At 53.9% G+C, this 273,856-nt stretch overlaps 16 protein-coding genes across 42 annotated transcripts; 10 read left to right on the top strand and 6 right to left on the bottom strand.

Annotated features, from left to right (window-relative positions):
- The first annotated feature begins 7,345 nt into the window (after positions 1-7,345).
- Positions 7,346-9,278, top strand: LOC115602475 (acidic mammalian chitinase-like). The gene is made up of 7 exons (XM_030473648.1): positions 7,346-7,418; positions 7,524-7,648; positions 7,792-7,900; positions 7,992-8,177; positions 8,315-8,434; positions 8,527-8,668; positions 8,990-9,278. The coding sequence occupies exons 2-7, from the start codon at positions 7,527-7,529 to the stop codon at positions 9,226-9,228; spliced, it is 918 nt and encodes a 305-aa protein (XP_030329508.1). The 5' UTR covers positions 7,346-7,418; positions 7,524-7,526; the 3' UTR covers positions 9,229-9,278.
- A 485-nt stretch (positions 9,279-9,763) lies between these two features.
- Positions 9,764-12,172, top strand: PIFO (primary cilia formation). 5 transcript variants are annotated; one of them, XM_030473652.1, is made up of 6 exons: positions 9,764-9,979; positions 10,093-10,235; positions 10,413-10,511; positions 11,041-11,174; positions 11,429-11,555; positions 11,975-12,172. In XM_030473652.1, the coding sequence occupies exons 1-6, from the start codon at positions 9,952-9,954 to the stop codon at positions 12,041-12,043; spliced, it is 600 nt and encodes a 199-aa protein (XP_030329512.1). In that variant the 5' UTR covers positions 9,764-9,951; the 3' UTR covers positions 12,044-12,172. The 5 variants fall into 5 exon arrangements, with proteins under 5 accessions (XP_030329512.1, XP_030329509.1, XP_030329511.1 ...); XM_030473653.1 differs by having other exon boundaries at positions 9,783-9,831; XM_030473649.1 differs by having other exon boundaries at positions 11,429-12,146.
- Positions 12,173-12,900: 728 nt separating this feature from the next.
- Positions 12,901-21,647, bottom strand: TAF8 (TATA-box binding protein associated factor 8). 3 transcript variants are annotated; one of them, XM_030473656.1, is made up of 8 exons: positions 21,539-21,647; positions 18,092-18,268; positions 17,209-17,307; positions 16,882-16,944; positions 16,317-16,441; positions 15,911-16,058; positions 15,070-15,212; positions 12,901-14,643 (listed from the first exon to the last, which is right to left on the bottom strand). In XM_030473656.1, exons 1-8 carry the CDS (start codon positions 21,630-21,632, stop codon positions 14,500-14,502), a joined length of 993 nt encoding a protein of 330 aa, XP_030329516.1. In that variant the 5' UTR covers positions 21,633-21,647; the 3' UTR covers positions 12,901-14,499. The 3 variants fall into 3 exon arrangements, with proteins under 3 accessions (XP_030329516.1, XP_030329517.1, XP_030329515.1); XM_030473657.1 differs by having other exon boundaries at positions 18,092-18,248; positions 21,539-21,632; XM_030473655.1 differs by lacking the exon at positions 21,539-21,647 and having other exon boundaries at positions 12,901-14,214; positions 14,499-14,643; positions 18,092-18,549.
- Positions 21,648-21,656: 9 nt separating this feature from the next.
- CCND3 (cyclin D3) lies at positions 21,657-57,294 on the top strand. 4 transcript variants are annotated; one of them, XM_030473658.1, is made up of 5 exons: positions 21,657-22,254; positions 47,943-48,158; positions 52,963-53,122; positions 53,338-53,480; positions 55,614-57,294. In XM_030473658.1, the coding sequence occupies exons 1-5, from the start codon at positions 21,832-21,834 to the stop codon at positions 55,773-55,775; spliced, it is 1,104 nt and encodes a 367-aa protein (XP_030329518.1). In that variant the 5' UTR covers positions 21,657-21,831; the 3' UTR covers positions 55,776-57,294. The 4 variants fall into 4 exon arrangements, with proteins under 4 accessions (XP_030329518.1, XP_030329522.1, XP_030329520.1 ...); XM_030473662.1 differs by lacking the exon at positions 21,657-22,254 and adding an exon at positions 34,877-35,637; XM_030473660.1 differs by lacking the exon at positions 21,657-22,254 and adding an exon at positions 38,225-38,956.
- Positions 57,295-58,279: 985 nt separating this feature from the next.
- BYSL (bystin like) lies at positions 58,280-60,682 on the bottom strand. The gene is made up of 7 exons (XM_030473654.1): positions 60,384-60,682; positions 60,177-60,312; positions 59,953-60,091; positions 59,628-59,761; positions 59,350-59,510; positions 59,030-59,132; positions 58,280-58,888 (listed from the first exon to the last, which is right to left on the bottom strand). Exons 1-7 carry the CDS (start codon positions 60,625-60,627, stop codon positions 58,540-58,542), a joined length of 1,266 nt encoding a protein of 421 aa, XP_030329514.1. The 5' UTR covers positions 60,628-60,682; the 3' UTR covers positions 58,280-58,539.
- Positions 60,683-60,684: 2 nt separating this feature from the next.
- Positions 60,685-64,440, top strand: MED20 (mediator complex subunit 20). 2 transcript variants are annotated; one of them, XM_030473663.1, is made up of 4 exons: positions 60,685-60,751; positions 60,837-60,991; positions 61,327-61,580; positions 62,722-64,440. In XM_030473663.1, the coding sequence occupies exons 1-4, from the start codon at positions 60,738-60,740 to the stop codon at positions 62,935-62,937; spliced, it is 639 nt and encodes a 212-aa protein (XP_030329523.1). In that variant the 5' UTR covers positions 60,685-60,737; the 3' UTR covers positions 62,938-64,440. The 2 variants fall into 2 exon arrangements, with proteins under 2 accessions (XP_030329523.1, XP_030329524.1); XM_030473664.1 differs by lacking the exon at positions 60,685-60,751 and having other exon boundaries at positions 60,836-60,991; positions 61,332-61,580.
- Positions 64,441-66,440: 2,000 nt separating this feature from the next.
- On the top strand, positions 66,441-91,407 carry USP49 (ubiquitin specific peptidase 49). 5 transcript variants are annotated; one of them, XM_030473380.1, is made up of 7 exons: positions 66,441-66,507; positions 82,663-82,807; positions 83,694-85,104; positions 86,844-87,048; positions 88,577-88,685; positions 89,456-89,661; positions 90,423-91,407. In XM_030473380.1, exons 3-7 carry the CDS (start codon positions 83,722-83,724, stop codon positions 90,611-90,613), a joined length of 2,094 nt encoding a protein of 697 aa, XP_030329240.1. In that variant the 5' UTR covers positions 66,441-66,507; positions 82,663-82,807; positions 83,694-83,721; the 3' UTR covers positions 90,614-91,407. The 5 variants fall into 5 exon arrangements, with proteins under 5 accessions (XP_030329240.1, XP_030329243.1, XP_030329245.1 ...); XM_030473383.1 differs by having other exon boundaries at positions 89,456-89,510; positions 90,423-90,543; XM_030473381.1 differs by lacking the exon at positions 66,441-66,507 and adding an exon at positions 79,312-79,735.
- A 5,775-nt stretch (positions 91,408-97,182) lies between these two features.
- Positions 97,183-98,025, bottom strand: TOMM6 (translocase of outer mitochondrial membrane 6). The gene is made up of 3 exons (XM_030473386.1): positions 97,833-98,025; positions 97,663-97,761; positions 97,183-97,505 (listed from the first exon to the last, which is right to left on the bottom strand). Exons 1-2 carry the CDS (start codon positions 97,946-97,948, stop codon positions 97,665-97,667), a joined length of 213 nt encoding a protein of 70 aa, XP_030329246.1. The 5' UTR covers positions 97,949-98,025; the 3' UTR covers positions 97,183-97,505; positions 97,663-97,664.
- A 1,215-nt stretch (positions 98,026-99,240) lies between these two features.
- LOC115602338 (basic proline-rich protein-like) lies at positions 99,241-115,669 on the top strand. Of its 5 annotated transcripts, none has more exons than XM_030473372.1 (14): positions 99,241-101,008; positions 111,066-111,174; positions 111,458-111,562; positions 111,735-111,896; positions 111,983-112,144; positions 112,236-112,394; positions 112,556-112,647; positions 112,811-112,944; positions 113,067-113,206; positions 113,308-113,439; positions 113,935-114,063; positions 114,211-114,333; positions 114,880-114,990; positions 115,248-115,669. In XM_030473372.1, exons 2-14 carry the CDS (start codon positions 111,133-111,135, stop codon positions 115,428-115,430), a joined length of 1,674 nt encoding a protein of 557 aa, XP_030329232.1. In that variant the 5' UTR covers positions 99,241-101,008; positions 111,066-111,132; the 3' UTR covers positions 115,431-115,669. The 5 variants fall into 5 exon arrangements, with proteins under 5 accessions (XP_030329232.1, XP_030329230.1, XP_030329233.1 ...); XM_030473370.1 differs by having other exon boundaries at positions 100,739-100,967; XM_030473373.2 differs by lacking the exon at positions 99,241-101,008 and having other exon boundaries at positions 110,823-111,178.
- Positions 115,670-115,818: 149 nt separating this feature from the next.
- On the bottom strand, positions 115,819-123,644 carry PRICKLE4 (prickle planar cell polarity protein 4). 3 transcript variants are annotated; one of them, XM_030473367.1, is made up of 9 exons: positions 123,563-123,644; positions 123,083-123,156; positions 119,216-119,371; positions 118,755-118,862; positions 118,537-118,674; positions 118,245-118,445; positions 117,830-118,016; positions 117,072-117,368; positions 115,819-116,794 (listed from the first exon to the last, which is right to left on the bottom strand). In XM_030473367.1, exons 1-9 carry the CDS (start codon positions 123,588-123,590, stop codon positions 116,301-116,303), a joined length of 1,683 nt encoding a protein of 560 aa, XP_030329227.1. In that variant the 5' UTR covers positions 123,591-123,644; the 3' UTR covers positions 115,819-116,300. The 3 variants fall into 3 exon arrangements, with proteins under 3 accessions (XP_030329227.1, XP_030329228.1, XP_030329229.1); XM_030473368.1 differs by lacking the exon at positions 123,563-123,644 and adding an exon at positions 123,478-123,512; XM_030473369.1 differs by lacking the exons at positions 123,083-123,156; positions 123,563-123,644 and adding an exon at positions 119,454-120,099.
- A 1,766-nt stretch (positions 123,645-125,410) lies between these two features.
- On the top strand, positions 125,411-136,951 carry FRS3 (fibroblast growth factor receptor substrate 3). Of its 4 annotated transcripts, none has more exons than XR_003989646.1 (8): positions 125,423-125,615; positions 127,793-127,927; positions 128,125-128,213; positions 128,741-128,927; positions 130,866-131,027; positions 131,381-131,538; positions 132,039-134,705; positions 136,031-136,951. XR_003989646.1 is itself a non-coding variant. In XM_030473376.2 (7 exons), exons 3-7 carry the CDS (start codon positions 128,148-128,150, stop codon positions 132,951-132,953), a joined length of 1,488 nt encoding a protein of 495 aa, XP_030329236.1. In that variant the 5' UTR covers positions 125,411-125,615; positions 127,793-127,927; positions 128,125-128,147; the 3' UTR covers positions 132,954-136,951. The 4 variants fall into 4 exon arrangements, 2 of the variants coding, with proteins under 2 accessions (XP_030329236.1, XP_030329237.1); XR_003989647.1 differs by having other exon boundaries at positions 132,039-133,348; XM_030473376.2 differs by having other exon boundaries at positions 125,411-125,615; positions 132,039-136,951.
- A 3,906-nt stretch (positions 136,952-140,857) lies between these two features.
- On the top strand, positions 140,858-144,648 carry LOC115602335 (gastricsin-like). The gene is made up of 9 exons (XM_030473350.1): positions 140,858-140,931; positions 141,224-141,377; positions 141,774-141,891; positions 142,747-142,865; positions 143,117-143,316; positions 143,457-143,579; positions 143,809-143,953; positions 144,156-144,254; positions 144,390-144,648. Exons 1-9 carry the CDS (start codon positions 140,876-140,878, stop codon positions 144,540-144,542), a joined length of 1,167 nt encoding a protein of 388 aa, XP_030329210.1. The 5' UTR covers positions 140,858-140,875; the 3' UTR covers positions 144,543-144,648.
- A 1,654-nt stretch (positions 144,649-146,302) lies between these two features.
- On the top strand, positions 146,303-149,852 carry LOC115602323 (gastricsin-like). The gene is made up of 9 exons (XM_030473329.1): positions 146,303-146,358; positions 146,453-146,603; positions 147,089-147,206; positions 147,438-147,556; positions 147,986-148,185; positions 148,340-148,462; positions 148,543-148,687; positions 148,813-148,911; positions 149,179-149,852. The coding sequence occupies exons 1-9, from the start codon at positions 146,303-146,305 to the stop codon at positions 149,329-149,331; spliced, it is 1,164 nt and encodes a 387-aa protein (XP_030329189.1). The 3' UTR covers positions 149,332-149,852.
- Positions 149,853-150,698: 846 nt separating this feature from the next.
- TFEB (transcription factor EB) lies at positions 150,699-166,876 on the top strand. Its single transcript, XM_030473596.1, has 9 exons — positions 150,699-150,910; positions 161,794-162,038; positions 162,129-162,383; positions 162,476-162,556; positions 163,028-163,148; positions 163,325-163,381; positions 163,826-163,901; positions 164,050-164,197; positions 164,467-166,876. Exons 2-9 carry the CDS (start codon positions 161,844-161,846, stop codon positions 164,905-164,907), a joined length of 1,374 nt encoding a protein of 457 aa, XP_030329456.1. The 5' UTR covers positions 150,699-150,910; positions 161,794-161,843; the 3' UTR covers positions 164,908-166,876.
- A 21,172-nt stretch (positions 166,877-188,048) lies between these two features.
- MDFI (MyoD family inhibitor) lies at positions 188,049-203,579 on the bottom strand. Its single transcript, XM_030473334.1, has 4 exons — positions 203,463-203,579; positions 193,298-193,480; positions 189,590-189,838; positions 188,049-189,218 (listed from the first exon to the last, which is right to left on the bottom strand). Exons 1-4 carry the CDS (start codon positions 203,530-203,532, stop codon positions 188,962-188,964), a joined length of 759 nt encoding a protein of 252 aa, XP_030329194.1. The 5' UTR covers positions 203,533-203,579; the 3' UTR covers positions 188,049-188,961.
- Positions 203,580-208,928: 5,349 nt separating this feature from the next.
- FOXP4 (forkhead box P4) lies at positions 208,929-264,197 on the bottom strand. 4 transcript variants are annotated; one of them, XM_030473409.1, is made up of 17 exons: positions 264,157-264,197; positions 244,960-245,170; positions 237,497-237,586; positions 229,988-230,110; positions 228,040-228,126; positions 224,326-224,473; positions 223,665-223,869; positions 223,313-223,417; positions 220,846-220,933; positions 218,948-219,031; positions 218,306-218,507; positions 218,127-218,203; positions 217,824-217,925; positions 213,996-214,117; positions 213,816-213,882; positions 213,536-213,702; positions 208,929-213,325 (listed from the first exon to the last, which is right to left on the bottom strand). In XM_030473409.1, the coding sequence occupies exons 2-17, from the start codon at positions 245,152-245,154 to the stop codon at positions 213,181-213,183; spliced, it is 2,007 nt and encodes a 668-aa protein (XP_030329269.1). In that variant the 5' UTR covers positions 245,155-245,170; positions 264,157-264,197; the 3' UTR covers positions 208,929-213,180. The 4 variants fall into 4 exon arrangements, with proteins under 4 accessions (XP_030329269.1, XP_030329268.1, XP_030329270.1 ...); XM_030473408.1 differs by having other exon boundaries at positions 264,087-264,173; XM_030473410.1 differs by lacking the exon at positions 264,157-264,197 and adding an exon at positions 258,370-258,387.
- Between the last annotated feature and the right edge of the window lie 9,659 nt (positions 264,198-273,856).

A 273,856-nucleotide genomic window follows, 5' to 3' on the forward strand; every position in this document is an offset into this window, starting at 1 on the left:
ATATAAAAACCACTCTGAACTTCAAGTGTGCTCTGATCCAGGGCTGGTTTGTCCCTTTTCCAGGCACTTGAAAGCTCCCACACTGAGCTGGAGCTATGGAGTGGTTCTGCTTTGCCACTCCAGTTCTCTTGCTCAGCAAACACAGCCTTTTTGAGCCCCCAAAAGTGCCCCCAGTTCAGGTGCTGCCTCGGGACATGAAACTGAGTTTTGTGGGCACCAAAAGCCTGTTTCCCTTTCTAAAAACACAGCGATGCAGCTGCGTGAGAGCAGCTGGAATGGGGGAGTGCTGTCAGAGGAGGAAATCGAGCTCTCAACGGCGTTATCAACACTGAAATGATGTTTTTAAAAGAGAAAGGAAGATCTTGGGCTGAGCTGAGAAAAAGAGGGAGCTCTGCCAGGCCTGAGCGTTCATCCTGGGTATTGTTTCAGCTCTCGGAGCTGAATTAGTGCCAGAGCCCAGCTCTGCTCATGCTGAGCCCTCCTCTCTGCTCGGGCCAATAGACTTTGCTGTAGTCTGCACCCAAAAAAGGTCTGTGTTTCCCTTCCCGGCCGTGCCTGACGTGGTGTGTTCTGTGCGCGTCAGCAGGATCAGCTCCGCAGCAGGATGCTGGCCAGAGCTGCTTACAAACATGTGACGTAGGTGACGGGCACACGGCACGGGGGGCACGGAGCCACGCTGCCAAAGAAGGCAAGCACACATGCTGCTTCCCTGGGGAGCAAGAGCAGGGACACAGCATCCCCATCCCCTTCAAAAACCAACGGGTTTTGAAGTCTTTATAGAGGTTGGGGTGACAATAAAGGGCTCCCAGAGAGAAGCACATTCAGGGGGGCTGGATGCTTGGAAGAGTGGCCCCATCCAGGCTGTAAGGAAGAGAGGCACAGAGAGCACCTCAGCACAGAGAGGGTGGGACAAGGGTCTGTTTGTCTCCCTGTGGGTGAAATAAAGGCTCAGCAAACCGAAGGGAAGCCCCTTCACCCCCCCTCACCGTGCCTGATCAACAAGGAGCAACCATTGCTGCTTTAAGAGACTATTATACAGGCGCTTCCACTTCCTCCTCTACCCCCAAACCACCCTGGCGGCGTTTCAAGGTTCTCTCTGCCCTAGATCAGCCCCAGGAAAGTCCCTATGGTGAAAGATATGAACACAAGACACTGCCCTTCCTCCAAGTTCCCCATCCCACGCCCCAGTGTTCCTCCCCTGCAGCATTGCCCTGGGCAAGCCGAGTGCTAGTTTGTTTGATGAATTTCACTTTTACCTCTTCCAAGTTCGCCACAGTCCTCAGCCTACCTGGGCTTCCTCTCCTGGCTGCAACATGCAGAGGTATGTGCTGAATGTGCTCGGAGGGCCACCATCCAGCACAGAATGGGGCTTGTGAAACCCAAGCTGGCTTCAAATAGGACAGGGCAGGCGGCAGCTGCTCCAGGGCTCTCAGTTCCTGCCCTGAAGTACGGCTCCTACCTTGTAAGCACAAGTTGAGAGCACACCAAGCAACATAACCCTGGTGAGACACCGGCTTTCCCATCCCCAGCACACACGGCTTCTCCCATAGCCTGCTGACAGCAGCACTCCAAACCTTGCAGCAACCTGCTCTAGTGGAAGGTGTCCCTGCCCGTGGCGGGGGGGTGGAACTGGATGAGCTTTGAGGTCCTTTCCAACCCAAACCAGGCTGGAATTGTGTGCACCAAGGGCACAGCCACTGTGTGCATGTCCTCCGCGTGTGCACCCTCTGTGTTTGTACACCCTCCATGTGTCCGCCCTCCATGTGTCCACCCTCGCTGTTCGTGCCCTAGATGTGCACCACGCCAGCTGGCAGCAAGGCTCCAACGCTGATCCCATTGCAAACCCCATCCCTGTCCCTGCCATGGGGGGGATCAAGGGGGGGAGATCCAGAGGGAGATCCGGGGGGGTTGTGGCTCCTCCTTGTGGCTCCAGGAGGGAATTACCGGGAAGGGGCCAGCACTGGGCTTGTGCCACCGACCCCCCCTGAGCCACAGCTCAGCCTGTGCCCTGGCTGCTGAGGGAGCAGGGGGGTCACCCCTTCCCTCCCTCGCTCCCTAAAATCCCTTAAAGGGATTTTAGGCACGACTCGACCCCTCCGTTGGCACTAATGGGGCTGTATTGGTGAAGGCTCTTGCTCTCTGTGCTGCCCCAGGGATGGAAACCTTGGATGGGGAAAGGACAGAAGCACTTGAGATAAACCCCGTCCTGGTGAGAGTTTGGAACAAAACTGTCCTTTCAAAGCAAGGGCAGTACCTGCTGAAGCGTGGGGACAAAGACAATGTCTGTGCCTTGAATTAAGGCCACGTCTTACCCCGTGGAGGAAAGCTGAGCGGGGGCCAGGCTGACCTCTGGGCTATTTTAAGCTGTTGAGGTCAAAGGGGATCTAGAGCCGCTGCTCCAGCACCGAATGTTTTATTTAAAGGCTATTTGGTTGCTAGAACTTGCAGGGCCCAACGTGCTATTGAATTCTTTTAACAGCCTTTATCATGCTAATGTAGCAAGAGCAGTCGCGGACGTCAGCGAGAGGAGCACGTCCCCTTTGGGACGCGTTTAGAGCCGTCTATTCTTCCCATTGGATTACAGCGTGGATTACAGCAAGGGCAGCTCCTCCCCGCCTGCGCTGGCCCAGCAACAGTTGCTTCAACACCCTCCTTGTCAATGTTTCATGGGAGCTTATCTCCTCCCTCCACAGATGGCTCAGGTTAGAGAGCTTGGGAACGGGGCTGAGTTGGAAACAGGCAGATGTCGACTCAGCAGAAGAGCTTAGGAAGGGATTAGATGAGCTGAGGTGCTGGGCTGGGGGCAGAGCCTCCTCTGGAGAGCTCAGAGAAACAAGGAGAAGCTGGAAAGGAAGGTCCTGTGGCCCTGCTTGAGGTTACTGGTGATGACCAGACCTGTGGGCACCGGCGAGACGATGGCCCTGTGTTAGCACCCAATGCTCTCAGTTAGGCTCGGCTCCCAGTCCGAGGCATCTGGGGCCTTCCTCGTGGATAATGGGGATTGTTGGGATGAGATAGATGAGGAAAACAGGTCATGTTGCACGGAGCAGCCCGATTAACCCCACCACTGGGAATCCTGAATCTAGTGCTTGGTGCTGATGTTTTTCTAAAGAATAGGTTACAACAGTTTAGGCGTTATCAACGTGAAGTGGGGTTTTGAAGATTATATCCTTTAATAAATCCATTTTCTAAAAGATCAGACTATAAAAAATGTCATGTAACATAAAAATCAAGACAGAAAACCCCAGAGCAGCTCCAACAAAGGGTTCTTCATGTGGTATTTCCTCAGCTAAAGGCACACCTCTGTGTGTGTGCTCATTCATCTAATCTGTTTGCAGCATGTTTTGCCCACCTGCACACACCTGCATTAGGGCAAGCAGGCTGTGAACCTGCCCCACATGCAGAGATGTCCCTTCCGAGGGCCTGTTCTCACTTGCGGACAGACCAGGAAAGAATTCTTGGGACTAACACCTGGATCCAAGTAGGTGGAAGGAGCTGCAGCCCGCTCCTGGGCACAGGGAGCACTCCCCGCCACCAAGGGTGAGCGCACTGCCTCCATCCTGAGCACCAGGGAACGTCAGTAAGATGCCTGCAGTGCACAGTCAAGGGTTATTTGAGGAACTGGATGGTCAGAAATCAAGTTTGAGCGTTTCACAACATCAGAGAAGCTTGAGATTTGTTTACAGAGCCTAATTATAGCAGTTTGGTGCCAACAGAATAAGGAAGATGAAAGATGTGCTCAGAGGAAAGAATATGCAATGGGCGCTTGCAGTGCTGCATCAAATCCCTCATAAAAGAGCTCTGGGAGTCCTCGTAAAACATACCTGGGACAAGAGGTGAACAGATGATGAGGCTCAGGAGAAGTAGCGGGGGAAATGGCTGCGGCATTTCGTAACCAGGGTGAGTCAGAGATGATATTTCTGGGAATGTACACACAGAAGGCAAGAATTTCCCTGGGGAGGCAGGGAATGGCTGGGATCTGAGCATCAGCGCTTCTTCGGTTCCACTCTCTGAGAGAAGGGAGATCAAATGCCGGAGGAGGATGGGGTGAAGCAGAACAGATCCAGCCTTTGTACCAAGGAGTTAATGGTTAATACTGGGGAAAGCAGGCTTCAAAACTAGAGACGTTTAAACAAATGAAGCAGTGGCATAGGAATCCAAGAGATCCAAGTCTCTCCTGGCTGACCTGTATGGGCAGAGTGCCTGCCCGAGGCCTGCATGCTGGAGGAGAGAACCTAAGGAGCTCTGAAGCTCCTTATTTCTTGCCATAAATCTGAGCAAGAACAAACACCAGCTATTTCCTGCAGAGCCTGTGCTCCTGGATAGACCATGTTAGGCTGCAAGTAGCAGTGCTGGCTCTCCAGCTGGGCTCCCACAGGCTGCTTCTTCTGGCAGCAGCAACATGACCAAGGGATGTGTTCAGAAGAAAAGAAAGGGACTGGTGTCCAGGTACCTCCTCATTCACAGGTCCTGTCGCCCCAGCCACCACCAGCTCTGAGTGCTGCGCAGGGTTACGTGACTTGGAGGCAGGAGAGACCCGTTTTCATTACTCCATTTACAGGCATCAGAGTATAGTGGCAGTAACTTCAAGTGTACACAGACCAAACTGGAAGTGGAGCCCGATTTGTCACACCTTTGGTCCCTGCCACTGTGGGCATCATTTCTTCATGCTCTGTCAGACTCCCAAACAGAGGGGAGCAGTGTTTCCAAGGCTGGCAGCCCCCGAGTCCAGCTCAGCTATTAGGTCTGTTAAGCCATTGGGAAACCAGCAATCTCACCACAGCTCTTGGCAGGAGACCCAGACAGGTCCCTTTAAACATGTGTCTCTAAGCGACTCTGTTCCTTCCCCTGCATCCAGCTCAACTCCAGCCTCAGGATGTGCAGAACAATAAAGCTGAGGGAAAGATGGTCCCAGTTATTCTTTTAGGTCCAAGATGACCAGACTCCTGATACCTTTCACCCCACTTTTGAAAGGAAGAAACTCCACCATCCCTCTGCCTAAAACAGGAACCAGAGGAAGAATAGGTTCCTGTCACCTCCCAGACTGGGCATTGGAAGCAGCACAACTCCAAGTAGCATCAGTGATTCCTTGATATTCCTCCCTTAGATTTTAAGCCAAGTCAAGCAGGGAACCCTTTGACACCATGGCAAGGTAAAAGCTAAGACCTTGTAAGAAATAAACCCGCCACTGAGAGCAGCTTTCCTGATCAGGGCACAACAGCTCTTCCACTTCTAGCAAAGTGAAGATAAAGGATTACTGCTTTGCTGCAGGCATTTATGCACAAGAGAGTTGTTGATTTTGTTCTGCCTGCTTTTGGATGGTCTCAAAGGTTCAGTATTTGACACAGCACAGTTTGGGCAGGGCCATGGTATAGGCCACTGACATGTGCTGGCATCACATTCTCTTTTCCAGGCCTTGGAGCAGGAGCTGAACCCCAGAAGGATCAAGCATTGGGTAGGAGTTTGAAGCTGCTTACTATGGCCAGGAAGGAGATGGCTGGATTTAGATGTAGTTTGCCGGGAAGGACGAGAGAACATTGCTCTGATCTTCGTGATAAAATGCTTATCAAGTACATTGAGCTTTGAGGCAAACCAGGCGGTGGTTAGGAGAACCTGCTGAGCTGCAGTCAGGATGTGACATTTACCACTGCAGTGACTCATCTGCTGTGGCTGCTTTGTCTCATGTTCTGCCAGTGTGAAACCCAGGGCTTGCACCACAGTGCCCAATAGAGAGGGAAGGTTTGGGAACCATACACACAACAGAGGTGGTTCCAAATCCCCTCTTCCCAGCAGATGAATAAGGGGTTTATGCCAAGGCCACGCCGAATTTAGGCGTGCTTCACCCAAAGCCACTTGAATAGGCACATTACAAAGACTGCACACACATAAAATGGAGCCAGGGAAATGAATGTTTCTAGCTATAAACTGACTGCTCGAGCCCATTTTCCCCTGCAGTAAATACTCGCTGTGCTGGTAAGGAAAGGTGAAGGAGAGAGAAAGTAGCCTAAATTCTTTGTTAGAGATATAAGGAGGTGTGTTAAACATCTGAAATAGCCCAAAAGCATAGATTTAGCAGCACTCTGCCAAGGCACTGGGATGCTCTTTTATAGGAGATGTGATTCCTGAGCTTATCAGCAAAATGACTGTTCAATAGCTCCTCTTTCACTCTAAACCACTCATGTCCTATGGGGGTTACACAGCTCTGGGGCAATGAACTGAACAAAGATTAGCCTTTATCCTGGTTGTTTCTCTGCAGCCAGAATGAAGCACTCCATTTGTAATGGAAGGTGCCAAAAATGTCCTGTTAACCTCCGCTCTGTATTTGTGATGAAACAGAGAGGAGCAGCAGCGAAGCTTTCTGGCCTGCAAGCCCACTGCTTCTTGAAATGCCATCCGAAAGCTGCTAGGAAAGAATTCCAGCTACAGGGAAGAGCGAGCAACATTGACACCTACCGTTGAGTGTTTTAATTGCTGGTAGTACCCAGCCACTGAGTCTTGTAAAGCCGGAGGAAGACGCTCTCCTTAGTTAAAACGACATGCTAATACTTGAATTTTGCTCCTGCAGTGCTTTCAGGGTGAATTTAACTGCAAACAGAGAAGCTGCATGTGCAGGGAAACCTCTTCCTTTAACTCAATTTCTTCATTGAATTCATGGAATGACTTTCCCAAGAGGCAAAGGAAAAGAGTAGCGAGCTGGCAGAAGGAGCTTACCTCTGTTTTCCCTTCAAACATTACACATTTCCTCCACAAAAGCTTTCAGCAAACAAGCTTCAGGCTTTCCACAATCCTGAATAGCTTCATGTGAACAATTTGGGACAGAAATGAGAGAAAAAGGCTCCAGAGCTGGAAACGTGTCCACCATTAAAGGGAAAAACGTCTATTGTTGGAGATAGCAATGCCCATACTTGATCCTATGGTAATCTAGATTACTCCAAGAAATATGGCTTCTCCCCGCTGCTCCCAACACAGGCTATATATATATAGGTATATGCAGACGTATCTGGAGTATAATCCCATAGGAAATTCCCAAGGGGTTTCCAGGAACACCACTCCACACTAAGGAGGACCATTCTGGCAGCAGAATGCCTCCATGGTGGTAGCAAAGTGCCCGCCTGCAATGAGGAACATCAGACCCAAACCAGGCGCAGCTCTCCCCAGGTTTCCATTGGCAACATCCCTGAGCTTCCCACATCCAAAACCTAAACCTGGAATGCGTTTGTGATTGATAGCTCACTGACCTGCGCGTCTGTCCCCAGATTAGGCTTCCCCAGTGACCTGCCTGACCTCCACAGCAAGGGCAGGGAGAACAAAACCACTTCTCTAAAGCAATGCTGGACATTGATTGGGAATACTCTGGCTCCAGAGGTTCCAGAGGCAGCCCAGCCCAGGACAAGACTCTCTTTACTGTCCTGGTTAAGGTGGGTTTTGGCCAAGCTCTCTGCTCTACACAGCTCTGGCCAGAGCCAGAGGCAAAGCCTCAGCCAAGGGAGTCCATGTGGGTCCTGTTTCTTGGCATCCCACAGGAAATGGTGGCAGCCTTTGAGCAGGAAGCCCAACAGATCAACCAGCCCTGTCTTATGGTCACCGCGGCCGTTGCCTCAGGACTTTCCAACATCCAGGCTGGCTACCAGATTCCTGAGCTTGGGAAGTGAGTAGCAAACCCTCAGGTATCGTTTCTGTGACACTTCCTTCAGGTGGTACCCAGCAAGTACCAGGGGTGGGTAAACAGGAACAAACAGGTCTGGGTGTCTGAGCAGGCCAGAAGATAGATGTGCACAATGTTCTCTGCAGGTACTTGGACTACATCCATGTGATGACTTATGATTTCTATACCTCTGGGGATGGACAAGCTGGGGAGAACAGCCCTCTCTACAGTAATGGTAACACCTACCTCAGTGTTGTAAGTGTATTTTGGGAGCCTCTGTGGCAGAAGGCATCTTCCTGCCTACAAATCTCAGCACAGACTTGAACCATGATGGCTTTTGTTATAGGAATATGTTATGAACTATTGGAAGAACAGTGGTGCTCCAGCTGAGAAGCTCCTTGTTGGATTCCCAACCTATGGACATACCTTTGACCTCCAAAGCCCATCTGATGCTGCTGTTGGGGCACCAACATCAGGCCCTGGGCCAGCTGGACCTTACACAAAGCAGGCTGGGTTTTTGGCTTACTATGAGGTATGTGTGTTCCCTCCCATCTTGGCCACCACCACCACAAACACTCCTCAAGCTTCACAGCAAGGAATTTATAGCCCATGTAATATCCCAACTATTTCTTTGCAGGACACTTGCTAACTTCTCCCTCTCTGCCCTAGATCTGCACATTCCTGAACTCTGGAGCCACCCAGGCTTGGGATGCCCCCCAGGACATGCCCTATGCCTACAAGAGCAATGAGTGGGTTGGCTACGACAACATCAAGAGCTTCAACATCAAGGTATGGTGCGATGTGTGCTGTAATAAGGCAAGAGGCCACCTGCAATAGCAGGTCCTGGGGCTCATTGGAGTTTCTCCGCTGGCACCGAACAGGTTGACTGGCTGAAGAAGAACAATTTTGGAGGTGCTATGGTTTGGACCCTTGATCTGGATGACTTCACTGGCTCTTTCTGCCAGCAGGGCAAATACCCCCTGATCACCACCTTGAAGAACAGTCTTGGTGTGCAGAACAGTAGTGAGTAGCTTGAGTAGTGTGTGCTTCTAGCTCACTGCTGATGCAGGGCTTCAGAGATCTGGGAACCTTCGTCTCTGGAGCGTTGGTGGATAAAGGCTTCCTTCGGAAGCCACAACTAGAGATGGCCCCAGAAAGGTTCCTTCACTCTGCATCTCCTGGCATAAAGGAGGGAGATTGTAACTTGGACCCGCTGTGAACCAGGCCAGGCTTTGGGGGAACACTCTTTAACAGCAGACCTCACCACTAAAGGGTCTTTGAAGGGAGGGGAGGGCTGAGAGTCTGTGAAGGCAAAAATAAGCCCTTTTCTTGCTTTCATTTCAGACTCGGTGACTGCAGCTCAGCCCAGCGCTCCTGTCACTGAGCCTCCCTCTAACACGGGTGGAAGTAAGAGCGGGGGCTCTAGTGTTAGTGACTTCTGTGCTGGCAGGGCCAATGGCCTCTATGCAGATCCAGCCAGCCAGAGAAGCTTCTACAACTGCGTGGATGGAGAAACCATTGTGCAGAGCTGTGAGAGCAATCTTGTCTTTGATACCAGCTGCTCCTGCTGCAACTGGCCGTGAAGATGCCAATCCTGTTACAGCAAACAGGCTCCTCTGAGCTAATGGAATAAGAATGGTGATAACAAGAACGATGATAATAAGAGGGATGATAATAAGAACGATGATAAATAAAGTGTTCTGCAAAAGCACCAATCCTCGCTGTTTCAACTCATCTTGCTGTTAGTATTTCGATGCTCCCTGATTCTCTCATGACATCCACACGTGTACTTGGGGAAGGGCCTGAATCCACAAGCTGCTCTTAATTCCAGGATGGTGTTTTCCAGGGGTTTCTTGCTGCCCCAGCATGGGAGCCAGGCAGAGGGAAAAAGAGAGCAGACAACGGGGCAGATGGGGTTGTGTCACAAAGGAGATCACAGAGAAGGGTCCTCGCTGCTTCCCCTGAGACCTCTCCCCTATGACTTTACAGTGTGAGAACAGCAGCTCCTCAGAGGAGTCATCACAGCACAATCCACAGGGACATTATTAATCCTCTTTTCCCTGCACCCTTCCGGCGCTGCCATCACCAGCATTCCCTCCAGCACTCCCTGCTCCGTGTCTATAGCAACTGGAGAGTACACACACATCCTGAGCCTGGCAGCATGGCAGCAGAGGGGGAACCAAGAGGTGAGCCCTGCAGGCACCAGGTTAGCTCCCTGGTGGCATTTGGGCTTTTCCAGAGGCTGCTAAGCTACTCTTTGCTCAGGCTGGGATAAAAAGAAGCCTTTGTGGAAGGAGGGAACAGGCATGCAAAGGGCAGACCCTGCACAAGCAGGTCAGGGGAAATTCCCATGTGGAAGACAAAGGGATGGTCAGCCTCAGGGACTTAAGAAGGGAAAAAAGCAGCAAGTGGTCACCTCCGCATGGGTTGATCTCCTGGTCTCACAGACGTGCAGAAGCAGATCTCATTTGGAACATGCCAAGAGCGGAAAATGCTCCCTCTGCACGATGCCCCAGACAGGCTGGGAATCCAGCTGAAGTCCATCAGGGGAGAGCCTTCGCTTGGGCCAGGCTGTTACCTCAGCCAAGAGGTAAGTTGTTCAGTTTTCATGCTCGGAGCTTTTCCTCCGCAGAAGACACACAGTACAGGAGCAATAAGACCATGGCAATGAGAGGAATTCATAGGAATAACGTCTGCTGCTCATGTCCTTCTGCCCTTCCCCTAATGCAAATGGTGTCCGCAAGACACTTCTGCTTTTGAATTGCAGAGAAGCAGCTTCAGGTACTCCTGGGAAAACAAACCACTGAGCATCAAAGGCTACGTGATAGGAGCGAGGACAGCCCAGCGTTCCCAAATACAGCCACAGGTAAGAGGCACATGTTGAAGTGGCAGAGCTGCAGCTTTGCAAGAGGCTGTTCCCAACATAGACTATCAGTTTTGATCACATTTGCTGGGACTGCCTCCAACTTAATATATACAGCAGCTACAGATCTCCTTACACATAGTCTAGTGGTAGGTGTTGAGCCTAGAGACTGATCACTGAACATATGAGCTCTGGCAACATCAACACAGGCATTTGTATGTCACACGTTCCTTTGTATCACATACACACACATGTAAGTGCACATATTGAGGCAAAATCAGCTATCCTGCCTGAACAAACACACTATGTCTTCTGGTTCAACTTCTCTAGATTAACCATTTATTAGGAGAGACATCATAGGACACACTGGGTAAGGGTAGGGAGTATAGAATTGATCTATTCTGGGGTTTTTATGCCATCGGAGCAGCCAAAGCATGCACTGAACAGCAGGTCTGTGATGCCCAGCTGGCTGCTCAGAGCAGGAATGGTTTGCAGAACAAAATCTTCCCTATAGAAATCTTCTCTCTTGCAGACTGTGACTCCCAGCCCAGCAAAGTACCAGCCATTCTGGAAGAAAGAGAGGAAATTCCAGCCTGCCTATGCTCCATTCTCCACTAAGGCACCAAGATTTCCACATAAGCCTTCAGATAGAGAACTCTTCCCTGGGTAAAGAAACTCATTTTCTTACATTTTTCACAATAAGCAGAGAGAAATACTAAGACCCAAATGGGAGATAGGTTCCTGAGGTCCCAGAAATGCTTTTTTATCTTCAAAAAGCTTCCCTGCTTTAGTCCTGCTTGATGACTAGAATACCACAACATGCGTTTCTCCCATGGATCAAGGTAGGGCAGGTAACTTCTGCTATTGCAAACATCACACACCAGTTCCAAAACAAGCTACTTTGTGCCTGTTCTCTTTAGACCTGGAACTTACGAAGCAGACAAGCAATTACACAAAAGAATCACTTGGCCGATGAAGTTTGGGTCTCCAGACTGGTCTTTAGTGCCAATGCCACCAAAGAGGATGCTAAAAATGGAGGTACAAAAGGTAAGGACATGGATAAGGGGATGTTATTCCTGGCTCAATGCTTCTGACAGAGAAAATTGTATGGCTACATCATGTTTGCACTGTGTTTTGTCGTCATTTCCTCACTGGGCTGCTGGGTACATGGCTCTATTAGCCTGGGGCACAAGATATAAAGTGATTTTCTATCAGAAAATGCTGGTTTGCAAAAACAATTACCATCCTTCAAAATCAACCCCTTCTGTTAATAAATTTGCTCTTAAAGTTTCCATCCACAAAGAGAGAAACCCAGGGCACCAGAGCACAGATTTCCCCACGTAACTCTGCTGAAAACAAAACCTTTGTGTTTTAAGACGTAGCTTAAGGTTCTGGACACCATCTCACACCTTCCTGTGCTGTTCAGAAGCACTTGTCATTGCCAATATCTAATAGTTGTCTTTTAGATAACCATAGACAGAGAATTCAGGAGACACCGGAACCGAGTGGCCTACCTGAGTTTATACTTCAGCTGAGGAGCCAGAGCTGCTGCCGTGTCCCCCTGCATCTAGAGGGGCACCTCAGGACTCACCTTTGCTTCCCATCCGCTCCTGAAGACACTCATCTGCACTACCCAGCCTCTCCAAATAAAAGCATTGCAAAAAGAGAGCTTTCTTGTCACTAGTTGTGCCTACCTCTAAGCAGCACACATCTGAGGGCAAGAGGATGGGATGGGTCAGACCCTGCAAGATGTACTTTTGCATTACTAGCTTTTTCCCTCCTGCCATGAAGAAGAGATTCTCAAGCAAAGAGCGAGCAACATGCTGCTAATTAAGATAAATGTAGTCTGAATCAGAAAGGCCCTGGAGTTCATCATCAGTTGTTTCTGTAATGTAGAACTGAGACCCTAGGGATTGCTATAAACATTTACAAACCTTCACACACAGACTCAATCTGTATGATCACAGGCTTGGTTCGACCTCAGGGGAAAGCTAAGAGCAGGCAACATTCATTCTCGTTATAACTACCAGTCACGACGCAGGCTTTGAGATATTTTGGGTCTATTTACATGTTTCTGTAGCAAAGTTTACCTGTAGCTCAGTTTCAGCTATAAAACCAAAGCATATTCTTCCAGTTGCCCACTTCTGGTCTTCAAGTGCTCTCACATCTGCACTGCAACAGCTGCCTGTCTCTCCTAGGCACGTTGGCCCCTTCACAACCACAAGAGATTGCTTTGTAGCAGCAGCTGTCACAAAGGGATTTACTTGCTGATTTGCAGTTGCCATCTCTTGAAGGAAGGGGTATGGTTCGCTGGAGACTGCACTGTCTCAAGACCTGGGTTTTAGGGCATTCAGATGCTTCTCCACTCCTAAAACTTCAAGGACTCAGCCAGTTTTGCTTGTAGGAGATAAACTTTCTTTTATTAGGAACATAAAAATCACTGGTTTCATTCTACACTTTTCCCCTCCCCAGCGAGGGGTTTTCTCCTTACGAAAAAATGCTTAATCCACGTAAAAAAAGATAAACATTTTTATATATACATACATACACACCATCTCTGTACATTTGTTATTCTGTACAACCAAGGCACCAGCAGAAGTGACAATGGCACACGCAGGGCTTCTTTTGCTAGAGATCTGAGCCCAGCATGTTTGGCAGGAACACCTCCATTCTCACTGAAACAATCACTCCTTTTCATCTCCCTTTTCCCTGGGTGATGGGGAAGAGGGAGGCCTGGGAGGATGCCTTAACTGCACACATGTACACATACAGAACCCTGATCTCCCTGGGGACTGCAACAGGCTTCTTGCACTCAGCTCCTGCTCTAGGAAACCACGAGCTGCCTGGCAAGTCTTTGCTGCCTCTCCCTGCACCACGTTTTCATCCAGAAGAGATGCTCTGGAGACTGGACCAAACTACAGAAGTCTTTTGTCAAAGAGATTTAACTTCTATTTTGCCTAAGAAAAGGTTGAGGAAAATTAAAGCAAAGCCCTCCAGAATGAGCTAACAATTACAATACTCCCATCACCAGTTATTTTCACTGCTGTAATAGTCTTCTGCTCCAGGGAAATAAAGCGGGGGAGAAAAAGAGCAACTTCTATTGATAAAAGCTCGTTTTGGACAAAATAAAGTGCAATTGATAGAATGGCCTTGGGGACTGCTTTATCAATACAGCTTTATTCCACATTCCAAGTTTTTTAGCACAGCATCTTTCAAACCAACTGGTGGAGGCATGAACTCTCAAAGGAGTTGTGCTGTGTTAAAACTAACAATAGAACTGAAAAATAGCCTGAAGCAGCTGTTGAATCCTGCCATTCACACTGCTGGAAAATAATCTCAAAGCAGAACAGGGTAAACACCACACTTAGCACTTTGAAGTGCAGCCGCAGACAGAAAAGTGGGAATAAAATGCCATCCTCACTCTGTACACTCTTACCAACACATCAGCCACCTTTAGTTTACAAAGGAAAGGTCTGTTTGCTTTTACCTGCCAAGAATCCAAAGAAAAAAACCTCTCTGAGATTTTTCTGTCTCTGTTAATACATGTTCCTTAGATTATAGGGCCAGGCAGGGTTGGTTGCAGAAGTTTCTTTTCTAGCCTGCCAGCCAGCCACAAATGAATTATGCCTTTGTATCCTGCAGAGCCCGCTGGGAAGCACTGAGTGGCAAGAACCTCCATGTCCCCCATCTCTTCAGAGGGTAAATCCTGCGACAGTAAGAACAAACCAAAGTAAGCCAGACAATTCCCATCTGGAACCCAGTAGCCTTCAATGCTTTTATGGCAATTGACCATTGACCATTCCAAGTCAGCAGGAGAGCAGAGGGAGAAGAGGGAGCATTGCAGACCAGGATGAGAGTGCAGTTCACCAGGCAGAGAGAGCTCATTCTGCTTCTGCCTCTCCTGTCTTGCTCCATGCCTCTCACCCACCACTGTGAAGGTGAAATCCCCTCCAGGTTTCTCTTCCTCTGAGCAGCCAACTGGCCACACACCTCACTTCTTTCTGCGGATCTTGGGCTTTTTCACTGGCCGGAGGTAGGGATTGTCTATCATGTTTTCCTCCCCGTTCCGACTGCCTGACAGGGAGGTGTTCTGCTGTAACACTGAAGCGTTCTCCTTCTCAGGTCCTGAATCATCCTGCCAACATATGTATAAACAACCAAAGTTAGGTTAAACAAGACTTAGAAGTTCAAACCACATAACCTATGGGCAAAACATCATCAACAGCAACAACCAAGACAAACAGCAGCACATGGAGCTGCATTAAAGGTGAGGACTCCAGATTTCTAACACAAGACCACCCTCTTTGGGAACAGTGTGGGACAATCACTCTGAAACAAAGGTTGGACCGAAAGGTCATGATCCAACCTCATTTTGCATTGCACCCTGCAGGAAGTTAAAGAACCATGACAGTGTTTAGCCATTTACACCTGGTAAAACACAACCCATGCTGCCTTTTTCCACCCACTCTGCCCAGCTGCAAGTAAGACAGGCAAAGAACCAGGTTTCATAAGTTGAAGAAAGTCAGGCCCAAGAGACCTCGACCTCTCCGGCTGAGCGTACCGTGCTCATGTGCAGGGGCAGGTTCTCGGTGTCTGTCTGGTCGTCTTGCTCAGATGAATCTGTTTCTTCCATTTGCTGCATCTCCAGCTCAGAGGGGAGAAGAGCTGTCAGGTAAGGGACGGTGAAAGGCCTGGCAGCAATCACTAGGGTTAGGGAAAAGGACACAGTCAGCAAGCTGGGAGAAGACTCCTCAACTCAGAGATCATGAAGCACAAAGCCAACCAGTTACTTAGATGAAGCACTTTCACTGGTTCTGGTTTTAAACACAGATGTTCTTTTCCTGTTCCTGTCAGGAATCAGGAATGAAATATCCTGTCCCTAAGAGATGGCAGTCTCTAATTTTCTATTTCCTGAGGCCCCTTTATGTTTCCAGCCAAGGACACAGCATTATAGCAACATAAAAAATCCTTCCTGACCTCCATATCATAAGCATTGCTTAGTTCCCCTTAAGATAACTTTTGCATCTGTGCCTTCAGTGAGCCTGGGAAAGTGGGAATTCTCATCACTGCTTTGTGGACGGAGAAACAGGAAAACCTCCGCTGCCTACCACAAAAATGAGAGAGAGAAGAAATCACTTGTTCAGAAGTTACAGAGGGACAGAGGTTACAGCGACAGGATTGGGATGAGCTTCGAAATTAACACCCATCAGCCACCAGCAGAAGAAAGCGAGCCTTTGGTGAGGGTGGAAGCCTTTGATTCTGGTTTTCATCCCCATTTTAAATAGAGAATTCCTCATTTCCCAGCCTTCCAGTGCCTTGGAAGGGCAAACACAACGTGAGCACTCGGCACTCACCTCCTGCAGCAGCAAGCCCTCGTAAGGGAGTCATTTACAGGTACTCACGGGGGAACGTGCTGACATCGTCTTTGAAGAGACTCTGTGTTTCTCCTGTCTTAGCCATGAAGCGGGTCAGAGCTCTCTCCACGTCGCGCCGCTGCGATGCTGCCTTCTCCCGCAGGACCTGATAATCAGATACAGGCTCCCGGTACGTCTGTGGAGAAGGGAGGGAAAGATAAAGAACACCATTAGACAGCTGAAGTTCACACCACCAACATGGATTTTCAGAGAGCTACAGATGTCGATGGGCCAGAAACCTACAGCAAGTGCAACCCACAAACAACAAGTGATATATTAAACCAGAAGCAATGCTTTAGATGACCAGTCCAAGTACTGCAGTAAAAATACACCAGTCCTGGTGTCACTGACTTCAAACAGGTCCCAAACGGCACCAAAACTTTTTTTCACTCACTGGTGTCTTGATGTAAGTGTGAGGATCTGGAAACTCCGGGAAATGGCTGGGAATGTGGGATGGATGAGGCTTGTTCTGCCCGGCTGTGAGGGCTTTGGGAGTCACGGGCTGGTTTGTCACAGGAGCTGCAGTAAAACACACACACACAGAGACCAGTGGCTTCATTCTGCCAAGAGTGAGGCATAAAGTGCCAGCCCATACTGAGCTGTGACCCCCGCCTATAGCAGGGACAGAGCACATCCCACAAGCAGTAATTTCCCATTGGGTTTCTCATTCCAAAAGGGAACATGAGTTACTTGACCCCTCTCTCCTACACAAGGAGAAGAAAACTGCATTGAGGATTCTCACGTGCACTGAGGATGCTGCAGCAAAGGCACTGACTCAGCAGAAGCAGCCTCCCTGCACCTAAGGGCTCACTACAGGAGCCCTTAAACCAACCAGCACTTCCAGGAGCACCGGCCTGCATCCTCCACCAGAAAACCTGGAGCTCTCTGGACACCAGCAGAGAGGAATGCCAAATTATTTCCAGTTTCCTGCACAAGAAGAGAAGGGATCTCCTACATACGGGCAGTGATGACCATCCTCTGGGAGCGCTTGGCATATGCGGGAAGCGTTTCAACATTGAACCCTGGAACACAAAAGAGGAAACAGAAATCACACCATTTATCCTGCCCCAAATCCCCCCTCTTAAGCTTTACCATGTTTTTCTACAAGGGCTCCAAATTACATGAGAAAGAAGATGATGCACTCTGTATATGTTCATACTGCATCCACAGCAGCGATATGGAGCCCACAAACACCAGAATGGGGGGGACAGAGCTTCCTAGCAACGCAGCACACCCAGCTCTGCAGTGCAGGCTGCTGGAATCAGGGGGTGCCATCAACCACTCACCCATTTCCACCAGAGTAACCACGATATCAGAGAGCGTGGGCTGTGTCCGGGCTGTGTGCTCACAGTAGGACTTGGCGCTCCTTCCCATTTCGGAGATATCTGGGGGGGAAAAAAAACCAACAAACCCCATCAGATCTTCGAGTCAGTCACTGAGCACATGCTCGTAGCTTCAGAGAAGTGAATCTTTAGCAAATTGATCAAGGAATGAAAAATAGATCCTAGAATCCAGTGTCTTACAGCTTGTGCATTTAAAATTAAAGCATGGACAAAATCAAAGCGTTGAACACTTCTGGGCACCCTGTGCCAGCGCCTCAGCACTCTCCCAGGGAAGAACTTCTGCCTAAGAGCTCATCTAAATCTCCCCTCTGGCAGGTTAAAGCCATTCCCCTTGTCCTGTCCCTACAGGCCCTTGTCCAAAGCCCCTCTCCAGGTTTCCTGGAGCCCCTTTAGGCACTGGAGCTGCTCTACGGTGTCCCCTTAAGGAGCCTTCTCCAGGCTGAACCTGCTGCTCACACTCTGAGGATGCAGCCCCGCACATGGGTGATTTCTGGGCTGTGAGCACACACGGCCAGGCCATGGGGAGCTTCTCATCAACCAACACCCCCAAGTCCTTCTCTTCAAGGCTACTCTCCATCCCTTCACCCCAGGAACTTGCAGATAAGATAAATCAGTGTTTCTGAGTGTGGAGAGACACCGTGTGCTCAAGGAACCCGTGACTCCAGGGCTGAGCTCTAGCCACCAGTCCAGCCTCCTGCTTTTGCTAACGCAATTAACACAAGGTAATAAAAACGGGGGGGGAAACGACCAAAACCACGGAAGTGTGAAGAGCCAGTGTGACAGCAGGGTAAGGGGAAGCCTCGGGGTGAGCTCCCCGGGCACTCACAGCTCTGCAGCATCTCCGTCAGCGTCTCCACCGCCGCCTTCTCGGCGCTCTCGAAGCCGGCCTCGGTGAGCAGGGAGCTCACCACCACCTGCAGCGTCCTCCTCCGAGCCAGGTAGTAGTTATCGGCCGGGGTGCTCGCCTGCTTCCCGCCCGGCCTCTGCGGCACCGAGAGCCCCGCTGGGACAGCGCGCAGCGAGCCGCCCCGCCGCGCGTGTGCGCGCACGTGGGCACGCATGTGGGTACACAAGTACATATGCACACACACGTATACATACACACATATACATACATAGACAGGTACATATACATATGTACATAAGTACATATATACACACATATATATACATATGTACATAAGTACATATATATACACACATATATACATACATATGTACATATACATACATATACACACATACTCATATATACATGTGTACATACATGTACATATAGACACATGCATACACATGCATACAATCATACGTATACATACATAAACACACATATACATACAGTCGTACATATACAAATACATTCATATGTACATATACATACACATGTACATATACATATGTACACAAGTACATATATACACATGTACATATACATACACGTGTACATATACATACATATATACATATACTCATATATAGAATCATAGAATCATAGAATTGTAAGGGTTGGAAAGGACCTTAAGATCATCTAGTTCCAACCCCCCTGCCATGGGCAGGGACACCTTGCCCTAAACCATGTGGCTCAAGGCTCTGTCCAGCCTGGCCTTGAACACCGCCAGGGATGGAGCATCCACAACCTCCCTGGGCAACCCATTCCAGTGCTTCACCACCCTCACCGTAAAGAACTTCTTCCTTATATCTAGTCTAAACTTCGCCTGTTGAAGTTTGAACCCATTACCCCTTGTCCTACCACTACAGTCCCTAAGGAAGAGTCCCTCCCCAGCATCCTTGTAGATCCCCTTCAGATACTGGAAGGCTGCTATGAGGTCACCACGCAGCCTTCTCTTCTCCAGGCTGAACAGCCCCAACTTTCTCAGCCTGTCTTCATATGGGAGGTGCTCCAGCCCTCTTATCATCTTCGTGGCCCTCCTCTGGACTCACTCCAACAGCTCCATGTCCTTTTTATGTTGAGGACACCAGAACTGTACGCAGTACTCCAAGTGAGGTCTCACAAGAGCAGAGTAGAGGGGCAGGATCACCTCCTTCAACCTGCTGGTCACGCTTCTTTTGATGCAGCCCAGGATACGGTTGGCTTTCTGGGCTGCAAGCGCACACTGCCGGCTCATGTTAAGCTTCTCGTCAACCAACACCCCCAAGTCCTTCTCTGCAGGGCTGCTCTGAATCTCTTCTCTGCCCAGCCTGTAGCAGTGCCTGGGGTTGCCCCGACCCAGGTGTAGGACCTTGCACTCGGCTTGGTTAAACTTCATAAGGTTGGCATCGGCCCACCTCACAAGCGTGTCAAGGTCCCTCTGGATGGCATCCCTTCCCTCCAGCGTATCAACCGAACCACACAGCTTGGTGTCGTCGGCAAACTTGCTGAGGGCGTACTCAATCCCACTGTCCATGTCACTGACAAAGATGTTGAACAGGACCGGTCCCAACACCGATCCCTGAGGGACACCACTCGTTACAGGTTTCCAACTGGACATCGAGCCATTTACCACAACTCTTTGCGTGCGGCCATCGAGCCAGTTTTTTATCCACCGAGTGGTCCATCTATCAAATTGATGTCTCTCCAATTTAGAGACAAGGATGTCATGTGGGACAGTGTCGAATGCTTTGCACAAGTCCAGGTAGATGACATCAACTGCTCTGCCCCTGTCCATCAGTTCCGTGGCTCCATCATAGAAGGCCACCAAATTGGTCAGGCAGGATTTCCCCTTAGTGAAGCCATGTTGGCTGTCACCAACCACCTCGTTGTTTTTCATGTGCCTTAGCATGTTTTCCAGGAGAAACTGTTCCAAGACTTTGCCAGGCACAGAGGTGAGACTGACTGGTCTGTAGTTCCCCGGGTCTTCCACCTTCCCCTTCTTGAAAATGGGGGTTATATTACCCTTCTTCCAGTCATCGGGAACTTCACCTGACTGCCAGGATTTTTCGAATATGATGGACAGTGGTTTAGCAACTTCATTCGCCAGCTCCTTCAGGACCCGTGGATGGATTTCATCAGGTCCCATGGACTTGTGCACATTCAGGTTCTTAAGATGGTCTCGAACCTGATCCTCTCCTACAGTGGGCCTTAGGTCTTCGTTCTCACAGTCCCTGCATTTGCTTTCCAAGACTTGGGTTGTGTGGTCAGAGCATTTGCTGGTGAAGACTGAGGCAAAGAAGTCATTAAGAACCTCAGCCTTCTCCAAATCCATGGTAGCCCGTTCTCCTGATAGCTTCTGGAGAGGGCCTACATTGTCCCTAGCCTGTCTTTTATTTGCTACGTATCTATAGAATCCTTTCCTGTTATCTTTTACATCCCTTGCCAAATACATGTGTACATACATGTACATGTAGATACATGCATACATATGCATACAATCATATGTATATATAAACACATGTATACATACACTCATACATACATATACACATTCATACGTACATATGCATACACGTGTACATATATATTTGTACACAAGTACATATACATGCACACATATACATACACACATACATACACATGTACATATACATACACACATATACACATGTACATACATGTACATATAGGTACAGTCATACATATGCATACTCTCAGACGTATACATACATACACACAGGTATACATACACTCATACATATACATACACATACAAATACATACAAACATACATCTGCATACACATGTACATATACGCATGTAAACAAGAACATATGCATACACACATATACATACATACACATCTACATATACATATATACATACATATACTCACATATACACGTGTACATACATGTACATACAGGTACACTCACACATATGCATACTCTCATACATATACATACATACACACACGTATACATACACTCATACATAAATATAGAAATACACACGTACATATGTATACACATGTACATATATAACTGCACATGCACACACACATATGCATACACACATACCTATCTATACCTATACACAGACACACACACTCTCACACACATCAGGATGCCGCTGGACGCGGCCCCTTTAAAACAGCCGCCCCGCGGCCCCCTCCCGGCCAATCAAACCCAGCTGCCGAGCCCCGCCTCCCTCGGGCCACTCAGCCAATCAGCGCGCCCCTCCCCTCAGCCCCCCCCCGCCCCAAAGCCCCGCGGGCAGGCCGCAGCCCCCTCAGCGCCGCGGAGGCCCCGTGCCGCCGCCGCCGCCACCGCCGCCGCGCCCGGTGCCGCGGGGTCCTCCCTCCGCTGCCTCCCCGCGTCCCGGTGAAGGAGCCGCCGTTACCGTGCCGGAGCCACCGGTCGCTGTGTCGGCCATCTTGGAGCCATACAGAGCGGTGCGCATGCGCGGAGCGCGCTGTGGCAGTCGCGCGGTGCATTGTGGGACTTGTAGTACGTGAGGGAGATGGCGGGGGGCTCGGCCCGTCCCTGTGGCCGGGACCCCCGGCAGCGCCCCCGGGGCTGTGCTGCCGCAGGGGCCCTCACACCCCGCGGGCACCCGGGAGGAGCGCCCCGGGTCGTGCCCCTGAGGAAAACATTCCCTATTAACGCTTCAGAAGTACCGGGGACCCCGTCCCCATGGGCTGTGTGGAGCCAGAGCTGCTCCAAGCCGCGCCTCAGCGTTCCCGCTCGTGTGGTGAGATCGCGCCGATACAAGCTGTGGTGCCCCGTTGTTTTCAGCAAGAGAGGGCAGGAAACCACCGCGCTCCAGCTGCCACCCCTCGCTTCCTGCTCGGGGCCGGGTGTGGGAGAGCAAGAACACGGTGTGAACCTGCGGCTGCGTGTGAGGGGGGCGGAAAAGAGCGATGTAAACAACGTGGGCCCTGCTGGGAATGGAAGGTGCTGCTCGCGTTTGGGGTCGGTGAGAAGGCGGCTTCCACTGGGGTTGCGGCAGCGGCAAAACCTGCTCACGGATGCGGGAAGAGAGGAGGCAGAGGAAGGGGGAGGCTGGATTCTTCAAAGCAGAGATGCCTGCAGAAGGACACTTCATCATCATCAAAGGTAGGAAACGTAGTTTTGGAGATTGAAAATGTGATGTAGAGGGGACTCTGATGTGCGCAGGGACAAGCAAAGCTGCTAGAGGAGGGCTGGTGGAGTGGACTGTGCTGAAGATCTTAATGTACCATGAGGGGGTCATGAAGGTTTGTCTGGGGGGGCTGTTTCTCGTTGCAGTGTCCCTATGTGAATTCCCAGGGCATCAGTGTTCTGCCAAACTGGGGGGCAGCCCCTTTGCTGTCACACAGCAGCGATGTGCATCCCTGCCAGGGCTTTGTGGTGGAGATGGGGGAGGATCTCAGCCCCTCGTGTGTTAAGAAGAGATGTAGAGCTGTGTTAAGAGGTGCTGAGCCCTGGGGGCATCCAGCTGAGGGGCTTCTGGAGGTCTGCCTGCTAGGGAGTAAGCTGCCATTGTAGATGAAGCTAAAAGAGGGGACATGCGATAGCTTAACTTTAGTAGGTTGTACTTTGCTGGGTAACTCTTGAGAATTGTCAGCCCCTGGTTGTTTGGATGGGAAAAAGTGAACTCTGGCAGATTTGGACCGAAAACATCCATGTGGTGCTGCTGCAGGCTTGGGCTGAGCCTGAAATGTCTGTAGGAGTTTCAGACTGGTACCAGGAGAAGCATCATGACCTTTAGTCTCAGCTTGCATCAAGTTAATTCAACCCATGGACGAATTGCTCTTGTAGGGGATGAGTTAAGTGAGGAAGAAAGTGTGGGCAGGTGCTTTGGTGATCAACGTTGTGTCCATCAGAGTGTTGAGTGAGGCAGTATCTCCTCGTAACATGCCAGCCCCACTCAGCAGGGGAATAAAGATCATCAGTGATTAGTGCTGTGGAGCAGATCCTGAATTGTTTGGGGCAGAAGATACCTGGAAGGGCCCAGTGCTGAGTTGGGGAGCACCATGCATGTGTTTGAGATGTGCAGATCAGGACTCCAGTCTGCTCTGGTCACTCAGTCTCTTCCCTCCCCATCTATGCACTAAGGAGGATGAAGATGTTATTTAGCTGAGTTACCTCGCAGATTTTGGGGGGTGCAGTATAAATACAGCACAAGATAACTGATCCGTGACTCCTGGTTGGTTTATTCCTTGTGGACAGGCTCTTCTTGCTCTCTTGTCTCCAGTACTTTGTAATGTCAGTCTGTTATTTACAGCCCTTGTGTAGAATGAAGCAAACCTGGATTCAGTCCTTGCCTTCAGGGGTGTTTATGCACTGATCTGCTTCGTGTAAAGCACAGACACAATCCTGAAGGACATGGACTGGGACCCAGCACCCTTCTGTGGAGCATTAACCCCTGATTTATAGAGCCCTTCACCTCCCTCTGTCTCACTTGCTGGTGCCTGCCCCTCTAACACCTTTTGCTTATTCTCTCCCTATGTCCTGCATTACCCCATCTCCCCATGTGTGGGAGCTATTGTGTAAATAACACTTCCCAGCCCTGTGCTTGTTCCCTGCTCTCTTGGGAATATTGTTTTGGAATTCCTTCCCCAAACTTCATAGGCAAAGTTCAGAAACCCAAACCGTTCAAGTCTGTAACTCTTTGTGCTCATGGGGCTTTGGTTTGGGAAGGGGATGGGATGCTCCTGGGGGGGGCTGTGGTTAGTGGGGTGATGTGTTGTATTATTCTGGGCTCTAGTCATTTCCCCATCTGTAAGCACTGGAATTCCTTGTGAGCTGTTTTCAGAGCTGATCAAAAGCAGCATCTGACATCCAAATATTCGTGGTGGTGGTGTGGGACCCTGGGGAAGCTCTTCCCACGCTCATCCCCATGTGCTTGTGTGTGCTGTGGTTGTCCCCACGTCCCTATACCTGTCCCTATGTCCTCGTGTCTTTCCAACACCAAAACCCACTTTCACATTGGTGTCAGACTGAGGAAGGAAAAAGCTCGTGTGTGTTTACTCGGATTCACATGCAGAGGTAGGAGGTGGGATTCCCGGGTGTGTGACACTGACAGAAGAACATCAGCACTGAGATCCAGCTGAGCTGTTGTTCTGGATGTCCACTCCCAGAGGGGAAGCTGTGAAGGTGCTGAAATCCATATTGGAAACTGGTGTGGAACCGGTGACTCGGGCCCCTTTGGGTAGGGGAGGCTCAAGGTTCTGAGGGGGTTTGATGCAGGGGTTGGATTCTGCAGCATGTGTTCAACAGCCCAAGTGATCCCCTGTTCTTTGTGCTCTTAAATGTCATGGTGCCAACGCTGACACACTCTGGATCTGCCCCATCGCCACCAGAGGGCACGTTGTGACCAGTCACAGACTGGTTTAGGTAGGAAGGGACCTTAAAGCTCCTCCAGACCCACCCCCTGCCACGGGCAGAGACACCTTCCACTAGAGCAGGTTGCTCCAAGCCCCTGTGTCCAACCCGGCCTTGAACACTGCCAGGGATGGGGCATTTACCACAATGGGCTTATTTCTGAGCAACTTAATTCAGAACCCAAACTCCCCAGCAGTGACTTTTGATTCTTGCACCCCTGAGCTGTGAGGATGCCACTAAAACCATCCCTGCACCCACTTGTTGCTGCAAAGCTCCTGTGAGCCCCTAAATTCCTTGAGGAACCAGCTTTGGGGGTTTAGTCCTGCAGTTTGACAGTGACACACACTTGAGATGTGCAGGAAGCTGCTGGGCAAGGAAGAAAGTGCCCAGCTGAGAGTGTTTGGGTGTTTTTCCCTGCAATGACATTGGTTTTATGCCTTGCAGGAATGAGAGATCTTACACCAACCTTCCTGCTATTGTTTTAGTGTTTTCTTCACTGTTTTGAGACACATTATTTCTTTGTTGTTCTCCTCATCTCTAAAGCAGCAGAATTGCTGACAACATACATGTGTGTTGATTAAAGCCTCTTCAAGTAAACCCCTGGCAGGTTTCTTGCTGGCTTTGTTGTTTGGTCTTGGGAGCTCTGAATAGTGCCCAGGGGTCCCATCTGGAATTTACATTCCCCTTCCAAACCCATGCACCGTGGGCAGGGGGTCAGGAGAGTTTCCAGGGTGCAGGATGCACCTCAGTGTGTGAGCAGGGGCTGCAGATGCACAGTTCGCACTTTCACATAGTAAAGCTTGAAGCTGTTTAGTCAGACCTATAAATAACCACGAGGGGAGAAGGTGGCTGGTGGGAGAGAGCTCTTTGATCTAACAGAGCAGGGTTGCAACAGGAGATAAGATGCAGCTCTTCAGAGGGGAGTGCGCTTCATAGGGCTCCTCAAGGGTGCAGCACGCTCCCAGGCATGGCAGGGCTGGCTCTGAGCAGGTAGTGCTGGGGTTCAGCTGCTGAGCTGCACCGATGTGGTGCTTACAGGCAGCTCTGAGCAGGCAGCAGAGCCAGCATCCTGCTGAGGTGATGCCATACAGCAGTGTCTGTGCTGGAAGAGGAGCCTGGAGAGTCCCTGCTGCTCCTGCCCTGCCACTCAGTGTCTCCTTTTGCTCCTTAGGGATGAGCCCTGTTTGGCCAAACCAGAGCGTCAGAGCATCTTCACTGCTTCAAGTGACTGCTACCTGCTGGGCCTTTAATTTCAACACTGATGCAGAAGCTGTCCCTTCCCATTCCCCCAGCTCCTGCTGTGCTCCTGAGTCAGTGCTGTGGCTCATCCCCCAAGCATGTAAACCCACACCTCCGGGCTGCCCAAGGCAGCGCTGCCAAGAGCTCCTGCAGATCTCTGGTCAGCTCATCCTGCCTCATCAGTGACTCAGGGGATGATGTTCTCCATTCTGTCCCTGTTTGCCTGAAGCTTTAGGGTCCAAAGGTGATGAGCTGCTTTTGTGCAACCCATTAGATGTGAACTTCACTTTCTGAGGAACAGCAGATGTTGGTTTGAGAGGACAGGCAGAGGAACACAGCCAGGTTCAGGGGATGTTCTCCAGCCCAGATTCTTATGGCAGTGCTGTACTGGAGAGGATGACAAGTTCTCTGCCCAGGCTTATCTGCAAGCTGTCATCCTGACTTCCCATCCTTGCTTTGGGGGCAGACTGTTTGCAGGTGCTTTGGACATGGCAGATGCTGGATGTGACTGACCCTGACAGTCCCTTGGTGTCAGTGGTGCTGGAAATCAATATCCCCAGTGGTGTGAGGGAGAGCCAGTGGCATGTTCAGCAGAGCTGGTACTTGTCCAGCCCAGCCCCTCTCCTGCCTTGGCAAGGGCTGATGATGATCTGGCTGGTGGGGATGTTAAAACCAGTTCAAGGGACTCTGGGAGAAGAGACACGTTGCCTCTCCCTTGTCCCTCACGTAGATGGAACAGTCATGGGTTGATATATCTGACCCTGAACTCCCTAAATCTTGAATCCCTCTCTTCTCATTCATCCTTGACCAAGAAGTGGCAAATGCAATGTGTCATTGCAGTAAATCCCCATTACATTAATTATCCCTGTATGCACATTTGGCATATTTTCCCTTGAGCCATCAGCCCATTCCCCATCTCAAGTATCTGCCTGACTTTTAAATGTCATCTTCAAGAGATTCAGACCTTCAGGCTGGGGGAGGAACAGCAAGGTGGGCACCGTGTCTCTTGTAAAGCAGTTGTCAGCATTAAAGCTGCGCCAGGATAATCTCTCCTGCGTGTTTTGTGCACCCTGTGGCTGACAGTTTGCCAGATGAAGCCACCTCAGCTCCGAGGCAGAGCTGCCTCACATGTGCCTTTGATGCTTTGCAGTGTGTGAGGTGTTGCTGCTGGCCCCACAGGGTGACAGCCTTACCCCGGAGCACCAGCACCGACAGAGCTCAGCTCGGAGGAGGCCACTTCCCACATCTGGGTTCTTGCTGCCTTGACAAGTATCTCTGGTGTGTCAGGAAACCACACGGTGGGTGTTGTCTTTGCAGGGTAGAAGTGGGGGAAGGAATCCTGCTCCTCCATGGCCAGGGATGGGTCCTGTGCTCCCCAGGATGGGCTCTGGTAGCTCCTCTATCAGAGCAGGGAGCAGTTGGGGCCAGCACGAGGGCCTCCTGCAGCAGCTCATGGGCCATGCTGTGAGCTGTGCTTCAGAGAACATGAAAGCTTGGAAAAGCCTTCTGAGAACACCTATCCCAGCTGAGCTTGGTGTCTTTCCATGAGTGCTTCCCTCTCCCAAAGGATGGGGAAGCTCTTTGGATGGGTTCTGAAGAGCCCACGTGCCTCAGCTGGGTCTCGTGCATGGACATGGCTAAACTAAGTAGGACTGAAGGGTTTTACCAGCTCTTGGAGGTGTTTCCCACAGTGCTGGGTGATGTGGTACAAACTGGGCTGCTGCTGGGATGCAAGGAGCAGGACACCAGCATCCAGGGCCTGGCTCTAGTCTTTGTGTGCAGCAATAAGCTTCCCTTTTGTACTTGTGGGTTTTCCTCATCTTTAAAATGGATCTGGGCAATATCTGGAGAACCAGCAGTGATTTGACTGGAAGATTTGGGAGCTGCCCACTCTTGCAAGAGGAGGTGACAGTATTGGGGTTGAGCGAGTCTGCTGTCACCTTCATTTGCCCATTAAATCTGTCATTTGAAGCATGAGTGCTTCTTAGCAAAGCACTTTGAGCAAGTGCCTGTAGCTGTAAATTTGAGCTCAGCCTGATGAAAGTCCCTTTTTTCTTCCCAGTGGGATGCTGCAAATACAGAAGCAGCAGCAATGGATGAAATGTAGGAACTTCTGTGAACTTATGGGACCTTCTCAACAGGTTCAGGCTGAGCTTAGAGCTTGGGTTTGGACTGATTCTTGTTTGATCAATTCCAGCTCCCCATTCCTATCTTCAGATGAAATGAAAACTGTCACTATCGGGGCAAGAAGCTGATAAAAGATTCTTCCTAAGAACAAAGTGTGAAGTTTATTCATCTGGGCTCAAAACAGGATCCTTGGGGGAAAAGGGAGGCTTCTGGGGAAGGAATCCTGAACTAGGCTGGTGGGAGAGGGAGGTTTGTTAAATCACTTTTCCTTCAAGGACTGCCACAAAGAACCTGCCTTTTTGAAGGCCTGCCTTGATTTCAGGAGCTGCATTGCTTAATGTCTTTATAATCATACACCCCCCAAAAAGAACTGCTTTTGCTGGATCGGAGACTTATTCCAACTGGAATTAGATGCTTAATTGTCTTTGTGCAGATGGGTGGAGAGACCTCGGTGTCCATGTCCATATGTACCTCCTTCTTCTACCCATGGCCATGGAAGAATCCCATTGCCCATGCTGGAGGTGCAGGCAATGCCATCTTCATGCCACTTGCTCCATGCCTTGGGTGTTGAAACAACTCTCTTTCCTCTCCTCTTTGAGAGTCAAAAGGGGCTCCAGGTCATGGCCTGGAGTAAGCCTGAGCTGGGAAAACTGCTTGTTTTCTCCACACAGCTCTTCCCACAGGAGCTCAGTCACTCTGTGGAAGCCTTGGATCAGCCACACATGATGGGAACCCCAAACTGAACCCCACCAGCCATCTGGACCGCTCTGGACTTGTGGTGTAAGGTCCCTCCTTGAGGTCTCTGTGTTAGCAGCTTGTTCTCTGGGGCTGCAGCAGCAGCACAAGGGGTGAGGCAGAGATAGGGGCTGGCAGCAGCTGTTCAGGATGTGCTGCTGATTCCAGGACATCTCCCACCCTTTTTGGAAATCGAGAGTTCGGAGCAAGACAGACCCAAAGCAGAAAGAGCAGCTGATAAAGGCTCACACAGATGACAGCCCTGTCCCCACTGGCTCCAGGGAGCTGCACCAGCTGGGGGGCAGCGATAGGCTGCTTGTGTCTGTTCCCCCCCCTGCTCTGGGCATGGGGATGGAGAGCATCTCCCTTCCTCCTCCCTCATGTCTCTTCCTCTCTAAGGCTGAAGCTTTCTCCATAACCACATTTCTGGCTTGGCTCTGCTGCTGCCCCTCTTGTGCAACTCCCTAAACACTTGTAGGCCTGGTGTTTTGAGGGTCCGACCGAGTGATGATGGGCTGGGAAATTCCAGAATATTCCTTGTCCTAGGAAATGGCAAAAAAAGGGAAGAAAATATTTGTGGGTAGAAACTGGTGACACTGGCTGATGCTCCCTGGACAATGCTCTCCTCAGAGCAGGGCTGTGTGTCACTTGGGTTTGTCTGTGAGGACCTCTAGCAAGCCAAAAGGATGCTGGTGTCACCCCAAGAACTGATGTTCCTGGGGCTGGTGGCAATAGGCGCCTACTGAAGTGTAATGGAGAGGGGGTTTGGTGGAACTCAGGGTGACACTTGGGCTGGGAGCAAGTGAGGCTGCCCTAAGGCAGATGTGGCACAAGCTTTCCATGGCTGTAGAACCATCTGGTTTGGCTGGAGGAAAGGGGATCTTTGAGGGCAGCAAGACCCGTGGAGATGGGGAAGAGCAGGTCTGTGCTCAAAAGGCTCCTTGGGCAAGAGGACTCTGATCTGCATTGACTTCCAAGGGAGGGGTGTACAGGAGGGCATGTGGGGTGAGGGTTCCTCACCCTCCCTGACAACAGGGTCTACTTGGGGGTCAGTCTCTAAGACTGGGTCTCTGAAGGGCTGATAACTCGAGTTCCCATGGCCCAAGCAAGGATCCTGTGGCTGGGGCATCCACAGAGGGCTCCGGGCCCTGTTTCACATGCAGACAACTGTCACCACATGTGATTCTGATTCTTTGCTTTCTTTTCTTTCTTCTAACAAACGAAGGGGGTCCCACATCTGGCTGCAGCGGTTGAACATGCTCCATTTCGTCACAGGCTGATAGAGAAGAGGCAGTAACAGAGGAGGGGAAAGGGGTGAGAATCACAGAGCTGCCAGATCCTGCCTGCTGCAAAGCCAGATGCTTGGGACCTTCTGCAAAGGTTTTCTGCAACCTACAGCATGACAAGGACATTGCAAAGGGGACAGGGCTGCTGGGCAGGGTTTGTGCTGCTCCATTGCGTGGCAGGAGGCTTCCAAAGAGGTGTTTGTGTGTGTTGAGAGGTGAGACAAATCTGCTGCCTCCCAGGAACTGGGGAATCTCTTCCCTTGGGAGCAGGCTGCTTCCTAACTCCATTAAATATATATGTGTGTGTGGAGAACTGCTTAGCTGATGGTCTTCATGTTCTGGCTGCTGTGGGCCTCTTTCTACACCTCTACCAGGCTCAGCACCATCTCTCTAGGCCAGGGCAGCAAAGGAAATGGGCAAAACCACCTGAAAACCAGCCTCTTCTAGTGGCACTTTCTGTACTTAGTTAGAAAGATGCTGAAATTGTGACTTCCCAAAGTGAAGCCCCCCTCCCCAGGCCTAATCTTTCTAATCCAAAGAGCCATGACAGTGTGGATCCCTGCAGTAACCATGAGGGCTCAGTCCTCTGGGGTGTTGTGTGTGCCAAGTGCTTTCTTGAGCATGGCTATGGGTGTTCTGAGGTGCTGAACGGCACCTCTGCAGCCCTGCAGATCTATAGGTCACTGCGTGTCTGTCCCTTGAGAGGGATTCTCAAGCACAAGAGTGGCAGCTGGGTGGAAAATCCACTTCCAAACAAGGGTGAAACTTGGCTCTTCTGTGAGTTGTCTTTTGGAATCAGGATGTTGGGGCTGGGAAAGGCCATGGTAGTCACTGAGGAGCTGGATCTTCCCCCAGGAGCCAAGGGTTTTGCTGAGAGGGTTTTGCCATCCAACCTGGCACTGGCTTTCTCTTTCCTCTCTGCTCATCCTTTGCAGTGGGTGCACATGAGCTGACACAGCAGTTTTTCCTTCCCTTTCTTTTCCTCCCTCCTCTCCACCCCCCATCCTGCTCATGGATGAAAGCAGCTTTGCCATCCGATAGGTCCCAAGGTAAAAGCAGTGTTACAAGAGAATGTAAACAGCAGCTTGGGGAGGGCGAAAAGCCCCCAAAGAGGTGAGCAAGGCAGGACCAAGGTATCTGGTGTCAGCCCCAGCTGCCTTCTGCAAAGGGTTAACGCCAGGCCCGCTGCAGAAGGGACTCTGGAGCCTTTCTGCCAGTGGTTTTGAAATCTGATTTTCTTTTTGCAACCAAAAAGCGAGGGTTTTATCAACTTCCTATTTGAGAGCAGAAGTCGGAGCTGGTGCAGGAGTGCTGCCTCGTGTCCTTCTGCCCTTGCGTGTAGTTGAGGTAAGCAACGTGCTGGCAGTGCAAGAACCACAGCTTGGGCGAGGGGGAGATGAAGGGAACAGCCCCAGAGCTCTGAGATGAAGGGTCCTGCCTTGATCCTTGCATCAACCCATGGGCTGTGTGTGCAAAGTGCCTGCAGTGCCCTGGTGAGACCTGCTCTGCTGCCTCAACACCAGCATCTGATGATGCCCAAAGCAACTCTGCTGCGGGGTTTAGCTGCCACCACCTCCTCACCCTTATCAGAGGTGAGGAGCAGCACATCCCTGTGCAGCCAGCTCCATCCTGCATCCCTGTTTGCAGCCAGCTCCATCCTGCATCCCTGTTTGCAGCCAGCTCCATCCTGCATCCCTGTTTGCAGCCAGCTCCATCCTGCATCCCTGTTTGCAGCCAGCTCCATCCTGCATCCCTGTTTGCAGCCAGCTCCATCCTGCATCCCTGTTTGCGGCCACCCCAGAGCTGCCTCTGGGAGGCATTTTGGAGGCCCAAAGCAGAGTGGGGCTGATCTCCTGCCCCACACAGATGGATGCAGATCAGCTTGATCCAGTCCTAATTGTTCTTTGCACAATTCACCTTATTCCTTCCCATATGTGGTTGGGCTGTCTCTTGCAAAGCTTTTCAGTTGAAAGCAGCTTGTCCTAAACTGGAGCATTCAGGTACTTCTGCTCTTCAGGACAGCTCAGGTTTCTATATGCACATGTTTTATGGGGGAGCTAAGTCCAGGCAAGCACAGATGGACTCCAGCCTTATGGAAAGCACCTTTCAAACCAGCTCTGTTTAGATTCCTGGCCCGAGCCAGGAAATCTATGACTAAATAAAGATGGGAGGTCTGCCTGGTCTATTTACTTGCATTGACAATCAGAGCCCAGCTCAGCCTCTCCATTGGAAATACCCCAGAGAGGCTCAGATTTTTGCAGAGATTCCCCCAAATCCTTCATGTGGGGAGATGACACTTCTCAGCTTTACCCAGAAGCTCTCTCAGCAGCTTTCTCTTGCCCAAGAGAGAGCCCTGCCTGGCCTGGGTGACATCTAGACCTGTGGCATGGCTTGGTCAGCGCAGGGAAGGATCCAACCCCAATATTGCTTGTGATGCAAGGGGAGGCTGAGCTCTGCTGGGTGTTTCATGACATGCAAACAGGGAATGGGGTGTGAGAGCAGCACTGACAGCACCAGAGCTGGGAAAACCAGAGCTGTGACAGTGTGTGCAGGGAAACTGCTGCTGAGATGTTGTGTAACGTCCCTGCTCCCATCTCTCCTCAAAGCTCTTGTGCCACATTCACCTCCTGCCTCTCTTGCAGTTGGTTTTCACTCTGATGCAACTGTTTAAGCTCTTGGAACCTGTCAGCTTGCAAAGCTGAAGGGTTAAATGTAGGAAACAGTGGGCCTAAGTACAGCAGACCTTTTGGGGGGCTGAGGACTGCCAGCATCACCTCTGCTCTCCAAACACCATCCCTGCTCTAAAGCAGGGGTTTGCAGGTCTAGCTCAAAGCATCATCCACATACTTTGTGATGTGGATGTGAGCAGACACAGCATCTTTGGGCACCTCACTGGGCCTGAGGGCTTGGAGGAGCCAGAGCTGCAGGTGCAAGAAGTGCCAAGAGCTGGGGAGTGGGAAGTGGTGTGTCTGTAGGGCAGCAGTGCAGGGCTCAGCTGTGCAGCCAACCATCAGCCTCTGCAGGTGAGCAGAGATCGTTGCTGAGCATCTATTTCCACCCCCCCCCCCCCCTTAACTTTCACTGCAGGAAGTAAATAAACACTTGTGCATACTTTAAACATCTCTGGCAGGTAAAAATAAGTTTGCATGTTGTGGGGCTGGAGGAGCTGCTTTGTGCTGCACGTGGGAGCCCGTTGAGGTCGAGGGGGTCTCAAGGGGATAACTGAGGGCAAACATCAAGCCCTGGCTTTAAACCTGTTGTATGTCACCATCTGAGCTGCTGGGCCATGGGATGGGACCCTGCAGCCATCACTGGGCACAGGCTGAGCTCCCTGCTCCTGGGTGTGCAGGGGCTGAGGACTTGTATTTGCATCAGGGAAGGAATCAGTTGGGATTTTGATGGCTATAACAGCACAAGACAGGAGTCTGGTCTTGGCCTTGCAGCAGCTCCTAACCCCATCTAGCAGGAAAACCCTGTCAGGTTCAGAAGGATGAATACCCAGTCCCTGCTTTAGTTTATTCCTAACTAGGATCAACTGTAATCTCCAGCAGTGTGGGCCTGAAAAAGAGAGATCTGCTGTTTCCATGGGCATCAAGCTGGTATTCAGAGCTGAGTCCATCCACTGACCCAAGCAGGAGTTTCCAGGGTACACTGTTAGCTTCTGGTGTCTCTGGTTGATGTGTTCCCAGGCATAGCTGACACTTAGATGAATGTGTCTCTCCTCTTTCAGAGGGATCACAAGCTCTGTCCTAAACCAAGTCATGCAGACACTTGGCATCACTTCATAACCAGGCAGTAGCAGGGGACAGTGATGGAGGAGAGTGGGGCTGGAGGAAGGAGCTGCCCTGGCAGGAGACTGACGAGGTGCAAATATTAATCCTGGAGGTTATTGCCAGTCAGTTATGTGCTGTAACAGCCCCAGGCCCAGCAGCGTGGCTCTCCCCAGCACTGCACATGCAGACAGAAAGGTAAAACGGATTTACTGGCGGGAATGTTGGGGGCTAAAGCCTTTGGCACCAGCCTTTCTGCTGGGAGCCAAAGGGTGTCCCAGTGTTCCTGTAGGCTGTGGTGCAGCAGTTGTACACAGTGGTGGGGTGCTGTGTGCAGGTAGGTTGTGTTCTGGCCATGCTTCCATGTGCTCATTTCCTCCTCACATTGTGCATGAGGTTGGATAACCAAGATTTTTAAACCCAGTACCTGTATCTCCCATTAACCTGGTGCCTTTTGTTCCTTCAACCCCTTCAGCACAGCGAGAGAGAAGCAGCACTTTGAGCAGACTGTAGCAAAGGCAGAAAGAGGTGGTTGTGCTTCAGCTCCCAGCCATACCATCCAAGAGATTTTGGATAGGAAGTGAAGAGCAGCTTTCCCATGGGAACTGCAGAGGGAGGCAACTGCACTGAATGGAGGCCTCGTAAATCAAAGCCACACGCTTTGACTCTGTGCTCTGTGGCCATGGGCAGATGGTATTTATATGCCCAGTCAAGAAGTTAAGGAGGACAGAAAAGCCACAAAATGCATGAATTATCAAACCCCTGAGTCCTGTGAATCAGCCTCAAAGTGTGACAGGAGGGGAAACTGAGGCACGGTGCATGGGCTGCACTTGCTGAGGGTCATGCAGAACCTCAGCCCTGCAGGGCTGAACACAGCCTGACGTGCTGTTCGTGGCCATCTGTGCTCCTCACCACCTCTCTTGGTGAGAGGGACGGGGTCAGGCAGTACAACAGGACATCTAATCTTATTCCAGTTATAAAATAAACAGGTATTCCATGAGCTTCCTTCATCCAGAAGCAGCAGCAGCAGCATTTGCATTGCCTGCTTGGGAAACGTGCAGCATCAAAGCACTTTGCTTTGATTCATCACTGCTCAGCTGCAGGGATGGATGTTCCCAAAGCTCTCACTGTTCACCTAAGCTGGGAGCAAAGCTCACAGCAGCTCTGATGGAAAGAGGCACACTTTAAAACGTGCAGGCCTAGAAAGGTGTGATTCAGTGTGTATGATCTTGCTGCTCCATCCACCTCATTTATCACTGATGAAAAGCGAGAGGTTATTTTCACTCAGCTCAGGAATTGGTTCCCAGACCCCTCCAGTGCTGCCTGCCCGGTAACCTGAGTGGGAATTCCCTGTGCCTCAGCCTCGACACCAGCTCTGTGCTCAGCATCCTGCCCCTGTGACCCATCGCCAGCCTCAGCCCGGGCTGTGGAGGGAAGTCTGAGGCTTTGTGCTGGCTCCCAGCTCTGGCATCGATCTCATCCTCTTTAAACACTCCCAGGCCTCCCTGCCAGGCTGCAGCAGCTGGAGGACACTGGTGCACCTCTGCCTCTTCCAGGCCATGAGTGTGTTCACTTGTGTCTGTACATCTCTCCTTGCTGGCCTTAGGCTTCTCTGTGCACAGGGATATGAGCCTGATGATACCATAGGGCTGCCTCTCTCTCCTGCCTGGGCATTAAAGGACAGTGCAGGGCACTTATGGAAGCACTATCAGTCTCTGTCCCCATGTAGTTCTTTGTCATCTGCCTCTTTTTGAGGGCAGCTCGATTCTAGGAAGCCCCGGCATGGAGACAGGAGCATAAAAGGCTCTTTTCCTTATCTCTGACCTTTGTGGCATGGCCATGCCTCCAGGGTGGCCTCGGGGCCCAGATAACACAGGAGCTGGGATGCACGATTAAGCATTGAGACACTGAAGAGCTCTGAGGTGGCAGCAAGGGGACAAAAACTGAAGGGAAGTGTCCTCTGCAGAGCCGGGGGGGTGGAGGGATGTGGGTGACGTGCTGGGTGCTTTGCTGAAGGGTCAAGGCAAAAGCTACTCCCAGTTTCTTGCTGATGAAGGGTGCAACAAGGTGGATGCTGGAGGCATCTGATGCCCTGCTCCGTGCAGAGCCCAGCCCTGCTCCTCTGCGTGCTGGGGCTGTGCCGGAGCTGACAGTCCCCAGGGCAAACACTGGCAGGAAAATGCTGCTTTTTCCTTTCTCTGCTTGGATGTCTCTTAGAACAGGGAAAACGTGTCCCTGCTGCACTGGCTGGAGCCAGCCTGGGCCCAGACTGAGAATCCTGGACAGGAGGAAGCAAGTCTTGGACTTGGGTTTAGCATCCCACATCCCAGGTCATGCCGTGGTGCAGCAGATCCTTCCAGACCCTTTCCATGGGCAGCGAGGTCAGAACTGAAGCTCCTGTGTGTGTTACCCAGTGTCTGTGAAGGACTGAGTCTGTTTCTCAGTGGAAGTGATTTGAGTCTCTCCTGCTTGTAGGAGACTCATGGGGATGTAACACCAGTGGTACCTTTACCTGCTCAAGTCAGTCCAGCTTGGTTGAAATCAGCTAAAGGACTAAGAATTGATGGGAAAGAGAACACAGGCACAGGCAGCAGGGTTACGTGGGGCTTGTTTCTTTAGCAAACAGGGTGGAAGCACTGCGAGGTCTTGGGTTCATCCTGCTGCAGACCAGGCAGATGTCTGTGGGATGGGAGGAATGTTTCCTGCCCAGCTCGGGCCGTGCTGCAGCGCAGGGGGACCCGCTGTGGTGAGGCCTGGGCTGCAGCGCTGGGGCTGGGGCAGACAGGGACCCACAGCCCGTGTCTGTGTCCTGCAGCCTCAGGAAAAATTCCCCTTTATGGTCTCACAGCCAAATCCTGCTGCTTCTACCCCACAACGAACCAGAGAATGGTTTGGGTTGGAAAGGACCTTAAGATCATCCAGTTCCAACCCCCTGCCATGGGCAGGGGCGCTTCACACTGGACCATGTCACCCAAGGCTCTGTCCAACCTGGCCTTGAACACTGCCAGGGATGGAGCATCCACTTCTTTGGGCACCCTGTTCCAGTGCCTCACCACCCTCACACGGAAGAACTTCCTTATGTCCAACCTGAACTTCCTCTTGCAGCATGCCAAGGACAGAGGCTGACCGGGCAGAATGGGACAATGGCTGGATTTGGTTTTCAGGTAGAAAACTCAAACACTTTCCCAGCCTTGTTGGAGAAAAACATCCTCTGAAGGCTCTTGTTTTGCTGAGTGAGGCTGCTCTTGCCCTGGGGCGGGCGGAGGGCCAGAGCTGGTGCAGATGCTGCCAACTCCACCCTGTCAGAGCTGAGTTTTGGGTACCCGAGTACCGGGGTGCCCTGGGGCCAGCCGGGGTGTAGCCTGTGATAGTGATCTCTGCAGGCCTTGAGAACATCAGCAGTAATAGTAGTATTTTCCCATATTTTGGTTTATCCCCCCCCATCTTTTGAGTCTCTACTGACCCAGCTCTGATTTCCTTCAGTAACTGCAGTAGTCTCAGTTTCTGTGTTTCACCCAGTAATGAGCATTTCCTTTAGCACAGCCATCACTCCTATACACCTCTGCCTGCCCCATGAACCACTTCTGGGCCTCAGAAGATGTAGCTCTGGTCCGTGCTTCACCACTGTCACTTGTTCTTGAGCTGTGGGAGGTTTATTTGCCAGCAGAGGTACAGCAGTAAATGCTCTTAGACAAATATAGTCACACTTTGCTTTGGCTGAGAATAATCCAGACCCTGCTTCTTCCACCACCTGGAGAACAAACATCTGCTGAGTGCCTTTGAGAATCCAGCCCTTCATCCCTGATTCAGCTTTTCTTCTTCTCTCCTTATCCTTCCTGGCTCTTTTAAGTGTGCATCTTCCCAGCTTCTGTCTCTGCCTGGGCTCACAAGTCAAAATCTGGTGCCAGTTTGACATTTGCCTTGTCTGAGTGCAAGAAGCCCTTCAGGTGGGAGGAGAAACAAGTCACTTTGCTCCCCATCATGTGTGCTGCTCGGAGCTGAGCCTGGGAAATGCAAGCTTCTTGGCTGTGTCAGAGCAGCATCTCCTGTCACCTTGCCAGCTGAGCCACACATTTGTCACAGATTGAGCAGAGCGATGCTCTGCATCTTCCTCCCTGTGCCCAGTTCTCTGCGTGCTTCATAGAATCATGGAATGGTTTGGGTTGAAGGGACCTTAAAGCTCATCCAGCTCCAACCCCCTGCCACGGGCAGGGACACGTTCCACTAGAGCAGGTTGCTCCAAGCCCCTGTGTCCAACCTGGCCTTGAACACTGCCAGGGATGGGGCAGCCACAGCTTCTCTGGGCACCCTGTGCCAGCGCCTCAGCACCCTCACTTCTGCCTAAGATCCAACCTGAGCTTCCCCTGTTTCAGTTTGAACCCATCACCCCTTGTCCTGTCACTCCAGTCCCTGTTGAAGAGTCCCTTTTATCCTCTTGCTGTTTGCAGCTCTCCACCCATTCGGTTCTCCCCTGCTTGCCCTGGTGTGCTGGGTGGGAGAGGTGTGTATCTCCTCTTCTTCTCCCTAGGGTCCCATGAAGAAGTTCAGCTTGGCCAGGGGACCAGGTTGGTCCAACGTGCAGAAGGAGAAGCCAAAGGAGAGACTCCAGCGATCTCAGTTCCAAGTCACACTTCCAGAGCAGAGGCAGGGGCATTCCAGGGCAAAGGGGCAGCAAAGCTGCACCCGCCAGGCCATGACAGCCCATGTGTCCTTATCCCTGTGTTCCTTGTGTGTTCATCTGTCACATGCTCCTGATTCCCTCATAGGCTTCCAGCAGGGATATGGCTTCCCAGAGAGGTCACATCCCCTGGCACAGCTCAGTAATCCCTGCAGTGCCCCAGTGACAGCCACTTACCTGGCAGTGTAACACCTTTATGGGTCCAAACCAGCATCTCGAGCTCCAGCATCTCCAGCTGCTTCTATAGCTGCTGGGCCAGCATCCTTCAGCTGCCTGCAATGGACTTTGGCTCAACTGTGTTAGGAAGGAGGAGATGTTGTTTTGGTGCTGACAGTGCCCAGTAGGGCTGACAAGCCCTGTGCTCCTGACTCGAGCTGTGCAGCTATCAGCAGCTCCGATGATGGGGCTGTGCAGCAGTTCTGCACTTATCATTGCACGGGGGACTGGCAGGGGGGCTGTGCAGCAGGGAGGCTCCCCCTCCACGGAGGTGAAGAAGAGCCAACAACAAGATCCCTTTTGTCTGCTCTGGAAGATCACCAGGGAGGTGATGGCTCCTTGTCAAGGCCTGGCCTTCATCTGCTGGGAGCGAGGAGCAAGTCATTCCAGTGCCCTCGCTGGGAAGCAGGGATGCTCCTGCATTCCTCTGCTGCCATCCCTCATCTTTTGCTTATGTTGTGCAGTTTCAAAGTACAGGTAGCACCAGAGTGTTCTTCAGTGTGGAGCAGATACCAGGGATGAGCCCTGTGGCAGCAGCCAGGGCAGAGCTTATCCAGCTGGATTTCACCCTGAAATCAGTCCGGCTCAGCCCCTGGCACAGGCTGTTCGCTGGCCAGATGTCAGCACTTGTTTTGGGGCCATGGTCTGCCAGCTCACCACCTAAATCATGCTCAAGAGGTGCAGAAACAAACTCAGAAGCACTCCTGCCTGATTGCAGGAACGCTTTTGTTTGTCAGCTCGCAGTGGGAAGGAAGTTCCTATTTGAATTGCTACAGAGAGTATCCTGGTGGGAGGCTGACTCTGCTAGTGCAGTGGATCTGATGCTCTTCTGCTCAGGCTCTGGTAGTGCAGTGAGGGTGGTGGTTCTGCTCACAGGTACAGGGCACGAGCACAAGCTGTGGACTTGCTTTTGGGGTGGCTGAAGCCTGGCTCTGGTAGCAATAGTTGAGTAAGACAAAATACCCCTTTTTCTAACTCAGCCAGCCATAGAAACCTCTAATTTCAGCTTAGGATATCTCAGGAGGCATCATCTTTGCCACTGTGATGCTTAAGAGAGGGCAGAGGGGGCAGGAGCAGCAACTCCTGGGCTCAGGGCAAACGTGAGTGTTGGAAGAAATGGTTCATGTATTGGGCAACCACTGGAATCACTCCAGCAAAGCTCAGTGCAGTGGGGATGCTCCTTGCCTGGTGCTGTGGATGTGTTCACAGGGTGTGTATCTCATGAGTGTGTTGTTAATGGCAGTAATTACTGATGACATGAATGCAGAAGCATCTGTAGATAATCCAGCCACCAGAACTGCTGGGAGAAATGCATCCAGATTTGATTACAGCATCTCAGGGAAGCTGATCTCTCTGCATCTGTTGGGGTATACACAGGTACCTGGCAGTGACAGTCACAAGAAATACATTTGTGCCTTCAGGAGAGGCTGTTCTGCGAGCACAGCGTAACACTTACAGCAGGAGACTTGTCCTCAAAGCTGCAGGTGATGCTGTGTGGGTTGTGCTTCCATTTATTAGCACAGGGCTGAGACATTCCTCTTCCCTTCTACTTGATCACTGGGGTTTGTAGGTCCTAAACATCTCCCCTTTTTGGCTTTGCAGTTTGAACCGGCGGGACGAGCATCCTTCCTCCCTGCCTGGGGGGGGACACGTGTGCCGTGCGTGCGTTGCCTGAGCGCGGTGAAGCCGGCTTGGCAGCAGGGGTGGTGGCTTTGGGATGGTCCCTGGGGTCTGCCACCACACACAGCTGTGGGGCTGGAGGTGAGAGCGGCTCAGCCTGCTGCACACGCACGTTCTGGCTGCTGTGGGCTTGGTACAAGCTGTTTCCTTTCAGTTATACCAGAGGCGAAGCGAGCGGCAGCAGCCAGCTCTTGGTAAAGGCTTCTCGCCTTCAAGCTCTGCCTCTAGTTCAAAGCCCCCCTCCAGCCTGTGCTGAAGCAGACACAACCAGGTGCACCCCAAGTCGTTTTCTTTCTACCCCCCAAAACACTCCCATGCACACAACGTGTCCTCCCTCTGGGGAACTGCATCCAGCACGGACTCACTTGAGATTTTACCTGCCCATTGCTGGCGCCCCTCTGAGCCCACCCTCTGCCCTGTCCTGATGCGCTCCCAGAAGTAAAGGATTTTCCTTTCTCCCTGCTTTTGTTCCAGCTGGGCCAGTCCCCCCTTCATAGAATCATGGAATCCCAGCCTGGTTTGGGTTGAAGGGACCTTAAAGCTCATCCAGTTCCAAGGGCAGGGACACCTTCCACCAGAGCAGGTTGCTCCAAGCCCCTGTGTCCAACCTGGCCTTGAACACTGCCAGGGATGGGGCAGCCACAGCTTCTCTGGGCACCCTGTGCCAGCGCCTCAGCACCCTCATAGGGAAGAGCTTCTGCCTCAGAGCTCATCTCAATCTCCCCTCTGGCAGGTTAAAGCCATTCCCCTTGGCCTGTCCCTACATCCCTTGTCCAAAGCCCCTCTCCAGGTTTCCTGTAGCCCCTTTAGGCACTGGAGCTGCTCTAAGGTCTCCCCTTCCTCCTCCTCACTTCTCCAGGCAGGACTGACCCTTTCTCCAGGACAGCCACAGCACGTTCCCTTTCTCCCTGCACCTTTGGGAAGCCTCGAGCTGGCCCAGCCCCATTGCCTGGCACTTTGTGCTCCTGCCCCATCAGCTGCACGGTGTCGTGCAAGCAAAAGCTCTTAGAGAAACCCAAACGCATCTGATCTGTGCAGGACGTGGGCAGCGAGATGAGTTCAGGACAGGGGAAGGCAGGAAGGCTGGACAAGGGCAGGGTGTTGTAACAGAGGCATGTTGGAGATGTAAAATTGCAGGGCAGTGTTTTATAACAATTTGCATATTTGGCAGCCACAGATAATCCCCTGAAATGAACTAAATATATCCCCCACACACCCCCGGGGGCTTTCCAGGCCCCATTTGCCTTCTGAAATTGATTGGTTTCAGCTTTGCATGTTTCTTCTCTGGTCTTTCTTTCAATCTCTACCAGCTCAATTTGGCTGGTGTCTGAAATGGGCCTTTGGGGAGCCAAAGTGAGCATTCACCTGGGGGTGGCTCACGCTGGTTTTGAGTTTGAGGCAATGAAAAGGTGACTCAGTTTAGATTTTGTTAGGAAAAGGAACTAAGGCAGAAACCAGCGGCTGAAATGACAGATGGAGGCAAAGCTGTTCCAATGCTTTACAGAAAACATCAGGTGAAACTCCACTGAAATCTCTGCTGGCCTCAGTGGTTCCCTGAGGGAAACTGGGCTGGCTCATCTGGAGCCAAATCTGAGCTTAAACTGAGCTATAGCCCAGGACCAGGCATGCTCAGGTGCAGGGATAGAGCAGAAACCCCAAGAGCATCAACAAGCCCCACTTCTGGTTCTGTTTAATGAGATAACTGCTCTAAGACGGGGCTTTCAGTCAATGGAAAAGCTGCACTTTGGCCTTCAAAGCAGCAAGTTTTAGCTTCTTCACAATCCTCATCATCACTGGATCTATCTAAGCATGGCTGAGACTCCGTGTTCAGATGATATCACCCCAAAGTGATTAGTTACACTCCACAGCCTGACCAAGTCAGAGGAAAGGGAATGCAGTGGTTGCCAGTAATGGGAAAGGTATTAGGAAACACATCCCCCGGGGTCAGATGTTAAACTTGTACTCAACCCAACTTCCCTTCAGCTCAGTGAAAGCATTTTTCCTATGTTAGGAATGAATAAGACGAGGAAAGCTCTGGGGGCAGAGAGGAGGCTTGTGTTTGAGCATGGAAACCCTCAGCTCCCCGTGCCCACACCACAGCAGCGTCTGCCCTGGGCTGATGGGCCCTGCAGTGACCTGCCCCACAGCCACCATCCCTGCGCCTGGGGATGTGCATCTCAGCCTGACCTGCTCCTCTGCTCTGTCCTCCCCAGCCCCTGTGTGCCACAGCCCTTGGTCCTGCTGGGAATAGTTGCAATATCTCTCCCCTTTGGGGAAAATTGGATGTAAAATATAATAAAACAGTTTTCTGATAGCTAAAGGGGGGCTACAAGGAATACAGAGAGGGGCTTTGGACAAGGGATGTGGGGACAGGCCAAGGGGAATGGCTTTAACCTGCCAGAGGGGAGATTGAGATGAGCTCTGAGGCAGAAGCTCTTCCCTGTGAGGGTGCTGAGGCGCTGGCACAGGGTGCCCAGAGAAGCTGTGGCTGCCCCATCCCTGGCGGTGTTCAAGGCCAGGCTGGACACAGGGGCTTGGAGCAACCTGCTCTAGTGGAAGGTGCCCCTGCCCTTGGAACTGGATGAGCTTTAAGGTCCCTTCAACCCAAACCAGGCTGGGATTCTATGTTTGAAGTGCCTTGAAATCATCAAACCATAAAGTGTGAAAGACCATCTTCACCCTTTCCCACACATGCACAAAATGGTACCTGGTTTTTATTCTTTTGAGGGGATTTCCTCTAGCAAATGATGTAGTTATTTGCTCATTGGATTTGGTTTTCAAGTCCTTGGTGTATGTTAAGCAGTTTCATTTCGCTGTCACTGATGACACCATAGTCACAATATGATTGAGGAGGAAGATCACTCAGCTCTTGGTAGATCAAAATTGGGCTGAAGGCAGATGTAAAAGACATGGAAACCAGTGCAGAAAAGGTGCTGATCGTGCTGCCTGACAGCCTGCAGGGCCAGTGCACAGTGACATGGATAAAAGCCTCCTGGAGCCAAGACCTTACTCATGTGTCCCTTTTGAATGGCCATCCCAACAACGGACACCAGCAGCCCCTCAGCATCAGCCCAGCATCCTCCCTACCCCTTTAAAAGCTCCAGTCACTGGTCCTCCTTTTAAATTCATCATTAACATACCCCAAAAATGCCCTCTCCCCTCATGACTCAGCAAAGAACAACACTGCTGGTTGGAGATCCTGGAAGTCTGGAGCCCATCAGGGGTTTTCAAGTTTCCTCTGCAGGAATTTCCTTTCCTGATGTCGCCAAAGCCAGGAAGCTGCCTATCTCCGCACAGCAGCGACCAAAATTGGGCTTTCCTGGAATTTTCTCTTTTCCCTCCGCACACGCCCACGAGAGGCTTTTTGGGACACCCACAGTCTGTAATTTGCCCCTTTCCAGCCTGATCCTGTGGCTTGCAGAGGCCTCGCTTTTGCCAAGTCATCATGTGGAGGGAACACTTCCTTGTGCAACCGGCCCTGATGTGCCGCTGGGTGCGCGGTGGCCACCGAGCCCACTGGTGTCCCGGGCACTGGGACAACCACCATCAAGTCTGGGAAAAGGTCTAAAACTTTCAATTTCAAGAGGCACAGCCCAAAAACCAGAAGGACCAAGAACCCAAGTGCTGTGGTTTCCCTTTGCCTGACTAAAGCAAATAGCTGCTGTCTATTTTTACTATAAATGTGGGCCGTGGGGCCCTTCTCTTCCCCTCACAAGTGGGGGATGCTGCTCACAATGAAAGAGCTGGGGGGGTCCTCCCGGATTAAAAGCAGCTGACTGGTCCACAGACATGTTTCCCATAGATTCTTCAGATGTTTCTTGCCCACACCACCGAAGATTTATTTGTAAGGTGAAAGAAAGTGGGGAAAGGGATTCGAGAACCTCATCTCAAATTCCTCTTCTTCGTTTTACAGCAGGGATGGGAGCAATCTAATTCTCACCCCTTCTCCTTCCTCCAGTTCCCATCTCCGTGCTGGATGTTCTCAGGCAGTGGCACATCCCTTGCAGAAAACCAAAGCCATGTGTAGAAAGGGGATCCCAGTGCATGAAGTGAGTGTTCCGTGTGTGACGTGTGTTCACTGTCACGAGTGGAACCTCTCAACCTCTCCTCAAAAAGACATTTTCCATTTGCAACAACAACAACAGAACTGCTGAGGAGGGAGAACAAAGGCTTCAGGCGTGTTTTGCTTGTGCTTATTAACTTGTTCTGCATTAAGAGACTCTTTTTAGAGGACTGAAAATACAAGGAAAGTCCTAAATGTGTCAGAATGACACCCGGAGAAGTGACTTGTGGGAGGAGGAATGGCTGTTGTGGCACATCACTTCTTTGGTGCTTTGGTCCTTGGCTTTAAACCACGTTACGTGTGTATATAGTGAGGGATACCCCAGCAGAACCGGTCGGGTGTTCCCCTTTGTGTGGTGCTGCATCCCAAAAGTCCTTCCTTGTTCCAAATCCCATTGCTCCATTCCCTTCTGAACAGGAGCAGCCTGTATCCATCCCATTCCCTGTGCCCAGGGATCCTGTGCTGGGAAGTAATGGACAGGGCCCTGCACAAAGGAAGGTGGCGGCAGCACCCACGGCTGGGCGCGCAGCCAGGAGTGGCTGTGGGAGCCCGGAGCAGGAGCTGTGAGAGGTCCCATCGCTCACATTTGTCATTAGAATCATTTGGTCCCAACTGCTGCTGCAAATGCCCCATTGCGGCACCATCCCAGTGCTGGGGAGGCTTAGCCAGGCTGGTCATTCCATCAGGCAGGTTGCTTTTGGAGCTGGGATTGGGAGCTCCCATTAAAAGCAGATCCCTGAGCTAATGTGAGGAGCTTTTCATTTGCAGGTTGGAAGGCAATCCTTCCCCCCTTCCAGTTAGGGAATTGTTGTATGGTATAAACCATATCAGAGCAATGTGTCCGGAGTGACAGCCTTCCCCTTCTGAGACTACAAAGCAATTAGTGCTGGGTCAAGCAGCACTAACCTCGGGTACCAGCACAGAGCAATTCCTGCCCTATGGAAGTCAGTGCAGACTGACCCCGAAGACTTTGAAATTCCCAGAGGAACGGGCTGCTCAGCGTACAGTTTGCAAAGGCATTTCCAAACAATTGTTACTTATTCAGAAAACCCAGCCAAGCCTGACAAAGCCTTATCTGGGCAGACACCGCAGTCGCTATCTCCTGGGGAGCTGCACCAGGAGTAACATGAGGGGAACTTGTAGAAGCCTTTGTAGGACCGGCTCCAAGTATGTACACAGCTGATTATTTTCATAGCCTTGAAGGACTTCGGGCAGACACACACGGAAAAGAAAAGATATAGGAGGAAATGCTGAATAAATTGGTCATAGAACTGTGGAGGTCGGGTTGACAGCAGCCTCGCTGCACCCCCGGGCTGCCCCTCCGCAGCCTGCCTGCGCTGCGGAGAGCGGGCAGCGGCCCCTGCAAGCACAGCGGGTGCCGGGGGGGACCCGGTGCCGCCGTGGAGGGGACGGGATGAGCCCGGGGGCGACCGATCCCGGTGTCCCCCCCTTCCATCAGCTCCAACATGGCAGCAGCGGCCCCGCGGCCGCCCCACGTGCTGTGAGCCCGCCGGCGCGCCTCTCGCCCCGCCCCCGGGGGCGTGGCCACCGCCCGCTTTCTGGTCGCGGATTGGCTGGAGGCGGCGGTGGCTCCGCCGCTCGGGTTGCGCGGGTCGGCGCGGGCTGGGCGCTGGCTCCGCCCCCTGCGAGCGCCGCCAGTTCCCGGCGTCCGCGGAGCCGGTGGGGTGGCTGCTCCTCCGTCCCTCCCGTCCCATCCTGCCTTCCCGTCCATTCCCTGCCCCTCCGTGCCCATGGAGCTGCTGTGCGTGGAAGCCGTCCCCCGCGTTCCCCGCGCCGAGCACGACCCGCAGCTCCTGGGGGACCGGCGGGTGCTGCAGAACCTGCTGAGCCTGGAGGAGCGGTACAGTCCCCGCGCCTCCTACTTCCACTGCGTGCAGCGGGAGATCAAGCCCTACATGCGGAAGATGCTGGCTTTCTGGATGCTGGAGGTACGGGCCCCCCCCTACACACTGCCCCACTCCCGCCGCAGGAGCATCCTCCCTTTTGCTGGGGACTCGGGGTGCGAGGGACAACCCAGGGGACAGGAAAGCCCCGAAGCCTCAGGGCTCGGGGTGCGCCGGAGGTCGGGTGTCCGGTATGGGGGGGGTTGCGGGGTGAGGAAGGAGCCTGCAGCAGGGCGGTATCTCTGTGCCGGCTGGAGTCACAGCACCAGCTCCGTTGGAAAAGACCTTTAGGGTCATCCAGTCCAACCTTTACCCCAGCGCTGCCAAGGCCGCCACTAACCCATGGCACTGAGGGCCTCGAACACACGGTGTGTGAGCACCCCCAGGGCCGGTGACTCCAGCCCTGCCCTGGGCAGCCTGTTCCAATGCCTGAGCACCCTTTGGAGAAGGAATTGTTCCTCATCTCCACCTAAACCTCTCCTGGTGCAGCTTGAGGCCATTTCCTCTTGTCCCATCCCTTGTTCCTTGGGAGCAGAGACCAGCCCCCTCCTGGCTCCATCCTCCTGTCAGGCAGTTGTAGAGAGCGATAAGGTCCCCCCTGAGCCTTCTCTTCTCCAGACTGAACCCCCCCATCAGCCATTCCTCATCCCACTTGTGCTCCAGGCCCTGCACCAGCCCCTTTCCCCACGCCTGGAGCATTGCACGGGGTTGTCGTGGCCCAAGTGCTATTGCTGCCGTGCTGCTGTCACCCCCGTTTGCTCCCCGCTCCCCGAGACTGGGCAGAGCTCAGCAGTGCCTGAGCAGGGCTGAAAGTGCCCGCTCAAAGGGGGAAAACACCACCACTACCATTTACTTCCCTAAACCCAAACTGAATGGGGCTGTGTGCGGGATGCAGTTTGGGGGTGGGTGAGTGGGAATCTCATGGGCCTCTTCATGAGGTGGCCAGAGCCTCGACAAAGAGAGAAAGAACAGATCTGCAAAGGACAAATGACACAGGATAGAGCCTGTCTGCTCCCACCCCGCTGCCGCTGCAAGAAGCTGCTCCTGTCAAAGGAAATAATGACCATCTTGCTTCTAAAGTTGGGGTTTTTTTCCTTTCCCTGCTGTTCTGTTTCTGCAATTCCCTTTCTGAGAAGGCTGGTTGAGGGAATGCTGCTTTGGAGCCTGTTCCTGGGAAGCCCTGTGGGCAGCCAAGAGGCAGATGACACTTGGCAGTGATGGTGACCGTGCATGTCAGTGTCCTCGGTGCTGCTGGCAGGAGAATGGTGGCATTGGCTGCTGTGTGAGGAGAAACCACAGTGTTTTTATGGTTATGTTGAAAGAAGGAAGTAAAATATGACAAGTGCTTTGATACTGGTTGAGAAATAAGAGCAGAGGATGAAATGCAGGGCTCCTGCATTCTGGACGTGGCTGTGGTACAAGTGTGGCTGAGGGAGGAGGACTTTTGGGCTCTGCCATTGATTCTTCTCGTGTCTCTGCACCACTTCAGGTGGAATTGCCACACTGGTGGCTGTGGGTCCTGCCCTGTTCCATCTCCAGCTGGGTGTAATCCCACCAAAATCACGGCCTTAATGCCTGCAGCTAATTTACTCCTTAGCTCTAAAGGTGCCTTCAAAGCCCTGCAGATCAAGTGTGAAACTCCACCACAACCAGAAGCGTTGAAGCTGTGGCCCAGGCAGGATCTGGGGAGTCCTGTGCTCATTAAAACCTCCTTTTCTTTCTGTCATTGGGTGTTGTCAGGTGTGTGAGGAGCAGAAGTGTGAAGAAGAGGTCTTCCCCTTGGCCATGAACTACGTGGATCGCTACCTGTCCTCAGTGCCCGTGCGGAAGAACCACTTGCAGCTCCTGGGAGCAGTCTGCATGCTCCTGGCCTCCAAGCTGCGAGAAACCATGCCCCTGACCGTGGAGAAGCTCTGCATCTACACAGACAACTCCATCACGCCTCAGCAGCTCGTGGTAACCACCCCTATCTCCAAGAGCCCTCTACCTCCTGCCAGCTCTCTTATCTCCTGCATCCTGCTGCTTGGCAGCATCCCTGCCTCCTCCTCTTCTCCTTCCCCCACTTCTTCACCTTCCTCTGCATTCCCCAACCAACCTTTACTCCTCCTTGCCCCGGTGGGGGTGTGATGTCTGTCGATGAAGACCTTTCCTCCTCTCTGCTGTGGGAAGCTGTGATGTGGGAGACTCATTTCCAAACACCAGGATGGAGAATGAAGCTTTCAGTGGAGAGTTGACCAGTAAAATCAGTCTCGAGACTGTTACAAGTGTAAAGCAAAGATCCAAAGCTCTTGAGTTCAGGAGGGGTGGAAGTTGCAGAACCCTTTTCCTGGGGGCCTTTTGTGCCGGTAGCTGAGGAGGAAGCGGCCGCCCCGCTCCGAGTGACAAACACCCTGGAGACCGTTTGCCTATGAGAGGTTCTCAGGGTTAGTCAGAGCCTGATAAAGCACCTCTTGGGGGGAGGTTTGGGGTGGGTGAGATGATCCCCAGGGTGGGAGGGAACCCACAACGCTTTCAGGTGTGACTCGGAAGCCAGTAACGGGGGAACTCTGCTGTGAACGTGGTTTTTCCAAGTGCCAGTGGAGGCTGGGGAGCCCCCCTCACCTCCACACCTCTCCCTGCGCTTCCTCCTCATTTCTTTGGTGCTTTATTCTGGGTGAGGATTTGCTGGTTGATTTTATTCAGTTGAATCTTGGGCTGTGTTTGTAGCTTCCAAAGGAGAGCGGTGAGGAGATGTGGGGCAGGCAGAGCCCGTGCAACATCTCTGGAGCCTTTGCTCTTGCCCCAGAATCAATATGCAGTGGAGATGGACAAGAGTGGCTTCATTTTGGGAGTCAAGAGTCCTTTACTTTGGGATGGCCAAAGAGAGCTTTTCCAGGCACATAGGATCCCTTTTCTCTTTCCCAAGGGGATGCTGTGAGCACCCATCAGCACAGGGATTTATTCCCAGTGTTTGGCAAAGGCACCACGAGCCAGCCACAGCCCTGAGGTGTTTGTGGATGTCTGGGCAGGAGATGCTGCATAGCCCAGGATCATCCTTCCCTGCCCACCACCAGGCTTGCCTTTGGTGGGTGTTTAACCCTGTTTGGAGCAGATCTTGCTCCACTTTTCCACTGGAGAGAGGGAGTGGAAGTAACATCTGAAGATCCACGAAGGATTTGTCTTTGCTTTGGGACCTGACAAGAGTTAACACCCCGATGACAAAACCCGGGTGAGCTGCTGTTTTCCTCCTCTGTGCTAATGTCACTTCTCTTTCACCGTCTTGTAGTGGAAGAGGGTGGGGAGGGGAAGGGGAGCTTCTTCATCAAGGTTTGGACAATGGAGCATCCTGGCTTCTTCTCATGGATCGCTGCCATTCCGGCTTCCAGCGCATCCTCCCGGCCTTGCAGAGGAAGCTGCCTCCCATTCCCAGTGGTTTGCTTCCTCCTCTTGCCGGGATGCTTGGCACCAGCTCAGCGCTTTAGAAGGGCCACGGCCGAAACAAAATCTTGATGAAGTTATTCTAGGGAGAAGGAAATGATGCAACGAGGGACTTGTCCATTTGGAGGAAGTTGGATTTCCGTCAAGGGCGTTATCTAACCCACCTCTCTCTTTGTATAAAGGCTTCTCTGGCCTCTGCAAGAGGCTGTCGAGCTGCTGAAAGGTTGGGAGAGCAGCTGTAGGTCACGTTTATCTGTCTGAGTTGCTCCTAGTGCATTGGCTTGCTGCTGAAATCCTAAGGTCAGGCTTGCAAAGTGCCAGGTATCACCTAGTAAAGACATCAGGATCCAGCCACTGGGTGGGTAATGAAGGGAGCAGCAGTGAAAGTAAGAGATGAGGACATTAGTTGTGATGGAGCACTGATGTTCCATCACGCTCCTGTTGTACTGCTTTACCTTCTGCTCGGATGGATGTGGCTGTTCCTGCACCCGATGTTGGCACCTTCTCTCTCAACATCCAGACTCGAACACTGGAAACACACGTTTTGCCCCCGGTTAAACACTTGCAAACGGACTTTCACGGCTGCTCATTTCTGTAGCTGTGTCTCAGCACTGGGGCGGCTGTGGGGCCAAGGAGCCCCAGCAGCATCTTCCACCCTCTTTGAGTCAGCTGGAGAGCGCATCAGCCGGTGTCTCATCGAGCCGGTGCTCATGTGAGGTGGCACCTTATCAACACGGGTGACAAACTCGAGCACAGCTTCCTTTTGTGCTGCAGGGGGGAGCTGGGCTTCACCGGCTGGGGTGTCACGGGCTCCCCGTAGGCACAGCGGGTGAGGGTCACACACAGTGACTGTCACTGCGTGAGGACACTGTCACAGCCCAGCCTGGGTTTGCAGAGCTCTAAATGGAGTAAAAGAGCCTCTGCTTGTGGCTTGAACCTGTCACTGAGGGCTGCTTTCCTCCTCTGGTTTTGTGTGTTTTGAGCCAGGAGACTCAGGGCAGCGAGCCTGCAAAGGGAAGCTTGGCTGCTGCACAATTCCAGCTTGGAGATGCTGGCCAGGCCTGAGGAGCTCTGCCCAGGGGACTGGTGCATTCCTAGTGCTGGGATGCTCAGTGGGCAGCCCACAGCCCTTCCATGAGGAGGGTGGGCTCTGCAGGCCACAGAAACAAAGGGATGTTTCCCACTTTCCCTCCTCTCTCCCATTAGCTGGCCAGAGACTGGTTCACTTAGTGCCAAACAGAATGCCAGGAAAAGGATGCTTGCAGGCACAGACCTGTCTCCTGCAGCTTTTGTTCTGCTTCTCCCACAGATGAAGGGATTCAGGGATTCGGACACGCTGCTGGGAGCGGGAAGTCCCGAGGGATAGCGGGAGAGGAGCAGGGTGGTTTGGCAGCAGAGAGGCTTCCCTGTGGGCTGGTGCCAGTCCTTGGTGCTGGGGTGCATTGCAGACAGGCTGTGGACCCTGTCCTGGTGCAGCAGGAGCCAGCGTGTCCCTCATGGCTGAGCTGCTCTGCACCCTGGATCTTCTCCTTGGCACAGAATGTGTCCCAGCAGGGCCAGGGGCTCTGCCCCACCAATATGGGCATTGCATGCTTTGGGAGGATAGGCCTAAGCAGCAAGAGCCCAGATGGTGCTGGGCGGGTGCTGCCTCTGCTCAGGAGCTCTCCTCTGGGCTGTGATGATCCCCTTTGGGTTTGCTTTGGGAGCAGCCACCTCCGCGTCCTCCTTTTGACGTTCTCCGTGGCGCTGCCATCGGGCCGTGCTCCCAGCTCACATGGGGAGCTCGGGCTGGAGCTGCCTCCACCTCTCCCGCTTGGGCAGTGATGCTGAAGGTGTCAGCAGGGTCCTGGGCCCCTTCCCAGGAAACTGGGCTGATGCAGGAGCGAGCAACCACCTTTCCCTGCCTTTGGTGGGATCCAGATGGGTGACAGGGACAACACATGGAACTCTCCATCTCCAGGGGCTCTGTCCTTGCTGTGTTGCTGCAGTTTAACCACTGGCCAGCACTACACGGTGTGTTCTTCCCAAGCCCTATCCCTGTTCCAACCCTTCTGTTCCCATCCCCAGGCACTCAGGGACCTGTGCTGCGATCCTCAGGCTCTGGAGCTCAGCACCAGGTTTCTTCTTGCTTTTATCCTGTGGATTTGGCCTGGCAGGTTGGCATCCGTGTGGGAGAGCAGCGTGTCCTGGTGGGAAAAGCGCAGGAAAGGGAAATAGCAACCGGCACGTTTGGCCTCGCAGGGGGTTGAGCAATGCTGCAGTTTGAGCAACTCCAAAGGACGCTGTTGTGTAAGGGGGGAAAAAGTGGGTTTAAGCAAAAGAAGAAGGAGAAAATGAAGCTCTGCCCTTACGACAACTCTCACTTCTTCAAACCCATCTGTTGGGCAGCCCCTTGTGAGCAGCACTGACCTTGTAATCCTAAATGGCTTGGAAAAGAATAGCTGCTCTGCTGGGGAGGACCAGGGCCTGAAACAGGGATACCTGATACAAATCCCAGTTCAGCTCTGCCCTCCCAGACCTGCAGCTTCAGCTCCTGCAGGGCCACTGTCCCTGCTGGCGGGGGGGCACATGGGGGTGTCTCCTTTCTGGCATCCCTGGACCCCGCTGCCTCTGAGCTGGATTCAGCTGCTGCTGGAGCTGAGGCACGTAGACCTTGACATTGGTGGCAGAGCAGGGAGCTGAATGCTGGGCACCCAAATCTGGTGCTAAGGCTTGAATCGTGGGGCTCCCCTTGCTGGATGGGTGCTTTGGTATCACCGTGGTACCACTGGGACTTGCTGGGTGATGCTGCTGCCAAGAGCTTGGTGTTGGGTCTAATGGCCAGGGCTGGAAGAGGTGAGAGGAGCAGCCCGGGCTCCAGCTGAAATCCATGGGGACACTCGGCATTCCCACCATCTCTTCCCAGCTTGCACATTGCTCAGGAAGGATACTGCAGAAATCTCTGCTCAGATGCTTAGAGAGAGCACCACAACACACATGGAGACACTGGCAGCACCCAGCACCTAGCTGGGAGTGAAGAAGGAATATGGGAATGGTGCCTACTGCTCCTTGCTCTGGTTTTTCCTCTGTGGGCAAAGCAGAGGAGTGTTAAAGACTAATCCCACTGCGCCTTGGGAAGCAGAAGCCTCTTCTTGATCTTTACTCCTGGCTTTGCAACAGCTCCAGGCTGGATTTGTGCCATAGCTGCAGAGCAGGGATATTCCCTCTTTTCTTCCCTGCTTCATGGCTTGCGCTGCTCTACTGTCCCTTCCCCAAGCCCTGGTCCTATCTGCCCTTGAAGCCACTGAGTGTTTCTGCCTGCCCCAGCCCCACTGTGTAACGTGCTGTCCATCTGATCCCGCAGGATTGGGAGATTCTGGTCCTGGAGAAGCTAAAGTGGGACCTGGTCTCGGTGATCGCCAATGATTTCCTGGCTCACATCCTCTATCGTCTCCCGCTGCCAAAGGACAAGATGGAGCTGGTGAAGAAACACGCACAGACCTTCATCGCCCTGTGTGCCACAGGTGGGTGCCTTCTCCCATTGGAGCCACCCTGGGGTGCTGCGTGCAGGGAGCTTGAATGTCCCTTCCCACCCAAACCATTCCGTGCTCCTGTGGTTTCTCTGCTAAGTGGGAGAGACACCTTGGTCTGGTCCCTCTAGTTTTCCAGGGAAATTGAAGGCCTGTGTTGCATCCTTACTAACTGCTGCTTCTTCCCACCCCTTGTGTCCTGGCTCTAGACTACACTTTTGCCATGTACCCCCCGTCCATGATCGCCACAGGCAGCATCGGAGCCGCTATCCACGGCCTCACGGTCTCTGTGAGCGGCTTCAGCGGCGAGGCCATGACCGAGCTCCTGGCCAGCATCACCGGCACCGAGGTGGTGAGTGCTCACGGGAGACCCTTCCTCCTGCTGCTGCCCGCTCCTCTTGGAGAGGGCAAGAGGGAACAGCCTCAAGCTGCACCAGGGCAGGTTTAGATGGAGATGAGGAACAATTCCTTCCCCAGAGGGTGCTCAGGCATTGGAACAGGCTGCCCAGGGCAGTGCTGGAGTCACCGGCCCTGCAAGTGTTCACACCCCGTGTAGCCGAGGCCCTCAGTGACATGGATTAGTGGTGGCCTTGGCAGTGCTGGGGAATGGTTGGACTTGATGAGCTTAAAGCTCTTTTCCAACCTGGTTGATTCTGTGATTCTATGAAGTCAGGCTCTTCCTCATGAAGCTGATCTTGGTTTGAGGAGTGCCTAGAGGTGAGTGAGCACCTCTGAACGCAGCCACCACCCTCAGCCCCGTGGCACGGGGCGAGCGCGGAGCCTTTGAAAAGCAGCACAAAGGGGAAGGTCTGTTCCCCGCACAGGCAGGTGTTGGTCGGATCAGGTTGACGAGGTGGGATGGGGCAGAGGGAGAAGCTGGGCTCAGCATCTGCTCCCCGCCACCGGTGTCTGGTTGCAGGTGCCCAGGCTCCCATGGGAAGGGGGTCCGGAGCACGGGGGGAGGGTTTGGGATGCTGGGGCTTTGCCGGGGACATCGGGGTGGTGGGAGCCAGCCCCTTCACTTCCCTTTGGATGGGGAGGGGGACCCCGCAGGCTCCCCTTTTCCAGCTCGCTCCCACCGAGGACGTAATCAGGAGCCTTTCTCCTGCCAGGGGCCCCTTTTGATCTCTCCTGCCCCAGCCCTAAGGCAGCAGCCGGGCACGGGGTCGGTTTCAGTCCCCTGACACCGGTGCCGGTGGCTGCGCTGAGGCTTTGTCCGTGCGGGGAGGGACGGGCAGGGGGGGTCCTGATCCCCGTGTGCAGCTTTAAGCTGTTTTGTTTGCCGGAGCCCTTCAAAGCGGGGAGCGGAGCCGCCGGCTGCTCCCAAGCTGCTGCTGTGGTGAATGGGGCTGGGGCTGGGGCAGGGGACAGGTGGGAAGCAGGGAAGGGACCGAGGTGGGAGCTGGACTGGAGCCCAGCAGCACCTCTGCTGCCCTCCCTGCTCACCACACAGGGCCCAGGCAGCTCCAGCCATGGGGAGCCCGGCTGTGTCCGGCCAAGTGGCTGCCCCATCCCTGGCAGTGTTCAAGGCCAGGTTGGACACAGGGGCTTGGAGCAACCTGCTCTAGTGGAAGGTGTCCCTGCCCGTGACAGGGGGTTGGAGCTGGAGGAGCTTTAAGGTCCCTTCCAACCCAAACCAGGCTGTGTTTGTGTGCTATTGCCCGGGGCCGGCGGTGCCGGGAAGCGGGGCAGGGAGGTGGCTGTTGCTATTTTCACTCACCACATCCTCTGTCAGTTTCTAAGAACCGCCGGTGATTCCTGGTAAGAGATTTCGGTGGGTGATGATCCCCAACGGGCGCCCGCGGCCAGCTCCAGCCCCGAGGTGTGAAACGTCACCTCGTGCCCCTTGGGTGGGTGCCGGAGCCGGGCTGCTGCGATGGCTCCCGTGGCTCCTGGTGTCCAAGAGGAGGAGTTTCCTCCTCTGATTGTAGCTTGTGTGGGGAGAAAACAGAGGGAGGGTGATTTTATTACAAGCGATGCCCCACTGCTCACAGCCCCCTGCACCTTCCTGTTTGGGGTCTGGGGGTGTCCCCAGTGCTGGGGGCCCTGTGGAGGTCACAGAGGGGCAGAGCAGGAGGGTGAAAACCTTGTGAGAAGCTCTGTGGCCACCGCTTTGCTGTATAAGCACCCAGGTGCGTGGTGCTGTTGGGCCCCTGTAAAGGCTGACACCAGCCTGCGCAGGGTTGTTCTGCTCCATCCTGTGTAAATCAGGGATGAGCACAGATCCTCTTGGAAGCTCTGATGGCCACAATGTCTGTTCCTCAAGGACGTGTTCAAGCAGGGAGGTGGGGAGAAGGCAACCAGAACATGAGGCTTGTCCTGGGTGCACAGATAAGCTGGAGATGCCCCTTGTTGGAGACAGGCTTCTTTGTTCGGAGTGTTTGGATGCTCCATGGGCCAGACGTGAAGCCCAGAGCTCCTTAGAAGGCTCCCACCTCCGAGCAGCAGAGAACTGAGGCCTCTTGTGTCGCTCCCTGTCCTGCAGGACTGCCTGAAGGCCTGTCAGGAGCAGATTGAGGCAGCCTTAGCCGAGAGCCTGAAGCAGGCATCCCAAACCCCGCAGGAGCTCCGGGCCACCAAGAGCGCCGCGTACCCGGGCAGCCAGCCCACCGGCACCCCCACAGACGTCACGGACGTCAACCTGTGACCACGTCCCCTTCCCCGGCGCCCAGCCCCGCTGCATCGGGCCCTGCCCGCCCAAGGGTCGCTGCATCCCCCCTGCGCACCCGGCTGCTGAGGACGTGCTCCGCTCGCTGGCAGCGTGGAGCAGGATCTGTCGGAGGTGGATGCTGCTCGTCGGTGCTGCAGGTAGCCGGGGTGAAGCGACCGTTGTTGCGTGGTGCCGGGGCACAGGAATTGTTGGCAAGGGGCAGCGGGACCCAAAAATGAAGTTGTAAAATGTTTCTCAGTTCACGTTCCTGTTCGCCACCTCCTCGAGGTGTTCACTGTGATGACTTCCAGCCCTGTGGGGGCCATCAATCATGGAGAGCCTCCTACCCTGGATTCCTAATTCCTTATATCCTTCAACTCCCTCCCCACGCTGGGGTGCTGCAGCCCCACATGGCTCAGGGGACAGAACTGAGGGACTAGAGGAGGGAGCAGGGGCTCAGTGGTCCCTGGGTCCCCATTGCTTCGTGCCAGAGGGCTCTGGCTCTGGGGGGGTGGCGTGGCTGCTTCTGCTTGGAGGGGAAAACATGGGGCTTGTTTCTTGTTGCCGTTAGATTTGGGGTTTGGGGGGGGGTTTGTCTTGCTTGGGGACAGCAGGAGCGAAGCCCTCGCCTTGGGCAGCAGCCTCAGGTGAGGTTTGGACCTGCTGAGGCTGCTTAATTTATTGGTAACTGCTGGGAATGGGGAGGGAAGAAGAGTTGGCAGTTCCCCATCGTGGGGCTTTGCTGCTCTCCTCTCCTTCCCCTTTGAGTGCCTTCACCCTTCGTCCCCTTCCCGAGCTCCCTGCGCAGTGGGAGCCTCACTCGGAGGCTGGTTGGTGGTTTGGGTAGCTTAGATCAGCCTAGGGTTGAAGAAATACATGTGCTGCTATAGTCTGAGCTGCATCTCCACGCCTCGGCGCCGGGGGCTGAGTAAACCCCACGTTGCTCCCCGTTGGAGGGTGGAGATTTCGCTGCGCACTTGAGTTGAGAAGCAATTCCTGCATTTTTTGTGTATTGTTGTTGATCCCGTCTTGTTAGTTTTTATAAGAAGTGTTTCTATAAAAGAAAAACCCGACAAAAACCAATGCTGCTTTTCTAAGAGAAAAACCCTTCAAGAGTAGAATTGTATTACACAGGAGAAGCCAGCGAGACCCTGCAGGGCTGAGGCCGGATGCTTGGTGCTGCTCCGTGGCCGTTGTCCTCCCTTGGAGGGATGTGGAAAAGGAGGTAGAAATCTTCCTTTTTGGATGCCACTAGAAACAAAGAGTCTTTCCAGGTGCGAAAAGATGGGGCTGCCATTCCTTGGGATGAGGAGAGCCAACTCCTGCGAGCGGGTGGCGCGGAGCCTGTCTGTCCACAAAGAAAACGTCCTTTTCTTTTTTATACATATATATATATATATATATAAAAATGAGTTTTAATTTAAGAGTAAAGTGGGTTTGGTGTTCACGGGCGCGATTCCTGCTGCTGGGAGCATCAGAGTGTCTGGGATTTGCAATAAAGGATTTTAAACAACTGTAGAGGCCTCAGGGCTTTCCCTTCGCGACCCGGGGCTGTGCTTGGCCTCCCCTTCCCTTATAGAGCCCCTGCCTCGAGTCACCCCATGGGGGGACCCCGGCCGTGGGGGGATCCCTGTGGGCTCCAGCCCCATGTTTCCTGGGGCCACAAGGGCAGGATGAAGCAGGGAGCAGGAGCCAGGACCCACCCCCCTGGGCAGCTCCAGCCCTGTTGGGGTGCAGGGGGGGACGCACTGTGCTCGATGAGGCCCTGGAGCAGCTCGGGGATGGTGGTGGGTGAATGTGGAACCAACGCTGGGCCCATGGAGCAGCACTGGAGAGGCAGCAGCTGCAGGATGGTGACAACTCGCTGGATGTGCAGCACGAGGCCGGGGCTATCACTCGTGCTCATCAGCTTGTGCCTGCTGCAAAGGAGATAAAGCTCAGGAAGCCGAGGAGCGGGAGCTCAGGGTGCAACCAGCCCCTGTCACATCCTGCACCACGCTGCAGTGACAAAGGCCGGTGCAGGTTGTGCCTGTGGGTCCCTGTGCTGGTTTTGGGGTACTTGCCATGCACAGACCCCGCAGTGTCACCTGTGGTGGTGCCCCAGGGTAAGCACAGCATGTGGGGACACTGGAGGAAAAGCTGGTGATGGAGCCAGCAGGAAGGAAGGTGCAGGCTGTGGAGGGGCGAGTCAAAGGCCAAGCCCTCAGGGAAGCCTCAGGCACTAACAGGAGGAGCTGGTTTTCCCCACTGTGAGTGGTTTTGGGCTCTGGGAACAGTCTGGGGGTCCCAGCCCTGTCCCCCCAACCACGCAGGGCAGTGCAGAGGGAGCAACCTGCAGCCAGGGCCTAGGGAGGAAAGAGGAGGGCACAGGAGTCCCTTCTCCCTCCTTGATGTGGGGACAGCACCAGCACTGGGACTGGAGCTGCAGCTCTGCAGAGCCCGGGGTTGGTGGCTTTGCTCTGCCACCTGCTGGGGACAGGATGCGGTAGGACCACGCAGGATGCAGCCGTGGGTCCGGAACCATGGACACTGCTCCGGGTTTTATTTTCCAACACAGGAACAAGCCAAACGCTCCCTGGTGCTGGTGGCACAAGGTTCTGCCCAGCGCAAGGAGCACGGTCCAGCTCTATGGGCACAGCGCTCGGGCAGCAGGATCCCGGCTGGATCCCCCTGGCTTCACTCCCACACCAAGCTCCCAACTGCATCCAGCAGCATCCCGGGAGCAACTCAGGCTGCAGCTTTTCCCCCTGCTTGTCCCTGCTCACTCCATGGCTGCGGGCTGCTGCTCCTCCACATCCCGAGTCTTGGAGTTCATCAGCTCCCTCCGGATCTCCGGTGAGATCTGCGGGTGGCTGTGGAACTTGAGCAGCTCAAGCAAAGCCTCTTTCTGCTCCGAGGACAGGTCCTCCTTGTAGCGCTGGGCCAAGGCCAGGAAGCTCTGGTGCCACAGCACGGGCAGGACGCGCTGATCCGTGCGGAAAGCCAGGAAGTGGAAGACGAGGGCATCCACCACGCGGAAGGGCAGCGCGTACTTCTTGTCGATGAGCAGGCGCAGGAAGATGCTGTTGGCGCCGTTGTACTGCATCTCGGCGAGCTTCAGCATGGCCGCGCTGCGGGGACACGGGGGCAGAGGTGGCAAATGGAATGTTGAGCCTTGAATCCCAACCCTGCAGGGAGCTCCCCCCAGCTCCGAGATGCCGAAGGGGAGACCGGAGGTGTCGCAGGAGCAGCTTTGCCACCCAGCGCCTTACCTGGAGTGGAGGACGGGGATGGAGCACTTGGTGAGGATGCTGCCGATGATGATGGCCTCCCGCAGCGTGCAGGTCCCCGACTCGCACAGCGGGATGAGGATCCCTGCAGAAGGGAAGGGTCAGGCAGCTCCTGTCCTTCACCATGACAGGCAGAACCCTGTGATAACGCCCCTTCTCCCACCCTGGGACACATCTGAGCCCAGGAAAGAACAGCTCCTCCAGCAGCTCCCACCAGCCCTGAACCTCAGGTTCAGACAAGACCCAGATCAGAGCCAAGACACTTCATAACCTGCCACCGACCTCCCAAAGAACCCAAGTACCTTTGAACCAGGCTGCTGGCTTGAACAGAGCCTTCTTCAGAGCCATGTAGAGGTGAAAATTGAGGCGCTTGTACTCTGCAATGTCATCCCTGACCCGCGGCAGCAGCACCAGGTTGTAGAAGCGCTGGGCCATCCTCTCCTTCAGGTTGGATGAGAATATCCTGGGAAAAGCAAAGCACAGAGTGAGGATGGAGCCAGGCAGGGGACGGGTTTGTGTTCTGCAAACCCGGTGCCAGCTATGGAAAGAAACAAGCAAAACACCCCAGAGACCATCTCACCTGGTGGCCTGGTACATGGCAGCCGCTGTCCATGCCTCCGGCTCCGTGATGTAGAGGATCTGCTCCCAGTTGGACAGGGCAGGAATGATTTTAAATGCCTTGGGGAGTTTCCCACTCCTGTATTTAGACAGCACCTTAAAAGACACAAACAAAGACTAAGCCTTGACATTCGGGTACCAAGAGCAGGACCTGTCTCATGACCATGCCAAAGCATCTCCAGTAAGGACAAGCCACCCCACGCCCGTATCATCACTCGGAAGCAGTCTGGGTGCTCAGCGACCAACACTATGTGATCCCGGATGGGGCAGTGCTGCTGCGGCCTCACCTCTCGCACCCCCCTGTAGACCTCCAGGACGCGGGGGTCGAGCTGGGGCATGGGGCAGCCGGACGCCTCCGACAGCGCCGTGTCCACCTCCGTCTGCTTCTCCGTGATCTTCTCCAGGATGATGTCCGCCAGCGTGCGCCTGCGGGAGGCCGCGGGTCGGGGCCGTGCTGGGCACCCACCGCCCGGCCCGGCCGGGTCCCTCCTGCGGCCGCGGCCGCACTCACCTCAACGGCGGGTTCTTGTTCATGAACCGCTCGATGGCCGCCTCGTCCTCGGGGTCCACCGCCACCTCCCCGCCGCGCCCCGCCGCCGCCTCCAGCGACGGCCACTCCTCATCGTCCTCCGAGTCGGAGCCGGCTCCTGCGGGGGAACGGCGCTGGCTGAGCCCGGGGCCTCGCACGTCGGGGCCGGGGCCGGGGCCGGGGGCTCACCCAGCGTCGCGCTGCGCTGCTGGGGCGCGCCGGGGCCGTGCTCGGCCTCCAGCTCCTCCTGCTGCCGCCGCGCCTGCTGCAGGATGCGCCGGGACAGCCGCGCGTCCACATAGCCCGGCTCCCGCTCCTCCTCGTCCTGCGCGCCCGCCCGCCGCGCCCGCGGCGCCGCCTCCTGCAGGATCTGCTCGGCCAGCGGCACGCCGGGACCGGGACCGGAGCCCCGCGCCCGCCGCGCCTTGGGCATGGCTCCGGGGACAGGGAACCGTGACACCGGCCACGCGTGTGCGCCCGGACCCGCCTCTTCCGGCGCCGCGGCGGTTCGGCCCCTTCCGGCGGCGGCTCCGTGCGGGCGGGATGGGGGTGACCTGGTACCGGGGATGGGAGCCGGTGGGGAATGGGGGGGGTCCGGGGGAGCCGCCGTCGGGTGTCTCATCCCTCGTTCCCCCGGTGCAGCGTGTCGCAGGTGCCGGTGGCGGAGGGGAAGAGCGTGCAGCAGACGGTGGAGCTCCTGACGCGGAAGCTGGAGGTGCTGGGCGCCGAGAAGCAGGGCACCTTCTGCGTGGACTGCGAGACCTACCACACGGCAGCGTCCACCATCGGCACCCAGGGTCAGTGAGGGGCTCCGGGGCTTCTCCTCTTCTCTTTGCTGAGCCGGGATCTCAGGTCCAGCTCATCCTCTGCTCTCCCAGGGGGGCTGCTGTGTCATCCTCGAGCTGCAGATTTGGTTTATGTCCCCCCCTTTAAATCCAGATTTGGTTTATTTCCCACCCCTTTAAATCTTAAGCCCAAAACACAGTCTGTTCACTGATAGCCCAGTGCATGTGAGCGGCACCCTGGGATTAAAGCGACACGGAGGACGAGGTTAAACCAGATGCTGCTTTAAAGCACCTCCAAGCACAGGACTGTTGGTTTCCCAGCCCATATCCCGCTGGTTTTCTTCCAGGGCAGACGGGGAAGCTGATGTACGTGATGCACAACTCCGAGTACCCGCTCAGCTGCTTCGCGCTCTTCGAGAGCGGCCCCTGCCTCATCGCGGACGCCAACTTCGACATCCTCATGGTGAAGCTCAAAGGTTTCTTCCAGAACGCCAAAGCCAACAAGATAGAGACCAGGGGCACCCGCTACCAGTACTGCGACTTCCTGGTGAAGGTGGGCACAGTCACCATGGGCCCCAGTGCCCGTGGGATATCCGTGGAGGTAAGAAGCTGAATGTGAAGGGCCTGAAATACAGCTACAGGCAGGGAAATGCCATGTTGGTGAGGTGAGAAATGCCCTGTGCCTTCTGCATCGTTGAGGTGTCAATAACCAAGCCCTGAGGGGATGCCATCAGGCTAAAAAGCTGCTTAAAGTTCTCCATGCACAGCACTTTAGGTTGATCAGCATAATGAGGGGATGAAACGACCTCTTCGGTTGCTGATGCGATGCTGGTTTGGGTTTTGCTGTCACAGCTCAGGCAGATGTAGCTCCAGGATCTGGGAAGGCATTTGGGGAGGTGGCTGCTGAGACCAAGGCTCACGAGCCACGGGTAAGCCTAAAAAGACAAGGAGCTGGGCTGTGCTAGCCTGGGGAGGGCAGGCTCCAGGCATCTCGCTGGGCTGGCGCCCAACAGTCCTTAAGATTGCTGGGAATTAGGTGCTGAAAAGTCCTTCAAAACCAGAGGTTATGATTTTCTAAACACACCAATCCCGTTACCTGATCCCCAGTTGATGATCCCACTGCTCCTGCACGTGTTCCTGGCCAGCAGGGAGGGCGCTGGGGAATGGCTCCTTCCTCTGCTGCACTGAACACACGTGTCGCAGCATTAGTGCTGCTGCTGAGCCGGGGTTAAACAGAACCTGGTTTACCCTAAACCCAAGTTCAGGGCGGGATGTGCAGGCAGTCTGGCTGCTTCTGTCTTAGGAGTTTTTCCAGGATTTGCATTAGCAGCTACTCCTGATTTGGGACCAGGCTCAGTAAACCACTTAAATCCTTAAATCCCAAGGCTGGGATTGCCTGCACTTGCTTCTTAGGGTGCCCAGAGAAGCTGTGGCTGCCCCATCCCTGGCAGTGTTCAAGGCCAGGTTGGACACAGGGGCTTGGAGCAACCTGCTCTAGTGGAAGGTGTCCCTGCCCGTGGCAGGGGGTTGGAACTGGAGGAGCTTTAAAGTCCCTCCGTCCCAAACCATTCCATGATTCTGTGCTCCCAGCATGTCCTGTTCATGTATATTTGTCCATCCTCGTTAAGTGCTAAATATTCTCAGGTGATTTTGTGGAAAGCCTTCTCTCTCTGCTGAGGTGGAGAGAGGAAAGCACGTTGTCAGCCCTGGATGAGGTTCAGGGCTGTGGTTTCCATTGCCAGGTGGAATACTGCCCTTGTGTGATAGCCAACGACTGCTGGAGCCTGCTCATGGAGTTCATGCAGAGCTTCATGGGGAGCCACGCTCCCAGCCTCCCCTCTGTGTTTGGCACCAAGCACGACAGCATCTACAGCCCGTCAGACACCATGGTGCAGTACATGGAGCTGTTCAACAAGATCCGCAAGCAGCAGCAAGTGCCCGTGGCCGGGATGAGGTGAAAGGACTCCCGGGAGCCCGGTTTGGAATGACTGCATCCTCTTTTCCACCTGCCCGTCGGGATCAGGACCCTCCAAAAGGCAGCACTGGAGGCAGCCCAAGGTGGTGTGTTTCTTCTCAGTCTCTTTCCCCCCGTTTCAGAGCAAAGGTCTTGAATTCTCTGCGTGTTTCTTGTCCTCCTTCGTGGTTTTGAGCGTGTCTGGGATCGGGCTTGTGGTTCTGATGCTTCTTTGTACAGTGCTTCATGTGGGGGATTAGTGCTCAGCAGGAAAAGGAGCAATTCCAGCCAGATCCGTGCCTGGATTGGCAGAGCTCCCTGCAGGCACCTAAGCAGAGATTTTCCTAAACTTTTTAAGATATCCACATGTCTTTATTTTTCATGGAAATAAAAAGCTGTGTTTTGTGAGGAGGTGGAAGTCTTTCCACACAGCAAGTGTGTGGGGCTGGGTTGGAGGGTTTCTTGTCAGCTTTTGCCATCTTCTGTTACATGGAGACAAATATTCAGCAGAGCTTTCCCTCTGATTTGGTTCAAGGAGTTTATACCCCTGAAGCAAACTCATTTCCTTGTGGCAAAGATGACGGGAATTCTTGCATTCCTGTTGCATCCTTAGCTTGCCTTCATCTTTTATATCTGATGGGAGCGTTAAAATGTTCTGCCTCTGAGATGGGATTGATGAAGCCTCATGATAAATAGATAGGTCAGCCTGGCAGTGGGTGATAAACATGCTGTCCCTGCACACCACTGCTCATCTGAGACATCCCAGTGACTTCGGCAGGTTTAATGGGGTAAGGAGGGATCTTGAGGAGCCTGAAGAGCAAGTAAAACAGAAAGAGATTTCTCCTAAAGAGACTTTTCCCTTCTGAAGCAGTGCAGGGGGGAAAGAAGCTGTTTTGTTGCTGACCGGTGGAGAACTAGTTATTTAGATAGGACTTTTCATGGTGATCATTCATACCTGTAAACCCAAATAACTGTTAAAGAGCCTCAAGCACTTAGCGTGGGCATTTAATAAACTGAATCAGCACTGGGTCCAGAAAGATCTGTGTAATGAGCCCCAGCACGATGTCCTGTGAGCGTGTCAGAGATTCCAACATGCTGAATACACTGAATTTTTGCAGCTCTTAGCTCAAGTTCATGCCATGTCTGCTGCCTTTAGTGGGGCTGTTCATTTGCAGGGATGGAAATGCAGTGAGAATCTGACCTGCTGTCGTTCCACATGGTGAAGTGTGGCTGGGAAAACAAACTGCAGTCTTTGTGGGGATAGCTATTTCTGTCCTGGTTTCCATTTTCAGTCTGAAGGTTAAGAAAAAAAGTGCCTTTAAATGATCAGATTGGTCATGCTGAGTCTTGCTGATGCTTCATGAATTCCTGAACGGTGCATTCTGTAACCAGAGATGTCAAAACTCTGGTCGCATGTTTTAAAAACATCCAATGTGTGGAGTCTCTGGGGACTTTGTGCTCTTACTAACGCATTGTACTGTTCCTAGAGTAATAAACCAGGCCCCCTTGAGCTACATTCTGCCTCCAATTACCCCCTCACAGCCATTGATGTCAGCATGCATGGAGGGGGGGCAGGACTGAGCCCTTTATGTCTTAGCAAAAGTGCCTGTTGCTGTGAGTGCAGTTGTGAGCGAGGGGATCAGCTGCCCCCCATGAGGGGCTGCTCTTACTCCAGGGCTTTTTGCTTTCTTGGTGGACAAAATGACTTGGTTTTTTCAATCTTCTTAGCTGCAGTAATCCTCCTCGTTCTGCCCCCCCCCCCCCCAGCATCACTACGGCAGGTTAATGTTGTTCCAACGCACTGGTCTGCATCTTAACAAGTCTTCAGGGGGTGTTACATTAATGGATTGAGCCTGTGTAACTGAAAACCACCCTAAATTTGCCTGTCAAGACACAGCCTGGAAGGTTGTTTTCCTGTTGCTCCCCAATGTTTCCTCAGAGGACACCAGATAGAGCGGCAGAGGTGGCCAAGCTGCAGTCCTGTACCATTGTGGATCCTTTGTTCTGGCTTCTGCCCCCCTCGCTGGCAGTGTTGTTGCTTCCCATGGAGCCTGACCTAGAGGGGACTGGTGATTGTGGGGTTGTGGGTCTCACCCTTGTGTTGTTACAGCTTTCCCCCTCCTAGCTGGAAGTCGAGGCTGGGTGAAGGCTCACTCTCGGTGGCAGAGGGATGCTCTGAGTCTCGCTGCCACCCTGGGGATACCGTGGGCTTTTGTTCTGTTTCGTGCTGTGACATTTTTGTATGAGGAGGTACTTCCATAGCAGCTGCACCCTGCTAAGCTTTACAGAGACGTAAGGGTCTCATTAATGTTCTAATTCTTAGCAGACGTTACAGGCTTGTTGCAATGGGGAGCTGTTCAGTTGAGAGGTGTGTGGCTGGATTTCTGTGCCCATGCGGGGTCAGGACAGACCAGGCGCTGCTCAGAAAGGGAAGGTGTAGAGAAAACACAACAAAGCTCCCCGGAAAGGGACTTTATGGGAAGGTTTGGCTGCTGTAGGAGCTCGCAAGGCTCTGGAGTGTCTTTGTGCCCTGGCAGAAGCAAGCAGGCTCCCACTTGTCGCAGTAGATTGCGGTGCTTTGGCTCAGAACTTATTTAGGATGAGATGGGGGGGACACTTTGTCCCTGTGCAAAGGAACGGTGTGTGTGACGCCACTGAGCATGGTCCATGACTGGGCACACAGTGCTGCCCAGAGAGCCGGTTCCTGCCTGGTCCCTGATGGTACTTGAAGGCTGCAGAAGTGAGTTGTCCCTATGGGCGCAGGTGACCCCGGAGTGTGGCTGTCCCTTGCTGGGGACAGGCTTTGCCCCAGCCTCCTTTGTCTCTGATACAACGCGTTTCCATCCCCTCATGGCTCCTGTGAGTGACCTGGGAGCCTTCCAGTGCCCTGTCACAGCCTATATGGCTCCATCTGTGTGCTCAGTGCTGTCTGTGGCCCTGCGGGGCACATACCCCCATCACCTCAGAACCCCCATCACCTCGGGGGCGCTGTGGGGTACCTCCCACCCCACAGAACCACCTCAGAGCCCCCTGGGGACCCCTCTCGGAGTCTCTTTGTCTCCCAAACACCCTCATTGACCCTCCAGCGCCTCAACCCAACTTCACCCTGCGATTCACAAAGCCCGCTACGTCACCGGCGGGGGCCGGGCTCTGGCCGTCACCGCCCCGCGGCGCTGCCCTCCCGTTGCGCCATTCAAGAGCCCACACTAGCGGCTACGCAGAGTGCGTAAAGCACCGAGCAGAAACTCTGCGGGTGCCGCAGACGTAGATTGCGCAAAGCGGCTCCCGCCGGCGCGCTGTGAGCGCGGGGGTCCGCTCTACGGAATTGGCGTAAAGCAGCGACGCTGAATGGGGAGGAGCGGAGGTGTAGTGGGGGGGGGGAGTGAGGGTGAGGGTGGGGAATGCGCGCGCGCGCGCTGTGTGGCGTGCGCTCCAGCCAACGGCGGGGCGGGGCGTGGCGCGGAGGGGCGGGGCGTGGCGCGGCGGGCGGCCAATGGGCGGGGAGGGGGGGCGTGGCCGGCGGCGGCCGGGGTGTCTCGCGCTGGGTGACAGCTCGCGCGTGCTGATGATGGCGGTAAATAAAGGGGCCGCTCGGGGGGGGGGGGGGGGGGGGGCGGGATGGAGGCTGAGACCCCCCCTTGAGAGCAGAGGAAAAGGAGGTGGGGGGGGAGGAGAGGGTGAAGCGGGGGGCACCCCACTGTGAGGAGGGTGCTGAAGGGTCCTCGGTGCACACACACACACACACATACCCCCAATTGGGGGGGGGGGGTGAGGCGGACCCTGACCCACACACACACCTCCCCCGGCGTCCGCCGCCTTTGTGTGCGGGCGGGAGCCCCGCGCCGGGCTCGGCGGAGCCGCAACTTTCCCTTTGTTGAGAAGCGGGAGTGCCGGGAGCCCCCCCCACCTCCATTCCTCGGACCCCCCCTCCCGGTACCGGCCCCTCACGGCGGCTCTACCGCCCCCTGGCGGCCGGGCCGGGCACAGCGCGGGGGGCGCATCCCGGTGGGTGCTGGGGGGGTGGTGGAAAAACTGCCTCGTAAAGCCCCGTGTGTGCTTGGGAAGGGCCAGAAAATAGGGAGAATCCGTTCCCTGAATAGGGAATGGGATGTTGGTTCCTGTTTATTTAAAACATAGTAGTAATAAGGTGGGGGGGTTGCGTGCGCCCCGTCCCCCGGCGCAGGGAGTAACAGCGGGGGTCGGGGGCACGATGGGTTCAGGTCTTCTGAGGGTCAGTGTCTGCCTCGGGGGACTCCGAACCCCCCTTTAAACACCTTTTGAAGCTGGGGGGTCGCAGCAGTTTGTGCCCCCTTCCGTGGATGCTCCGTTAAGCAGAGAGGATAACTGAGCCCCCCCCAGGCAGGAGCCGGGTTTGGGAAAGCTGCTCCTTCAGGGAAAGGCGCCTGCGGTTGTAAGTAGGAAAGCGGAGCACGATCCGTGTGTCAGATTCCAGGTACAGCCGGTGGGAGAGCAATGACAGGCGTTTACAGCACCCACTTGGTTTGGAATCTATACGGGAGGGGGGAAAAGCGTCTTTACTTACAGCTACACTTGTACTTCTGGCCAGGGAAAGATGCTGTGAGCTCTTGGAGTAACAGAGCTCTTGGAGTAACAGAGCTCTTGTTGTGTGAAATGTTCCAAAACTGGGTCCTTTTCTGTACCACTGCCTTGGAGGAGATGCTGCTGCAACCTGAGGAGCGAGTGGTGAAGGATGTGATGGGAGCTGCTGGTTCCTCACGACTCAGTGACTTTAGTTGGAGCTTCTGATGTAGTAGCAATGGCTCTCGTGCTGAAGGCAAGGTGAGAAATAGGGACTGGATTAAACAGGGTGATAAGGAGGTGGAACAGGAAGCAAAAATAGGGTGACAGGGAGGGGGCTGTTGGTGGAGGTGAGATGTGAGGTGCTGCTGGAGCAAAGGAAACGCATGGCTGGGATGTGAGGAGGACAGGAGGGAGAGCTGCGGAGTGGGAGGATGAGAGTGGGTAAATCAGTGGAATTGTGAAGATAAAAACTCCCTGTGGGTGTGAAATGTGGATTAAACTTGCCCTTGGATTAAAGGAGTGAAGTGTCTGGAGTTGTGCCCTGTCTGTGTGCAGCAGAGCTGGGGTTTGCGCTGAATTTCTATGGCTCTGCCTTCAGCAGCGGCGCTTAAACAACGCTCTGTTGTTGAACAATTGTCAGATACGTTGGTACGATGTTAAAAAAGAAAGGAGCGAGGGCACCAAAAGCGTTTGGTGTTGGTTTTAATTGCTTTGAAAAGAGGTTAGCTGCAAATATTTGAAAATGACTTCCCAAACGTGAGCAGCATTTGATGTCTCTGAGCAAGGCGAGCTTTCAAACACCAGGCTGCAAGCGGTAAACGCTTGTTTATTTCCCCCCTCATCCTTCTTCCTACTAATCTGAGCCAACTTCAAGTGAAAAGGGCATTTTGAAGTTGGCAGCTTTTCAGGTCTGGAGTAATTCTTGGTCTTGTGCAAGTTCTGTTTGTTACAAAGAATTTTGCTTGTTCAGGAGCGGGGTTTAACAATAGTCACATATGCAGCGGTTTATGGACTGCTGCAGCCAGTAAGTCCAAACCAGGGATTTATTTAGCTGTTCTGTGCCCAAACATCGTTAGGAAAGAATCTGCTGCTGCAGTTCCTGTGGAGAATGGGATTGTGAGGGATACAGAGCCCTGTGGTTGACAAGACACGCTGGAGCCCTGTAAGGATGGAGAAATGGGGAATGAGCCTTGTGTGCTGCAGCAAAATGAAACGGTGCTTGGTCTGATCAGTGCTTGGATTGGGAAACTCGAAGGGAACAGCAAAGGATTTCCTTTTGTGTGTTGTGCTGTTGATCACAGGGATTCTGCTGGCTGGGAAGTTTAGCTTGGTGGATCACCTCTGCTCCTGGGTGTGAAAGCCTCGAGTGTGGGTCCTCGCTGCAGCGGGTTTCTTGTGACTAATCATAATCCTTCGCTTGGTGCGTGTTTGTTTGCAGCTCTCTGTCCACACCGGGCGATGCAGGTTGTCTTCTTCAGTGCTAAACCACACTTGTTAACAGGGTTTTGTAAAAGCAGTTACTGTTTTGTCTCAGCACCTCAGAACGAGTGACAAGAAGCCCTTTCCCTAGTGGCAGAGTTGCTATGAATTACTGAATATGGCCTTTAAGATCCTATTTTTATTGGCCTTTTTTCCTTTTGTTAGCTATTTCCATAGTGAAATTTCTTAGGACTTCTGCTGGGACTCATACAGGGAAATCCAGTGTTTTCTCAGCCCTCAGAAGATAGATTTAGAATAGTTAACAAATGGAAATACCACGAAATTCAGATCCGCTCTTACAAGGTACATGTGAATCCTTTCACGTGCATGTTTTGCTCCAGGGTAGTGTGAAAGGGTTTCTGAAGTTGACCTCAGCTCTGAGCCAAAACAGAGCTCAGGCTTTTGTTTTAAAATGGTTTGTTAGAAACAAACAGAGAGATACCAAGATAAGTTGTTTGAAGACTTTGCCTGTAACTGGGTGCAGCAATGGGGAGAAGGAAGATGGGGCACCTCTAGCGACAACTCGCCTGGTGGGACATGCTCCAAAAGACCCTTTATTTCCCACAGGAATCCCTCCAGCGGGTGAGACACTGGAAGTTTCTCATTTTGTTTAACAACCTTTGTGGTTTTCATCTTGAATATTTCATCAAGGGTTGGTTTTGTTGTTGGTTGGGGGTTTTTTTTCTCCTTTGGGGAATGAAACCTTCGGAGATGTTCTTGTCTCGGCAGCCTATTGTTAATTGCTCGGTGTAGAAACACTTCACCTTTCCTCAACACTTAACCACAGTGAACAGGCTGTTGAGTTGATGCGGGTTGTATAGAAAAAAAGCCCCCCGTTTCAATGTCAGTGAATGGGAAACCAGCCTCGTTAGCACGAAACCCTTAACGAATCCTTGCTCTGGAGTGCACTGCGCAAATCCGACGAGTTCTTTAACCACTGCCATTTCAAAATGGAATTTCTAGCTCAGAATGCCCAAGTTGTTTGTTCAGATCGCCCCATATACCAGTGCTAATGCTCTTCACTTTGGTTTTTATGAGGCTTTAGATCAAAGATGGCTCGTGCGAGGCTGTTAAGTCGTATATGGCTCAAAAGCCATTGAATTACAGCCCCAGCACACAGGCGGCTATGGAGCAGCTCTGCCACTGAACAAAACAGGTTAAAGTGGGAGCGAGGGGAGAGAAGGTAAAAATGGAGGTGGGGATTCTCCCCTTTGCCAGTGTCGTAGGGAAGTGATTTCTAAGTGGTCTCAAGCTAATGATGTGTGTATTTGCAGTAATTCATAGCACAGCATACTGAGGGAAATGCAGATTAAAATGCACACTCTATGGGTTTGAAAGGAGAAAAATCCCTTCACTTTCTGCGGCGGTGTTAAGAGCTAGTTAGTGGCTTTAGGAGACATAAGATAGCTAGAAAACAAATCAAACTTGGCTGCTTTGTGCTGTGTTGTTAATTAGCTTTTTGCTTACACAATAGTGAGGAGTGCACGTTAACTATTGCACCACCAACATCCCACAGAGCAGCACGAAACCGCTCAGGAAATGGGAAACTTGTTGTTTTTAAAGAAGGCTCACTCAGTAAGTTACTTTAACCAGGGAATTATAATGTAATTCGCTGAAAAGTCTGGCCTTTGAGGAACTTTGCTGAGAAAACAGAAGGAAAATACAGCAGCTGTGTGAAAACCAGCTTCTTTCTGTGCTTCTCCTCATGGTGTGCACACTTGCTGTCTGGTCTCGCTGCCTCGGCTGCGTAATTCAGCCACGTTTTCAGGCAGAAAACTGGAATACAGGGATCTGACAGCTCACAGTTAGCATGAGTGTATTTGAAACGTATCTGGTGTAACATGTCAGTTGTGAACGTACTCTTAAAAAGAAAGGAAATCTGGTTAAAGAGGTGCTTTTTCAATGGTGGTGACTTTGTTAACTGAAATGCAAAAGGGTCCTTTAGGCAAAGCGAAACCCACATCCTCGAGCACACGAATCCCTCCAGAAGGTTGGAACTACTAAATAACATGCTCCATCGTGGTCTTTACAAGAAAATAAGAGCCTGGTCTATTGTAGTGTACTTCAGTGTGTGGCATATATCACCCAAACTTTTACACTCAACCTCTAGCCGAGTGCACTGAAAAAGAAACTTCCCCCCCTCCCCGGGCGAAGCCAGTGATGGTTTTGAAAGAACCAATATAATGGGGAAAAGCTTTAGTGCATTTATGTGCTTTTCAGGCTTTTCAGTCCAACCATGGAAGATCAAGTCAAGAGTTATGGGCCACAGCTGTGTTCCTCCATTGAGATCTTGTATAGGACATCAGCTGAGCCGATTAAGAAATGGTGACCACAGCTCCATTCCCTGATTCGCTCTGAAAGGCAAAGCCGTGCACTTGATGGAGAAGCATTGCCTTGCAACCATATTTTCCCATTCACTTGCAGTGGGCGGCTTAGATTTGATTAAGAAATAGTGTCCCACAATTACATTCTGCCCCTCTCTCTCATGCTGCTGAAAAGCCTCCGAAGACAATTCGAGGGCTTGAACTCTCAATGCAGTCGGTGCGAGGAGAGCCCTTGCAGCCTGGCGAGGTGGGTGTTGCAGATGAAGGGATAAGTAGCTTTTAGCTAGGAATCCTAAAATGAGTGTCCTGAGAAGGGCAGTCAGTGCTGGCTCGTGTTTCTGCACTGCTGCAGCTTTGTTCCCTGCTTTCCTGAAGGGATCCGTGTCTCTAAGCCTGTCTTCGTTCCAGTCAGTTTGTGATGAACGTGCTTTCCTTTCCTTCAAACAGCAAAACTGTGGTTTATATTAAATCCTTTCTTTTGGTGTGATGGGACCCGTTCAGCCTCTTGCCTGGTGCCGCAGTTAACTCTACCCACTAATTTTAGATAGTTTAGACTTTCACATTATGCTGTATATTAAATGTGTTCCAGCTGAATAACAAGTGCCTTGTGTATTAAGGAAATGATAGAGATTTGTGGCTGGCTTCTAGCTTGAACATTATCTGCATAAATCCAGCGCTGGAGTGCATCCGAAGAAATCATTTAGGCTGAACTTTAGCAAACAGTCGGGGTGAAGATTTCCCCCCCCCTGCAGGTTTGTGTAGCTCAGGGAAACGAGGTGCTAATGTCTCCTTTGACTAATTGGGCTTCACATTTATGTTCACTTGGGGGTTTTATACGTGCCTATAGTTGAGGGGTTTTCTGGGTGGAGGGAGAGATCTAAGGATTGATTTAAACAGACCCTATGTCTGTTTGTGTGTGTATCTATAGGTGTGTTGCTGGAATGGGACAACCCGATCTGCTTTTGGATGCTTAGGGGTTTTCCAGTCATTAACCAAGAGGGGAAAAGGCTGTGTTCTAATGCAGGGATTGCAGCTGGCTTAGGCTGATCCAGGGGGCTAAAGGTGAATTAACCACAAGTGGATTGTGTTACTGAAAAAACAAACCCCATCCTCTCATGGGGGGGTGTGGATCAGTGTTTGGGCTGGGAACCCAAGGAGATTGGCTGCCTGTAGCTGTCAGGGTCCAACTAAACCATCTCATTCCAGCCCCACGCTCATGGAGGAGCGATGCCTCCAGCTCTTCCATCCAAGGACCTCCATCAGTAGGGACAGGCTGGTTTTGTTTTAGGAGGACATCAGGAGGGTGACTCCTTACTTGCTTAGTGGCTGCTTCCACGTTACTTTGCTGGTGCGGAGGGAAACCATTTATTGATGGCATGGGAATTTTGGTGTCCTATTTGGGATACTTGATATTTAATGTAAAAACAAGCCATGCTTAAATGTATGTTGGTTGGTGTAACAGGAGGGCTATACTGCCCATCCCTGCAGAATTGGTTGTGTCTTCTGCAGCTGGAGAAACGTGATGGGAACAGAAGTGCCACGCTGGGTACAAAGGAGCAGGTTGATCTCAAGAGCTGTTTCTCTCTGAGGAGAACAAAGAGGGGTTTTATGTGCTTAAAAACCACACAAACATGAAAAACATGTTTAAATTTTAAGGACAAGTAGTCTAGACTTAGAGTAGTATTAATTATTCTCCAAAAAATCAATGTAAAACTCTGCTGTTCCTTTAGAAAACAAAAGTTAAATCAGCTAACTGTTTATTCACTGGAGTTGGGAGAAAGAGCCTTTAGCTTGGATTTAATGATGTTTAATCATTCTTTCAAAAATACAAAGGAGCTACTAAAAGCTGTTCAGCTAAGCTTTAAAGAACTAATAGCTATAACTCAGATTCAGAAGTGATTTCGTTCCAGAGGTAAGTCTATAATCCTACCAGTCATGAGTTAATCTGTCATCAGACTAAGACTAGAAGCAAATCTATTTAACTAAGAATAGTTAATTCACCTGAATGAGAGCAAGGATGAAGATCCTGCTCACGAGAGTTAGTTTATTTTGGGAAAATGGAATGTTTGTGGCACAGAATGGAAATAGTGAGTGTTTGTCAAAGGTGGACTGAAGAATCCTGCTTCTCAGGCTGGTTCTGCAGCGTGGCTGCTCGACCTGGGCTTTGGATGCTGTGGAAACGAGTGACTCAGGGAATAAGGAAGAAAACATCCTGTTTATTGTCAAACAGGAAGGTTTTAGGAACAGCTTGTTGAGGCAAGGATCGTGACATCAAAGCCAAACCCACCTCTCCCTCTTTCCTTTCCTCGTCTTCTTGTCGTTTCGTCTCAAGACAAATTGATGTGATGAACTCTAACCTCTCAGCATCTGTTATTTTAATAAATTATCCGAGTGTAGAATGGGGCCTGGGTTGATCTTCAGTTCCTAAAGAAGATTAACAGCCCGGTATGTTCCGTGTTCCCATTTCCTACCTCGTTCTGTTACGTTGGTGTGTTGTTGTGGTAAAGACAAAGGCACTGCTCAGATATCCCCTGTAATTTATAGAAGAGGATTTCAACCAGAACAGGATTCATAATATGCAAATAAGGAATAATTCCATTAGGAAGGGGGGGAAAAAAGGTGCATTTAAGCAAGTGAAATTGTTCCTTAGGTACCAGAGCAAACCCTTCGTGTTAGCTGGTGGGCTGGATGCAAGGAGGGCTGAGGTTGAATATACTCTTGTTATGTTTATTATTGCCACTTTAGGTCTCCTTTTGCACACCTGGGAAGAGGAGGGTTTGCTGTATAGATTTGTTTTCCAAGCACAGAACAGGCACATCAGCTGAGCAGAGAAGAGGACGTGTAAATCTCTGTCTGATTGTTTGTTGACAAGAAAACAGAGCAGACCTTGGTGGAGCGCCGTGGTCCAAGCAAAGGCTGGGTCAGGTCATTTGCTGCTTCTAGAGCCAAGGATGTGGCAGTGCTCATGGATGCTGCACAGATAAATACTGTTGAGCATCTTGGGCTGATGCCTGGGGTTTGTTGGTTAAAAAAAGCAGAAGTCCTTGCTGCATTTGGCTAAACTGATCACTGTGGATTACTCCATTTACCAGTTAACAGCATGTATTAAAACCCATAGAAAATTTTCTAGCTGCTGCTCTGTTTCACTCCTAAAAGACCTGATAGTAGTTGATTGGCAAGAGAAGGAAAAGAAAATGATGGAGAGCTGTGTCAAAACCCCTCGTTATTTTTGTCTTCTTGTAATCTCTGCTCCTCAAATGTATCGGAGGCACCTTTCCTGCTTAAAACATTGCAAAATGTGGCTGTGAATACTCTACTTATATTTAATACTATTTGCCTATTCATTATGGCTGTGAAGATAATAAGCCACAGCCTGCTGGGGTTGTCTCGTTCTTTATTGCCTCAGTAGATGGCACTGACATGTTCGTTTGACTGATTGCTTTATGTGTTGTATCAGCTGTGATGTTGTTTTAGATTAGTTAATAGTCTGTCTAAGATTTTGCCAAGATGAATATGAATTAAAATGGGGGAGGAAGAACAGCAGAGGACTACCCATAACTTACCAAGTATTCACTCTCTGGTGTGATCCGTCTTTGTGTCGATCACAAAGAGATCCTCGAGGAGGCTGTTAGTCTGCCGCTGAATGCTGGGGCTGTTAAACTGATCTGTGCTGCGGCCGCCCGTGGTGAGTGTGAGCAGCAGCGGGAGGGTTCTCTGACGTGTTGGAGCTCCAAAACTTCACCCCGTACCCCTGCAATGGGTTTGGTTTGTTTTATTATAACTGCATGTCTTTTGATACAGAAGTAATCGGGGTTTGTGAGCGATGGGGGGGACGGAGCAAGGGACCATAGGTCAAAACGCACCCGGTTTCTGACCGTGCTAATGAAGCTCTTTTGCCAGCAGTGGGAAGTTCTGTTTAATTTTGTTGATGTTATTGTGAAGGCAGGTGGAAAGGGAGCAGGATTTTCCCTATCAAAGGTTGAGTGTGTGGCTTTGAATGTTTTTAACATCTCTGAGCTGTTGCAGTGAACCTCAACTCTGAATGTCTTGGTTACAGGACAATTGGTGATAAATGTGATAGACACTGAATGTGAAAAATAGTGTTTGAAGGGCCTGGTTAAAAGAATAATGCTTTCTGCATCCCGAAAAAATGGAGCTTTTTGGCTGCATTGTAGTAGGCCATGATAATAATAAGGTAGGGAAAGTGGGGGCATCAGAGAATGCCTGTTTCTCTCCTCTATTCCTGCTTTGTTCGGCCACGCTGAAATAGAACATGGCTCGTTCTGTTTAATTGTACCCTGTTAATTATTCCTAAAGTGCCTTGTTCACTTGTGCCCAGGTCCTGACCCGCAAGTACGTGAGCGTGTCCTTGGCCATTTGAGCAGTGTCACTAAACCTGCATGCAAACCGAGCTGGGCAGTGAGAGAGGAAGCAAAAAGAGCTCAGTTTTGGTGCGAATCCCGACAGTCTGGGGGTGATGGGGCATAAAACCTGAATTTCCCAATGGTGAAAATTGATGTAGAGCTCTTGACTTGGAGTCAGTGCCACTGAGCTTGCATCCATGACAGCTCTGTCACTGCCTGCTCGAGCAGAGAGGTTCTTCAGGAGGAAACACACAGCAAACTTGAAAACACGCTGGTGTGTCCCTCTCTGCTGTTGTCATGAGTAAGGAAATAGTTCAGTGGGAATTCTTGGATTCTATGAAGCTTGTTGCTTGACTCATAAAATGAAATGATTACTTTATATTGGGCAGTTAGCATCTACTTTCAAACTGTCCTAATGCAAACCATTTTCTCCTGTTTGATAATTCAAATTGTCTGTATTTGCTATGATTGCTCCAGGCTTCTCCAGCTGTAAGTACCAGTGGAATTCCTGCACTGGCTCTATCCCTTTTGGACTGGTGCAGCAGAACTAGGCTATCCTGTGGATTGGTTTAATGTGCAGTGAGTGGCCCTTTTATATGGGGTATCCATTTTGTGTTTCCCAGCTTATTAACACTTCCAAAAGCCAAACCAAAAATAAAAGCTGGGAAGCCTAGGAAAAGAAAGGGGAGGGAGAATTTTATGTGTTGCCGTAAAAGAAGAAACATTAACTTCTAGAAAGCCATGAACTAAGAAGTATATAGCATTTTAATAATGCTTTTTAACATCCAGGGCTGTTATGTTGTAACTTCCCACATTTCCAGGGAATTGCAGGACATGCATCTCTTTCTTTGCTTGTTTTGTGGTGACCCAAAGGAATAAATAGGATTGGTTGTATTGCACATGGAAAAGCTGCTCTTGAAGCTGAAGTCAAAAGGTGAAAATTGAAAATGCAGATAGCTGGGGGCTCTACCTGAGGCTTCAGTTGCTTATTTTTATTCATCTCTTGCACTTAGGTGAGAAACAGTGAGTTTGGCTTCATAAGAATATTCATATTTCATCTTTAACATGCTTTTAAAACTTCCAAGTTTAAACTTGTACATCTGGAGAACGTGGATGGCAGCACAAATAACAGACTCACTGGTTCCTTAGGAGGGCTGTATTGAAATGCTTTGTGAGCTGACGGATTTCACCTTCTCTTTGCCTTTCCTTGATTATTTTCAAACCATAAACTGCCAGATCCATTCCTCATGACCGCTGAACTAGCTCTTGTTTTAAGAGGATCTTCATCAGGAAGGAATGTGGATAGAAGACAGATGCACATTTGCAACTATTTGTTGGCCTGTGTGAAGTATGAGTTACTGCTCTTGGAGGATGCCAAGTCTTTTGGTTTAGTCATAAATTTATTCTAGTCATAAATGTATTTGAACCAAATTAAAGGAGTTTGGTGGGGTTTTGTGACTTCTTGGAGTTTGCCAGCAAGTCTCTAGTAAAGAGAGTGTGTATCTGCAGAGAGGTTGCAGTGTAGCTAAGCCTTCCCTTCCTGGCGTGTTATAGTAGTGGGATGTTAGCATCTCTGTTTTGGTAGGTTTGGGACATTTACATCTCCCAGCTGATGCTAAACATGAGGCAAACGCTTGTCTTCTCTCAGCTATCCCCCTAAATCCATGAGAACAGAACGTCATAGCGAGGATGGTCAGTCCTCATGGTTGGTGTTAGGGACAAATTGGAGCCCCTTGAAGCCTTGTTCTTTCTGCTGTGGAGTGTGACATGTTGGGAGCTAATTGTACTCAGTACACCGCAGTGTCTGTGCTCTTCCCAGTGCTCTAAAATCAGATATGGGCCAGTATCCACCAACTTTAGCTTCCCAAGATGATTCCAAGAACAAAGTCCTGCAGAAGTCATGTTCATTCCCACCAAGGATGCCAGTGCAGGAAATAGGATTTTGTTAATCCTCATGCTTTGGGGTTTTGGAGGGGTTTGGGTTTGGTTGGTGAGGTTTTTTTGCAATGACTGAATATTTCTTTGAAAACTGATTCCTGAGATTCCAATTTTGAGCCTAGAGCACATTTTTACAGCACAGTGCGAGCTCCCAGAAACAGTTTAACGTTGACATAGTTATAATTAACTTAAAGGAGTTAATAAAACAGAACTCGCTGTGGAAGTTGGCAGGAAAGTCACATTTTCGTCAAGCTCCCTTGTGATTATAGCTTGGGAGTTGAACAGCATGAGGAGGTGGGGGGATGTCCTCCGGTGCCTGTATGGAATGGCTGGAACCAGTGGAAGTCCTCTGAGCTTGCCGTGGCTCCCGTAGGACACCAGCCAGCTTCCAGGGGAGATGCTGTGGAATTCAGGATGCTTTGGGTCGAGGTGGGAGATTTCTGTGTGGCCGGGTGAGGAGGTTGATGCTGGCCAGGAGGGAGGTGGGAGCAGCGACTGCTGCTGCTGTCACAGCTCGAGTCTCCTGTCTCATCGTCTGTCTTTTAAACTCCGGTTAATTCATGGATTCACAGGAGCTATTTAATTCATTGCTCTGCTGCCTCTTCAATGAAACGCCGAATCCTGAATCATCTCTAACTCTTCCTCATGTGTTTTCCTTCCCCCCCCCCCCCCACTTTTGTCAGCTGTGTTAATTTGCCTGTAACTAACTTGATGGTATGTCACCCTGGATAGGAGGAATCCAGCAACTGGAGGATAGAAAGCTGGCAATTTTCAAGGAAATATGCTTTCAGAATAATTGAAAAAGTCTTCAGGGCTATTGTTACCCTTTGGAGATGCAATTTGAAAGTCTAAAAGGGTTTGAACTAGAAGAGTGAAGGGAGAAACCCATTCCTGCCCAGGCAAGCTGATGGCTCTTTGGAGAAAGAGAAGCAGAAAGAGCTTCTTGCCTGTTTTCCTTGCTCTGGGTACTGAGTGAGTAGTTCTGGACCATGCAGTGGCTTTGTAAGGATACAGGATACCTGCTCAGGTGATGTGCTGGTGGAACTCCTTCATTCATGCAGCAATTCTTCTTCTCTAATGCAATTATCAGTGACAGGAGGGTTTGTGTTTGACAAAGTGCTGTTGCCAGTGGCTTTGAGAGGCAATTGCAGGTTTGCTGTATGGACACACAAGGCTCTTGCTGGTAGAGGAACACCAAGGTCTAGAGCGGGAGTTTTTTGTTCCCATCTTCCGCACAGCTCCGATTACATGTTTTCATTAGACATCTGGTTGAGGAATTGGTTCCTCACAAATGGGTAGGTTAAAATAATTGGAGGAATAAAGTTTTTGAGTAGTTATATGCGATTTTTAACTATAGAATCTCTCTGATATCTCTTTATTTGCATTTTTGAGTATTTGCAGTCGATAGAAATTCTCCAGAGCTGCTCCTAAAAACTGGGGGGAGAGTGGAAGGTGTTTGGCTTTTTGCATCCAGGATTTTTAAACCTATTTGCTCCAGTGCAGTAGATTTATGTAGGATATGTAGTTTTGATGCAAAGCAAGAATATCTAAGGGTATTTTTTCCTACAGTGTTTTAAACCAAAATGAGAAGGAAAATAAAAGGCAGCAGTGCTCTAAAGCGGTGCCGATTGCCGGTGGCCTGGTGAGGTGTTTCCCTTTTGCCACCCCCAGGAGAGGCCTGAATGTGTGCATGAAAGACCCATTCAGTCCGAGCCTCCCTCCCGTCCTTAGAGATGATTTCCAGGCTGCAGCTAAAGGAGTTTGGGTCGGCACCAAAGGCTTTTCCTTGTTCTGGAATCAACTCTTGGACAAATGAAAGACACTTCCAGTGCTGAACATCCAGCACCTTTCCTGATCCCTGAACTTCTCCCTTTGCTTCATGCACATTTATTTAGAAGAAGAAAGTAGCGAGTGTCGACAGATCTGTGCAGATGTCTTTAATCAGTTGCAAAATGTGTAAGAATGGCACAAAGAAACATAATAAAGTCATGTGTTTTATTTTAACACTCTTCTAGGGTCAAGAGCCAAATTGTTTCGGCTGTGCTTGGTTCTTGAAGCTGTTACAGGATCTTGCCATAAGTTTTTCCATGATTAAGAGCCATGCAAGAACAGAAAGTAGGGTTTGACCCAGTGTTTAAATACTGTGATTTGCAAGGTGAGAGTTTTTCACATTGTCTCTAAAACATTGCTGGCTAAACCTGTGTCCTTAATTTCCTTTTATTTCCTATTACTCCAGGTTTAATCCATCTTTAGTTGCATTGCAGTGCAGCTCCATGCTGCTTCTCATACCTCTTCTCCATGTAGAGCAGTTAAGTTGTTCCTCCTCCCCTCTTTTCCTTCCCCCATCCCTTATCTGGGAAAGGAAAGTTCTAAGTATGTGAGAAAGGAGAAGTTTATAGCTATTGCTTAAAATGAGATCTGCCCTGCTGGAAAAAAGAATTGTAAACCCAAGAAAGAAACCTGAAGTACTCTAATTGCAAAGAGAAGATTCAGTTTGTTTGCTTCCAAGACCTTAGTAAGGTGTTAATTCTCCATCGTTAAACTCTCTTGTTGTTCATGGCTTGTCACATCAACCACATAAAGTTGTGTTCAGTTGTTGCAATATCTTAAATAGCTCCAGCCCTGTAATCTCTGGAAGGTTTGTTTCCCCCTTGCGTGACTGTTCACAGGTTCTGACTCATCTTTGGGCTTTCCTTTCATCATAGCTTTGTCATTTCTCCTGCTAGTGAGTTCTCTTTATTCTTGCTGGTAGGTTGTGGCAAGCTGTTTGTTTACCTATGTAAAAGAGAGGAACAGATTTTGCTCTTCATCATGTGCACGTCTTCCAGTGGTGTGTTTAGTGTTTGCAGTGGGATGGCAGGGCTGACCCTGAGGCACCCCAGCTGCCTTTAGTACCCGCGTTGCACGATGTGGGAGAGCCAGTTTTACTGATGGGTGAGTGATGCAGATGCTCCACAGCCTCCTCGGCTCGGATGTGCCAACCCCGCTGATGCCAAATAGGTTTCCTCTTGTTTGAGGAAGCTGAAAAGAGCTATCACTGAAGTGGTTTGGGTTAAATAAACGCTCTTTCTAACTTGAGTGTACATGGTATTAAGGCTTAGATTTGCAAGGGAAGTATCCATAATCCATAGATAGCTGAAGAGAAACAGGTGGGGAACATCACAGGCAGCATTAAAGATGCTTTTGTGCTGAGAATTACCAAATTAAGGTGTAACAAAGCTGCTTTGTTAACCCACCAACAGTGTTCAAATCTCTTTTCCTTTTCAAACAGGAAATCTTGCTGGCCCACACAGGAAAAGCAAAAGCAGTTGACAAAAGGCTTGTGATTTATATACTGACAGCCTACTTCATTGTTAAACATGATTCTTTAATGCACTGTATCTGGTGTGTGATTGATTTCCTTGTAGCCTGTTACCCAGCTGAAACCAGCAACGTATCAGCATTGTTTCTTCTACCTTGGAAATTGCAGATAAATTCAGAGTTCTTGGAAAATGCTGTGTCCTGAGACCTTGCAGAGCTGGTGGGTGACCTCCCTTGGCGGTGATTTAATCAGCCTCTAGAAAATGGTATTTCAAAGGCTCAATTTCTGTTACACGGCACAAATCTCAGCTATGCTGGTGAGACTCAAGGGTTAAATTCCCAACCCTGTCGCATATGGCAGTGAGCAGAATCACAGATGTTGATGATACAACATAATTAGTATTCTTTTATGTAAATGAAGGCTGTCAATGTTACCATAGTGTCTATACTCTTTCAAGCTGGAATCTATGCTACTTGGTCTCACCAAGGCTAGACGGGATTATTCCACAATTTTCTATCAAGACCTGAGCAGAAAAATAAAGGAGAAAGAGGAGGAAAAAAAGCTCAGGGAGAAAGGTGAGAGGGAGGTGGGAAAGGATGTTTCCAACTTGGAGACCAAATCAGTCCTTTGTTTAGTGTGGGATTTCCAAAAGCGCCTTTCCAGGTCTGAGGGTTTGTGAGGGGATGGACTCAGCCCAAAGGAGAGGTGCAGCACTTCCTGACCTGTTCAAAATAACCAGCTGAAAGGGTTCTTTAGACACTGCAGATCACTCCGTGGAGATGAATTCTGAAGTGGCCACTTGTGCTCTAATCTGAAGTCCACAAGAGTTAAAGAACAGAAGAGCTTTGATTTTCCTTTAACAGATTCCATCTTTAGCAACAATGTCACTGGAAGAAGATAGTAATTAAAGTAAATCTGCATAATTTGGGGGCCACTAAAGATATGTTCACTTGGCCTGGTCAGACAGAGGCAACTGCTCCATAGCTGTCTTTGGGGAAGCCACAGCCTCCGTTGTGTTAAACTTTGCTCCTTGTAGAGTGATTCCTTTTAACTACATATTCTGTGTGCCGGCTCCGACGCTCTCTGCGACATCTGTAACCACTTTGTGCCTGTTCTTACTGTCCCTCCTGTCATGCTCTGTGTTGCATTCAAGCTGTAGGTGTGTAAGTGAGTTAATGTAGTCTTTCTTGGATTATTACAACAGATACGGGTTTACAATCATTTCTACCTTGGGCAAAATGCAGGTTTTTCCTGTCTCTCTTTCCTCTGTAGTTCTTTGTTGCAGTTCACGCTTGACAACTATTCACTGCTTCATTTTTATTGTTTGATACTGGCTATTTCAGGACAGATTTTTTTGCCTCCTTTTTCCCCCATCTCCTCCCCCCTGCTTTCACCAAGTCAGCACTGAAGTGATCGCAGGAGGTGCAACGTTTGCGCTCCGTCTTTTTAACTCCACATTTTCTCTCTGCCATATGTTGGGTCGTCCACTACAAAAGGCTGATGATGAAGAGGCTACATGTGATCCGCAGATTTATAGATTATTAGAAAATGAAAGCAGAAAAACGAAATTCCACAGGGCCTCTTCCACGTGACGTTTCTTAACATCTCAGTATTTGGGTTCCTCGGTGCGCTCCGACTTCGACTTCCAGAGAAATCCGGTCTCTGTAATAAATGTGTTCTCCGCAGTAGCTCTTGCACTGAAGGGATTAATCGTGTTCCAAAGCAGCCCTGCCAGCGCGCTCAGTTTTTTTCTGTGCATCACACGAATATCCTCTCTCTAGGGCTTTGAAGCTGCGCTGCCTTACAATGAAGACTTAAGTAGTAATTAAATTCCCGAAGATCCGCCAAGACTCCTCTGGCTGCGATGGGGATGTTCCGCGCCCGGGCTGCGGCGGCGCGGGGGGAAGGATGTTTGAACAGGACTCCGTGAGTAGTGCGTGCGAGCGAGCGGGTCTGGGCGCTGCTGCTGCCGCTGCTGTGCCCTCATCTCTTCCCTTTGGATCAGAGCGTTGGAGGGACCATACAAAAGAAGCCCCAGTGTCACTTGTGCTCTTTGTACATCTGAGCATCTTCTATGCACGCACGGGTGCAGGACATGGAGCGACAGCTTTTTGCCCCTTCTAGTAGCGCTGCTTTGATTTCTCTTCAGTTACAGTGCAGTGAATCAGTTGCTTTTCCTCTTTCTGTGTGCTCCTGCAAGCGTGTACACCTGCAGATGTTCCTTTAGGTTCACTATAACACATTTCATTTTTTTATTCCCTCCTGATTTTTTTAAACACTGAAACATGTGGGAGGCTGTGGGAAATGAAGAGAATTCCAGGGTAGAATGGAGAGCCTGCGGGCTTGCAAATGCTCTGGTTATGACAATTATCTGGTGTTTTTGTGGCTTCTGCAAGAAGTTAGTAACCTCAGCCTAGTCCTGATGACACGCATTCCCATTCCAAATTCATTTTGTATGTATCAATTTCAAGAGGGCAGCTAAAGATCAAACGAGTGTGTGGACTGAATTAATCTTTTTCTCCTTGGAAGCGAGCCATTCAGGTTGGGTAAGGCATGCTGGCAGCTGGCTGGGCTGTCCCTAGTAGACACATAGACAGTTGTATTCTGTAGACCTTGTCAATCCAAGATCTTTGGCTGGTGCTAAAAACTGCCCACAGAAATAATGGAGTTGCTTGAGGGAAAACTGAGGTTGAGATTGACAAGACGCGACATCTGTATTTTTATAGGTCTTTACGGCCAGTACAAAAGAGATCGTTTCAAATATATGCCGTGGCTCTAAGCCCCTTTTCTCTCTGTCTTTTTGCCTTCCAAGGTCAAAGCAGCGAAGACTTCTGTAAGACATGGATAGATGCAAACATGTTGGGCGGCTACGACTCGCCCAGGACCACTCCATCCTGAACCCCCAGAAGTGGCACTGCGTGGACTGCCAGACCACGGAGTCCATCTGGGCCTGCCTGAAGTGCTCCCACGTGGCCTGCGGGAGGTACATCGAGGAGCATGCACTTAAACACTTTGAAGAAACCAGGCATCCGTTGGCAATGGAAGTTAATGACCTGTATGTCTTTTGTTACCTTTGTGAAGATTACGTCTTGAATGATAACCCGGAGGGTGATTTGAAATTGCTGAGAAGTTCTCTGTCAGCAATTAAAAGTCAAAAGCATGACCCGTCAGCAAGGAGTGGCAGGACATTGCGATCGATGGCTTTGGGAGAGGACATGTGCAGCCATCAGAGGAGCCTTCAGGGACAGTCTCAGATGCTTACAGCCCTCTGGCACCGGCGCCAGTCCTTGCTTGCGAAGGCGCTGCGGACCTGGTTTGAGAAGAGCTCCAGGGGCCAGCTAAAACTGAAAGAAAAGAAACAAATGGAGGAGTTGGAGAAGAAGAAGGAGGCAGCGAGGCAGCGGCGGCGGGAGATGAAGAGGCAGCTCCTGGAGGAGCTGGCAAACACTCCTCCGAGGAAGAGCGCGAGGCTGTTGTCTCACGTGCACAGAGAGAACTTGATTCCAAGGAAATTCAGGGAGGTGGCGACCGCTTCCCCTACCTCAAGGCAGATGCAGAGCAGCAGATTCAAACAGTTTTATTCCATCCGGCGTAAGCCTCTGATGACTCCCGGGGTGACGGGTCTGAGGAACCTGGGAAACACATGTTATATGAATTCGATTCTGCAAGTGCTAAGTCACCTCCAGAAGTTTAGAGAATGTTTTTTGACACTTGATCTCTGTGAAACAGAAGAACTCTTAGCTAAAACTGTGAATGGGAAGTCTAGGATGCCTGGCAAGTTGGCAAATGGGTCTGCTGCTAATGAGTCAGGGAAGACTGACAAAGTGGGATCATATGGCACGCAGAGCTTGCCAGCTGGCTTAAATGGTGGCTCCTCAATAAGCAGGAGTTTAGAACTAATACAGCCCAAGGAACCGAGTTCAAAGCACATCTCCCTCTGTCACGAATTGCACACCCTCTTCAGAGTGATGTGGTCTGGCAAGTGGGCGCTCGTGTCTCCCTTTGCCATGCTGCACTCTGTGTGGAGCCTGATCCCGGCGTTCCGAGGGTACGATCAGCAGGACGCTCAGGAATTTCTCTGCGAGTTGTTGGATAAAGTACAGCAGGAGCTGGAGTCGGAAGGAACGAAGCGCAGGATCCTCATCCCTTTCTCCCAGAGGAAGCTCACCAAGCAGGTCCTGAAGGTGGTGAACACCATTTTTCATGGGCAGTTGCTTAGTCAGGTATGAACCTGCTTTTGCACAGGCATCAATTAGAGCCATTCACACCAAGGAGCAAAGGCTCTGGTTCCTGAGGAGCCTTCACATACATGAGAGGAGTTGCTATACAGGTTGTCAGCATTTTCCACACTTGTCACGGGTATTATAAATTCAGTTGGCTTCTGCCACTTCAGAATGAAATCTGCACAAGTATAGAAGCCCTTATTTTCAAGTTTTTACTGTGCTTTTCAAGCGTCTTTGTAACTTGTATTTTCCCTTCCTGGTTTTGTTTCTATGTCTAGAAAGAACATGATGAAGGACAGAGAGGGCTGTCATCTTGTGCTGTAACAAATAAGCTCTCTCTGACAATTTGGGGTTTTTTGCAGACCTATGAAAGTCATCTCGAGACACTGAGCATGCTTAACATATGTTTCTGTAGGAGATGAAAGTGCCCGTTGTGCTGTTTGGTCTCTTATTCCTGTGCCTTTCCCTTGTCTGAAACATATTGTTCCCCACAAGAGCCCATTGCCTTTTGAAAGTTCTCCACTACCTTTGCTTTCCAGGAGAAATGAAACTTGTGCATAACTTGACACTCCAGGGTTTGGGAGCTCAGACCACGTGTGCCCGTTCTCATTGCTATTTATATCATCCTTCTCAGTGCCAGTGAGCTTCCCCCTCATAAAACTTATCTGCATGGTAGAGATTAAAAGGTGCATTTCTCAAGTCAAAGCTTTTGGCTTTCAGGGAAAGGCTGCTTGAAGTCCTGGTTCATGTGAATCATCTCTGCAGCGTGTGAGCTTCTTGGGGACCTCTAAGCTCAACATTTTTCTTTCAGTTGTGTCCCTTGGCTCTGGGTGGTGGCTTGTTGGGGCTGATGTTGTAGATTCAGCGATAGGTCTCTGTTAACAATGTGAAGATACAAATCAGTGTAATTGATCTGCACCTGTGATACACCATAAATAACTCGTCAGACTCTTTATTCTACTTGTTTAACTCTTGTGTATGTGTGCTGTGTTTAATTTCAAACCCCTCCATGCACAGAAGAATTCCCTCCCTATCTGCTAGCTACAAATCCATCACGAAGTTACTGGGGCCTTCAGTGCCCGAAGCTGCAAGGTTGGAAGCTGGTTTCTGGTGAATGATTCTCACAGAACCACAGGGTCTGACCAGATCTGCTTTCTGGTTTTGTTGCCTTCGTTTGTTCTCACTTTCTGCCTCTGAGTTTAACTGAAAACTTCTTATTCTGCTTTTCTTGTTTATAATACTCTTGGGATGACACAAGAAAACGAATGCATCTGAAATGTGTCCTTTCATGCTCTGTTCATGAAAAACTTTATATAGTTAGCAGATAAAGCATTAAAGGAGTCACATACTTTGAGATATGCAAGGAAGGTAGAGAAACCGTGGCAGGATGATGGCATGCTAAATGCTAATGTGTACTTTTTGTAGTAGAAAGCAGATCCAAGGTGCTTGTTACCAGCTGTAAATCAGTGTTATACCTGTAACAGTGTTCATCTGAGGAAGTAAATCCCATAAACGTGAACAATGGCTCCATTTTGGGGGGGAATTGGGAAAGTAGTTTAAATTATTTGCTCAAGATTAGCTTTGAGAGTGGAAATAAGTCATGTTTCTCTTGACTCACAGATCATCTTTATGTCTGTGAAACTGCAATGCCTTTGGGGCATAAACCTGCTCTTTAGATGTGACTGTAACTGCCAGGCTGCAGGTGCACACGTACATAACTCCATTTGCATCATCCCCAGGTCACCTGCATAACATGCAACTACAAATCCAACACTGTGGAGCCCTTTTGGGATCTCTCCCTGGAATTCCCCGAGCGCTATCACTCCATGGAGAAGGGGATTGTCCCTGTTCACCAGGCAGAGTGCATGCTGACAGAAATGTTGGCCAAGTTCACCGAGACCGAGGCGCTGGAAGGGAGGATATACGCGTGTGACCAGTGCAACAGTAAGTCAGCTGCTGATGCTGTCTCTGTGCCATGTCTTTTTCCATGTAAGAGGTTTCTGATGTGTTTGATGTGTCTAAAAACATGTATTGTCATCTGCATGTGTAGGAAAAGTGCTCTTCCTTGCTGCTCGTGCTGTTTTGTTTCCTCCTGTTGGTAGCTTCTGCTCCTTTAGGTAGCGGTTTGGGTCCAATATGTCATTTTTCTCGTCTCCATCATTCAGCAGCACAGTTTGCTAAGGTTTTACTGTGACCCCGTTTACGCTCTCCTCACTTGCCTTAAAGGAGAAGGCAACCTCAAGAATTCTTTTGGGGTGAGAGGGGGCTGGATTTAGGGACAGAAGAAGGAACATTATCCCCTCAGGTTTGCTCATCTCTGCATTGCAGGGAAGCTTTTATAACAAGTCATCTATATGCAGCTCGCTCTTGATTGAATCTTTTAACCAGAATCACAAATGCAGAGTTCTCAAGGTGTGCTGCCAGGTTCCAGCTTCCATCTCTCTATAGGCATTTTGTCAAGAAGCGATGGACTGATGTAATTTGGGCAGTCTCAGGTTAATGTAATACCTGTTAGATGGATGCACGTGTTTTGCTGCGCTCAGCTAGAAGATGACTTCTCTCTTCCTGTAGCAGGTCTGAGTGTGAGGTCATTATATGCCTGAAAATAATTTTAGCTGTGTTATGACCATGCAGCTCAGCTACTCTGATAAGCTGGATTTGAAATTCTTTTTTCGTGCAGGTATTTATGGCAAATATTCATCCCCTCGGGAGGAAAATGCCACTAACTTGACTTACATTGCAACTAAGCAGCTGAAGCAGCAAATATTTGTAGAGATCTGTTCTCTGTCGACTCACAAATCTGTTACCAAACATCTTCACAGGGCATTAGGAAATAACCATTGACGAGATGTTCTTGAAACAAAGCCAAATGTGGTTTGAGCAGATTCTGGTTCACAAACACTGTTCACAGAGCGTTAATGCGGATGAGTACAGCTTCATCTCAACTCTGTTTTCTTGGATTCTTTGTGAAAGCCCAAATTGTAACAGTTTCTTCAGAGTGAAATGACTAAGGGAATATTAACCAGGGGAAAAAAAACCAGGGGAAGGCAACCAGCCTGCACCTAGGTGCCAAAAACTATTGGGGGCACTTGTTAGACGTGATGGAGGAAGAGCAACCCATCTGTTGTGAACTGGTGCGGTGAGGTGCAGAAATCTAATTAACAGGTACATTTCTTACTGGAAGCTCTGGGAGCCACCTGTCTTCCTCCTGGTACACTCATATGCTCAGTGTCCTGGAAAGAGGAAGCCCTGGCAGGAGGAACCTTTTTCCCTTTTCAGTTTTGGTTCAGAGGTGGCTCCTGCTCTGTGAAGGAATTCCTAGGACATGTTGACTTGTGCGTGCATCCTGAGTGCACATGAGCTGGACTAGTGCTACTGGAAGAAAAGAGTTCAGAATGTGCTTGTTTCCCCTTCTGGAAATTAATTACACCCCGACAGTCTTTGCCTTGATGTTTTTAATTCTATTTGGTAGGCAAACGGCGAAAGTCGTCTCCCAAACCTCTCGTTCTGAGTGAAGCTAAAAAGCAGTTACTGATCTACAGACTACCTCAGGTCCTCCGGCTGCACCTTAAACGATTCAGGTGAGTGGGGCACACTGTGTGGTGTCAGGCAGGAGACTTGCCTCTGTCTTTTTGGAGAGATGTGATTAGTGTGGGCTCATAATCTCTCCCTTTCTGGTAAATGCATTTTAACCCAAACCAGAGAGGTGGTTCCCTCCCAGAGTACAACTCACATTACAGTCAGTAACCTGTTTGTATCGTGTTTTCTGCTCTACACACAATGTAATGTTTTGTGAGTGTTAATGCTGATTTCCTTGCATTGTACTCAACAGTAGTTGTCTGAGTTTGGAGACAACTTGAAAGAGTGGCTGTGAGATGAATGAGCTGATGAGTTGAGTGAAAGATTTGTTGAAGCCGGGAGCCTGTGCTAGTTAAATGCCAATATTATGTATGTACCCATTGAATAAAGCATAGCAGACAAAGCTCAAAATACTGTGAGCAGTTTCTGAAACGATCAGGCCAGGCATTTGAGGCGTGTGGGGTTTATATTACAACTGAGCATTTCAAACGCTGTCTTGCTGTCACGGTAGTTTGGCTTTCTTTGTGCTTGGCTGTTGCAAATCTCAACAGTACCCTAACGATAACGAATGGGCCTCAGTGACAGAGTGAGATGTGTGCAGAAGATGACTGTAGGAGATGTTAGAGTGGAAACAGAAGGAAAAAATTACACAACGCCTACTTGACCCGAGCACAGAAAGCTCTTCAGAGCTGTCGAGCAGCAGCTGCTTTTGTGTGCACCACAGGCGAGAAGCGGGATCCCGAGTCTTTGATTCGTGCCCTTGTGTTTGCAGGTGGTCTGAACGTAATCACCGCGAGAAGATTGGGGTCCATGTCCTCTTTGACCAGGTATTAAACATGGAACCTTACTGCTGCAGGGACTCTCTCTCCTCTCTTGACAAAGAGACCTTTGTCTATGACCTCTCCGCTGTGGTGATGCATCACGGGAAAGGGTTTGGCTCAGGACACTACACAGCATATTGCTACAACACAGAGGGAGGTGCGTGTGCCTTGTTACGGGGGAAACAGAATCAAGAACCTCGTGTTTTATTCCACAGACGTAGTGCGTTGTAAAACTTTATGATCGAAAGTTGTTTGGAATCAATTTCCCAGCGTTTGGTAGTTTGTTTCCCAGAATGTCTTCCTGGTAGCATGTTTTCTGGTTTTTTGCCTAAAGGCACAGATTGCTGTTCTTTGCTTCGCAGCCCTTCGGGATGCCTTTTATTGCTTGCTGTTAACAGCATGAATGCTTCATTTTCTCATGCAGCGTAACTCCGTGGAGCTGCTCCAGCTGGGTGTCTTTTCTCAGTATCCTTGGGATGATGAGATAAACAGAAAGTGTTTTGAAGCTGGACAGGAACTATTCATGAGTAACATCCGCAGGGGTTTTGTGCGTTTCCAGCAGTCTCTCTCTGCAGCTGGATCAGTGTTGATTCTGCCTTCTGACTTGGGCAGAAAGACCTACAAATTGCCTCTCTCCAGGGAATTTTTCTTTTCCTAATGGAGCTTTTAGGCTATAATATACTCTTGGTTAAATTACAGTTTGGTATTTCTAAACTCTGTTAACGGCACAGAAACAATCAAAATGTTTTCCAGATCAGGAGCTCCTTTCCAAAGCATCCATAGAGGAAAAGATAGAGATGCCTTTTCTCCTACACTGCCCTTTTTCTCTGTGGATGTTTCCTATGAACAGTTCCAAAACGCATTCTGAAGGAATTACGCCTCCCTTACTAATATCCTCTTTCTCACTTTGATTCCTAGGTTTTTGGGTCCACTGCAATGACTCCAAACTGAATGTATGTAGTGTGGAGGAGGTGTGCAAAACCCAGGCCTACATTCTTTTTTACACTCAAAGAACAGTGCAGGACAAAGCAAGAATCTCAGAAAAACAACTCCAAGCTCAGGTGCCGTCCAGACATAGTGATAAGGACAGAAGACTGACATTCCCATGATGGGGAGCTCTGTGACTCAACCAACAGTCTCAGTTTTCTTTACAACCATTGGCGTTCACATCTTTCCTCTTTGTGGGGAAAAAAAGGCTCGCTGCAGGAGGGGGATCAGCTCATGACATTGGCCACCCAGGGTCTGGAAAAGCCTGTCGAGCTGTGCCATTCTGACACGTAAGATTGCAGGCAGAATCTTGTTTAGAAAGCATCTTGTCGTTCAACATGCTCACAAAATGAAATCGGAAGGTTTGGTGCTGTGTGTAGCACTCATCTCAAAAAGGATTTGGGTAAGGCGTGTAACAGATGAGCACAACCGGGATATTGAAGCATTCAGCTGGCTTCAAAAACCTTCAGTACCTGGTAATGCTGATAAAACTCCAGAAGGAACAGGTACAGTACCCTCCCCTTTGATTGCTGTTCAGATTGCCAGGGTTTGAAACGCAGATCACCCAGGTATTTGTTGGGACAGTTGTTGGATAGATGGAGTTGACTGCCCTCAGAGCTGCTCTTGCTAGAGGAATGTTAAATGTCCTTCCACCAGGGAAAATACTCCCCCGGGGCCTCAGCGATCTCTGGGATACCAAGTTCTTTGCCATCAGTTGAGGGCAAACCCATGGTGGGCAAGCTTTGTCAGCAGCTCTTCTCCTCAGCGTTTCTGGGGCTGTGTGTGCACTCGATGGTTTGTTCTCTGGGCTGAACTGAACCGGCAGCTAAATTCACTAGGAATGTGATTTGAAAACAGTTCTGCTCTGGAGAAAGTATGTTTAAAACACAAACCCCTGTAATAAACCGGGAATGTACCTGTGTGTCATATCTGTTTACAGTGGCAGCAAAAACAAAGCCTGCACTACAGGCTTCTGCTGGCATAACTTGGTCATCAGGATGACAGAGAAGCCTGAGCCCTGGCTGTGACAGCAGAAGCGGGTGGCGTGGAGGCATCTTACACTGGCAAAGTAGCACTTTTTTACATGTGTGGCATGTTTTCCTCAGGGGAACAGGGTGGTGGTGAGCCCACAACAGTGGGATGCTTCTGCTACTGCTCCTCTAAGGGGAATGCCCATGAATTGCAGTTGTCATACAAGGAGGTTGTGCAGAACTCAGCCTGCGCCGTCTTTGTTTCTGCTGGGCCATAAAGGGAAGGAATGTACTTCAATGTCAAATTCCACATCGAGTTTGGAAGGCTACAAAAGTGTGTGTATCTGTAATCGTCTTGGGTTTAGAATTCTGTGAGAAACACAGGGCCTTAGTTGACTATTTATAGTCACTTCTCAGCCTACAGTTGCGCCTCAGGTGTGTTTTTATAATTTGGGGTTTGGCAGTTCACATTTCATGTTCTAAGCAAATCTGAATACTCAGCTGTAAAGAGACACAATGTCTGTCAGTCTTCATGATCTGGGGGTTTTTTAAAGGTGAAATAATGTAAGATATGAGGTTCTTAAAAAACGGTTTCATTTTCAGGTAGAGAAGTTCTGAAAGTGTTTCTCTTCCTCCCTCTTTTTCTGTTCTTGTCAGCATTTGCCCATCAGGCACACACTGACAACCCTGTGTCGGTGGTGGAGGGGGGAAGAGGCGAGTCTCCCAAATGCTGTTCCTCCATTCCCACTGCCACGACTGTGACTTTTAATCCTCTGTCCTATGGGCAAATTGGTCTGTGGTGCTGTGGCTGCTGTTCCTCACTCCAGCCGTGCAGAGGTGAGCACAGCAAGCAGGAAGCTTCCACCGTGTCAGAGCACGGTGTCGTGCTAGGTCTCCTCTGTCCTTCAAGTTTCCCATTTCCTGCGTGTCTGAGCAACGTGCTCCTTTTTGAGTCACCAAAAACTGTCTTTTTGACAATTAAGTCTCATTTTGAGATCATACGCTCTAATGTTACTGGAGACAAGACAGTTTTAAACCAGTTCCCACAGGACTCTGTCAAAAGTTGTAGTTCTGGTTCTCTAAATGTAGCAGGGTCCGGAGGGATTTTAGTGAATGTCTTTGTATCTTTGTATTTACTTGGTAGGGAATTTACTACCAGTAAATAAATGGTAATAGGCCAAATTGAGACCCAGGAGAAGTAATTGTGGCTGCTGACTGCAGGGGAGGCTAAGTTGGCTTCAGCACAGGTAGAAGTTGACATTCCTGGAAGAATCAAAATATTGGGATTATCAGACACACGATGGGTTCTTTTCTAGAGCTCTGTGAACACTGTGTCTCAATAAGAAAATCAAAGGAATAAATAGTGCTTCAAATTGCTGTTTTAATCTGAGAGGTGGAAAGGAAAACTGCTATTTTTCCCATGCATCCATCCTTCCAGGCCTGTCCACTCTTAAATAAGAGGATTATATTCTCCTAAGTGGCAGTCACAGTTTACTGTGGCTACCAAATGGCACGTTCCCTCTGAATCCCTTGGCCCTGTGTGTGCAGAACTCGAGAGGAAAGCAAACCTTAATGCAGCATCCATTGATCCTGCAGGGAGCCGAGACTCTCTGCTGTGATGCTCATCTTTTGACTGAGTGTTTGGCATTGGGAGTTGAATTCAGTTGTCACACGAGTCAAGGGGGTGGCAGATTTGGTAGCATTTGCTGGTGACACCTTTTGACATGAGTGGCCTCTCCATGTGACATTAGCCTAGTTGTGCTGAGATGCGGGGATGCTGCAGTCAGAAAAATGATTGCCCTGATAGGGAAGGAATGAATTTATACTTCAAAGGAACTAAACTTGCTTTTTCCAACACTGTGAGGTTTCTGTAATATTCAGCTTTTATTTGGAAGCGAGAGCGTATAGCATTTTTTATGCTGTTTGGTTTATATTTGTCTACTGCAGGCTTCTTTATGTAAGCATAGCCCAGTGCTCCCTCCATGGTGGACACTGTTTTATAGTGTCCTGCTTGCCAGAAATTCAGATTGGAAGTTACCTCTCTACATCAGGAAGATGAAGATACCATTTGCAATTACAGTGGAGCGCATGCCTGACAAAGGGTAGCCTGCAAAGCAAACTTTGTCCCTCCTGGAATGGTATGGCTTCAAATCCTGCTCATAGATTGATGTGTATTAGAATAATTCCAGGTTTAGGCTCTGCTTTTGCAAATACACAGGCAGGTGACGTGACTTGACTTAGGGTGACTTATGCGTGGAGTTCAGTGGTTGCAGTCACAAGTTGAGTATCTGCAACATAAAAACCTTTCTTTTGGTACAACTGGGAGCAGAATCGGTTTCTCTGTGCACGGGATTTCCTGTACTGGGGTTCCAGTCCTGTAGCAAGGAGTCATTTGCCTTGAGGGATGCTCAGAGCACATGTGAAGGTGCAGGAAGCCATTGAATGCTGGCAGACGGGCTCGGGAGGAGCAGCCGTTGGGACAGAACTGTTCCCAGCATATCCTTATTGCATCCAACTTGTGAGTAAATTGGCATTCCTTAATTTTATGTTTTTAAGAATGAAGAATCTTAATGTATCCATGGCCAGGCGTGATACAGCATCTGCTGTCGTTGTTGGAAACCACTTTAACTAACTTTATTCCACTAGCAAAGTTAGTTACATAGATTTGTGTTTCTGTTACCCTTTATTGCCTGCATGCCCACATTAAACTATGCACACTGCAAAACCAGTTTCTCTGCAAAGCACTGAAAATACCCTCATTTCCCTCCCTCCCACCCCATTAGTTCTGACTAGAACAATTCTGTGGTCTGGCTTTGGCATCGTTAATGCAGGGCAGCAAATGGAGAACTATATAAACGAGAGACAAGGAGATGAGTTTTACCTGCCAGTACAGATTGGGGAACTAATTTTGTATGATTCCTTAGATTTGGTGCCTTGTATCCAATAATATTTTGCATGGGACAGAAACCTTGGGAAAGAAGTGAGGAATTCCCCCCCCTCCCCTGGACTGAAGCAGCAGACACACTTGTGTGGTTTTACAAGTCCTCAGCATCGCTGACAAGCTCAGAAACGAGTATTTGAGTGTTGCATGTCTAAAATCTCTGTATTTGTAACCATTCAAATAACAGCTTGTTCAAAAGCGAGTTAGATTTGGCTTTTTAGCTTTCTTGTGCCATCCAGGCCCCTCCAGTCAGGTCGGGAAGTTGACGCCTGTCAGAGCATGTCACATAGAGCAAGGAATAAACATTCCAGTGGGGTTTTTGCTGGAGTAGCTGGAGCTGTGGGAAGCACCTTCTGTTCCAAACCAAATGCTCATTGCTGGTTTAGAGAAGAGTTGCCATCGTCCTGGCAGTGTTTGCACAGGTTTCCTCTCAGCAGCCTGGCAAATGCTTCCACACATGAGCAGAACTGTGCTGTGGTTATGCCTGTGTAAATCTAATATGCAATAAATACAGGTGTGTAAGGTGGCCAAGTGGCCCTTCTTGGAGGTGAACAGCAAAATCCAAGCTCTGAACACTGCCTTTGTGTGCGCATCTAATCCCTCCAGCAGGTTTGAGATGGGACAGGGAGGATTTATTGCCTCTGGAAATATAAAACCTCAAATCAGTGGGGGTTTTTCTTGTCTGTTACATTAATATTGATACCTGGTTATTGCAGATGGGGATGTGAAGCATTCTAGCAAGCTTCTACGTTTATAAACCCACATGTTTCAATGATCAAAAGCTACATACAGTGATTATTTCCCTTCGCTGATTTTCGGGGTGTGCCTTTGGGCTGCTCCTGTTGTGCCCTTTTGCACGGTCCATGTAGTGGTTGGACTGCGTAGCTCCACACCTCTGATGAGCAATGGCATCTTCATAGTGAATGTCCTCTTCACTCTCCTTACGTGTATTAAATGATGTTACTGGGCCCGGCCCTTAAGGCTATTTCCTACTGCTACAAGATGAACCATGTATTGCCAGGTGAAACCCAAGTTTTTGCCTCGTTTATTAGATGTGTGAACTGCAGTAACTTACCACCGGCAACCCAGAGCCCGAGTAAGAGAGATTGGGTCCTATTTTTATTCTGCTTAACGTCAGCTTTGGTTAAGCAGTTACAAACTTTAAGCCACAGCCCTCTATACATCTACCAAACAATTGACAGGAAAGGAACAAGTGAATGAGTCTGTTTTCAGTAAAACTTTTGTTTTACAGGTCTGCCTTTCCATAAGAGAAACTTAAACACAGCTTAGAAACTTCAGGCAGCTGCTCCAAGACAAGAGCTTCCTGAGTGAGCAACCTGAGGGTGCAATGGGCTTGGGCAGGGTGCTGAGACCCAGTGACTGCTCGTGGCCCAGGGGCTGCTCTGTTGACTTGAGGAAGGGCAGAATTAAAGCTAATCTTCAGCACTTTAAGAAAGTTAATCCTGCTCTAAGTTAAGATTGCTGGAAGGGTGCTGTTGGCAGAGGATGAGTTTTCCCTCAGTGCTAAATCCCCTTGGGAAAGCTGCGCCGCTTCCCAAGAGCTGGAGCTCGGGTGGGTTTCCTGATGTTTTCAGTGGCTTCAAGAACAGCCTTTAGTTTCTGCTTCGAGTCTCTGTTCCTCACATCCCTAATGACTTAAGCTGATGTATGCCATGCTGTGCTCATGAACCAGACTGCCTTGGCTTCAAGGACACTCCCAGGCAGCAGCAAGGGACAAGAGAATCCAATTAGTTACTAAATGTGGCTGGCAATCTGTCCAGCTGCCTCGCAGCGCAGGGCACGTGCGCTGCTCCTTCAGTTAGTAATTAATTGTGCTCCTAATCGTGGGTTCAGCTGCTTTTAGTTCAGTCGAGGGTTTGTTAAGACAACATGCAGTAAGTCCCCTATGGCAGCCTCATGTACTTAACTGCAGGGACTGCCCCCAGCCTGACCCCCAGCCTCGGGAGATCAGTGTGTTCCAAATCAAAACAGAGATTAACTATAAAGTGACTTTGTGTTCTAATTAATCTCCTTTTCCCATAGAAACTCTTTCTGCATAACTTGGATTATCCCTACTTCAAAAGAACTTCCATTTCTTTACAGGATGGTAAAATACCTGCTTTGAAAACGGCATTTTTAGGATTCTCTGTGGGTAACGGAGCGCGGTTCCCCTGGGGCAGGTGAGGGGCAGTTCTGTCACTAAACATGAATGTCTTACGCTAAAAACCCACGTGTGACTGTCCAAAGAACCTGCAGCCACGTGGCAGTCCTGCTGCTATCACGCTCAGAGCTGGGAAGTCACTGTGCTCTACAGACAGCATCCTCAAGGAGCTGTCATGTAACGTAGCCAGGTCACAGCCACAGCTCCCACATGGTGCTTCTGCTGTTCCCCAACAGCCTCACCACCCACAGCTGGATTTAAAGTTGGTAACGGCAAGTTCAGGCTCAGCCCAGGGCACTAAAATGCTATGCAACACCAAATGGCTCCTCCTTCCCACTCGCAGTCATCATTCCCTAAAGCATCCCAGCTTTATCTCATCCAGACATCACCCAGGAAACGTTTGGGCCTCATCACAGGTTTGGTTTTCCCTTCGGATAAGCAGCCGGTGGGGCCCGTGTCCACCCCAGGCCTGGACTCCCTTCCTTTGTCTTTGGGGTGTGGAATATAAATCATGTTTTTATGATTTTTTTGTAAATCTTTACTCTTTTTACACCTTGTTTTTTGTAAGCCGAAGTTTCTTATTAAAAAAACAAAAACAAAACCAGAAATCCCAGCGGGTCGTGTCATTATTGTACATACTTTAATAAACATCTCGATGGGGGTACAGAATAAAATCCCACATGTGATGGCTTCACATCCCCGAAACCACCACTCTTGTGTCTCGCAGGAGGAATGCAAAATATATCTTCCCTCTGGCATCTAAAAGCTTTTCCCCCCTTTGTCACTGCTCCAGGCGTGGCGGGGCTGAGGTGTGAGTAGCAGCTCTGAGGAGGAGGACGGGATGAGGACGGGACCTACTCCTGCAGGCGAAGGCATCGGAAGGTGGAACGGCCGAATCCTGCTCCTGGTCCCGGCGGGCGCTTCCCGGCATCTCTTCCTCCCTATGCCGGCGACGAGGCAGGGTAAGGAGCGGCGGGGCTCGGTACCGGCGTGTGCCATTTATCCCTCCCGGTACAAGCCCGGGGCTTCGCTCCCCCGGAGCCCGGGTGCGCTCGGGGGTCGCCTGGCACCGGCACACCCGCTCCGAGGGGGACTCACCGCTACGGGACGGGCTGCGGGGCCATCAGGTCGATGTCCGTGAGGTTCCGGGCGACCCAGACTCCGGCGGCGAACAGCCCCAGGTTCACCAGCAGGTTCCTACGGGAGAAACCGGCACCGTTGGCTCCCGTTCACGTCCCCGCTCCCCTCTCCCGTCCCCACTCCCGCACCTGCGGAAGTCGTTGCGGTCGGTGGCGAAGCGGTACGCGCTGCGCAGCCACCCGCCCAGCCCCTGCGGGGCAGCCCCCGGCCCGCCCGGTGCTGCTGCCGCCGCCGCCGCCGCCATGCTGCCGCCGCCTCCTGCTCGCCCCGTCGCGGCGCGATGCCGTCAGTTCCGACGCGGGGCGGGTCGGGGCGTTTGGGGCGGGTTAGTGCTCGTAGCCCCGCGGGCAACGAACGGTGCGACACGAACGTGCGGCCCTTTCGCAGGTGCCGGAGCCGGGTCCCGGGGCCGGGCGGTTGTACCCGCCCCGCAGGACGGGAGACGTCTCAGTGCCCTTCCCCGCCCCGCTCTGGGCTGTGCCCGACCCTTCCTCTGCTCCCTGAGCCCAAACCTGACCGAACTGCCCCTTCCCTTCGCTCTGCTGGCACCACCGCAAGGGATTGTGAGACCCCAGTGCCTAAAGGGGCTGCGATAAACCTGGAGAGGGGCTTTGGGTAAGGAACGTAGAGACAGGACAAGGGGAATGGCTTTAACCTGCCAGAGGGGAGATTGAGATGAGCTCTGAGGCAGAAGCTCTTCCCTGTGAGGGTGCTGAGGTGCTGGCACAGGGTGCCCAGAGAAGCTGTGGCTGCCCCATCCCTGGCAGTGTTCAAGGCCAGGTTGGACACAGGGGCTTGGAGCAACCTGCTCTAGTGGAAGGTGTCCCTGCCCGTGGCAGGGGGTTGGAGCTGGTTGAGCTTTAAGCTCCCTTTAACACAAACCGGTCTGTGATTCCATGACTCCTTCCTTCCGCTCCCCTCTGCCATGAGCCCCCAGCAGGGCCCAGCCCTTTCCCCCCTGCTCTAGCAGCCCCCTCTCACCCTTCATGGCTTTTCAGGAGGGGGGAAAAGCTGCTCTGCCACCACAGACACCACTGCAGGAGGTGCCTGTTCCCATCAGGAGGGAACAATCCCCATGAGCTCAGTGACTCCGGGCACTGGTGCTTATCCATCGCCTTTTCTCAGTGCCCTCACATTAATCTCCCTCCTCATGGCCCTGCCTCCGTTTCCCTGCTCTCTGGCAGCCGGCGAGACACGATGTGGTTCCACATCAAACACTCCAGGACAGAGCAGCCGAGGTCACCGTGCCTGCTGGTTACAGCAGAACAGGGCGATCCAGGACCAGGGCACTGCACCGGGATGGGGCCTTGGCCCAGCACCAGCTCCTGTGCTCCCTGTGCCAGAGCTGGAAAAGCAGCTTGTGGGGCTGAGACCTGCTAAAGTAACCCGGCCCGAGCAGAGGTGTTGGCTGCAAAGCCCCAAAGCCAGCGTGGTTTGCACCTTTGTGGGGTGTGCTGTGTGTCACCCAGTGCTGTGGGGACAGGAAAGCTCTTCTGAGGATCCTTTGTGGGATGAGAACTGGCCACAGGGTTGTAGCTATAATGAGACCTTTATTATTACATCAAGATTTTAGCAGAGTAGCTTATACTTACACAGCTTCTAGCAATTGGCATCGCTGTCCCATGACTCTGATTTCCCTGCTCCCAAAAAGCTCATTGCCTTCCTCTTTGGGGACCCTCAGGTCCCCAAACCAGGCTTGGAGCAGAGGATGTGCAGCAACCGGGGAGCCTCGGGGTATTGGAGCCACTCAGCTCTCAAAGGGACGTGCTGCAGCCACCATTCTCCCTGGTGCTGTATTCCTATCCCAAACCCCAAATTGCTAATTGATCCGCCCCATTAGTTAATTGATTTATAGCTATTAGAGACTATAATTAGCCAACCAGCTGGGAAGCTGTGTGTTATCTGCCCGGTGGGAGCAGCCTTGAGAAGCAGTCATCTCTGAGGGGCTGCCCCATCCCTGCGAGCAGCGCCGCTTGGTTGCATCTTTGGAGGATTTTACTCCACACTTTTTGCTTTCCCTTTTATCTCCTCTTTTGCTGACATCTGGCATCCGCGAGCTCACCTCAAGCCTCCCTCTTCTCCCTTATCTCCTCCCGCGTTCCTGCAAGGTCACAAACTCGCCTTCACGCTCCCCCTGTCCACGCAGGAGTTTCCGATGCTGGGCTGACCAGCTTGGACCAGGTTGTTATCAAAGCGTTCCCAGCCAGCAGCAAAGCCTCCCACTGCTGTCAGCGCCTAACACAAGGCAGATGTTACATGAAAGTGCTGGAGGGGCTGGGTGAGATGTCCGTACCTTGTACTTACAACTTCCTGGGAGTGCTGCTTCCATAGGAATGCAGGGAAATAAGGAGGAGGGGACGCTGGAGGTGCCTGGCAGAGGCACCCAGTGCCTGGCTGCTCCAGGAGGCCTGGCCATGCGTCGGACCAACACTGGGCTCCATCCCTAGGGCTGCTGCCAGCGTTAGGAGGTGACCGGACACCGCAGCAGCTCCAGCAGCACGTTGGCCACCGGCCACCCTGGTGCTGGAGCCACCGTGCCGCAGGAGCAGCTCCTCGTTGGCAAAGGTGGGTGCGATGGCAGCGTCCCTTCCTGGTGGGCCCTGTCCTGCCGGGGCCACCACCCTGCTCTTCCACTTCCCCTCCTCGTCCCTGCAGGCTGTGCTGCAGCCCCTGAGGGGTGCGGGGGCTGCTACCCCAAATCCCTCCAGGATAAGGCTGGGAGCATCCCAGGGACTGCGTGGCTGATGCAGGTGGTGATGGAGCTGGGTGGAAGGAGGTGCTGGGGTATGGGCTTGCAAGTGTGGTTGCAGGGGTCCCCCTTGCATGGGTGCTCTATGCCTTGGGGGTGCTGGGGCCCCCCTTGCACGGATGCTCCATGTTCTGGGGGTGCAGCCCCCCTCCTATTGCATGGAGGGCACGCAGCACGGGCTGCAGCACTGAACAGGGATGCAGTTCGCAGGTCTTGCATCAAGCTGCGCTTTAAAGCCGGATGTGCTGATGGAGCTGGGATAACCGAAGGAATTTGGCTGTGCCTGTGACTCTGAGGGGCGGGACATCAAGTACTCTGAAGAGCTCCAGGGGAACTCCCCGGGGGATAATTAGCACCTGGCTGCAATCAGCAGCCGCCTGCCATTGGTTTGCATGGAGCCGGAGTTGGGGCGGGGAGGTCCGGCAGCCCCGGGGGCTCCATCCCGGCTCCTCAGTGCTTCATTTCTCCGGGCAGGCGAGCTGCTTTCCAGGGCTACCTGAGACTGTGCTGCCAGGTAAAGCTCCGACGTGTTCTTCCCTTCGCTCTGGTGCTGCGGTGAGTGGTCACTGGTGGGGGCTGCGGGCAGCAACCCGTGGCTCTGGGAGCCCCAGTGTCGGGTCAGAGCATCCCTGATTGCATCCCTCGCATGAGCCCGGCTCCGTGCCCCACAACGTGGTCGAGGAACCCACAAGGGCTGCGCTATGGAATGTGGGCAATGCCCGTTTGCCTCCGGGTCTGAGTCCTTTGCGCCGACGCAGAGCCCAAACTGGGCAGGGGGGTATCCGGGCCACGGAGCCAGAGTGGCTCGGCTGGGATCCATGGGGATGATGCTGTGGGGTGCTGAGACTCGTGGGGTTTGTGGGGGGGTAGAGACGTGGTTGCAAGCAAGAGGTGGCTCAGAGAAGGTGTTGGGAGCATAAAAACAGTGAAGAAGATGCACAAGCTCGATGTGGGTGATGGGGTGAGGGTGATGGCAGCGGGTGCAGGGAGCAGGCAGAGGAGCTCTGGTGGGTTGTGTCACTGTGGGATGTGGAGCAGGATGGATGCTGCACGGTCCCGTTCTGCTGCTTGGTACCAAAAAGTGTTTTGTCCAACTGCTGCTGGAAGTACCTGCGACCACGAGGCTGGAGCACAGCCCTACCCACAGCGCTTTGTGCAATAACCAGGTATAAACACCCCAGTTGTACCCTGTGGGGATGAGAGTTCCGCACCAGATTGTACGGGCAGCTGGAGGGGTTTGTCCACCTCGCCCTCCCCAGAAGGCTTTTGGCAAGACTGAAGTGTTTCAAGCTGGGAAATCAAGCTTGTGATTGCAACTGCATTGTTGGTGCTGTGGCTATTCTGTGCTTAATGCGTTTTATCTCTGGCAATCCAAAAGAGCCGCATATCTTGCCTGTGAATAAGCTGTACTGTGAACCTGACCAGGACTTTCTGACAGGGCTTAGAGCTGTGATAAATAACCGAGTCCCAAATAGGATTGCAATCAAAGTTTTACAATTTATTAAACGAATAGAGGCAAGCAAACAGCGCTGGGTGCGCCGGGAGCCTCTGCTCCACCAAGAGCACACCGTACAGTTCCTGTTCCTGGTTTATATATCTTCCAGGAATAGGCGTGTCTTAAACTTCTCCTGCTTCTAGCAACAAAACCGGTTTAAGCTGATATGCTAGAATGCTTGTCAGGCGACCTTTGCAAGATATAGGAACTATATACATTAACTTCTCTGTTTTTCTTAGGCTTGTAGTTATACAAGGGTATATAAGACAGAAGGCCACATTTCATCATGCAGCCCTAGCATTGCTCCATATTGACATGAATCAGATGGACACGTTTCACAATCCCCTATTTTCTTTTTCATGGTATTGATTCGTGTTTTTCGTTTCCAATCGAGTTAACACTTGACGAATTGGTATTAATTATGGATCTTCTCGTGGTTTTATTATCATCAGGGAATGGGTTTTCTCTTCCCCTGGTTCTGGGTCAACAGGTATCGCAGATATTTGCATTCCTTGTATAACCGAGTGTATTAGTCTGGTAAAACAGGGTATTAAGCATGGAATTATTAACAATCCTCCGCATATTCCCAATACAACCATCCCGATTTTAGTAAGCCAATCACAACCCATAAGGTTCCCCCATAATCCTTCTAGATTGATTCCATTCCAAGTTTGAACTGCGACATGTGCGATTTTCTTCATTTCTTTTACAAGTTCATTTACAGCTTTTCCTTCATCATCAATTTCTAAACAACAATTACTAAGGTTAAATTTTCCACAGACTCCTCCTTCTTGTGCTAGCAAATAATCCAAAGCTAAGCGATTTTGATACAAAGCAGTTCTCATCTTGGTATTTTGCTTTGCAATTAATCCAAGTGCATCTCTGGTTTTATTTACAACTATTTCTACTACAGCTTGTAACCTAATTATTCTATTAAGCATGTATATTGGGGTCCCATAGCCCCAGGATCCATCTTCTGCCCACGTAGCTGGATCATAATAGGCAATGATTCTCTCGGGAGGCCATTCGTTATCTTTCCAATGTCCGATTTGTAAGCTCCGTTTATAGCGCCTTTTTCTTAGCTCATCAGCTTCAGCATACACTGGGACTCCTAATCGCTCTCCCTGATTTATGGGTAACAGGAAAAAAATGGGTCTTGTAGTTCCTAATATACAGGATCCTGTCCAATTCTTTGGCAAATATGCGTAGGCTAGTTTGCCACAAATCCAATAATGTCCTTCGGGAGTTGGCCAACCATTTGGTATGTTTGTTCCATTGGTCCAATTCTTAAATTGATTATTCATTTCCAGTGGGCTTCCCCATTTATCCCAGTTATTCTGAGTTTCATTCCATAGGTAACCTCCTTCACACTGCAGGTTACCTACTTGTTTCTCTTTGTTTTTTAGATTTTGCCAACAACTCCTTCCAATTATACTCGTTCGGAGTACCCATTGTTGTTTCCTATTATCCTTTCCCATTGTTTTCCATACTTGGGGATTGCTTATGTTGCTCTCCATAGCCTCCCATGGCCATTGTTCACCTTGATTTGTTCCTCCACAAACATAACAATTAGTTACATTCAATGACTTAGCAATGTTTTCAGCAAGATTTACAAATAGATTTTTAGCAACTGTGGGAATTTCATATTTCACTCCTGTTTCTATTTCATGATAAAATGAGTTGAATAACAGTCTATGTTGCACAGATTCCTTTGTCCTTTCTTTGATTTCAATATTAATGACCACACCCGGGTCTTCTCCTGATCCATATGTCTTGAGTCCAATTTTGGTTATTTTTTTTCTGTTTCCAATTTCCTAAATTTATAAGAGTTAAATTTACTGGATTGCAAGTACGGGTCGTACAATTACTGTCTGTTTGCATCCTTGCAATTGAAGCTTGTAAATCCCCACATTGATAATCATATCCCCAGCCTGCAGTATCCCAACATACACAGGACCACCCTCTCCTTCCACATAGGTGTGCCGATTGATATCTCGCTGTTGGACTAGATACATAATCGGGATTTATTTGACATTGATGTCCACCAGGGCAGATGTATTTTGGTTGATTATTATAATACCGTCTCCACTCTAAACTCCCACAATTAGTATCTAGATCATGATCTATAATATCGCATGCATCAAAGATTACTGACACCGATGTGCTCAAATTGGCTATGACCTCACTTGTTCCAATTAATCTCCCTGCTTCCGAATTTGTCTTCATTTCTACCCAATATTGATAAGGGAGTTCTTTTGGATCATAGCATATGGTCTTGTTACCTTTTCTGCATAGAGCATACTGGGTTTGGTTATAAATGCAGCTTCTTATCTTTTGGTCTTTACAGTCATAGACCGTATGATACACCAAGGTTTGGGAGCTTACCCGTCCCCTTCTAGTGGTTACAATACATTGACTGCAGTTGTTTGCCGTAGCCTGGGTTAAGGAACTCACCCCGAGCAGAATCAGGAGAGGTCATGTAAGGGTCATGGTGATCGGCAGTCGCAGCCCAAAGGGATTGCAGCCCTCGGCAGACCTTTCAAGCCGCAACACCAGTTCCCTATCTGGTCTTGCCCTCTCCTTCAGCTTCAGGGGTTATTATTTATCGCAGATGGTCCCAGTTTATGCGGTATTATTTGGTTGAATCTACAGCAATAGAATCTGACCCATGGCAAATGGTGTAAGGGGGTGGTAGTTTTACAGCGGATGCACCGTAACTCCAAACTGTGATTCAGATAATGTTCTTGTCTCCCTCCGGGGGACATGATATATTTGAAGCAACTTGAGCACTTAGCCCTTAAAAATAGACAACACTGCTTGCACAATGGACAGGCACTAGTACCAGCACCCTTCTAAGGATCCACGGAAAGGTGTTCCCTAACCACCCCTCCCCTATACTGATGCAAGCTAATACATGATTATTTCCGAAGGTGACCCCTCAACTCCTACAGGAGTAGCCACAAAAAACTCCCACAACTGCTTAGTTATATCTCTCTTGGTGGAGGTTTTAACTTCGTTTGATAATCAGTTTGGTTTCTCCCGGTTCAGAGGTCACTTTCCACTCCTTCACCGGCCCGTTTACTCACGACACATGTGTCCATCCTTTCTCAGCAGTTCTCACGGCCGTTTCTGTAGTTAATAAAACAAGAAAAGGTCCTTCCCAGAGGGGAGATAGGTTTTCTTCTTTCCATGTCTTTATTAGAACCCTATCCCCTGGTTTTAACTGATGAATTGCAAATCCTAAGGGTGGTGTTTGAGCCATCATCCCAATTTCTCTCAGTTCTTTTAATCTTTTTCCGATGGCAATTATATATTTTTGGATACTATGATCCTCAACTACATTGTTCCCCAGAGGCATCCCTTGAGAATAAGGCATGCCATGTAACATTTCATATGGCGATAGTCCAGTCTCACTATGTGGTTTAGTCCTTATGTTCAAAAGTGCCAATGGTAAGCACTTCGTCCAGGGCATTTGTGTTTCAATCATTATCTTAGCCAATTGTTGCTTGATTGTTTGATTCATTCTTTCTACTTTCCCCGAGCTTTGTGGGTGCCACGGAGTGTGGTATTCCCGCTGAATTCCTAATGATTGGCATAGTAGTCTTATTATTTTAGAAGTAAAGTGTGTGCCCTGATCAGAATCAATGTACTGGATTATCCCATATCTAGGTATCAAGTGTTCCAATAAAATTTTTACTACCATTTGTGCCATAGCTCGTGCTACAGGGTAAGCTTCTACCCATTGTGTTAAATGATCTACTATTACCAATAGATATTTTATTCTCCCTACCTTGGGCAATTCAGTGAAATCAACTTGTACTTTTTCAAAAGGCCTGTAAGCTGTCTTCCTCCCTCCCGTGGCTGTTTGTCGAAACACTTTCTTATTTATCTTCTGGCAAGTTAAGCAACCTTGTGTAATCTGCTTTGCTATTTCAGAAATCCCAATGCAGCCAAATTGTTTAAGGAAGTGATCACTTAACGCCTTTGTACCCCAATGTGTTCGCGCATGCAAGCGTTCCAATATTTGCCTAGCATAGGCTTTCGGCAACATCTCTCGCCCGTCGGGCAGTGTCCATTTTCCTTGTTCTAACTTAGCCCCTATTTTTTCCAATTTTGTTTGTTCCTCAGGGGTAAACTTCTTTTTTTCTTCCTCTCATCTTTCTTCCTCCTGTACTACATTAATTTTAGTGACCTGAGTCCTCAAGGCTGCTTCCTGGGCTTCTTTATCTGCTAAATTATTTCCTCTGGTTCAGTAATCTAGTCCCTTTTGGTGTCCTTTCGCATGTACCACTGCTATCTCCCTCGGTTCTCTTAACGCCCTTAAAATTCTTACTATTAGCTCTTGATGTATAAGATTCCTCCCTTGAGCATTAATTAAACCTCTTTCTTCCCAAATTTTTCCAAAAGTGTGGACCACCCCATATGCATATTTAGAATCTGTAAATATAGTCCCACTTTTTCCCTTTAATAGTTCCAGGGCCCTACATAGGGCATACAGCTCACAAGCCTGAGCTGACCATGATGGACTCAAAGGTCCTGATTCCACAGATTCTAGGTCCTTATTAATTATTGCATATCCTGATTTTCTTTTCCCTTCTACCACTCGGGAGGAGCCATCTACAAACAGTGCTTCTCCTTTCTCCAACTCAGTATCCCTTAAATCTGGCCTCACCTTAGTCTGGGTCTCAATCACCTCTAAACAGTTATGTTGTAGTTTTTCTGATGGTTCTCCAAACAAAAATTGTGCTGGACTCTGAGCAGAGGTCACCCTCAGTTCTAAGTTAGGGGAGTCAATTAGTATTGCTTCATACTTTAGGATCCGGCTATCCGTTAACCATTTTTCCGCTTTTTGTTGTAAAACGCTTCTGACATTGTGTGGAGTATACACCTTTAAAGGAGCACTAAAGGTAATCTTCCTAACTTCCTCTATTAATAATGCTGTAGCGACCAAAGCTTGGAGACAAGCAGGCCATCCTCTACTTACTGGATCAAGTAACTTAGAACAATACCCCACGGGTTTCTTAATTCCTGCCCAGTCTTGAGTAAGGACTCCGTATGCTGTCTGGCTTGATGTATTCACAAAGAGATAGAAAGGTTTCTCCATATCTAGGAGGCTCAATACACGTGCTTGGATTAATGCCCTTTTTATCTCCTCGAATTTCTGATCATCTTCTGTAAACCACTTAAGTTGGTTATTAGTTAATTTTTCATATAATAATTTTACCTTTTCACTGTAGCTTTCAAGCCATGGTCTACAATATCCTAATAATCCCAATATTTGCCGAATTTCCTTTTTAGTTTTCGGGGGTCTTAAAGATAGGATCCCAGATACCCTGTCAGGATCTAACTTCTTTTTTCCCTTACTCAGCCAATGCCCCAAGTATTTTACTTCCTGTTCTACAAACTGTAATTTTGATCGGGACACCTTTAATCCCTTTTCTCCTAGAAAATTTAACAATTTAATAGTAGCTTCTCGGGTTCCCTCTTCAGTTTTTCCCGCTACTAATAAATCGTCCACATATTGCAATAATTTTACCTCCCTGGGTAATGTGAAATCTTGTAAGATTTTCTCTAAAGTTTGCCCAAATAGATTTGGTGACTCTGTAAACCCCTGTGGTAGCACAGTCCATCGTAATTGTTGTCTTCGTCCTGTTTTGGGGTCCTCCAACTCAAAGGCAAAATAATCTCTGGATCCCTTATCCAGAGGGCAGGCCCAAAAAGCATCTTTCAAATCTATTACACTATACCAAGTATGTTTGGGAGATATATGACTCAGTATAATATAAGGATTTGTCACCACAGGGAATTTAGTGATTGTTCGCTGTTTTACAGCCCTCAGGTCCTGTACCATCCGGTATGACCCGTCCGATTTCTTTATGGGGAGGATGGGTGTATTATGAGGTGACATACATGGTTCTAGAGTTCCTTCTTCCAGAAGTCTGTCGACTACTGGTTTTAATCCTTTTTGACCCTCCGTTGGTATAGGGTATTGTTTGACTCTAATCGGACGATGCGGATCTATTATTTGAACATTTATGGGGTCCATTTCTATCTTTCCAGTTTCCCCCTCCTTATACCATACTGAAGGGTTAATGACTTCTTCATCCTCTTGTGTTAAAGTGTATAATTTAATCTGCAATTTGTCCCCTTAACTCTGAATGCTCAAGTTTAATTTCAAAATCGAATCCCTTCCTAATAAATTGTACTCCGCTTCAGGGAACAAAAGTAAATCATTAAGGCAAATTTTCTTCTCTGTTTCTACTTCTACATTTTTCAAGACAGGTACTTTAAAAGGCTCTCCTTTTACCCCTATTACTGACATATAACTCTTCTCTTTTTCTGTTCCTTTTGGAAGTTTTTGAACAGTGGATTTTTCAGCCCCGGTGTCCACTAGAAATAAAACTTCCTCTTTATGGGGACCAATTAATAATTTTATCAAGGGCTCCGCTGATGTTGAAGTCCCCAGAAGCTATAGCCCCTGACACCCCTATTCTTCTTTGAATATTTTCTCATCTTGTTCCCGCTTACGACAGTTCCTCTGAACATGTCCCTTCTTGTTGCAATAGTAACAGACGGGGATTGTAAATCTCTCTCGATAAGGTTGTCCCCTGGGTGTTTTCTCTGTTCCTTTTTCCCTCCTTTCTCCGGACGGGGTCTTATTTTTCTGACTTTCTCTTACTGCTGCTACAAAGATCTTGGCTTTTGCTTTTTGTTTTTCCTCATCTCTCCTAACATATACTTTCTGTGCTTCCCTAAGTAACTCTTCTAATCCTCTCTCTTGCCAGACTTCCAGCTTTTCTAATTTCCTTCTTATGTCCCCCCAGGATTTAGCTACAAATTGTGCTCTAAGGAGTGTGGTTCTGACCACTGTATCAGGATCAATTCCAGAATACATTTGTAGATTTTTCCTTAATCTCTCCAACCATTCTGTTGGAGATTCATCTTTCCCTTGTTGTTCGTTAAATGCTTTATTAATGTTTTGCCCTCGGGGAACCGCTTCCCTTATTCCCTGTATGATTAATGTTCTCAAATCCCTCATATTTTGTCTTCCTTGGGGTTGTTGATGATCCCGGTGGGGATCCACATTTGGCCATTTTTGATCTCCCGGGGGTCCTGCCTGATTCTGTCTTTCCCAAATTCTCATTCCAGCTTGCCTAATCATTCCCTTTTCCTCAGCAGTAAATAAGATCCCTGAAACGGACTGTATTTCTTCCCAAGTATAAGTATTGGGGCCTAGGAATTGGTTCAGTTTTTCAGCTACTCCAAGGGGATCATCTAATAGGGTCCCCATTTCTTTCTCGAAATTTCTTACATCTGTGGTATTTAATGGGACTGCCACAAACCCGATGCCTCCTTGATTGCCTCCAAGGGGTACCTCTCATAAGGGATATAGAGAAGCTCCCTCGGATACGGCAGTCCTGCTTCTCGTACATGCAGCCGGAGGTCGGTCTAATTCCGGTGCTGTTGGTTGTGGAGGCGGAGGCGACGATGGTACTCGTGGAGGTACCACTGCCACCGGAGGGGGAGCTGCCGCCGGGGGTGGATTATTAGGATATGGTGGTGGTAGGTTACCTAATGGCTCCCATTTATCATCTTTTTCTTTTTCCTGTTTTTCTTCTTCTTCTTCAAACCTCTCATCTGTTTTTAGTGTAAGTACTGAGGCTGGAAAAGGACGTGAAGTCCTGATCCATAATCCTGCATAATCACTTTCCTCCTGACTAAAAGGCTCCTTTGAATTAACGTGTATATTTAAGGCCTGGCAAATCCAGTCTTTAAAGGATCCAAAAACAGGCCAAAAAACGTGGTCTTAAAGGCTTCTTTGGCCATTCTACCATACAACACTGGACCATTTTTAATTTACTTTTTCCTTTTCTGGGGCCCCTATTGTTCCAATTTCTAATCATTATTCCTAATGGACTTTCAGGTGGTATGTCCGGTAATTTGCTCCCTTTTTTCTGGTCCTGGGTCTTCGATTTTTTTCTGACCCATCTAGGAATTTTACTGTGGCAATTCCTACAGCCCTTGGTTACCTTGGTAAGAGTGTCTTGCAGGGGGTTTAGGACCTATCACCCACCCACGAATCCTATAGGAATCGCTTCGGTCCTTCACCAGCCAAGTCCCTCGCGGGAGATTGGAACCGCGGTTAGAAGACCTCCACAATTGCTTCGGAACTAAGTTTTGTCTCAGTCACACTCTTACACACACAGGCAACCGAATCCCACCCAACCGAACGGTATATGCCTTAAATACTTACGACCCAGTCGTCCTCGTTTGGCTCTTCGCGCGCAGAATTACAGGCAAAATATAGTGCTGCAGCCGGCAAGGGAGCTCATATGAAAAATCAAAAAAAGAGAAAAAAGAAAATTTTGCTTGCCTTTATTCAGGTTCAAGATGACGTTAGTCCCGACCCGACTCGAACAGGAGCCACCAAATGGTGGGGCGCCCCTCCTAGATCAAGTCAGAATTCAGGAACCAAAGCCATCCCGGACGAGCCCCCAAAATTGTGATAAATAACCGAGTCCCAAATAGGATTGCAATCAAAGTTTTACAATTTATTAAACGAATAGAGGCAAGCAAACAGCGCTGGGTGCGCCGGGAGTCTCTGCTCCACCAAGAGCACACCGTACAGTTCCTGGTCCTGGTTTGTATATCTTCCAGGAATAGGCGTGTCTTAAACTTCTCCTGCTTCGGTTAGCAACAAAACCGGTTTAAGCTGATATGCTTGTCAGGCGACCTTTGCAAGATATAGGAACTATATACATTAACTTCTCTGTTTTTCTTAGGCTTGTGGTTATCCAAGGGTATGCAAGACAGAAGGCCACATTTCATCATGCGGCCCTAGCATTGCTCCATATTGACACGAATCAGATGGACACATTTCACAGAGCTAACAGACTATTCCTGTGGGGTCTGTGGTTATGCTTTTGGGTTTGCAACACAAGGAAGCAGCCGCGGTGTTGGGAGGCCCCGTGTCCATGGGGAGCGGGTCCCTGTGGCCCCCATCATCCTGCGGGTCCTCACAGCGCGACGTGGCTCTGGGAGTGCCGCGGGTGGCACCCGGACGGGCCGGCAGTGACGTCCTGTGGGATGTGCTCACCCACACCTCTCCCTCCACAGCAGGGTGCTGATCCCTCCAGGGCCCTTCTCCTCGCTGGGACCGCGGCCAGGAGGAGCTTTTGTCAGGATGTTCTCACCGATGGGCTGCAGGAGAGGCTTCCCCAGGCCGGTAGGTGGGTTTGTGACCCTCCTGCTGCCACGCAGCTCGGGCTGCCAGGGCGGTGGGAGAGGGGGAGCTTTGGGGGCAAGGAGGATGCTCCATCGCTTCGGATGCTGAGGAGGCAGGAGAGCATCACTGATGTATGGGGAAGAATTGGGAATCATCTGCAGCCTCATCCGGGGGAGGAGGATGGATGGGCTCCTGGCTCCCTGTCCCTGCTCAGCATCCAGCTGATGCAAGGGTCAAGGTGAGGGTCTCATCCTGCTTTCACCTCCCTGTTCTCTTTCCACAGCCCGGTCCATGGCAGGCTGGACCACCACCACCCCGACCTTACAGCCCCCACGATATGTGGGACGAGATGCCCCCACACAGGAGAGGCAGAGGCCAGTGGTGCCCGGTAAGGGGCCGTGCAGTGAGGGGAGATGGTGCTGTTGGAGCTCACCTGCAAATCTGGGGTAGCCAAAACCAGGGGTTCTCTGGGGAGCAGGAGAGGCAGAAGGAGCTGACCACTGCGGTGGGGAGGGGGAAGCACAGCAAAACTAAACCCAGGGAGCTGCCATCCTTTGCAGCTTGGTCCGTGGGAGCCCAGACCCTTCCCTGGTCCTGCTGACTTCCATGTGAACGAGGAGGACAGGGGATGGGCACCCAACGACTGCCTCCCACCACCATCCTGGCACAATGAAGAATGTGACCAAGGACCTGAGGAGTGCTTCGGAGAGGGCTGGTACTCGGTATGGGGAGGTGGGCCAGAGGGTGGCTGCTGTGTGGCTGTCCCCAGTGTGCCACTGTCCTCACCGGCAGTGATTTGCCTTTGCAGCCCTGGCTCTGTGAGCCCAGACCCTTCCCTGGCCCTGATGACTTCTATGGGAATGAGGAGGACAGGGGATGGACACCCCATGACTGGTCGCCTCCGCGCCGCTGGGACAATGAAGAATGTGACCAAGGACCTGAGGACTGCTTTGGAGAGGGCTGGTTCCCGGTGAGGAGAAATGGACCAGGGAGGGTGGCAGCTGCTTGGTTGTTCCTAGTGTGTCACTGTCCTCCTCACCAGCAGTGATTTGCCATTGCAGCCCTGGCCCTGTGACCCCGGGCCGTTCCCTGGCCCTGCTGACTTCTATGGGAATGAGGAGGACAGGGGATGGGCATCCGATGACTGGTCCCTTCCATGCTCTTGGGGTGACAGAGATGACAGAGGACCTGAGGAGTGCTTTGGAGAGGGCTGGCACCTGGTGAGGGGTGGTGGGCTGGGGGCAGGGAGTGGGTGAAATGAGCCAGGGGTCATTCACTGCCCTGGTGGCCAGCACAGTGCATGGGGACAGGGTTCCCTGCATGGCAGCCCCCCGGCATCCCTTGTCCTGCTCTGTGTCTAAACCCACCTCATCCTCTGCAGGACCTGATGCCACCGGGCCCCGACAGCTCTGCCTGGCCTGAATTCCAAAACGAGGAGCAGCACCCACCCTGGCCCCCCGGCCGCCTGGCAGGGTGAGTGCCTGTGCCCAGGGTGAGGGGAACGGGGCCAGGCTCTGTGTCAGTGCCCAGCCAAGGGGGGGGATGCAGCATTGAAGCTGGCTCAGGGTTGGGGGCTTGCACCAGAGACCCCTCCAAGCCTAAATCCCATCCCCTGCATCTGCCTTTGCTCCTGCAGGGAGCGCGGTGGCTTCCAGGATGGCTGCGGGTCCTGGGGCTACCGCGGCCTGCCTAGGAAACGCCGCCAACGCCTTCGCCGAGGCTACCGAGAGTTACCCATGGTCCAGCGCCCGCCATGTTTTTGGCCCAGAGGTATGTGCCTCCCGCTGTGCTCAGCATCATCTCCTCGCTGCTCAGCACCAGCTCCTCGCTGCTCAGCAGCATCTGCTTGGGCAGAGCGAGGAGTTGCTCCCGTTGTGTTTCTCGCTCCGCAGGGTATCGGCCGCCCTCCCAGTCGTCTCCCTTCTCTGGGATGAGCCAGCCAGCAATCAAAGAAGAGCCGCAGCACCTTGATCCTCCCAGGCCACTTGTTTCCTTCAAAGCTGATGCACAGAGCAGGGAGCGGCCGGCTCAGGTTGTGGGTTTTACTCCTTCCACCCCGAGCAGTGACCGAGTTTGCCTGGTCAGAGCCCCACACGGTGCTGCCGTGCCTCTGACCCACACTGTGTCCTCCAGGGCCTGCCAGCAACCAGTGGGAAGGTCCCGGAGCACCTCAGAGCCACCTGCACCCCTCAGAAGAGCCTGGCCACTGATCCCCAGGCTGTGATAGAGGCTGTGGAGCCAGAGCAGGCAGCAGGAGCAACGCTGGTAGGAGAGATCACCCCTCTCCTGAGGGCACCCCTGGAGGTGCCTGGCTCAGGGTCTCTTCGGCCGGTGTAACTCTTCCTCCTCACTCTCATCCAGCCCTTTCACTCTTCCTCTTGCTGTCCCTTTGCCAGGCATGGGAGTTTTCCCGACTCTTCTTCAGGGCTGCAAAGCCCCATGGTTTCCTTTGGGTTTTCCTTTGCTCCTCTTCCCGGGACAGACACATGTCCCAGCCTTACACCATTGCATGTCCTCAGGTTGAGCTGGGAGCCAGGCAGAAACCTGCGGGCAGCCACGGCCAGGGCCCTTCTGCTTTGGAAACAGAGCCAGCCCCGCTGGAGAACAGCTCTGCTGGGACAGGGGAGCAGCTTCTGCTGCTCTCCTTCCCTCCTAAAAGCAGAGCCCAGGGAGCTTGCAGTCCCCTTTGCAAACCCTTTTATCCCTTTGCCTGGGCAGTGGTGCCAGCCCTCACCATGGGCTCTGCAATGCTTTGTACAGGTAGAGCCATGCAGCCAAAGCATCCCTGAGGCTGGTGCTGGGTCACATCCCTGCAGCCCCACAGCCCCTCCGGAGCCTGCTGAGCCGTCCCAGGGCCAACAGTGCAGGGCAGAAGCTGCCAGTGCTGGGGTGAGTCTTGGGGTGGGCAGCCCCATAGTGTGTCCCCCATGGGGGAGAGCCCACTGAGGCCGCTGCTGCAGGCAGGGTTGCGCTGGCTGCCCCCATCCTGCGCATCCACAGCTTCTTGGTGACCTTCAGCCATCCAAACACTTGCAGGTCCCACCAGGAGGTACCACGGAGCCTGAGGTACAACCCAGAGAGGCATCCTCCGATACCTGCACCAAACCAGAGACCTCACCAGGGAGCCAGCACCCTCCTGGGTCCAGTGAGGTGAAACCGGTACGTGTCAGGGTGTCTCTGCTCTCACCCCGAGGTGTCCCTGCATGGGACGGGTGCCCTGGGCTCAGGGGTGCTGCCACAGCCCAGGAGCAGTGGAGCAGGATCCTGTCGGCAGGATTAGGCGCTGGGTTAAAGCGCTGCTTTGTCTGGAGGCAGAGCCCGTGTCAGCCCCGGCGCTGGCTGCCGGAGATGCCGATAAATGGGAAGCAGCTGGGAATAGGCCAAAGGAATAACGAGAGGCTGGAGAGCGTGACGGAGCGTGACCGACCTGGGGCTCCAGCCTCAGCGAGAGCGATGCAGAGCAGCTTATTTACTGCCTAACGAGGAAGAGAAAGCTGCTGGCAGGGCTCTTGTGGTGATGCTGGGGGGGAGCTGGGGCAGCTCTAGCACCCGAGGGAGGGGAGCCAAGGTCCCAGTGGGTCCCCACACAGGGTGACCAGTCCCTGGCTAGTAATGGGTGCTGGTAGCTTCAGTTCAGCCCAACCCTTGCCCAGCCCCTCTCTCCTTCAAAGGATCTGACTCTTCCTCACCTTTTCCACCTCACAGGCTGCAGGCGGCCAGCTCAAGCTCTGCTCCAGGCTCCCAAACCCACCCCCCCCAGCCTGCACGGACCTCCGCTCCGCTGCTGTCCTTGCCAGGAAGGAGGAGATCGAGCTGGTGAGTCCCGGTGGCCCCTGGACCAGGGGGGAAAAAGCGATGCTGGGTGATGTGGGGCGTGAATTTGGTACTTTTGGGGTCACTGGGGAGAAACGCCCCTTGTCAACAGTGCTTGCAGGGGAAGATCTTGTGTGCGAGAAGGGCTTTGTGTGGGCTCATGGGGTTTGTGGATGGGAAAAATATCTCTGGGGGGCTCCATGCTGTTGATGGGGAGGTTTTGGGGTGCCCCGTGCTGACCCTGTGCTGCTCCCCTGCAGTCGTACCAGCAGTTCAGCCTGACCATCGCAGTGGTGGCCACAATGCTGCTGCAGAAGGAGCCCTCCATGGAGGCAGCGCTGGGGCTGGCGCTGAGGGCGAACCTGCGCCAGGGCCGCATCCATCACCTCCAGGAGCTGGAGGACTTCATCAACAGCTACGACTCGGCCACCCCGAGCCGCTGAGGGTGCTGAGCCCTCACGTCAGGGTGTTATGGACATGTTGGTGCTGTCCCACCATCTCTCAGGGAGGTGGAGGAGGAGGGGGGTGCTTAGTTTTAGCCCTGCCCTGTGCGGGGAGGCCTCAGTGTTTGCTCTTCTCCACCCCAGCTCCTCACTCCACTCCTGCTTCATGGGGATATGCCCTGAAATCCCAGGGTTGTTCTTTGATTTAAATCTAAATTAAACCAGTTGTGATCTTTGCAGCTCTTGCTCTGCCATCGTTCTGGTCCCACTCTCCTGGGGTTGCTGAACAGGGGGACCCCTGGCTCTGGGCATCACTGGTGGCACGGTCAATGCCATGCTGACCTTGGGGTGGGGAGGAATGGGACAGACGTGTGGTGGCTCTTCTGCATTCAGATTTCAGCCAAACTTTATTGGAGCATCGTCATTGGCAGCAGCAGAGCTGCTCCCTTGGTCCCCTTGGCCCTCCCTTGGTGCCATGAGGGATGGAGAGTGCCTGGCCGTGGCGTTCATCCTTCAACGAGGTGTCCTAGTGAAGGCTCCCACCCTGCAGCCAGCACCCTGCTGTCCCCATGGGTCCCCAGCAGCGGGACGATGCAGGCAGCTCTGCCCTTGTCTTTCCTCCCTTGCGTGTGTGTCTGCGAAGGGAGGCTGCAGCTCCCTGCTCCCTACCTGCTTTTCCTGTTCCTAATTGCAGGAGAGGCCGTCGGGAATTGCAGGCTGTGCTTTGCCAGCGGCTGCCCGGGGGGAAGGATCCCGGCGGCTTCTTCCCACCAGCCTTTGGCTGCATCCAAAACCCACTTGGAACGGGTTGAGACCACGGCAGGGGCTGGCAGGGCAGCAGCACGGGTCGAGCACCCCCAGTCCCTGCTGCTAGGACACGCTGCAGTGCTTGCTGCTACCCCGCGGCTTCGCCGTCCTGCCCCCGGCCCTCCCCGGGGGCTCCCTGCCCAGGGAGCTCATCCCGGGCTTGGGAATGGGCTTCCCGAAGAAGAAACCCTCTTCCTCTGAGTCCGTGTCTGAAGATGAAGAGCAGGTGGGACACCAGGAGTCATCCTCCTCCGTGATGTCCTGCAGGTCCATATCCTCCGGCTGCGGGCTGTGCTGGGCAGGGGATGTGCCTGCTCGGAAGGGTGGGTTTCCATTGCCTGTGGGTGCTCGGGGATCAGAGCTCCCCAAAACTGGGTGTCCCAAGGCTCCAGGCTCGTTGGGACCCTCTGTGCTGGGCTGGGGGGCAGAGGGGTGTCCGGCTGGTGGTCCCAGCATCCCTGTGTGCACAGCATCGCTGCTCCGCTCCTTAGCCGCTGCTCCGCAGTCCTCCCGGCTCCTAAATGCAGGATGCACAGGGGCCGGATCCGAAGAACCCTCTGGAAGAAGGAAAACAAGGCTGGGTGAGGAAGAGGAAGGCTGAGCCTGCCCTGCCACAGCCCCTTGGGGTGCAGAGGAGGGTTTTACCAACCAAACCCCAGCCACCAGCATTCGCCCTCCTGTGGGAGGTGGGCTGGGGGCTTATTGCCGCTGCTCCAGCCCTGTCTTGGCCTGCACCCATGTCACATACCCCATAAGTACCCAGGGGCTGAGCAGAGCCCTGTTTTGCTCCCACCTCCTCCCACCACATCGCAAGCAGAGCTGTAGCATCCCTACCAGCCCCTTCCACCCGCTGCCTGCAGCCCCCGGTGCTGCTTGTCCTGCTGGTGGGGCTGGCTCGGGACAGGGGCGTCGAGTCTGGGGACGGAGCCGAGGCGAAGGCTGAGTCGGAGGAGTCGGAGGCGCTGGAGGCTCCATCCTGCCCCAGGCTGCAGGTCTCGGAGCAGAAGAGCCGCCCGCGGCGCGCGGTGAGGGGCTGGCCCCGCAGCGGCTTGCGGCAGCGGCTGCAGCAGAAGCAGGCGGCTCGGGCATGCCAGTGCAGCCCTTGGTGGGTGGCCTCCTCGCTGTCAGCACCTGAGGGGCAACCACGGGTGAGGGGGAGGCTCTTCCCGCAGCTCCGTGCCAAAGCCCGTCCTCCGTGCCCAGCTGCAGGGCTCTGGCTCCAGAGCGGCAGCTCCCAGCCCGCCTGGGAAGCCCCAGAACAGCCTTCCAACTACAAGGATGCTGTTGAGGGACAAGGGGTGATGGGTTTAAACTGAAACAGGGGAAGTTCAGGTTGGCTATAAGGAAGAAGTTCTTCCCTGTGAGGGTGCAGAGGTGCTGGCACAGGGTGCCCAGAGAAGCTGTGGCTGCCCCATCCCTGGCAGTGTTCAAGGCCAGGTTGGACACAGGGGCTTGGAGCAACCTGCTCTAGTGGAAGGTGTCCCTGCCCGTGGCAGGGGGTTGAAACTGGATGAGCTTTAAGGTCCCTTCCAACCCAAACCATTCTCTGATCCTATTTCACCCTGCCCGGGCAGGGGGGCACGGGGCCGTACCGATGGGGTCCCCGCAGGCCTGGCAGGGCTCAGCGAAGAGGCTCTCGAAGCAGCCGCAGCAGCAGGGCCGGCCGCTCCGCATCACGTAGCGCTGCCCGCGCAGGGGCACGTCGCACTCCAGGCAGCAGAAGTGCTCCAAGTGCCAGCGCCGGCCCTCGGCCTCGACGCACTCCTCCATGAAGATCAGCTGGAGGGGGAAAACCATCCATAAAGCATCCATCTAGGAAGCCCATAGCCTGGAGGATGCTTTGCTGTGCTGAGAGGACCCCCCTGCGCCTTGGCATGGGGCTCTCTGGAGGGCTTAGGAAGGAACATTTCCTCCTGCCCATCAGCTTGGCTGCAGCTCCAGACAACCACGGGGGCTCTTAACAACACAAAAGGGAGGTAAAAGACTCCCCCCCTGCCCAGCACTCACCTGGTCACAGGAGGCACAGCGGGGACGGAAGAGCTCAGCGTGGTGCCGGCCGCAATAGATCCTCCCATCCTGCTGGAAGTAGATGAGGTCCACCAGGGGCTGGTGGCAGAAGTGGCAGGAGAAGCAGGACGGGTGCCAGAACTGGTCCCCCAGCCGCGATGCTGAGACCCCTGGGTCCCCCTTGTTCAGCCTCCGGCCGCACTGCAAGGCAGAGGGGATGCGGTGGTTGGAACCAGGCTGGGGATGGGTCCCCACTGGGAAACAATGGGTGCTCATAGTGGGGATGCCTCACCTTCTTGCAGGGACAACCATGGCAGGGACCCGGCACAGGACATGCCAGCCCCTGCCCCAGCGCCTCACGTCTCCGCCGGGCGCTGAATGCTCGGAGCTGCCTCCTCTCCTCCTCCGCGAGGTCGGGGCAATACCGCTCCTGCACGGGGAGGCGGAGGTGAGGGGATGGGGTGTGGGTGAAGCCCAGGGTGGGCAGCACCCAACAAATACGTGTCTTACATCGCAGTCCTGAGGGGGCAGCTGCTGCAGGAGGGCTCTGGTGTGGAGCTGGGTGCTGTCGGTGGGTGAGGCAGGATGCGGAGCGCGGGCGCCGGAGCACGGCGGGACCTGAGGGTGTTGTGTAGAGGAGAGAAACACAAGGGAATTTTTAGGGGGGTTAAGCTGCATTGCTTGAGGTTGCTCAAACATATGCTTCATCCCAGGGCTGGGGATGCTCTGCTGTGGGTACCACTGTGGATGGTGGTACCATCTCCTGCATCCCGGGGCTGGGGATGCTCTGCTGTGGGTACCACTGTGGATGGTGGTACCATCTCCTGCATCCCGGGGCTGGGGATGCTCTGCTGTGGGTACCACTGTGGATGGTGGTACCGTCTCCTGCATCCCAGGACTGAGGATGCTCTGGTGTGGGTACCACCATGGCTGGCACCCACAGGGCTGGGGGAGATCCAGGATGCTCCCACCTCGGGGGGCGCGGGCTCGGCAGGGGGCTCCGGGTACTCTTCCAGGGCACAGCCGGAGTCGCTGTCGGATGAGGCCAGCGGGAGGCTGGTGGTGGTGGTGCCGCAGGTAGGGGGCTCGTTGCGCTGGGGCCATGCGGTGCTCGGCAGGGACATGAGCTGGGGAGAGAGGATGGGAGCTGGTGAGACCCTCGGCGAGGCTGGGAACAGGGGTGCCTCCCCAGGACACGTATCATCCCACCTGTCTCCACACGGCAGCAGGATGAGGGGCCCCAGGCAGGTCCAGCTGGGATGATGCTCAGCAGCACCACAACCTCGAGACCCTTGGCTGAACCACTACAGGAGCCCAAGGGCTTTGGGTGGCTGCTCCTTCCTCTGCATGGGTTATAAGCAAACACACACCGAGAGCATGGCTGCTTGGCAGGACAGGAGGCACTGATGGGATGGGGATGGGTTGAAGCTGTGCAGGGAAGACCCCAGATGTCCGTGCTCAAGCTGGTTTTGGGAAGCAGCAGGGAGATTTCCCCACCAGTCCTTTGCTGGCACAGCTCATCCCTGGTCTAGCGGCCTGGCTCTGAGCGCGGCAGTGGGAGGAGACCGAGGTCCAGCCTAATCCAGTGGAAAATCATGTATTCCCCTCGGGCTCCTATTGTTCTGCAGCCACCACCTCGCCGGGCCCATGGTTACGCAGTGGAAACCCATCCGGCGCGTCCCCTCCTCCCCGCGCGGTTCCTCACCGCTCGCTTCCTTCCTGGCTTGGCTTTCCAAAACAAAGCCGAGCTGCCCCAGCAGGGGCTCCTGGGGCTCCCTGGACACCTGCCCAGAGCCCAACGCCCTCTGCCCATGCTTCCTGCCCCGGCGTGGGATGGAGCTGAGCTGGGTCCCAGCGCTGCGACGCAACGGTCCCAGGGCACCCCTGGGTGGTTGGGTGCCTGCTGTGGATTGAGCGACTGCTCTGGAAAGTGTTTTGCACAGCAAGGAGCTTGGCATGAGCTCAGGATAAGGGTTGTGGGGTGGTAGCCCCCAGGCCATGCACTTCGGTCCTCCTGCATCCCTGCCACCATGAGGACCAGTTCACCCAGCACATCCTGGCCAGCACCAGCAGCCACATCCCCACTGCTCCCACCAAACAGCTTCAAACCCCCCTGGCTCAGTCCCCCTGCTCCCTCCACCACAGATCACACCCTTTCCCCTCTAGGATCTCAGGGTCCTGCACCCAAATGTGGCCAGTTCTGGAGCTGGGATCAGCCAGGACCATTCAGGTTTCCCCGCCAAGCACCAGGGTCAATGATTAACGCTGCAGATTGGCTAATCAGGGGTAAAACAAAAGGGCTCTGGCTCTTCCCTGGGGTTTGGGGTCTGCCAGCCCTGGGTTTACACTGCAGGGCTGGTTGCATGGTGCTGTTTGAAGCTGTGCTCAGGAGGGGATGGGGATGAAGTAACTTGTCCCAACTCGGTGTATTTGTAGCCCAAAGAGAGCCCTGGCCTTGCTGATGTGGTGAAGGGCTGCTCTGCCACTGCTGGTGTAGGGCCAGTGAACAACCTTGGCTTTGCAGCTCTGTAGGACGATGTGTGTCCCTGGGGATGATAGATGGGCACCTCTGTGGGCTCTGTGTCCATCCTCAGCCCTGCTGCTGCTTTGTCTGTGTAAGTGTCTCTGCTTTTCCCTCCCCATCGCAGGCAGATGGCAGCCTGGGCTGAGCTTGGCTTATTAAGCCTCCAAGTTGCATTAAGCCTCCAAATTGCACTTATCTAATCTGCTGGGGCTTTGCTGTGATTAGACCCTTACGATGCTCTGCGGCCTCGGCAGTGCTGGTGGTACCTGTGGAACCCCATCCCTGCGGCAGGGTGCACAGGGCACCTCGTCCTGGGGCTGTCAGTAGGATGATGCTGGGGGACACTGATGAGGGCAGGGCTCCTGAATCCATGGGGATGCTCTGGGGAGCCCAGCCCGGTTTGATGTGATTACGGCGGCTGGCAGCCGTCTGGGCTGCAGACAAGTCCCTGTAATTAGCCCCAGACAGTGACAGAGGTACGCGCCCCATGCTAAGGAGCCAGGCAGCCCCAACAGGTCCGTCTCCTCTGCTTCCCATCCCTATCCCCTCTTCCTTCCTGCCTTCCCTCGCTGCCTCCGGGCAGTCCTGCTCCTGCTCTTCCCTGCTGGCCTGCGAAGGGATGCAAGGATGCTCCCAGCCTCAGGAACAGGGACAGGAGAGCCTGGACCAGGCATCAGGGTGCTGTGGAGAGCTGCTCTTCCCTGCACACACAGACCTGAGTGCTGGAGGCGCATCCCCCAAAGAGGGATGTGTGACAGACCAGTCGGGCAGGCTGAGTGCCACTGGCTGTCATTTGCCTTTGCTTTACAAGTCTCTGGTTCTGCCTATGGGAGCTTCTCCAGGCTGCGATTGCTCAGCTCCCCTTGTGCTCCCCAAAGGATGGGTGATGTCCCCGCTGCGCTCCTCTACCTGCTCGCATCCCCTCGCTGTTCGTGTGGCTGCAAAGGCTAAAATTCATGGGAATATTCATCTTGTTTGGCTCCCTGGGAGCAGCCCCTGTCTCCAGCTGGTTGTGGGAGTGCACGTGGGCTCCCAGCCCTCTCTTGCCAAGGTCACACATTAACTTGCAGCGCAGCCACCCTGGCCCATTCGCATTCGGCGCAGGCTCCAGGCTCCCAGCACAGCCAGGTGCTGGGCTCCATCTCTGCCATAGCCTGTGGCTTTCTGAAGTCTCCATCTCACAACAACCCACCTTCAGACCCCTCCAGAAGCACCAAACACTCCACAACCCCGGGGTAACACAACAGCTCAGCACTACCAAAAAGAGCAGATCCCTTTCCAAGCACCCAAACGCACTGGCAGCTCTCAGAGGCACAGCTCTGTGTTCACCACCTCACCCACAGGATAACCTGTTTTTGCTTAGGCTCCTGTCAACACAGCTGCAACGGAGGTACGTGGAAATAAAGATGCAGAGCAATAAAGATGCAGCTCTTCTGGGGCGAGATAAGCTGAGGTCTGGCAAGGCAAGCCAGAGCAGCAAGTCCTGCAGCACAGCCCAAGCCAGGCTGGAGCCTGGCTCACAAAGGAGCCCGAGGTGGCTTTTGGCCCTGTGATGGCAGCAAGTGGAGCAACGCTTGGGTGCCGCTGGCTGGGCACAGCAGTCTCTGGGTCACTGGTGTGGGGGGACAGGGTGAATGTAACCCCCCATGCGATGGGAGGGGGGGGTGTCTCAGCATCCTGCTCCACCATATGGCACCACACCACCGGAGGGGACCATGACCAATGCCACGGGCTGCTTTGCTCACTGGGGGATGTGCCAGTGCTGCAAAGGGCTTTTGCTAGTGTGTTTTTCCGCATCCAACCATTCCCGGTTCGCAGGGAGCAGTGACCCATTAACCCACCTTTCGTACAGGGGTGTGAACCGAGCCCCGGCACCCGCCTCTCCCCGCAGCCACCGGCCTCCATCCCGGCGCATCCATGTGCGACAGGGCCCAACCTCCGTGACCAACCGCAGAACATCCCATTCCACCAAACCCCGGGTGGAGGCAGGATGGCAGAGCTCAGACCCCTTCGGGAGCCCCTCACATCCAGAGGGAGGGCACCCCATGCCCAGCCCGGGCTGGCAGAGCCTGGCACCATACGACGGAGCAGACGCCATGTCCTGCTCTCAGGGGGGCAGCGACACCCTTCTCCTCCCTCCATTTATTCCTCCCGGAGAAGAATAGCCCCAAAAACCCCCCCTTTCCCCTCATCCACCTCCTCTTCCCTTTACAACAATGCCCGGACGGGGTTCTCCCTCCCAACCACCCCAACACAACAAATACTCAGAGAACCCCCCCAGGGACACCCCCTGGATACCCGGGGACACACATACCTGCCCCTTCCCCGTGCCTTGGGCTCCGTGCTCCGTCGCTCCGTCCGCCGGCTCGTCCCGCTGGGGAATGGAGGCTGGGACGGGAACACGGTGCAAAGCGAAAGGAAAACATCCAAGCTCAGCCAGGGAAACAGCTTGGGGTTTTTTTCCCCCCCCTTTCTCTCTTTTTTGTGTTTAATCCGCCTGCCCAAGAGCCGGCTCCGTGTCAGCGGGGTCCTAATTACAGGTTTTCAGGGATTTCAGCCTAAACCTGCCGCGGCAGCCAATGGCAGGGGAACCCCGCGGTAGGCGGGGAGGGGAAGAGCAAAGGGCGTTGTGGGGGGGTCGGACACACACACACACACGCATTAACCCCCCGGGGCAGGAGCGCTGGTGACATCTGCGCTCTTCCCTACCTCTCATTTTCCGTCCGCGCCCCGGTTCACCCCAGGTTGCCGTTTTGATGGCTTTTATGATCCGCGCCGTGATTTATTTTCCTACCCGGCTCGGGAAAGAGTCGAAGCTTCATGAAAGAGCGGGAAGTGTCATTACAGCTCAATTGAGAGGTGGAGAAACTCCGGCTGGGCTCTCACAAAGGAGTGAGCCAGGGGCGAGGCGGGATGTCCTAGTTTTCCAAAGCTCTGCTCACCTGACGACTCTCCCTAAAAGCCATTTAGACCGGCTTCGGCTGCAGCAATTGCATCCGGGCAAGAGTCAGGGTAAAATTTATCAGAGCCTCTGACGCGAGGCAGAGCGTCTTGGTTGTGTTTCAGTGTATTTGTCACATGCCGGGAGATTTTCCTGCCTGCTGATGTGACTTTAGAGACGGGCACAGACACAGCATCCCTCCAAACCCTCTCTTTGGCAGGGACTGGACCAGACCTGAGCTGCTGCCCAAGAGCTGCTGCTTGTTTTGGGGCTCCATGGAGAGCCCCATGAGGAGGAGGAGGCTCATGGGTTATGTGGGGCTCTGGGATGAGGGTCGGGATTGCAGCCTGGGTCTGCAGTGGTGGTGATTTGGTAGAGGAGGTGGCCAGGCTCTGTGGCACCACTGGTAGAGGCCGTGCAGGGCAGTGTTGGTGCATGGATTACATGGATATGATTCACTGCGGATTTATATCTTTGCAAATATCTCTGTACAATCATCTGGTCAGGGAAAGAAGCAGGAGGAAAAGGAGAAAGGGCAGATGAGCATCTCCATACGCCTCCAAAACTGTGCACAGGAGTCCCATTGGAGCTGCCAAACTAGCACTGCAATTCCACAGGGACCCTTTAAGGGCTCGGATCTGTGCCAGGGAAGTTAATCCGCTGTTTGGCTTTGGTGGGAGGTTGGTCTCCGCTGCTTTATCTTGACCCGCTCGCTGCTGTGGACTTTGTACCCATGGGTGGCGATGGGCCCCCCTCCTCACCACTGCTCCCAGCACTCCCCCATCCCTCTGCATCGTGGGAAGCTTGATGGGCAAAGTCCTTGTCAGGGACCCAAGCTCAACACATGGGTCGCTTGGGGCTTTCCGAGGAAAGAACTGAATATGCTGCAGCCCGGAACCCCCCCATGTGCTGGGCTGCACCCCCAGAGCATGAGCAGGAGGTCAGGGAGGGGATTCTGCCCCTCTGCTGCGCTCTGGGGAGACCCCCCCCTGCAGTCCTGATCCAGCTCTGGTGGCAATAAACACAAGAGGAACGTGGAGCTGCTGGAGCGAGTCCGGAGGAGGCCACGGAGCTGCTGCGAGGGCTGGAGCAGCTCTGCTCTGGAGCCAGGCTGAGAGAGCTGGGCTGGGGCAGCCTGGAGAAGAGAAGGCTCCTGAAGGGGAGACCTTAGAGCAGCTCCAGTGCCTAAAGGGGCTCCAGGAAACCTGGAGAGGGGCTTTGGGCAAGGGCCTGTAGGGACAGGACAAGGGGAATGGCTTTAACCTGCCAGAGGGGAGATTGGGATGAGACGTTCTTCCCTGTGAGGGTGCTGAGGTGCTGGTCCCGCATCACCCCCTCCTGCCCTGGCCCCCCAGTTCCCTTCACTGACCCCCCAGCATCTCCCCATCCCCATCCCAATGCCCCTCCACTGACGCCCCATCCCGCCCCAGACCCCCCAATCCCCCCCCATTGATCCCTCCAATTCCCCCCATTGACCCCTCCAATCCCCCCATTGATCCCCCCAATTCCCCCCATTGACCCCCTCAATCCCCCTCATTGATCCCCTCAATCCCCTCCCGTTGACCCCCACAACACCGGGACCCCCAAGCCCCGCCCCTCGTCTTGGCCACGCCCCCCTCCCAGACCCCGCCCCCTGGCGGCCCCGTCGCCGCTGGCCCAGCCCGCCCCCTGGCGGCCGCCCTTGCTCCCGTCCGGGTCCTCCCCGCCCGCGACGCTCTAGGCGGCGGCCGCCGGACTCGCTGCTCCCGGCGGGCCCGGCCCGCGCTGTGGGACGCGGCGCTGGCGGGGCCGGACCCGCACCGGGACCCCGCGCCCGAGCCCCGACCCCGCGGGACGGGCCGGGGGCCGGGCGGCAGCGGGGGCCCGGGCCTCAGCTCCCGGACTGCGGAGCCGGGCAGCGCCTCAGGTACCGACCCGCGCCCGGGCCTTCCCCCGGCACCGGCCGCGCTCCCGCTCCCCGCGGTGCCCCTTTCCCTTTGCACCCTCTTCCCCGTTATCCCCCGGCTCTCGCCGCTTCTTCCTCCCTCCAGCCCCTTCCCGCGGCCCCGCTGCAGCCCTTCCCCTCCCTCCTTCCCTCCCGTGGGTTGTTGCGGGGCCATGAGCCGGGTGTCCATGTGCAGGGCTGTCCCGGTGCCGTGCCCCGCTCCCTGGGGAGCAGAGGAAGCCCTGGGGTGAGGAGAGTCGCTTGGAGAAGGGCAAAGATGTGGGGGTCTTGGGTGGATGGAGCTGCTGTGGGCCTGGAGGGGGGAAGAGCAACAGGCTGCGGTGGAGACAGAGCCAAGGAGGGATGCGGAGGTGTGAGGAGGGTTTGGGTCTAAGGAGGGTTTAGGTTTGAGGAGGGTTTGGGTCTAAGGAGGGTTTAGGTTTGAGGAGGGTTTAGGTCTCAGGAGGGTTTAGGTTTGGGTGCTGGGAAGTGGGGAGTCTGGAGGGAAGGGTTTGCTGCAGGTGTCGGGATGCTCGAGGGAAGCAGCGTGCGGTGCCGTTGGAGTGTTTGGTTTGACAGGTTAAAGGCTTTGAACCTGTGCGTGTCGAAAGCGCTGAGCGAGAGGCTGGAGGCTGGAGAGTCTCAGTGTGTGCGGGAAGGTGATGCCACTGAAATACTCAACAGTGAGGAGTGGCAGGAAGTGCCCAGGGAGCGTTCAGGGATCCCAAGATGTGGCTTTTCTTCTTGCTTGTGCAGTTCTGACCACAATAACTGTTGGGGGTAGGCGGCAGCTCTTCAACCAAAGCCCCTTGAGGGTTAGACAGATGTGAGTGGAGGGAGCAGCAGAGGGAGGGAGGGATAAAGAAGAAAGAGGGGGCAAAGGCAACGTGTTTTCTACCAGATTTTGGGGGTTTTACTGAGGGAATTGATGTGATGGGAGCTGGAGGGCAGACAGCAGAGGACAAGGCCCCTAGTGACCAGAATAGATGGAGCAGAGAGGGATCTGTTGCTAAATTATTGATCAAAGCCTGTAAGGTCAGCAGGGAGTAAATCCATACTGAGTCTAGAAAAACAAATAGGATGGCTGGAGCAGGAGGTGGGCTTGAACAGGGAGTGTGTGGTGATGGGGACATGCAGGTGGCAGCCGGCTTGGTTTGTGCCCAAGCTCCTTCCATCTTTCTAAAGCAAACATCGCTCTTCTGGGGGACTTTGCAGGGTTAGGACGTGGTAGGGAATTCTTCAGCCGAAATGAAGGCGTGGGGTTGCGGTGGGGGGTGATTTAGGTTCTGTTTTGATGTCAGAGATGAACTGGGAGCCCGAGGGCAGCGGTGCAGCGTGGCTCTGCTCGGAGAGGCAGCTCTGTGATTCATGGTTTAATTTGGAGCGACTGTTGAGGCAGATTCTGGCATGGCAGGGTGAGAGCTTCTCAATCGCCTTTTCATTTCATTTACTGCTCTGCTGCCAGGCCGGGCACCCATATGACTTCATTCCCTCACGCCACGGATGGAGAGCTCGGGAGCTGTTCTCACCAAAGGGGACAAGGCATCTCCTGTGTGACCTGCTGCTGAGTCCCCTGCCCTGGAGTGGATGTGGAGTCCTTTAAGTTTGCAGCCAAGATCGTGCTATTTCTCACTCCCAGGGTGTGCAGCTCCTGCCTCTTTGGTGCTTGTGCTCACTGTGGTCAGAGCACGGAGCTCTGGGGGTTTCTGGCATTTGTTACTTCTCACAGCCTGAAGCAGAAGGACTCTTGTGTTCACTTGCTTTTGAGGCTGCTGGTTCGCTGACCCTTAAGGACCTTGCATGGCGTGAAGGTATCTCCACATTCCTGAGCAGCAGATGCGTGTGGTTCCTCATATCCTCACCCCCTCTCAGCATTGTTGTGTTTTATTTGCACTACAGGAGCTCTGAGAAACCCTGTGTAGGGTCCCAAAGCCAGGAAGTAAAATATCTCTTATTTTTAGGTTTTTTAGCTCTAGACTATATATTTTTTTAGCAATCACAGGAGTGCTCTCTGCAGAATTATTTCTGTTTTCATCTAAAAAGCAGGTAGTGAATTAAAATAATATCCTTGTGATGTTTGAAAGGAACTTCAGTCACAACCTCTTTACCCCTTGTTTAATCTTCTCTGCTTTTTAATCTGTTTATATTCTCCTTGTCAGGTGGAAGATGGGACCATTTCCCTTGTGCTTTAGGTGACTCTGAAACCTGGTTACCATGAAGTCCCGAAGGAGATAGAGGGACAGTGGTGGGAATTTCTTCTCACTCCTCCAAAAAAATCCAACAGTTGCCTAATGGTAAGGAAGCTGCTCTTTTCAATTAGCCTTATATTGCACAGTGCCCATTCATCAAGGAACATGTTGAGGAGTTTGGGATCCAAACCCACTGGGCCACGTGCAGGGGGGGTTGAGGAGGAAACAGGCTGTAAATGCTGCGTGGTGGGAGGAGCTGGGTAGAAAATACAATTGTCCTCTGTTTTGTGTCCTCTCCCCAGGGATTACCTCTTACACTGACGTGATGGGGAGCTGCTGCAGTTGTCTGTGCAGAGACAGCATCCCAGACAACCATCCCACCAAATTCAAGGTAAGTGTTGCACCTTTATCCCCATCAGAGAGTCTGTGGCAGCACCAACTACTAGAAAAGCCCAGTGTTGGTTGGACTCCAGGCATGAAAAGAAAGAAAACCTCTGCTCTTGCTGAAAAGTCTTTTGCTTTATGAGATTTGCAAATATGTCACTGTTTTGTTTGGCTTTTTTCCCCTTTCCTTAAGCAACCTCTGCTGCAAATATGTTTGTATTTGCAGTAGAAATTGCCTCTGCACAGAGATTCTGCCTGAGCGAGGAAACGGGGAACTGGAGAGAAACCTTTTATTGCTCAGGGCTGTGTTCCAGTGTCTGTGCTGAGACACATCAGCTGAACTGCCAGGCACACAGTCTCCAGGGCTGCTGGCTTGGCACCTTCTGCCAGCACTGAATTCATGCTCTCAGCTGAGAAAGGGGCGTCTGAGCAAGCACAAGGGGAATCCACAACAATTACAGTGTCTTCATGGGTGGGCTTTTCCATGGCACCAACGCACTGAGTGTCCTGAGGTGAGCCCTGTGGCCTCTGCAGGTAACGAACGTGGACGATGAAGGTAATGAGCTGGGATCTGGGATTATGGAGCTGACACAGACGGAGCTCATCTTGCACACTCACAAGCGAGATGCTGTCAGGTGGCCCTACCTCTGCCTGCGCCGCTACGGCTACGACTCCAACCTCTTCTCCTTCGAGAGCGGCCGGCGCTGCCAGACGGGGCAGGGTGAGTGTCCCCCTTCTGTTCCCAGGCAGCCAGAGTGAGCTGATGCTTGTGTCTTCCCAACTTCCTGCATCTAATGAATCCACAGGTTCTTCTGCAGCCTCTGTTCCCCCGGAATACCAGAGTGTGCAGATCATACACTTAATACTCCTGATCAAAACACTGATGAGAACAACACTGTGGCTCAGGACCTGGCCATAAATCTAATGGTCTCATTTTGCTGGTGCATTGGTGCTCGTGAGGTAATTGGTGGAGGAGGCTTGAGCATTGGATGGGGTGGATTTAATGTCAGAGAGCTGTTTGGCTCTGCCTTGGTGCCACAGGATGCACAGGAGGGCATGCTGGGCTTCCTCAGCAGCTAGAAAGTACTTTTTGCAAGGCTGAAGCTTCGTTGATCAGCTTTTAACTCTGGGGATGAAGCGAAAGGGCATCACTGCACCTTTTTGCAGGTCCCTCTTGGAGCTCTGTTCCACAGAGCTGCCAAATGCATGTCAGTAGCAACAGTTGTTTGAGCACATTTGGGTTTTCTGGGAGCATTCTCTCTGCCTTAGTTAGTGCTGGTTCTACCTAATGCTTTGCATTTCATGTCTGGCAGCACTTTGTAACGTAGGGGGAGAGGAGCTTTACGTTTTACAGATCTTATGCACGGGGCTGCTGTGCCTAGAGAAGGGAAGTGAGTCACCCAGGAGTACGTGCCAAGTCATCAGCAGCACTGGGAATAGACTCCAGTTTACAATGGGGCCTGTTAGTTCCTTTACCAGTCTGTCTCTCTTGCTTTTAAAGAGCTGAACATTTTCTTGGCATCTGCATCCCCGGGGAGCAAAAAAAGTTTGTTTCCTCATTATATTAATGTGTTTGTAAACTCCTCCTTACCCAAAAGGGCTCCGTGTGACTGTTCAGTGTCAGTGTAACGCTCTGTGCAGATCTGTAGTGCCATATGCTCTGTTTTAATATCCATGTACGTGGGGTTTTCCTCTCCTGGAGCCCTTATCAGCTGCCAGCGGTGGGAATCGCTTGTCTTCAGGTTCTGGTTTGCCTTTTGCAGGATGCAGACCAGTGATTAACATTCTGCCCTGTGTGTGTGTTCAGGGCCAGGTACTGGTGATAAAGCAGAGCCATTTGCTTCTCACATATGACAGGATTTTTAGCAGATACATACTTACTCATCAGTCTCACAGCAGACAGAAAGGAGAGGGGTGGCGTCGTGTTGTGAGGAGGTTTCTCCCTCCCTTGGAGGATTTTACTCTGCTCAGTTGATTTTAGTGGGAGGACTCCTTCCGGATGCTGCTCCCCACCTTGCACAAGGCAGAGCGAGAGGTTTTTGGGGCCAGGATTTTGAAAGCCTTCCTCTCTGTGGCAGCAGCGTTGTTGCCATGCTGTTCCTGTTGCCATGGCTTGTGTGCCTGCCAGCCTGGATTGGCAGCTCTGCGCCAGCCGGCTCCGCCGGGGGCTGCTCCTTTGGGGAGATGCTGTTTAATTCCATATGGATTTTAACCATTACATTGTCTCTCCCTCATGTACACGCTCCACAAGGCCCAGTTCAGCTTTGAGTAGTCACTGGGAAGCCTTTTCCCTGGCAATGAGAGTCGGACTGTGTGCCAGGTGAGTTAGAACAGATTAGAGCTGAAAGGAGAGCGGTTAGCCTGTCCTTTCACACCTCTGCTCAGGTGGGATTGATTCTTGTAAGAGCACTTGAGATGCTCAGTATGTTCCTTGTAATGATGCACCGTTTGGTCAGATGGCAGCCATAACATCGTGTTCCTGTTGATGCAATAATCCACAGTTGTTGGTTGTTTCCCTGTGGGTTGCAGGGATTGATTGTGTTAAACACAGCAAAAGAAATCAGAGTTGCCTGTTCCTTTAGAGCTGGGAATTACACACGCTCCTGGTAAAGCACGACCCTTTCTTGCTTTTCTGACCCTCCTCTTTGTTACTGGGCAGGGATTTTTGCCTTTAAGTGTTCCAGAGCCGAGGAGATCTTTAACCTGCTCCAGGACCTGATGCAGTGTAACAGTATCAACGTCGTGGAAGAGCCTGTTGTCATCACCAGGAACAGTCACCCCACGGAGCGGGAGCTCTCCCGGACCCCCCAGGCACCCAACAGTAAGGCTCCTTCGGTGTCTGGGGGAAAAGGGGGGAACACAGAGATGTGCTGCCTCACAGCTGACCCATATATGGTTTAAATAGATTTAAGCAAGAGATGAGGCCCTTAGTGCCATGGGTTAGTGGTGGACTTGGCAGCCCTGGGGTGATGGTTGGACTTGATGATCTTAAAGGTCTTTTCCAACCTGGTTGATTCTATGATTCTAAGAGGCCCCAGCCCTTGTATTTCTACGAGGTGCTTTGTCATAGGGGTCTTCCCCAGAGAGGTTGATTCTGACTGCAAAAAGGAAGTAAACTCTATTTTGTGCCAAACCAGTGCTGTAATTCCCTTACCTGTCTTGATTCTCTCCCAGGTCTGGGGTACACCGTCCCAGGATTTCCCAATGGATTTCACAGCTACCCTGGAGAAACCCTACCATACTCTGCAGCCCACCACCCCTCTGTGAGCAGCCTGAGGCATTCCTCTGTGGGGGAAGACTCTACCCATGCCCTTATTGGGCCTGATGAGCAGGTAAACCTGGATGTCCTAAATGTTTGCAAGCAGTGATCAAGCAGCTTGTTTGCTCACGGTCCTGTGCAATCCTGGGTTTCTTCAGCAAAGCCCAGGGGATCCTCATACCTTGTCATCCTTTTTTTTCCCCTCTTTTGCTTCATTTTACTCCTGGAGACTTTTGCTCTCTGACACTTCACTACAACAGGCACTCTGCCTGAGGTGGCTTCCTTAATCCACTCGTATTTGCGTGACAGAACTTTTTGTTCTGTGCCATATGCACTGAGTGTGAGCTAGATGATGTGTTTCTCCTGCAGCTGGACTCCCGTTAGTCTCTCCTTCAGCCCACAAATCCAGAAGTGGCTTTTTGCTTCCCCAAATCTTTCCAACTTCTGAAATTCTTTCACCTCCTCCTGCTTCATCAGCCACCAACATATTCTCCGTTCCTGTTGGTTTCTCAGCTGCTTTGCTCTTGTCTCTTCTCTTCTCCCTTCACTGTCCCTCTGCTTCTCTCCTTGCAGTCCCACACCTACGTCAACACGGCCAATGGTGATCAGGAGCTGAGGGGCCGACACTGTATGCACTCCTTGCCTGAAGTCCACCCTCCTTTCCCCCATAGGAACCACAGCTGCTCCCTCGAAGACCGCAATCCCCAGGTCTTTCTGCAGCCAGGGGAGGTTAAGTTCGTGTTAGGTCCCACATCCAGCTGCAGACGCGCCTGTCGGCACCACCGGGAGTGCAGGACCCACTTCTGCCCCCCCAACAACAACAACAACGAGTGTGAGGAGGAGTGTCCTTCACCCCAGTGCGTCTATGAGAATGTCAATGGCCTGCTGCCCCCCAGCACCTCGTCTCTCTGCCGAGGCGGGCGCTTGAAGCTGCCCCGGGAGGACTCGGCTTTACCCGGCTGCTCCCATCGCAGGACGGCGTTGCTGCACTATGAGAACTTGCCATCACTGCCCCCGGTGTGGGAATGCCAACCCCTCCCGCGGGGCGAGGAGGACACGGGCGACGTGTTGACACCTTCCCCCAGCGGCTACTCCGAGGCTGGTGAAGAAGATCCCCTTCAGAACTACATGAACTCGGAGAGCGCGGCGCTGCACCGGGGCCAGCGGCGCAGCAGCTTCCTGCCCAAGCCTCGGCGCAGCTGCGTGCCCAACGTCTTCAGTTTCGACTTCCCCCGGCCCTGCCCGGAGCAGCCACGGCAGCTCAACTACATCCAAGTGGAGCTGGAGGCTGAGCCGCACAAGGGCCATCAGAAGCCCCCGGCCCCCCGTGTCCCAGCTCCTGCCACCCCTGACGCCCGCCGGACGGACTCCTACGCGGTCATCGACCTAAAAAAGACAGCAGCCATGTCCAGTTTGCAAAGGGCCCTGCCCAGAGATGATGGGACTTCACGGAAAACTCGGCATAACAGCACTGACCTGCCCCTGTGAGGGGGGCCGCCGAGTGCAAGCACCGTGTCGTGGCTTCGGTACCTGCCTTCAGCGTGACTTCCATTCGCCATTGCCTTCTGCTTCCCTGTTTACCCCATTACCTGGTGTCACGGGATGGCTCCTACAGCTGATGTTAAGCCTAGTCTGTCTGTCTGTCTTCCCCTCTCTGTCTGTCCCACCTAGTTCGTTTTTGAAGCCTTGGGGGGTATTCGACAACGTTGCTTGAAGGTTCAGCCTCCAGCAGGAGGGGCAGAAGGTGCCAGCAGTGGTACCGCTGCTGTGTGAGTGCAACCTTGGATTGGCTTAGCTCTGCTATCGCCTGGCAGCTCCATGAGCAGTGCCAACAGCCTGGCTCCAGAGGCAGAGCACAGCATGGTGGAGGCATGTTTCCAAAAGTGAGTTGCTTTAGGAGCTCCGCTGCAAATCCAGCCCGTTTTCCATGGATTTCATGCCTTGCAGCTCGAGGCGAGTGCTGCAGCTGGGCCTTGTGGTTTCGCTGGTCCCTGGGGATGTGGGGGCTCATGCTGTGGTCTTTCCCCCCTCAACTCTTTTCTCCCCTCTGCACTTGTTACGTGTTTTCTTGTAGAAGCTTTTGATACTTCTGTCCCTCTCTCAGATTCCATTTGAATTGGGCAGCTCTAGAAAGGAATTGAAGAGGACAGACAGCCATGGGCACAGACACTGTGATCACCTAAACCTGATTTCCTAAAGAGACCCTGCTTTAAAAGGAGGGGAAGACCACAACTGTGAGAGAGGTTTGAGGTTTGGTACAGAACACTTCAGTTGTACCATACCCTGCTCTTTAAGGGTTCTTTTTGGTGGCTGTTCCAAAACGTTCTTGATTTATTTATTTGCTTATTTATTTATTCAATGCTCTTTCGCATCCCAGTGGTAATTGCCAAAAGCAGTGCCAGTATGACACGAGCACTCGCTGTGGCTCACTCCTGCTCTCAGAAGAGGTTGGTGGCTTTGCTGAGCTGCTGCTGGGGAAAAGAGCAGTTGTGAATCAAAAGACATGTTGAAACCGGGACTGACTGTCACCGGGTGGGTGGGAAATGGGAGACGTGGGAGTGCGAGCGGAGCTGCCAGGCAGCCGAGCCTGCAGTTCTATCAGAGTCTTTGCCTTCACCCACGTGCCTGGCGGGGTCCATGAGACGTGTTTGATCAGTGTTTTGAGTGAATGTGCAGTTTGTTTCCTACAACTGTGGGCTTGGAAGGGCTCAGTTTCAGCTCTCGGGTAAATCTGTGGCCTTTCATGTGGATTTTTCTCTTGATACCAGGGCTGAGTATAAGCTGAGCTGTCAGGCCTCTGCGAGAGGCCCTCTGTAGGGTCTCTGCTCCTGTCCTGTTGCAGGCTGTCCCACCACCCCTCTCCACACGCTGCAGCTTAGTCCCTCCCTGGATCCCTCTTTGCCATTATAAGCTATTCCAGTAAGAAGTGCTCTGGGTTACTCTGGATTCCCACCCTTCTGCTGCCTGTGTCCATCTTCCTCCCTGGGACAGGAGTGGAGAGATCCAGTGCTCTCCGAGGTGTCCCACTGCCAAACCTTGCTGTGTTCTCCTTGTCCTTAAGGTTTCCAGTGTCCAAGCCTCTGGGGCGAAAGAGGAGAGAACCCCGTTGTCCCGTTGCAACCTGCTGCTGAGGTCCAGCAACTTGATGTCCAGGTTTTTGAAGTTGAGCCTTTTTGAGTTTGGTGCTGTAATGTCACATCGAAATGTGGCCCTTTTGGGAGCAAGGACGTGTGCCTGCAGGTCAGAAGGTGTGAGCAGTGCCATGCTTGTGTGGGCACAACGTGGATCTCTTGGCTTGCTGCTGCACTATAAGTTCAAAGTGCACCTCGTGCTTAAATTCACTGGCTTTTTGGGTTTTTGGGAAGTGCTTGTGCTTGTCTTCCATTCTGTTCTCCACCCCAACCTTTGTGTGACCTGTAACTGGAAGGAAACCCAAGTAATATATTTTTATATGTATGCCAAATGAATTTATTTGAAAGGGAAAGGCAATGTATCCCCCTAAATCTAGCTTTCAGTTAGGGAAGTGAGAAGAGAAATTGTTTATATATATATATATATATATATATATGAAATTTAACTGCATTAAGCTTTAAATAAATTATTTAACTAAAGAGTTTCTAGGCTGTATCACCCTGTGGGGCAGCTCCGGCCTGGCTGCATGTCTGTGATGGGTGGGAGAAGGCTGCTGTGACGGTCTGGAGGCACTGGGAGCTCCAGGGTGGCACAGCCCGGGCGGTGCTGGCCAGTGTCGCAGCTTCCTCTAGTGGCCACACTGGAAACGGTTTCAGAGGAGGAATCAGCGTTGGGTCGAAAGGCGAGGAGGACATCGGTGTTTTCTCATTCCTTCAGTTCTTTGATTTCGCAGGGACAGGACAAGGGGAATGGCTTTAACCTGCCAGAGGGGAGATTGAGATGAGCTCTGAGGCAGAAGCTCTTCCCTGTGAGGGTGCTGAGGCGCTGGCACAGGGTGCCCAGAGAAGCTGTGGCTGCCCCATCCCTGGCAGTGTTCAAGGCCAGGTTGGACACAGGGGCTTGGAGCAACCTGCTCTAGCGGAAGGTGTCCCTGCCCGTGGCAGGGGGTTGGAGCTGGGGGAGCTTTAAGGTCCTTTTCAAGCCAAACCCGCCTGTGACTCTCTGATAACTCTGGAGTCTTTCCTTGTTATTGTTTTCTTTTGGTTGAAAATCATGTTTATGCAATTTGTTGTGTCTTTATGGCACCTTGTCCAGAGGGATCTTTGCTTTGAGTCTGGTCTCCAGCCTCTGCCTGTGAGATTGATGTTCCGGGGATGACTTGGTGAGCAGCCTGTGCTGTGCACAGGGAGTTTGACTGTCTTAACCTTTTTAAGTGGTTCTTGTTTGAGTTTTGAGTTAATCAATGAGACTTCTTCCCCTGATCATTCTTCCTTGGTGAATGCATAAACAGATCTTTTACCCTTCCTTTCCCAGGATCCTGTTGGTGGGAATACAGCTTCTCCTGGCGCTCAGCTGTCTCTTACCATGGGAGGTTTTTGGATTTGTCTTTTTTTTTTCTTTTAACCCATTTTATGTTCCTGCTTTTCCCCCAGGGAAGGACATTGGAATATCCTCGAGCTGTGCCTGCCTTACAGGAGAGGATGGCAAAGGAGAGGCTGGATTGTGGGGGTTAAATGATCAGTATTTCTGCAAAGAGACTCGAATGGGTTAGCTGTGACTGAAACAGTGTTATTTTTATGACCTGAGCCATGCCATTCACTGGAGAAAAGCCAGGACTTGGTGTTACAGCTCCCTGTTCTCTTGGCCATTTCCTCCCCCAAGTCTTACCTCTGTCCCTCTGTGTGATGCTGCTCAGCCCTCTGGGGTGGTATCTTGACTGTGAATTATCGTTAAGGAATGATGGTTGATGAAGGTGGTGCCTGAATTCAGCTTCTGGGCAGGCTGCTGTCAGTCCTTCTGGGAAGTTTGTCTTTCCCCCAAGCTTGGCTCGTCTTGAAATGCCACACAGAGGTGGCAGAACAGGTTTAGATCCCTGTTAACCCAACAGGACCAAAAGTGAAGACATTCGTGGAAATCCTGAGCGCTTTGAAGCTGGCAATTACAGGCCAGGGTATGGAAAAGGTTGATTGTGAAGAAGGGATCTCATTTGTTTTTTCTTCTTCCATAAGTGAATGTGATTTTACAGTTGAAAGGCCCAGATGCATCTGTGTTATCCCCAGCTCTCCTCCCGTGTGGTTCTCCTCGTCGTCGTTCTGGTGTCTTTGGTACTGAACATCTCTGATATGGCAGAAAACCAAAGGTTTGTTGGGGTTCAGCTGCTCTGAGCAGAGGGGTTGCTCTCGCTGTGTAATTGCTTCTCCGGGTTGTTTCTATGGATGTCCCTCCTCGTATCTCATCCGGCTGTAGCCGTAGAGGTGAAGAACAGCAGCAGTGCTCTGTGACCTGGGGAGTGCTCATGTCTTACATTAACGTGCACTACGAATGTATACAGAATAAATGGAACATGATGACTAGCCAGTGGTCCTGTCTTCTGTCTGGGGTGCAGAGGAAGAGTTGTCCCATTTCAAAGTGAGCTTTGCTGCTGCTTTAAAGCTGAAAGCCAGGCCAGCAGTCACCGGTTGTCCTCACACAATTCAAGCTGGACTTCTTTGAAACCTTTGCTTTCAAGTCTCCTTTCCCTGAAGGAATCATGTGTATGTCCTTCTGTGTCCTACCTGGAGCAATGGTTGCTCCATAGGCTTAAAAAATAAGTGAAGAGAAGCATCTCTACAGGGACAAACACCTTTCCCTCTCTGTGGGCTGGTGACCCATGGGGGTATCTCTGCAGGACAATTCCATGGGCTGTTGGTCTGAGCTGGAAGCTGAACTTCCAGATGTGTTTGGATGAGGTTCTCTGGCTCGTGTGGTACAGGAAGCCACCACCTCCTTCCTGATGTCTCTCTTTGGGGCAGAGCCATTCTTGTGAGAGCGTAGAGCTCATTTCCATTGAGCTGTAGGTTGGACAGAGCAAGGTTATTCCTGGTCTCTGGAGTTCCTGCCCTTTAAGATGTGCTGTTTCCACCAGGGGTAGTTTAAGCTTAGTTTGGAGTGGTGGGATTTGGGAGCTCTGGGAATGAGGTGCTTTTGCCACTCTTGAACAAGATGTGGCTTCACTCTTCCTGGCTATAGGAATCTCCTCCAGGTACGGGGCCTCTCTGTGGGTTCTCTGCCATCGCCCTGTGCAAAGAGCTGATTTGCTGCTTGTTCTAATGAACTCTACAGCAAATGAGAGCTAACCGTGTGGGGAAATGCACAGTTTAATTCCAAGGCTTATAAAATTCCCCCTGACAACTCTTCCCCAGCAGGAATTGACTTAAGAACTGCCAATAGGAGCCTTCCTGAGCGAGCATACTTCCATCCAAACCCATCTGCTTCTGTCCTTCAGCATCATTCCGTGACTTTCTATAATGCTGGAGGTAAGAACTGGGAGGGAAACAGAGGAGATACCACAACTGATGCTAAACCCATGTTGTTATTTCCATTCTAGGAAAACACATGGAAATGTCTTTCATTTCTCTTTCTAGGAAGACTTTGATAGCCCTATCAGGGAGCAGTTGAAAACAGCACAGCATTTGCTGCTGGTGTTTGGCTTGGAGTTTTCAGGATAGTCCTTTGCATTGGGAGATAGTCTCTTGCCACGGGGCATTCCTGAACTTCAGGTGCCCGAGTGGACACTGGTGCAGGGAGGTGGGATCGTTTTGGGATGTACGAGGGGCTCGTGGAGAGCCCCAGCATCAGAAATTGCATCCAAGAGAAGGTCACTGGGAAGCGGCTGATCCTCGCCCTGGTTTGGGAAGTTCAACCTGGAGCCCAGTGGTTGATTTCAGGAACCGTTGTCGTGGTTGGACAGGAAAAAGAGGAATGTTTATTTTGGCACGGATGGAAGCTGCTCATCTGTGTCCTGTGAGCTCTGTTTTGGAAATAAACCACTAAAACCTGCTTGGGCAGCGCTGGGTGAAGGATCCGTGTGCTGTGGGTGAGGCATAAACACAGCTGCTCGTGTGCCATCGTGTGCTGCGCTCCCACCACCAGCTTCTCCTGCTTGGAGAACCCAAGCAGAGAGCGCTGGTGCTCCAGGCAAAGCGTCCAGAGCTGTTTGGAATGAACCGCACAGAGCGAGGCTGCTCCATGACCAAAAGGAGAGTGTTAAATCGGATGGGATTTGGCCTCTTCAGGAAGGGTTTTAGCTGACATGGTCCTTGTGAGAGCACCAGGCTCTAATGGCCAGGGCAGCTCCTGGCAGTCCCATATTCACGTATATTAGGTTCTGTACTAAAAGGCGCAGAAACCAGGGTGGTAAATTGTCCTGGAGCTGGTACCAGCCACTTCCCTGTGTTTTTGCCATGGATAAAGCAGAGTCCGGAGCAGATGAGGAAATTCAGGCGATGGCAGCATCTTTGAAAAGGTTTCTGTTCCCTGGTGGCGGGCAGGAGAGCTCTTTGGGTCCTGGAGAAGGCTGGATCCCACATTAGATCCTGTTTCTAATCCTGCTAAACGCTCTGTCACAAGCTACCAGCTTTTGGGAGGTGGTGCCCACTTCTGCTGGTTTAATGGGATTTGTTGGCTCATGTTGGAAGTGCTCAAGCCCTCCAGCTGCTCACAGCTCACCTCATCTGCTGGTTTTCCCTGCCGCAGTGTCCCGGGAGAGGTTGATGGAGTCGGCCATGGGATGCAGAAGGGATCTGGGCTCGTCTGGGAGAGATGGGATTCTTAGAGCTGGAGCTGTTTGCATATGGGCTGAGCCATTGCATCAACACAGAGAAGAAACACAAAGTAAAGGAGGAGAAATGCCCAGAGCTTGGTCCCAAGGAGAATCCTGCCCTGGAGCAGGAGAGGTACGTGCTGAGTCCTGCTCCATGTAGAGATGAGATCTCTGATTCACTGAACATCCTCCGCTCCTATTAGGCTGAATGCCTCAGCAGACAAGTGCCGTGTCTAACTTTGGGTCAGGAAGTGCCAAAAGTAGAATGCATCTCTGTGTGCTGTAGAGGGCACCTTCCTCCTTTGTCTTTTGGCAGGGCCGAGTCCCCGTGGGGACCTGCAGATAACAGTCGGTGTATTGACGTTTTGATAACTGCTCTTTGCTTTCAGCCAGAATTTGCTTTTTATCCAATCTTAATAAGTTGATCTTTCTATCAATCCTGCTAGCAAACAAGATAATTGCTTTATTATAGTCTCAATATCCAGCAAAGGACACACACTCCCCGGTGCTCCCGAGGGAATGCGATCCATGCAGAGCACTGGCACGGGATGAGCACTGGATGAGGATGAGTGTGATTCCTGCGCTGCGGAGAGCCGGGCTGCTCGCAGCAGGAATGCAAGCCAGGAGGTCTAGAAAATATTTAGGTTATAACTCAAAACGTTTTGGTCTGTTTGCTAGAAAATATTTAGGTTATGACCAAAAACATTTGGATTCATTTGTTAGAAAATATTTGGGTTATAACCGGAAGGGTTTGGGTCTGTTTGGGGTGTTTGTTGGCAGTTCGGGAGCTCTGTGTTTGTGGTTCTCTTCTTTTCACATTAAAAAGAAAAGCAAACAAGGAATTTCCTGACTCGCTGGGCTGGTGTGAGGACCCGGAAGGTGGGTTAAACCCCAGGGGCTTCCCCCATGGAGGGTTAAACCTCCCCCATGCAGCGAGGTACAGCCCTCACCTTAATGCAGCATGGAAAAGGGAGCAGTTGCTCCACAAAATAAACAAAAATAAGTGGAAAAATGTGGGATTTGTGACCAAAATAGCACATAAGCAGTGGCAGGATCAGGGTGAGTGATATATGGAAATGAGCTGTTCCAGGAGGAGAGGATAGTGAGGAACTGGGAGGCTGATGGAGGTTGGTGAAGAGATGGGGAAAGACGGGGCTGGAAAACACCCACAAGAAAACCAGAGAAGGAACCTCCTGGGCTCCCTGAGGATGAGGAGCTCCAGGTCTCTGCTCCGTGCCCTGGCAAAGCCTCAGCTCCAGCAGCATTCCCTGCTCCAGGCCAGGTCCGGTCAGGCAGAAGAATGCGGGGAAAAAAAGGCTCCTTCCTTTCGGGAAAAGCTTTGGGCAGGTTTTGCTGGGCAGAGATAACGTCCCAGCACGGTGACGCTTGGGTCACTCCTGTCTGCTGCGATAAGAGCCGGTCACCAATTGGATGGTGACACTTCGATCTCGCTAACAAAGGCGGGTGCCACTCGATTCTCACCTTGTGCCCCGCGACGGGAACGCCTCAAAACCCTCATCGCCCAAAGCACAAAGAAACCCTTGAAGCCAAGGGTGTGTGTGGCAATGGAAAACAGAGGTCAGCAGATAAGGGGGATCGCTGCTTCCCAGTATAAAACCAGGGAATCTGGGCAGCTCACCCCATCTGCTGTGGTCATCGAGAGGGTTAGCGTGGACCAGGGGACAACTCCTGCACCATGAAGTGGCTCGTCCTGGCCCTGGTGTGTCTCCAGCTCTCGGAGGGGCTGGTGAGGTGAGTGTCCTGCAGCAGAATGAGCAGGGAGTGGGTAGATAACAGAGCTGTAACCTGCACGGGCTGTGCTGTGCTGCTGAGCACCTCTAACCGGGTGTGACTCCAGCCTCCTGCATCTCCTCTGACCATCGCGGTTCTGGTCCAGGCTGAGTTCGTCGCTGGGAGGGGATGTAAAGAGCAGCCAAGGGGAGGGCTCTTGTCGTGGAGGGGCTCAGAGACAATCTGGCAATGCGCAAATCTCCTGATTTCCTGCTGTGTTTTGTTGGTTTGGTTTGATTTTCCCTCTGTGCAGACTCAAACTGAAGAAAGGCAAGTCTATCCGGGAGAAAATGAAGGAGGCTGGAGTGTTGGAGGACTACCTGAGCAAAATTAAACATCAGGCAGCTGGGAAGCACCACTTTAGAGAGGGCTTTGTGGTGTATGAGTCCATAACCAGCCATCTGGATGTGAGTACCCCATTTCCCACTGCTGCCTGCCTGTATACCATGAGCACCCCTTTCCCTCCTCCGTCCCAGCTGCCTGGGATCCGTTCACCTCAAGCCTTCAGGAGCGAGAGATGGATTTTCCCAATCTTCTTTAAGCTTCTACTTTACACTGTAGAAGAGTTTTGCCCCAGCCATGAAAAGCGAGGCTTTTCTGTGTGAAACAAAAGACGCGACAAAATACATAGTTAATATTACATCTTTCTAGAGAAAAAGCAGGGTGAGAGTTCAGTCCATCCCTACTTCGTCATCTCCAATAGAGAGCCTGGCATTCCCCCTGCACCGCCCTGCAATGCACTTGGGTGCCTGATCTGTCCCTGATCCTGTGGCCAATGGAGATTCCCATTCTCTTGTCCGCAGTCCTCCTACTTCGGGGAGATCAGCATCGGGGACCCTCCCCAGAACTTCACAGTGCTCTTCGACACCGGCTCCTCCAACCTGTGGGTGCCCTCCACCTACTGCCATACCTTGGCGTGCTGTGAGTACCGCATGTGGCGCACAGCTCCCAGCAGCTGGGCTGGTTCAGCCTGGAGAAGAGAAGGCTCCTTAAGGGGAGACTTTAGGGCAGCTCCAGTGCCTAAAGGGGCTCCAAGAAACCTGGCGAGGGGCTTTGGACAAGGGATGGAGGGACAGGACAAGGGGAATGGCTTTAACCTGCCAGAGGGGAGATTGAGATGAGCTCTGAGGCAGAAGCTCTTCCCTGTGAGGGTGCTGAGGCGCTGGCACAGGGTGCCCAGAGAAGCTGTGGCTGCCCCATCCCTGGCAGTGTTCAAGGCCAGGTTGGACACAGGGGCTTGGAGCAACCTGCTCTAGTGGAAGGTGTCCCTGCCCGTGGCAGAGGGTTGGAACTGGATGAGCTTTAAGGTCCCTTCCAACACAAACCAGGCTGTGATTCTATGTGCCCGGCTAATGAAGATGGCCAAATCCCTACGACCGCTGTGGGTGCAGAAATGGGCATGGCCAGGTGAAGGAAAGAGGAAAGCTGTGACTCACGGAGCTGATGTCCTGCTCCCTGGCAGAACTCACCCGATGTCGCTGATGGGAGAGCGATGGGGATGTAACTGCTGATGGCTTTGATCACGCTGGGCAGTTGATAAGGTTGGGATTACAACGTCTGTTCACTGCAGAGGGATGCAGGCAAAACCGGGATGCAAACCCTGCCTCAGAGGTAACTGTGAGGCAGAGGAACAGCCTGTTCTGCTCTTCCACACCTGCTCCGTGTGGGAGAAGCCGCTTTCCCAGGTGTTATCCTGGCAGAGCGACTGCCAGTGAGACCCCATCGCAGCGCAGCGAGCGCGTACCCAGGAGCTTTGCCCTCTTCTCTCTCATGCAGTCAACCACGTGAAGTTCAAGCCCAGAATGTCCTCCACCTTCATCACCAACGGCCGGTCCTACAACCTCTCCTATGGCAGCGGCACACTCACGGTGCTGTTGGGCTACGACACACTAAGGGTGAGTTCACCCGCGATGCCCTCGTCTTCCTGGCCGCCGTGCCCGCAGTTATTGCCACTATCAGTTACCCAGCTGGGTTTTAACTTGGTTTTCATCCAATTGCTGCTCATTTCCCAGCTGCCTGGTGATGTTTCCACCAGCAATAACCTTGCACTTGGCTCCTTGGGCTTTCAGAGCATCCGTCATCCTACCCAACCACTGCTTGGGTTCCCTAAGCGTGCAGGCTGACCGGGCATCTCCTTCCCCTCCAGATCCAGAGCATCACGGTCACAAACCAGGAGTTCGGGCTCAGTGAGAACGAGCCGACGCAGCCTTTCTACTATGCGGATTTTGATGGGATCCTGGGAATGGCCTACCCCTCGCTGGCAGTGGGAGGGACACCCACCGTGCTGCAGGGAATGCTGGAGCAGAACCAGCTCGCTCAGCCCATCTTCAGCTTCTACTTCTCCCGGTAAAAAACCCGCACATCCTAATGCACCAGTGTCCCTCTGCCTGTCCCCATGCAGCTGCCTGTTGGGTTTGTCCCTCGCTACCCCATGCACATTGCACCGATTTACCCATTTCTGCTGCTGTAACTCTGTGTTTTTGCAGCCATCCCACCTACTACTATGGAGGAGAGCTCATTCTCGGAGGAGTTGACCCTCAGCTCTACCGTGGGGACATTGCATGGGCACCAGTGACCCAAGAGCTCTACTGGCAGGTCACACTCAATGAGTGAGTTGCGTTTGTACCTGATGGGCATGGTCCACCCGGATAGCTCCTGTAATGAGGGTGGTACATTTGTCCTCCAGATAAGCTCAACAGCTTTCTGCAGCAGGCATGGGCTTGAGGCAGGGCTTTGGCACTGCACTTCCGAGCATCCCAGACATATAGATCCAGCCAAGACAGATTCAGTTGCCAGTGGGTGCTTGAAGTGACATCCTTCTCCCTGTCTTCCTCCCAGGTTTGCTATCGGGCAGTCAATGACTGGCTGGTGCAGCCAGGGCTGCCAGGCCATTGTGGACACGGGGACGTTCCTGCTGACGGTGCCCGATGAGTATGTGGAGAGCTTCCTCCAGGCCCTGGGTGCCCAGCTCACCAGCTACGGGGTGAGCACACAGGGGATGCTTTGGGGGTGCCTTGGAGCTGCAGGGAGACTCGCGAGTGAGCTGTGGGCCCCTAAAACTCATGTGGCATCTGCAGAGCATGGTACTGTGGGCATGTCAGGGAAGGATGACACACCACATATGGGGGTATCTCTCCATATGGAGGTTACCCAGCGGCAACCTCCTCTTCACCCTCTCTCTGCAGTATGCAGTTGATTGCAAAGAGATCAAGAACATGCCGCCCATCATCTTCGTCATCAACGGAAATCAGCTCCCACTCCACCCCTCTTCCTATGTCTTGAACGTATGTATTAGCATAGCAGCTCCATCCTGCCGAGTCTGTAAGGGCCAGGACAGGAGCTGGTGCTTCCCTGCATCCCACCCAAGAGGGTCCTGCTGCTTGTCTGAGGCTCTGACTCCCATTATTTCTCTCTTACAGAACAACGGCTACTGCACTCTGGGGATCGAGGTCACCTACCTGCCTTCCCAGAACGGGCAGCCGCTCTGGATCTTGGGTGATGTCTTCCTCAAGGAGTATTACACCATCTTCGACATGGAAAACAACCTCGTTGGCTTCGCCCGGTCGGTGTAGAAGAGCAGAGCCGCAAAATCCAGCCCCATTCCTGGCCAAACACACCTCAGCCAGCATTCCCGGAGTGCTGCGGGGTTCCTATGGACCTTGACGTTCCTTTCTGTGCCTGCACGGCTCCCTGTCCCTCCGGGATTTCTGTGTTCCCACAGTCTCCTGTTACAAATAAACCTCAACATCCCCAATCATCTCCTGCTTCTGTCCTCCTTGTCCTCAACGAGGGACAAGCCCAGAATGAGAGTCCTGAGCCTGATTCCTGCCAGGGCTTCGCTTTGCAGGTGAGAAGCACCATTGCAGTGGATCAGGGCACCGAAACATCAATGGGGTTGGTCTCAGACACCAACCATAGCTGCGGGGATGGGGATTCCTTATAAAGCCAGTTCTGCTCTGTGCCCTTGGGCACTGGTGTGTGTCTGGAAAGGTCATGGAGGTCCCTAACCTTCATCCTCCTCCAGCCGCTGCTTGCTGCGCCGAGGCTGATGTTCCCCAGCTCCTACCCAGGCAAATACAGAGTAAGCTGGTGGCGGTGGACATCGCTTTGCCTGCTGTTTGTGGTGACCTTGGTGATGCTGTCTTGTCCGGTGGGTCCCCATCTCCATCCCTCTTGCTGGCATCGGGGAAACCTCATCAGAGGTGCGTGTGGGCAGGCACTGATCTTCCTTGTAGCTGGATAAGGTCCTGTGATTAAGGCAAAGTGGGAATATGAGACCAGCTTAGGTTAGCCATGACATCCAAATAACCCCTAAACCCTAAGTGGGGCTATTCAGGTAAAGCAACAGCTGGAGTATCAGGAATGGTCTGTGGCTGAAGGGGATGGGGACCACCTTGGCCAGGGAGGGCTTGGATAACACTGCTCTTTCCTGGCATCCAGACTCATTTCTGGGAAGCTCTTTAGCACTGGAGCTCATTATCAGATGTATTAATAGCTCTGTCATTTCACCAGAGAAAGGACACAAACTCCTCTGTGCTTTGTGTCAAAATATTGACACAGGCTGAGCACGGAAAGACAGGGGTGGGATGTGTGGATCTGGGATGTGGGAGTTCCTCCCTCTGAAGTGGGGGGGTTCTGAGCTGAAGCTGCTCCGGCAGCAGCAGTGGCACAAGGTACAGGTGAAGGTTGACCATGAACCTGCTGGTCTTTGCTCTTCCCTTTGCTCCCTGCAGGATCCATCCAAGCAAAGGAAGATCCATCAGGATGCAATGGAGGAAGAAGGGGTGCAGGGGGGTTTCCTGAGCTGCTGCAGGCTCGAAGCACTGGTCCGACCCCAAAGTGTGGATGGAAGCAGCTCGGCTCTCCTGGGGTCCATCCCTGCTGCTCGCAGGGACTGGGGAGCCTGCAGGAGCCCTGCATCACAGGGCAGCGGGGCGGCTCCTGCCTTCCCGGAACACCAGCATCATGAATTTCTACTTACCACAAAGGGTGTGTTTTGCCTTTGTTTTCTGGAACGATCGAGCTGGTGCTTGAAGGCAAGAGAAAATACTTTTAACTTCTTGATAACAGAATAATTCTGCTTTTTATCAGATGTCACATATTTGGTCTCGGTATCAGAGGCACTGGACAATTAGTGACTGAATAGCTGGGTAAGGAAGGGAAATCAGGGCGGCTGCAGTGACAAACACACTGAGAGCCTTGGTGTGGGTGGGTGCAGCGATAGGGGAAAGGGGTGTCTGAAGCAGGGACTGGGCACGGCTCCCGGCTATATACACCCTGTCCTGGCCGAGGTGGTGCAGGAGCTGCCACGGAGCCACCAGCACCCAGGGCCATGCGGTGGCTGGTGCTGGCCCTGCTCTGCCTCCAGCTTGGCCAGGGGATGGTGAGGTGAGCCCAGGGTGGGTGCCAGGGCGCAGGGTCTGTCCTCAGCACATGTGGATGGGTCCACTCAGCATCTTGCTGCCATCTCCACCCCGCGCAGGATCCCCCTGAGGAAAGGCAGGTCCATACGGGACGTGATGAGGGAGAAGGGGGTGCCAGAGGGTACCCTGAAGGATCTCAGAGGGGACCCTGGTAGGAAATACCAGCTCAGTAACGCTGTGGCTTATGAACCGCTAGCGAACTACCTGGATGTGAGTATTGAAGCTTCTCCTTCCTCCTCTGAGCCAGCCGGTGCCGGTGTTCGGGAATGTCCTCCTCCTTTCCCGGCTGCTGCAGGAAGGTCCAGCTTGGCTCCCTTCCACCTCCCAAGCCGAGGGGTTGCGCTGGGCATAGGCAGGAGTTCTGCTGTCTCTGCAGCCTGGCTCTGAAGGCTGGTTGGTGCTGGGACACAAGCAGGAAGCAGCACATCTCATCCTGAATTGGTTTTTCTTCTCAGAAGTAGCAGATCTTGATGGTTTTAGAAGATCGGCTACTTCTGGCCCTGCTGCGGTCTTTGTACTGTAGGCAAATCGCTGCCCCTTTCTATGCTTCAGCTGCCCTGGATGCACTCAAGGACCATGAACCCTTCCAGACCCGGAGCAGTTTGGGTTTCTCAGCTAGCAGAGGGCAGAGAGCTGAAAACTCTCATTCAAAAGACCAGGCAGCAACAGAAATCCACAAACGCTCTTGTTCACAGTCCTTCTACTTCGGAGAGATCAGCATCGGGACCCCCCCGCAGCATTTCCTGGTGCTCTTTGACACCGGCTCTGCCAACCTTTGGGTGCCCTCCACCTACTGCCAGACCCCAGCCTGCGGTGAGCATCCATTGGGATACAGCAGTGCCAGGGCCAGGCGTCCCTTACATGTAGTGGACTGGAGCTATGACAGGGAATACAGTGAGAGCCGATGGGGTTTTGGGTTTGTTCTCTGCTTGTAACCACCGGTGGGGCTGGCTTTGGATGGCCCCTTCCCAGTGAAGCCTGTTGCAGGGGACCGGGACGCTGATCTGAGGGCAGGATGTGACCTGGGGACTTCTCTCCATGCAGTGGATCATGCCAGGTTCAACAGCAGCCTATCAACCACCTTCTCGGGCACTGGCACGACCTACACCCTGAGCTATGGGTTCGGTGACCTGCCGGTGGTGTTGGGGCATGACACTGTGACAGTAAGTGACTTCTACGTGTGCAACCCGGGTAAGACGTGGCTGCGGTTGTGACCCACCTCATTTGGTTAAAAAATGTAGGGGGTAGCTGAAAGTACCGAACTTTTTGGTTTGGATATTAGTGCCTGAATCTCTCATGTTTTGACATAAATTTACTCGGAGACTGGGATCTGCAAACCAACCCAGTCTGAGCCACTGGGCTTTTCGTCACTGCTTTGGGTTAATGGATATCTTTGGCCGTGTTTGCTTTTTACACTGGTGGCTGAGCTTTGTCATTACAGGACATAAGAAATGAGACCTGCATGCACTGAAAATGTGATTTTAAACTAATTTAACTGAGGCAAACAATTTTGGGGGGTATTTTTATGGAATAATAAGGGTGATGGGACAAAGACTATGAGCCATCTCCCAGCATCTTTCCTCTCCCTTTAGATCCAGAACATTGTCATCAGGAACCAGGAGTTTGCCCTGAGCCTGGATGAACCCACCAGACCCTTTTACTACCAGGACTTCGATGGGATTTTGGGCATGGCTTACCCACGTGCTGGCATCCCTGGTTACAACACACTGATGCAGAACATGCTGCAGCAGAGCCAGCTTGCTGAGCCCATCTTCAGCTGCTATTACTCACGGTGAGACCTCTGACCATGGGGCTCTCTCTTCCATAGGCACAGCCTAGATCTGTCCTTATTCCCTCTCCCTCCACATGTTTCCCCTCCTTTATGCTACACAGCTTTCTCCTGAGCGTCCTGCCTGAACTTTGGGGTTAATTTTGTGTCTTTCCAGCAACCCAACATATAGTTATGGTGGGGAAGTCATCCTCGGAGGGGTTGACCCCCAGCTGTACTCCGGGGAGGTTTTATGGGCTCCTGTGGTCCAGGAATTGTACTGGAAGATCGATATTGAGGAGTAAGTGCTGTATCATGGCTCGGAATGGGCCTTGGAGCGGGGGGAGCCTTTTCTGATGCCTTTGCTGCTGCTCTCTCCAGGTTCTCCATCGGGCCGTCAGCCACCGGCTGGTGCAGCCAAGGCTGTCACGGCATTGTGGACACAGGGACATTCCTGCTGACCATGCCAGGACAATTCCTGTCAGCATTCCTGCAGGCGCTGGGTGCGAAGGAGAGCGACAACGGGGTAGGTGGGAAGGATGCCGTGCACATGAGGGGCTGATGAACGCCATGGGATGAGGAAGCTTTTGTTGGCAATGCTGAGCTGTGGGGGGCTCCCAGCATCCCTGCCCCTCTTTGCTTCTTTTGCAGTTCATTGTCAACTGCAGCGACATCCCGAGCCTGCCCACCCTCTACTTTGTCATCAGTGGAGTCCAGTTATCGCTGCCTCCCTCTGTCTATGTCTTAAACGTATGTGTGATTTATATAATTCCCAATGTGTGTTTGCCATTATGGGGCAGTTCTGCCCAGGAGAAAGTCAGTTTATTGTCAAAGGCAGAAGCTCCCAGCAGCCCAAGTGCTGTATTTCCCAGCACCTGATTTCACAGTGCCTTTGCATCCCTGTACATGACTGTAAGGAGGGTTTAATCCCAGCCAAAGCAGCCACGAAGGCCTGGGCAGCATCACCCCCCCCCAGTCCTCACTGGTACTGAAATTTGCTCCTTTTCTCCCCTACAGAATGATGGTTTCTGCACCGTTGGGGTTCAGAGCACGTACGTGCCCTCTGCCAGCGGGCAGCCTCTCTGGATCCTTGGCAACCTCTTCCTCCGGCATTATTACTCCATCTTTGACATGGCCAACAACAGGGTTGGCTTTGCCCTGTCAGCTTAGGGATGCAGAGCATCACCTGGGGGCTATTTGCCCCTGTGACACCTTGTCCTCCCTTGGAGCCGTGCGTGGTGATGAGTAGTCTCCAAATCTCCTGTACTGAATAAAGAGCTGCAAATGTAACTGCCTCGTGTCTCAGCTGAGCAGGACCTGGCACAGCTCTTAATAAAACAAAGTCTGAGATGATGCTTGATGTTTCCAGGCACTGCCTGGGCTTCCAGATGTGCAAGGAGCCTTTGAATATGCAGCAACGACCAGTTTGGGATCACCTTTTTGATTGGGAACCAGATCCCTGCTGGGACTGGCTGGAAAAGCAGGATGACTGGAAGAGATTCAGGCTGCACCATATGCTGAGCCACGGCTTGGGGACCCCAGGGCTGAGCCGACACGGTCGCTGGAGGCTTCAGGAACCAGTTCGGAGCAGGATGTGCAGAGACAAGGAGCTGCATGTGAACAGCTCCCGGGTCATTAGGTTTGGGGGAATTGCACACACATACTTGCAAATAAATTAGGGATTGGAAAGAGTCAGGCTGAGGAAAACGCCCTGGTTTTGTTCTTGAGGGTTTTGTTCTCTCTTCATCGCTGCAGCCACAAAGAATGGACAATGAGAAGGAGGCAGGTCCTCAAGGTCCAGCATGGGAGATGCATCACCGAAGAGCTCCATCACCCGTTGTCCAACACCCATCTCCCAGTCAGATGACAGTCACCCTGCTGGTGCATGTGACCACCCGTTAAATTGGCTTTTAGCAGCCAAATCCATGACGGTGGGTCCTGCGGGGCTCAGATTCTGAGAGCGAAATGCCATCCTGCTGCCATGGGAAGCCCTGGGCGCAGTGGGTGCTGCGGCCTCGGGCTGGGCAAGGAGTCCCCACCTGATCCCAAGTCCATCCTATAGGAAAAGCTCCTCAGTTCTGCACAGCTTCCTCCTTGATGGATGGTCCTGTCTGGGGGGGACCAAACACCCCCAGGCCTCGAGCAGGGACACCACCATGTGTCCAGGTCACTGCTCACCACGGCTGCAGCGAGCCTGTGGCACCAGTGCAAGAAACTCCAAGATCCTGGTGTAAGGAGTTGCACAACCCTAGTGCAAGGAGCCACATGCCCCCGGTGCAAGGACGTGTATGATCCTGGTGGAAAGGGCTGCAACAGCCTTGTGCAATGAGCTGCACAACCATAGTGCAAGGAGCTGCATGATCTTTGCTACAAGACCCGTGCAACGGGCTGCACGACCCGGGCCCTGCCGCGCCTTCATCCCCGCTCCGCGGGTGGAAAAACCCGTTTTTGGGGAGGAAAACACCGAGCCCAGCCCCGGCCGTGCCCGAGGCGGGGACTACAAGTCCCGGCAGGCGCGGGCAGCCCTGCCCCGCTCCGGACTACAGCTCCCGGCGTGCTGCGGAGCGGAGCGGGCCGTGCCGAGCCGTGCCGAGCCGGGCTGGGCCATCCGTGCCGTGCCGGGCGGGCGGTGCTGCCCTCCCTCGGTGCGGGAGCAAGCGGGGCCGGGCCGAGTGGAGCTGAACCGAGCCGGGCGGAGCCGAACCGAGCCGAGCGGAGCGGAACGTTCCCGTCCCCCTGCAGTCGCCGAGTGAGTGCCGTGGACGGGGCGTACCGGGGAGTACCGGGGCGGGGGGGGCCCATCCCGGGGCTCTTTGAACTCGCAGCCTCGGGGTTGGTTCTTGTTTTCCCTCTTTTGCTGTAAATATTAACGCGTTCCCCCCCCGTCCCGGCCGCCACCGGGAGCGGCCCCGCTCGTAGGAGGCTGCAGCCGCCGGCTGGGGGGGGATCGGAGGGTCTCCGGCCGCTTGGTCGGGCTCCCCCTCCCCATGGAAAGAGTCCCAGGGGGAGATTTGCCCGGTTCGCCTTTACCAAACCCCCCTTTTCTCCCCGCACCCTTTACTCTACGCGTGGGGAAACTGAGGCACGGATGCTGCAGCCCCCGGTGCGCGGGGTTGGCGGGGGGGTGTTTTGGGTGCACCAACCTCGTGGGACAGGGTGCAAATCCCTTCCTTCGTGGGGTGCAGGAGAGTGGGGTCCCCCCGGAGCTGGCTGCCCCCCACCCTGCTGCTTTGGGGGTGTGCAGAAAGAGTTGGGGTTCCCCCATCACGCAGCTTCTAGGGGGTCGCAAAGGGGACTGCAACTTGCTCCTGTGGGTCAGCAGGAGTTTGGCAGGGGCTGCACTTAACCTACGGCCCCTGCCGATTAATTATATTCATGAATTAATTGCGAAGCAGGAAGGATTACGACAGCCCTCATGGCCGTGTCCTCTAGAGCTTCAGTGAGTCAGATGATGGGGAAATTTCCTTAAAGACCCAAAAAAAAACCAACCCAGGAGAGGGAGAAAATATGGTGGTTATTGTTGTGCTCCTCTAAGATAAATAAATAAGCCTGTGCAAGTCCGGGGACGAACGGGGCCTGTTTCCAGGAATCCCGGCGCTTCTGCGCGTTCCCGGCCCTTGGGGCACGGGGGGGGTTGTGATTTGTTTTATGTAACAGCAGAGAGCCGAGCAGGCAGAAAGGTTTGGAGTTTGGGGGATTCCTTGTGTTTTTTCCCCCCCTTCCTTCCCCTTTAGTTTCCCTGCCATGTTTGCTCGGCTTCATGCACGGCTGCTCCGCGGCCGGAGGCTGGTTTTTCCCTGCTCCGGGTGCCCGTTGAGCCTGCGCTTACCTGCTGCGGGGGGACCCGGCAGGGAAAACCGTGCTGGGGCTGGTGGGCCTTTGGGAATTGGGCTGCTGGAGGTGGGAAACCACCAGATTCAGGCTATGGGGTGGGTGGCAGTGGCTGCGGTGGGCAGCATGTGCTGAGCCCATGGTGCATGGAGGGGAGCCGGCGTGTTTTCCGAGGGATACTGGCTTTACCTCCCGAGGGATGCCGGCTTTGCCTCCTGCCCTTATCAGTAGGAAACTGCTCCGGGGTGGAGCTGGCTGCCGTGGGGCGACTCCAGCATCTGGGTGTTTGGGGTGGATGGAGGTTGTGATTCCAAGCCAGGTCTTTTATTTCTTTTTCCATGCTTCACGGTGCCGAGTTTATGGCCCATGTGTTCCTGGTCCCCCCCCCTGCCCTGCCACCGCCTGTGCCGTGACGAGGTTTCCCTGTTCTTGGTGGTGCTGTGGGGAAAGGGAAGAGCCCTGCACGTGCAGGGGCAGAGGGATGAATCGTTGGAGAAGGGGGGACGTGTCCAGGGCTGTGGTGGAGTGGCCATGGGGAACAGAACAGCCACTGCAGGGAAATGGGGCTGGGGAGCCGCTGCTGTTGGGGGGGGCCTCCCCAAAAGTGTGTGTATTGAGGGGAGAAACAGCCTTTAGGTTCCCTGTGTGTTGTGGGGTGCTGAGATCTCGATGGTGCAGGAGGTCTGAGCCCTGTGTTGCTGGTTATCCCCCCTTTCCTGGAGGTGCGGATGGATGGTAGGGAGGGAGGGGGCTCTCCTGGCGCTGGCCATGGCACATCCCCATCATCTCTGGACCTTGTCCCTGGGCACATCTGGAGTTTGGGGGCTGGGTTTTGGCACGGGACAGACCTTGAGCTGCACTTGCCAAAAAGGAGCCATTTCATAACTGCCCTGTGTGGGGTGATCCTGCTCCCTGGCCAAAGAGGAACTGGACGGAGGGAAGCGACTCGCCAGGGTCCACTGTGCCTGATGGTGTCCTCGACATGGACAGCATCACGGCATCCCATGGCCACCGCATCCCATGGCTGCAGCCCATGCTGGTGTCAACCCACGGTGGCTGTTGCATGACGGGTTCCCTGACCCTCTCTTTGCTGTGGGAGATGGACAGGGCTGTTCACAGCCACAGGAGCTAGCGCTGGGTGCTTTACAGGCCTGGAAAAGAGCAGAGTTAGCTCATGGGTGCGACGTGTGCCTGTCACCACACTGTGCCGTGCCAGCTCCAGCCCTGTGGTGGCCTTCCTGCGGTGGCATCACCTCTGCCAGCCTGGGGAAGGTAGCAGTTTGGGCTTTGCTGAGCTGTGTTGTGGTCCCGGTGCGGAAGATGCTGGCAGTGTAACGCTTGGAGGGACAAAAAGGGTGATCTCTTAGTGAACACGCAGGAAATATGTGCTCATCTGTTGGGTTTCTCTTATCCCCCACTGGTACATCCAGAAAAAGCCCCCGTGGTTCCCCCTGCAAGGTCATGCCCCACCGCAGGGTTAGTGCCTGGTTTCGGTCCGAGTGGGTTTTCCATGCAGATTTACATGCAGGTGGGGTCCCACAATGGTGCCAGCACGGGGATGCAGGAGGCTGAGCCCCGTGCTTTGGGATGAGCTCCAGTTCCAGCTCCTCGCCTTCCAGGGAGACCCATGAGTTGGTTGGAGCTGGAGGCGCCAATGAGAACTGGGAGCGATGGGCACGATGCCGGCCCGATGCCGGCACTGTCCAGCTGATGCTGATACCCAGCTTTCAAGGAGCTGTCCCTTCTTCCAACACCTTCCCCCTTGGTTTTGGTGGAGCAAACGGGCAGCGGAGCAAGGCTGTAGATAGAATTATAGAAAGAAAGAGAAAGGAACCACGCAATTTCCCTGCGGGCAGAGAAGGAGCACGGGAGGGTTGAACCCTGAGTGATGGAGATGAGCTCAGAACCACACCAGGAGCTGCTTGGCGTGGTGGTGGTGGCTTTGTTCACCTGGATGGAGTCTCCTGTGGAGGGCTCAAGGTCTTTCAATGACACATCCCGCCCCAGCCCCACAGTCCCAACAGTCTATGCAAGGAGGCTGTGCCATCTTATTTTTAAATCCTCTTCTAAGAATCGCTCCCGGGGTTTTGTCACCCTTCCTGCAAGTACATTTGACTCCGAAGAAACTCCCCACACCCTCCTGTTGGCTTAAATCCTCTCCTTCACCTCAGTCGGTGCAACTTTCATTCCGGATAAACCTGAAACGCCCAGGCAGCATCCTTCCCTGCTGGTTACATCCCTCTTTTCCCTTCCCATATGTGCACTCTATGAACGAAAGTAATTTACTTCATGTATAAACAGTTGCAAAGCCAAAGGTTTCCCATCGCCCTGCCGTGGCTCAGCCCTGGCCCTGCCGCCTGGCTCCGCAGTACTCAGGATCTCTGCTTGGGTTGTAAATTCTCCTTTCAGTGCACTCTGATCCTCCAGCACAGTTTGTGCAGCTGCTGCCATAGTGCCCAAATGCCAAAATCATGAGCAGGGCCAAGGGCCAGTCAACGCTGGCACCTTCAGATCCCCCCACACCAGGAGCAAGTGGAGGGGCTGCGGATGCTCTTTGGTGCAGGGTCTGGGCTGGGACACTGTGGTGGCGATGAGCTTGGGGATGGGTAGGGGAAGTTTTGGAGCCTCAGGGACAAGTTTCCTTGAGATTTTGGGATGGGAATGGGGAATTTTTAGGAGGAAATGAGGGGACTGCAGCCACTTGTCGTGCAGGGAGAGTTTCCCTGCTCCCGGCTCCCCATGGGATGAGGGGAGGCTGAATGCCAGCGGGCTGGCTGCTGGCTGCAGCTCCCACCTTATCTGCATCAGAGTGGGTGCCACGCTCAGCCCTGGCCCCGCTGCTGCTCCTCGGGGGCCGCTGCAGGCTCAGTGAGGATCTCGCCTGGAGAAAGCCCAACCTGGTGGGAAAAACCTCATGGTCAGACTGGTGCGACTCGTGCCAGGGAGGCAGCAGCACCCGCAGCGAGGACCTGACCCGGTTGCACCGGCACGGTGCCAGGGCAGGGGCTGGATCGGCAGCGAGGGCTCCGAGAGCCCAGTTTGACCTTCACAGAGCAGGAAAGCGCTGGGCTGAGCCAGGGGGGGAAGGAGGGGAGAGGAGAAACCCTGTCCTCTGCGGGTAAGTGGTGATAGCTGGGTGCTCCAGGGTGCTGCTGGGGCCAGGATGGCAGCAGGGAGAGCCCTGGGGCTCTTTGGGAGGACAAGGCACAGGCTGTCCCCAACGTATTTATTCTTGGGGTTGGAAAACAGCTGCGGCTCCAATGGACGGGGCAGCCGTGGCGCTGGGGCTGCCACTGGCACTACATGAAATGTGCCTCTGAGGAGCCTCCTGGCTGGGTGCAGGGGCTGGACGTGGTGTATTTATAAATATTACCTCCTTCCAGCAGCACGGGGAGGGAGGAGGAGGAGGAGGAGGGATAGGGGCGGTGCTGGGAGAGCCTCCGGCACCAGGGCGATGGGGACACGGGGTGGCCGCTGTCACCTTGTGCCTTCTGCTTGTGGCAAGTGGCATCATGGGGTGCACAGAGCTTGAGGGCTGGTTTTGATGAGTGTCTCCACTTTCCAGAGTGGTTTCTAGGATTTTGGGGTGCGTGGTGGATCTAGATCCCAGTGCCATGGTGTGGTGCATCTGCCCTGCTGGAACCAAGCTGGGGGCTGGGGATGGTGCTGTCCTGCCAGTTCCCTTTATTGCTCATTTATCACTGAATGATTTGTGTTGGAAGGGACCTTAAAGCTCATCCAGTTCCAAGGGCAGGGACACCTTCCACTAGAGCAGGTTGCTCCAAGCCCCTGTGTCCAACCTGGCCTTGAACACTGCCAGGGATGGGGCAGCCACAGCTTCTCTGGGCACCCTGTGCCAGCGCCTCAGCACCCTCACAGGGAAGAACTTCTGCTTCAGATCCCATCTCAATCTCCCCTCTGGCAGGTTAAAGCCATTCCTTAATTTAGGCAGTTCTTTAAACAAAACCCGCCGGTGCCGCTGTGGCCCCTCCAAGGTCACCCCACTCCTCTCCCTGCTGAGAGGTGGATGCGATACGGGGCTGATTAATCGCTCCCGGCCCCGCGCTGCCGTTGGCTCATCCTGGCCCCAGGAACGTCTTTCTGCCTGTTAACACTTTTATTTTTAATTGCAGGGGCTGGAGGGGGGCAGGAACGTGTCACCGGGGGCTGTTTGCGCCCGTGGGCTGTGAATTCCCCGGGTGGGCAATTGGACAGTGATGTTTCAATCAGGGTTCCTGCACCACACCAACCACCTTGTGGATGCTGCTGCAGCCATGGAGGATCTGACTCCACCGTGGTGGGGTGCCAGGGGTACCCCGCTCAAACTCTCTGTGCCCCCTGCTTTGGGGGCTGCCCCTGGAGCTGGCACATTGATGCCAGGCGTGTGCTCTGGGGCATGCTGTCCCCAGCTGTGCCATGCTGGCCAGAGGGGCTTTTAGGGGTGAAGGGGGGGCTTCGGGGGTGAAGGAGAAGCTTTTTGGGGTGAAGGAGAGGGGTCAGAGCAAGGCTGTGTGTTATTAACCCCATAATGGCTGTCCTGCACGGGTAGGCTCTTGTAGATCAACCTTAGCACCACCAGAACCAGGGGGGGCTTTTCTGTTGACCTCATCATTCTGTGCTGGGAGTGACACTGTGACAAGGGATGCTCAGTCCTGGCTCTTGGTACCCAGGGGCTGATGCTTTTCCCTCCACTGGGTCCCTGACACATCCCAGGCTTACCTGGGCAGTTGGGGGCCGCTTTAGCTGCCTTACAAGACTTGTGTAATGTTTTTACTGTGCTGGATACCTGGGCCGCTTCCAGGAGCGGTATTTAACGCATGGAAGGGAAAACACTTGGCCTCTGACCCAAGCGCCTGTTAACAATGTCGCGGTCCATGTTTCTGAGATGCCGGGGCTAAAAACAGTCCCGGTGACTCAGTCTCTATCTGGTGCTGTCAACTGACCCCGGCTTTTATTTGCCAAGTCCCTCCGCCTGCTCCTTCTCCCTTTCAGGGCTGCATGCTCACTGCGTGGGGAAGGCGCCTCTGGACAGGACTAGGGTGGCTCTGGCCATCCACCTGCCTGACCCATCTCGGGCCCGACCCATCATCTCCTGCCTGACCCATCTCTTGTCTGCTGGGTGGGTGATGGGGAGGGCACTGTTGCTCTCTGGGGTTGGAAAATGGGGCCATCCCCTCCCTTTCCCACCACCCATCCTCATCCCAGAGCAGCATAGGCTGGATGGGACCTCGGAGCCTCTGGTCCAGCCTTAAACATGGCCAATGTTAGCATTGGATTGGGGTTGCCAAAGGCAGGTTAGATGGGGCCTTGAGCAACCTGCTCTAGCGGAAGGTGTCCCTGCCCATGGCAGGGGCTTGGAACTGGATGAGCTTTAAGGTCCCTTCAACCCAAACCAATCTGTGACTGTATGATGGAGGTTGCCCCAACTGCCAGGGTTTGGCCAGTCTCGTGGTGGGGAATCCAATACTAACACCCCAGGTCAGACCCTGTCCCACTGCCCCTTTCTGGAGCTGCCAGCTGAGAGCTCCTCTGCGTGCTGATGAAGATGATACCGTGACACTGCTGGCATGGCATAAATCACCCCACGGTGGCCTCACTAAGGCAGGGTGAGGGAGCTGCATGGAGCGGATGGGTGCCAGCCGCGTTGCTGGCGGGGCAGCACAGCCGTGGCTTGCAAAGGGGATGTGGTACAAAGCAGCTTTGCACAATGGGGCCATAGGGGGGATCTCCGGCACTGTGCTGTGCGTTTGAGGTGTCGCACAGGCATTCTTGCCATCCCCTTGCTTCACTGTTGTCATCCTGGCTGGTATGGGTATGTGATGGTGATACCAATGGGGTATCGGATGTGGGTGTTGGAGGGATCCTGTGTGGTGTGTTTGGCGATGGCTCCGGCTGTGTAATGCTGGTGCTTACTCTGCATCCACTCCAGGCACACAGAGCATGAGGGATCCCCATGTGTCCCATCCCCTGACAAAGGGCAGCTTTTGTCCCTCTGTATTTGCAGGCAGGGATGTCACTGCAGGCAGCACTGCAGCCGCTCTACCTGCAGCTCCGGAGGGGATGCGATGGGGCAGACCCAGCCTGGGCTCCAGCAGCCCAGAGAACCCGGCGGCGGTGCCTGGGTCTCTTTTTGCCACGCTGCTTCTCAGTTCAGTTACTAACTCTTGTGTTGCAGTGAGAAAAACAAGCAGGTTTGGAAGGTTTTTTGCAACTTCCCCCCTTTGCACCCCACGTGGCTGCTGCTGCGTTCAAAACAGGGTCCTGAAAATGAGGAAACGTGGGGCTGGGGCAGGAGCGGGGCTGGCCCCGGTGAGGAGCACAAGGAGCTGCGACCCACAGGCACCCAGAGGCCCCCCCATCCCGCGCCCAGGTAACCCCTGCACCATCATCCTCCTTCCGCACACATTGGCGTGCCAGCGGAAACCCTCCTGAAGCTGTGGGATGGCTTTGGGGGTGCCCATGGGGTGGCAGCTTGGTGGCATCAGAGCTGCCTGCACCCTGCCTGCTCCCCCATTCACCATCCCCATGCCTCTCTCCCTCCCCAGTGTATGGAAATGAAGAGGGAGGAAGGAAGGGAGGCTCAGCGGGCTCTTGGTGCTGGCAGCAAGCAGCAGAGCTGCTTTCACTTCTTTCTTCTCCCTTCTCGCTGCCCTCTTGGTTCTCTGCAGCAGCCCACAGCAGCGGGCGGGCGGGCAGCACATCCCTCCCCACCAACTCCCCTCCTTCCCCAGGGATCCCCGCTCCTGTTTGAAGCTGCAAATTGATTTTTCCACTTATAAACGGCCACGATCGACCGGGAAATAAGCACACACCCGCTGGAGCGGGGCTGGGCAGGCGGCTCCTCAGCTTGGGGGTTCTCGGCTCCATCTCCAGGGCATCGCTGGGTGGGTAGGAGTCATGCTGTTTGTAGTGTGGGTGCCCGTGTGTGCCAGGATGGCAGCGGGTGCCACTTCCCTGTGGGTGCCAGGCAGGGAAATGCAATCCCATGTATTTCACAGGGGCTAAATCTGGAAACTGCCTCACAGTAGCTTTTATTTCTAACCCACACCTTCGTGCAGCGATGGGCATGGGAGGGAGGGAGGCTGAGGGGATGGCAGCGTGGCTTTGGGTGCTTTGGGGTGGCCCTGGGTGCCCCAATCGGCTCTCTGCAGCAGGTCCTGCAGCATCCCGGCCCCACGCATTGTGGAGCAGCTCGCACTGTCACTGCGGAGAGGACGGGTGGTTGTCATAGCCTGGTTTAAGGTGCCATTGGGCACCCACAGTGATGGGGGACACCTCAGGGCTGGGCAAAGCCCCATGGGGCACAAGCAAGTGTCAGGGCAGCTCTGGGTGCCACTGGGGATCCTCCATCTAGAACCACCCCCAGCACAGGGGGAGCACATTGAGCTCTTGATGAAATAACACCCCCAGAGGAAAAGCAAGAAAGGTCCAGAAATAACCGTGTTGCTAAACAGCAGCAGAGATATTTTGAAGGGAGATTAATTCCCTGGCTCCGGCCCCGCACGTTGTCCCGGCGGTGGGTCTGGAGTGTTGGTGGAGCACGGTTTTCGCTGGAAGAGCTCTGGCTTTAGGGTTTGATCCTGTAACAAAGCAGCATTAGCTTTTTCCTGCATCCCAAGGAGGCAGGGTCAGGCAGTTTTCAGAGCACAGGTTGAGTTTCCTTTGGGAAATCCATCCCTTTTCCATGCTCTGGGCATGGAAAAGCCGCTGTGTATCCCCCCAGACAGGAAAGGTGGAGTTTGGATGTGGATAGGGGCCAGAGCCATCCACCCTTTCCCTGCTCCCTCGTGCTTTCCCACCCCTCTTCTCCCTCTCCATCCCCTTCCTGTCGCTCCATTGCCTGCCCTGGGCCTCGCACCACCTTCCTCCCTCCCCTCCTCTGCTCTTCCCTCTCCATGACCGATGGGGACGTTGCCCCAGCAGGTGCCCTGGCAGCTCCCATCAGGAAACCCAATGCCCAGGCATTCCCTGGCCCACGGCACTGCCCGCTCCAAGCCAGGACAACCACTGCCCATGCACCAGGACAGACCCTCGCTGGGGTCTCCTCTATGTGGGGACCAGTCTCGGGCTGCCCTGGTGCAGGGATGGATGCAGCTCTGCTCTGCTTTATCCGGGATACTAACTTCCTTCCCCTTTCCAGGAGTAACAGGCATCCATCCCACTTGCTTTATTTCTGCCCCCTGGACCAAGGGATGGTGGGATGCGTCCCCAGGGTAGGACGTGTCCCCATGGTGCTGGTGGAGTCCCCATCCCTTCCCGCTGAGGCTGACTCAGAGCGAAAGCAGAAGCTGCTCAGCCTTTCGGGGCACGGGGCGAAGCCAAGCAGAACCAAGCGGGTTATTTTAAACCTGACCTAATTTCCCCCCTCTCCTTATCCGGCCCAGCTCTGGCCACCCTTCCTCATCCTCACCCTCGGCAGCTCCTCTTCTTGGGAGCTTCCCAGGGGAAAGGGCAGCACTTCCCCTGTTTCCTATAAGGGGCAGCCGGGACGTCCTGCAGGGTGGTGGGACCAGCAGGGGTGAGTGGATGCCATCCCTTCTCGCTGCGATGGCTCATCCCATCTCCATGTAGCTCTTGGAGGCTTTTCCCCTCACCCTGCCCTTTATATCTGAGGTTATTACATCTCCAAGAGCCACATGAGCAAGACTCTGCTCTTGCTCATCTCATGCATCCCCTTGTGCCCTCCTCTAAGGCTGTTTGTCATGAAGCTGCAACTGGTAACTGTCCCAGGCTCCTCGCCTCCCATCCCCCTCAGACGGGCCACCATGTCTAATTAATTACCTTCCTCTTGCTGTTCAATAGCTGGCTCTTGATCTGTGTAATGTATTACTGTCCATGCTGGCTTGATTTAATTTCCCTCTTAGGATATTGCGTGGCACTGCATATCGGATGCCTCACCGACACCCCGGTGTGTTGGATCCTCCGTGGCCCCTTTGTCTGCAATTACACATTGTATTTAAATAGCAAACCCCTCCAGATTTGTCTGGTTCCACTGCGTGTTTCCTCCTGCCTGTTCCCCAGCAGTGTTTGCTTTGAGTCCTGTGCTCCCCTTTCCCACCCACCCTGCAGGTGCTGTGGTCCAGACCCCCATCCCATACAGCATCTCCCGCATCCCCATCCCAGCCCCGCATGGGAAACCAGCCCTGTGGAAAGCCATCCTCATAGGGCTGGGCAGCGCCCGGAGCCCCGGCATCCTCTTCCCCCCCGCCATGGGCCGCCGTCCCCTTTGTACGGGGGAACAAGGGCCGGTCTGTGCGGAGCGGGGGCCTCGCAGCCTCCCCCCACCGCCGCGCTCGCGTGCCGGCCCCGCACAGAAGCTGCCTTGTTCACCCCGCGCCTCAGCAGGGGCTTCGGGATGGCCAGGCTGAGGGTTCAACCCTGCCCCTGGCTCCTGGCACCCGCCGGCCTTTTCTTCCTGCTCTTCCCTTGCTTTCTCTTTCCCTTTCGCTCCGCTCCTGGGCTCTGATTTATTCCCGTCCCTTCGTGCTTTGCTCCAGTGGTTCGGAAGTTGGTGGCTCAAAGCAGGCTCCAGCTGAACCCAGAATACGTGAGTCCAGACTTGCCGGGTGCAGGGTCCTGGCTGCCCCCTTGTTCTCCCTGGGTGCCCTAGTTGTCCCCAAGGAGAGGGGTGGTGAGGCTGAGAGCTGCGGCGAGAGGGCAGACCCGTCCATCTGGCATCGGGGCAGTCATCCTGGATTAGGCACAGCGGGTACGGGTGCTCCAGGATGTCTGTGCCCTCCCCTGCCTCAGTTTCCCTGATGCAGAATAGGCTGTTGCTGAGGTGCCGTGTCCTCTTCTCAGGGTCACCTCTGTGCTTGGCGGGCGCCTGCGTCCCACCCCCCCGGTGCACCATGGCGTCCCGCATCGGCCTGCGGATGGAGCTGATGAAGCAGCAAGCGCAGCAGGAGGCCGAGAGGGAGCGCATGCAGCAGCAGATGATGATGAACTACATGCAGCAGCAGCGGATGCCGGTGGCCTCCACCCCGGCCATCAACACCCCTGTCCACTACCAGTCCCCACCGCCCGTGCCTGGAGAGGTCCTCAAGGTACAGTGCTGGGGTGTCCCCCCCAGGCTGGGGGGATGAGGGGATGCGGAGACCCCTCAGCATTCCTGATGGTTGGTCTCCTCCTTGCAGGTCCAGTCCTACCTGGAAAACCCCACCACGTACCACCTGCAGAAGTCGCGGGACAAGAAGGTTCAGGCTTATCTCTCTGAAACCTATGGGAACAAGTTTGCTGCCCATGTCAGCCCCGTCAGCCACTCTCCCAAGCCACCCCCTGCTGCATCCCCTGGTGTCCGACCCAGCCATGTCATGTCCTCCTCGGCGGGCAACAGCGCGCCCAACAGCCCCATGGCCATGCTCAACATCGGCTCCAACCCCGAGCGGGAGGTGAGGAGGTGCCACCGCGCTGCTGGGGGACACGAAGGGGCTGGAAATTCAAGCAAAGCAGCGCATTGGCACCGTACACCTTTCCTTTTCAGTTTGATGAGGTCATCGATGACATCATGCGCCTGGATGACGTCTTGGGCTACATGAACCCTGAAGTCCACATGCCCAACACAGTGAGTCTCTGATGCATGTTAGGAAGAGATCAGACCCCGAGCAGGGAGGGTGGCCTGGCAACCCTGTGCCTGCAGGTGGCACAGAGGGGACCTGTCCTGCCACATCCCTGCAGTGGTGCCACCCTGGGTGCCAGCCCAGGTTTCCCAGCCAGAAGCTTCCTCGGAGCAGCACCATCTCCTGGGTCAGATCCGTGTGGCAGCTTGTGCCTCCCAGTGGTATTCATCCTGCCGAGCCCTTCTCGGATGTGATTCATCTGCCCTATTTTAGATGTTGGCCGTGGGAGGGGATCAGCTGCGCCCTTTGAAGTCCTGTTTTCTTTGCTGCTCTGATTATAGCTGGTTTAAGGGCCCAGGAAGACGATTCCACCTGCCTGGGCTACGCACTCGCAGCCCAGAGGCCAAGCAGCCGGGCTTGCGCCCCGGTCCTGCAGCCCCGCATGGAGCTAACTCGCCTGTGCCTCTGGTTTTCAGCTCCCGATGTCCAGCAGTCACATGAATGTCTATAGCGGGGACCCCCAGGTGACAGCCTCCCTCGTAGGTGTCACCAGCAGCTCCTGCCCTGCTGACCTCACCCAGAAGAGAGAGCTGACAGGTACGTCCCCGGCCCCAGAGCTGGTGAGGTGATGGTGAGTGCTAGAACTGCCCTGTCCCTGTGGGTGGGGAGGGCAGTTTTGGGGGTGCTGGGGTGCTCTGACACCGGCCTGGGATGCTCATGGGGTGAGGTGCAGCCTTGTCCCCTCTGGGTGACGTTGTGGGTCTCGGTTGCAGATGCTGAGAGCCGAGCCCTGGCTAAGGAACGCCAGAAGAAAGACAATCACAACCTGAGTAAGTTCAGCGCTGGCTGCTTGGGAGTGGTGTGGCTTCCCCTGTCCCACCCTGCAGCCCTTTCCCCATCACTCTTCATCCTCGTTCCCCCTCTCTCTGAGCTGGGTCCCCCTTCCCATCCCACCTCACCCTCAGGGAATACCCCCACAGCCCCCTGCCATGGATCCCTCTTTCCCATCTCTGCCAGATATCTGCAGTGCAGGAGACACCCTGTTGTCCTTCTCATTATCACTGTGGGAAGGTCGGACCTGCCGGGGTGATGGGTGGGAGCATGGTGCCAAAGAGTTGACCCCAGCAGTTTCTCATCCTGAGACCCTAACTCCAGAGGGTCTATCCAGGGCACAAGCTGGGAGCAGCAGCGTGGCTGGTGGGGGCTGTGGGACATGGAGCTCCTCCTGCTCCTGATGCCTCTTTCACCACCATCCCTCTCTTCTCACCCTGCAGTTGAGAGGCGGCGAAGGTTTAACATCAATGACCGCATCAAAGAGTTGGGGATGCTGATCCCCAAAGCCAATGACCTGTACGTACCGGTGGCTTCTGTGGGGCTGGGATAACTGTGGGTCTCAGGGGCAGGTGGTACTTGCAGAGGAGCTCTTTGGTGGAGCAGGGTCGAGGGGACGCATTGCTGGCACGCAGGTGGCAATCTCTTTTTCCATCCTGCCTGGCAGGGACGTGCGCTGGAACAAAGGGACAATCCTGAAGGCGTCTGTGGACTACATCAAGAGGATGCAGAAGGACCTGCAGAGGTCACGAGACCTGGAGAACCACTCGCGGCGTTTGGAGATGACAAATAAGCAGCTGCTGCTCCGCATCCAGGTGAGCTTCCCTGTGCTCTTCCCTTTGCTCTGCTCCAGCCCCATGAGCAGCAGGGGCTCTCCTCCCTCTCACTGCTGTCAAGTCACACCAGGAAGAAAGGTCTTCAGACAAACTGACCGCAGCGAGTGTTGTTGAGCTTTGCGTGGGTCACCATTTTCCATCCTTCACCTCTTCCTTGTGCTGCTTCCCTGTGAGCTTCTCGGTCCCTCTGTTCCTGCCACCTCCATGTGTGACATCCTCACCAAAGACCTCCTGTGCTCTGTTGGCAGGAGCTGGAGATGCAGGCACGCGTCCACGGGCTGCCCACCTCCTCGCCCTCGGGCGTCAATGTGGCCGAGCTGGCTCAGCAGGTCGTCAAGCAAGAAGCCAGTGGGGACGAGGGGACACTGGAGCCACTGCTGCCCGCCCTGGACCCCGAATCGCAGCCGCAGCCCGCGCTGCCTCCACCACCCCAGTCTCCCTACCACCAGCTGGACTTTACCCACAGCCTGAGCTTCGACGACGGCTCCCGAGGCTTCCCAGACAGCCTGGAGCCCAGCCACAGCGCTTCCTTCCCATCCCTATCCAAGAAGGAGCTGGACTTGATGCTGATGCAGGACACGATGCTGCCCCTGGCCTCTGACCCCTTGTTCTCAGCCATGTCCCCAGAGGCCTCCAAGGCCAGCAGTCGCCGGAGCAGCTTCAGCATGGAGGATGCTGACATGCTGTGACAAGGAGCCAACGCTGGGGCGAGGACCGGACCTTCGGGTTTGGTTAGTGAAGTTACCGGGCCCTCTTCCCACAGGAGGAGCCCATCCTGCCACGCACTTGAATCTACATAGGAGTGAGGAGAACCTTTTCTCTATGCAACGGGGGGCTCGGAGCGAGGCTCGCCGGGTGCCGCCGTGTCTTTCGCAAGCTTTTTTTTCGCCAGGAGCTGGAGCAGACCTTCTTGGCTTGCCGTGGCGTTGGCCTGACTGCAGATTCCACAGCCCGGGAGCGTGTTCTCGGCTGCTTTTGCCTTTCAGCAAACCCCTCCCACACCGAACCCCTTCCCCAGGGTGCTGCTCAGAGCCCAAGGAGCCTTCCTTGGGAGTAGAGGGATGATGCTCAGAGCTTTGTGTCTGGCTTGCTGCCTCCTGCCATCTCGCTCCTGGAGCCCACGTCCCCAGCGAGTCTTGCCCAGCAGTGGCCTCTAAACCCTGCAGATGCTTCACAGTGCCACGTCCTTCCTGGTTCCTCCTTCCTCAGACCCCTCCGAGGTGTTAATTGGAGCACGTTAATCCAGGAGGCACCGGGGTGTTGCCCGAATGAGCCGGGTCTGAGGTTGTGAATTTGGGGTTGACATTGAAGGCTTCCAAAACAACCGGGACAGGGTGTTTGGTGCTTGGTCAATGACTGCTATGATGTGACCCCTCCCTCCTCGGGGTTTGGCAGCGCCCACCACCCTAACACCTCACTGGCCTCTGGACAAGGGCTGCATGGTGCCGGACGATGTTCTGCCTCCTTCGAGAGAACCCCACAGAGGTGCCTCTGCCCCATAACCAAGCCCTGGCTCTTCAGGGGGAAGGTTAAAAGGGGCTTTTACACTTTTCATTGGGGATATTTGTTGAAAGCAGATATCCTGCCCCACATCTGGGCATGGAGGTCCAGGCTTTGGCCGGAGATCAGGGAATGGTTTGTGCCAAACCTGAGCTGCTGCTTCCTTTGCCTTTGGCTCATGGGGTTTATGTCCGTTCCCAACATCACCAACTTATTCCGCAGCCAGGATGCCTCGGTGATGGGGACCTGCTTTGGGCTCTGTGTCACCTTCTGCCTTCACAGCCTGGCTCGGGGAGGGGGGGCACTGTTCACAGGGAAAATACCACAGGAATTTTTTCAGGGAGAGGAGGGAAGGCCGGGGAGAGAACACCCCTTTGCGATCCCGCCAGATAGCACAGCATCCTGGACCAAGGACGGGGGATGTTGCCGGGTTGGGACAGTGAGGGGGAAGCCTCTGGATTTGGGATTGGGAGGTGGGGACAGCCCCGGTGTCCCCTGGAGAGGCGCCTGTGGGACATGAGGGTGTGGGGAAGTGCAGAAGGTGGGGAGGAGAGGGGGAAAGGACAAGGGAGGACGTGTCAGAGGTGTCTCAGGGAAGGGAGCAGACATCAGGACACTAGCTGGGATTGGGACTGTTCCCCCCTGCCTGTTCCTGGGAGGCCTTGGCATCCTTCCTGCACTGCCATTAGTGCCTGTAAAGAGAAGCATCCCCCTGGCAGGGCGACAGCACCCACACGCTGCGCTCAGGATGTGGGGTTACCTCTGGCTGTGAGGATCTGTGGACACCAGAGGGGCTGTGTGGGTGCTTCAGGGTGGGATACGAGGTCCCTGCTTGCTTGGGATTATCATGGCTATGGGGTGGTTCTGCTGGGCCCACGCTGGTGGTACCCAGTATGTGTGGGGCTGGCATCCTGCTCCGGCACTGTCTGCTGCCAGCACGGGACGTGGCATCTCCCCGGCCCTGAGTAAACAGTTGTGGATTATTTTTTGTTGTTTTTAATCTTTTGGGGGGGTTTGTTTGTTTTCATTTTTCTTTTTTTTTTTTTTTTTTTAATGCACTGTGCTCTGATTAAAAAATTTTACTACTGTTTTATAAATAAATGTATAAAAAGAATGAACTGGAATGGAAAAAGAATCATTAAAATATATTTATTTACAACATCCCAGAGCGCTGCAGTGTGGGCTGTTTGTTCTTGTGGGCCTGGAAGAGGGACACAGAGCCCCTTACCCCCTTTGATGCCATGGCCATGCCAAAGCTCGGGCTGCTGCAGGATCCTTTCCTTGCAGCAGGTTGCCCGGGATTTGGGGGGCTGCTTGGGAGCTGGGCTGTATTTTGCTGGCTCAGTTAGAGGGGGAAGCGCTGCTGTTCCTCTCATTCAGCTGGTCCCAGGGTGCTTTGGGGTTTTTGGGGTCCCTCCGGAGGGATGCTTCAGGGAGGTCCCCAGCTCCCGGTGCTGGGAATTTGAGGTGCTGACCTATCTGCTGATGGTTTAATTGGAACCAGGCGTGGCCCCCTAATTGATGATAGTCACAAGGCCCCAGAGAGCTGAGTGGGAAGGAGCTGTGTTCCCGAGGCTGAGCATGGTGCTGGAAATGGGGGTTTGTGGTACCCATCCTGGTCTGTGCAGGGTGAGAGTGATGCTGGAGCCATTCCAGGAGCTCAGGTGTGTTTCCTACCTGTTGGGTGGTGCCTGGAGCAGGCATGGGGCTGAGGGGAGGGCTTTGCTGCCACTGTCCCACTGTGGCTGGCTTAGCATCACCCCTGGCTGCTGCAAAACCCCTCTGGGGGCCTGGACCTGGGTGCAAGCAGGGTTTGGGGCAGGGTATTCCCCATGTCCTGTTTGCAAACCTGCTGCAGGCTGGGCCTCTCCTGCCCTGTGCAAGCAAAGGGGCAAAATAACCCTGTAAAGCGTCCTGGGGGCTGAGCCCATGCTTTGCAAAACTCATCACATGCCATGTTTGCAGCTCCTCCATGCGCAGCCACGGGCCGGGTCCCCACAGCCCCTGTTCGCCTCCAGGACAGTGTTAAATACATACACATGAGGGAAAATAAGGAAAATCCACCTTAAAATAGACTTCCCAGGATGGAAAATCACAGGGGCTAATCTTGGAAAGTTTATTAAAAGGAGGAGGGGGAAAAAAGAGCTCGAGGAGGCTGGGGACAGAGGAGGAGTGAGGAGTTTGAGACACTTGAAAATCCCCCAACCCTCCCTGATTTGATTTATCTGGGGAGTGTGAGCGCTAAATAGAGAACAACGCCTGAAGTGTGAATTATTTCCTATATTAACACAGAGAAAAACTGATAGCCTTTTCATGTCAAGAGAATAGCGCGGCGGGAGGGAGGGGAGAGGATGACATTGTTCAATCTCCGGGTTTGCTCACTCTTTATCAGGCTGAGATCAAAATTTATTCCCAGGACGAGGCCTGCGGCCCGGCTGAGGCCCTGGAGATTTTTAAGGGCCTAATTAAGAAAACAGGATGAAAATGGCGAAATAAGAGGGCAATTTACTTCTTGCAGAATAGGGAGATCAAATCAACTTATGAGCAATTAATGTGCACAAGGAGAGAATAAAGGGATGCCGGGATATGGTAGAGGGGCCTCATTTTAATGACATGCTCTGGTGTTGGCATAGAGGATTACTCTGAAGGTCAGATGTAGATTGAAACGACCTTGCAGATTCTTAACCCTCCTTCCAATTAACAGAACCAACTCAGAAATGCAAAAGCCCCTGGCTTGGAGCACTGTCATCCCTTGATGTTCTGGAGGGAGGGGAAAAATGAAATGATAAAGGAGAGAGAGGACAGAAGGAGGTTCCCTTTGCTTGAACAGTGGCTGCTGGAGCCGGGGCAGGCAGGAGAAGGGCTCTTAATTACAGTCTGAGCCACCCACGGACAGAAAGAAACCGGTGTCGAGGCTCCAAGTGGGATATAAAAGGGAGGGCGGGTGTGCTGGGGCTGTGGTGTGACGAGCTGCGCCGGGCTCTGCCCGCGGGATGGATGGATGGACGGATGGATGGATGGATGGATTGATGGATGGATGAACGAACACACGGAGCAGTGGGATGGGGACCAGACTGGTCACGGCTGCTCCTGTGCAGCCCCTTTGCCATCGCACCGGGGGGGGTTTGGGGTATCGCACCCCGAGGGGTTTCCCCCCGCCCCGCCACTCACCGGGTTGGGGCCGGGGACCGGCGGGGCTGCACCGGGGCAGAGCGGCCACCAGGGAGAGCCAGACGGTTGCCGGAGCGCGCGGGGCTCTGCCGGGGCCGCGTCCCCCCCCGCACCGCGGTGTCCCCGGTGTCACCGGCGCGGAGTGAAGCGTATCCCGCCCGTGGGAACCGCTGCACGGACCGCGGCGGTCCCGGGGCTGCTGCCGGGGTTCGCCGGTCCCCAGCACCCAGAGCATCCCCCGTAAGCGAGAGCATCTCCCGCCGTGCCCCCGGTACCCCCCGTCGGGCCGCGGCACCGTTCCCTCTTTGAACCGGCTTTAACTTCGACCTGGGTGAAGTGGCAGTAAAAGATGGGAAAAGGGAGAACCCCTGGATAAGGCTGGGCTGGTGAAGAGCAGGGTGATGAGCACCAGCGCTCATGTGGGATGTGACCAAAACCCACTGATGGGCTGAGCCGTGGTACCAGGAGGATGCAGGCGCATCCCCTCGGCCCGCCCTATGGAAAGGTCTTAGTGCTGGGTTGGGTTCTGCTGTTTTATTATCAGACTGGACTTGTATGAGAGCAGAGATGTGTGTAGAGAGAGCTGTGACCTTCACAGCACCGTCCATTAGTACCACTGCACAGATGTGTCTCCAGTCCCCCTCTCAAGTGCTGTTTCTCAAGCCCCAGATAATTTTTCTATAAACACTCTTCTTGGGGAGAGATCAAATAAAACAGAGGATGGGCTTGATCCTGAAGCAAGAAGGAATGAACACAAGGCAGCCTAGCCCTCAGCACTGGCATGCTCACCCAAGCAAAGTGGCTCTTCCCTGATACCAGAGCAGAGGAGATGCAGTGAGAGGAGTGGGAGATGGCTTAAGGGGCTTCCCCTGCTCTACCCCAAAATTTGGGCTCTCAAGGCATCCCTGCATGGCTCCATGGCATCCCTGGAGTGGGACCAACTGGTCCTGTAGTGTGGCAGACCTCCCCTGTCGCAGTGCTGGGCTCTTGCTGAGTTTTCCTTCTCCCACCCCATCTCTCATTTCCTTTCTGGCTCTCACAAGCTCCTTCTGTGGTTTGAGCACTTCTGGTCCTGCTGCTCTGTCCCCACCTGAAGCCCCAATCCTCTGTTGTTGTGGCAACGGTTGGGATGAGGTCAGGAGGGAGGGATGGCTTTTTCAGGTGGAGGAACAGGCAGCGCGGCCACCTTGGCTTGAGAAACCAAAGCAGCTCTCTGCAAGTAAATCTTTGCATGTAATAAAGAGGGAGAGACTGGAAAACCTCTGATGCATGTCCAGAAATTGCTTCCAAAGAGAAGGGGCTAGGCTGGCCCCTGGGCGAGTCCCTGGCTCAGAAAGGTTATTCGCTGGGTGCATTTGGCCTGTTGTTTTTCCATCAGCAGCTTTGTAAAGCCATGGAGTCAGGGACCCCTTTAGGCAGTGCATGGAGCCCCTCCAGACAGTTCAGTGCCTGGTTTTGGGTGCTGTGGCAGGAGTGGCTGGGTGCTGTGAAGCAAAGGGCCAGGAGAGCTGGGGCAGAAGGGTGGTTGTGAAGAGGGGTACAGATGTGCTGGGAAAAGCCCTGGGAGGAGGAAAATGAGAGGCAGAAGGACATGGAGAAGATTCATGACTTGGTTTCCCCACAAAGCAGGGGCTGGCTGACGGAAGGTGACCTGGCCCTTGCCAGTGGTACCACTGGCAGCTCACGTGAAGCAGTGATGCTGGAGCAGCCCCCCTTCCCTGTGGGATGTAAATTCCCCAGGCTTGAGCTCCACAGAGCAGATCCCTGGTTCCTGAGCACAGCCCCATGTATTGGATTGAGCCGGGACGAGCTGGGGTGCTGGAAGAGGAAGAGTTCTGTTTCCCAGGCGATGGGTAGAGCAGCAGGAATTTGCATCCCCAAGTCTCCACTGGAGCCATATGGCCCCACTCCATGGGCCCTGGCAAGGCTGGGAATTCTGCCAGGGGAGCTTGGCCTGGGATCCCCCATAGACTCGACAGCAGCAGCTCAGCTGGATTTTCCATGCCTGACGCTGACTTTACAGTGCTGGATGCTGGAGCAATTGCTGGCTGGATTGGCAGTCAGGCATGACCTTGCTGAGCTCAGCACAGCAGAGCAACCAGAAAGGGGGACCAGGGATGAGAAGAGCAGTGGATGCAGCAATGGAACTGCAGGGAGCAGCGGTCCTGGGGCACATGGAAGTGCTGGGACCCGAAGGAGGGCTGAGCCGAGCAGTGCTCCATTTGTCTTAGTGTTCAGAAATCCCCCTGGAACACCAGTTCTGCTGCACAGACACCCCAAGGAGGTTGCTGTGGATGTGCTGGAATTCCTTCTCCCGCCACGCTGCACCCAAAGGTGTTTGGCAACTGCTTTCCCAAGGACACCATCCCAATCCTGGGATTTTTCCTCCAATCTGGGAGCCAGTGGCCACAGGGGCCTTGGTAATGTGCAATTCCTCATCCCAAGCTCCTTCAGGGTGGCATCTCCCATGCCACAGTGGAGATCTTTTACCTCTTCCCCACCACACTCCCGAGCTGGTTTAATCAGCTCATAGTTTTCATTTCATGCCTTCCTCTGTCTCCCTTTTTGAGGGGGCAGTGAAATTTATACAATATTTAAGCAGCATAGTGGAGTCCTGGAAGATATTATTAATGTAAAAGGGACAGGCTGGAAATGCACTTGAACCTGGTTACAATTAGAGGGTGATTTTTCTAAAGGTCAATGAATTCAGATAATATCCACAGGGGGGAAAAGAAATTTAATACCTTTTTAGTGAATTAATTAATTATAATATTATATCAGCTTGGGGTTCTTTTCCAGAGTGATTAAGGGAACGATCTGTCTTCGGAGAGGCTGGGGGAAGTCAATGAGCGAAGGAAAGACTGACAGAGGGAAGGGAGAGAGGGGGAGAGTTTAATGGGAGAATAATGGAGCCTTTTCTTCCCTTTAAAAACTTACTGTATTTCCAGGCCACATGATCCCAGCCTGCCAGGTCCAGATCCTTTCCTTGCAGTCTCTCCAAAGCCCGTTGGAGGGATTATTTTGCATTTCTACCTTTCCAAAGTGCCTTTGGATGCTTTAGCATCTCGAATGCCAGACACGGTGCAGGGGGTGGCCAGACCCTCCATGGCAGCCTCATCCCTGCTACCACCAGCACCGTGCTCCAGGGCTGGTAAAGGGGTTCTTGCCTGTTCTGTGTGTGGGGACACGGGGTCCCCAAGAGCCACTGGATGCTGTGGCCTTGGCATGATGCTGCTCCTGGCCCCGGGGAGCCCTCAGCCGTGCTGGTTTATCTGCAGCCTGAGCTGAGGCTGGAATTTACACTCTCTGCTAATCCAGCCAGCCCCAGAAATTAATTACAGCCTTGTACATTAAAAATTAACATAACCTTTCTGGATATATGTTCTTATAGCACAGGAGTGGGCCGGAGTCCCTCAGCCACCTCTAATTGGAGCTGCTTTCCTTCTAATTCTTCCCCTTCCCTCGTTTTTTAAGGATGTGGATGTTTGAAATCGTTAATCACGGAGCCTGGTAGCTGGTAAAGTTTAAGAGGTTTGTAATTGCGTTTGGTCCTGGCTGAGTTTGCAGGGAAGGGGAAGAGGAGGTGTCTGTCCTTCATTGGGAAGGTTTAAGTGAGCATTCATGGGCTGGGGTGGGAGGGAAGGGATGCCCGTGCTCACATCTCCTGGCGTGGGTAGGGTACCAAAACCTGGCAGGGAGGTTATCAAGGGCTTGGCTGCAGGAGAGATGGGCTGGAAGGTCTTTTACAACCTCCCATTTGGATGTGGTTCCAACAGCTCCAGAATAAAAGCTGCTGTTTTGTGGGATGCCATGGCATGTTTCCACTCTTCTCTGAGCACCAGGCTACAAATGTCCTGTTGTGGCAGGTCCAGGGTGTGAAGCTGGAGAGCCGGGGGGTGAATCGGGCTGAGCTGAGCCCCATAGGTTGTGGATTGTGTGTTCCCACTGCTCAGCTTGCCTGGCAAATGGTGGCATACGGAGGGTTGGTAATGGGATTGCTTGAGACAGTTTGTATCTGCCATTGATGTGCTTCTAAAGCAAAGAGTGCACCACGGGCATGAAGAGCATCCTCATGCAGGGATTTGCTCCCTGCTGCTGCAGCATCATACCCCTGGGCTCCTGCCCCTCCAGTCCCCAATTCCCAGTGGAAAGCCAGGGCTAGAACCTTCCTCCCAACCTCATTCTCAATGGCCTGTGCAGATCTCAGAGCAGAACCCAGCCGGTGCCGAGCCCTGGTTGATGTTGCTGTGCCAGGGCAGCCTCCTGGGTGTGGGGATTGGAACAATGTGATGCTGGGCTGTGCTGGTGGCTCAGAACTCAGGGTCTGCTGTATCCCTGGCATGATCCACATGTCCCCAGTTCTCCTGGGGAAGCACTTGTCCTTCAAGAGGCTCCCTCCTCCTCCTCCATTGCCTCCAGCAGGGAAGAGCACTTGCCAGTCCTTTGGGCACATCGTCTATTCCCTCCTTCCCCATCTCTCCTTCAAACCCTACCATCTTTTATCAAACCAGCCCTTTCATTTCTCTTTCCTTCCCCCCTCTCCAGCACCACCAACCTCCCTCCCACCACCTCCACCTCCCTAAGCCAGGCAGCGGCTGCCGGGGAGCGCCAGCTCGCTCCCATTGTGCTATCTTTGGGTCCTAAATTAAAATTTATGACATCTTGAAATGAGCAGTGAGGGTAATTTTGCTTCTGAGCGAAGATGCTAATGAGTCCCCTTAATGGCGTGAATAAGGAGTTGACGGGTCGTGTGTCACTTTGCGCAGCCCGTGCTGGTGGTGTAATGGCCGCAGTAAGTGTCTGTAATTATACCCTGTCTCGCTGTATTTTGGCAGCCGTTGTGGGAGAGCAGGAGGCTCAGCCACGTACAAGGCAGGGGGGAGGGAGAAGGGAAAAGGGGGGGGGGAAAAATCCCAGCAGCTCCTGTGCATCCTTAGTGTTCCCTGGACTCCTGGTCCCTCTGTCTGTGCAACTCTGGAGTGGTGGCTTTGCTGGGCTCAGATCCAGCTGCTTTGGGATTGAGCTGCTCCGGGATTGAGCTGCTCAATCCCCTTCTTCTCCCCTTTAAAACAAGGTGATAAATGCACACGTTGGAGCTGGGACTGCAGCAGCGTGCCCAGGGTGGGATGGCAAAGACCTGTTGGATCCAAGTGCATGGGGTGACACAGGGTCTGCGTGAGGTTTTGTTCAACTGCAGCTCTTAGAGGCTTGGGCATTGCTTCAAAAAGCACAACTCAGCTTTCTGAAGGTTTTTATCATCTGCCCAAGGAGATTATATTTTAATTATTCTCATTATTAAAGGAGATTGTGGCTGCCCCATCCCTGGCAGTGTTCAAGGCCAGGTTGGACACAGGGGCTTGGAGCAACCTGCTCTAGTGGAAGGTGTCCCTGCCCATGGGAGGGGGTTGGAACTGGATGAGCTTTAATGTCCCTTCCAACCCAAACCATCCTGTGATTCTATGCCTCTGTTGATGGGACAGTGCCCAGGGTGAGGGCATGGAGTGGCTCCCAGGGCATGTGGAAGCAGTCGTGCCTTTGGAAAGCTGTTTCCCCTCCCAGCTGCTGTCATGCCACATCCAAGCTCAAGCTCCACAAGCAACCCTGTGCCTTCAAGTTGAAAAACAGCAAGTGGCTGGCTCTTTATCTTCAGTCGCTGGGCTCGGGAGCCTTGGAGCCGCCTCCAGAGGATGATTTACAAACTGCAGAGACTTTCCTTGGTTTGTTTGTGTAGGTGGGTTTTTGTTTATGTGTCTCTTGAAGCCTTGAGAGCCCTCCACATATTTCTTCCTTTCCTCCCCCTGCCTCAGCCCACACCCTTCCTGATGTTAGGAATTCCTGGGCGATCCCAATCCCCGCAGGCAGGAGCTGGGATGCTGCAGGTGGCCAGGGGACCGTCACCAAGCACAGACCACAGGAGGCACAGAGACACTGCTGGGGTGGGTGTCATTTACCCTGGCTCTCCCCATCCATCCTTCATGTCTCCTTCTTGCTACTCTGCCATCACCAGCCACACCTTTGGTCCCTGGGGCTTTTGGGGACCCTTTGCTGTCCCATCTTTGTGAGGGGGGATGCCTGGACCGCAATGAAGCCACGCTTCGGGCATGGTCCCATTGAGCAGCGTGGTCAAGGTGTCCCTTTGTAGATGTGTGGTGAGTCCAGTTGGTGAACATAGGTTTATCTCTGGGCATTGATGTGCTCCCAGGCAAGTTGCTGTCATGTTTGGAGATAGCAGAAATGATCAGAAGAATAAAAGCATTTGGGTGCAATGCCATGGGTGTTGCATGCTTGGCTTTAGAAGAGCACGGGAGCTCCTGTGAGACGGGGAAGCTGCTTGTCCCTGGGCAATGTGAGGTTGCCCAGTGCTCCTTAGTGAAGAAAGCCCTGATGGCCCCATGCTTGGTGCCTCAGTACTGCTGGGCAGCCAGGGCAAGGGAGGCTTCACGCCTGCCCGGTGCAGCCAGGGAATGCCTGGTGCCAACGTCAGTCCTATCCCAATGGGAAGCTGAGCTCTGCCACGTCACCAGCTCTGACAGAATCAATACAAAGGTCTGTTCCAGAGCTCCAGTGTTTGAAAGGACAGTATCAATGAAGTGGGGAGAGACAGGCGCTCCGTGCACCAACACGACCAGTGAAATATTGAAGTACTTGCATATAAACTGTGCTTTCAAGTATTTTTGACAAGGGGACTAATTAAATCTTAATTGACACCGCACTAATTAGCTTCTTAATTACATGGAACCACATAATTAGCAGCACACTCTGTGCTAATTGTTAATTAGGAAAACCAGGCTTTCCCCTATCCCCCTCCTCATCCCTCCCATCCTGTTGTAGCTTTTAACTAAAGAGCCTCTGATGGGAGGAGGAAAAGGAGGGAGAAGAAGGGGGAGGTTGTGAAGCCTGGCCCAGAGGAGTGATTGGGCTCCCAGCACATCACACTGGGATGGTGTTTGGCACCAGACAGAGGTTTGGGCAGAGAGACAGAGATATAGGGATATGGGGGTGAGTAGGTACCTCGCTGGGGGTTGTTAATGGTAATGTGTTGGTGGTGCAGCTCTTGTTCTGGGCTGGGTTGTGACCTCTACCCCATGGCCAGGTGCTTAACATTTCCCAAAGAGATGGGTTTTTTCCCTTCTGATGAGTCTGTCCACTTGCTTCCTTTATTCCTTTGGTTTTCTAATGGTTTTCCTGCCTTGCTCTATCTCTCCTGGCAAGCAGTGGGAGCATCTCATTGCTGGGGCAGCAAAGTTTTCCCTTAAAAGGGTCTTTGCTCCAGGGTGGATTTTCATACCTTGTCCCTCTGTGCATGCAATGGGCATTGCAGACCTTGGGGCTGGTGGGTCTGTGTGGGTCTGTGCCAGCGTTAGCCTGGCACTGCGTTTAAGCTCAATACCTGGTTTTGGTAGAGGAATTGCTTTGGATTTGGCCATGTCGGGCCACGGCTGCTACGTTCCAGCTCCTGTACCAGCAATGGTGCCCTAAAACCTTCTGATCCAATGGGATCACAGCCACAGGATGATGCTCCATAAGACGGCCCAGCATCCACCATCTTCTCTGCATCTCTCAGCCCCAAAGCTGCTCCATCAGCCGCCTCGCTGCCCATCCTTGAAGTGGGATGAAGTCAAACCCCCAAAGCTGTGTTTTTTCAGGTCTCTCCTTCTCTCTTTTTATTTTTTAATTAATAATTATTATTCTTTAATAGTGCAGTTTTCTACTAACAGCTGCTGTGGAGCTCATCTTTCTCAAGAGCCTGATGGAGCGGGATGCGGAGCTGGAAGATTGCAGCCCCTGTTTATGGGGAAAGAGGTGGAGGGAAAAGAAAATATCCCTGTTTTCAGCAGGGGGAAAAGAAGAGGAAAAGAATAGGAAAAAAAAAAGAAAGAAGAGGTGAGAAAATTGTTCACATTTGACAAATCTTTCTAATTAGGGGCCAATTATGTCCTCAGATTCCTAATTGGGATTCCGGCAGGTTTTCAGGCTTGTAGGGTAATTACAGGCTCGTAATTCTATTAAGATGGAAATTTGGGAGAAATACCTTATCATAACATTTAGATTTTGCCATCTGTGTTGACGGGCTGCAGCTCGGGTGGGAAGGGGGTGTCACCTCCCTGCTTGGAGCCTGATCCTCACCAGGCACTGCCGCAGGCAGAGGGGGGTGAAATGGGGATGGGGGGGTCTGAGCATCGTTGTGGTCCCTGGGGGCTTTTTGGGGGTCCCAGATGTATAAGTGAAGAGCCCTGGGGTTGTGTTGGGCATTAGGGTGGGTGACCTGAGGTCTATCCGTGTCCCATCCATTGCCGCCGATGCCACAGCAATCACTTTCTGTCTTCCTCCCAACCCAGAGCTCCTTTAGCTTCCAGGCAACCCTGATTTTATTTGCACCAAACTTTACCTGGGTGCAAAAAAAGAGGGGGAGGAAAACGAGTGTGAAGTCCCTTCTGCAGCACCCAGGCAGTGTAAAGGGGCTCAGAGCATCTGTGGGACATACTGGAGTTGGTGGGGATGTGCTGTGGGGCAGAGGTGACCGTGTGCTGGCATGTCCCTTTGTGGTTTGGCAGCCAAAATTAGGATGGTGTGGAAAAACCAAAACCTGAGTCCACCAGAATATTCTGTTTAACCTCAGCCAAAGCATTTTATGCCAGTTACCTTGGCTGTCTAAAAGCAGGGTGAGCTTCACAGCCCCTTCCCCTTCCAGTGCAGGAGGAAAACCACGTTATTTAACAATAGAAACCCCACTGATGTATTTTGTTTCAATAATTGCAAGATTTTTCCTTCTTTTCCCTGTTATATTTTATGCAGAGGCTGTTTGATGTGACTCAGGTTGACAAATGGCTCGAGCTGCAGCAGAAGCATCCTTTGCTCTGCGGAAGGGACACGGTGAGCAAAACCACTGATGCCTGCAACAGGGACATTGCCTGAAGCCCTCAGGGACTGTGTGAACAGCCTCAAATCCCAAATAAATCCAGCAAATCCTTCTTGGACACAATTTCTCATAGGGAAATTCTCACCCTTCTCCCAAAACCCAGGTATGGGGTGGCTGCGCTCATGCTTATCCCATGCCTGGAACACTCCTGTCCCCATCCCTGTTGCAGTGAAGTCTCCATGATGGATGCTGTACTTTGGGGTTCCCCACATCACTAATGCTAATATTTTCCCTTTTGGCTAATGAAACCAGCTATGGGTGATTATTTTAATCCACATTACTGGGCGGGAATGCAGCAGCTTCTGCATCTGCAAATGTGTAACATCACTAAAAAAAGAAAAAGGGGGGAAAAAAAGAAGAGGAAAATGCTCCTGTCTGTGAGAGTCCTGGTGCCTTTGATCTTTTGTGTGATGCCTCTTATCAGGATGAGGGTAGGTTTACATGCTGGAATATAGGGGAATAATACTCCACAGAGATAAGCTGCAGCCCTGGCTCTCCTTTATGTGGCAAATTTGATAGTACTGGGAAAATGTTTACTGGGAAACTTGGGAAGGGAATGAGTCTCCAGTGCAGGTGAGAAAAAGAAGAGCTTTGCATGGGAAGTGAAGTGTGCTGGTCTTGGCCCTGGGGTGGTGAGAAAGTGTTGGTTTGCTGGGAAGCCCTTTGGCTTTACTGGTACAGGCTGTGGTGGGAGATGTGATTTGTTATTCATAGAATGGTTTGGGTTGGAAGGGACCTTAAATCTCATTCATTTCCAACCCCCTGCCACGGGCAGGGACACCTTCCTCTAGACCAGGTTGCTCCAAGCCTGATGCCACCCTTCCATCATGGGGACACAGCAAAACATCTTAAGAATGGCCCAAGGGATCAGATGGAGGCATTGAATTATTTTGGTGGGATGAGTGGGGAAATGGAAACACGGGGGTTTAGAGGAACATCCCTGGGGTGCTTTTGGGGTTTTGATGTTGCTGCTAACTCCAGCTCTTGGGTTACAGCAGGAGCTGGAGCATCATCCAATGGGAGGGAGGAGACCCGAAGGAGAAGCCATGCAAGGAAAACATGCTGGATTTCCACCTTCTCCCCCAAAAGGAGTTCCCCAAGTCTTACAGGTGCCAGGAGGAATTTCCCAGCGGCTCTTTTAGCATCTCCAGGCATCCCTTGACTCCTGGGCAAGGACGCTGCTCCTGCTGGGGATACAGAGGCTGGAGGGGAGCAGCAGGGCCAGGGGTCACCCGGGAGCAGCCCCTGCCGCCTGCTGCCACGTAATTGGTTTCCTATTAATCTCGCTTTTTATTATTATTATTATTGTTATTATTATTAAACATCTCTCTTCTCCCAAATCATCTCGGAGCCGTGGCGAGGTCCCTGGTAATAGCTCCATAAATTTCAGCCATAAAAAGTAATGGAGGGAGACAAATGAGATAATTAGGAATAAATCTTGGCGAGGTCTCTATTCATCAACATCCCCCAGAACTGGCCAATATTCCAAATCATTAGCAAAGCCCGTAATTAACAAAGAGCCAAGGCTTCGAACGTTAATAAAGCTCGCTCAACTCTATATTATCAGGTAGCGGCTGACGAATCAGCCCTGGTAATATTATGGCCTTTGTTAAAGATCTTTCTTTCTCTTTTTTTAAAGCTAAAACCCCTGTGTCATTCCCTCCCCCCCCCCCCCCCCCCTTCTTCTGCTCAATTTTAATTAGATTTTGCACATGCATCTGTAGAGGGCAAGTGAGGGGACAAAGGGACAGGGTTTTTTCTTTTGTACTTGGAGATACTGGCAAAAGAACAACCTGATAGAGTTTTCTTTTATTAGTTTTTTATCTTTCTCACTATTTTTATTCATTACTTCACACTTAGATGGGTTCTGGGGTTGCTGAAGAGTTTGTCTGTTCCCTGCCCACCTGGGCATAGAGGGACACTCACCTATATGCGACCTGTGTCCTCAACCCTGTCCCCAAGGGCTGGCACTAGAACTTAAAGAACCATCCCAAGATGGGACAGCTACAGAGTAGCTGCATTGCAGAAGCTGCTCTTTAACCCCAAGTACACCCAGGTTAATGTCCCATCAGCAAATGTGTTTGTGCAAATGGAGATATCCCCAGATCTGGTAGGGAAAAGGGAGAAGGTTGGGAAGGATGAATAACTGCACTTTGGGCTTGGGCAATCAGGTCTGGGTGAATCCCAGGGACCCTGCCCTTACCTCCAGCACTGGATCACATCCACGCTGCCACCACATCTTCCTGAAGCCTCGTCATCAGCCACTGTCACAAGTCAAATACAGAGGAATGAAGCTGCTGCTGCTGGGCATCCCTTGGTATCACACCAGGTACTGGTGAACACAATAGCCCCTGGGAAATGGGAACACAATAGCTCGGTGAGGGGCTCAGGCCATGTCTGAAGGCCACGCAGGAGGAAAGGTAGAAAGCCTGGTCTGTGGCTCAGCAAAACTGTCTACGTGGGCAAAAGGCAGGACCAACCCCCTCCAATTTGGCTTCTCTGTTACCAGCTGGGAGGAGAACCCCAAGGAGGCTGTGCCAGTACCCACAGGCTGAGGATACCTAGTCCTAGGAGAAAAAGTGATGAGATGTTATATGCTCTGAGAGTTTCCTCCAACATTTAAGTGAGAATTTATCATGGGGGTTTTTTTGTGTACTTTGTGCAACACTATTGTGAAAGGGTATTTCATTCTGCTTCTACCACATGCAATTTTGATGATGCTATATTGAACCATCATCAATAACAACCTTTATGGAACATGAAATAGTTCAGACAATAAAAAAACCCCTTTATTGAAAATAACTCAATGTAAACATAAAACTGAGGAGACATAAACCACAACAGGGAAGAGCTTAAACTTTATGGGATGTTGCTGTGTGGATGTTGCATGTGCTTAGCAAGCACAGATGGGGGACAAAGCCCCACCAAGCAGCCTCCTGCAAGACTGCTCAAAGCTTTTAAAGCAGAACAATACTCAAGGGTCTATTTAAGTGCTGTGGCCACAACAGCTCCCACTTAAAACCAAGAAATACTACCTGAGATTGAGATGTTTGCCTCCCTTGTTTGCATCCACTCCTCCATGGGAAGCGTTTGATGCAGGGACTGCTTAGGGAAGCAAAGGCTGGTCCTGCAGGCTGGTTCGGGATGGGGATGTAGGGAAGGGTCTCCTCCCAGCTCCGGTGCCATCCCTGTGGAGCCGGGAGCCTGGGAATTTGGGTACCAGGGCAGTGCTGGGCCAGACTTGCTCTGCACCCCAGGCAATGGGAATAATGGTGGCTGCAGTGTGCACTGGGCTATCCTGACTGGAGGGTAGTGAGTGGAGCCCCAAATATCTATTGCCTTGGAAGCCCTGGGATCAAGCTAGCTGGGCAAAACAGCCCATGGGCAGGGTGTGAGAGGTCCTAGGGACCCTCTGGCCTTTCCAAAGGGTACAAGGTTTTAGGGAAGAGCAGAGACAACAGCCACCATAGGAAGCTCACCATCACCAAGCCCCAGCACAATCTCCACAAAGCAGTTTATCTTATCTGAAATGCTCCAGGGAGCTCTGGGACTTGGAGAAGAGCAAAACCTAGCTGGGAAGGGAAAGCTGCTCAGTGCAAAATTGAAGCAACAGCACTTCAGGGCAGAGCTATAGACAGAAACAGGAGGATTCAACCCCAAAATCACAGAAGCCAACTGCCTTTTCAGGGGAGGAAATCAGCCAGAGTTGAGCAACACTTTCGCTGCCAGTGCACCCTCTGACATCTCCTTTAATCTCTTTTACAGTGATTTCTGTTTTGGGTTGGTGCTTTTAGACTAGAAACTGCTTCAGATGGAGTTGTGCAGAATCTTTTGCTGCTGCAATGGGTGTCTTTGGCTGTTGTTCAGAGGTGCGGATGCTGAGCGCTTCTGCAATAAGAATGGGATCCTCGCCTCTTGATTTTCCACTCGAGGAACAAACCAGAGGCTCAAGGACAGATTACTGCCCATCAGGCATCCGGGCCCAGTGCTAGTGTGGTGGGGAGACTGAGATGACTGGTCATCCCTTCACTAGAGGGCAGCAGCATGCCAATAAAATTGCCTTAAATAGCTGCAATTTTGGATTAACCAGGTGGGAGCATCCAAAGAACTTCACAACTTGGGCAATCTGGTGTCCTATGGTGCTCGTGTGTACGGGACAGGGCCCGGGAAGCCAAAGGGCCCTTGGGACAGTGGCCAGGCTGGGTGTGAGGGGCTCGGGGGCTCCTGTACCCCAGCTCCTCCGGGCTGCAGGAGGGAGCTGGTGGCTTCCAACATCTGGAATCTGTTTCTGAGTGGCTTCATTGCCTGGCAGATGTGTGGCAAGGGGAGAGCAGGTCCCTGGGAGCACAATAGAAAGGCAGCAGCACTAGGGTACCCCCGGGATTCACTTTATTGCAGGGAGATAAAAGGTAGCTGGAAGGCAGCACACGTGCACGGCTGAGTCCCCAGCTCTGAGCAGGATTTATGTTCCGAGAGCTCTCTCCGTGCTGCCAATATCCTGAGCAAAATAACCCAGCCAGACACATCAGATAGATACACATCAACCTTTTGCAGCAGGGGCACCCAAGCAGGCAGAGACACTGCAGCGCAGGCACCCAGCAATGGTGATGATTCAGCACACTTTAAAGAGCCTTAAATAAAGAAAATCCTTCATTGCCCATCGCCAGGAGCAGGCTCAGGCACTAACGAGCTTGGAAATCAATGGGGCTGGGGTGGAAATGGAGCTTGGACACTGCTGGCAGCCACCAGCATCCTTCCAGCGTCAGCAGCGCCAGCAAATAATGAACATCAAATGGCAGCACAGGGGGTGGCTCCTGGATTGCTGAGGGGCTGCTGAGCTCTGGCAATGGGCAAGAGGTTCAGTTTTCCACGGGAAACCCAGCCCAGGGCAGCCCAGCGCTGAGGGGAAACCCACCCCAGAGCCTGCGGCAGCAGAGCAATGCAGATAGTACCACTGGGGCCAGTACAGCAATACAGAGAAACAAATGAAAGGACAAAAATATCTATAAATATTTATATATATGTCTGTCTCTATATATCTAATAATATATGCATGCATATATGTGTGTGTTTGTACATATACAGTCATATGTATATACATACAGTGTATATGTACATACAGTGTATGTATATATATTTATACAGTCAGGCAGACTCTACAGCACACAGAGGAGTCTGTCTCACACACACAGTTATACAGAGGAAATAGGAGTGCTTAGGTCATGCTGTATCTGTGCACAGAGGGGAGCAGGGTGGGTGTGAGCAGGAGCCCGTATGAGGCCCAGAATGTAAATAGGAGTGAATTAATGCCTGGGAGGCGAGTGTGTGTTTGCCCCGTCCCGCACGTGTGCACAACCTGGGCCAACTTTCCCTACGGAGCAGGGACGAACGCTTTGGTATGAAAAGGAAAACGGTGCCACTTTTTTCACTCTATAACTCACGGGGGCTGCTCAGCGCGTTTCTGTGTGGGGTTAAAGGTAGGGCTGGATTTTTCTCCCAAAATATTCCTGTTAATGGCTTTCAAATGTTGGCATCCCGGGCGGGTGCATGAGCGTGTGTGTGTGTGTTGGCTGCTGGCGCTGTCTCACACACAGCAAACTCCCCAGCTCCCAGATATTTAAGCTCACTCCATCTCCTCTCCAGTTTCAGCTGCGTTTTTAAAGAAAACAACTCCCACCGACTGCAGCAGGAAATCACTATTTGGGTTTATGAGGCACCTCTTCCGGACGAGCCGCATGGAAAAGGCTCTGCCTAGCTCTGCAAGGCAGGTATCCCTGTGCTGATGGTGTGGCTCAGCCCTTGGCATTGCACACCAGCCCTTGGCATTGCACACCAGCCCTTGGCATCACGCACCAGCCTCAGCATCATTTGCCCAAGAGGGACGAGGTGATGCCTGAAAGACACTCATGCAATGGGTTTGCTAGCAGGAAAAAAGGAGATTCTTGAGCTGATGACGTTCAAGATGGGTTTGGGGGTTGGAATTAGATGATTTTGAGGTCCTTTCCAACCCTAAGCATTATATGATTTGATGATTCTATATCAGCCTTATTGATGAAACACATAAAGGTGCTGAAGGCATAAGAAATATTATTAAACCCAAAATGAAGTCACTCAGTTTTCTTAGTGATGTTTCCTGGTTCAGACCTGTGCTCATCACACACAGAGGACCCAGCACCTGGTGTGGGGCTCATCAGCAGGAGCTCAGTGGGTGTAATTAGCCCTGGTAATGGTGATGTACGGAAGCCCAGTGCTGCTGGGCCAGGATCTGGCTTTCCCAAGCCCCAGTCCAGGCGTGCCCAAGCTGTGCCTTCCCTGGGCTGCTGGACCACACACCGAGCACACCACCAACCCTTCTGAAGTGGTTGATTCTCCCTCTTGTTTTCCTAACCTCTCCACTGCTGGAAAAGTCATCTGCACCCCACACAACCCAATCGACCTGCTCCTTCCAGCCTGGAGCCCCGGCACCACCTGGGATGCAGAATCCCCTTTGCCTGGAGCCCAGGGTGATGCTGAGCTCCAGGATGTGCTTGGGCAAGGGAAAATACCCACCGGGGCAAGATGGGGTCCATGCTCTCCTACAGCTGGGCTTCCACCTTGTTCCTCTGCCTTTGGGCAGGAGGCTGAAGGGTTGCATTCAGTGGTGGTCCCTGGATGTATGTGCCTATGACTATATACAGATTGTCCTTTGCATCCTGGCTTTGTCCCTTGTTGTGTCCCTGGGGTCTTGGTGTCTCTTTGGGGGCAAAGCCCTCTCTGCCCAGGTCTTTCTGCTCTTCCCCAGGAGAGGGTTAATTCGATCATTTCTGCATTTTCCTTCTCCAACTTGGTAGCAAGGCAGAGCGGGGATATATGGTCTCCGCTTGGGTCCCAGCCTCCGAGGCTGGCTGGAGGAGCCGGTGCTTTCAGGCACGTTGCCGTTTGGCAGCAAACCCCTCCTGCATTTGCCAATTGTGCACGGCTTCAGCTACGGCTGCGCTCAGGCAGCTCCTGCACCCCCCTCCCCGTGGGACACGATAACTTTCTGTGTAATCTCTGCTGGCGACAGCAGCTCGGAGCTGCTCCCCCATCCCGCTCCCCACCAGCTCCTGCCAAGCCCCCGCCGCATGGAGCAGAGGGGCCCGTGTATGGGCTGGCAGCAGCCCGTTGCTGGGGTGCAGCTCCCCCAAATCAGGGGACAGGCAGCTCCGAGGCATGGGGACACTCCAAGGTGACAAGCTCTCTGCCAGCCTTGGGGGGAGTCATCAGCGAACAACCCCTTTCCTGCATGCTGCAGGGCGCCTGTGCTGCCTGGAGCAGAAGTCAGGGTGGATTTTTCCTTCCCCGACTCTCATCAAGGTTTTCCCTTCCTGTCTCTTGTGCAGGAGGCTGAGAGGTGTGAGACGGCTGGAAGCCACCTTGATGCGACACCCCAACAGCTCTAAGACACAAGGGACCCACACTGGGTGCTTGTGCAGCTCACGGTTGGGGTCAAAGACAAAATCAGCTCGGACCAGGTAATGTCAGACACTGAGGAGTGGGAAAAAATGATGCCTGCAGCCTCAGGCTGGTTTTTGGGGAAGGGTGAAAGCGAGGAGAGGAGCTGGTGGACCTGAAATGTTAATTCCTTCCAGCTGCTGTCAGGCTGGCAGGTTCTCAAAGGAAGTTTAATAGACTGCAGTTGTCTCCCCTCAGCCCGTCCCCCCATCGCAGCCCGGCAGAACCTGGGATTACACGAGCTGCTGCGTCTTCCAAGGCTTGGTTTTAGTTTTTTCCCTTTGGCTCTGGAAGTGTTTTCTTGTGTGTGTGCACACATGCACGTGTGCAATGGCTTTCTCTTCGCCCCCCTCCTCCAGCAAACCCTGCCCCTTGGATTGCAGTGAATTAGAGGGGACCATTGGGGTTGCATGGGGCTGGGGCAGGGGACTGCATCAGCGGTGAGGAGGAGGAGAAGGAGCCGGCTCCATGGGCCTCCTTGCTGGAGCGCACCCCAGTCTGCCGTGTGAACTGGGAGGAAACAGGATGAAGAAAGTATTTGGAGTGGAAAATAAAAATCCTCTCTCTTGTTTTATTGATCGTGATTGTGGACAGAAATAGCTCGGGCTGTTGAAAGCATTCCCTGCTGGAGGAACAGAGGCTGCTCGAACACGAGGCTCATCCCATACGGCATCCTCCGGCAGCATGAGGTGACCAGACACCTCCCGGCGATGGGGCTGAGCCAGCCCTGGAGCTGGAGGGCTCCTCACCTGCCCACCACGGCTCCTGCATAGTTTCCAAGCCCTGTGTTGTACATCTTGCTGGCTACATCCCTAGACAGGCTCAGCATGGGAGCCCGGCAGCACGGCCCTGGGAATGTGCAGCCCTGGCAGCCCATTAGCAATTAGACAATAAGTCATTAATACACCCAATGTCCCATCCATAATTAATTGCATTGGACAACAGGGCTCATGCACTGTGTACCCGGGCAGGTAGATGTGTGTCACTCCTGGGGGATCCTGCCACCAAGCTGCTTTGAAAACAGCCACCACAGAACAGGGCTAGTTTAGGTGACTGGTCCTTTTAATGAATTTTAGCCTGTTTCATGGAATTGATTCACTTAAGACAGCAAATAAGGGGCCAGCTGGGCTGGGGAAGTAAGGGCCCAGAGTGCCCAGTAAAGCCCAGGCTGTGGGGCCAGCATCCACATGGGCACGGTGCTATGGCTCCCAGCTCTGAGAGGACCGTAAAAACCAAGTGCTGGCAGGAGAGTAATTAGTTAAAACCCAGCACATCTGTTGTTAATTAATTGGCAGGCAGGAGGGTTTAACTCTTGCCTTCCCTGGTGGGTTGCAAGGTGGATGGCCAGCATCAGCTTGTACCCAGAGGAAGGCTTCAACTTTGCTTTTCAAGCCCTTTCCAGGGACTTGAGTTGCTCTGGTCCATCATTCCCTACACTGCTCTGTCATTCCCTGCTCCGGTCCATCATTCCCCATCCCAGAACCATCACTCTGCAGGGCTCAGCTGGGCTCTTGGGTAGCTCTGCACAGGCAGCTGCTGGTTGAGTTGCATTTGTTCGAAGCAGCCGTCACTAAAGTACATTTGTAGGCGTGAATATCACATACATCCAGCAGCACATCGTGTGAAGAGCACAGCTCTGGTCCCTACCTCCCCCTTGCCATGAGTTTCAAGCCACAGCAGGCGGCTGCTGGGTGCTCGGAGGGTGTGCGACCCCCTTCCCATGCACGCTAGGACACAAGCACACACAGCACAGCACAGACAGCTCGCAGGGCCCTCCCGCACAGGGAAGCTGGGAATCTGTTCCCCATTAAGCAACTCCGGCATCGCTCCTCGCTGCGGCTGGTGGGGAGAGCAGCCCTGCCAGCTCCAACCTCCCTAATTAGCAGCACAAGTGAGGCCAGCCTGGGGAAGGCCAGCGCCTCCATCCCTCTTTGCCAAGGATGCAAACACTTTGGAGCAGAGCCTGTGGAAAAGCTCCCACCGATCCCGCGAGTGCCTGATGGGGCCCTAGGCCCATCCATCCCAGGTGGGGCAGCGATGGGCATCCCACCTCTGAAGCTAAACATCCCGATCCACCACCCAACTCCTCCCCACCACGCACAGGGTGGAGGAAGGCTGCCTGCACAGCCTCTTCCCCTCCATGCACTTGCACTGCTCCAACTGCCTTTAGCTCACCACTAAAAATAGGATCCAGGGCTGCGCGGCAGCACCGGAGGGCAGGCAGCCCGGAGCCCAACCGGCCCCTGTCACCGTGACCAACTGACCCATTTGGCCTCAGTTTTGAAGTATTTTTCCCTCCTTGTTCAACTTCAGCCCAGGCAGCAGCCTTGCTGGGATCCAAGGCTGTAGTGGAGGGGACACGGTCCCTTACCTGCATGGCATGGCATGTGTTGGTCCCACATGCAGGGCTGGGAGGCAGCTGGTGGCACCCTAATTCCAAAGGACCCTGGAGCTGGGAATCTATTTCTCCTATCGGGATGTCCTGCCCCTGGGGATGAAGCAGCTCCTCCGGCTGCTACATGGCTACAGGAGCAGAGCGAGGAGCTGGTGCCAGGCTGTAGCACAGTGAAGGACAGAGGGTCCCCTCACATCTCCCTTCCAGCATGAGGACCAAAGCAGGAAGACCCTGGGGCTGTCACTGAGCTATCCCATTCATGCCCCCAAAGCCACAGGAGTCCTGCAGCCTCCCCCATGCCTGAAGCTGGGAGCAGGATGGGGCACAAGCACAGGGGTGGAGGACACATGGTACAGCTGCAGAGCATGTGATGGGGCAGCCGTTGGTCAGAAATGAAGAAAGACCTTTATTTACAGTAACAAACAAAAGGGACAACAAAATAAAATACCATGACACGTCCCTCCCCTTCTCCCCAGCCCTTCAGTGGGGCCTTTCCCATCCCCATGCAGCCACCAGCCCTGGCCCCTGGATGCAGACAACAAGTGCTGGGGGTCACTTGGCACCAACCAAACCCCCTTGTCCCACCACCCCCAGACACACGGGGGTCAGCGGCATCACAGCATGGCTCCGGGATCTCCCCAAGCCCCCAGCTGCAGGGACCAGCAAAGGGGAAGCTGCTGTTGGCAGGGAGCAGATGGAGTTTATTGCACTTGGCTGCTATCTCAGCACCAAGGAGGGGCAGGGGCTGGCAGGATGCATCCAATGGCACTGGGCTCCACAGCCTGGCTAAAGGCTTTGGCATTCAGCATCTCCCGGTGCCCGGTGGGGAGCAAGGCTCTGTCCTAGAGGTGTCCCTGTGGGGAGGATGCTCTGTGCCACCCCTGTGTAATGCCCCCGGAGCACTGTCGTGGGGCAGCCCTGGGTGGTGGCAGCAGGACACACTGTCCCTGATGCCGGGGGCTCTGGGGTGTGTGTGCTCCTGTCTTGGCTCAGGTGGCAGGAGGCTCCTGTGATCCTCGTCAACCAGCCCAGTGCAGGGAAGAGGTAGAGCATGATGGGATGCCAACCATCCCCAGAGCCCCCCGTGGCCCTATGGATTCACCCTTCCCAGGCAGGACCCGAGCCCGGCTCACCGGCTCCGAGGATGAGGTTTGCAATGGGGGTATCGCTCTCCTCCATCACTCAGCATTTCACACCAGCTCAGGGAGCAGCTGGACCCACGGCCGCTGCAGAAGAGCACAGGGGGGGACCCACTCCTGGTCCCCCCCCGGCGGGTGCAGCGCCTCAGGAGGAGAAGCAGAGCCCGCAGCACTCCATGCAGATCTCCAGGCAGTCGGCCGACTCGCAGCAGGCGTCGATGATGCCGCAGTCCATGTCGCAGGGCAGGTCGCAGTCCGCGCACTCGCCCGAGTTGCAGCAGCAGCAGCAGATGCAGGAGTCCTCGGAGGTGCAGGAGCCGCACGTGGCACAGTCCAGCACAATGTTGCAGAGGGTCAGGAACTCGCAGAAGAGGCAGGAGAGGATGCAGTGGACGCAGCAGTCTGCAGAGGAAGGGCCAGAGAGTGGGCAGGGGGGAACAGGAAGGGGAGACAGCACCCAGCACAGTGGATGCTCAGCCCTGGGAGGGTGGAAATCCTCCCTCAGGAATTAATGGAAGAGATGGGAAGAGGGGCTGGGAAGCAGGCAGTGCTCCAAGGTCCTCCCCTCAACATCCAGGGACGTGCCCAGACCCTAAGGGAGACCAGTTCTGGAGGACGTGAGATGACCCTGCTCTGCAGAAAGCTGCCAGGAGAGCAGCTCCAGGGGTCCCAGTGGGCTGGAAGGATGCTACATGAGACACCCCAAAAGGGATGCAGGGCCAAAAGAGAAAGGACATCTGGAAAGGCCCCCCCGCGCCAGGGAGAGCTGGTACCTTCTTGTGCCTCAATAGGGATGTGAGAAGAGGCAGACTTAGAGCTGCCCTTGCTCTTCTTGCTGCTCTGGCTGTTGATGGAGTGGTGCGACTGCAGCTTTCGGTGAGGCTTCTGGCTGCTGGGCAGGGGACGGAAGATCCCGTTCCCGGTCTCCCCGTTGGCACCGCCTGGATCCGGCCCCCGCCCGGCGCCGTTCTGCAGCAGGCGGGTGCTGGGGGGCTGTGGGGCTGCTCGTACCTGGGGCTGGCCTGGGGGGAGATCAGCACATTACCCCCGGACCCTTGCAGTGCTTCATGTGCCTGGTCCCCTGCCATGGCTGGGAAGAAGTGATGCTGGTCCAAGGAGATGGAATAGGAGATGCAGAAGAGATGGCTGGAGGGAAGGGGACAGAGGCTCCAGCGAGAGGAAGCGATGAAAAAAGAGCAGAAGATAAAGACTTGTTGTGAAGGACATGCTGCAACTGCCAAAACTCAGCAGATGACTTGGAGGAGGAGGTCTCCTGGGGTCCAAGCGCTGCTGGACCCTAAGAGGGATGAAGCAGGAGGGATGAAGCCTCTGAGGCCAACCAGAATGGGCACAGAGGCACATCAAGACATGTTGGCCTTGTGCCGAGTGGGTAAAAGAAGAGCCTGTGGCTGCTTCCAGCTGAGAGCTACCCCCGTGGCCAAGCCACCGTCCCATGAGCCCTGGGCATGGTGCTGCTGGATGCAGCTCCTGGCCGTCCCCATCACCCTCATCAGCCAGGGAAGATGAAGCACCACCAGAGAGCCAGGCTGCTCCTTTCCCCAGCACTGCATGAATTGGCCCCTTCACTAAAGGTCTCCCCAGCCTCTGGCTGAACTTCTCTGCAGGAGGAGGAAAATAACCGTCTGCAGTGTCTGTGCCTCCCTCCAGCCCTCACTCACTGCAGTGGCCTTCTCTCTGCATCCGAGCACCGGGAACCCAGCACTAGGAGGGGGCTTCAGCATCCAACCCCCCTGCAGCAACACCAGTGGAAGTCACAAATAAAACCTCCCTTGATGGTGCTTTGGGCAAACTTTGCTTTTTCTCTCCCACAGCAGTAAACAAGGGATGATTCAGGCTGCAGGCTCGAGGGCAAAGGCACCTCCGGCCGCTGGGAACAGGAGCTGATTTCTGGGCAAGGGTGGCCATGGGGCACGGGGGGGGTGGAGGGAACACACACGGTCCCTCACTGGTGAAAATAGAATAGAAAATAACTGGAGCTGAGTGGGAAGAGCAGGCTGGGAGCTGGAGGGCAGGAAAGAGAAATGGAAAACAGGTCTTGGATAAAATGGGACGTGTCCCCCTAAAAAAGAACCTCATGGGGTGTTGGCTTCCCATGCGTCCTTCTCCAGTGCCCTCAAGCTGTGTTGCCCAAGTGCGTGCATCAACCCAGGCTGGATGGGTGCCCTCCCAGAGCCACAGAGGCAGGATCTGAGCCCCCAAGGACACCCATTTGGTGTCTGATGGCACCAAATACCCTGTGGCTTCCAGCACCGGTGTCTCCAGGGGGGTGTAGCAGCACACAACACACTTATTTTGGCATTCTCCATTTCGCTGCATTCCTCAAATTAATTTGTTTGTAAATCACAATCGTGCTCCGGCTCCAGTGACGGGCAGGGGGAGGCAGCCGATAAACCTCCCCTAAGGAAAAATAGCTTCCATTCTTTAGGAGAGCCTCCAGCTCACAGGAGCCCAAAGCTCTAAATGAGACATCTTCAACCCCAGGCTTCGGTGGAGCGGTGTGTTAACACTCACTAGTAACATGAGTGTCAGGGCAGGAGTGGGGGACTAGCTCACCCGACAGCTCCCATCGCATCCATCCACCAGCACCAGGGTGGGAAACCAGGGGGAATGCGCATGCCTTTGGCTCTTCAACAACCAAATGCCTCCTGGACCTTCACTTTGTATTTCACACCCAAAGTGATGCTCCCAGCACAGCCTTGTGCTGGCTCAGCTCAGACCCCCGATGGCAGCATCACCAGGGCTTAGTGGACAGCATCTGGACTGCAGTGGTCCTCACCCTACCGGGACCCCCCCCAGCCATCAGCTCTGCCCAAGGTTGTCTTCCCTTGGACAAACTGAACGTTGTGGCTGCCTGAGCAGAGCCTGAAACTCAACACTCAGAGCCCCAAACCCACAATCCCCACTTGGGATGCTCCCGAGCTGCTGGTGGACTGAACTGTGTCAGCCTTCAACCAGCAGCACTGATCCCCAGGGGAGCTAATCCTGGCGCTGCTGGTGACGGATGTGACCCTACACCCGACAGCCCCTTGCTGCCAGCTCCTTCCTGACCTTGCATGTGCCAGACTGACATGAAAATACCACCGTTACCCCCTTCACCTTCCCATGGGGGAGCCTGACTGTGCTCCCTATGTCCTGCCAAAGCAGGATTTGCCCCCCACAAGTGATGGTGACTGCCCATAACAGCAGCAGGATGCACTGTGAGGAGCAGGCTGCAATGCAAGGGATGCCAGAGATGATGCTCCGTGGGGAGCTGAACCTCATTTCCCAGGAAGAGGGGAGTTTTCCTGCACCCAGCACCCAGGCAAGCCTGATGCAGCCAGCCACGTTCCTGCCATGGGGTGGGCTGGGAGGGGGCTGCATGGGGCTGCTGCACACAGGGTGCAGCAGGCTGCGGCGTGACTCAGAGGTGCAGAATGTCTGTGGGCAGCCAGCCCAGCTCCCAGATGCTCTGCAAGGGCTCGAGCTCTGGTGGAGGGAACGTGCACTCTCCTCGCTCCATATGCGCCGTCAGGAGCGCCCAGATTTCACCGTCCTTTCCCCTTCCCACCCCGCTCCTCAAAGTCTGCAACCTCGTTCCCACCCTCCCTCTCTCCTTTGGGAAGCATCCATCCACTTTACGCCCTTTGGAAGGGAAAGCTGCACGCTCGCATCCAACAGAAGGGGAATGGCTGTGTGTGTAAGGGGCAGCCTGGGAGCGAAACCCTCAGAGCCAGGCAGGGAGCCACGGATCCAGGAGAGCCTGGCTCCAGCCTCCCACATCTGCCAGCTCTGCTTCCCTTCCCTGCAACGGGAAACAGAGCAAGGGCACCCCGGCTCCCACCTCTGCTCCCATCCCACCTCGGTATTTCTCACGTCAGGACGCAGCAGGTCTCGGGAGGTGCTGCTTGGCAGCAAACCCCAATCCTCAGTGCAGACAGCCCATCCTGCCCCTGCTCCTTCAGGCTTTGCACCACCTCACCCTTGCCCTGGGAATGCCAAAGCCAAGAGCTGTCCCAACGGGAGGCATCTCCCTTTGCTCCAGCAAACAGCTCCTTTGAGCAGAGCCCGATCCACTGGGGCTCGCCTCAATCCCACTGTGGCTTTTGGGGATGCTCCATACAGCAACCAGCTCTTTCTCCCAGGGGCTGGTTCCTCTTCCCACCACAGCATCCCAGCAGGACCTTAACACAACCCAGAGCTCCTCCAGGCACTCACCCTCATCCCCCTCCAGCCAGGCCCAAGAGCGAGCACAGGGAAGGCATCGGCACAGCGGGATGTGCCCTTCACTTTCCCCAGCTCCAGGTGACTCAGGCTCACTGAAAGCCTATTGCTTTTATGTGGGGAAGAGCACAGCGAGGAGGAGACGGCTTCCCACCACAGCTACCCGCCTTTTTAATGAGCCCTGTTAGTAATTAGGCAGCAGCACCCCAACGCACGGGCACCTGGAGGTGTCCGGAACTGCACGGAGGGGAAACACTCACATGTCACAGCTTCAGGAGCGCCTTTGAGCTCGGCCCGGGGAGCTTTTGTCAGGACTTTTCCAGACTCATCATCTTCCAGGGGTTTCTCCTTCTTGGATGCCACAGGCCGGGCGGGCGGCCGCGGCTCTGCTGATGGTGTCGCTGGTGTCTGCCTCGGCAAAGGGCACGAGGTCTCACCCGCCTCTGCAAGAGAAACCGGCAAAGACCCTCGTCACCCCAACCCGCAGCGCACCCCCAACCCGCAGCGCACCCGCAACCTGCAGCGCACCCCCAGCCGCTCCCAAAAGCCCCACTCAGTGCTTTGGGATGTGAGGCACGAGCCAAATCCAGCTGCCCCTGTGGCTTTTGCAGCCCAGAGTGCAGGGTGAGGGCAAGAGCTGGAGATTTGGGGCTGCATCATCCCGCAGCCCCTCACCCAAAGCCAACAGTTCAACAGCACCCTCCCCAAATCCCCCCTGAGGTCCCACATTCCTTCTCTAAAAAGCCAGGGATTTGGTTACACTCAGCGGTTCAGGCTGGATTTTTCATCCCCCCTTCCCATGAAAGAGCCACCGTCTTCCCTGTGGGAACCAGCTCCCCCTGTGCTCCTGCTTGCCGCTTGCCCCTGTGGGACCCCCTCGGTGGGGCAAGCAACCCCCAAAACAAGAGATGTGTTATTCCCCGCAGGGATAAACCCCAATGCCACACAACCCCACACAGAAACCCAGCGAGGAGAAGGCACAACCACCTCTCACAGAGCCAGCACTGCAGGCCGGGGCCGGCTGCCCCCTATGGCAGGGTGTCTGTGGGGTGCTCAGTGCGATGCTAAGCTCCCCTACCCACCGCAAGCCCCCTCCTCGCTGCCCCATCCCTCTCCACAGCACCCGGAATAGCAACCGCTTGCACAACAGGGGCTGGACCACACTTTATATAAAGCTAAATTACAGCTTGGGCAAAGGGAGGGAGACCAAAAACCCGTAATTTCCCTGTCTATAACAAGAGGTTCTACACACAGGCAGGCAAGGGCGGTGGGGGGAAGAGAGACCTTGGACACTTCATTATACTCAATATAACAAGAGCTCCTACAAGCAGGAGCCGGGGGGGAAGGCAGGCAGACCTCACACCTATAATTATAGGGGCTATTACAAGAGGCCCTACAAGGGAGCTGAAGGGCTCCATCCCCACCCCGGGGTCAGCAGGAGCCTGGACATGCTGCAGAGGGGCTGCAACCAGCCTGGAATGATGCTTGCTCTGCTCCCAGCTCTGCTACACCCTGTGCTCATCCATCTGCCTCAGTTTCCCTACAGGACCATCCTCTCTGTGCTCCCTGTGATGCTGATCCAGCCTGGGGTCAGAGCTCCTGCAAGAGGGGGTCTGCTGGGAAGGAAAGCTGGGAAGGAAAGCTCATCCTGATGTAGAGCCCTGCTCGCAGCCCTCTCAGGCGAGGCGATTCTGGGGCTCAACTAAGGGAAATCCAGCAGCTCCAGCTGAATTCTGCACAGCCACTCCGAACCCCCAACAGAAGGGGAGTACACAGCCCCAGAAAGGTGAAAACTCATTCCCATGCCCCCGGAAAGCCCAGGGCAAAACAGGGAGGAGAGGAAAGTAGGCTGTCCTCCACCTATAGGTGTTTGCACACAGGCGCGGTGTACAGGTGAATAATAACCTCATGTTTTGCATCCACGTCCTCTGTCATGTCCCAACCTGGACTGGCCTGAGTCAGACCTGCAGCGTTTGGTGCCTGTTAGAGTCGAATGCAAACCCGGGGAGCTCTGGATGAAACCCTGAGTCAGGGGCATCCGGTGCAGGGCACGGCAGGGATCTGAGCCGATGGGCACTGGTGTAACCAGGAGCTGCTCTGGTTTAAGCTGTGAGATGCCCAGAGCATGCTCAGGGCTTGCACACCAACAGCCAAGGCTTTGGGGTTGTGCAGAGCAGCCCACCACTGCCAGCTCCCCTGCCCTGCTCTTCCCTTGCGGTCACATCCCCTCCAACCATGAGGGATTTACACTGGGAAACAGAGCTGGAAAACCCAGTGCTGCAACAGAATGGCTGGAGAGCTCCAGCTGACCCCTGCCTCTGCTGTGACCACCCCATGCTGCCTCCATCCCATCCCTTTCCCACTCCATACCCATTCCCAAGGGGCAGAGGACAAGGAGGGTCCTGTTTAGACCCCGAGCTGTGTGCGGAAGCAGCAGCCATATGGATGTTGAGATGACTACGGAGACAAGGCTCCGGTTTTGCTACGTCCACTTCACACATATAATTACCCTGCACAAGAGGTCTCACACACAACCGCAGCGATGCAGGGAGGAAGATGGCAATTAAATTAACTCCCACTGGAACAAGCTGGCCAGAAGAGAGACAAAAATAGACGGGAAAGAAATGTGGGTAAGTTGGTCCATCCCTGCCTTACGCAGCCTCGGTTCCCTGCTGCTGCCTGGCCGTGGGGAGCAGACGCATGGCGCTGACCCCCAAGTGCACGACATCCCTTGGGAATGAACTGGAGAAAGGCTGTGTCTGCCCTCATGGTCAGATCCTGACCCAGGGCAGGGCTGGGGGCAGCCGGACACATGTGGGGTCAGCACCAACCCTGCAGGATCCAGGGATCAGGAATTTCCCAGGCACCTTCCAACCCAGAGGGAAAAGCACAAGGAAATGCCCATGCACTGGGCATGCACGAGCACAGTGACTCTCAAACCAGCCTGGAAAAATGCACCCAAGAAATAGGCATCAACCCTGATGGCACTGGGGGAGACAGATAGATGGGTGCCTCATGCAGTCCAGGACAGGCACATGATGTGCAGCTCCACAAGGGTCCTGTGGACCTTTATCCCCTTGGCTGCATGCCCTCATCACCCCTCTGAACACGTGCTTTTGGGGGCACAAAGCCCCCAAAAGAGGGTTTTCTGCTCCCCAAACCACACTGAGCTGAGCAGAGAGGGTGAGCTCCGTCCCCCCGTCACTGGGGTCTGGAAGGAGGTCAGCTCTTCCTGCTGCTACCAGGGCAGGGACTGGCTTCTCCCCTCCCCTGCTACCACCAGAACAAGACCAGGCTTGACCTAAACCTGATGGGTTTAAAACCAACCACAAGCCCAGGCAAAATGCAGACAAAGCCCTAAGGAGAGCTGGCCCCTGGGATGGGACATCCATCCCCTTTCCCGCCTGCACCCCCAGTCTCTTCCCAGCCAGGCAAAAGCTCATCCTGTGGTGGAGAAACAGCCTGTGATGTGGGTCCAGCTCCCTGCTCCCCCATTCTGCACCACCTCTTGTGAAACACAGGGAGAAAGGAAGGTGACATGGTGCAGGGAGAGGACTCACGTGTTCATAAGAATAGAGATAATAATAAGGCATTTAAACATAACAAGCCAGGCTTCAGTAAATGACAGGGCTGCCGTGAGGTACAAAGATTAGGAAATCCGATAGACTTTGTGGAACTCCTTTCTTTGCCTCCTGGTTGCCAAGCTCAGGAGATGCACATGGGTCAGGTTTTCTGACTGTTCTCCTTATTTACAAAGTACAAATCCACCCGTCATAAAAGCCCCAAGACATCAGTGAGCTCCAAAGTCCACCCAGCACTGCAGGGGCTGAGAGGAAAGGAGGGAGGAGAGGAAAGATGGGAGGAAGTTTGAAGGTTTCATGGGCTTTAACCAAGTATCTTGTGATACTCATGCAAATCCCACCTCTTTAGAGGCAACGTGTTTGCATGAGGTGGTGTCAACCACCACAAAAAGGATGGAGAATCCACATCTGGCTGGATCCACATCTGAGCTCTTCGGCACCTGAAGAGCATCCAAATCTAACAGCGTGGGTCACAGTTCCTGCTGACTTGGAGAAGCTCAGGAGACTCTCCCGTCCCCCCTTCTCTCTCCTTTTAATCCCTCAGGAATGGCTGGTCAGGGACGAGATAATGTTGGATGGAGACAGAAAGAGAGACAGTCTAGCGAGGCGCTTGCCATTAACAACACGCTACCTTGCAGCAATATTTAGTTTGGGAGCTTTCTAATCTGCTTTATGCAGATAAAACAAGTGTGTAATCTCTCCTGGTTTTCCTGTACACGCTGCCTGGCCCAACCAGGTGCCTGTCTGACCTATTCCAGGGACATTTCAGAGCTTGATGAAGTGGTTTCAAGTGCAGAAGAGACAGCACTGAGGCAAATCCTTCCAATCCCATGAGCCAGGCTGGAGGAGAGGAAAGCAAAGTTCTGGTTTGAAAGTTTGCTCAACTGGGAAAAATCCAAATGGCTTATTTACATTCAGTCTGAAATTAATGCACTGAAGCCTTTTCAGATCCGAGGATATTCAGGGAAAGGAAAAGGAGGGTGGGAGGAGAAGGAAAAGTGCCCAGGGATGGATCCAGTGCAGCTTCGCTTCCCACCTAGAGCGTTTGCCCCCGTGTCCCTCTGCTCACCTGGGCAAAGCTCTGGATAAACAGCTCAGCCCTGGGACAATGAGGAATCTGGTCAAAAAAGTAATGGTTTCTATGAAAAGTCACTTCCTAAATGCAACAAAGCAAAACAAAGCACAAAAACCCACAAAACCCCAAATAGCTGCCAGCCTGGGAGTTGTTGTTATTTGTTATTTATAGCTATTGGGTGGGTAGGAAGAGAGGAATTTTGGGCTGGGCAGACAGGCCAAGACCAGCATCTATCCAGACCATCTACATCTGACCTCAGCTAAAAGCTCCTCCAGCAACAAACCCCCAACTCCAGGTTTGGAGCACAGACACCAACCCAAGGTGTCCCTACAAAGCGGGTCACCCAAAGGTCCTCACTGAGCCATCAGCTCCTGCCTAGGAGGCACAAACCAACCTTTATGGAAGAACTGCTCCTACCTGAGAGCAAGGACACTGGGATGGTGGGATAACCCTGGAGAAGGGGGTTCAGGAAAGATGAGGCATAAAATCACTGCAAGCAGCACACATCTCTGTCACTACAGCAGCAGCAAGAATATATTTAGTACATATATTAAGGCAGCATTCGAGACCACAGCTGTGGGTGCAAGGGGAGAAGCAATCTCTAAGCCTAAACTGGACACAAGGAACAACATGACTTGCCCAGGGTACAGACCAGACCCAGCAGGACCATATCTGTACCTCCAGCTGCCAAGGCCAGCCCATCTCCCAGCATCAGGCCTGGGCTCTGCCTAAACCAAAGAGCAACATCTAACATCCCAAATGCACCACACAGCCAAGGAGTGGGAAAGAATGATGGGGAAAAACAAAGGGTCAAAGAGCCAACTTGGGGTTGAACCAGCTTCCATGGGCTTTTTGAGGAGCACTGTGCTAGCTCAGCACTCCCCAGTGCCATGGGAGCCTGGCATGGATGAAGAATGCCATCGGAGATGCTACAACATCCCAAGTGTCCTTAAGAACAAGCAATTATCCTCAAAGCCTAGAAAATGGCTAACGTGATGCCTATCAGATTCAAAGAGATTCTGGGAATTACAGAGCAAGGAGCCACGCTGCTGTGCTGGAGAAAATTATGGAGAGTCTAATTAAGGACCATGGCAGTGCAGTAATTGTGTAACCTTACAGGTTAAACCAGCGCAGGTTCTGCCAGGGAAGATGTGTCTTTCCAAACTGCTTATAAAGTCCTTAGGAAAAGTTAATTGAAGAGCAGATAAATGTGAGCTGTGGCCATTGTGATTAACAAGAATAATGACTTGCACTCATGCAGCATCTGAGAGCTGCCCAGTGCACAGCTTTAAACCACTGCCCATCACACACAGCCCCATCCCCATGTATTGTACATCGGCACAGGGGCAGCTGCTGTGAAATGGAACCAGTGGGGAAACACATAAAAGGGATTTGCCCAAAGCAACATCCCATGGGGATGGAACCCAAAACTTTGCAGTTCTGGTGCTCAACTTCCCGCTTGGGGTTTGACAGACCCCAGAGCAGCTTTGGAGGAGCTGAGCATGGCCTGGATGGTGAGAACAAGCTCTTCTGTGAAGGCAGCAGCACGCCTGCTTGCTGAAGGAAGGTGGCCAACAATGAAGCCATTCGGGTGGAGCGAGTAGATGCTCCCGGAGGCAGCCGGTTGTCCAGCTTCCTCTTCCTCACCATGTGAAGGCACAGCTACTGTCGGGAACATGCTGCAGCCCTGGCACTGAAAGTGGCCAAACCGGGTGAGCATCGCCCTGCCCCGGGCACGGCTGCCTGTACTGGGGGAAGGAGCCAGTGGAAGCCTCCTGTGCACCCATGGGAGCCCCAAAAGAGGATAGACTGGAGTGAAAGTGCTTCCCGAAGCTACTGCCTGCTCCTCAATGTGCTGATGCAAAGACAGTGGGATGGCACCGGAGTGAGGGGGGAAGCCTTCCACCCCAAGTCAAACACCAAGTGCATGGGGGCTGCCGAAGATCAGAGACGGAGAAAGCATGGATACAGTAGTCACTGTGGACAAAGCCTGAAGGTTGGGATTTGGGGCAAAACAATCCCAATAACCCCATCCCTTCTGCCATGTAATAGCTCATTCCCACTGGTACACCCGAGCACGGCACCTGGAGAAGAGGGGGAAATGGGAAGGAGCTGCCAGCAATGTGCTTCCATCCCGCACCAAACCCGGTGCCCATCCCATGGGAAGCTCGGCTGAGCAAGGCAGAACTCTGGGAAAAAAAAATCAGAGAAACTACAGCAAACGCCCAGAGGAGAGCTCGTGTTTCTGCAAGGAACAGACTCGAGCGGGCGCTTTCCAAGGAAATTCAATCAGGAGCTGGAGCAGGAGCCGGGCGGCAGCGGCACAGCCCCGCAGGGCTCCGCTGCTTGCTGGAAACCAGAAACAGCTGAAGCACCAGAAATCTGCTGGGTCGTGTTTACTTCGAGTCTTGTTTTGTTGTGCAAAGAAAAGACCAAAACCCCAAAGTATTTTCATGAGCAGACAAGAAACTTTGAAAGACAAACAGAAATTAATCTTTTGGTGCAAAAAAGTCTTTACCTGGGGTTAAAAAAATAAACGTATTTTGTTTCTTTTAGGGCTTTTTTCTTTTGGCTCCTTTGCACTTAGCGGATGTCTGCATTTAAATCAGTGCACAGACAAGCAAAGACCCTTTTATGCTGACCATGGAGAGGGTTCTGTTTGCTTCCATCCCCCTGCCAGAGCCCAGTAATGGTACCCAAGTGATGTGGGACTGACTTCTGCCTGCAGCCCTGCAGTGCCCAGGGCACCCATGGGTGCTCAGCACCCTCATGCAGGCAGTCAGACCCCAGCAGAAAGACTTAAAAGACAAAAAGTGTGTGTGAGTATCCCGTCCCTGCCCGGCTCTAGGCAAAGAGCTGGGACACAGGCATGGAGCAGGGATGCAGCCAGTGTCCTGCTGGGATGGGGAATTAGGAGGTGGGAATAAGGAGAGCCAAATACCAGGAAAAGGTTTTTCTTCTGGAGATGGATTTGCCTCAAGCATCTCTTGATGGGTTTTCTTCGCCTATGGAAAGCCTCTCTCCTGCTGTTCCTGTTCCTCCTCCTCTTCCTCCCCAAGAAGGGAAAGACAAAAACAATTCCATCAGCCAAAGGGCTGTTTTTCTCCTGTTAATTCCTCAAAAAAGGTAATAATTATAGTCCACGTACGTCACAGGGGCAATGGCCTCTTCCCCCCAGGCTGCTTTGCAAACTACCTGTGGCTATTTCAAGTCTGATGTGCCCATCCCTCTGGGGTGGGAGGAGGCTGCGATGGCACCGGGCCCATCTCCAGAGATGCCAAGGAATAAACTCCAAGAAACGGGCTTCATCTCAGGCTGGGAAATGGGAGCAAGCACAGGAATGCCAACCTGACCTGCCCACGACGTGCCAACCTGAGCCAAGCCACCCAGCACCTTCGTTTCCGTGTTTCCATCATGGGCCCAGCGGTGCAGAATTCAGTGGTCTCGTTTGCAAAGCATCAGACATGGAGCAGAGCAAAAATTCCCAGGCTTCGTGTGTGTGACAGAGCCCCTGGACACTGCCCAAGCGGCAGTGGCTGCACCGAGACGTCACGAGGCCAAACAAGCACAAAGGACAGCTTGGACTGATCCATTCATTGCTCACCAGAAACAGGAAAGAAAGAAAGAGAGAAGCAACAGGGGCAAGAATTCAAAGCTCAGGATGTGCAACTGGAAAGTGATCTCTGAGACACGACAGGGATGTTCCCTCAAGCACGGAACCTCGTCTCTGGAGCACAGGCAGATGGAAATTGAGGGTGTCCTGGAGACAGTGCAAAATGTGGGTCTAAAGGAGGCAAATTTGGTGCTGCTCTGCTGAGGTTTACCCACCCTGGGTGCATGCTCCCTTCCAGGAGGAGCTGAGGAAGAGGAGGGTGGGCAAGGGGCTGGTTGGGGATGGAGGTGACCCCCACCACCACCATGGGCACACCATATTGGGCACCCCTCAGCTGGGTCCCATGGCTCCCACTCAGGACCTCAGTACGAGCAGGAGGGTGAACACACTCTATCTGCACCCACTGTGCACATCCAGTCACTACCATGGAACAGGAGCAAGGCTATTTCTTTGGACACATTTAGCGTGGTTTAAACCACATTTAAACACATTTCTAGACTACTTTTTAAAATAACCCACACTTGGTCTCACACAGGGCTCCTCCTAACCCAGGCCGGTGACAAACTCCCGTGCAAAGGCTTTTTTGCACTAGGTCTGTGTGTTAACAGTGCAGTTTCCCACCTGGAGAGGCAAGGGAATGGAAGGAAATCCAGAGCACTGAGCTCCACACAGCCCCTGCGGCTGCAGCACAAAGCAGCATAAGAGTGCAGCCGGGAAGCAGAGCCCGCAGCATCCAGCTGGAAAAGCTGGGGGAAGAGAACAAGAGGATGTATTCTCCAACACTTGGGCCCAGCCACACTCCAGGCCAAAGCCAACAAGGGGAGGTCCAGCCATGCTCAGCTCCCGCGCATCACTGTAGTCCCATTGCACAGCTCCTGCCTGCTTGGAGCAAGCGGGAAGCTGGGCCTGGGGGGGGTGTGGGGGTGTGTTTGGTCCCTTGTGTCTGGTCTGAGAGCACAATGGGGGCTTCCACCTCTCCCCATCACCTTCCTGCAGTGGCATTTCTTTTCTCTCACATTTTAATGCAGTTTCCATATGTGAACTATGGCGAAGACCACTGTCGGACCCCAGCACAAGTCCTTAGGACCCCATCAGAGCCACCACAATCAGGGGGCTCAGCTTTCCTCATGGTAAAAGCGAGAATTCCCAAAGTTTTTCCGTTCCTTTCCATTTCCATTCCACTTCTCCATGGCCTGATCCTGCATCCCACCCTAAGAGTTGCTGTGCTGAGGAAGGGCCCCCCCATCCCCTCACACTGTCCTCAGGGGTGTTTTTAACCCCTTCAGTGCCCCTGGCTTGGCCCAGCGACAGAAGCTACTGAAAAGTCCACGCTGCAGCTCCCGGAGGGCTCATCCACATCTGCCGTGTACACACACTCAGTGTACAGAGCCGTGCACACGCACACGTGCACACTTGGGCCTTCCTGGACACACACTCAGGCACCCCCCAAACCGTGCACACACACAGCCAGCGCCCCCCCAACTCTCCCCCCCAGCCACGCACACACTCCACCATATACCCCCCCAGAGCTGTGCTTTACATGCACCCCTCCTATGTTGTCCACTCCCAGCCAAACACACACGGGGACCCCCCCAACTCCATGTACACTGTCTCCACCAATGCGCCCCCCGCGGGGCACCCCCAGCCCTGCATATGCACAGGGACCCCCACACCCGCACACACGCAGTGACCCCCCCTAGCCCTGCGGACGCCCCAGCCCTGCAAACACACAAGGAACCCCCCAGCCCTGCCCACCTCTGTTGTGCACACACAGACCCCCCGACGCCCTGCACCCTCCCCAGTCCCATACACACACTTCGCTCCCACCAGCCCCGCACACACACTTTGCTCCCCCCCCAGTCCCGCACACACACTTTGCTCCCCCCCCCCCAGTCCCGCACACACACTTTGCTCCCCCCCCCCAGTCCCGCACACACACTTTGCTCCCCCCCCAGCCCCGCACACACACACACACACTTCGGTCCCCCAGCCCCACACACACACCTCGTCCCCCTCCAGCCCCGCACACACACTTCGCTCCCCTCTAGTCCCGCAAACACACTTTGCTCTCCCAGCCCCGCACACGCACCCTGTCCTCCCCCCAGCCTCTCACGCACACCCCGTCCCCCCGCCGCGCCCCGGCAGCACTCCGGTACCTGGCTGCGGTCCCGGCTCGGCGCGGCGGGGCTCCGGGCGGCTCTGCCGGTGGGTGCTGGCCTGGGACATGGGTGAGGGGCGCGGCGGCTGCGGCGGAGACAGCGCGAACTGCGGCCCCCCCGGACCCCGGCCCGGCCCCCGCCGCGGCCCGGCCCTCCCCCGCCTCCGGCCCGGCCCCCCGGCCCCGGCCGCGCTCACCTGGGCCCCGGCTCAGCCCCCGCCGCTCGGACCGGCCCTATCGCCCGCCCCGCCGCATATAGAGCGCCGTCCGGGGGCGCGGGGCTGGGTTCGGTTCGCTCCGCTCCGGTGTTTGGTTGTTTTCCCTAATTCCTTAAGAATTAATTAAAGGAGAAGTTGCGAGACCGGTCCGTGCCCCCCGTCCGGGCGGGAGCCGAAGCCGCTCCGGGGACTGCTCGATCCCAGCGGCAGCCTCAGGGCCGGGGCGGCTCCGCGCTGCGGCTCGGCTCAGCCTTGGGTTCCCCCCCAAAAAAACCCCTGGGGTTGGGGAAGCAATGGGGGGCTCCCTCTGCCCAACCGTGGTCGGGAGTGCCCCAGGCAGGGCAGCAACGAGGCTGCTTTTATCCCTGACCCTGCTGGCGTGTCCTGGGGAAAGCCTCTGCCGCCGCCACCCCTCCCTGCCTCAGTTTCCCCAACTGGTAAGCGAGGCGAGGCTCCCCGGGGCGCTGGGATCGGAGGGGATGGTGTCACGGCCATCACCAGCCCCAGAGTCACCGTGACACGGAGCTTCCCGGCAGCAGCAGCATGTCCCATGTGGGCCTTTTCTCCGGCACAGGGTCCCCACGGGGATTCGGCCTCGTGCAGAGCGTCATGTAGGAGCTGGCGGGACCGTTTCAAACGTGGTTTTTTAATAACACTGCTGTTTGCCTGCGTTTAAAGAGCCCAGCATCGCAGAGCACATGGAGGGGCTGGGGTTGCTCCCACCTCCTGGAGCCCAGCATGAGCTTGGGGCTGAGCTGGCCAGATTTGGAGTGCCCTCCCTGCAGTGTGGGGCTGGGGTCACCTTAAGCCACCACTTCCCTCTGCCACCACTTCCCGGACACGCTGCAGGTCTGGGCAATGCTCAGTTTTGCAATCCAGAGCTCTGGCTCTGCGTTCCCAGAGCGGGGCTGAGCCCATGAGACAGCCCCGATGACTCCCCACATCCCGCTGCTTTCCTGCATGAGGATGCTGCAATCCTGGTGCTGTCTCCTGCACGGTGGTGTGGCATTTAGTGTGGTGAGGGGTAAGGGGAAAGTGTTGGGATCTCACCACTGTGGCTGCATGTGAAGGAAATGGGTCAGGAGGGGGAAACATGGCAGCCCGGGGCACAAAGCGGGACTGGGGGGACCCTGCGTGCTCAGGACCTCTCTGAAAGCTCCAGCCTGAAGCCAGGGAGATTGAGAAGGTCGTGCAAGACCTCAAGCATTGGTCTGCTTTAAAGCCAACTTGTCACCACAGCTTGTGCCTTTTAAATAAGCCTCCCAAGAGGAGCATCCCTGCCTGTACCCTACAGTGGCCCTAAAATCCTGCGGCTGGAGCTGCATCCTTCGCAGAGCCAGCACCATCCAGCTCATCCTGCCGAGCCAGGCACTGCACATCAGTCCCTGCTTGGCAGGTGGGGAAAACAGGGATCCCGACCTGGACAGAGCCCCAAGTGCTTCCCAAGCAGTGATTGGTGCATGGGAAGCAGGATGGGGTGCAGCGGGATGCAGGGCCATGCACCCTCCTCCCCGGCCATGGTGCTGCTGCTGCAGAACCATTCTCTGCTCATCCATGTTACTGAGGGTGGAGCACCGAATGACACCATCCCGGGGGGGCCACCCCGGTGCAGGTCCCCCCCCACCCCACAGAGCGACTGGCTGGGTCATTTCCTTCACCTGACACTGTTCCATTGGCCGCAGCCCCAGTAGGACCCGGCAGCTTTCCACAAGGATTCATTACAGCAGCATCCAAGCCAGCGCCGGCGGTGGCGGGATGCGCGAGGTGTGCCCGTGACTCACCCGGGAACACGCCAGCCCCACGCGCTGCCACCGCACATTCCTCCCTGTTTACCGGCTCCGACACCCAAGAGCCCAGCCCCGCTCCTCCCGGGCAGCCCCGAGGGACATGGACCCACCGGACAAAGGTGCTGGATGCAAGGACCCAGCAGCCCTGGGGTTGCCTCAAGCCTGGGGAAGGCGATGGGCAGGGGGTGATGCTCTGCTCTGGAGACACCACCACAAGAGGGACGTGGAGCTGTTGGAGCGAGCCCAGAGGAGGCCATGGAGATGCTGTGAGGGCTGGAGCAGCTCTGCTCTGGAGCCAGGCTGAGAGAGCTGGGCTGGGGCAGCCTGGAGAAGAGAAGGCTCCTGAAGGGGACACCTTAGAGCAGCTCCAGGGCCTAAAGGGGCTCCAGAAAACCTGGAGAGGGGCTTTGGACAAGGGATGTAGGGACAGAGCAAGGGGGAGTGGCTTTAACCTGCCAGAGGGGAGATTGAGATGAGCTCTGAGGCAGAAGCTGTTCCCTGTGAGGGTGGTGAGGCGCTGGCACAGGGTGTCCAGAGAAGCTGTGGCTGCCCCATCCCTGGCAGTGTTCAAGGCCAGGTTGGACACAGGGGCTTGGAGCAACCTGCTCTAGTGGAAGGTGTCCCTGCCCAGGGCAGGGAGTTGGAACTGGATGAGCTTTAAGGTCCCTTCAACACAAATCAGGCTGGGATTCCATGATTCTCTGATGGAGTTGGGAACCCAGGTGCCACGTGCATGGCTCAGGCCATGAGGCTGTGCAGCTGGGTGGGGATTAGCAGCACTTTTCCTTCGTGCTGACAGCTCGGGCTGATAACCCACACAAACTGATTAAAGAGCGCCTGGGAAGCTGAGTCACAACTTTGGTGGCCAAGGATATGCCCTCTGCACAGCCCCGTCCCTGTACTGGAAAGCTCCAGGGATGGAGGGGAGCAGGAACATGGGAATGAGCCCAGTGAGGTCTGTCATGGGGTTACACTTTGCTCAGTGCTGCCGAGTACCTGGCACACTAAGAGCGTTTTCCATAAAAACAAGTATTTTTTCCCCCAGAGCATGATCTCTAAAGAAAATGCCCCTGGAGCAGTGTTAGATGGGTGCTGGGGAAGGGAGGAGTGGGGCTGGGGGCACGTTAGTCCTGCAGTGCTACACCCAGATGAATCCTGTGATACTCCCCAAGGAACTCTGTGGGAGCCGGCTGTATTTTGGAAAACAAGCCTGTTTCTGTAGGTGTGTGACTGCATTGACCCACATTCACAAACCCTGGCACCCGCTCCCGGCTCCTCAGCCGCCAAAGTAAATCCACTCGGATCCTCCCAGCTCCCGGCTGCTCCTGGGCTCCATGGGGAGAGCGGGGTCTGCACCCCATCACCCTGGATTTGCTGCTGCCCCGTTATCCCAGAGCCCCCCACACCAGGGCTGGGGGCGATGCAGAAGTGTTGGGCAGAGATTTCAACCTCCCCGACATTCCCGACTCCGGGAAGGGTTTAGCACTAAAGCCTCGACTTGTGCAGTTCAAAGAGGGTTTTGCAACATTCCCGGCATCAATCCCTCTGCGAACCCTTTGCTGTTTCGAAAGGAAAATAAATAGAGAGCAGCAGACGCCGGCGATGCGAAAACAAGCACCCGGCCCAGCCCCACGCCGCGGTTGACCTGCCATGAATGGGGCCGTGGACTCAGCACAGAGCGGGGCTGTGCAGACGGAGCCGTGTTTGCTCAGGGCCGGAGCCATAACCCCTCATCTGTCCACACCGAATCCCTAAACAAAACGAGCTTCTCAAAGGCTCCTGTGCGAGGGGGGAGGCCCCGGCTCGCTGGGTGCGCAGTGAATGACCCCACTGTTTTCTGCTCACGGATTCTGATGAGTCACGAGCTATTTCTGTAAATAAAAAAAAAAGAGAGAAAAAGAAGGAAATGGACATTTAATATAAAAAATAATATAAAAAAGGGGCCCCGCGAACATTCGTCTTTTGAAGATGGAAAAATTAAAGACTTCCCCCTCCCGTCCTGGGGGGCTGTGGCAGGGGGAGGCACAGGAGCAGTGGTGGGAGCATCAAGCAGAGCACGTGTCGTGCCATGGACACATCAAGCCAAGCACGTTGGAGCATCCCACCAAGGGTTACAGCCACATGGACCAGAGACCCCGGAGACATCAGCGGCTCAGGGAGGGGAACAGATCTCAGAGCAAGAATGCTTTGGCCACATCCCTTCCTGGCCCCTGTTATTGCAATTCCTTAATGCTCATTAAAAAACAAACCAAACCAACCCAACCAAAAGCATTCCCTCCTTTCATTTGTTCTGTTTAATTGTTTGAAGGCAGCGACTTGCCTCTCACCAGGGGCTCAGCTCCCAGCAGCAAACCCCGCGCTGTGCTTCAGGGGTGGGCGAAAACTCTCATGGATTTAGGGCAAAGATGGAGAGAACGGTGGTATCCTTGTGGGTACAAGCTCTGGAGCACCCAGGAGGGAAGAGAATGAGAGGAGTGGGGATGAGAAAGAGGGTACCATGGTTTTCTAAGTGCACGGAGTTACTCTGCACCCAGGAACTGAGGGGAAGGGGTGGCTGGTCCCAGTCTCTTCCCCCATCCACATACCGGCTTTGCAATCAAAGCAAGAGACCTTCCATGTCTGTAGCAAAACAGAAAGGAAAAAAGGTTTCTAGTTTAAAAGTTAAAAGCTCTTTCTCCAAGTGTTAAATCCATCAAAGCCAGATGCTCCTGCAGTGACCAACAGCCACAAGCCCTTGCGGCGACGGGGACATGGCCCCTCTGCTGGCTCCTGCACCCATGGCTGCGAGGGGCTGGTGGTGGCACGTTCGGCGCACCCCAGCAAGCCACCGTCGAGCTGGATGTGGTTCAGGAGCCCTGGAAAAGAGCCACTGGAAAAAAGATTAAGCAAGTTTGGCCGGGCCACAGCAGCACAGGGAAAGGGGCTGCAGCAGCTTGTATTGGCAGGGGCTGGATGCAGATGGGAGGCAGCCAGTTCGGGGCTGAAATGGGCTTCTGCCCCGTCCCCATCCCTGTCCCCTTCGCTGCTGCTGCAGCTCTGGCTGGGACTCGAGTGAGGATGTTCAGGAAAAGAACATGAAGGAACAGCCAGAAGTTCCTGACGGCAAAGCCCCGATGCCCCTGGAAGTCTATTATCTGAGGGACGTGCCAAAACCACACGTTTTTAAGGGGCAGATGTCAAAGCTGCAAACCTAGCCCTGCTTCTGAGCCTCCATGAGTGCTTCCCTATGGACCTCCAATGTCCTGGCCACTGGTGCTGGAACGAATGAGCTGGGGAGGAGGAGGTACAGGGACCTACATTGCTAGGGCTGCTGCAGCCTCCTAGAGAAGAGCAAGTCACTTCTCCCCCCTCCAACACGAGGCTGACCATCGCTCCTTCACTGCTCAAGAGCCTACAAGGATTAAAAACACAGGGTTTCTTTATATCAATAATCATAACAAAGCAGCCAGCACAGCAGCATGATAGGTAATTTATTTTATTGCATTTTATAATGCCATTGTCCATACAGATTACATGCAGCTATTCCTACTGTACAAGGGTTTACCGTCTGCCAACGCAGACACACGGAGGTTCAGAGTACAAATACACAGCAATGCTCGTTCCTTTATACAGCACAGGGGATGCGGCGGGAGGGAAGGGGTCGGGTCACTTTATACACATCCTCCCCCCCACCTTCCTCCAGCCCCCGCGGACCTGTCCCGCCTCCCCAGCATCACCTCCCACCCAGGCCAAAGAGGATGGAGAAACAAAGGGAGGAAAAATAAGGACGAGGTTGAGGCCGGGCTGGCACCCACCTGGGTGAGCCCCTGGCTCTGGCCTGTCCCCACCTTCCCCAACACTTCCAGGACAAAAACCTAGATCCAGGGAGACCCTCTGGGGCGTGAGGCTGTAAACAAAGCAAAGAAACCCTTTGGTTTGATGCATGTTGAGCTGCTGCTGCCCCTTTGCCTCACCAGCAGCTCCCCAGTGCTACCAGCACCCCCTCCCTTTGAGCACTGGTTTCTGACACCCCCCCCAGCTCTACCTATTCTAGCTATTGGGGGCGGGGGAGAAAAAATCATTGAGGGAAGAAAAAAGAACATGGAAAAATGAGTAATTCCTTCAGTGGGAGATACCAGGAAAATGCCTTTACTTACAGAGAGGTGGCCACACGTTCCCTTGGCAGAACTGCCCCAGGCTGGGAAGAAACAGGAAATCAAACAAAAAATACCCAGAGAAAACAAAAACAAAGAGCAGAATTGGTGCTGGTAGGTTTGACCAGTATATATATATCTCAGTATATACAGACAAGCAGCTCTGCCACACGATGTGTTTGGTCCGTTACCTTCCTTCCCTCCTCTCCGCCTTGGTGTGAGTTTGAGGTAAGACGCCGAATGTGTTCAAATCCAAATCAGCAAAGAACCACCCAGCAGGGTGAGGGGGATATGGGAGGGGGGGCATGGTACCAGCAGTTGATGGGACCCATGGAGCAGCCGGGCTGGATGTAAGAGGATGAATTAAATTCACCCCCCGAGTATCAAACCCGTGCAATCACCCACCGTGATTCCCATCTCAGCAACAGCCAGGGGGAAGAGGCGTCAGTGGAGCCACAGGATTTCCCAAACCTGGGCATGTGTTCGAAGAAAAAAACTCCTTTACATTTATATATTTATTTTTTTATATATATATAATATATATATAGTGCTTTTGGGAGCCAGGATGGCAGCTAAGGACCTATTGGAATAGGTCAGTGAGGAGGGGAAGGTGCCAGGGTTGTCCTCGCAGAGCTGGGGGTGATGGTGGATGGGGATTTTGGCTGGACCGGTTTGGATCTGGAGGCCGTGGGCAGGGTTTCGGGATGCCTGTACCTCTGGAAACACTTAAAACTAGAAATCCCACCCCAAGCAGGAGCCACTGGTGCTAGGTGTGCTCTGTGTCGGGACCACCTCAGGTTTTGCTGCCTCAATGCAGAAGCCTGGGGGCTGCAAAGCTTATTGGCATTAAATTTGAAGAGCAGGAGGAATGTGAATGGAAAGGACACAGAAGAGCCAATGAAGGGGAGCAGCTCCTGAACCCCATCCTGAGGGTGCTGAGGCGCTGGCACAGGGTGCCCAGAGGAGCTGTGGCTGCCCCATCCCTGGCAGTGTTCAAGGCCAGGTTGGACACAGGGGCTTGGAGCAACCTGCTCTAGTGGAAGGTGTCCCTGCAGCACCCACCACCCAGTGCCTGCAGCAGCAGCCACGCTGCACCCATCAGGCTGCAAAACCCATTCCAGGGAGAGGACAAAGTGCCCCAGTGCAAGGCCAGGTCATTCCCTCTGCAGGGACATCGGGGTGTCCTAGAGCAGCACGAGGGGTGACACCGGGCGCTGGCACAGCCCTAAGAGGCACAATAGCCCCCACCAGGAAGATGCAAACCAAACCCCAAAAGCCTGGATGGAAGCAGGGAATGTCCTGCAAAGGGTGAACATGGACACGGAGCCAGGGGCTTCACCTCAACACCCAGGAGGGGCATCCCTTGGTATGGGGAGAGCAGCAACGTTGCGCCGCTGCCTCCCTCTGAAGCTGTAAACGTGGTCGAAACAATAACTTAAAATCAAGACTGGTTAAAAAAAAATAATATTAAAAAAAAATAAAGAAAAAAGATCCTTCGGGGGGGATGGGGCTGCAAGAGACGGGGTTTGGCTCCTGCCCCCCAGCCCAGGCAGGGTCTTTGGTGTCCAATGGAGTGAGGATGATGCCAAGGGAGGCCGGGGAAAAGGGGAGAACCCCATCGGCCCCGAGAACAAACCTCCTCAGACCAGTGTTTTGGCAGCAGCGAGCCAGGCAGGAGCAGGAAACACGGGTCGAGTGGAGACACCTAGCGAAGGCCGGTACGGAATGGCATGGAACAGCCTGGAATGGCTTGGAACAGCCCGAGCATCCGCATGTGGGGCTGGGGAGGGCAGGATTTGCTGGGTTTTAACCCCCGTTACAGCCCCACCGGGCTGTGCCCCCCCAACCCGGCTCCTTGAGGGTCTCAGTATCCCCCAGACAGTACCTAGGCGGCCCAGGGAAACCCAGCCTCACCCATGGGTGCAGGGGGGAGTCAGGGACCCCCCACCCCATCTCTGCAGCCTCTTGGGTATAGAGGGTGCAAGAAGCAGCAAAAAGGATGATGCGACGTGCAGGCTTGTGCCACAGAGCCGAGAGCCCCCTGGGGATGTCACAGGGGTGATATACGGGGACAAGCAAGTACCCCCCGAACCAAAGCTGCATGTGGCATTTTCAACCCAAACCACAGCTCCCAGGGTGCTGCTGCCAGGACCCCAGCACAGTCAACCCAGGGTACTGGGAGGATGGAGCAGTGCTCCGGGTCGCTTTGGGAACACCCAGAGCTGTGCTTAGAACTGCGACCAGCTCCACATCCATCACAGCAGATCCCGCTGTGTACCAATACAGCCAGTGCCAGCCCGGCCGTGGAGGAGGAGAGGAGGAGCCCAGCGTTGGGTACCCACGTCACCACCACCGAAAGAAAGAGCAGGGAGAAGAGGGGTGTTTGGTTGTGTTGTTCTCGTTATTATTAATATTTCTTTTCTTTTTGGCATTAATACCATCTGTTCACCTGAACTATGGACCTTCTGTCTCTAGAAATCTTTTGGTATCTTCCCATCTGGACGCACACAAAAGGATAACGAAAGGACAAGATGAAAGCGGGAGCCCCAGCGGCAGCAGGCTCGGCTCAGCGGCCGCGGCCAGGTTTGGCCACCACAGGGGTTCACTGATTTGGCTTTGCCACCAGCAGGATGGCCGAGCCGCAGCCTCGGAGACCCTGCCCCAGCTTCGGAGCAGGAATCAGGCACACAGGGGTCAGGAGCCTTCCCTGGAGCCGAAGTTGGGCCACTGGGAGGGGTGTAACCTGCTGCAGATGACATCAAGAAGGAAGCGGGAGCCGTGTCCTCACTGCCAGTGCTTGTGGTCGGCTGGGATGGTCATCACTGCTGGTGCCACCAGCCCCCCACTATGGGGACCAGGGGCTGCTCTGCTCACTGGGTGGTTTAGTGACCTGCTGAGGTGACAAGACTAAAGGGACACAGTCCCACCAACGCGCTCGTCCTCATCCTTGCCCAGCCGTGAGACAACGGTGCAAGTCCCACATCCAGACCATGGCAGAGGACTTGCCTCCTGTTTCTGCTGTTTCTTCCCCCAAAGCTGGGTGAAGGCAGCACATGGGCAGGGTCCACAGTCCCTCCTAGTGCAAACCCCACTGGGTGATGGAGAGACAACAGCGGGTTCCTGCCATTGCCTTCCCTTGCTGGGGCAGTCGCTGGTGGAGGCTTGAGCACCGCAGGGAAGAGGGGACAGAGCTGCCTTCCCTGTGCCCACCGCGCACAGGGAAGGAAGGAGGGACCATTTCGGACAGAAACAACCTACCATCCTCGTTCACCAGTCACTAACCAAGGGAGGAGGGGAGAAAAAGTCCAGCTCTTGGGTTTCTGCTTCTCGTGTCGCGGGATGTCCCCCGCGGCAGGGGTCAGTCAGTCACCGGGGTGCAGCGTGGGGCAGTGGGGAGCGTGAGGGACGCGCCGTCAGCAACAGGTCGTTGCACCAAGGAAACCCTTTTGCTTTGTGGAAGTGCCTTTAAAAAACAGGTTAACGCCGAAGGTCACCTTGGGGAGGTGGGAGCCATCGCTTGGTCTCCGGCTGGGATGGTGGGAAGGGTTTGCCCCTCGGTGGGGAGGAGGAAGGGGTCCTTAGGACAAGTCTTCCACCGGCAGCTCCTCCTCCAGGTCCCTGTCATCGGGAATCGTCACATTCTGGTTGGTGGTGGCCATCAGCGAGACGGGTCTGCTGTCGTCCTCTGCCTCAGCTGGTTCCTCCTTCACGTGCACGGGATGGCTGTGGGGAGGGAAGCCTTCAGCCTCGGGGAGCTGATCCCCCTTGGTCTGCATCCCCTTTGGTCCAACCCCCACCTCGGCTGGGGGACGGGAGCCACAGGAGGCAACAAGCAGCTCCTGGTGCCCCATATGCCACCATCCCTTAGCTCCGAACCCTCCCAGTAGCACCCACCAGCAGCATCCCCCATGCCCTGGCCCTGGCTGGGCTGACCTGTACTGCTGTGGGGACAGGCGCGGGCTGTTGCTGCCGTTGCTGTTGACCTGCTCCACGGTGCTGCTCACGTCATCGTGGCCCACGTGCAGCATGCCGCTGGCGGAGCTCGTGTTGATCATGGTGGGGCTGTTCAGCAGCGGGAAGCTGCTCTCTGCCAGGGCAGCCTGCAACAGAGAGTGGCATCGGCTCAGGTACGGAGGCTGTGAGACCACACAGGGCTGCAGAGTGAAGGTTTAATGCCCCTGAGCCCCTGCCAGGGACAGGACTGGGTCCTTACCTGGTAACTTGCATTAAGTGCTCCGTAACCGAGTCCTGAAATCATGTTTTTGACTAAAGTCGGACTCCTGCAGAAAGAGAAAGCAGAAGGATGCAGGGATGAGCTCCAGGAACAGGGGTTGGCAGCAGGGGGAAGGTGTGAGTGTGGCTCCTGGGCTGTGTCCCGCGGGAAAGGACCCACCCTGTCATCTTTGGTGGCCTTCGCTTTTGGTACTCGTGCTCGTCGACGGTCCACACGGCTCCCTTGACGTTCTCCACACGCACGAAGCACTTGTGCAGGCTCAGGTTGTGGCGGACGGCGTTCTGTGGGCAGAGCGGGCAGGAGAGCTCAGCGGTACAGCCCTCACCCCACTGCCCAGACCGCTCCTCTTCCTCACCATCCTCCTCCTCACCCAGCCCCTCTGGCTCCCCATGCCCCTGGGCTGTCCACTCTGCAGCCCAACGCCCTGTGGAGCCACACAGGGACATGGCCGGTGCTCGCCCCATCAGCACCAAGGCAGGTGGGAGCTGAGCCCCCAAACCATGCGTGGGACACAACCCTGCCTCATGGACCTTGGCCAGATGCTGAGGAAGATGAAGACAAGGGGTAAGTGACACCAGCAAGGACCCAGGGCAGAGCCGCCCTCTCCACTGCAGCTCACTCAGTGATGCTAAGCAAAGCCAGTTAATCTTTTCCTTTCTTTTTCTTCCCCCCACCCTCCCTTTTTGGTCCTTTCCCTCCCTTTCTTCTTTACATCGACCATCTTTACATTTCTAAATGTAAAATAAAGAGACGCACACGTAGGCAGACAGCGCAGCCCCGAGAGATGCCAGCTCCCTTTTCCCCTTCCAACTCCCTGCCATTTGCTACTGCCCCTATTTCATTACCAATTTTAATTTGCCTCTAATTAAATCCTGTGTATTTTTCCGACTCACTTGCTAATCCATGAGGGAGGCAGGAGGCTGGAGTGGAATCTCTCCGAGCTATAATTACAAAGGGCCTAATCACGCCGGGGCTCTGCCTTTGAATAAATTTCCTTGCATTAAGGTTCTCAGATTCTCTGCCTTGCAAATGAGAATGACCCCAATTTCAGGAAGTTGGCCTCGGAGGGTTTTTTTTTTTATTTCTTTTTTTTTTATTTCGAGTCCTGATTCGTGATGAGAGACTAATTCGTTACGCTAAAACATTAACAGCAATTTAAAAGGTCGAACGGGGGCTGTATAAACAAAGGAGCCGGCCAACACAACAAGGCAAAAGGAGACACAAGGACTGAACCCCCCCCATGCTGGGAAGTGTTGGAGTTCCCAGAAACTCATCACATTGCACCATCACCCCTTCTCCTTTCTGATTTAAGGACAAAACCAAACAAAGTGGGGCTCCTTCCCTCGTCCTCCATCCATCCCTCCATCCCTCCATCCATCATCCTCCAGCCGCTGCCCTGTGCCTGCTGCCCTGGTGTCCCCGGCTGTGCCATGGTGCCTGGTGCTGCCACAACAGCCCTGGTTAGAGCAGAGTTGCACAGCAGCAGGGCCACGAAGGCTCCTGCTTCTCTCACCATTTGGCAGAGCCAGCCCAAAGGGGAACTTTGCAAGCAGCTCCCTGCCTTGTTCCTGGGGAAGGAGATTGAGGCTCACTGGTGCTGTTTGATGTGATTTTTTGGGGGGGACTGGAAACCCCTGGGTCACATCAGGAACACACCAGCCCAGCTCCTCGGGTGATGCTCAGTGTGCTGTAGAGCCGGTGCATCACCCAGAGGGATGCGCTTCATCTGGGATATGGGACTGAGGCATCCCTGGTCCCAACACCCTGTGCTGGCATCACCCAGTGAGGAGGGAACGGCTGCTCTCAAGGCAGCAGGATGAACCCAGGCCCCAACTCTATCCTTGCATCCCATGCCTGGGGGTCTGAAGCCCAACCAGGGCTGGGTCCTGCTGCTGCCCTTGAACCCCTGTCCCCTGCTGAGCAAACACAGGAATTCCTCCCGGATCCTGCCCCATGCTCCCCTTCCTCCTTCCTGTGCGCGCAGGGGACTCCTCGTCCAAACAAAGCCCTGATTAAAGGCAAGAAGCGTGGCAAAGCCTGAAACCTTTCCTGCACGTGGAGGCACACGTCTCCCCTCTGTCCCCCCAGTGAAATCCCCTGCTTGGGGGCATCGGTGGGTATGTGCTTGCAAAGGCAAAAGTGGAGAGAAAATAAATCCTGGCACTGGGCAGGATGTGATTCAGCCTCACCGGAGCCTGGGACACCCCATCCCTGGTGCTGGGTATCGGGCCGGGACCTGGTCCCAGGACATGAAAGAGGTGCCAGCTGAGATCCCCAACATGGGAATCCTCCCCCCGGTGTCAGCAGTGGGTCCCCTGCCTCATCCTAACGTGGCTTTTGTATTTTGACAGAGTATTTGTTCAGTGCCAGACCTGGCTGCTCTGTTTGCTTCTCATCTGTCTTTGCTAATGATGTTTGCTCTACACCCCCCGCCCTGCTCCCTTTGCTGTGCTGGGGATAGGGATCCCACTGTGGGGACAAGGTACCCAGCACCCCTGCCCCATCCCAGGGGAAGCTACAGAGACAAGGAGAAGCCACAGCAGAAACTGTGCTTTTCCAAAGAGTGGAAATAGAGTATTTTTTTCCTCCTCCTTCAAAAGATGCCTGGCCTTGGACACTGGGGGTTGTGAAGGGAATCATCCCCCTACAGCTCTTTTTAATCCCCTTCTGGTTAAGGAACAGCAAAAAAATAGAGTAGCAACACGGGAACCAGAAGGGCTGGGGGATGCCCTTCTCTAAAACATCAAATCTGCCCTTGGAGAACACAAGGTGTAGGGAGCCATATAGGAAAAAACCCAAAAATATTTATTCCTTTCAGCTAGTAAGAGGGCAGGAAAAAGGCATTTTCAGCTGCCATTATCTCACTGCGCAGACGGGGAAACTGAGGCACGGAGCAGGTAAAGTGCTGCCATGGACAGTCCCTGCTCTGCACTGGATGGTGAGACACTGGCCTGGGAGCAGCGATGGCTGCTCCGGGCTCCCTGTCCCATTGCTCCCCATCACCTCCCAACCCTGGGGGTGTCCCCACGGGCTGAGGCCAGCCCAGGGATGTGCCCAGCCATGCATCAGGGATGCGCCGCTGGCCTGCAGTGCTGCGTGAGTGCCGTGAGGGGGACTCCAGACTGATGCCGGGCCATGGCCAGCACCAAAAATGACCCTGGCACCTCCTGCCCTGCTCCTTCCCGCTGCCACCCTCAGGATACTCAGGACGGGCCATGCTGAAGCCAGGGGCCACTTGTAGCGTTTTGCAGCCGAAGCAACTGGTATTTACCCAAAGTTTGCTGTGAGAAACAAACCCCTGCTGCAGGCAGCTCCGATCTGCAGCAGCGACACACGGGGGCTCCAGAAGAACCGATTCCTCCTTAACCCTTTCAGAAGGCACCATCTCACTTGCACCTCACTCGTTCTGATTTCTGTAAGGGTTGGTTTCCCTCTGCCACTTCTTGCAGGAAGCAGCCGTGTCTCAGTAAATACACACAGCAGGAAACAACAAATAAACCTCCCCTGTCGGGGCAATAACTGCTCCTTCTCACCACCACCCGCTCCTGGAGATGCATTTTCTCAGTTCTTGATTTCTATATACCCAAGGGGGGAGCAGCCCCTGCACCCATGGGCTGCCCCAAACAGCTTCCCCTTGCCTGGCTGTGGCACATCCTGCTCTCAGCAACACCACCCGCCTTGGTCATCATCAACCTGATCTGGTATTTCCAGTGTCTTGCTCTTTTCTTTGCCCTTCTCCTGGTGCTGTGGTGGGTAGCTGTACTCCAACCTGGATTTCTACAGCACGGCCCTTTGCCATATCCTACTGCAATGTGTCCCCAGACAACGGGGATGCATTTTGGAGGGGAAAAATGTAGGATTTATCCACAAAATCACCACCATCTCAGAGCTGTGCAATGAACTGGTCCTCTACCACAGGTGCCCATATAAGCTGGAGCATCTCCTGCAGCCCCAGTGGGATGGGGTGAGCCCCAGGGCTGCTCTCACCTTCCAGGTAGCCGTGTTCCTCCGGAAGTAGGCAAACATCCGTGTGAACCAGTTATAGATTTCGTTCAACGTTAGCTGCCTGTCGGGGGTCTCCAGGATGGCCTGGGAAACCAGAGAGGGAAAAAGAGCATCACTCGCAACACCCTGGTGCGGTTCAACACCCATCCATGGTGAGGATGAGGGGCAGAAACAGGGGTTCAGCAGGCACTGGGCATTCTCCAGCCCCAGGAAGTGGGGAAAAGCATTGCCCGAGGTTCCTGCAGGCAGGTCTTGGGGTGCAGAGTGAACCCCGGAGCCACTCACCTGCCGGATGAGCGAGGCGTATGTGAAGGGTGGCCGGACATCGGCGTTCTTGTAAAACTCGTGATTCTGTGCAAGTTCTGGAGGGGGGACAAGAAACAGGGGGGCAGGGGGTGAAGGGACCCACATTGAGACCTGGGGACCGTATGATGGAGGGTGCTGAGCCACATCCCGGAGCTCACCTGAAGATATTGGGGTGCAGAACTTCTCCGAGTTTCTCCTGCGGATGGGCCCCACGTTGTGTAAAGTGGAAGAGCTGATGACGGAGGGGCCCTGCCGCAGCGGGGTGATGGGCGCCGTGGCGGAGGTGGGGGGATGAGGTAAGCCGTCGGGGAACGTGTCGGAAGTGCTCTTGGAGAGGGTGGCACTGGAGACCAGGTTCAGCTGCATGGACAGGCGGGAGGGAGGATGGCAGTTGGGTACCAGCGTGGGGAAAGCAGGGGCAGGGATGAGCCACAAGGCAGGGGCAGAAAGGCTTGCAGGGGGAGACTTGCTGGGATGGGAGGCAACCACGGGAGAGGATGCACCCATAGGATGGGATGTAACCGTGGGACAAGATGCACCCATGGGATGGGATATCTCCACGACATGTTCCAAGGTGGTTGAGCAACACAACATGCTGACATGGGCTGTGTTTCACTCCTGCTTGATGCCTTGCACAAGGGACCAGGCTACGCGTGCTGAGTGCGGTCAGGGCATGCCCATCCCAGGGAGCCCATCGGGGCCACAAAAGGTTGTGGTGACCATGCACAGGGCAGGGAGGCCACAGCATCCAGCGGTGAGGGAAGAGGGAGGAGAGGGCCAGGAGGGGGACACAGGCTTACAGGTTGGCTGAAAGGCTTTGGCTCTGAAGGTCTCATGTGAAGATGGGCCATCATTGCTTGGAGACGCTCACTCTCCTTTGCCAGCTGCAGGAAGCAAGAAGCAGAAGGGAGATGGTCAGGCAGTGCTGGTGGTCACTGCAGAGGTGCCCATGACCTGCAGGAGCTGCCCACTGAGCCCCCAGCATCCTCCATCAGCCCCGCAAGAGCCACAGCACCCATGGTGGGGGGCACAGGGGTCCCTCCTCCGGCTCTGTGTGTGTAATCACCTGCAACCACAGCTTCAGTAACAGCCCCGTCCCACCGCAGCCCTCTCCTCCCTGTGCCCCGTGTCCCTGTCCCCTTCACCCTCCTCTGGTCCCTGCTGTCTCCCACTCACCAGCAGGTCCCTGTCCATCCACCCATCCCTCCATCCATCCACCCGGACGCACAGCATCGCTCTAATTGCGCGCTCCCGCCTGTTTACTCCCCGGAGTGCAGAGAAGGGTGAAATATTCACTGTGGCACCAGGGGAGATTTTGAGCCCAGCAGAGGCGATGGGATCCGACACCCGCTCTCCTCCCGTCACCTTCCCTTTCCACCGAGACCCCTCAAGCTCAGGGCTCCGCATCCCCACGTGCTGCCAGCTCCCCCAGCCAAGCCCCCTTCTCGGAGCTGGGACTTGGGCAAGGAAGGAGTTAAAGGCAGGAGCCAGCGCCGAGTTTGCTGCAAGTTTGGAGCAGCTCAGACGCTTTCGTGCTGTCGTGGTGCTCATTAGAGCTGACAGGTCTCCCCTCGTGATGCAGACGCTCTCCGCCGGCACAGCGGGAGCTCCATGCTGAAAACTTTACAATTGGTAGCTCCGGTGGCAGGTTCTCCTCTGTGCACACACAGCTTTCTGCTCGCCCTTCAGCTCCCCCCGCCTTCCTTTTCCCTCCCCTCTTTAAGCCCCAGTAATTGCTTTCAACCTCTTGCTTTAGCGAGGGCTGGAGAGCAGGATGCGATCACGCGGCTTCGCCCAGCCGGCTTTGCAGCCTCCCCGCCTGGGAGGGGTTTGCTGCGTGTCCCCTTCTGCAGCCCCTGTTATTGTAATTCCAGGCAGAGGCTCCCAAGGCTGCCACACATCATGGCCTGCTGCTCCCTGGGGCCAGTGTCCCCCACCATGGCACCCACCGTGACACACAGTGATGGGCACGAAGCGCTTTGAGCTCCTGCCAGCCCCTGGCCAAACATCCAGGCCCCCAGGCACTGTCATGCTGTGGGGGTCCTGGTGAGCAACCTTCTGACAGAGACCCTGCCATGTCCTGCTTTCAGGTCCTAAGACAAAAACCCTCTATTTCCTCCCACTTCCCCCCTTTCCTATTAATCAAATTCCACACAACACATCGGCGAGTTGGAGATGCTATTTAAAGAACCAGCTTTCCATAAATAGCCCCCTGAAGTTGGGCTCCGAAGACTATGCTCAGCCACCAAAATAAGCGGCCTGATTTCCAAAGAGCCCCGCAGTCCTGTGGCTCTTGCTGAGCATGAGGGCTGAGGCACAGCCGTGTCCTGCCTGTGGGCATGTACCCTCCAGCAGCACGTGTCTTCCAGGTGTCTGGAATGGCATCTCATTGTACCCCCTGCGACACTTCAGGCAGGAAGGATGGCTTGTCCCTTCTTCCAGCCCCATAATAATCACGAAGGGCGGCTGGTATCAGAAGGGGAACCAGTTTGAGGGTCCCCCAGGTCTTGATCTCCACCAGGATGTGGCCCAGATCCAGCACTATTTGGGAAGGATGCTTTAATGAGCCCCAGGGTGGCTGATTATCCCACTACTGTCTCCAACCTCACTAACCCCGTCCCACAGAGAGCAGCCACGGCACGGTGTGGAAAGGAGATGCTGTTTAAACCTGTGTCCTTAGAGGCTGGGCAGCACCCACCTGTATTTCCAGCTGCTGTACCACTTGCATCTGGACTCGACACTGGGCCGTGCTTCGGTCGTCAAGTGCATGTTCTGTATTGAGGTGTCTGGGGAGGAGAACACGGGTGTTGATGCCTGGATGTGCCCAACATGCAGCCCCTTCGCTGGGACCACACTTGGGATCAGCCCTGCCCTGAACTGCCTGTTCCAGCCACGCTGGGGACACCACAAGGTGCTGCCCGGGATGCTCTGGCAACGCTGCCTGAAGCGTGAGGAGCAGAAAGGAAACCGAGGCACAACGGCCAAGCAAAATGGGCTGTGCCTCCTCCCCAAACCCGGGCTGGAGGGTGGCTGTGGACAACCAGCCCTGGGGAAGCCTCGCGGTGCTCAGGAGCAGTCACGGTTGATGGGAAGTCCTTGAGAAGGTGGCTGGCAGGAGGCACCCAGGAGGACCTGAGGAGCAGGTTCCCAGGACAAAGGCAGCATTATGGAGGTTTACTTACACCCTCTAAGGAAAGCCCTGAAGGCAGAAGGTGACATTTCCAGGGTGCTCTTCATCCTACCACTTTTGTGCCTTATGTTTATAAGGTACTTTATGTTTATAAAGCACAAGGACCTTTGGTCCTCGCTGCCCTCCTTCCTTCTTGGGGAGGGGAAGGGCTCCTGGGAGAGGTGACAGGGACGCTGCTTGCTACAGAGCCAGGGACATCCTGGCATCACCTTGTGGGGGTCCTCATCCCCCAGACCCAGCAAATTGGCAGCCTGGGAATGCATCCAGTCCTGAAGACATCGCATGGCTGGGCCATGTCCTTGCTGGGGTGGGTGCAAACCCAGAGGGTCCTCACTGAGAGGAGTGGGACAGGTCAGAGGGGGAATGCTGGGTGCAAGGACAAATTGTACCTGGGAACACCCCGAAAGGTGGCACCCAGTGCTGGGAAACACAGAGGCGTCCCAGGGCCAATGCTCTCCAGCATCAAGGCTGAGCTATTTCTGCTGAGGCATCCAGGAGAAGGTGCCTCAGGAAGATCCGGATGCGGAAGACGCAGGAGTCTCACCCGGCTGTTTGTAAGAAACTTCCAGCCCCAACTTGCAAAAACAAGTCAGGTAACTGGGACTGTGTGTGAGCAAACCCCAGCAGTGTCAGCCCTGCACTGCTCCTCAAGCAGACCGAGGGCATGGCTGCTTCTCCAGGGAATAACCTATTGAGAGCCTAAGCTGTGTTGAGCAGGAACAGGGGAGACACGTCCCATTGACTCTCATCGCTGCTCAAAGGACGTGCTGCCCCTTTCTACCCCAATGCTGAGGTTTCCAAGCTGCTCCATGGAGGTGATGCTCAGAGCAGGCTCGAAGCCGGTGTCTGGACTCACAGCAAGGTCCACACTGCAGCTGGGCTCAACCTCTGGGAGCTGGAAGTTTTCCATCTGTCTGTCCCAAACCCCAGCATGCACTCACGTTGGACAGACAGACTGCACTAGTGCTGTCAGGGATGCTGCCCCTTGGGAAGCTCCCTCCTGGAGCACTAGGTGTGCTTAGGGGGCAGTCAGTGGGACATAGGACTCACAGCAAGGCTCTCCTGACACCGCCATCCAGCCCTGGCCATCCCCTGCCAACCCCAACTTCCAAACTGGAGCTTGCTCATCTGCCCTGTGCCATGTAAACATGTTTGGAGAGGCGGGAGGAGATGCCTTATCTAGGTTCACCCCATGAGTCAGAGGAAGGAAGGAAGACACAGGAGCCTGACTCATTCACTCACTCCAGCCACCAAGCAATGTTCCCCCAGTCTGCTTTCACTCCTCCTCATCCTCCTGTGCAAAGTCTCTGCCCAGCTCCTTCCCTGGGAATGAGGAGGCCACGGGATGGCCCCATCGGAGCCGGCCCTGAGTGCGTGGCAGCAGATGGGATCAGTTTGTAACAACCCAAAACCTCGCCGATGCAGAGAGAAGCACACACTTGTGCATCTTGGCCACTGAGCAGTCAGCCAGAGAGGCGGGGGGGGGGGGAAGGAGCAAGCAAGCCCGTCAGTTCCTTCTGATGTCTTTGCTAAAAATCCCAGCTACAAAGAGATCTAATTGCAAATGAACTAATTAAGTAAACCTCTGACGAAGCGTGGAAACAATTTGTTTGACCCTGACGCTAGCAGAGGGCTCCTCGACAGCGGAGTTAATCAGTCAGTGCCGGAGCCCACGAGCAGTGTCAGCGGCTGCCGCGCTGCCATCTGCTTCCTCCCTCCTCTTGCCCCCCAGGAGGGAGCTGCAAACTCCCCTCTCCTGCCTGCTCCTGCCCGCTGCATTGGGGCTCTTCTCCTCTAGCAGCAATCCCTGGTGTGCTTCCTCCTGTTGCACGGGCCTCTCCAGCAATGGACAGACTTTGGGGTGTCTAGACCTGTGTCCAGCGCTTCCCCCTCTGCCAGCCCCATGCTGTCCCAGCCTGAGAGTGGGGCTCTCCCTTCCTCTGGGAAGACCTCCCTCAAGAATTGGAGCACTTACTTGACAAACTGTCCCAAGTCCTCACAGAGGGTTTCGCAGCCGGGCCACTTGCACTCTCCGTGGCCATAAAGCGGGTGGGAGCCGGGGGTCTCTTCATGGGAAGAGCTGCAGAAGAGGGAAAGGGACCATGAGATGGAGCAGCCACGATTCTCCAGTGTTCCTAGGCATGGGGCCAACCCTCAGGAGACCCCACGGTGATGCCTCCCTGTCCTCTGTGGGCACATGGGTGCAGGAAAACACTAATGAGGTGGGCAGAACCCTCCCAGTCCTGTTGCCAGCCCCACAGGGGATGGATCCCAGCCCCTTCCACCTCTCCTGGGGTAAAAACACAAAGTGCCAGACCCGGCTCTACCTGTCCCTTCTCGGCGTGTGCATGGTGCTCTGTCCATTGGGCAGAAGGTGATGGGAAATGGGAGGCGAGACCTTGGCGGCCGAAAACGAGGTAGAGTTGGAGGTGGTGGTGGTGAGGTCGAGACCTTCTTGCTTGATGCTGTCCTCGACGGGCTGGGCAGCCGTGACCTCCTTCCAGAGCTGCTGGAGGTCCGAGGGGCATACAGCTATGGCACGGGGAGAAAGCACCCGCTGTCAGCGGGGAAGAGCAGCAGCACCCACTGGCACCCAGGCAATGGGCTGGCTTGGGACCCCCTGGCTGCCCCCCTGGCCAGCCCAGCACAGGCCATACAACAGGAGACCATCACCCAAGGCCGGGCACACACGGCCCCATCCTGATACCCAAAACAAGCCGCCCACAGCACCCAGAGTCCAGCAGAGCATCCCTGGAGGAGAGGAGATCCCAGTTCCCACACCCCAATGCAAGAGGAAGCTGGGGCCCAACCCTGCCCATGACCCAGCTCAAACTCTCCCGAGCTGCTCCAGCATTAACGCAATTAGCCCCCAAACTTCAGATGGGAAAAGCAGCGACCCAGGCCTGTCCCCAGCCCTCCCTCACCCGCAGCAGGGAGAAGCTGCAGCCGTGGGGCCCCCCAACGTGCTCCCCATCGTGGGGTCCTTACCTTGGGGCAGGGTCTGCAGGGGGACAGAGCCCTGCCCCGGTGGGAGGCTCACCAGCCCCTGGCGCTGCAGGTTTAGCAGGTGCTGCTGCTGGAGCTGCTGCATCTGCAGGAGCTGCTGCTGGAAGGCCAGCTGCTTGTTCCCTAACGGCTGCCGGGAGACAAAAGCGAGAAATCAAAGTGTGTTATTTCCAGCCTTGCAGCAGGAGCCTCGCAGGGGACGGCAGCAGCGAGGGGTGCCCGCGGCGATGGGGCTGCAGCCCTGCGCGCTCCATCCTGCTGCGGGGCCGCTCACCTTGCGGCTCAGCTGGACCCAGGCTTGGAGCTGTCGGAAGAGGAGGGGAAGAAAAGGGGAAGGGAAAAATAAAGCGCTGAAATGAGAGGGAGTGAGCGGAGCTGGGGGCTTGCTCAGAGCAGAGACCAGGCTCTGCCTGTGAGGTGGGTGAACACGCAGAGCCCAGCTGCGGGGTCATGGAATCACAGACTGGTTTGGGGTGGAAAGGACTGTAAGATCATCCAGTTCCAACCCCCTGCCATGGGCAGGGACACCTTCCACCAGACCAGGTCCCACACAGGGAGGGTGAGCTCCCACAGGCATCGAGCATCACTGAAAGCAAGGGGGCTGCCAGCACCCAAAAAGTATCCTGGATGCGCAGGATCCTCCTCTAAACAGGGAAATGGTTCCTATTTGCCAAAAATGACCATTACAGGCCCCTTCCTGGAGGGGGCAGAAAACTGGCCACAGGGGAGCAGGTGCCCAGCACCCTCACCCCAGCCACAAGCACGCACGGAGTAGGCAACTCTCCCACCATTCCCAGGAGCCGGCCGCACTCTGACCGGCAGAGCTGGCCCTAAACTAGTTAGACAGGACGAGTCCCTGGGGAGGCACCAAGAAATCCATGAGAATTAACTGAAGGGGAGAGAATTCAATTAGGGATGGGGACAGGCAGCTGCTAATCCGAGAGCGGAGCTGCCCCTGGCCTGCCCGGCCTCATTAGCGGGGCAGGCGTCCCCATAACCCCTGGCACCCCTCAGACCCCTGTTTGCACAGACATTGTGTGCAGGTTGTGAGGATCCGGCTGTGCCACACCGCTCCGTTCTGGAAAAGCCAGTTTGCCAGAGAGCAGCCGCTGCATCACAGAGCCTAAAGACGGCAACATCTCAAACCCACCGAGTGCGATGGGTGAAGAGGTGCACCCATGAGCAGAGCCACCCAACAGCACCCGCCAGCCTGAGTTTGGCCTGGAGAAGGCAGGGCTGTAAGATGCTGTCAGCCTTATCCAAAACCTCTCCCTGGCCATCACTCCATGATGATGAGTGTAGGGAGCTTCACTCAGCTCCTCTCCCCTCCTGGCAAATGCTGGGTGGGTCGCTCCCAAAGGGACCCCCAGCATCCCCCTGGAAGGAGGCTGCTCTATATTAGGGCCAGATCCTGTGTTTGGCACCCAGACCCCCCCATCCCAACGCTGCCTTCTGTCCCAGCGCGGGGGCTCGGGGTCCGGAGCTTCGCCTGCGCTCGCCGTACATTAGACGCAGATGACTGGGTGCAGCTACCGGGGTAAGAGCCGCCGTCACTTTGATTTATGAGCACATCAGGAGGAGTTTCGGCGTGACACCCGGGACTGACAGGAGCAGTTCATTAAGCTGACACCGAGGTTAGGCAGCAGGCAGCCCCCCTGCATCCCCCCTCTTCCCCTGCCCCACCAGACTCCGCAGAGAGACAACCCCCTGCCCCAGCAGCTCTGGGGGCACACGGAGACCCACTGGCCTCAATCCCACGGGATATTGGGGTCTCTGCATCCGGATACTGCTTGCAGCAGCTGGGCTTGGAGAGGAAAAGCAGCTGGGAAAGTGTGGGATGGCAGAGCCTGGCTTCACCACCACTTGCCACAAGGGCCTGGACTCATCCCAGTCCCATGCTCGGGATGCTGCTAGGGCTGGGGGTTCACCCTTACACCCCAACACAGGAAAAGGCTTCAGGATGGGCTGGGATGTGCTGCAGCTTAGCCCCATCCTGGTGGGATGCATGGATGAGCTGTCCTGCTTGGCCCCTTCCCCGCACCCCAGCTCACGGACACGAAGCACCTCCCGCATCCTCCAGGACAGGATGCTGCCAACAGGCGCTTCCGACACATTCCCATCCTTCGTGCTCCCTCTTTTCCTGTTCTCCCCTTCCCCGCACTCATGGGGGACCTCCAGGCATGGTGCTCCTCCTGCGGGGAGCTGAGCTTCTCCTCCACGAGATGCTGCTACCTGCTCCCGGCACAAAGCTGTGCACCAAAGCCATTCCCACCTGCTGATCCCTATCCACGTTTACAGACGTACAATGACACCACGGCGAGTCCCTGGAATCAAGCGGAGGGAATGCAGAAGGTGCCCAGTTTACAAACCTTGCAGCGAGGCTGTAATTAAACACCATTGTGGAGTTCCATGAAGGAGCTGATGCTGGCCAAGAGCGGCTCTGCGGTGGCATCCCAGACATGCCAGCTATTCCCTGTGCTGTTGGGGGAAGCAGTGGTATCGCCATTCCCAGCAGGCACATGCTGCTGCCAAATGAGGCTTCATTAACAACAGCTGCCCAAATTCTCAGGGTGAAGCCGGCCCCACAAAGCCCAGCTGGGGCATTTTGGGGAGGGGGAATGCTTTGACATCCACTCGTGGGGACCTCCTCATTGATTTTCCTAGCCACGGGGTGGTGATGCTGCAGGAGCTGGACACTCACGCCTGCAGCAGCACCTAATTCCCTTCCCGCCCTGCCAGCCATTCACTTTCTTAGTGGATAAATTTCTTGTCTACTCTGTACCATTTAATTAAAAGTTAACCTGTGCTTTTTAAATCAGGAACCCGCTAAGCAAGCCTTTTGTTAGAGCTTAATTATATCCCCGTTCGCTGCTGCAATATAACATCACCATGGCCAAGAGGAAAGTCCTTGAGGAAGCTCAGATTTATGCCTCCCCCGTTCCCAGAGCACGAGCAGCTACTCCAGCTCCTGGAGATGGCTCTGATAAAGCCTGACCCTGCGCACACTGCGTAAATACACCAACATCCTGCACTGAAAGCCTGGGTCAAAGGCTACTGAGGGCCCGAGTGGGTCCCAACATGACCCCGAGCTGCCAAAGCCACCCGGTTCCCCCCATGCTGGTGTAGGCTTTGCTGGAGCCCCCGCTGCAGCCACCCCAGTGCACAGACTGGGCTTTAACACTTCCTCCCTGAAAAAGAGTTGAATTTTAAGTCCTGTTTAAGGAAAGGAAAGCAAAACCCATTGTGTAAAGGGAGTTATACAAGACTGATGCAATGACACCGGCATAAGCACTTGTCCACCAGCAAAGAGCCCCGAGCTGCCGAGCTGGTCACAGGGGGGTGTCCCACTGGAAAAAGCCTTTGCTGGCATAGCTGCTATTTCATGTGGTGTTTGGGTTTTGCAGAGCTGCCTTTCCGGGCAGGAAAAGCCCTGCTCTGGGTTCCCATCTGACCAGCCCTGCTCACCCACTTGCCAGGGTGCTGCTGTGCCAGCTCGGTCAGGAGGGGCTGCCGGACCCGAGCTGTGCCAAGAGCCTGGCAGGGGCAGCGCACCGGGAAGGGATGAGCAGGATGTCCCCGTGCCCCATCCCTGCTGGCTCCCTGCGTGCTGGGATTCACACACACCTTGTTTTGTGCTGGGCCCCCTTTTATTTGCTGCCAGATCTGATGTCCCAGAACCCGTCAGCGTGAGCTCACCTCTTTGGGTTGCTGCTTTCCAGCTTGCTGCTGTGTCAATAGCTGCAGGTGAAGCTGCTCCTGTTGCTTCTTGTAGTATTCCTGCAACTGGGAGGGACAGGAGAGGAAAGAGCAAAATTAGCAGCAGAAACACCCTGGTCATGTCTCTCTACCCCATGCCCAGCACTGGCTTTGCCACAGCCACGTCAGTGCCTGGCACCATGCCCTGAGGGCAGGCTCCTGGCAGTGGGTTAAGAGGAAAAGTCCTCTCCAAAGGAGTCACGGCTGCAGAAGAAACCTTGGGACATACTCCCACGGGCTCTGCATCCCCACAGCAAGTGAAATCCCCAACCACCACCAAGCCAAACCTGCCATCATTCTAATGCCAACCGGTTGCCCTGGCTCTGCCACCAGCCGGCATGGGAGCCTCTGCCTGGCCTGGCCCCAAGGAGAAGGGACACAGTCCCTGGCTCAGTAATTCCTGTGTGTCCTGGGGGGGTTGGCTATGAAACACCAGGAGGTGGGTGAACCCTTTGAGAGAAGAGGACCCAGGTGCTCTGGCATGTAATGCAGTGTTTCAGCAGTGGAGAAACCCTGGTTATGGCACAGTGGGACTCCAAACACCCCTGGAAGGTGTTGTGAGAGCTGGGGGGCTCCCAGTTGGGAAGAGGCCAGGAGGAGCCACCACCCATGGTCTGGACAGTGGAACCATGCAAGTGCTGGGGGCTCTGACCTGCATCCCATTCCATGGACACCATGGAAAAGCATGAGCAACCCGGCCCCTCACAGCACCCGGGCAAAGCAGAGGGGTTTGCTGGGCCAGTAGAACAGACAAAACCACCCTGGCCCTGCGGTGAGCCACCGAGAGGGTCCCAGTCTGGGACCTGCCGCCAGCTCTCGCCTGGCCCCTAAATAAACTGTTGGTGATGGATTTGCTGGCGCAGGGGGGCCAGAGGCACTGGGAGGTCAGCGAGACCCAGCAGCCCCCTCCCACCGTCCCGTGCCCCCGAGGTGGCGGCTCAGGAATGCCCCTTAGGATGCCGGGAAGCCTTTATCAGCTCGGGGCTGACAGCGCTGACAGCAGCAACTCTGCTCTTTCTGTCTGCGGACAGGTTTGGAGAGTCGGGTGTTTACCCAAAAGCCAAAGCCAGGGCTCTGCAGCATGGTCGAGCACGGCTGCAGGAACATTGGGTCAGGGGTGAGAGGTGTGATGTTTGGTTTTCTTCTGGTGGAGAATGCGAGTTATTCCGGCCTGGGTTGTTTAATTTGCAGTCAAACGTGTTTCTTTATCCGGCTCCAAAGAGGCTTGTAGAAGGACCCACCCAGGGTAGTGTTTACCCTTTGTTCTTTCCCTGGGGCCAACCTTGAATCCTTATCAGCCTGTTTGGAGTAAACAGGTACTGGAGGCAGGAGGAAGGGTGGGGAGGATGCTTGTGGGATTTCTCCTTCTCTCCCTCCCGTCAGCGGGAGGTGTTTACCCAAGCAGACCTGTTTTGTTTTGGAGCTGAGGTTTGTTTTTTTTCTGTCTCCTCCTTTTTCTTCCCTCCCTGTTCATTTTACAGTTGACAAGTGCTCAAGAAAAGCCAAGCGGGGCCATGAGAAACAAACCCACATACTGGAGCCGGACCCAGACACTGGCCCCAAAGCCCAGGCAGTGGTTACAGGAGCTCTGCTTGGGGTCCATAAAGCCAAGAGCACCCACCCTGACCCTGCTCTCCCCAGGAGCTGGGCAGCCCCAAACCAGCCCTTGTGCAGCAGCTTTTTGGGCTTTGACTCCCTGGCTGCAGGCAGCAGCATCCGGCTTTGCCAGCACTGTGAGCACCTGCAGTTCTTTTCATCCCTTGGTACTGGACATGCTGGGAATCCCTAAGGAAATATGGGGGGGATACAGGAGCCCAAGGAGGAGAGGACCCATCCGCCTGCTCCCACCAAGCTCCAGAGTCCATGGATCACCCAGGAGCAGTGTTACCTGTTGCAGCATTATCGCCTGCTGCTGCTGCAGGAGGGCCTGGAGCTGGGGTGGTGAGAGGATCTGCTGCATCTGCTGCGGCGTGATCATCTGCGGGGACATCATGGCCACGGACACGGGGACCTACAGACAGGAGAGACACGTCACCACTCCCAGTTCCAACCCTGGAAAACTCTCCCCAGATGCCAACAGCCTGCAAGTGCCTCCTACCCCCATGGGGCATCCTCCATGCCCCCCACCCCTGTGTCACCTTCAGGTGAAGCCCTTGGCCACCACCCTGTCCTGACATGTGCAAGGGGGGACATGGTGATGACAGGGATATGCTCCATGGTCTTCTTTAAATGAAATTTACCTGGAGGATCTGGGAGTCAAGAGGAGCAGCGCATGGGCAGCCAGCTCCAAACCACGGCTCCCTTCCCTTCTGTGAGCACGGGAAAGGTGCTGGGCATTGCTCCTTCCCTTTGGGTCCCGAAGGATGCAAGGAGGAGGGAAACCCCAAGGGAAGCGGAGAAGATACTGATCACCCAAATAACTTTGCAAAGCAGAGCACGGAGGAAGAGGTTACCAGGTTTTCCATAGACATATCAAAGCTTTACCTCCAGCTGACACCAGTAACTCACAATTACCATGCCAAGCGGAGGGAGGGCTGGGAGAACCTGACAACCCCTGCCTTTGGTTATCATCATACGGGCCCACACCCCTGTGGCAGAGCACCAAAGAGGTGTCAGTGATGGATTCCAGCCCCACCACTCCTGTCCAGGTGGAGCGATGCTGCCTTCCCAACCCTGCCTTGATCCAGCCCCCTGCCCATCCCACCAGCCCAAAGCCCTTCCCAAAGTCTCAGGACCTCAGAGGCCAAGGGACAGAGAAACAAAGCAACTGGATTCAGAGTTTGGTGTCTGCCAGCCCATCCTGCCCAGTGATGCCCAGATCCCCCAGTCTGGACCCTGGGGCTGCCTCCCCCCTCCAGCCACCCCAGTGAGACACAGAGCCAGGACAGGACCCCAGGGTGGCCCCGTTCAGTCCCTCCCGCATGCGCTGGGTGCCCGGCCAGGCTGGAGCACACTGACCTTCAAGGGAGATTGCAAAGGCTTATCTGTTTACTCAGGCATTTTGCTGGAGGGAGGCATGGCCAGCGGCCGGGTTTCATTTGTTGTTGGCAATTCGCCCCCCCCTCAGCTGCCTTCGTGTCAGTTATTGATTAACTGCTGCAGATTCACACCCGAAGGCTGCTGCTGGGCACCTTCCCCTGCTCGGGCACGGCTGGTGGTGGAGGAGCATCCCCAGCAAAGGGGTGCCAGAGCCCTCGCAAGAGCCAGAGCCAGGGGAGCCCCCCCCGTGGCACCAGCACTGGGACAAAGCTGCTGTTTCTGCGCTCAGGTGCTCACAGACAGCTGTGCAAAGCCATCGGTGAACATCTGGGAGGGAGGATGCTTGCGAGGCCGGCGTGAGGAGCGCGAGCAGGGCGCCGAGCATCCTGCTCGTTTCCCTTTGCCAATTCATCAGCTGGCAACGTGCTCGGAATGAGAGCCCCTGATTAATTGCTGCTCTGCATCCCCACTCCGGGCGGGCTCCCGCCCCCTCCGTGCACCCGCTCCCACCCCGTTTGCTGGCATTTTCAAATCGGAGGCATCCTAATTACCGGAGAGTTATAACACCTTCCATTTCTCGCCCAGCGGACTGACACCCTGTCAAGAGCAAAGAGAATTGCCAGAGGTTTTGACAACACTAATTGCCCCTATAATCTAAAAACACAAAGGAGAGGCGATTAGTCGAGAGGGCCCCAGCTCTCGATCCGACACGAGGTTTTCACAATGTTACAAGAAAACAAAAGTGACGCTTTTTAGAGTTTGATGGCTGCTAACAAAAGCAGAATTATATTTTCATACAACCTTTGTCTGCATTAAATGGCTTTTTTTTCCTCTTCCGCGCTCGGATGCGGAGCTGACACGGGGAAACGGTGGAGGCTTCCAAACGGGGTGAAGGGGGTGAACCGGTGCCAGCTCTTACGATGGGCATCTGGGCTTCACCACCAACATGAGCTTCGACTGATGCTGAAGCCACATGAACAGCTTCCTCCCTTGTCCCAGCTCAGGTTTTCCAGGGAGGGCAGGAACTTTCTTTAGGCGAAATTCCCTTCTACAGCAAGTTTTGACCCACTGCAGCCGGTCACCACACACACCAGTGCCGGCTGCTCCAAGCCCTTGTGTCCAGCCTGACCTTGAACACTGCCAGGGATGGGGCAGCCACAGCTTCTCTGGGCACCCTGTGCCAGCGCCTCAGCACCCTCACAGGGAAGAACTTCTCTTAAGACCTCATCTCAATCTCCCCTCTCACTTTAAAGCCATTCCCCTTGCCCTGTCCCTACCTGCCCTTGTAAAAAGTTCTTCTCCAGACTTCTTGTAGGTCCCCTTTAGGGCCCCTGGAAGACAGTTCTAAGGTCTCCCTTGAGCCTTCTCTTAGGATCCCTGGATAATAGGAAGTTCTTGGGCAATGGTCACCTCCAAAGCTCAGATCCAGGCAGTCACCACCACAAGTGAGAGCAAAAGGTGCCAAGCAGAGCAGCACAGGAGGTATGAGTGAGCTGTGCCCAGCTGCCTCCTCCATCCATCCACTCAGCAGCAAATCCCCTCCTCAGGCACTGTCCTCGCACTGCACCCGGCAAATCCCTTGGGAAGCAGGTCCAAGCAGTGCCGGTCCCCAGCCAGCACGTCACGAGCTGGCATCTGCCAGACACCGCATCAGGAAGGGTTTGACTCACACCTTGGCCGGCTGCCACCCCACACAACTGCTCACTAACAGCTCTGCTGCCTCCCAGGAGCCCGGCTCTGCAGCTCCCACTGCGAGCGGCATCTCCGGGGGGTGATTTTCCAGGCGGTCCCGGCTGTTGTAATCCCTGCGTGCCAGAGGACGGGGTGGCTGTGGCTCATCAGACAGCGGGTGGAAAACCAGAGAGGTATTACAGGGAAACCCGGCACAGTTTGGCAGCTCTGCCAAAGCTGGCTGAGAGAAACAAGATTGGGCCGGGTGGACGCAGCAGGATGGGGAACGATGCTCTCACTTCACTTTTCCTTAGGGTTTTTATATTGGTTTTACGGGAAGCAGATAGCTGCTCCAAGCCACGAGGCCGAGCGGGGGAAGCCGTGGCCCCACGGTCCTGATTCCACCAGCTCCTGACCAGTGGCAGCCGGCTAAGCACAGCACAGCACTGGGATATCCCCATCACCAGCCCTCAATGCCTGCACCAACCATCACCTCCTGGCCATGCATCACGTACACAGGGAGGTTAATGCAGGAGCCACTGTGTCCCCAAGGAGCACGCTGGAAGCTGGAGGGAGCATCTCTGGGTCCACACCTAAAACCACACGTCCAAGCTCCTGCACTGGGGCAGGCACAGCCCAGAGCTCATCCCCTCCATCACTGCTGACCTGGGGACCTCTGGAAGCCCGAGTATCATAGACTCACAGACTGGTCTGGATTGCAAAGGACATTAAAGCTCATCCACCTCCAAAGGGCAGGGACACCATCCACTAGACCAGGTTGCTCCAAGCCCTGTCCAACCTGGCCTTGAGCAAACCTCTCCCCGTGCGGGTGCACACCAGCTACCTGGGGTGTTCCATGCTTCCTGCTGAGCCCACGGCACTGCACATCCTTGTCTCTCATCTGATCTCGGGGTTAACTCCTAATTAGACACAACAATAAACGTTTGCACTGTGTTTCTTATTTTTTCTTCTTAAACACCACTTTCAAATCCAAAACCAACAGCAACAAACAAGAAGCTCATGTAGGAGCCGGGAACAGGGCAGGGGGAAAACAACCACCACCAAAAGCAGCTTCAGGTCTGATTTTAGGGGCAGGGGATGAGCAAATCCCCACCAGAGCACCCACTTCTCACTGCTGCAGCTGGAGAAGAGCAAACCTTCCACTCCGAGTCCAGCCAAAGCATGCAAGCACATCCCCACATCCCCTCCTGTGCGCAGCATCCCCAAGCAAGTGCCAAGGTTCTGCTGGCTCAGACCATCTGCAAGAGCTTCCAACGCCTGAGGCCAGGCAGCAATGATGACACTCATATCAGCCAGGGTTTATATACCCTGACGGGTGGCACAGGGCCACCCAGACGCTGCTCTACCCCTTCTGCTCACACCACGCTGTGCCTGGACCTTACTGAGATGGGACAGAGACGACGGACCAAAATCTGCCCAGCATTAGAGGAGAAACCAAACCCAGATCTGCACGGGAGCTCCAGCTCCATGAGGCTTTGGGGTTATTTTATGAATCCTTTGAACAGCCTTCACAATAAAGGATTAATGGCCCTGGGTGAGGGGGGCAGCAGCACCCGCAAGGGCAAGGGGTCACCTGTGTAGCTGTGTGGAGAACAACTGAACGCTGGTTATGCTGCATGAAAGGAAAGAAGGAATTGATTCCTGTTGTGTTCAACCCAACATGCATCCTTGTTAGGATGGGGAGGCACTGATCGCCCATAGCTGGGCTGTGTGTCACTGGAAGTTAAAAGGGATTTGGCTGGGGGATGCCGATGACAGTGGTGATGCTGTGCTGGAGCACTTGCTGCCCAGCAGCACCTTCCTTGGGGCAGGGTCCCATGTCTCCTCCATGGGCACTGTGTGCCAGCATGGCTCATCACGCTGATGAAACCTGCAGGGACTGAAGGGACAACTCTGCTCCCATCAATCCACAGCACATTGCAAAGAGCTGGGGGCTCCGGGAAGGACGAGGGGGACGGGGGACAGACACTGGTGCTGCGAGTTCAAATGGAAAAATCTAGTGCGGCGCGAGCTGAGACGGACGGGCTGCTGAGCTTTCTCCTGGAGAGGGAACACACAAGGGCTGGTATTGATCTGTCTTCATTACCCATTTCACTCAAGTTTCAAATCAACAAAATACACTTTTCCGCTCCACTGCCCTCCCCGGCCACCGCAGACAAAAGAAAAGCAATTTCCCGCAGTTTGCTCCAAACTCCTCTCCCCTTCTCTCCCTTCAGCCCCCTCTCCCACCTCAGAGGCTCTTTAACCTCAGTAAGTTGCTCTGGGAGACCCCCGGCTCTGAGCTGGGGAAGGGACCCCAAAGGGGGCACTCAGGGTTCAGTAGTGCCTCCAAGCCAGAAATACCCCAGCGCCGAAAACACGGGGTGCTGCCTGTCCAAACACGCTCCAGCACCTTGCACCGTGGCTTTCCTGGATACGAGCAGCATCTCCCCATGCCGGGGGGAATCCTGGGGGATCAGCTCCCACAGGAGAGGAGCACCCTGCAGACCAAGAGTCTTCAAATGCAACACTTTGTCAGCAAGTTTCTAATAGTTTTCAAGTTGCAAAGAAATAAACCCATCTGAAGATGTTCCAGGGTGGGTTTTTTGGCATTCTTTTTCAGACACAGCTGTAACATCGAGCTCTAAGGCTCTCCCTGCACACCTCCAGGCATCTGGGGGTAGAGTGATACTGCAAAACAACCCAGACCCCAAAGATCCCTGCTGAGCCCAGCAGCTCCTTGTTTGTTCTTCGGAGCACACATTGACTGTTGTTAATATTCCCACTGGCTGGGTGCTCCACGAACGTCCCATCCCCATCAGCAAGGAGGTAGGGAGCTGCTCCTGAAAGGGCAAGCGCATGGGGTGGCAAGCACCATGGTTGTGCAGTGCTCCTGGGTGCCAGGCTCCAGCTCTCTGCTGACACTGGGACCATCCTGGGACTGGGAGACCACTGAAACATCTTCTCCATCTCCCCAAAACACCCAAGCGATGTGGAAATCCAGCCCCCAGCCGCAGGGGTCCAGGCTGGCACCCCAGTACACCCCAGCTCCCAATGAACCCCAGTCCTGCCGTGCTCCCCCCTCCCTCCCCAGCCAGGGGCTGGTGCACTGGGACCCAGCCTTCCTCCTCCTCCTCCAGCCGTCCTGGCCAGTCTCATCCACACCATGCTGCTGTTAGATAAACTTCCTTTCAAAAGGAGTCTGCTTAATCCTCTATCTCCCCTCGGTCGGATCCCGCTCCAGCTGCTGGCCGGGCCAGCGGGGCCGGGGGGGGGAGGAAGAGGCCGGTTGCTGCTGAGTTATGAGCTATTTCTGACTCACGTCTACAACTTTCACAAGTCCTTTTGCAAAGGAGAAGGGGAGGAGGGGAAGGGCAGGCAGATCCAGTTCACTCCGGCAGAGCCGCTGGCCAGATGGGCAGGGATGGGAGGCGAGGGAAGGAAAAGCAAGCACCAGAGCAGCGGGAATGGGATGTTGAGCAAGCGGCGAGCGAAGCGCATCGATGGAGCAGCGAGGGCCAGGCAGAAGTGCAGGCAAGAGCGCACAGGCAGGGACACGCACCCACGGAGGGGAGTGAGGCGCCGGTTACCGGAATCTGACTTCACCCTCGCTGCCTTTGTCCTTCGCAGACATTTTCCATGCAGTGACTGCATTTCCTTCCTGCCAGCACCACTGGAAAAAGCCGCCTGTTTGTGCCGCAGGAGCCCTGACTAATTCCCACTGCCCGGACCCAGCTCCTGCTTCCCAACCAGGGGCTGCAGGCTCCATGACCCCTGCGAGGAGCCCACCCAGCACCGGCAGCACCGGGATGCACTGAATGAGGCTTAGCCATGTCCTGGCTCACCAAGCCAGGAGAGGGGCAGGTGATGTCCCATCCCAGCCCCGGCTCCTGCTCTCGTGCCGGCTCAGCCTGGCATCAGCAGGACCTCCAGCTCTGAGAGCACTTGTGCTAATTACTTTCCTTTGTTAATTAAACCCACGTGGCTCTAATAAGGTAACCTGCTGTTCTCTGATAAATTTAATTAGCCTGCAGGGAGAGCCCCTCCACACAACTATTTAAATTGTCACTTTCCATCGCTTGGGCTTTGCTTCTTTCTGCCTCCCCCCCCACTCCCCAGGTTCACATCCCTCTTCTGCCCCTTCCCTTTGAGGAAGCACATCCCTCTTCTGCCCCTTCCCTTTGGCAGAGGAGAGCAGGAAATAGGACGTCCCCTCTCCCCTATGGGAGCTGGATGCCACCCAAGGGTGCTGCATCCACCCGAAGACCCATTTTCCTGCCAGTGCCATAAAACCCCCACCCTACATGGGCCTTTGCCCTGTCCCATGCTGGGGGACCTGTCCTGCACCCTACACGCAGCACCCAGCATCAATCCTGGGGTGCTCCGACCCTGGGAAACTCTGCACCTTCCTATCCGAAATGCCATCCCAAGGGATGGTGGCACACAGTGACCTTCTCTCCCCAGTCCTCACCTCGCCTGGAGCCAGCCTTCCCCTCGCATCACCCTTTCCCACCACCTCAGCACACAAAGGGGACCACAATCCCCCCAAAAAACAACCCGAAGAGATATCTGGAGTTTTACAGAGGATTAAACTCTTTGTGGGCTCCTGGTGTGCTTCAGCCATCCCGAAACCAGAGGTGACATGTGTCTGCACGTGCACTTTCCCACAGCATCCGAGTGCAGCTGAGCCCTTCCCGGGAAGGGGGTGACGGGGAGGGGGGAGACACACACACGTCCTGGGGCTCACCTGCACCGCCGGCTGCTTGCCCTCATTGCTGCTGGGGGAGCTCAGCCCCGTGGCCTGCTGCAGCAGGAACTGGCGTGCCACCTGGAGAGCCTGCAAGAGAGACACAGCGGGTGGGCAGGAGGAAGGGTGCCCTCCTCATCCTCCTCCTCAAGCGATGCATGAGAAGGGTATGACCACTACATCCCACTACGGACCAACCACTCTAACCCCAGAGCCACGGAAGGCCACAGGACCTTGGGGGCAATCCTATCCTCTTCCAAAAGCCCTTCTCCACCTCCAGCAAGTCGCCAGGTCCAGCATCTTTGTGCCTCAGCAGGTTTTCAGCACAGTCAGCATCCAACCAAAGGTCCAGCGCAGGGGCTGGCTCCCAACTGATTCATTTCATCTTTGCATGGAGCCACCAAGACATTCCTGCTGCAGCTGCTCTCGCTTGTGTTTAAAGCTCCCATCTATATTTAACATTAACATCGGATTGCCACATCAGAGCCCCAGAAAGTCCCAGTCACTGCCCAGCTTCAGGTCAAGCCAAGTGCAGGATTCCACCCAAATTAATAATCCATGAACACATCCACACGGAGTTTATAGTGGTGTTTTGGAACTCACACAAGGGACCAAGACAAAACCTGCTCATTTTTATGGGTGTCTGCCCAGAAAAAGTTAGGGGTTCCTTAACTTGTTCACAGGATGGAGGTGCCTTGCTGGGAAGTTTCGCAACAGGTAAAAGAGGGAGAAACCGACGTGAATTGGTAAAAACCACTTGTGGAAACACACACAGGCACAAGCAGCCATGAGCGAGCCATGGCCAGTGCCAGTGCCTGCAGACAGGAGGTGAAATGAAGGAAAATCCTGCAAAGAGACAAGGAGGAGAGAGGAGCCAGCCACAGGCGAGCGTGGCACACACCAGGAGCTTCAATCAGGAGCCAGGAGAGGGAATAAAGCTCCAACGAAGGGCTGCAGTTTAGGTCCCATTTTGTGCCTCTCTCAGCAGGCAGTTGCTTAGAAGAGTGTATGAAGAGACCTAAAGCAAAGGATGTCTGAGCTGTGCCACATTTGGGGGTTTTGGTGGATAAATCCATCTGACCCGCTCCTTGCATGTGGACAGGCATTAGAAGTGCACTTGCAAAATGAGAGGTAATTTTAAAGTCCCTGATGAATCCGGAGGCTGTGTGAAGAGCATTTAGCAGATTCAGCCTCCTTCATTAAAAAACCATGATCATTTCACTGCAAGGAACCCAAACCCAAGAGCTGTGCCCCAGTCACAGCACAGGGCACCCTCTGCCCTGCCTGGTAGTTGTCATCACATGCCTTGAACCAAATGGCCTCAAGAAAGCCAAAAGGTCAGGAGTTCCAAAAGCAGAAGGGATCCTAACATCATGCTCCTACCCGGAATGTAACCAGCAGCAGCCAAAGCCCAGAGTACACCCTGCCTCTTCCCAAGCATCTCCGGCTGGCTGCTGGGGATGCTCCAAACTTGCATAACCTCTCAACTTGCAAACTCACATTATCCAAACGATTGAAAAACCATAAAATCCTTGAGGACAACACATGGCAATTTGCTGCTGGGAATCCTGATGGCACGAGCCCATGGTCCACGTCCTGGAGCTGACACAGGCACGTTTCTCCACGGGCATGTTATTTCCCTGTTATTAACAGTAATAGATGTGCATCGGTAATGCGAACACAAAAACCATGTGACAGTTATGACAGCTCAGGGTCTGATATTTTAATTACTTTTTGAAATGAAAACAGTAATTCCCTTTAAAAGCCCTGGGTGGAGGGATTCAATTGACGCTGCTCAGTGCATGGCAGAGCAGCAGGTCCAAGGCACCCACCCAGGGACGAGTGTTGGACCATTCCCTGCGTGCACACAGGCTGCTTGAGCTTCAGCTATTTTTGCCATGTGTCTGCCTGACAGGTTTGCATGGATTTGTTTTCTCCATCTGCACCACATGAAATTCTTCCCATGTTTGCAAGGAGCATCTCGCCAAGGCAAGCTGGTGAGGCAGGTCCCTGCCCCAGCCCAACAAACATCAGTGCAGCAGGCATGGAAAACACAGCAAGGAGGGGACAAACAGACACAATGCCAGTGCCCAGGCCAAGCACTGTGCAGGACTTCTCCCAGTATCTCCCTTTCTAACCCCAAACGCTGACCAGCCGCAGGTGCCACCGTGTCCCCACCACGTCAGCTCTCAGGGGGGAATTGAATTCACTCCCCGCTGGCTCTCACTTTGTTGTGCTCTGAAGCACGAAATTACAAGATTTACAGGAAACAAAAATGACATGGCCTTACAATTGCACATGGGGGCCTCTCCCCAGCGCCCAGAGCTGCCCCCTCCCTCCCTCCCTCTCTCCATCCATCCCTTCCCACCGCTGGCAGTGAGCTCCAGCCCAAGTCCAGCTCAGCCCATGGATGCTGTGCCTGGCAGCACACGGCATTCCAGACCTGTTGCATGGCTGCATGAAGCAGATGGAGCCCTAAGAACCCAGTTTTGGGATGCAGAGCCCTGCTCTATATCTGCATTTGCTACCCTCACCCCGCAGGGCAGAGGGACCCAGTCCTAGGGTGCAGCCTCTCCATAGGGATGAGAAAGGAAGGTTCACCCACATCCTCATCCTCTCCTTCAGGCAAAGGAGATGTGAGACCAGGAGGAAGCAATCCTGCCTTGCAGAGTGGATGGGCTTCCACCTCCTGTCTCTGTGAACCAGAGAAAAAATGACTTTTTATTTAAAAACTCGTATCCTGCTGCATGGTGTTATTCAAGAACCATTAGCACGTTACCCGTAATTAGGAACGAATGGCTTGTGTCAAATTCATCATGCTCCTGGATGGCTCCCTTTGATCAGCAAATTATCCCATAAAAAAGTATGTAATGCCTCAGACACTTACATCAGGAGCTGCTGCTGTTGGGCTTTGCCCTTCCCCAGAGCAGCAGGTTTCAGTGATGAGGAAGAGGATGGTGACCGGGACTCTGTTGGGGATGGCCCTCAACCGTCTCGTGCTGCACGGAGGCACGTAACACACTCAGGTGTGCTGGGACAGGGAGGGGGACAGTGCCTGGGATTAATCCCAGGTGTGGAAAGGTTCTGCCCACCCTGCCAGGACCAGCTCCAAGCTGCTCCCATGAGAGCAGAGGCTTCTGTGCCAGGGAAGGGGGCTCTCGGGGTACCCAGCCCGCGGGATTCTCGTCTCTCCTTGGGGATTCCAAATCCCTTCAGTTCACTGGATAAACCTGCTGCACCTCCTCCTCCTGCAGGGAAGCAGCCCGTTATCCCGGCTTCCACCAGCGTACCTGGGGTTATCGTTAATTCTTCCCCTAAACACTCGTGCTCTGGCCAGTGGGACTCCCCTGTCCATGATGGAGGCTCCCCAGGACAGCCAGCTCTTGGCTGGCTTCCCATGGCAAACACCACAAACATCCCTTTCTCCCATGGGGAATACGTTCCATCCAGCCCCAGTGATGGAAGTGCCTGAGGAGAGGAGACAGCAGCTCCCATTCCATCCCATCCCATAGGAAAATCTTGCCCAGGGTATTCCTGAACTCCCTCATCCCACCAGGTATTTCAGTTTACGAGGGTGCACATTTAATTACGGTGCTGGAGCCAAAGCGGGTTTGCCTGGCCTGTGGTGGGAACTGCCCAAACCCAGCGAGGGATTTTGCACCTGGATGGGATCAAAGCTCTGCAATGGGGTTTTAACCTCCAGTGAGTGAAAAGCCAGCCTAAAAATGACACTAAACCAAGAACTGTGCAAGGAACAGGGCAGAAAGTGGATCTACAAAGAGAGTCTGTATCTTCCCTTTTCCCTCTGTTCCTTTTGAGGATAGGAGGAGGTTGGGAAGGGATGAAAAAATGTTAAAAAAAAGAATAATTTTACACTAGCCTCATAAAAATGACATCGTCACATTCCAGAATTAGAGCTATTAAAACAACACACACACGGATATTTTTAGCTGGATATTAACGGTAAATGATGCCATATTGAGAAGCACTTCCACCCAGCCCAGCCCTGGCTGGGCTTATCCAGAACCAAACGGCTCCAAAAATGATTAGAATTAACAAAATTACACAAATCTTTACAGGGGGAGGAGGAAAAAAACCCCAAAAGCCCTTTTGACAGCAGCCCCAGCTGCGCTCCCATTGCTGCACACGTTAATGCCTCCGGACTTTCTTCCTCCACTCTTGACTCTTCAATCCTGCCAGGCGCGGGGTTAAACCCATTTCCACTAATGAAGAACACCAGGAACAAGCTCCCGACAATCCCACCCCAGGAGAGACAAAAAGAGTAACGAGAAGGGAAACCCCCTCCTGCATTGGTGCTCAGTAAAATACCAAATATAAACCAAGGCACCTACGGAGAGATGAGTTTCACTTAAGTGCTCCGGTCTCATTTTATCTTAAATACCCTAATAATAGCGGATTACACAATATATTTGAGATGTGATCACATGTTTTATGGAACAGTATCTCTGCCATGGTGGGGAAGTGCCTCCCCCCCCCTTTAACTACCAAAAAAGTCCAATTCGCTTCTTTTTAAAGAAAATAAAAAAGTCTGATTTCTGTTTAATAACTTCACATTTCTTTGACACGTGCCTGTAATAAACTACAATTTTTTTTTGCATAATAAAACCCCACCGAAGGATGATTTTCCAGATGGCTCCATTTCCATAGGATATCAAGTTGGAAAACGCTACCGTACAGCCACCAGGCTCGGGGATCTTCCCCATGATTCCCCATGGACATCGCTGCTCTGAGCACCTCATGCTTTCATCCCCTGCACCTCCAAAGCTGCAGCCTCTGCACCCCATGGTTTAAACCCTAGCTCCAGGATTAGACTTGGAGACCTGGGATTCTTTGCAGGGATGCAAGGAAACCCTGGAGAGACCCAAACCGTGGAAGAGCTCTTGTTCAGCATGCTGCCATGTGCGATGCTAACTCATGGATCGCTCCTGTATCCCCCATTCCCAAGTTGGCACATCCCTCATCCTCCTCCCATCACAGGGACACCCCAGTCACCTGGTGCCCCTGTTTCCTGCCCAGCCAAGGGGTCCTTGGGGGGGGACCCGGCGTGGCGGGGGGCGAGGGGCCGGCCCCATGTTAAAAGCTGATGAATGCTCGGTGGCGGGCGGCGCTTTGGAGCCCGGCTGCAGGATGTCACCGCGCTGGAGGTCTCGCCACGTTCCCACAGCAACGGCGGTGGGAGCCGCGGGCGGCGGGAGCCCTCCCATGCCCCCATCCGACCTCTCCCCTCTGCCAACCCCGGCACAATGCCGGCGCGCGCTATTCAAGCTTTTCAGCCCAACCCCGCCATTGAAATCCAGGGATTTAACCTGAACGCCATCCCCTGGGCTGCGGGGGAGAAGGAAGGAAAGAGGGAAGGGAGGGGGATGCTCCAGCCCCACAGCCCTTTCCTCACCCCATCCCACTGGGCTCCCGCTCTCCCTCCAAATGCTCCAGACCATAGGATGCTCTGAAGTGACACAGATCAGGGCAGACAGGCAGAGCAGGCGCAATGAGGAGGGTGACAAAGCCAGAGCAGAGCCGGACACCCCAATCCTCTTGCTCTGGCGACTGCCCAGAAGCCACAAACCAGCTTCAGGAGGTCCCTGAACACCTCATGATACACACAGCTCCCCTCGAGCTCCCACTCAGGGCACTCACCTCTGAGCAGCACTCTCAGAGAAGGGGTTTTAACCTGAGAAGTCCCTGCCAACAAACCCCAGGGTACCCGAGTTCACCCTTCCAAAAGGAGGCTGTGGACACCCAAGAAAGTCCAAACCAGCTCATTTCACCCAAAGGTGCAAAACCAACCATAAACGAGGGGAGAGCACATGCCCCCAGGGAGCAAACCCTCACAGACGCAGATGTAAGGCACCAGTGGCCCTTCAAGCCCAAGGCTGGGCAGTTGAGCAGGGGGAGTTCCACCCCTCCACGCTCCCTAAAGGGTTTTGGAGGAATTTCATACAGTTAAATAAGGACTGACTGATAATATTTCAGGAGCTGCCGCAGAGCAGCTGTCAAACAGGAAGAGCCCAGTGGTCCGAGATCCTGCCTGCGACAATGGGATGCTCCCAAGGATGGTGTAACACCTTCATAAAGCACCTAATTGTGCAAAGCTCTCTATATGGGGACATTTATTCCTGACCCCAGCTGGTGCTCAGCCTGTTCCCTGAAGCATGAAGATTGATAGTCCTCAGGATGGTTTCTTTCCCCCCTCCCAAGGCGCTGTCATTGCGGATGTCATTTGTTTTTGGAAGTTTACCAAACCCTCTGCCTTAATAATTCCACGTGCCAGCGAGTTTCCCAGGGTAGTTATACTGGGAATCCAAAAGAAGTGGTGCAAGAGGGTGAAATCAAATGGGCCATGCTTTGGGCAGGGCAGGATTCACTGGGTGAGCTCAGAGAGCAGCATCCACAGGGATGAGCCAACAGCAGCCGCGCTCTGCACTGCAAAAAGCCCTTTATTCCTTACTTTCCCGAGGAGGTGACCCTCTTTCACCACCTCGGTGCCCACCCTCTGATCTGCACCATTTGGGCCGTGCAGGCTCCTTCCCTGGCAGGGCGACTCGTAGCAGCATTACACACATGATTAGCCTTCAGATCAGGGGAACGGGGGCTTAACTGCGTGAGAAACGGCTGTTATTCAGGTAATGGATTTACAGCACTCGCTACTAAAGTATCAGACACAGCAATTTTTTACAGCTTTCACGCTGGAATTTATGGCTCAAGGAGGCGATCTCCATACGAGGCAGGGATCATTGCCTTATTTAGTATCCGAGGAGGAAAATTTATGTTTTTGCCCAAGTTTGTTTTGAAAGGTAACCTGCAGGCACACACACACACGGCCCCCCCTTCCCCACAGCGTACATGATGTGAGGAGAGGCGTGTGCCATGCAGCTCGCCGAGGGGCACACGTGTGTGCTCAAGGACAGAGCTGCTGCATGCACATGTGGCGGTCACACATGTTTTCAGACACGCGAGGTTAATTCTTCAGCTGAAGGCACCAGGACCCCCCAGGGATGAGGGACCACCTCTGGTCACCCACCTGGGTAACCAAAGACAGACTTGGAGAAAACCTGCTCCTAATTTTACAGCCAACAGGTCCTTCCTCTGCTCTCACAGCCCTCCCTGATGCCCTGCACCACGCTCCCTGTGCCCATTGCGGAGTGCAGCAGGCAGGACCCCCCGGAAACCACAGCCATCTCTGAGGCAGCACGTACCAGCCCACGAGCTGCATGGACCGATGGGCTCCATCTCCTTAGGGATGTGCCCCCCAAAGAGAACCATCCGTTTTTTGGGGCAGCACTCGCACCCCAGCTTCATCACGCATGGCCAAATTTGATGCAACCCCCGGTGCCAGCCCTGGGGATGAGGGGAGGGTAAAATCCAGTGTTACCCCCAAACTGAACCCTCAAAGGACCCAGCTTCACATTGCCTGGTGGTAAGAAGCGGGGTGTCCCTCCTACCTGCTGCTGCTGGAAGTGCAGGAGCTCCACGGGGCTCATCTCGCCGTTGGTCTCCCCGCTCGTGGCTCCTTCGCGCCCTCCTCCCGCTGCACCGCCGCCGGTGCCGCCGCCATCGGGCTGGTTGCTGAGGCTGCTGACCCCGTTCTGGCCGGACGGAGTGGACCGTATCGTCTCCGAGGCAGATTCAACCATCATGACTTGCTAGCAGGACCTGAGGAAGAGGAGAGAGTCTGAAACCCCTGGTTGGCATCCCTACCTCCACATGCCCCATCCTCACCCTGCCCCATCTCCGATCCCCACGAGGTCCTGCAAGGAGATGCAGGGATGCGATGTCAAACCCTGGCCAGTTTTAGCCACATGCAATCGACTCCAAAAAATGAATGTGCAGCAGCATGAGCTGCCATGAACACGCTGCTGGCTCTGAACAACAATGAGGAAAACAAGTGCAATCCATCCCATGTTTTCAGCTTTCTCCCAGACAGATGCAAGACATAAAGCCCCAGGAATCTGGGCATTTCTCACAGGATCCCAAAATATTTCACTTTGAGGCGCTGGAGACAGCGAGGCTGCTCACCAGGCACGTGGAGCCGGGCCACGCACTTCACCATGAGAATCTCAACAAAGCTGACACATTTCCACAAACCAGCTCCCAGCAAACCAGCACTTCCCTAGCATGAAGTTTGCCAACCAGGCTGAGGAAGCCCAAAGGTACCGTGGAACTGGGATGTGGGAGAAGGAGAGTGTGGGGTGCTCCAGGAAACACCCATTGGAAAATCCTTTCTCCCTGGCGCTTCCATGCACCCCTTTGGTGCCATCGAATGACCGAGCTGGGCACTCCACTGCATGTGGCAGCTCCTGCACCTCATTTCATGCGATTCCAGGCTTCCCTCTTGCCGGGCAGCAGCACTCGCAGGGTCATGGGATGCCGGCAGCAGCCTCAGGGCTGGAGCTCCTGAGGCACCACATGGAATCGGAGGGAAGCACCAGCACTGAGAGAGCCACAGGCTGGGAAAGTCGCTCTCGCACCCCAATGTGTGACTGGATGCAGGAGAGCGGGGAGCTTGGCTTCAAGGCGATGAGATGGAGAGTCTCTGCTCCGCTGGGCTGGTCAGCAGGCAGCTTGTTAGCTGGGAACCTGAGCATCCCCTTTCCTGGGAGAAACTCCCAGATCTGGTCTGACACCAGAGGAAACACAACCACAGCATCCAGCACCAACCCCAGCCACTGAGCCCCTGCAGCCACATCCAGCCTTGACACACATGGGGCCACAGGGAGCCCTGCCCGGGCAGAGGGTCTCTCCTTCCTTCCCAACACACATTCTGCTCTGTGGAAAAGCACAGGACACAGTTTGATCTCATTCAATCCAGCCTCTTCCCCATAAGTGGGTGCCGGAGCGGTATCAGCATCCCCTCACTGCCGCTCGCAGCCGGCTGGAGAGTTTGAAACAGGAGGGGAATAAAGAGAGAGGGACGGGAGAAGAAACACTGTTTCTCTCCCTTTTTCTTCTCTTTATTTTCCCCGTCTTCCCCCTCCCCGCCCCAAAAGACAGAAAGACAAACTGCGAACAACATAATTGCTGAAATGTGGCGTGTAATAATAGCTATTCAGAAGCTGATCATTCATATTAAACAGGGTGAAGCAAGCTTCTCATTTGCATGTTGGAGATTATATGCATTTCAAAAGTCATTTCCGCAGGGTATATGACTGACATTAATTCCCATGTGGAGCTGCCGGCTCCCTCCCGCTGGCCTGGTGCTACCAAACCCAAGCGGGGCGGCACACTGGCGGCTGTGGTAACGGGATTACTGGGCTCTGGTTGTGCCTGAGCTGAGGTGCCGGAGCGCGGCGAGGTTGAAGCAGCTTCCCAAGAAAGGACTGGGAAAGGATGGGATGCTCGCTGCCATTAGGAGCAAAAAAGACTGGAAGAAAACACCTTTTCCTCCTCAAAACCTACATTTGCTCCTTCTCCCCCTAAGTCAAACAAGAGCCTGCAGGAATACTGAACTATTGCTGTTTCTCTTTCCCTTTTCCTTATGCTTCAAGCAGGCGAGCGGCCCCACCGGGAAAGCCGGGCTCTGCCCCTGCCCGGCAGTCACAAGGCATGGCCACGGCCAGAAACTCAGCAGGACTCAAAAAGCGATTTGACTTTTATACGGAGAACAAGAATATCCAGAGTTACAACAGGAAGTATTAAAAAAGGGAAAGAAAAAAAAAAAAAGGTTTTGGAAAGGATATAAAACTTTCCTGGCTTCGGGGCATAAATTGAAGCGTAACTATTGGGAATTAGGAGGAAATCTCTTCTGGTGGAGGAGCTGTGACCGTGGGCTCGCTCTGTCATCCCCGGCCCTGCCAGAGGCGGGATGCCGGAGCTGATGAGCCGTGCTGGGGTCTGGCCGGGCGATTCCCGGGACACCAGGCCAGGGGTTCCCTCTCCAAGTCTAGTAAAACTCGACTTCCCGTTTGCAAACCCTGTGGGACGCTGGTGTGTCTGCGCTCCCAGCGCTGCAAGGGAAGTCATAAAAGAAAGTAATAATAATAATGAAAATATTTCCATTCATATAAAAGTTTTACAAAACCTTAAAGAAAAAGAGTGAAGCCAGTGTCTGCAATGCTCTAAACTCGATTTAAATCAGGGACGAGCGCTTTTCCAGCCAGGACTGAGCTGAAATAATTGAAGCCGCGTTGGGAAGAGCAAAACCCGGCTGCACGACTCGAGCATCCCTGTGCATAGACGGGACAAACTACAGCATCCCAGCTCCTGCTTTTCATCTGTTCTAGTTCAAACACATCCAGCACTTCAGGGATTCTCCATATGCTGGTATCCAGAGGGTCTAATCAGGATCAGACTTTCCTGAGGCATTAAGGCAGGGACTCCGACCAGACAGTCACCACAGGGATACAACACCCAGATGAAGTAGAAAAAGGGTGGTTCTACTTAAGAGGGGAGGGGAGGAGACCCCTCTAATGGGAAGGAGCCACAGAGGCTGCACAAATGGATTGCTAATCACCATCTCGGGCTCAAAACCACTCCACGGAATAAGCACTCTGCCTTTCCCCCCCTGCCTTTTCCTTAAACACGCACCTTTCACAGGACAAAGAAAAGGAAAAAGAATTACAACTAAAGAATCCCCCAACCTTTAGCAGTACCATATGGCAATGAGAGGATATTAATTACTGTTGCTTTTTAATTAACAATTGCTTCATCTGAGCAGTCACATTTCCTTGACATCCCTGACTCGCTGCTAACCTGTGAAGTGCACGCGCCACGCCAAGCCATCAATCCAGTTTTATTGACACCCCCTCCCCGCCGCAAACAGGCATGATACCAGGGATTGCCAATTAACACCTCCACACTCTCTAATTAGCACAATTAACAGGCTGATGGATGCCCAGAGCTTCCCTGCCAGGGAGGGGGCAGATCAGCTGGCTGGGCTGTCGGACGCGGCACGCACATGTGCCCAACACGCCTGTGCCATGCACCCTGTGTCCCACGGGAGCACCATGTGTGTGCCATGCCACGGAGCCCCGCATCGCCACAGAGCCTTTCCAAGCTGAGCAGAAAGAGCAGGATGAGCACAGAGGCGAGTGTGCCAGCGGACTCAAAAGCACAGATTTGCACCCAAGGACGTGGGGTCTTCAGGAGCAGGAACAGCAGACGAAGCATTTACAGTGATTTCTCCCCAAAAGCTCTTGAGGAATCTTGGGGCCTCCAGCCCCACCGGAGCAACGCCGCCTCTCCACCCGATTCAGCTCCACAGATGGGAAAACTGAACAGTGCTTTTCAGCCCCCGGGATCAGCAGAAACAGGTACAGCCGAGCTCACAAGCTCTTAAGCAGCAGTTGCTGAACACCTATTTCAGCAGCTTCTCCTATTTTTAACCACCCTCAATACCCTGGTCCTTGGGGGCTCCTTAACTTTGGGCTGCCCTTCACGGGACCATGTACGGACACGGCATCATGGGCACCTCGTCCCGCTTCCAGCGGATCCCTGTCCTCGAGCCCCTGTTCCCATCTCTGTGCCAATAGCACTGCGTGCCCCTCAGCCTCGGTTTCCCCACACCCAAACCCAAAGAGCTCAAAGGCACACCCCGGGAGGGATGCGGATGAACAGTGGGAAACACCAGCGCAAAAACGCTTCCCACCCCACATCACGAGCCGAGCGAGTTCCTAGCATTGATCCACATTTTGCAAGGGACAGCAAAGGTGACAGCACGCGTGTACGAGCAGCCCGCTACCGTGATGCTCCGGAGGCTTTTTCCACCCTTCCCACTACATCCTGACCCCAAAGCAACTTTCCAGACCCTTCCTCCCAGCTCCAGCCCCACCAGGACCCAGAGCGAAGCTGCGGGCTGCCTTGCAGCATGGTGAGGGCTCTCTCTCCCGCAGCCTCTCCTGCAGGTACCAGCAGATGATGGGAGGAGCACGGACCAAGCAAATCCCTCAAAGCTGTTGGAAGTCCTGCGGGATGCTCCTCTGCACGACTGGGACTCGGAGAGGCTTGATCCCAGGCACCGGATCTGCTCCAAGCTACAGAAAGTTGAGCAACCTGCCCATCCGGATCCAGCACCGCGAGGCTTTAGGAAGCGGCTGGTTAATCTTAAAAGGCTTTGGCTTGAAGAGAAGCAGCAGCCGGGATTGCTCAGGATTGCTCCGAGAGTGGCTTTTTACCCTTTAATTAACACATAAACACATGGAAATGTGGAAAGGGGATTAAAATAAAAGTCTGGGGGAGCTGAAACGCATCTAGAGCATTACTGTAAATTAGAAGAGATTTAAGGAACCAAGGACTGGCTAAGCCTGGGCACTGCTTTAATGGGATCTCACCTCTGGGCACTTTCATCTCCCACTTTCATCTCACTCACAGCAACTTCTTTGGGAAGAACCAAGCTCCGAGTGCACAGACCTTCACCCTGCGGCAATCCTCACCTACCTGCCAGTGTGCCCTTGCTGCCCTGGCCACGCTCACGGCAAAGAACATTTGCTGCTACACAGAAATCATGCAAGAATAACCACGGCAAGGTTCTTCTCCCCAAAAGTTGGGTCATCTCACTCGGAGAGCCAGGAACGTGCCGGGAATCATGAGCACCACCAATGGGGGAAGCTCCTGGGGACCAAGCCACGCCAGTCAGTGGGACGTGGCACTATTCCTGGTGAGCCCACCTGCCTTTCCGAAACCCATCTTCCTTGGAGCATCCTTCACTCTCTGGAGCTCACACCGCGCAGCAGCAAGGACACCCCGACCGGAGCAACCTATGGGAGATGCTCCACCCATAGGTGCCCACGCCAGCGAGCCATCCACACCGGGACACAGAGCATCCCCAGAGCTGCCAATGGCTGCCACGTCTCCCATTCCCTGCCAAGCTGCAAGGAAAATGAAATCCCTCCTGGCACAAATGCGGGGCTGGCCGGACACAGGCTGGGCACGTGCCGGGGCTGCTCCATCCATCCTGCTCCATCCTGCGCTTCCCTCGCTGTGCTCTTGAAAAGATTAAAAAGAGCCCCACTCCATCTCATTAAGAAAATAAACACAAGAGCCGTCTAAGTGTCTAATTAAGCTTCTAATTAGTCCCTGCTTGTTACTAATGCAAATTAGATTACGCTGCTTAACTACAGCATGTCCACAACACCCTTGTTAATTGCGGCCTTTTGAAATTAAATTACTCCCTAATTAGCATATCAAAGCCATTGATTCGGAGCCAGGGAAGACGAGGGCAGGAGGAAGCAAACGCCAAGTTTTGTTAATCAGGGACGTCTAATTAAATAGTGACGTGGAGCACGGGGGGCTCCAGCCCGGCTGCTCGGGAGCTGCACTGGGGGACCCCGAGGGGCAGCAGCCGGTGGTGCCGGTTGTGGTTCACTGCTGCCGTGCTGGAGCATCCCACAGGTCCGGTACCCAGGCCTGGTGGATGCAGCTGCAGCAGGGCAGAGCCTGAACCCTGGGAAGCCCACATGGACTCCAATTTCTCATCCCCCAAAACCTGGCTTTCCTTCTGTCCAGCGAGTGCTGAAGGGGAATTCAATGGAAAAAAGTCCCGAAGCACAGACACAGCCCTGCAGCCCCCCAAGCCCATGGGGCAGGGTCTCAAGCCACCTGCAGAGCACCCCAAAATCATCACAACCTACACACAGGAGGCACCCACGTGAGGACAGGCCACAGCATCCCTGACCTGCAGGACCCCACATCCAGCTCAGCACAAAATCCCCTTGCCACGATGGGTTGGGATGGATGGGACAGGCACGGCACAGGGGGGATGCCCACACTGGTGGCACCAAGTCCCTTGCTCAGGGCACCAGCCGTGGGGAGTCCACAGAGAAACTCCTTGTACATCCCTCACCCCAGCATCCCGGAGGCACCAATGAGCATCCAACACAGACCCGTTCTCCATAGGAAACGGAACCAAGTCCCTATCAAAGCAGAGACACCCTCAGCACTCACTGGAGTCACCCCTAAACTCCCCCAAAACCTCCAATACCAAATTCACAACAGGACATAAATAACAGAGGCACCAAGGAAGACTCTTGATCTAAAAGCAACCAGGTAGATCACACCAAAGGAGAGCAGAAACGAAGCGAACGCCTCGTCTTCAAGCGATTTCAATCACTTCCTGAATGACCCAGTTCTTTAAACGTTACAACTTCTCTTTTCTTCTCTTTTTTTTTTTGTTTAAAGAAGTGGGAAAGGGAAAAGAAAAAATAAAGGGACGAAGATTGGAAAAGTTTAATAGAGGGAGAAAAAGTCTATTAAAAAAAGCAAGGCAGGCACAGCCCGTCTCGAGGGAAGAGCTGAAATATTAAAGAAAGGAAAATCGCTTCCCCAGCTGCCGAGACAGAGCCGGAGAATAGAGCAGCTCCACGAGCAGGAGCTGTGCACTTTTAATTGAAAAGAGGGAGATTCAAATGAAATATCCAATATCCCCCGTTAAAGAAAGGAAGAAAGACGGACGCTGGCCGCTTTGCTACGCCAGAAATTGCTAAAGCCCCAACTTTCTTCCCCTCCTCCCCGCCTCGGAAGTTATAGGAAAGAAGGATGAGAGAAAGGAAGGGGAAAAAAAAAAAGGGTCTTTCATACAAGAGGAACTCAAGGGAATGGGGGAGGAGGGTGGGAAGAGAGACCAAGTTTTATTCATTTATTTTATTTTATGCAATGAGTAAAAATAATATGTGTTTAAAAAAAGGCAGAGTTGTATAATGTCAGTGTTTGGAAGCAGCAGAACGGAGAGGAGAGGGGGGGAAAGCAACTAAGAACAGAAGGGCCAGCTCCAACCACCCGCCGCACGAGCCTCTCTCCCAACGAGATTCAATTAATTGATAACAAGAGGCATCAAATTAATTTTTCAAGGATGTTAGATTTTGATGAAGGAAAAAATCTCTCTGATTTTAATCGGGGCGGCGTTTAAAAGGCATAAATGAATATCCCTTTCTAATCATCTGAGGCACCGGGGAAGCACCAAGCAGTTAACGGGGAAATTCAAATCGTTTAATTAGGGGGGGTTTGGGGGGGCCTCAATGGGGGGGGGGAAGGGGAAGTTCTGCTTGTGAAGAGCTTTGTGAAGAAATTATTTTTAAAGTAATTTCTTTCAAGCATCTTTGAGTCTCGTCCCCCCCCCCCAGTTGCACTCGTGACAACACATCTCGGAGGTTTTCTCTTTTGAATAGAGACCATTCCCCATCACAATCTAATTAACAAAAACGATAATGAACAGGGTGGGGGGGGCGGGGGGAAATATCAAAAAATTACTCCAAACTCCCAGGAAAATAAAAAGAAACCCACAGGAGGAAGGATGTGAGATTCCCCCAAACTCGCTGCCGAGAGCTGCTCCGCACTTCCATATGGGATGGGGGTGTGGAGACACAGCACTTCCAGCAGCCCCCTCCCAAATCCTACCACAATCATTACACGCACCTCCCATCACTGGTGGGGAACGGGTGCACCGACAGCCAAAGCAGAGCCCGAGCCCAAAGGCAGCAGTTGCAGGGACCAGCACAGTGTGAGGACTGTGGTGCATGTTGGTGCACACGCCTGTGCATACACACACACGCTTGTGCACGTGTGCACGCTCACACGCTTGCTGCCCAGCCTGTGGCCATCACCCCGGCATCACTCCACATGGTGCCAGCCACCGTGTCCATCCCTGCCAGCGTCACACCAGCGTTTCCCCAATGCTCCTCCAGCATCTCCCTGCAAATCCCGGCTCACGGTTATGTCTCTGCCCACATGCCCAGCACCCAGCTCACACCATTATTTTACACCTTATCAGTAACACACAACACACCTTGCACACACAGAATCTCCTCCATCCCTTTTGCACGCAGACAGCCCGAACATGGTCCCATGCTCATGGGTCTCACCATCCAGGCACCCGCCTACCAGAGCCTTGGTCACCCAAGGAAGAGCAGGGCTCATCCTCTCGGACAGAGCGATGAAGGACATCACCCCATATAAGCTGAGGAAGAGGAGGGCTGCAGGGAAGCATCCTGATGTGCCCACTGCACCCAGCAGCCCTGGGAATGGCAAAGGTAGTGCCGGGGCGGAGGAAGGCTCCGTGCGGAGGGTGTGCATAGAGGAAGCTCCTAAATAAGAATCAAAATCAAGCTGCAGGAGCTCCCCCTGCCCTGTCCCTTCATCCCAGCAGGGGCGGCTGCAAAGGGCGAGAGCGGAGTTGGGGAGGAAGAGAATGACCTGGAGCAACAGAGGCACAACGTGGACCAGGACGAGGAGCGATGGCAGGGCCAGCGGTGCAGGGGACACAAGCTCCCATGTCAGACCCAAGAGAAATTTTCCAGCTGAGTTTGCGTGATGGGAGGATGCGAAAAGTCTCTTCTGGCCTTTAAATAATCCAGAGGGGGGGCAAAAAAGTCACAGTGCCTATTGAATAGGAGGGAGGAACTCTGATGCCACAAGTTTTCCCAGACTCCGTCAAGTTTGTGCAAAAATTCACCCAGAAAACGCTCTACTTAATGCGCTCCCTGCTGCACACTGATGCTTTCCACCACAAATCCCATTTTTATGCAGGAAGAGGCCTGGTTTCCATCCAGAAATTATGCTGCTCACGAGGAGGGAGAAGAAAAAAGGCGGTGGGGGGGGAGAACTATCCTTGGGCATTTTCAAACTCCTGGTCTGAAGTCCATTATTTTGCATCCAAATCAGAGGCAAGCATGACCCGAGGCCGGCTCCGTCTCACAGCCACCACCGGAGCAGCACTTCCAAACATCCTTCCCGATCTTATTCCTGCACAGCTCGGCTCCATCTCACATGGACTCACCATCTCCTGCTCTGCCCCAGCACCGCAGCCCCAGAGACAACCGTGGCTCCCACCAGCCCTGAGCAGAGCAGTGACTGGAATAACACCAGCAGTTTTTCCAGTGCTTTCTTAAATGCTGGGAAGCAGCACGCCCAGCAAAACAACTGGGCTGTCCTGGGGTCCTGCACTGGGAATGGTGATGGGTGGCTGTGGACAGGGATTGGGAAGGTGCATTTAACTTTTTGGGCACTTGGGAAGAGAGCAAGGCTCAGAGGAGAGGCACGGAGCATCCCTCCGGCCAGGGGACGTGTTTCCCTACACAGACCTGTGCTGAAGCCAGAAGATCACCAGGGTCGCCCCGTGCTGCTCCTCTGTGTGACCTGGATGAGCCATGTTCAGCTGCCACATCCTCTTCCTGGGAAGAGCATCCTCCTCCAGCACCCTCCACCGGGGACTCCAGAGGGTGACACTTTGCACCCACGGCTACGGATGCAGCAAGAGCTTCTCCTCTGCATTCCTGGAGGGATGGCAGTGCACTCCGTGGTTTCAGCATCCCTCTGGACCATTCACCAACACGGGAAGGTGGTCTGCTCCCACAGCATCACTCTGCTGTCACCCACGGCATTCCCAGGTCATGCCGATCCATCCAGGCTCCTGAGCTCAGCCTTTATACGTAAGGACACAGCATCTTCCCAAATCTGGACAAGCACATCCCTGCTTCATGGATTGGAACAGAGCTATGGAAGGATGAAGTGAACTGAAGGTGATCTGCACCTCCCGAATCCCTGCTTATCCTTGGCAATGCTTCCTCCTGAGAACAGCGTGATGCACACACAAGCCCAGCTTCAGGGTGCAGCGACACCCAAGAGCAGCACTCGGGCAGCTGCTGATGCTCCAGGCCAGAAGTGTCTGTGCTGCGGTGGCCAAGGAAGCCACCGACACCTTCCCGCTGCTGTGGGACAGAGCACAGAGCACATCCACGGGTTTCTACTGTTCCTGAGGGGGTCGGTACATCCTCCCTGCAAAGCACACCTGGAAATTGGGCGTTTTTCCTCTCTCCAACAGTCTTAAAAATAATCCTTGTTCTTTAAAATACCAGTTTATGATTCACCCATTGCAAGCTCTAACATCCCGCACCTCGCCCAGCCCACAGCTCTCGGCTGCCAAGTCCCAGAGGCCCTGAGAGCACCCATGGGTGCTGGGACAGGAAGGGGCTCGTGGCATCCAGTGCCCAGTTGTCTCCTGATGTGCCCCCTGCCTGGGGAGGACTCACCGCTGGCTGATGGGAGCCACAGCAGACACCCAGCAGCACCCTGAGCATCTCTTGCAGGAGTTCTTACATGGGTGCTCACAGGAAGCTGTGGCACAAGCCCCCCCCTCGCTGCACTGGGGCTCCAGGCTCCCCGGCAGCACCACTCCTCCACAATCAGGTCACATCACCTACCCGCATCTCCTGCGGAGACAGGGTCACCGACAACCCTGTCCCCAAAGCACACGTCCCAGCAGGAAACGAGTGCTCCGTGATCACTGTCTGTAGGACACGGTGCCATCAGGCCCATCATCGGCTGCCTCAGGCAGGGCAGCAACCCAGGGGACATCCCTCTTCCTCCCCAGACCAAAACTCATCACATCACAGTGAGGGAAGGACGTGACACCAGACTGTAGCATCCGGCAAGACACAAAGCGGACACAGCCAGGTCACCAACTTCCCTAGGGACGTGACCCACGAGCCCCCAGTACCTGCCCCAGCCCCAGCTCCTGTCCACTGCCAGGTATGTTAAAACACCAGTTATGATTTTAAACCTCAGGCTAAACCCAGCAACTGCCCATTCCCAGCTCCAGGGTAATTCCCAGAACATTCGTATCTGCAACAGCGAGGACCAGCAGAGATCTCCGCTGGGTTTGGAAGGACCAATCCTGCAATGAAAGGAGCTGCATGTCCCTGAGGGTCTGTGCCCACAGTAGCCCAAATCTACAGCTAGAAATCCAGCAGCACCAATGCTCCCCACTGCAGCATCCACTGCTCCAGTACAACGAGGACAAGAGCGACCTGCCCCAAAGCCACCACCAAACCCCAAATGAGCCCCCGAGCCCCTTGAAACTCATCTTGCTGTGTTTCTAAATGGACTGGCCTTTTCATCAGAGCCTTTTCAAGCCACCAGCTCTACGAGCCGGGGGAATTGCTCCAGCACTGCTTCTGCCCAGCCACGCAGGCAGCAATGCCGGTGTCAGCACGATATCCGTGTGGTACGGGATCTGTGGATGGGGATGCTCTGACAGCCCCAAAGTCTGACCAAGCTCCAGGCTCCACTTCCCAAGGAAACAGACATTTGCTCAGGGCTCAAGCGCACCAGCATCAAGGGAAAGACTTCAAGGGATTTTGAAACAGGCCCTAAAAAGCACACTCTGCCATGATAGATTAAACCTGGTTTAAAAGCAGCAGCACGAATAACCTGAATAGAGCTGCGCTGACCCTGACCTGCATCCAGAGAGTCCTGAGCATCCTTCCGGGCAAGTAGAGCCAGCCCCAGGGATCCCCGTCCTGCTGTCAGGGCGAGCAGAGGAGCCAGGGAAACTCCAACCCAGATTTCAGCACAAATCTTCCAGCAAAAGAGGGATGAAACAAACCTGGCATCACACCACAAGCTCCTAGGACAGAGGGGACACCATGCCCCCACAATAAGTGTCAGCATCTTCGCAACACAAATGCTTTTAGTATTTTTATCCCCATCCATCAGGGTCTCCTGCAGAACCAGGATGGCTCCAACCCATCAGGTTTGCAGGGCTGAAGGATCCAGCGCCATGCAAAACCTGCCCGATCCTCTTCATCTGCTTCTCACCTTCATGGGAGAGCAACCAGACGCCCTGCCAGCAGCACCCTACAAACCCACCACCCTGTCCAAGGGGCACAGGGACAGGAACAGGACCCACTGGGGCAGGAGAAGGCACAAGTGCCCCCAACTGCGGGTGCCGAGAGGCTGAGACAAATTGGGAGCGATGGGACGTGCAACAGCAGCAGCACCCTCCTCCTCCTTCCCCAGCCCCAGATTTACCCACACAGCAGGGGACAAATGCCTCTTTTGTTTTCCAAATGAGAAATCATGTCGATTTTGAGGTTTTAATTTATTAACGGTGAACATCTGTGCCAGCCCAGCTTCCCGAATCCTGCTCCAGCAGAGCCGAAGCCAGAGCAGTGTGAGCAGGAGACGGGGATACCCTCCCCTGTTCATGGAACAAACCCCATCCCATGGCAGACATCCAGAATAAAAGTGGCACTGCTCTGGTCAGGAAGCAACTTCACTGTGTGGAAAGCAGGTCGGAGAGTAAAAGGAGAAAGCGTAAATCCTTTGGAAACAGCCCAGCAGAAGGGCAAAGCTGGAGACGGCGCTTTCCAAGAGCACAGCTTTGTCCCCACCAGAATCCATCTTGGCAAAATCAGGTTTTTGCAGCTATGCCCGGCAGAGCATCATTTCAAAATCCACGTTTCCTGACACAGAAGTTATGGGACACTCTCCCTGTGTCCTCTACCCCTTATTTTCTCTCCTCCTTCCATTTTTAATAGGCCAAACCAAGCCTAAGACCAGGGAGTTTTGGGATGGGCATTTCCAGCCCTTGCAAAAGGGCCCCATGTCCCGCAGGGTTTAGGGACAGTCCCGCATCCAGCAGCATCCCCCCAGTAACGCCCAGGATCGAGTGCTCAAAGCAGGATCATTCATGCCAGAAACACAAGGAATGTGCCGTGATCCCGGCACGTGATGGTGGCACCCAACCGAGCCGCAAGCTCAAGCACAGAGTGAGCTGTGCCCAGGCAGAAAGTCACTGGGCAAACTAACAGGCCACTAATTCCCAGTAACAGGCCGCAGCGGACAACTCACAGGCAGAAAACCAAAGCCAAGGGGCCACCAGAAGGAGGAGATGCTCCTCGGCAGACGGGATCCCAGCGCATCCTTCGCCTTCAAACAGGTCCTGGCCTTGTATTCTGCATTGAGCAACCTACCTCCAGCCTTTCTCCACCGTTCCTCTTTCCCAAGGCTAAAAACATCATTTCCCAAGCCCATGACAGCTTCTCCTAGGCGGTCCCCGTCCAGATCTTGCTACAGGTGAACAAATACAGAAGAGTCCCCAGCTTGCAGACTCACAATAAACAGGCAGAAAGAAAGTCACTCACCTAAAATCTAGTTTGTGGAATAAACCACGACTGGGAGGGAGGAAGCAAGCGAAGGGCTGGAGGGCTCAGGGTCAGGTTCTGACGGCCGCAGCGCGATGCTCGGCTGGCCCTGCCCGGCACCACTGGGGTTTTTATGCTTTTATTAGCCTCAGCACAATTAAATCCCCCTGGATAAACCCAGCGACCTGGCAAAGGTGTGTTGAAATAAGATGTTTCAACACCACCCGCTCTGGGTGAGCAGCTCATCCCGGCTGATCCCGATCCCGTGTTTGCTTAAACAGGAGCATCGGTGCCTGAGCAAAGACACCCCCAGGACGGCATCTCACGAGCTGCCAAACAGCCGCACAACACACAGAGCACGTACCCATCAGCCAGGGGCCTCCCTCCTCCTCCTCTCGGGGGGCTGGGGCTCCCCTGCTTCCCACCAGGACCAGCCGCCCGGTGCCCCCATCCCCATCGCCAGCTCCCCACCAACGCTGGTCACACCAAGGTTTGCCAATGAGGCAGAACAAACACATTCCCAATCCCCTCCAAGCCAGGGCCCCTCCCAGGAGTTTTTCCTCCTTTAGCACCTTAAACAGAAATATTTCTTTGCACTTTTCCACAGGTTAGAACCTCCCAAAGCCCAGTTTTATTATCGCACCTTTCGCTTCCGACAAACACACCCGGGAGCCCCTGGCTGAGCCGGCACCGGCTGAAATTCCCTCCCGCAGCCACGCTCCACTCCCTGTTTTGCTAAAAAACAAGGATGTTTTTGCTGCTCATCCGGACCCGCAGGAGGAGCGTTTCCACCGACACAACCACAACGCAAAAGACTTTCAGCCAACTTGCCAGGGCACAAGCCGGTGGCAAAAGTCACCCGGCGCCGGCGGACACCGACAGCAGCTTCCTTCATCCCAGCTCAGCGCTCAACAGAGCTACTGCAAACGCAGCCTTTGCTTTTCCTTTTTTTTTCCCTCCTTAAAAAAATACAGGGAGAAAGGATCCCGACTCCCCGTGCCCATCCGCACACGCAGGGCTCTCTTGCCTGGGTACCAGGTCCCGTTACAGCTCCGGCACAAGGCATCGAAATCCCTTAATGACTCCCCTCCAGCGCCATTCCCAGGTCTCATCTCTCCTCCAGCAGGATCTCTATAAAATAAAACCTGTTGGGTTGTGTTCTCCTGAGCAGCACCACGCTGCCGACCTCCGAAGGGAGCAGCTCTCCTCCTCCGTTTTTGCCTCTCGGTTCTTCCCTTTCCCTATGCCATTCCACTCGCAAACGCATTTTCGGCGCAGGCAGCACGATCACCAGCAACATGTTTTATCACCGAGACTCACCCCTGTGACTGACAAGAGGGTTTAAGTAAAGAAAAGTTAAAAAACCCCAACGCCAGTAGCAGCTTTGCTGCATTTTATACAACAAAATTGCAGGGGGGGGTGGTGTACAAAAAAACTAGGAAGTTTCTCAAGCTGTGCCCAGCCCCATCTTGATCTACAAGTTCTATTTGACTTTAAAAGGTGCAGCGCAGCGAGCAGGGGGAGGTTTTGCAAGAGGATAACACGGGTGCGAGTCCTTCCCTATGGAAGAGCTTCACCGGCTCCCTGCAGCCACCGTCACAGCCCTGGGTTGTTCTCGCAGCTGCCCCTGCGCTTCCCTCAAGCACATCAGGGGCTCCAGTGGCACACGGAGGAGTTTTACATCCTCCGAGGCGACTACGCGGCTTTCCGAGTGCATTTGCGGTTTTAATTCTCCCAATTTCTCCTTCCCACTAATACAGCTCATCCCTCCACGGGAAGATGCCCACAGCGCATCTCACTGGGGCAGGACCGGGCTCCCACAGCCCCATCTGTGAGGTGCCCCACTGCACCCCATAACCCCCGTGGCCACGCAGGAGGAGCTCAAAGAGGACGGGACAGGAAATTTCAAGTTTCCACTTCCAGCAGCACAGGTGACGGCGAGGCCGTGGCGGAAGCACCCGGATAAACCCTGGATGCCTATCGAAGAGATGTGGGGTGCAAGCAACAGGAGCATCCCCTCAAGACCCTCACAAACCACCCGCCAGCCCCAACCCGGGGGCTCTCCAAGGCTCCCAAACCAAGGAGAAAAACCACCCCAGCTCCCCTCTTCATACATAAAGAGAATTTCTCCAAGTATTCCCAGCTACAAACCCCACTCCGCAGTGGGAAACATGAGGCAAAGAGCCATAAACGTGTGTTACTTTTAAAGGAGCAGAAGAAAAGCCGGGACCCCCGGGCTCTCCCGCCTTTCTCCGGTTGGAAGAATTAACCCAGTCCCGGCTGGGGGCACAGCTCCCCCCCACCTTGTGCTACAAAGGCAACCCCAGCTCCGCACCTCTCCCCCTTCCGCCCACCCCACAAAAGAGGAAAAGGGGGAAGGGAGGAATAGAAAATAAAAGGAGAGCAAACCCTGAAAGGCAGCCCCGAACCCCCCCAGCGAGACCCAACACAGCTCCAGCATCCCCCAGCTCCAGCATCCCCCTCTCCGGCACAGAGAAGAAAAGCTCCCGGACTCCAGGGCAGCAACTTCACAAGCGAGTGCACTCGCATTCCTGCCGGGTTACTGGGAGAGAAAAGGGCGAGGGCCCGAGTGGATGTTTTAGTGTCACTTCATTTTATACATTGCACAGATTTGTTTTTAACGGGCCCTGCTCTTCCCTTCCCAAACCAGGTCGTAAAACCTACAGACACCCGACTGCCAGGGATGTGACCACGGCCGGACACAGCATTTACTGACATTTTCTATATTATTTTGGGGGGTGTGTGTGTACCAATCCCCTCCCCCCAACAGCAACTTTAATCCATTTCATTTCATTCCATTCCCTTTTCCCAGACTCCTGCCCACCGGCACGCAGAGCCTGAGACCCCCTCACCCGGGCATCCTCCATCCCCAAACCAGGGGATACCCACCACCCCCCGCTGTGTCAGACAACGCATCCCGGGGTGCACACATTAAGGGGGGGGGGCGGATTTTCCACCCCGATCCCGTTCTCCTGCACTTTTTTCCTGCTGCCACTACCGAGTCCAACTTCGTGCCATCGGTTTCTTGGGGGTTTGTGGCAGGAGCGATGCTGGACACAGAGGCAGCCCCCTCCCCACACCAAACACCCCAGTGGGAGCTCAGGATGGGGGGGGAAAAACCCACACAAGAAAACCCCCACAGCAACTAATCGATTACAATTAAAAGAGAACTTAAAAAACCCAAACCGGGAGCATCTTCAACCCGGAGCCTGGACCATTATTTGATGCCCCCTCTTCACCCCCAGCCCCTGCCTTTGTGAGGCTTTGCAGCCCTCACAAAGCCTCCCCAGCTCGGCACGGGCAGTGCTGCCCCTTCTCCCCCCATCCCAGCTTGATTTAAGCAACGTGGAGGGGAAGGAAAAATTTAAAGAAAAAAAGGCAAGGGAAAAAAAAAGGGGGGGGGGAAACCGGGAAATTTTCCCAAATCTGATGATTTTCTCCATCCATCCACCCCCGGGGGCTCGTTAGATTTGTTCTGGTTTTTAAACGGACTTTAAGGTGGAGTGGAAATTCAAATAAATAACACTAAAAAATAATACTCAATTTCGACTTGGATTCTCACAAGAGCCTGAGACATCGCTACAGTTAATTGGGAATATGGGGAGACATGGAAGGGGAACCCAGGATCGTGCCGTGCCCGAGCCATACGCCGGGGATCCAACACCCAGCACGGTGCTGGATGTTCCTCGGGTCAATTTTTAAACACACAAGAAGAAATTTGTCAAAGTAAATCCTGCTTCTGGTTTGGGTTAAAACCGACCCAGCCTTTTCATACAGAAACTAATCAGGTTTTTATTGAATGCCCCACAGCTTTACAGCGCTCGGGTCTCAATCGCTGCTGAGCTGGTTCCGAGGCTTGGAAAAGGGAAACCGCCGGGTATCGGCTCGCAGCCGGAGTGACGGGGATGGAGGAGCCCCCGAGGCTGAATTCGGACACAAATTCCTCTTGGACTATATTAAGAGCAGAAAAAAAACCCACCCTGGTGCAAGTTTTCCAAGCAGGCACTTCACGAGCACCACGGAGCCTGTGGAATTGTTCCGCTTTCTCCTACGTGCATTGTTCACTGGTATTAAAAAGTGCCCAGGAGGGGAGAGGGAAAGACGCAGTCCGTGGCCCGGGTTGTTTTAAAAGGGGAAAAAGGGGGGAAAAAAGGAAACATTCCCAAATGGAAAAAGAAAACCCAATTACGCTCCACTTGTTCTCTCCTCTACACACCTCCGAAACGCGCCTGCCAACTCAAACCAGATTTACCACCACCACCAGAAATCTCCGGAGCAATCCCGACCAGCGCAATGTGCCGGGCAGCGAGACAGAGGCGTGTTTGTTCATCCCCCGGACAGCGAGATGGAGCCGGGAAGAACAGAAAGAGCCGGACTTCGGGAGAGCATCTCGCAACGGAGGCGGACACCGGGGTGGGAAGGGGATGGAAGAGGCTGATCCCGGCTCCAGCGAGCCAGACGGCGTTTGCCCGGGAATTTCTGAACTCCCAAAAGACGACAGCTCCGTAATAAAACTCCCTCCAAACACGTTATTATTGCTGCTGTTTGTGGTGGTCGCTGCGGCGGGGTCTCGGCCAGCACCGGGCACTGTGTTGAGGTTACAAAGACCCCCCCCAAGCCCTCGGGAGACCCACCCCGACCTCGCTGCCCGCAGACAAAGACACACCGAAGCCTCTCAAACTTTGCACCGGGCGGAACATGGGCGAACGCAGAGCGGGGCTTCACCACACCATAACCCTCTCCAGCATCCAAACCTGCGGGGATTTCTCGGGAATATTCTCCAGCTCCATCCGCAGCCGCGCGTCCGTCCTGTTCTCCCCTCACCTCGCAGCCGGGGTTATTATTTATTTCAGGCTCCGCCGAGGATTTCCCAGAGCGCTGCTGGAGCGACGCAGGTTCAACGGGGACAACGGCGGCGGCGGCTTCTCCAGCGACCTCAAAACTTAGCGATGATTCCCGACTTACTGATTCCTCCCAAAGGAGGGGATCGCGCCCGTTGGGCCGCTCCGCGGCACAGAGCAGCGGGGCTGGGGCTCAGTTAAAATGCGATGGGAGGGAAGAAGAGGGAATAAGGAGGAAAAAACCGACCCGAGGCCCCCAAACAGACGGAATTAAAACAAAACTAGTGAAGAGAAAAAGAAAGATGGATGGGGGGGGGGAAATGGGAAGCCCCAACAAAGGGAGCCCGGGGCGGCAGGCAGGGCCGTGCCCCCCCCCCCCACCTCCCGGTGCGGGGCCCCAGGGCTGGGGCAGCGGCAGGTCTGGATCCGGCACTGGCAGCGCGAGTTTCCCGGTGCCCGATTCCCCTCCAAAACCCCGCCGGGGCTGCCCGCCCCCCCCTCCACTGGCCGGCGATAAACCCCTCGGGACGGGGCGGGGGGGCCGGCGGCGAGGACCCCGCGCTCGGGCGCACCGAGGACCCGGGACCCTCCCGGTGCGCTGCGAGCCGCGGCCCCCCGGGACCCCGCGCCCCGGCCCCGCTCCCTTTGTCCGGGCGCCGCAACAAACTTCCGAGCGCGGGGACACGGATCCGCCGCGCTCCGGGAGGGGAGAACCGGGGCGTGGGGGGGGGGGGGTCCCGTCCGCCCCACACCTGCCAGCGGCGCTGGGGGTACGTCCCTCGCCCCCCTCGCCGCGGCGGGCGGCGGTGCCGGGGGCTCGCTCGGACCCTCCCGCCCCGCTCCGCTTTCACCCACCTGGTCGCGCCGAGCGCCGGGGTCCGCGGCGGGCATGCGGCCGCGCCTCCGCCCGCCCCCCTCCGCTTACCCCAAACTTGGACGGGGCGGCGCGGCGGGGCTCAGGAGCGGCGCGGCATGGCGGGGGGCTCCCGGGCGCCGGCGCCGCCGCCCCTGGCCTGGCGCGCTGCTGCGGTGCTGGGCGGCGCCGGCCGAGCGGGGCGCGGGCAGCCCGGGGCCGGGCCGGGGCCGCGCTCAGGTCCGGCTCGGCGCGGCGGCGGCGGCGGCGCGGGCGCGGCGGCGCGGGGCGGGCACCGGCCCTACCATAGTTCCTCTAAAGCAGGTGCAGCCGCTTTCCCCGCCCGCTCCCCTCCCCCGGGCCGCTGGGGCGGGAGGGGCCGCACCCCCCCAACCCCTTTGGGTGGGAAGGGAGGCGGTGTCCCCACTCCCGACACCCCCCTCTCGCCACGGCCTCTCCCCGCTCCGTGCTTTAGCTCATTAACGCCTGCGCTAATTGGTTTCTGCTGCGTGTGCTTCCCCGGGGCGCGGCGCAGCGCTGAGGATGGGGGTTCGCGGGAGGGAAACTGAGGCACGGGGGAGCTGCGGGAATAAACACGCACACAGACCCCCCCAGCGTGCACCGCTGACCCCACTGTACGGATGGGAACACCAAGGCATGGAACCAGTGACCCCCGCAGCCCCCAGCCCCGTTGCACCCCAACACCCCAATTTCCCAGGGGAGCTTTTTTTGTAGTTTCCGTTTTATGGATAGATAAAAGAGTTTTAAAAGCTGAAATTGGAATGAAAAGTATTTCAACCCACCTGAATTTTTGGTTTGTTTTTTTTTCCTATAATTTAATTTTTTATGCCAAAAATGTTTTAAAAATCCGTTCTTGAATGAAAAGGCTGTATCGGGAATTTCTGCACCATGGAAAAGCAGGTTCCCCCAGCTACAAGCTCTGAGGGCCCCAGCAAAGACTCCAGTGAAACCATTACTTTTGCCCCCCCCACCCCCCCCCAAATCTCTTATCGAGGTGACAAACAGGATTAGGGTGACCCAGCTTCGAGCCCGGCTCTGGGCTGAGCCAGGCCTTAGCCCAGCCCTTTCGGAGGCCTGGGAATCGTGGGAGGCTCGGCTTGTTCCCAGGCAGTTCTGGGGCTCCCATTGGAGCTAAGTGCTTTCCTTAGGGAGTGACAGCTTTCCCCTCTCCCTGGCAATGGAAAACCAGATAACGCCGAGTCAGCCCTCGGGGACTGCCGGTCACCCCTCGGCTACATGGCTGGGGTGACCAACCAGGGCTGGCTCTGCACCTCCCAGCATCACGCATGGGGCCTCCCTCGGGCCTGACCCCGCAGCCGCTGTGGCAAAGGCATTTTCCCCTATATTTAGCCTTTTATTTGCTCAAAAGGGGAATTTTAAAGAAGGCAGTAGGAAGGGGGGAAGTGCCCCCCACTTTTCCTGCTCAGGTCTTGGAAGTGTGGGACACCCTGACCAGTTTCCAGGGTTGGTTCACATATGGGAAGTGGAGCAGCATCAGTTCCCCCAGCTCAGACTGGATCCCTCCTGGCACATTGCAAACCCCAATGAGCTGGTTCCCCACAAGCAGAGGGGCAGCCCCACAGAGGGTCACTGCCCTCCCCTGCCCCACAGGGGTCCCGGGGGTCCCCTGATCCTGGGCAGAGGCACCACCAGTCGCTGTGCCGTGGCTCACTGACATGATCCTCTCCAGGCAGTGTTGCGGGTTCAGGGAGTTTCATTTCCCTCCCAGATACATAAAAGCTGTTTTCACATCCATCTCCCCACATTTACACCCCTCAGACTTTATGAATTACCCAAATATCAGCCTACGAAAACCAGAATCTATTTTTTTAAGCCCCAAACTGGCACTTTTCTGAGTGAAAAGCAGCTGAGTGACGAGCCTCAGTCAAACCTGTGCTTGCCCTCTTTTCCCAACATAAGAATAGCCCCTTTGAAGACATCAAACGGCATCTGAGCGGGAAGGATTTGCACAAAAAGACATGGGCAGCTTTCCTCCAAGGGGAGTTGGTGAATTGAGCCTGACCCAAAGATCCTTCTTTGTTCATCTGTGTCAGCCAAAAAGCCAGGAGCAAGCAGGAGTCTGGGTGAGGACATGGCGGGACCAGGGTTCAGCCAGGGTTTGTATGGATCATTGCTCAGTGGGTTTGGTCCCTGAGGCATCGCCTCGCTCCTGACATACCTAGGGAACTGACGGACATTGGGGGCATCCGGGAGAGTCCCAGGAGGGCAATTGTCTCCCTGCTGAAAGAGGGGGAAAAAAGGAAGGGAAAAAACTTCTTTTTGTTCTGGAGCAAGCAAAGCTCTGGACATGTATCACCTCCAGAAGGGTATAACAGAGGCAGGAGGATTTATAGCCCTTGGATTAAACCTTTTGCATAATGTCTAGTTATAAAGCCCTGAGACACGTGGCACGAGGACCAGGAGTGAGTGACGGCTCCCAAACGTTCGGCTCTTCTGGGAAAATGACATGTTCCACCTCTTCCAAGCTCGTCCTCGCTTTCCTGCCCTTGCGATCGATGCCCAAACTCTTATCTGGGGGAAACTGGTTTTCCCAGCAAAGCTTTTTATTTCTCTTCCAGAAAGTTTCTGCTCTTCTATCTGGAACATCAAAAACCTTTAAAAAGTGAGAATTTTCAACCAAGGATTTTATCCCGATGTTGCCTGGAATGGAAACAGCCCCAGTTTGCCCTAAGGGTGGCAGAAGCTGAAATCTCTGGAGAAGGTCAGTTTGGGTTTGTCCTAAATCCCACTCAAGGCAAAGCAGCTCTGGCCTGGGAGCATCCTCATCCTCCCAGGAACCTCCTCTCCAAGCTGGATCCAAATCCCGTTTACCACAGGTTACTGATTGGCCATTTCTGGAGAACATCCCTTTGATTTCTATTTTCTCTTCTATGGGAAGAGTAACTTCAAAAAGGAAACCTCACTTCTCTAAAGATGCTCCTTTGAAAGATCTGCATCTGAGGATGTGAACATGTCCTCTGAACTCTGCTTTCTCCCTCACCTCAGTTCTCTCCCTCCTTCCCTCAAGGCAAAATAAAGACAAAAATATACAGAAAGAAGAAAATCGGGAATGGGAAAATAGGGAGAACAAGGGAAGAAAGTTACTTTTTCCCTTCCAGAGCAGTGTTTTGGGGAGGGAACTGCGCGTTGACACAGCGAAGCCCCAAATTCCTGTCCCTTCCAAGGTGGACATTTCAACAGATGAAAAGCTGCTTTTCCACCCAAATGGCACCGGCCACTTCCACGCAGCGCCTGAACCACCCGGGGCTCATCTCGGGGGTGTTTTGGGGTTCATCCCAAGGGCCCCGCGGGATGATGCTGTCGGGGCCGCACAACGCTTGGCCCACGCTCGCCGGCGCCCGGAGGAATCCGGCGTTGCCCGGACGTGCTGGCGGGGCCACGCCGAGCTCTTGGACCCCGCTCGCCTCTTGCGTAAGGCAAAGAAATGATGCACCGAGTTACTGTAAGTGATGAGAGGCTCCTGGCTCCCTTTTAAAGCGACAGGCGGTGTCTGCCCGGGGTCTGGCATCACTCCCCTGCCCTGGCCAGCGGGTCCCCATTGCCTGCAGCTACAGACCCCTCAGGGAGCAGCCCCTGGGGAGGGGGGGCCCTGGCACCCCCGGCTGCGCACGAAGAGGGGACATGGGGGGAAACATTGCGGGGGGTGCAGCAGCTTTGGCACAGCCTCAGAGCCCGGAGGGGGCTTTTCCTCTGGCTTGTGGCTGTGCCATGCCTCAGTTTCCCCTGCTTGCAGAAGCAGAGGAGGCTCAGGCAGACGGGGCTCAGCTGGGTGTTATTGAGCTGAAGGTAATTGTGAAATGAGAGAGGAGAACTCTCCGGCGCCTGGGTGTGCTGCTCCCACACACGGAGCAGAGGATGTGGCACGGGGGGTCTCCAGACAGTGACCAATTTTCCTCTGTGTCTGCAAAGCTTCAGCGCAGGAGAGGAAGGAGCCTGCGAGCATCAGCCTACAAGGCGCCTGATGGAGCCATGCCTCCTGCTCTGTGTGCCACCAGCACACCCAGACACAGACACAGGACACTTGGCTTCGCTCTCCCCACTGGCATGTGCCGTGGTTTGGTGTTTTTTCTCTCTTTTCTTTCCCCTCCTTTCTTTTTTTTCCCTTTATCTGTTTTTCAAAGGCCGTTACTCATCCGGAGCGGGACGGCTGCGCTCACCGCACGGTGCTTGTCTGCGCTGTTTCCTCGGGGAGATGCTTACCCACACGTGGTGACTACTTGTGTGAGTCGTCAGGGTGCCGAGGGTGGGGATTACTCACAGTGTAAGGTTTGAGGAAGGAGGGGGGAGGCCAGATTCAGTGCTTTGTCCGCAGTTGTTCATTTCTCACTCTTTGATATATTTTTTTTCCCCTCCTCTTTTACTCCTTCTGCCAATGCTTGCTCCATCCTGGCTTTCTGAGGTCCCTCCTCCTTGCTCTTACACTGGGGCCAGGGCATCCCTTTGGGACCCCCCTCTTTGCACTCTGCCCACTGCCAGCTCTGCCCATTCACAGTTGCCCGTTTCCACTCATTCTTGTTCCAACTTCCCCCATGTCTGACACATGTCCCGATACGGCACCTGGCCACCATGACACCAATGGCTCTGCCTGAGCCGGACCAGAGCCGACCTGGAATCACCCAAAGAATCATCTTCCCCCAAAGGAGACCCAGCCGTGGTGCACACAACCTCAGCCCTCATTAGGCATCACAGTGTGATAAAGGCAGGAAGAACCATCCAGGAAGCCCCAGCTCCTGGTTTCAGGCTGGGGCTCGTCTGGGCTCCCCGAAGGCGCCTGCTGTGGGACTCGCCGTGTTGGCAATGCCAGGCACAACCTGGTGCTTAGGGAAGGCTCAAGAGAAAAGCACTTGGGACACGGCCCTTCCCTTCCTCCATGCAAACCCGCGGCAGATCAATGAATATTTTAACAAAGAAATATTTCATTATAAGAGTTGATTGCTTAATGAACTGTCCCTGTGAGCCATCAAAATGCAATGGGGGTTTTTTTTTCCTCTCTTTAACGAAGGCGAAGATTCATATCAGGAGGAACTGGCTTATCAAATTACCGTAATAGCCTGTGTAGACCAAGCCTGGGGAGGCCGGGGGCTGCCGGAGCAGGGATGCGGCTCCCCGCGCTCCATGGGCACGTTTAGACGATGCCCAACAAGATGGGACCGGGCCATGGGCCCTGGGCGCTGCTGTGATGTGACACCTGCACAGCAGTGGTTGGGACAGCGTGGGGCAGGTCTGTTTTCCTTTGGGCTGCCAATATCTGAACAGAATGATAATTATCCATTTTTCCCCCCCATCCCAAGAACGCCAGTTCTGGTGTCTGGGTCCATAAATTCAGCAAAACTGAACTGGATTTGCACCAGGGCTCCAGCCTCGTTTACCTGGCTCTCATCTTGGGTGATCAGCACAGAAAAGCATCCAAGAATGTAATCAGCTTTCTCTTATTGACACTGTTCGCTTGTTGTGTGCCCTGGTGAAAGCAGCTGAGCGCTTCCCATCGCTCCTGCCGCTTCCCTGGGGCTGCTGGGCAGGACATGGGCTCTTCTTCCTGGCTTGTTTTTCCAGTTTCCATTGCATCACTTTTTGAGAGTTTATTAATGAAAATATCCCTCTTCATCTCAGGTTTCATAAAGGCTCCACTCAGGGCAAGGGGCCGCTCACTGGGATGCTCACCAGGATGCTCATCGGGATGCTCTTGGGCTCCATGGCTGGTGGGAGCAGAGTCATTAGCAGGTGGGAAATGAACAATAACCTGACAAGAAACGACCAATTTTCCATCAATTAGAGTGAAGCCTCTTTTTGTCTTTTTGTAAAATTAAGTTTTGCAGACTGGTGATTACTTTGGGTGATGACAATCCATTAAAATGGACACGGGGAGGATGCTAATGGTGTTCCGGGAGGAGGAAGAGGAAAGGGAAAGGTGGCGAAGCAGCCAGTGCTGGGGTTGCAATACACTTGGGTAGAATCGTGGGTTTGGAGGGAGGCTCTGGGGGTCAGGATCTCCCTGTTTAATGCTCCAGCAGCAGGACAGGATGCGGAGGACGAGGGAAGCAGCCCCCAAAGCGGGCAGCAGGAAGCCAGCAGGAGCACAAAAGCGCTTTGTTTGGGGATGGAGTTTGCATCCCTCACCCAGAGCTCCTCCAATTCCTCGCTCCCGTTTGGCTGATGCCAGCCAGGATCTGGGCCATGGCCACAGAGCAGCTCCCCTGAGCTCGGGAACACCAGGGATACCCTTTGTGTAGCCTGTGCCTGTGCTCGCAGCACCCTCAGGCCAGGTCCCAGCCGCTGCTGAGGTGCCACTGGTGGGGATGGGATGCAGCAGGGCTCTGAATCCTGGACCAGAGATGGGCAGCGATGGGAGCGAGCTCGTCCTGCGGGACCGGATGGGGAAGTCACCACCAGCACCTTGAGCAACCGCCCAAACCAGATGCAATCGAGACCAAACTTCTCTTGAAGAATGAGGGGAAAATACGCACTGAGTTTTGCATTTGAAGATACATGTCTATGTGTGTGTACACACACGGGAGCCTTTAAAATCAAGTTGAACAACGGACCAGAGCTGCCTCTGGTGCAGCATCAGCCTCCTTGTCCCCAGTCCATTCCCAAAACTTCCCCATTCCCAACCTTCCCAATCTTCCCAACCTTCAAGGCCAGGTTGGAGCAAGCTGGTTGAGTGGAAGGTGTCCCTGCCCGTGGCAGGGGGTTGGAACTGGATGAGCTTTAATTTACTTATTTGTGAAAGATTCCCAAGGGTTCCAAATCTGGCACTCACTCATCTGCACTGGTTTTCTGCAGAAAGGAGTTGCCTCTGCTATCCCTTCCCAGGGAAACGGGCAGGGATTAGATCATCCGATGGCGATTGTGAAAGCCAAGTGAGTATTTACTGTAAGAGCTTTGATTCAGCCAGGCGGGTGTTCAGGGCTAAGCCAAGGGGACAGGAGTGCATGCTCCTGAACGAGAAGCACCGCTGAGCCCTCCCTGCCCGGAGCTCCCAAATCCCCATCCTGCAGGAGGGCAGCAGTGCTTGGGTGTGAAGGATGCAGAGATTTAATAGGAGAAACCACCAGGTTCTCACTAGATTTTTTGTTTCCTTCCCCAAATTCACTACAAGAGGTACAAATTCACAGAGGGGTGGAATCTGCAGCTGGGTCAAGCTGGACTTTTTGACAGTACTCAATTGGGTACAACGAGTGAATACAGGGATGATTTGCTCCTTTTTGGTCACTCTATTTGCAACTTTATTTGGGAGGGGATTTCCACAAAATAAAAAAAAAAAGCCATAAAACCTGGGGTTTCCCACTGAAAAGCTTTTCATGTTCTTTCATGACCTTTGTTCAGCGATGACCTAATTTCACTCCAACTCTGGCACAGACTATTCCTGAGGTGGGAGAAGTGGCACTCAAAATTGGGTCAGTTTGCATTAAAAACGCTTCCATTTACTAATAGTTTTTCATTTGTCGGAAGGACTCGGGCACAGAGGGGATGGGACGGTTGCTCCTGACTTCAGAAATGGGTTAATCTTCATGGGAAATTGCTCACTGATGCTCAAGGACTTTCTTAGCAAAGACCTTTCTCTCCCAAAAGGCTCAGACGGACGCGGTGCCTCAGTGCTACACGGGGCCAGTGATGACTGAGCCTTCCCGATGGTCCTGTGCTGGGTGCTGGGTGCTGGGTACAGGGACCAGGAAGGTCAGTGGCTGCTGGGAGCTGGGCCATGGCTGTTGTGCCCATGTCACGTGTGGAACTCGCCCTTTGGTCCATGTGCACAAACCAGGGAGGCTCGAGTTGAGCCGTGCCCCGGGAAAGATGCAGGAGGGAAAGACAAAAGCACCCGGGAGGCTGAAGCATCCCACGCCCTGACCTAATTCAGAGCCTAATCCAAAAGCCTGCCCTAATCAGGGGGGATCTGAATCTTACGGTCTGATTCCCCCCGCTCCAGCAAAGCAAATGGGAAATGCAGTGGGATTCAGGAGACGGGGGCCAGCTGCCGGGATCTGCAGCTCCCAGGGATGGGTTTGGGAAGGGACCATGGCCTTGGGTCTGGCCCGCAGGAGGGCGAGAGCTGCAGAACTTGACCTTTTGGAGCTGCTGGAGATGCGACAGGAGGGCAGACGAGTCCAGAGCCCACAGACCCTGAGATTAAACCCTGTGAGAGCCACAGGGTGGGCAAATAAACCAGCTCAAAGCTGAGCAAGGTGAAGGAAGCAAAGCAAAGCAAAGCAAAGCCAAGCCCCAGCTCAGCCCGTTCCTGCAGCCGCTTCTCAAATGTGCAAATTATGCAGCCATTTCACGGGACACTTAGGAGTCAATTTGCAACGCGGCTCAGGGGGGAAATTGGGCACATAATTCCCCTGAACAATAACCGGGAGCAGCCCCATGAATTGAACTCCCGGCCTGCGCCTGGTTAGCGCGTGCGGGTGCCGGGGTGTCCCCGTGTCCCCCTGCAGCCTGTGCTGGTGGCGCAGGGGCAGCGGGTGCGTGCTGGCCGGGCTCGGCAGCCCCGAGCACAGTGGCAGCAGCAGGCTGTTCTCATTACAGCCCAATGAGGCTGTTTACTCACCCAGCTGGAGACAGTTAGAGAGTGATAAATAATGAAAGAGAAAACATGATTTTCCCCTCTGTGGTTTCTATTTGTGTAACCATATGTCACAGCTCAATACGGCAGCATTTTTTTCTGCTTTATGCAGGGAAGAGTTGAGTTTTTCCATTGAATGGCTATTTTTTTCCCCAACTTTTCTCTTTATTTTTTTTTTTTTCCCTGGGGCAGTATTTCTGTTTGTTTCCCTGTGAAACTCACTCACATTCAGTCTCCTTGAAGCCTGGCTTGTCCCAACAACTGTGAAGGTTTAGTAGGTCTGCTCTCAGCTTCTTTTCGGATACTTGTCATGGGGCTACAGGGAGAAGAACCAGCAAAAAGGAACATCCTGAGCGAGGTCTGCAGCGACTTTATCCAGGAGGATAAAACACGTTGGAGCTTTCCCTGGTAAGGGAAGGGAGGGTGAGATGAGCGGTACCTGGTTCATCTTTGCAAGCAAGGCTCTCTGCGTGCTGTGCAGGGCGGGCAGAGCATCGCTCCTGCGGATTCAGAGGAAGGGAAACTGAGGCACGGCATGCTGCTGAGTGAACCCACCATGGCAGAGCTGAGCACCGCCCCAGGCATCTGCGCTGCTCTGAGGGGCAGAAGTGGGGTTTTCCCTGAGGGAGAAGGAGCCCTCGGGGTTCTCGGATCTCGGATGAGTGCGGCTCTTTCCCCAGGGAAGAACCTGGTGCAGCCTGGATGGGGAGGGCTGGGGGTGTTCGCCCTGCTCTTCCCGCCTGCCGCGTGAGCCCTGGGGAGGGCAGGTCCCTGCAAGGCCCCTCTCCCTCCCCGCCAGGTACCGCACGTCTTCCTCCTCCTGCAATTATCCCCTGGCTTCCCCCAGCGCCGCATTCAGCTGCCGGCGTCTCTTCTCCTGCCATGCCCCCGGAGCCTGCAGCCTGTTGTTCGGAGGTCCTGGCACACTCTGCGATGAGTTTCCCCTCGGAGCACTCTCGGCCAGGGGCGCGAGATGTATTTTTTTGCCCCAGCAAGTTCTCCGGCTTCATAACATCCTCTTCCCGCAAGATACATCGTTTTGGGAGAGCAATTATCCGAGTGACCTCATCCATGTCTGCGGCATGAGGTCACCAACGTTCGGGGAGGTGCACACCTCGCCCGGTCCAAACTGGGTGTGCCGGGGAGCTCGGCTCATCCCGATCCGGC

The sequence above is a fragment of the Strigops habroptila genome, chromosome 18 (genome assembly GCF_004027225.2).
Source record: "Strigops habroptila isolate Jane chromosome 18, bStrHab1.2.pri, whole genome shotgun sequence".
NCBI classification, from domain to species: Eukaryota; Metazoa; Chordata; class Aves; order Psittaciformes; family Psittacidae; genus Strigops; species Strigops habroptila.

Coding starts and splice junctions, on each gene's coding strand:
- MDFI (XM_030473334.1), bottom strand. CDS start 203,532: ATGTCCCAGGCCAGCACCCACCGGCAGAGCCGCCCGGAGCCCCGCCGC. Junction 193,481..203,462: donor CGAGCCGGGACCGCAGCCAG/GTACCGGAGTGC, acceptor TTTCTCTTGCAG/AGGCGGGTGAGACCTCGTGC. Junction 189,219..189,589: donor CCCTATTGAGGCACAAGAAG/GTACCAGCTCTC, acceptor CTTCCTCTGCAG/ACTGCTGCGTCCACTGCATC.
- FRS3 (XM_030473376.2), top strand. CDS start 128,148: ATGGGGAGCTGCTGCAGTTGTCTGTGCAGAGACAGCATCCCAGACAAC. Junction 131,028..131,380: donor GACCCCCCAGGCACCCAACA/GTAAGGCTCCTT, acceptor ATTCTCTCCCAG/GTCTGGGGTACACCGTCCCA. Junction 131,539..132,038: donor TTATTGGGCCTGATGAGCAG/GTAAACCTGGAT, acceptor CTCTCCTTGCAG/TCCCACACCTACGTCAACAC.
- PIFO (XM_030473649.1), top strand. CDS start 9,952: ATGCAAAGGGCAGACCCTGCACAAGCAG. Junction 9,980..10,092: donor GGCAGACCCTGCACAAGCAG/GTCAGGGGAAAT, acceptor CTGGTCTCACAG/ACGTGCAGAAGCAGATCTCA. Junction 10,236..10,412: donor GCTGTTACCTCAGCCAAGAG/GTAAGTTGTTCA, acceptor TTTGAATTGCAG/AGAAGCAGCTTCAGGTACTC.
- LOC115602335 (XM_030473350.1), top strand. CDS start 140,876: ATGAAGTGGCTCGTCCTGGCCCTGGTGTGTCTCCAGCTCTCGGAGGGG. Junction 141,892..142,746: donor CTGCCATACCTTGGCGTGCT/GTGAGTACCGCA, acceptor TCTCTCATGCAG/TCAACCACGTGAAGTTCAAG. Junction 143,317..143,456: donor TTCAGCTTCTACTTCTCCCG/GTAAAAAACCCG, acceptor GTGTTTTTGCAG/CCATCCCACCTACTACTATG.
- MED20 (XM_030473663.1), top strand. Junction 60,992..61,326: donor GTCCACCATCGGCACCCAGG/GTCAGTGAGGGG, acceptor GTTTTCTTCCAG/GGCAGACGGGGAAGCTGATG. Junction 61,581..62,721: donor CCCGTGGGATATCCGTGGAG/GTAAGAAGCTGA, acceptor TTCCATTGCCAG/GTGGAATACTGCCCTTGTGT.
- TAF8 (XM_030473655.1), bottom strand. CDS start 18,530: ATGTACACATGTATATATGAGTATGTGTGTATATGTATGTATATGTAC. Junction 17,308..18,091: donor GACGGAGATGCTGCAGAGCT/GTGAGTGCCCGG, acceptor TTTCCCCCCCAG/ATATCTCCGAAATGGGAAGG. Junction 16,945..17,208: donor GGTTACTCTGGTGGAAATGG/GTGAGTGGTTGA, acceptor TTTGTGTTCCAG/GGTTCAATGTTGAAACGCTT.
- LOC115602323 (XM_030473329.1), top strand. CDS start 146,303: ATGCGGTGGCTGGTGCTGGCCCTGCTCTGCCTCCAGCTTGGCCAGGGG. Junction 146,359..146,452: donor CTTGGCCAGGGGATGGTGAG/GTGAGCCCAGGG, acceptor CACCCCGCGCAG/GATCCCCCTGAGGAAAGGCA. Junction 146,604..147,088: donor CGCTAGCGAACTACCTGGAT/GTGAGTATTGAA, acceptor TCTTGTTCACAG/TCCTTCTACTTCGGAGAGAT.
- TOMM6 (XM_030473386.1), bottom strand. CDS start 97,948: ATGGCGGCGGCGGCGGCGGCAGCAGCACCGGGCGGGCCGGGGGCTGCC. Junction 97,762..97,832: donor GACCGCAACGACTTCCGCAG/GTGCGGGAGTGG, acceptor TTTCTCCCGTAG/GAACCTGCTGGTGAACCTGG.
- USP49 (XM_030473380.1), top strand. CDS start 83,722: ATGGATAGATGCAAACATGTTGGGCGGCTACGACTCGCCCAGGACCAC. Junction 85,105..86,843: donor ATGGGCAGTTGCTTAGTCAG/GTATGAACCTGC, acceptor CATCATCCCCAG/GTCACCTGCATAACATGCAA. Junction 89,662..90,422: donor TTGCTACAACACAGAGGGAG/GTGCGTGTGCCT, acceptor TTTGATTCCTAG/GTTTTTGGGTCCACTGCAAT.
- FOXP4 (XM_030473409.1), bottom strand. CDS start 245,154: ATGATGGTTGAATCTGCCTCGGAGACGATACGGTCCACTCCGTCCGGC. Junction 237,587..244,959: donor TGCACTTCCAGCAGCAGCAG/GTAGGAGGGACA, acceptor TCTCTCTTGCAG/GCTCTCCAGGTGGCACGCCA. Junction 214,118..217,823: donor GGAACACGGCTACCTGGAAG/GTGAGAGCAGCC, acceptor CTCTGCCCACAG/AACGCCGTCCGCCACAACCT.
- TFEB (XM_030473596.1), top strand. CDS start 161,844: ATGGCGTCCCGCATCGGCCTGCGGATGGAGCTGATGAAGCAGCAAGCG. Junction 163,149..163,324: donor CCAGAAGAGAGAGCTGACAG/GTACGTCCCCGG, acceptor TCTCGGTTGCAG/ATGCTGAGAGCCGAGCCCTG. Junction 164,198..164,466: donor AGCTGCTGCTCCGCATCCAG/GTGAGCTTCCCT, acceptor CTCTGTTGGCAG/GAGCTGGAGATGCAGGCACG.
- LOC115602475 (XM_030473648.1), top strand. CDS start 7,527: ATGGTGGCAGCCTTTGAGCAGGAAGCCCAACAGATCAACCAGCCCTGT. Junction 7,901..7,991: donor GTAACACCTACCTCAGTGTT/GTAAGTGTATTT, acceptor CTTTTGTTATAG/GAATATGTTATGAACTATTG. Junction 8,669..8,989: donor TCTTGGTGTGCAGAACAGTA/GTGAGTAGCTTG, acceptor CTTTCATTTCAG/ACTCGGTGACTGCAGCTCAG.
- PRICKLE4 (XM_030473367.1), bottom strand. CDS start 123,590: ATGAAGCTTCGACTCTTTCCCGAGCCGG. Junction 118,675..118,754: donor TGCCCCCTCAGGACTGCGAT/GTAAGACACGTA, acceptor CTCCCCGTGCAG/GAGCGGTATTGCCCCGACCT. Junction 118,446..118,536: donor ATGGTTGTCCCTGCAAGAAG/GTGAGGCATCCC, acceptor TCTGCCTTGCAG/TGCGGCCGGAGGCTGAACAA.
- LOC115602338 (XM_030473372.1), top strand. CDS start 111,133: ATGTTCTCACCGATGGGCTGCAGGAGAGGCTTCCCCAGGCCG. Junction 111,175..111,457: donor GGAGAGGCTTCCCCAGGCCG/GTAGGTGGGTTT, acceptor CTCTTTCCACAG/CCCGGTCCATGGCAGGCTGG. Junction 114,334..114,879: donor GGTCCAGTGAGGTGAAACCG/GTACGTGTCAGG, acceptor TCCACCTCACAG/GCTGCAGGCGGCCAGCTCAA.
- CCND3 (XM_030473658.1), top strand. CDS start 21,832: ATGGGCTGTGTGGAGCCAGAGCTGCTCCAAGCCGCGCCTCAGCGTTCC. Junction 48,159..52,962: donor TCACGCCTCAGCAGCTCGTG/GTAACCACCCCT, acceptor CTGATCCCGCAG/GATTGGGAGATTCTGGTCCT. Junction 53,123..53,337: donor CATCGCCCTGTGTGCCACAG/GTGGGTGCCTTC, acceptor TCCTGGCTCTAG/ACTACACTTTTGCCATGTAC.
- BYSL (XM_030473654.1), bottom strand. CDS start 60,627: ATGCCCAAGGCGCGGCGGGCGCGGGGCTCCGGTCCCGGTCCCGGCGTG. Junction 60,092..60,176: donor AACAAGAACCCGCCGTTGAG/GTGAGTGCGGCC, acceptor GGCCTCCCGCAG/GCGCACGCTGGCGGACATCA. Junction 59,133..59,349: donor GCCAGCAGCCTGGTTCAAAG/GTACTTGGGTTC, acceptor TCCCTTCTGCAG/GGATCCTCATCCCGCTGTGC.